General features: G+C 44.6%; 11 protein-coding genes and 4 non-coding genes across 47 annotated transcripts; 9 read left to right on the forward strand and 6 right to left on the reverse strand.

Annotated features, from left to right (window-relative positions):
- Nucleotides 1-1,615: 1,615 nt before the first annotated feature.
- On the forward strand, nucleotides 1,616-19,830 carry SMIM4 (small integral membrane protein 4). 2 transcript variants are annotated; one of them, XM_040247167.1, is made up of 3 exons: nucleotides 1,616-1,996; nucleotides 4,696-4,783; nucleotides 15,818-19,830. In XM_040247167.1, exons 1-3 carry the CDS (start codon nucleotides 1,837-1,839, stop codon nucleotides 15,828-15,830), a joined length of 261 nt encoding a protein of 86 aa, XP_040103101.1. In that variant the 5' UTR covers nucleotides 1,616-1,836; the 3' UTR covers nucleotides 15,831-19,830. The 2 variants fall into 2 exon arrangements, with proteins under 2 accessions (XP_040103101.1, XP_040103102.1); XM_040247168.1 differs by lacking the exon at nucleotides 15,818-19,830 and adding an exon at nucleotides 11,961-11,997.
- Nucleotides 8,313-110,209, reverse strand: PBRM1 (polybromo 1). Of its 19 annotated transcripts, none has more exons than XM_040247144.1 (33): nucleotides 110,048-110,165; nucleotides 106,703-106,840; nucleotides 104,595-104,747; nucleotides 103,570-103,667; nucleotides 95,946-96,093; nucleotides 90,018-90,161; nucleotides 89,043-89,159; nucleotides 86,468-86,536; nucleotides 85,339-85,437; nucleotides 82,737-82,819; nucleotides 78,449-78,544; nucleotides 77,768-77,859; nucleotides 71,867-72,080; nucleotides 69,250-69,391; nucleotides 68,016-68,113; nucleotides 65,907-65,951; nucleotides 60,848-61,124; nucleotides 56,451-56,556; nucleotides 52,494-53,136; nucleotides 48,740-48,951; nucleotides 41,688-41,873; nucleotides 40,631-40,788; nucleotides 39,645-39,908; nucleotides 34,191-34,336; nucleotides 31,508-31,665; nucleotides 25,281-25,464; nucleotides 24,256-24,466; nucleotides 23,432-23,633; nucleotides 19,883-20,047; nucleotides 16,363-16,518; nucleotides 13,309-13,379; nucleotides 12,984-13,200; nucleotides 8,313-11,173 (listed from the first exon to the last, which is right to left on the reverse strand). In XM_040247144.1, exons 3-33 carry the CDS (start codon nucleotides 104,730-104,732, stop codon nucleotides 11,001-11,003), a joined length of 5,112 nt encoding a protein of 1,703 aa, XP_040103078.1. In that variant the 5' UTR covers nucleotides 104,733-104,747; nucleotides 106,703-106,840; nucleotides 110,048-110,165; the 3' UTR covers nucleotides 8,313-11,000. The 19 variants fall into 19 exon arrangements, with proteins under 19 accessions (XP_040103078.1, XP_040103075.1, XP_040103077.1 ...); XM_040247141.1 differs by lacking the exon at nucleotides 106,703-106,840 and adding an exon at nucleotides 106,322-106,438 and having other exon boundaries at nucleotides 110,048-110,083; XM_040247143.1 differs by lacking the exon at nucleotides 106,703-106,840 and having other exon boundaries at nucleotides 110,048-110,209.
- Nucleotides 110,210-110,288: 79 nt separating this feature from the next.
- GNL3 (G protein nucleolar 3) lies at nucleotides 110,289-117,020 on the forward strand. 5 transcript variants are annotated; one of them, XM_040247163.1, is made up of 15 exons: nucleotides 110,289-110,428; nucleotides 111,049-111,107; nucleotides 111,813-111,950; nucleotides 112,052-112,156; nucleotides 112,253-112,333; nucleotides 113,232-113,364; nucleotides 114,070-114,182; nucleotides 114,428-114,545; nucleotides 114,841-114,928; nucleotides 115,429-115,603; nucleotides 115,722-115,864; nucleotides 115,948-116,084; nucleotides 116,177-116,358; nucleotides 116,617-116,683; nucleotides 116,769-117,017. In XM_040247163.1, exons 1-15 carry the CDS (start codon nucleotides 110,416-110,418, stop codon nucleotides 116,852-116,854), a joined length of 1,638 nt encoding a protein of 545 aa, XP_040103097.1. In that variant the 5' UTR covers nucleotides 110,289-110,415; the 3' UTR covers nucleotides 116,855-117,017. The 5 variants fall into 5 exon arrangements, 2 of the variants coding, with proteins under 2 accessions (XP_040103097.1, XP_040103096.1); XM_040247162.1 differs by having other exon boundaries at nucleotides 110,294-110,428; nucleotides 112,052-112,165; XR_005722201.1 differs by having other exon boundaries at nucleotides 110,304-110,428; nucleotides 112,253-112,347; nucleotides 115,722-116,084; nucleotides 116,769-117,020.
- On the forward strand, nucleotides 113,407-113,483 carry LOC120868519. Its single transcript, XR_005722259.1, has one exon. It is a non-coding gene; the product is annotated as a small nucleolar RNA SNORD19 (small nucleolar RNA).
- Nucleotides 114,220-114,301, forward strand: LOC120868522. The gene has a single exon (XR_005722262.1). It is a non-coding gene; the product is annotated as a small nucleolar RNA SNORD19B (small nucleolar RNA).
- On the forward strand, nucleotides 115,293-115,369 carry LOC120868520. The gene has a single exon (XR_005722260.1). It is a non-coding gene; the product is annotated as a small nucleolar RNA SNORD69 (small nucleolar RNA).
- A 75-nt stretch (nucleotides 117,021-117,095) lies between the features above and the next one.
- GLT8D1 (glycosyltransferase 8 domain containing 1) lies at nucleotides 117,096-126,939 on the reverse strand. Of its 3 annotated transcripts, XM_040247165.1 has the most exons (10): nucleotides 126,882-126,939; nucleotides 123,572-123,625; nucleotides 123,203-123,301; nucleotides 121,088-121,301; nucleotides 119,356-119,473; nucleotides 119,045-119,129; nucleotides 118,435-118,547; nucleotides 117,971-118,137; nucleotides 117,769-117,881; nucleotides 117,096-117,621 (listed from the first exon to the last, which is right to left on the reverse strand). In XM_040247165.1, the coding sequence occupies exons 2-10, from the start codon at nucleotides 123,585-123,587 to the stop codon at nucleotides 117,431-117,433; spliced, it is 1,116 nt and encodes a 371-aa protein (XP_040103099.1). In that variant the 5' UTR covers nucleotides 123,588-123,625; nucleotides 126,882-126,939; the 3' UTR covers nucleotides 117,096-117,430. The 3 variants fall into 3 exon arrangements, 2 of the variants coding, with proteins under 2 accessions (XP_040103099.1, XP_040103098.1); XR_005722204.1 differs by lacking the exon at nucleotides 126,882-126,939 and having other exon boundaries at nucleotides 119,438-119,473; nucleotides 123,572-124,265; XM_040247164.1 differs by lacking the exon at nucleotides 126,882-126,939 and having other exon boundaries at nucleotides 123,572-124,194.
- Nucleotides 126,940-126,969: 30 nt separating this feature from the next.
- On the forward strand, nucleotides 126,970-129,097 carry SPCS1 (signal peptidase complex subunit 1). The gene is made up of 4 exons (XM_040247166.1): nucleotides 126,970-127,591; nucleotides 127,941-128,000; nucleotides 128,079-128,165; nucleotides 128,606-129,097. Exons 1-4 carry the CDS (start codon nucleotides 127,556-127,558, stop codon nucleotides 128,729-128,731), a joined length of 309 nt encoding a protein of 102 aa, XP_040103100.1. The 5' UTR covers nucleotides 126,970-127,555; the 3' UTR covers nucleotides 128,732-129,097.
- Nucleotides 129,098-130,904: 1,807 nt separating this feature from the next.
- NEK4 (NIMA related kinase 4) lies at nucleotides 130,905-160,954 on the reverse strand. 5 transcript variants are annotated; one of them, XM_040247172.1, is made up of 15 exons: nucleotides 160,664-160,954; nucleotides 155,438-155,704; nucleotides 154,302-154,499; nucleotides 154,006-154,113; nucleotides 150,871-151,025; nucleotides 149,274-149,415; nucleotides 146,684-147,067; nucleotides 144,444-144,593; nucleotides 143,773-143,922; nucleotides 142,742-142,808; nucleotides 141,879-141,985; nucleotides 140,688-140,776; nucleotides 137,503-137,711; nucleotides 136,939-137,072; nucleotides 130,905-132,558 (listed from the first exon to the last, which is right to left on the reverse strand). In XM_040247172.1, the coding sequence occupies exons 1-15, from the start codon at nucleotides 160,754-160,756 to the stop codon at nucleotides 132,466-132,468; spliced, it is 2,346 nt and encodes a 781-aa protein (XP_040103106.1). In that variant the 5' UTR covers nucleotides 160,757-160,954; the 3' UTR covers nucleotides 130,905-132,465. The 5 variants fall into 5 exon arrangements, with proteins under 5 accessions (XP_040103106.1, XP_040103103.1, XP_040103105.1 ...); XM_040247169.1 differs by having other exon boundaries at nucleotides 146,684-147,091; nucleotides 160,664-160,922; XM_040247171.1 differs by having other exon boundaries at nucleotides 143,773-143,931; nucleotides 160,664-160,921.
- Nucleotides 151,824-151,949, forward strand: LOC120868521. Its single transcript, XR_005722261.1, has one exon. It is a non-coding gene; the product is annotated as a U6atac minor spliceosomal RNA (small nuclear RNA).
- Nucleotides 160,955-170,958: 10,004 nt separating the features above from the next.
- On the forward strand, nucleotides 170,959-185,247 carry ITIH1 (inter-alpha-trypsin inhibitor heavy chain 1). The gene is made up of 22 exons (XM_040247174.1): nucleotides 170,959-171,079; nucleotides 171,317-171,337; nucleotides 171,570-171,736; nucleotides 172,176-172,280; nucleotides 172,612-172,774; nucleotides 173,313-173,426; nucleotides 175,499-175,624; nucleotides 175,709-175,825; nucleotides 176,514-176,682; nucleotides 176,772-176,897; nucleotides 177,785-177,966; nucleotides 178,226-178,411; nucleotides 179,355-179,494; nucleotides 180,284-180,438; nucleotides 180,536-180,550; nucleotides 181,009-181,029; nucleotides 181,593-181,673; nucleotides 181,784-181,897; nucleotides 182,892-183,093; nucleotides 183,961-184,133; nucleotides 184,703-184,814; nucleotides 184,970-185,247. The coding sequence occupies exons 1-22, from the start codon at nucleotides 170,978-170,980 to the stop codon at nucleotides 185,097-185,099; spliced, it is 2,721 nt and encodes a 906-aa protein (XP_040103108.1). The 5' UTR covers nucleotides 170,959-170,977; the 3' UTR covers nucleotides 185,100-185,247.
- Nucleotides 185,248-191,499: 6,252 nt separating this feature from the next.
- Nucleotides 191,500-205,277, forward strand: ITIH3 (inter-alpha-trypsin inhibitor heavy chain 3). The gene is made up of 22 exons (XM_040247175.1): nucleotides 191,500-191,609; nucleotides 192,261-192,281; nucleotides 193,153-193,319; nucleotides 193,409-193,513; nucleotides 193,777-193,939; nucleotides 194,472-194,585; nucleotides 195,570-195,695; nucleotides 195,997-196,113; nucleotides 196,315-196,483; nucleotides 197,048-197,173; nucleotides 197,423-197,604; nucleotides 199,302-199,487; nucleotides 199,644-199,783; nucleotides 200,453-200,607; nucleotides 201,224-201,241; nucleotides 202,100-202,123; nucleotides 202,358-202,393; nucleotides 202,550-202,663; nucleotides 203,170-203,374; nucleotides 204,056-204,228; nucleotides 204,421-204,532; nucleotides 204,848-205,277. Exons 1-22 carry the CDS (start codon nucleotides 191,517-191,519, stop codon nucleotides 204,975-204,977), a joined length of 2,676 nt encoding a protein of 891 aa, XP_040103109.1. The 5' UTR covers nucleotides 191,500-191,516; the 3' UTR covers nucleotides 204,978-205,277.
- A 3,294-nt stretch (nucleotides 205,278-208,571) lies between these two features.
- On the reverse strand, nucleotides 208,572-223,612 carry ITIH4 (inter-alpha-trypsin inhibitor heavy chain 4). 4 transcript variants are annotated; one of them, XM_040247180.1, is made up of 23 exons: nucleotides 223,399-223,612; nucleotides 222,089-222,255; nucleotides 219,934-220,038; nucleotides 219,640-219,802; nucleotides 219,392-219,502; nucleotides 218,780-218,908; nucleotides 217,999-218,115; nucleotides 217,572-217,740; nucleotides 217,365-217,490; nucleotides 217,002-217,183; nucleotides 216,718-216,903; nucleotides 214,945-215,084; nucleotides 214,579-214,733; nucleotides 214,256-214,282; nucleotides 213,932-213,979; nucleotides 213,376-213,495; nucleotides 212,457-212,498; nucleotides 212,235-212,261; nucleotides 212,033-212,149; nucleotides 211,085-211,259; nucleotides 209,382-209,536; nucleotides 209,184-209,280; nucleotides 208,572-208,796 (listed from the first exon to the last, which is right to left on the reverse strand). In XM_040247180.1, the coding sequence occupies exons 1-23, from the start codon at nucleotides 223,483-223,485 to the stop codon at nucleotides 208,727-208,729; spliced, it is 2,715 nt and encodes a 904-aa protein (XP_040103114.1). In that variant the 5' UTR covers nucleotides 223,486-223,612; the 3' UTR covers nucleotides 208,572-208,726. The 4 variants fall into 4 exon arrangements, with proteins under 4 accessions (XP_040103114.1, XP_040103110.1, XP_040103111.1 ...); XM_040247176.1 differs by lacking the exon at nucleotides 223,399-223,612 and adding an exon at nucleotides 222,710-223,379; XM_040247177.1 differs by lacking the exons at nucleotides 214,256-214,282; nucleotides 223,399-223,612 and adding an exon at nucleotides 222,710-223,379.
- Nucleotides 223,613-225,853: 2,241 nt separating this feature from the next.
- Nucleotides 225,854-227,439, reverse strand: MUSTN1 (musculoskeletal, embryonic nuclear protein 1). Its single transcript, XM_040247182.1, has 3 exons — nucleotides 227,051-227,439; nucleotides 226,514-226,646; nucleotides 225,854-226,189 (listed from the first exon to the last, which is right to left on the reverse strand). The coding sequence occupies exons 1-3, from the start codon at nucleotides 227,057-227,059 to the stop codon at nucleotides 226,083-226,085; spliced, it is 249 nt and encodes an 82-aa protein (XP_040103116.1). The 5' UTR covers nucleotides 227,060-227,439; the 3' UTR covers nucleotides 225,854-226,082.
- A 1,362-nt stretch (nucleotides 227,440-228,801) lies between these two features.
- On the reverse strand, nucleotides 228,802-282,897 carry LOC120868379 (store-operated calcium entry regulator STIMATE). The gene is made up of 8 exons (XM_040247181.1): nucleotides 282,609-282,897; nucleotides 246,732-246,780; nucleotides 244,829-244,924; nucleotides 241,406-241,527; nucleotides 236,519-236,631; nucleotides 235,454-235,531; nucleotides 234,552-234,701; nucleotides 228,802-232,524 (listed from the first exon to the last, which is right to left on the reverse strand). Exons 1-8 carry the CDS (start codon nucleotides 282,766-282,768, stop codon nucleotides 232,408-232,410), a joined length of 885 nt encoding a protein of 294 aa, XP_040103115.1. The 5' UTR covers nucleotides 282,769-282,897; the 3' UTR covers nucleotides 228,802-232,407.
- Between the last annotated feature and the right edge of the window lie 1,010 nt (nucleotides 282,898-283,907).

A 283,907-nucleotide genomic window follows, 5' to 3' on the forward strand; every position in this document is an offset into this window, starting at 1 on the left:
CCCAGTCCTCCTTCTCCCTCTCTGCTCTTAGGTCCTCCCGCTCCTTCCTCCACCTCCTGTCTTCCGGACCTCAGATCCTCCGCCCCTTCCCCCAGTTCTGAAACCGGGGTCCTGTTCCCCGCCTCCCGCCCATGACTGGCTATGCCAGTCCGTTTCACTCACTTAACTTAGAGAATAAAGAGTTCTTCCCGCGCGCTCCCTGGCGCTTCCCGCCAGCCCCACGCTGGGTGAGACCTCGGGACCCGCAGTGCAGCCGATGCAGAAGCAGCCCCTTCGCTCTCCAGTCTCTGTGCTCACACAGGTGAACCCTGTTAACGTGGAGCGAGGCGGAGGGCCAGGGCTGACTGCGCCTGCCTGGTTCCTACCTCAGCAAATGGCCGCACCGACCCGCACCACTCCTCGCTTCCCCACTTGGACCCCTGATGCTTTTCTAGCACTATCAACAGGATTTTAAACGAAATTACTCTTTCCTGCTGAGAACCACTCTCCACCCGCGTTTATTTCACTCAGATTCTTTATCTGAGTCTGACTCCTCAAATATCCGTGTCCTGGACCTTGAGCAGGCCTACCCTGCACCTGGGGCCTTGTCGGTAGAGAGCTGGCTAGCTAGACACTGTTTCCTTGAGGCTCTCCGCGGTGGCCTCGCCGTCTTTAAGGGTGTGTGTACATTCTGCTATTCCCTGCCCCTTGACTGAGGACCTACAGTGCCAGTCATATGACGAGTGCTGGCACAGGATAATGGAGGCCATAGGTGGACCCGTGGGGGTGGGTGGGTGCGGCCCCCACCCCCAGGGCCCCAGTGAACTAGGTGTGTGCTGGGGCTTTGGCCACCTATAAGTCTCGTCTGGGTGAAAGATGGACGCTCTGTGGCCGCCCAGCCCGCAGAGCCACCAAGAGAAGCCAGAGTGGGCACCAAGCCGGTGTGTGCACATGGTTTGGTAGGGTTTGCCCCAGGAGAAGGCAGGTTATCTAGGCAGCAGCTTGGGCCTGGCAGCTCAGCAGCGGGCCCTGCTACCTTCCAGAGTTGCTGCTTGATCTCTCTTTTCCAGCCTGTTTTTATATATTGTGTCTACATTACTAAACTCTTATTAATTCTAAGTTTTCGTTTGATGTTCTTAGATTGTCTAATAGTCTGGAAATAACGGTAAGTGCCCCATACAGGATAGTTTTTATTAATGTTATAGTTGTTTGCCACAAGATGCTTACTTAGACTTTTGTCATGCTACAGTTCAGCTTTCAACAGTGCATCTCAAATCCTGTTATTTTTAGAAGTCTAGGCATCAGTCACGATAACGAAATAAATGCAAGGCGTTGTGTGACTGTATTTTAGAGCATGGTGCAGTACACGTTTAGTAGTACATCAGTCAGCGTCATCACTTCTCTCAGGACTTTAAGAGAAAAGATGGCGGTGGCAGAGTAGGGGGCGCGGCCGCCAACTCTGAGTACCAGCTTGCACAAGGGAGGGCAGGGGGCGGGGCCGGGCCGACGCCACGTGGGAGGTCCCGCCCCTTGGCCCGCCCTGCCTCCGAGAGCAGGAGTGTAGGCGCCTGCTGGGGTCGGCCTCAAGGAGCATGCGCACTCCGTCACATTCTGATTGGCGGACCCGCGCGTCCAGTCTCACGCTTATTGGTGGAGGCGCCCCAGGTTCTGGGTCGGAGCTCAGCGCCCAGCTCCTTAGCCGCTTCGGGCTCCACTGTTGACCTCGGTGGAGGCGGTGCAAGATCCGGATTGAAAGGCAACCTGGCCGTCGGACTCAGCAAGGACGGGCAGGGCGGCTTTGGTTTCATCCGGGCGCTCCAGCCTTCGTTCCGCCTTACCCTCCTCCAACGACCTCCTATGTCCGGCATGTTTTCCAGGACCCAGGTGAGGCGGGTTCTGCAGCGGGTGCCCGGGAAGCAGCGATTCGGCGTCTACAGGTTCCTGCCCTTCTTTTTTGTCCTCGGAGGAACGATGGAGTGGATCATGATTAAACTGCGCGTGGGCCAGGAGACCTTTTGTAAGTGGGGTGCAGCAGCCTCCGTTTCATTTCAAGCAAGCAGGAGACGGCAAAGGAACCATTTTGCTGGGAATATTGTTAGGTTGCAGACCTCTCATTCCGCTCAGCGCTGAGCTGCTTTAATCCTGCAGAAGGGCGAGTACTGTCTCCCTCAGTGGGGCGTGGAGATCCGCCTGGGCTCTCCTATAAGCGGGGCGACAAAGATACATTGGTGTTCAATCTTGAGACCTTCCCTGCACTTAGATGGGAGGGCACGTGACTGCACTTTGGACGCTGTCCTTTCAAGCTTGCCAGCGACACTGTTTGGGCCTAAGGAATAGACTTGCCCACAGCATCTAGAAGCGGGATAGGATATGTGTAATCTCCTAATTGGCACGTCCAAACCCTAGAGGGAGCAGCTGGTCTGTCCCGCTTAAATACCACTGTCTTTACAGGCCAGAGTCATGGGTACCAAGGGCAAGCACTGTAAACAAGTGCCTGGCATTGCTTTGCTGAGCACTAGCTCTGGATAGGCTAGTTCCTCTTCCAGAAAGACTTCTCTAACTCCTAGGCCCTTTCTGCTTTCTCCCTATCCAGAAACAGGATCACTTGTGAACTGCCAACTCTCATTAAAAAAATAAATTGGTGGTTTCTAAAGATAATTGTTCTGTTCATCCATTCATTAATATTTAATGACCACCGATTAGAAGATAGAATAAGGCAGAGGGCTCCCCACCCCAGAACACTACTAATGGAAGAGACAGATCATTCAGTTACTATTAAGTGTGATCAGTTCTGTGAGGGGAAAGTGGAGGGAACATGGGATTCCCCGGTGGGGCGCCTGAATTGTACTAGGTGGTGCAGGGAAGGCTGCCTGGAGGAGTGACCATGTCAGGGGGGCCCAAAGATTGTCAGCCAGATGAGGGAAACATTGGTGGTGTTGCAGGTGTCTTCTGCCAGTGGTAAGAGCAAACTTGGGGGCCTTGGTGTGTAACTATGCTGTGTTTGAGGGACTGAAGCAGGTAAGCAGCGTGAGGTTTAAAAGGTGCCTGGAGCAGCCACAAAGGGACCAGAGAACCAAGACTGTATCCCAAAGGACTGAAGAGTTTTAAGCAGCAGGAGGTGAACATATGTGGTGAATGACTTTTTGTGGAGAGCAAACTGGCAGGAAGACTTAAGCTGTATGGTTGTCCAGGTTTGGGATGGTGGTCTAGACTAGGATGAGATGCCAAGAAGTGGGTAGAGTTGACACTCCAGAGGCAGTACTGACAAGGCCGTGATGTTTGAGTAGACTCAGGAGATGACGAGTGGGAGCCTCTGGTGGGGCAGCTGGGGCAGGGGGGAACATAAGCAGAACAGTCCTGGGCTCCATTTTGCATGTGCTGAGGGGGAGATGGTTATATAGATAGAAGGCGGATCTAGGCCATAGATCTAGGTTAGTGGGTCACTCACATGCAGATTGTGATGAAAGTTAGAGTTTAAGCCCCAACATTTTAAGGGTGACTGAGAGTGGCCACAGAGGCAAGGAGGGAAACAAGAAGGGTCTTTTATCATGGAAGACAGGCGGTTTAGGAAATTCACCTAAGTGGGTGGGATGTAAGCTGTCTCTCCTCTACCAGGAGAGACTTGAAGATATGCAAATACTGATCAGGACAGAGCAGGTGGAGGGAGGCTGCATATACCCTGGCCCTTGAGAAGGTGGGAGAGGATGGGATCTGAGCAAGGCAGAGTAGCCCTTGGAAGTCAGTGGGAAGAGCTCTTTACTGACTTTCCCTCTGTGCAGAAAGAGTTCATGGCCATTTGGGGTGAGCAGAGTAGGGTCAGGGCCATGGGTGAAGCAACAGGATTGTCAGGCATCATAGTGGACCCAGTTAGGTACAACACCCACAGTGCATAGCAAGCAGAGTGAGGCGTGGAGAAGGAAGGAAGTTGCATCAATCTGTAGTTGGGGTTTTGAAGGTGTATCAAGAAGTTGGTACTAATAAGAGGGAATTTCAGCTGGTTTGGGCAGGAAGAGAGAACAAGGAGCTGAGAAAGTTCGTAAAGATCCAAGGACAGAAAGGCTGCTAGAAAGGGAGTAGAAGTTGCGGTCAGAACAGAAGGAATTAATTACTTCAGAGGAAACTTGCAAGAAGATGGCAGAAGTTGAGAAGTCAGGAAGATGAAGGGGACTGTTGCTTCCTATCTGTTGGGGATGGTATCACCTGGGAAGATGGCACAGGACAGGGTCAAGGAACCTGAGCTAAATGCCAGTGTTTTCAGAGACTGAAGGGTAGCGATGGACGGCAGATGCCAGGGAAGGCAGTGGTAAATGGCAAGGCCCCCGGAGGAAGAGGGTGGAGAAGCAGCAGCTGAGAACAAGGAGACTGCCCTCACCTCCCTGCCCTGAGTTCCTGGGTGTGACTGAGCAGCAGAGAGCTGTAGGATTGGCAGTGCCTAAGAGAGGACAGTTAAGACAGATGATTTCAGAGAGAAGTGAAATTGCTAAGAGCTGTGCTGTGACATGACCCTATCTTTGAGGACGTTGACTCTGACCCTGCTATTGAGAACTTTAACACAGTCCTCATTTAAATCAAGTCGTGTTTTAAATTGATTTTGGCATTAAACATTACTGTTGAGATTCAGGTGATAGATCTATACTACTGGTTAAATTACTCAGATATGTATTTTTAATTCCATAGTTTCTTAAAAAATCTAAATCGAATCTTTGTTTGATGCAGATGACGTCTACCGCAGAAAAGCCTCAGAAAGACAGTATCAGAGAAGGCTGCAAGATGCATCAGAGACTAAACTTCAGCAGTCAATAAAGTAAATATCAAACTTACTACTGCTTTCAACTCCTTTTAAAATGTATTTTTCAGGTCTCTTGTTCTTACACAGAACTGCCTTTATAAACAGTTTTTCCTGTCCCTGCTTGAATACTTCCCAAGTCACTGATGGACAGCACTTGTGGGAAAATTATTTCCTACTGAAACAACGGAATCTAGTCCGTGAAACATTTCTTAAACAATTCAAGGATGAATCGGGATGCTTTTCAGTGTACCCTAAATTGTGAAATCCTTTGTTTTAGGCAACCAGGGATAACCTAAGTTAATTTTTTGCTGAACTCAAATTTAATATGAATGAAAGTAAGGTCTCTACTGCAGGGTCATTTAAATGATGACTATGCAAACTGCATTTCTGCCAGCTACCAATTGGTGAACATTTTGCTACAATGCGAACACACCTTACTCACATTGTTGTGAACACCAACAACCCCTTCCCTTGTTTGACTCCACCAACATCAAGGGCTGGACCTCTGTGAGGACTGGGGACCAACAGTCTTCACTACCCTCTGTGAGGAAGATGCTGCTTTCATCCAGCTGCTGAAGACATTGCTCCTTCCCCAAAAAAGTGAATCTTCACAGCACTGAGCAACCACAGACTTGAGTTAAATCAGAGGCTGAGGCTATAGGGAGAGTTTGCAATATGACCCAGAAAAAGTTTGGATTAGGTGGTAGAATAGCAAAGGCATCTTTCCAGGCTTGGATAACCACATCCAACATCTTTTCAAACAAAAAAAAAATCTACATATTAAAGACGACTAAGTTGCAAAATCATTTCTACCTATTCACTCATGAATAAAGAAGCTGATGCTTAAGGCCACAGGTATGATCAAGTTAAAGATTTCTGCCACAAATACACTGAAAACTAAGATCATGGCATCCGGTCCCATCACTTCATGGCAAATAGATGGGGAAACAGTGGCTGACTTTATTTTTCTGGGCTCCAAGATCACTGAAGATGGTGACTGCAGCCATGAAATTAAAAGACACTTACTCCTTGGAAGGGAAGTTATGACCAACCTAGATAGCATACTGAAAAGCAGAGACATTACTTTGTCAACAAAGGTCCATCTAGTCAACGCTATGGTTTTTCCAGTGGTCATGTATGGATGTGAGAGTTGGACTATAAAGAAAGCTAAGCACTGAAGAATTGATGCTTTTGAACTGTGGTGTTGGAGAAGACTCTTAAGAGTCCCTTGGACAGCTGGGAGATCCAACCAGTCCATTGTAAAGGAAATCAGTCCTGAATATTCACTGGAAGGACTGATGCTGAAGCTAAAACTCCAATACTTTGGCCACCTGATGCGAAGAGCTGACTCATTTGAAAAGACCCCGATGCTGGGAAAGATTGAAGGCAGGAAGAGAAGGGGACAACAGAGGATGAGATGGTTGGATGGCATCACTGACTCAATGGACATGGGTTTGGGTGAACTCCAGGAGTTGGTGATGGACAGGGAGGCCTGGTGTGCTGTGGTTCATGGGGTCACAAAGAGTCGGACACAACTGAGCGACTGAACTGAAGGAATTTAAGTCAGTTCATTTATGTTAGAACCAATTTAGTATAAATAAAGAGCCACTCACCACTCACCTCATTAAAGCACTACTGAGACACTGCTCAGACATGGCTTGAGTATGAAGACCAGTGATGACCAATAGCACCTGGGGGAGGAAGGTAGTCTTCACTTGCACTTTTGTCACAAGAGTTCCTGGTGACCCTAAACCTCATGGTTATTTTAATGATTAGACTGTTGCACAATACATTTAAATTGTGGTCTAACTCCATTTTCCCCCCTGGCCCCAGTTTTAGAAGTCTGATACTTTGTACATACATACATAAATATGTAGCATATATGTGATATATAAAAATATACCTTTTACAAAGAGGAGTTGTAAATGCTAGTAAAACCATCAGCTACCTTCTGTGTCTGCTGTGGTTTCCTTCCCGCTTCCATCTCAGAAACAATCTCCAGTCTGAAATTCGTGCCTAACTTCCCTAGAGTTTTCCTCATCATCTTTTTAAAATACAAGTATTGAAGTGCTGATTTAAGACAACAAACCTTTGAGGATGATACAACAATGTCTGACTTCAAGGGAAGTAGATTAGCAAAGCAATTACGGTATTAAATTGAATATACTTTCAAAGCACATTAATTTGGATGGTACAGAACTAATTTTTGTTAAACCATTGTGGAGGCTTTTAACTTTGCCTCAATTTTTTTAAGCCTTCTACTAAAGAAATATGACTATGCACTTATCAGACACTAGGGTTATTTAAGGGAGCTGTAATAGTTTAAAGAGCAATGCTCTTATAAACAGCTTACAGAAGTGCAGTGCCCCCTACTGTGAACTACACTGACAAATAACTTACATTTAAAAACCAGGATACTTTAGGATGACAAAAATCTAATTAGCATTTACTGCTAGAAGTTGATGTCCACTGGGGTGCTGGGGGAACTACCTGGGCTTTGGAACTTCACTTTATCATCTGAATGGATAGGGAAAGGACCTAGGCACACAGTAAATACTCAATAAAGGAGGGCTATCTGTGTTCATCTAGCAGTCCTGTTTTGGAAATCTTGCTGCATCTCTGAAGTTATAGCAATTCAATTAATCTGTTTTTAGAAGTTCGGATTTTTCACACAGAGTTACTTTTCTTAAAAAAAAAAAAACACTTGGACCATGGTGTTTTCCAAAGAATCTCTCTCCTAATTAAGTATGCATGCTCTTTAGCCTTCACACATTTATACGCAATCCACAAGACATGCATTCTGCATGTTTTGTCTATCTGGGGGATAGAGTCTATTAATTTGCTCAGGTATGAACTTTCATTCAGCTGACCCAGCAGACTTCTGAATGAAGAGGGAATAGAGTAATACTCAGCAGTATTGCTCAGAGTATGCAGCTGGAATGTTAAACTATACATCAACCATCCTTCACAGAAAGTTCATGACCACAGATGGCAGTTCAGCCCTAAACTCTTAGGAGAAAAGAACCACAGGGATTTGCAAAGTGATATTTGAGGAAAACAGTTGGTTGATTTTACCAACACCTGTTAGAAGTGTGGCCATTTTTTAGGAGCTCATAAGCATGATAAAAGCATTTCTGGGCCATTTGTCTCCTCTGCTCACACATTTACTTGAAATGGGTTACAGTGATTTATGGTACAGGACGTGCTTCCTTACCTTCCACCGTCAGTAACAACTCGCTCTGCAACTTTAACTTCACCCTTTGCTGAGGACACGTTAGGGATCCCTGACTCAGTCTGAGAGCTGTGGCATGGGCACAGCAGGCTGCGGCGTGACTATACTTGGCTCCTGTGTTAATGCAGCCTGAGCCCTGGACAAGGGTCGGGACACTGACTTTTGCCTGTACCTGAGGAGTACTTTTCCTTTAAATTGGCAGCCATATCGCAATCAGCATAAAATCAAGGTTTGCAGGAATTAAACCTGCTTGAAACTAAACATCTGTCTGACACAAGCTTTAACAGAACAACCAAACCTGGTTAATCCCAATCACTTTGCAAACTCCATTTTTATTTGGATTAAAAAGCTTTAGATGAACAAACATATGATACATACATATTATAGGACTAGTTACCACTTGAACCCTTTTTGATACAGAAGTTAGAATAAACCAAGTTTTAATCAGGTCTGAAAATGTTCAAATTCAAAAGTCAACACCACCAATTTGGAGATTTTACACAAAGAAGAGTCCCCTCTTAATTCTTCCTCATAGGAAGAAAAGGAGGAAGGCGGTTCAAAAAACAAAGCAATTCAAGGCCTTTTAAATCAGTTAGCTGACATACTGTTTTAAACCTATAGGTCTTTCCCCCCACATAAACAAAATTCTTTTCCACATGAACTTACATTTTGAAAACATTTAGGCTATTATACGTTCTAAGCCATGTCACTATGGTTCCTAAAGCTCACGGAAAAAAAAAAAAATGTATAGTTCACGTGTACCTTTTAAAGTCCATACATTTTTTTTTTCTTTTCTTTTTGGAAGATGGCGGACCTCAAATCTTATATCCTAAAATATTAACTGATATTCTCCAAGTCAATATACAGAAAGACATGATTCTAAAATAAATACATAAGAGTTTAAACAACAACAACAACAACAACACTTACTTAGGGCCTGCCTCGTGGCCCTCCGGCCCAGCTCTGCACTGCCTTAGGGAAGCCCCTGGCTGGCTCTATGGTTCCTAAAGCACCTCTAGACACTGGGAAGGAGCCTGGAGGAGGAGTGCTCTGGCTTCTACTGCCCCACATAGCCCACAGTGAAGAGTTTTTAGAGGCTTCCCAAAAGAAGTCTCTTCCAGACCTTAAAAAGGGAAATAAGATGGGTGCATGAAATAAATAAATAACTTAACCAAAATTAAATTTCGGGTTCTTTGGTGTAATTCAAGGATGCCTAGAAATAAAATAATCTGATTGTATTATACAGTCCATGATGAAATGGCCCAAATAACCAGGAACTGAAGATTTCTTTATCTGATTCAGTTGAACAATAAGGTACTGACATACTACTGCAAAACATTTCTTAAAATTCAGAATTATTTAAAATACTTGATGCAAATTGAGATCCAGTGGTTGACTATAAGTAATTAAGATATAAGGACCTTCTGTATTTAAAGTATCTAGATAAAAAGAGACTTTTTTTCCATTCTGCACTCTTTTGTCCCCATGATTTAGTAAGAATAGTGATTAAATATCTAGGTATTGATTCATACCAGATTAAAAGAAAAAAGTATCCTCTGAGAATCACTCAATTTACAAATAGCAGTGGAAGCTTTGCTACAATGGCAACCACCTTGCTACAATAAAGCAGGTTTCAAAAATGCTGACTGAAATACCGTTCCACGTTTGATGCTTTCTACCTGTCTGAGCATTATATACTGCCTCCAATTGTTTTTTTCCAGGATCATATAAGAGAGACAGGGTCATCAAACCTAAGTGTTTGGGATCTATAATGTTCTTTTTAGTGAGCATTTTCTGAAATTATGAGTCCCTTCTGAAATTCAAAAGCACAAGCTACATTTCTAAATTATTTCAGAAAATCTTAAACTTCTGGTTGAGAATTACAACCTGAAACTTTGGAGGAAAAAAGAAAAAAAAGCCACATCTGACGAGGAAATAAAGCATACTAAAACATATTTGCATATGTAGGCAATTCAGCCTCTTACAATTATGCTTCTGAAACAGCCCATATCCAGTTAATGCACTCCCCTCCCTAAGTTAGGTTAGGTGCTATGTTTAATAAATCATCCTCCAGCACACCTCAATACCTTCTTCAAGATGAACTTCCATTGTTTCAGTGTAAGAGATTTGAAGTTTTAAATCATCTTAACATGTATAGGCATAAGTTGTGAATTCATTATAAAAAGATCAAGAGTACCCTTAAACTTACCTGCCAAGACTAAACATAATTCAGGGTTGTGCACATGTTCTGCAAAGATAACTGAAACTACAGATGTCTAACTCAGAGCAAGAAAAAGTGCATCTCCCTCCAGGTGTCTGGGAGATGCACTAGCTACAGAAGGCTGCACAGAGCGCACTTCAGGTTTCTGAGTCACTAGACCAAATGTGCCATGTCTGTCAAACATTTGTCAACTTACTAACAATCTTTTACTTTACCTGGAAGAAACAGTTTTTGCAAAAGTGGCTTAAGATATTTAGGCACATGAAACAAACACAAGTACACCTCCCTTCTCTAAGATGTAAACTAGGACCAACTTCACATTTCATTGTCAACTTAAACTAATCTGTAAACTCTTTTGTATGTGTTTTTTTTCCCCCATTTTGTTTGTTATTTAAAAAAACAAACAAAAATACCAACCAAAAAAATGAAAAACAAAAACCCCAAGCCAAGACAAAACCTCTGATGGTTTCAGCTCTATGGCAACAAGTAAAAAGGTAAAACTCCAAGTCTAAATATACAACCAATTATGAAACTGGTTTTAAACGAAGGAAACATATGCAAAAAAAAATCTTTGTGTATTTGATAAAGTCAACTTAATATAACAAAACAAATTGAAATAGCTTATTAAAAGTGTCCTTATATAAAAATGGCCTTGTGATGTACAGTAAAATGCAATAAAAATTGTCATCCTTTTTATCTCCCCCCACCCCCGGTAACTAAAATGGCTACTGTTCCACAAAACTCTTTATGCTTCTATAAAAGAAACGTAATTGACGTGATTAAAGGTTTTCTAGATTGTATGCTTGGCGAATGTTGAGAGTGTCTCGGAGCATCAGATCCCGAAGGCGCCATAGGGCATCTGCCATGGTGGTGTGGGCCCCTTTACTTTTTAGCCAGTGAGAGGGAAGGCGGCTCTCCTGTTCTTTTGACAGATGGACATCACGTCTTCGAGCTGAAAATGTAAGTGTGGACAGAGAAATGTAAACATCAGCCTAAGGTCTGATAGATTTATTGAAACGTGAAACATTTGCTATTTATTAAATATTATGAAATTAACTCTGCAGAATATTTCCCAGAAAATTTCATATATTGTTTTATAGGCATCTTGTTTTTTAATTTTTTTTTTTTTTACTTATTTGCCACACACACAAATGTGTGTGGCATGCATATTTGCATGGCACATGGGGTCTTAGTTTCCTGACCAGGGATCGAACCCATCCCCCTGTAGTGGAAGTTTGGATTCCTAACCACTGGACCACCAGGGAATTCTCTGACATCTTGGTTTTTAGAAAACTATTTTACTTAGGTATGAGACAACCTAGCCAAGGATGTCTCATTTCATGCTTTACAGTTTAGAAATTTTCTAATTTCTAACAGTTACTTCACAAGAGCTGCACAATGTAACGAAATTACTACAACTGGGAACATAAGAGCTGCACAAACAGCTAAAAGATCTCACCACTAGTATTTTCTTGTAAGCACTTGTGATATTTAATAACTTCAATACTAACAAAAATTCCTAAAAAGGTAAATGTGAGGAAAGGGAAAACTATCTATTACTCTTAAAAGAAATCAACTCATCAAGTCTGGCTTAGAAATGAAGGATGAATTGTTGATGCTTAGTCGTCAAGTCATGTCTGATTCTTTTGTGACCCCATGGACTACAGCCTGTCAGGCTTCTCTGTCCATGGGATTTCCCAGGCAAGAATCCTGGAGCAGGTTACCATTTCCTTTTTCAGGCGACCTTCCTGACCCTGAGATCAAACCTCCATCTCCTGCACTGGCAGGTGAATTCTTTACACTGAGCCACCTGGGAAGCCCCTGAAGAATGGATGGAAACTTCCCAATTTCTTTGGAAACTTGGCAAGTTATTTCAGTATGTACTGAAAATATGTTAAGCCTGCTGAACTAATTGAGTAACTTGATAGATTAGAAAAATGTCTTCCAATAATACTTTTATCTTTTTAAAAAATTGACAAGAAATAATTTTTAATTTGCCCAAATGCATCTATGCTATGCTCAAATGCCTGAAAAATAGTTGAAAAAATTCAGAATATACTTATTGAGATAGCATTGATGTTTATGATAAAATGAAGCTTTGAAACTCAGCAAAAGAAAAAAAATTTTCAGTACGTGATATCAATATACAAAACTGCAAATGCTTCAGCTAAATATACATTTTACTTAAAAATGCCTTCCTTAGGTTTGGTTCCAGATCACAATAAAGCAAATCGCATTAATTTTTTTGTTTCCCAAGTGCAAGTATAAGTTCCATTTATACTATACTGTAGCCTATTAAGTGTGTAATATAGCATCAGGTCTAAAAAAGCAACACAGGTACCTTAATTTTAAAAGACTATATTGCTAAAAACTATCAGCTATCATCTGAGCCCTCAGCAGGTTGTAATCATTTTATAATGGTAATGTCAAAGACTGTTGATCACAGATTCACCATAACAATTATAATAATAATGAAAAAGTTGGAAGTATTGTGGAAATTACCAAAATGTTAACACAGAAACATGAAGTGGCCACATGCTATTGTAAAAATGGTGCTGAAAGACTTGCTCATGGGGGTGCCACAAACTTTCAATTTGTAAAAAAAAAAACAGTATCTGAGAAGTGTAATAAGGCAAAGTGCAGTAAAACAAGGTATGCCTGTATAAGAACAATGGATACTTGTCCTATAACATGTCAACAGCAGCAAGAGGACTTTGATAAAGCACAGATTTTGAAAAAGCTTCAGAAAGACCTCTCCTTACCTGCCAGAGTCTGGTCCCACTTGCTAATGCTGCTGGACTCAGCACTGAGTCCTTCAATGTATTTTAGGTAGGCCTCTGAGTGGAGGAGCCGCTGGGTCTTCGGTGGGGGAGCCACAAACATGGGTGTTGTTGGCTGCTGTATGACAGGGGGGCCAGCAGGATGGGGGCCAGGGTACGGAGGTGGTGCCTGCTGCCCTGGAGGCCCCAGGACACCTACCTAAAAGAGCACAGATACAGGGTCAGGGGGAAATACTCAGCCCATGCTCTCAGAAAAAGGGCGACTTGAATTCTGTTGAGTCCTAGAAGATCCAGTTTGGAGGCTCACCTGCTGTCCATATGGACTTCCACCTGGCGCTGGAGTCCCTACCATAGGGGCCACTCCTTGGTTCATCACACCTATAATTCAGAATTACAGGCACAATTAGAGGTTCTGGGATGAGAAGACTGAAAAACTGTCTGATAAGAAATGTCATTAAAAATGCAAACCTATGAACACTGCCCTGAGTCTTTGTGGACAGGAACCCTAAGTGCCCGAAACAGGAGGTAGCATCATATAGGAAATCCGTGTCCTTTTGTTTTCTAGGTGCTCTAAACACAAAGCTAGGAGAGCTTGTCAGATGTGCATTAACTACTCATGGCTGAGAAATAATTTGAATTCTGCAGAGAATTCTAATATTTCCCTAGGTAAGCTATAGTCAGAATGCAACTCTATTTTCAAGGCCTTTATCTTTCAACAACAGTTTCCAGCACCTGAAGCCTGTGTTTAATTTCGGCAGTAAGAGCACTGCAACCAGGCTCAGCTGTATGCAGTGTGTTGGGACAGGGGCCTAAGGGAAGAGGCTGTGCAAGTACACTCTTCAGTGGCCTTTGTGGAGGCTAGAGACATACTCCTGCTGTCCCCTCACAGGCTATCAGCACTCTGGTTCTGACTGGAGTCACTGATGTTGGCAGAGAGGGGACACTGCCCTCTGAGAGAGTGGCACTTTGAAAAGGGATCATCTGGAAGCAGGGCAGCCCTTGGTGCTATCACCTCAAATGCAGAATGACAAAGGGAAAGAGAAAGATTCCATGGTCTCACTACATTTGGTCTTTGTATAAACTTCTCCTGGTGACTCCTCACAAGCAATTTCTGTCTCATATGTTCTGGTTGATAATAATGTGATATCCTAAATTTAGCATCTGGGGCTATTTTAATCTCAGGATCATCCATTTTCTAGTCTCATGAAAACAGAGAAACAGGCAAGGGACCCAGTTCGCTAAAAACTAACAAACTATTAATACAACCAAAACCCTGGTGAGATGTTGTTTAAACCTTAAACAAGTCCAGCTAGCTGCATAGAAGGATGAATAAGAGCTAGCTTTGTATTCTATAGTTTCTCTGGATTCAAAATGGTGTTATTTCGACCAGGCAGAACTGACTCACTATTCTAAGGTTCAGAATTGCTAAATATCAAGAAGTATTACACATCTGTTAAAGAGAAAACAATAAGTGAAAACAAACTTTCTGTTTACAAAGCAGGGATTTTGATATTCCAAGGGCCCAGAAGGGTACCTGGATCATGAGAGTAGGATCCTAGCGATTATTTGTGTGAGTGAAGAGGCTGCAGTGGGTAAGTTGCTAGTCCAGCAATATATTATTAACCCCTGCCTCCCAAGCCTGCCAGGACACTCATGCACTTTATATTTCACAACACTGGGGGATTCCCTGAGCTGTCTGTATCAATCTTTGCAGGGCAGCACAACCAAATCAACCCCCTTTGCTTCCTGGTTACAAATGCCATGCCGTGGGGCAGCTGGTGAGACTGTGGGCTGACTCACCAAAGGAGTTCATGAAGCTTCTCTCCTTGAAGCCGGGTGGGACATGTGTGGGTAGACACCAAGAGAGGTTCTTCCCTGTCTCCCTGCCATCTTCAAATGCATTTAGAATCTGGAGAAGGGGGACAGGGAAACATCTGTCCCCCAGTACCCACCAAAAAACCAGTTACCTAGAGGGTACTGGACTTAGGTGTGGTTCCTACCAAATAACATACACACCTGGGGGTCACCTCCAGCCTCGTCTGACTGCTCAGTCAGACACTCTATGCCGAGGGGACAGGACACAGAATGAAAGCCAACTCTACCTGCCTCAGGGGCACACCCATCTTATGACTGACACTTATAGTCCAACTCACTCACAGTCCACCACTTCCATAATGAAACACCCACTCCCACAAACGTTTCTTCCTTCGGTTAGGTCTGCATCAAACATTTCTGGGCGTTACGGCCATTTTCTAAGCAACACTCACATCACAGAGTGCCACTAGAGATGCTAGGCCAAGCCACCAGGTTGGCTCACCCTATGTACTGTGGGGCACACCCTGTGAAGCATTGTCTGGAACTCTTCATAGCTGCGAGATTGGTACAGCCAAGCCTGTTATAAGCAAATCTAATGTTTCTATATTCTGTCATCTGGGCCAGATCTTTAGCTAATATTTTGGATAATAGATCAAATGCTATTCCAAGTCATCCTAAGGCCACTTTCCCTCCAACTAGATTATGTCTAAGGGTTAGTTTTTTTTTTTTTTGCATATGATGGGAACTGGTGATTTTCCCTTTCATAATAATCTTTCAATTTGCTAATTAATTATAAAGTAAAACTGTACCTATTTCTGAACTCCATTTATATGTTTCTATATGACATAACTTCTGGGCTTCTGCTGACAGACGAACCAGTGTCTACAGTTACCAGGGTGGACGATGCTGTTCTTTAAATGCTATGTCATGCTTCTTCGAGGACTCAGACACAGAAAACTAGTTCAGTTCAAGTTCTTTCTCTCCCTCCTTTCTGTTCCTAGGAGGACTGACTGAAGAGTTTCTGAAGAGTCCTACATTAGCAACTCTGTAATCCCCTTAGAGGGGAGGTGTTTGAAAAGCAAAAGATGGAGCAAGGATTCTATACAAAAGACCCTCTGAGATAAGAACTGAACCAGAGGAAGAAATGGACTCAGGAGCAAAAACTGCTTTTCATATGTGACTCTGAACTAGCCATTTGGGAAACTTCATTCACTAGAGCAGACCATGACTGTCTAGGCTGTGTCTGCTTTCTGAGCATATGCCGAACTGTTTGAGGGGTTCCAGAGTGTGCCTCTTGCCCCCTATCTGCTGAGTCTAGTTTCTCGTCATGTGTCCTGTGCCGCTGCTAGGCAGCCAATGCTCAAGGGCACAGGTGCTGAGCCACCTGCTCAACACACAGGACAGGTCCTGCAGCTGACATCCCTGGGGTTCTCAGTGAGGGAAGGCCTGCCCACATGGGCAGCAGGTACCTCCTGGAACAAATGGCTGAGGGAGGAAAAAGAGTATGAAGATGAGATTGATGAGTGAATGAGGATGAAGTTCTTACCCGGTGGTGGGATGCCCGGGAGGCCGGGCACACCTGGCGGAAGATGGTGGGGTGGAGGGCCCCCAGGGTGAAGTGGCTGCATGCTGCCCATGCTAACAAGGCCATCAACTGGGCCCTGCAAAGGTGGAAGGCCTGGCGGATAGCCACCCATCATGCCTTGAAGGACACAACAAATTTCAGACATGCATCATTAACATGCAACATGAACTAAGTAATAACAACCCCCCCACATGCACTACTAATGAATAAAGCGCCCTTAGTACTGCATGATATAACAATTAGTGCAATTATTTTGTTGCAATAATGAACAAAATAAAACATTACAAATATGAAATACATTTCTGGATGAATTAGTACTTAGTATATTATTATTTGTAGTTATTCTCCCTGGGATAAATACACTGCATGTTCTCAGTTAAATAATAAAGAGAAGTAGTAACAGCCTTCCCAAGGTCATGATTACTGCAAGCTGTTCAAACAGAGTGACCAGTTCTGTCTATTGCGATTCTATTGAACAGTATAAACCCCATCATTCCACTATGCCCACACTCATATGCCTATCACGGGTACACATGAGGGGAAACTGAAATGGAGGAAATGAGGCGCACAGCCCTGATCACAAAGCATGGTTCTCCAGCACGGGGGGAGGTGGGCAAGAAGTTTTCAAGACTTCTGTGTCCATTCCTCCTCCCTTCTAGCCCCACCACTGCTGGTAAGAATGGAGCATGCTTGAGCTTGAGCTGGGGAAGAGCTAAGAGTCATCACAATGACTGATGCTTCATTTTTAGATTTCCAAACATGATAAAATAAAGATAAAACCTCCCCCTCTCCCCGGCCCCCCCAAGCCAACCTAAGCCCAGGTCACTCAGCAGCTTGTGCGCAGACCTTAGGAGGAACAGCTGGAGAATCAGGCTCTGCTGACATGAGAAAATGCCAATTGTCATCATTGTCTCCAAGCGCACAAATGTCCTCACAGTCCTTCAGTTAACAGGGAACATTTTAAAGGAGGTACAGAATTTTTCTGAACAGAGGTTTTCATTCCTTTATTTTCAAAGTGCATCGTCACAACACAAAATAGTTTCTGCTAGCTAGGGAAGAATTTCAAGAAACAAGTATTTTTGGCAAAAAGAGTGAAAAGAACAAAATTTCAAAATGTCAAAGACTCACCTATCAAAAGAACTTTAAAGCCACAGACATTTTTTTAATCGAGAAAAACAAATTGATTTTTTCTGGGATTTGAAATGATCACAATGAACAAAACACAAGGCTCCCCCCAAAATGCAATCATCTTTGGTCACAGCTTCTTGCACAAAGGGAGCATTGAGGAGTTGATGCCAAACCTCATTTTTATATAATTCTCTTTATATTATAGAGGGGGTTCTAGATAATAGTGGAAAACTGCAGATTCTAAGAATTTTACGTTTTGACTTTCTCTGAAGAATTGTTTGAGAGGTATTTATTTTTAGTCCTTTGATGCTATAAAATTACTGAAAACTCTTGAGATTGATTCAGCTTGCCTCATTGGTCATATCTAAGCTAAGAAACCTACAATTACACAAATAATTAAAATAAGTTTTAAATAACAATACCTCTGTACATAAACTAGGACTATGAATTTCCTTTTTCTTAAAGCAGAGTTCAGAGAGTGAAGAACAGACACCATAATCTTACTTATGAGGAGATGCAACGCTACCAAACTGTCTTTTAACCATTTCCACCAGATAGTTTTTAGGGATAAGTAGGTGGGAATGTAAGAATGTTAGGAGGCTTTGCTTTCAATTACAAAAGCCCATCTGAACGCAGCCTACATAGGCTGTGGTTGAAGAAATTATTAAGAACTGAAAGACATGACCCTTGTCTTCATTAAACTGTACTTTGGCATTTATTATCCCAGTCACATGTGTTCAAATGAGCTTCAATGCTTGTAAGCAAAGCTGGTCTCAGACAGCAACAAGGCTAAGAATCAGGCACTATGCAACCTGTAAACCCATGAAAAAAATCACCCTCTTAGCGGCAAAATTCCTGCTGTGGACCAAAGACTGGTTCCCGTAGAGAATGCTTGCCCTGCACTCCCATGGTCCAGAGGCCTGGGCACCATATGCTTAATAGTGGAGCAGGGGCTTTCTGGAAGGGGGGCCCGCCCTCCTCACCCATCAGAGTTCCGTGAAGTCATTCCCCAACAGGGAGCTAAAATGCTGCAGCTGCTGTTTTTTTTAATGTTTTTAGCTGTTTGAATTCATTTTGTTAATGTGTCCCTGGGCTTTTTAGTCAAGGGCACAGTGCTAGAATATCACACATCAAATAACAAAAGAGAATGTTAATGAGGGAATTCTAACTTTCAAAGTCCCCATGTTCAAGGTCTGATTTCTAAAAACCACTGGAACCCCATTAACCAAAATGGGCCATGGAATAGAGCAGGCGATTATGAGATTTGTTAGGTCAACATCAGTTAAACTGAGAGTACTGAAAGCCACGATTCAGATGTGCTTTGGCGAGTGCAACTGCTGAGGTCAGCGACAGTGCATCTGAGAACTTGCCATCACAAAAGGTAGGAGCAACAATGGAAAAGTTATCCTACGCTACTCTGCCTTGAAAAGCAAAAAAAAAAAAAAAGCGAAAACAAAAACAGCATCCCAATGAGCTTGTCTCGAACAACACTATCTTGGACTCCCTGCAAAGAGGTCAGACTGCTTGCTTAAGAAGAAACACAGCTTGGATGGACCTCACTAGGCTTAGAGAGATCACAAAAGAGGGACCTGAGAAGCGGTCTGCAGGCTTCTCATTGGAGACACGTCAGACAAGAATATTCAATTCAAGAATGGCCAATTTTGCCATGGCTACCAGAACCAGAGACAACACACACAAGCAAACCACATTCATCATTTTCTTTTCTTTTTGGAAAAATATGTGACTGGGATACTAACAGAAAATGCAGTTTAATGTAATTAAATAGAAAAGCATTACAGAGTGGGCACAATGAATTGAATAAGGACTTTGTATTCTACTTAGCAGTCATGCACATTGGTGACCAAGAAAGGATTTATAATTCATTGTCAAAAATCCTTTTAAATGGTCAGTCTTCTAAAGGATGGCTGCAGCAGAACAAGGCAAACTGAATACTGGGATGAGACGGGAAAATCATCATCTCCTAAAGACTAGTTTTGTGTTTCCTCTTGGGAGTCCCTCCAGAACAGAATCCAGGGTCTGTTTATATTTTCTGCTGTAGAACTCTATCCAGAGCAGTCTGGGGTGCGGAATATCGCCAGACCATGCCCACAGCCAGGGGAGAGCTGCTCTCTACCAATTCCCAGGGTTGGGCCCAGGGCCCATTTCTGGGGCAGAGGGGAGGCATTGCCCATAAGGGAAAGGCGATATAAGGACAACATGGATGATTCAAACTCTGAATCTGTCATGAGAAGAGCCTAGAGACTGTGGCCTACTCCTCGTTGGAGAAAAAAAAAAAAAAAATGAAGGAATTTCTTAAAGTGGAAAAAAAAATGGTCTTAGCTCCTGTTTTTACCTGCAACAGGTGTCAACTGCTGATTGAGCATCCCCATTGGTGTTGGTGGTGGCACCACCCCCATGAGAGCCCCCACAGGGGCGCCTGCTCGGGGAGAAGCACTCGGCTGCTGTTGCTGTGCTGCTCGCTCTCTCTCCTGCTGCTCAGCAACTTTAGCTGCCCGCTCTGTAAAGGCATTTCAGATTTTCAATTCTGTTTTTAACCCAGGAATTCAAAATACCATCCATTGCATTCAACAGGACTAGTTAAAAAAAAAAAAAAAAAAACACAGGCAACAGTTCTGTCTCAATGGAAGGAACAGTAGATGACTAGTCTCAACACAGGAGGAGTCGGGCCGATTTCACTTGGTAACCTAGAGTCCAGCTTTCCTATCCCATCTTGAGAACTGGTCTGCAAAGATTTCAAGAATGTTAAGACTGCAACACACATTCAGAAAGCACAGATTTTATTTAAAAACGTCACCAGCATAACCAACGTGGTTAATCTCACAAGGCACCCTGAAGATGAGAAGCGCTACCATTATTCTAGTATTAATAGCATTACAAATTTTTTAAAAATTTCAACATGAAGCAATTCCATGGCCCATTATAATTTTTGGCACAATTGTTACTTACTATATTTTCCTGATATGTTGCACCCAATTTTACTAAGATTTGAGGACTCTTGTCATTAGTGTCATGGGGTTTAGCAGCTGAAGAAAATTAACTCTGTAAGGGAAAAGTAGCTTACTGCCTCCTCCACAAGGTTTTAGGAAAATAAACGCTAATTTGTACATTCTAATGAAGAGGTCACGTTTAATAAACCCCAAGAGGAAAAAAATGCATGATACTCTAGGCTACAGTCATCAGAAGCAGGAAATAATATGTATACACATATGAAGCAATGGACAATGTACGGACAGAACCAGGTTTCCTGAAGCTGAGTTCAATACTGACCATAAGTCATCCTAAATCAGCAAAAGTTTCAGAATTCATACTTATTTCATCCAAAATGCAAGAGGAGCATTAGCTTGTGTGCCAGTTCTGGGCTGTGGAACATCCTTGCTACACCCCTCACTCCTCGGAGTTACTCTTTCTGCATCTCCATGGCCAGCAGCCCCAACAATCACAATTCCCAGTCTTTTCGGGAGCTGGCAAGGCTGGACACTGACTAGCGAACTCTAGAAATGTGCATTACCAAAGCTCTCACAAAAAAGGTTGACTTTGCTTCACCATTCATAAATAGGAAATCCTTTCCACTCCTCACATGGACAAATTGAGACTGGGAGACAGATAGTGACTTGTCCAAGAATACAGAGAGAACCAGCAGTAGCCCTGATTTCCTGGCATCAAACTCCAAATGCTACACGTTAACCCTCCAACATGGAATTCAAAAGGCTACCGCTGGCTGATATAAGGAGGGGGCAGACAGCTCACGGTCACATGGCTTTAAAGAGCATCGAGAAGCAACGGTTCCAGTCCTCCTTTGTGTAAGAATGTGAAAGTCAAGCAAGTCAAAGCTTCCTTGGCTGCAAGTTACCTGCAGAGACTTGTCATCACTCACTACACTGTCCCAGTGTACAGATCCTCTGTACAGTGAGCGTGAGGGACAAAGGCCATTTTAACAACCCATTTCCTTGAACTAGCATTTAAAAAACAAAACAAAACAAAAAAGGTGAGACACTGATGACCTAGACCCCCACATTAAGTTCTCATATTTTCATTACACAAATGAAACAGTAAAATGGGAGAGCAAAAAAATGAAGTTGAAAAAAGAAAAGTTCAAGCCTGGGGATGGAATATTGGACCTGCTGGTTCTTTCTGGGAGGAGCCCAGTTAGGCTGTCTTAGAAAAGAGATTTATTAAATGAAGTCAGCCAAACTCCAAACTTTGGGTTTTGAACTGAGTGGGTCAGAACACCACAAGCTCAGACTTGGTGTCTCAGGCAGACACTGGTGAGTCACATAACTCCTCTCGCTAAGTTCTCATTGAATTTCAGACTCCCCTTAGAATCTGGGAGAATTTCCCAGAAGTCGGCACTCTTCCTTCTCTTCAGTTTGGCTCCAGCATTTTTACTTTTACGTTATCTCCAGATACACTTCTCGCTCTTGTTCACACTCTAAGTAACCAGCCATGCAGTACTGGCTTCATTTTGTCCTGGACCAGGCTTTATAGCCATGTGAGCTTCATTTGAAACACTCCTCCAACTGAGTGATTTATCTGGGTCTTAACTTCCACTATGGTTAGAAATACCAATGCTCTCCAAGGTTGTAGGTTCTTATAGAACTGACTATGATTTCTCAAAGAATGTTCCATGAAATATTGGTTCCTCAGGAATATTAGCAGATATTACATGAATACCTGATCAAGTTTCAGAAAATGCCAGGTGGAAAAAAAACAGGTTCTTAACTGCAGGTTTAAAGACTTTAATATGGCAATATGCACTGTAAGTTTCCAAGAGAGAAAGTGTTTGGAGTGCTTCTCAAACTGCTTTTGCCACAAATTTTTTCTGGCTGAACATCTTGTAGGATTAGGGTTCTACAGAAGATCCTTGGGGAAGCATGTCAGATAATTTTAAAAATCAACTATATAAAAAATGAAAGGAGTAAACTTTTTTTTTTTTAAAAAGGAGTTTCTTTGGAAACTCCATAAAGTTTAATAAAGGAGGCAGTCTTGATAATTAATTTATTTATGCTCATTGGAAAATAATGGGTTTGGACCCTGTCAACAAAGGTAATGGTGATCACTGTGGTCATTTGAGAGAGGGCTTTAAATTGTCAACATGAAGCACTGTATACAATTCCAAATGAAAAAAATACAGCTCTGAGGGCAATCATCCTGCCTAACCTAATGTTTACTACTCATTTCCTTACTAAAGTCATGCCTAATATTAAAAAACAAAAAACCAAAAAATCTCTATCAAGTATCTGTCCCTAATGGCTATAAACCACCAAATCCTTGAGTGATAGCTCACAGCCCCAAATAATTTAACTGTAGAGTAAAAGGAAAATGAAGGCAGTTGAGCTTTACCAAAGAGAAGCCAAGTACCTTCAAAGTAGCTATGGATGCAGCACAGGCCAGAAAAGGTGCAGAAAGCCAGGTGCTTCAGCCAAGCCTCAGCCTGGAGTTTCTATGGCTTGTCAAGAGCCGTAACAGAAGATCACTGATTTTAAAAGCCCCGTTTCAGATGAGAAATTTTAACTAAAACTGTATCTGACATCCTTGTACAATCATTCCCCAGCTCAACACATGTGTGCTTACAGGACTTAATAAAAGAAAAAAAATCATGCAATTTTTGAAACAGCTAAATATTTGAGAAATTTTTTGGAAAAAAAAAAACAAACAAACACAACACACTAGGATCAGAGGCCAAATCAGAGGCAGCACTTGCTCAGCTGGGACAAGGCTGACACTTAAACTGCTGGATGGGAGCCATTTGAGACAGCCCCCAACACAAAGTTCATGTGCAAGTGGTAAGAACAAGAGATTCAACCTAAGCTCGTGCACTGCTGAAAACACCCCCTTGCTCTTGCTTACAAAGCTTAGACAGTTGTGCCTATGCTCTATTTACCTTCATATTCTGCTTTCTTGGCTGTCTCAAGGTTTCTCCACTCTGTCCCCACCAGTCGGCTGAGCTCCCCAAAAGAATAGTCTGGGTGCTGGGCCTTAATCACAGCTCTCATCTCACTGCTGAACAGGATGTAGCCACTCATGTTGATCTTCCGTTTGGAGCCTTCCTTCTTTGCACTGCCTTTGGCAGATTTGGGCGTAGACTGTAAGAGAGAAAGCTCTTATAATGCATCAGAACACTGCATCTCGTCAATTACTAAAGGTTTTTGTAAGCCAAAAATGTGCAATTCAATAGCTACTGTTCTACAGACATCTTCAGTTTATAGTTGATTTTCTTATTCAAAACACAGTTATTTCTGGCCTCTGATCATATAAGAAAAATGGAAGTTCCACTGAATTCCATGACTGCAATCTATAATGGTGACCTCACAATCAAGGCTTGAGAAAATTCTAAATGAGAAGAAAATACCTATAGGGATCACCTTAACCAAAAGATAGGGTCCTAAAGAGACTTAAAAAGGTACGAGCAATAAAAGCTAGAATAAGAGAATGATGCAATTCCTCATTGTTTTGTTTTTTTCAATGCAGGACAAGGAGAGCTTTCTAACTAAACCTGCCACTAAAGCCAGCTATCTATGAAACTTTTTTATAAAGATACATTTTAAATTATTAGTGGCATCAAGAAAGGAAAAAATAAAAAAATCTGTTCCCTTTTGAAGAATTCTAGGTTGAAGCTCCCATAACGGAGGGGCTGGATGTCTCCTTTCTTTTTACTGCAAACTAGAGCTAGGAATAAGACAAGTAACAGGAACCCGCCACCTTCACCTGTGGGGGTGTGTAGGGCATGAGATCCAGCTCACTGGCCAGGGGAGTCTGAAGTTGAGGTAGAGAAGGAGGCTCAATGACCTCACTATCCTCTTCTCCCATCTCTTCAATATCATCATCTCCACCTTCTAACTCAGCAAATTTAGCTTCTAGCAACTGGATCTTCTTTTCCAATAAAGGTGAGGGCTCCTTCTGAGGAACAATCGGTTTTCTAGAAGAAGGGACATAAAAATAACTAAATGAATGAATGAATGAATGAAATGAAATCACCTGACACTACTCCAGGATGGACTGGAGAGCAATGTTTTGCCTTAATACCTCGACCCAACTTTCTATAATGTGCAATGTCCACTCTTTAAGTCCACAAGGGAAATAATTAAAACATATATTTATAAAGTCACATCTACTTACAGATGCTTGCTTTTTTAAAAATATAATTATTTATTTATTTGGCTGCATCAGGTCTTCACTGAGGCATGCGGGAGCTTTAGTGTGGTGTGCAAGCTCAGTCACCCTGTGGCGTGTGGGATCTGAGTTTCCTGACCAGGAATTGAACCTGCATCCCTTGCATTGAAAGGTGGACTCTCAAGCACTGGACCACCAGGGAAGTTCTCAGATGTGTGTTGTTAAGGGATTCTGCTGAATACCCAACAAAAGCACTGGATCGAAAGCTGAGATCTAGTTGCCTATAAATACTGAGAAGAACTTTCGCAGTTTACAAAACTACACAGTATCCTAATAGACAGATTATGCATGCCAGAACCAAAGATTTCTGCCTCCATATTACAATTACTGAAGTCTACACAAAGAGGACTGTTTCGGCAGTCACCACATCTCAGCAGATTATGAGGATTTTCCTTAAATATTTAATTAAATTAATTAATATCTTCTGTTTGAAATGTCTATTGCTCTAGTTTAAGATCTAATAAAAAAAAATAAAAACCCACCATGGACTATGCAATTTTGATATGTTTTACTGATATCAAAGGAGCTGAAGTGCTCTTTCTTAGTTTTTTCAACTTTACCTGAAGTAATAAATTTCATCATCTACCACTTTAGCAGAGAGTGAAAACCTCTTCAGTCCCTTAAATTTCTTCATCTGCTTGTCACTCTCGTTGTAGCGGCTCTCACAAAGCAGAATGTCATTTTCTGGAATTTCAGTTGGCCTGCAGGAGAGGAAGTCCTTGAATGACAACACAGCACATTTTCCTGAAAGAGAAAAATTTTGGACAGAAATTAAAGGAGTTACTGTGGTCATCGATAACAATTATTTTAAACCTTTAAATTAATATATTCACATGATTAAAATCAGAAGATTTAAAGGGTATAAAGATGTAAGGATATGCAGATCAATAGACTAGAATTAAAAGTCTAGAAATAAATCCATGTAACAGTTTTTACAGGTAACTGATTTTTGACAAGGGTGTCAAGACAATTCAATTGGGGAAAGAATAGACTCTTTAACAGGCAGTGCTGGAACAACTGGATTACCACATGCAAATGAATGGAGCTAGAAGCCTACTATATGCCATATACACAAATTAATTCAAAATGGACCGGAGACCTTAATGTAAGAGACACAACTATAAAACTCTTACAGAAAAACATCGGTATAAACCTTTGTGACCCTCTATTAGGCAATGGTTTCATAAATGTGACATTAAAATCACAAGCAACTAAAGAAAATAAAGATAAATTAGACTTCATCAAAATGAAAAACTTCTGTGCTTCAAAGGATACAAAGTGAAAAGACAGCACATAGAACAGTGGGAAATATTTGCAAATTATATCTCTTGTGAGAGTCTAATATCCAGAATATATAAAGAACTCCGACAAATCAGCAATAACAAAATAAATAACTGAAAAAACAGGTAAATGATCTGAATAGACATTTCTCCAAAGAAGATATACAAATATCCAATAAGCTCATGAAAAGATGCTCACATCATTAATCACTTTGAAAATACAAATAAAGATTGAAATACCACTTCACATTCATTACAATGGCTATTATGAAGGGAAAAAAGCCAAATAAAACTTCAGGAAAATACCAAATGTTGGTAAGGATGTGGAGAAGCTGGAACCACTATATGTCACTGCTGCTAATGTGAAATGGTGCAGCTGGATGTGGGAGTTGGACTATAAAGAAAACTGAGTGCTGAAGAATTGATGCTTTTGAACTGTGGTGTTGGAGAAGATTCTTGAGAGAACCTTGGACTGCAAGGAGATCCAACCAGTCCATCCTAAAGGAGATCAGTCCTGAGTGTTCACTGGAAGGACTGATGTTGAAGCTGAAACTCCAATACTTTGGCCACCTGATACGAAGAGCTGACTCATTTGAAAAGACCCTGATGCTGGAAAAGATTGAAGGTGGGAGGAGAATGGGACGACAGAGGATGAGATGGTTGGATGGCATCACCAACTCAATGGACATGGGTTTGGGTGAACTCTGGGAGTTGGTGATGGACAGGGAGGCCTGGCATGCTGTGGTCCATGGGGGTCACAAAGAGTCAGATACGACTCAGCAACTGAACTGAACTGAAAGTTGATCCAGAAATTCTACCTCTAGGTAAATATACAAAAGAACTGAAAGCAGGGACTCAGATACACATATACCAATGTTCACAATAGCATTACTTACAACTGGCCAAAATATAGAAATTACCCAAATGTCCATCAACAGATGAATGAATAAACAAAATGTTACATATACCTACAATAAAAAACTATTCAGCCTCAAAAAGGAATAAAATTTGGATACATGCTATACTATGGATGAATTTTGAGAATTTTTTATTTATGCTAAGTAAAATAAGTCTGACTCAGAAAGGAAAAATTTTGCATGATTCCACTTACGTAAGGTACCTAGAATAGGCAAAATTCATAGAGACTGATAGTAAAATAGTGCTTATCAAGGGCTGGAAGAGATAGAAATGAGTAGTTATTGCTTAATGGGTACAGAGTTTCTATTTGGGATGATGAAAAGTTCTAGAAATGGATAGTACTGATGGTTGTACAACACTGTCAGTGGGTGTGCTGCAGCCCACGGGGTCACAAAGAGTTGGACACAAAGAGTTCAGTTAGCCAACACTGAACAACAACAATTTATTTGGCTGCACTGGGTCTTAGTTGTGGGACTTACAATGGTTAGCATATCACTCATATTGTTTTACACCTAAATTTTGGTGCAAAATAATATATTTTAAGGATGACTGCTGGTATTAATATATTTATTCAACTAGTTCCCTATTGGTGGATGTTTAGTTTCTTTTCCAAATTTTTGCTCTCCCACTGAAGCAAGACTAAGTTGACATACTTTAAGACATATATGAATTTGCACATGAATGAGTACATCTGAGGAATAAACATCTAGAAGTACAAAAGCTGGGTCAAAGGGTACATATACTTTAATTTTTATAGGTATTATCAAATTTACCTTTCACAGAGGTGATGGTAATTCATAAACCCACCACAAAATGGGCAAATGCCACTTCCCTATATTCTTGTCAACTAGTAAACATATGAATCTTTGATAATTTGATAATTTTTTTAAGAAAGTAGCATCTGGGTAATTTAACTTAACATTTCTCTACTGGCTTAGGTTGTGCATATTTTAAGAACCACTTGTCTCTGCTCTCTATTAATCTTTGCCTGTTTTCCTATTGGATGTTGATCTTTTTTTTCTAATTATTTAATAGTTCCTCATATATGAATGAAATTTGAACTTTTTCTATGATGTACACTGCAAGTATTTTCCCAAAGTTGTCACCTGTCTTTGCTTCTGCCAAACATTTTAAACTTTTATATAGTTGACTTTATCCATCTTTTTTACATGGTTTCTGGGTTTTATGTTAAGGATTGTAAAAATTTCTTCCCCATCACTTTCCTTTGGTATCTTTACTACTCCTATGTTCATTTAAGCCTATATTTAATCCAGGAATTTATTTTGAAGCTGACGTGAGAGATGGATACAATTTTACTTTTTCCAAACTGCTACCTAACTTCCAAATAGCAGGGAAGTAGCTATGGTACTTTTGTTGAAAACATAGTTGCCACCAGCTAGGGCTGGCAAAGGGTATCAGTTGGGGCAAACAGTAGACATGATGAAAAGCTTGGGAGAAAAAACTGGGAAGTGAGATGTTTTGAGGAATAAGAGTTTTGAGAAGCTTCCACACATTCCTGGAAATCTAGAAAGCCACGCACATGCTACAGGCAAGGTGCATGTTCAGCAAAGACCTGAGAAGGCCCCAGGCTCTCACCTTCGGCTGACTGTCAAGGCCTGCGCAAGCAGGCAGTACACACAGAGGCAGAGTTGTGGACTTTCCGGGCTGAGTGCTGAATGTGTGCTCCAGCAAAGATGCACTATGCGGGTGCAAAGGCTGGGAATCTGGGCTGGGTGTTTTCTTTGGATCCAAGCACTTAAGAAATTCTCTGTTAAATCACTAGCTGACCACTAAGCTAGTAGAACAGAGACTTCAGTGACAACACACAACAAAGAATACAGTCTTTAAAGTAGCTTAGAAAAGTCACTAAACAAGCAGTTAACAACTCACAATAAGCAGTGACAACAAAACTTAAGGAGGGGGGTAGAATCTGATTTCCAGAGTTATATTATATTGGTAATATTCAAAATATCCAGTTTTCAATAAAAAACTATGAGCCATGCATGAGACAAATAAGTAGGGACCATTCACAGGATAAAAAAATAAACAGAAACTGTCCCTGAGGAAGTTTAGACACTGAACTTACTACACAAAGAATTTAAATCAACTGTCCTAAATACACCAGAAGAGCTAAAGGAAATGATGGACAAGGAACTAAAAGAAAGCAGAATGATGTCTCACCAAATAGAGAATCAATAGGGACAGAAGTTGTAACCATGAAACAGAAAGTCTGAAGCTGAAAAGTACAATAACTAAAATGAAAAATTTATTAGAAGGATTCAACAAACACACAGAACAATCAATGACCTTGAAGACAGGAAAATTAAAATGAAAAGTCTGAGAAAGAAAGAAAAAAAGAATACAGAAACATGAAGAGCATCTCAGAGATCCAAGGCACACCGTTAAGCATGACCCACACAGGCATAATAGGAGTCCTGGATGGCGAAGAAAAAGAAAAGCACAGGAAGAAATATCTGAAGACACAGTGGCCCCAAATTCCCCAAATGTGATCAAAGACATGAAAGAAAAAACTGCCAATGGAGAGTTCTCTATACATCAAAAATATCCTTCAAAAATGGAAGACTTAAGACATTTCCAGATAAACAAAAGGTGAGAAGAGATTCTTGTGAGCAGACCTGTCCTACAAGAAATGCTAAAGGGAGTCCTGTAGGCTGAAATGAAAAGGCATTAGATAATAACTTGTAGCCATACAAAGAAATAAAAAACATTAGTAAAGGTAACTACATAGGTAAATATAAAAGGCAATATATTTTTGGTTTGCAAACTCTCGGTTTTTCAACCTATATGATTTTAAAGACATAAAGCAATAATTATCAATCTATGATAACGGGGCACACGAAGTATAAAGAGGTAATTTCTGACAATAACACAAAGGAGAGGGATGGAGCTATAGAGGAACAGAGTTTTTTGTATAGTGTATATGAAAATCAGATTTTCATAAATTTAAGATGCAATCCCCAGGGTCATCACTAGGAAAATAACCAAAAAACAATCAATGATATAGTTGTCCTAACCAAAGATGACCTCAGTCTCCCCTTTAGGCTCCCTCCGTCTCCTCACTGGAAGTAAAGCTCCAGAGCACAAGTTAAAAGGAAGACCTTCTCTGCTGCAGAAACTCAAGAAGGATTTAATAACTTCACCTGCCTTTGTTGTCTCTCCCTAGAGTGGAAGAGAAAATGTACTGACTTATTGGCCATTCAGACATGATTACCATATTCAATTCTGAAAAAAATTCAAAGCACCAAAGAACAATATAGATAAACATTAAAGCAACCAGACAAAGTCTAAGTGTAAAATACGGCTTTCCCTGGTGGGCCAGTGGTTAGGACTCTGTGCTTCCACTGCAGGGGACCCAGATTCAATCCTTGGTCAGTGAACACATGCTGCAACTAAACATCCTGTATGCCGCAACAAAGATAGCAGATCCTGCACACCAAAACTAAGACCCAGGGCAGCCAAATATATAAATAAAATATTTTGTAATTTGCAAATTTCCTTTTGATCATAAGCATGGTGGCTTCTTCAACTTTACAACCATAGGTAATCAATATAAAGTTGTAACTAGTAACCTTTTGGAAAACCACTCAAAAAGATGTAGGTAGCAGCTAGTGTAAAAAGTTATCGAGTTAATTTGGGGCCAAAAGAAACCCAAGAGCTGAAAATGGTGACAGTATATGAATCATGTAACTATATCTCAGAAGCAGAATGGCACTTTGCACACTCAGGATGACTCAACAGAAGCCAAAGCAAGAGACCTTCATGTTTCTGGAATTGGAACAGTAACACTACTAGGGTTAATCCAACAGGACAGTATGTCTTTTATGCTCTCCTTGCTTCCTACCTTATTCTTACAACAATTCCCCATACTGCAGCCACAGAGATTCCTCTAATATACATGTTGGCTCACATGCCTCTTTGTTCAGACTCCTCATAAGACCTCTTATCTGTTAAAGCTCAATCCCTGCACATGACCTACCATGACTGAGAGCTCAGTCACCTGAGAGGGCTCATTCCCTACTAGACCCCCTGCACAGCTGCAGTCACTCTAACCAAAGAAGACTTCAGTCTCCCCTTTAGGCTCCCTTTGTCTCCTTACCAGAAGTAAGGAGCTTTCTTACTGTGACTCAAACACACCCAGATACTCTACCTCAAGGTCTTTGCAGCTGATGTTTGCAGTGCCTAAAAGGATAGTAAAATCTCAGCAGCTATTTGAATGGTTTTCTTCCTCACTTCTTTCAGGGCTCTACTCTCATGTCACCTACCAGAGAGGCTTTTGCTGACAATATGACCTAAACCAAAACCTCCCTGCAACATTACTCTCTATCCTCGTACTCTGCTTTATTCTCATTCATTGCCCTAATTACTACCTGATGTTCTATATATTTAATTTTAATTTACTAACTGACTCCCCAGCCTCTGCTCCACACAGTCAGGTCTCTGAGAAGGCTGAGATTTTGATTTTTTTATTGCTATATACCTAGCACCTGGAACAGTGCCCAGGACAGAAAAAGTGTGGAATGACTCAACTGTGGAATGAGTGTGATTAAATGAAAAGTATGAATACATACCCAGAATACATGTCATGGGGCAGGTTTCTTCCAGATTACTCAAAAACACTTCTTTCTTGTAGAACATTTTTGTTGGCTCATGTTCCGTCTCTTCTGGGTGAATGAAGATGGGGCCGTAAAAATATGCAGCTCCATCTCGGACCCATACCTTTTCAATTCTTGGGAGAAAAAATGGAGAAATTGCATTAAATTAGAATTCTGATGGATTTCATTCCTGAAGGCTTAATCTAACAAACATTCTGCTAACCAAAAACTTAATGGTATGCTATATTTAGAGGAGTTTCACTGACTATTTTGATAGTAAGACAATTTTCTTTTTCTTCCCCCCCCCCCTTTAAACATATGAAAAATATTTGGGGAAAAAAAGTAGTGAACATTTTTTTAAACATAATACCAAGGAATACAACTTAATAGTTTAAGCTGACTCCCAAGTTTTCTTCCTGAGATACAAAGCATCTATCAATTGGACTTATGACCTGAACAAACACACAGATCATCAATATTTGGGATCAGATCACATCAGTGGCGGACATTCCTTTAAGGCCATGGTTCATGACCTTCTTGTAGGTCAAGATCTAATACCCCTTTACCTCATGAGAATCTAATGAAAGCCACTGACCATCTCCCTAGAAAAAAATAAAAACATCTGACTGCTCTGTGCAGGATACTGTACTATTTCTCAGAACCACACCATAAGGTTGATGTTATTACTGCTGCCAAAGTCTCAAGGTTCCAGACATGGAGCAGCATCCTCATCTCAGTTAATACACACTTTCAGTTCTTCGGATCAAAATGGAGGAGTTGCCTTGACTCCTCTCTCTCTCCTGGACACTTTGCTGCTACTGTTGCTGTTTAGGTGCTCAGTCGTGTCCAATTCTTTGCCACCTTATGGACTGTGGCCCACCAGGCTCCTCTGTCCATGGGATTTCCCAGGCAGGAATACTGGAGTGGGTTGCCATTTCCTTCTCCAGAGGATACCCCAACCCAGCAATCAAACCCACATCTCCTGCACTGGCATGCAGATTCTTCACCACTGAGCCACCAGGGACTACATTCTCTTAACTCAACCTTTCAGAACTGGATCTGACTTGTAGAACTGGATCTGACTACTGGCCTGAGACACCATCATTCTTGCCTGGATTACTGCAACACTCTCCCAGCAGATTTTGCCTTTCTACCTTTGACTCTTTACAGTCTATTCTTAATAATCAGTAGACAGAGCCTTTCTGCTAAGACCTAAGTCAGACGTCACTTGTGCGGACTTCACTCGCGGTTCAGTACTTAAAATGCTGCACTCCCACTGCAAGGGACACAGGTCTGACCTCGGCTCAAGGAACTAGTATCATGCATGCCATGGAGTGCGGAGGGGGAAAAAAACGCCATTTTTGCACTTAAAATAATCCATGGTATTTCATTCAATTCAGTAAAGGTCCAAGTCCCTGCAGTAGCTTCTGAGCCTCACGCAGTTTGCACTATACCCCCTGGCTCATGTGCTTCCTGCCCACCTCCAGTATTGCCCACTGCCTTTGTTACAGGCTCTGACCTGAACAGCCCAGGCATTCTTCTCTCTCCAGTCTTTGCACTGGGTGTTCTCTGTCACTGGAAAGCTTTCCCCCTAGATATTCACATTACTCATTTCCTTGGTTCCTTGTGTTGGCTCAACTGTGAACTCTTAGTGAGGCTTTACACATCAGCCTATGTAAAGTTTTGAACACCCTACTTTGACCACAGCACTCCTGATTTCCCATATCCAGCTCTATTTCTTTCCATAGCATACATCATAATTTAACGTACCATACACTTTACTTACTCACGTTAACAGTTTGTCTTCCTACTAGAAAAAAGATCCAGGAAACTAAGGATAGTTGTCTCTTTTATTCTCTAATGTATCTATAGAACCTAGCAAATAGTACATATATAATAAACAATTACTAACTGACGAATAAATACAATGAGGAAACTGAGGCCCAGAGAGGTAAATAATTTGCCTAAGAACATTAAACCGACAGGGCTGGGACTTACATCAAGATCTCTTGGAATCAATTACTTTCCTTAATTACTATCCTCTACTGCCCAGCCCTGTTCCCTAAAATCCTTTACTGCTATTCTATGCCATCCAATCATACTTTCACCCATTTACTTGTTTATCAAATATCTGAGCCTCATGCACTATGCTTGCAGCAGGGGATATAAAGGTATGTATCACTTTTTTGCTCAAAAAGAGAAGGCCTCTAACTCTCAGGGCATTTGTAGTCTCATATGGAAGCCTGATAATAAAACTGATATGTGTTCTGAGGAAGAGGAAATACACAGAGCTCTGAGAATGCATAATAGGGGGACCTAATCCAGTCTAGAGGAGATAGGAAAGGCTTCCTTAAGGAAGTGCCATTTCAAATTTAAGCTAAAAAGAGTTCACCATATGAAGTTGGCAGGGAGATTTCTGGGTTGAAGAATTCAGTAAATCGCAAGAGGAGAAAAAGAAAAAGAAAGAAAAACACACACACAACAGGATTCATGAGAGGAAGTGTGGCTAGAGGCATAAGATGGGAGAGTGTGGTGTGAAAGGAAGTAGGTAATGTTCCCACGGGAGGGACTTTGGTCTTCATCCTAAACAGTAATGAATTCCTACTGGCACCAAATCTCTCAAACCAAACCGTGTCCTCTCTGAACTCAAAATGCTCACCTGCCGACACGAGGACGCACTAGCCCATGGGACTTGATGAAGACACAGTCGCCAACCTTCAGCCACATGTCATTATACCGGAGCTGCTCAAAGTAGTGGCAACCTGGTTCACCATTCGACATTTCCACAGGGACATCTTCTTTCTCCTGTGATAAAGGAAACTGGTTAAAGACAGGGAGCTGACAATCAAGGAGTTGGAAAAGAAAGTATGAAGGCAAAGGAGACTTTCCTTCATTTTAACTTAACAAATAACCATAAGCAGAAACTAATAAACAGGAAACCAAAAGTTTAGGTTACTGAAATTAAACTAAATCTTATCAAATACTGTATCTATTTTAAATTTCTAGTTAATTTTCATAAAATGTTACTCAAAGATCCTTTTACTACTCTCTCCTTTTCCTCTTCTCGGAGACTTTTGCCAAAAAAAAATAGAAAAACAAAAAACAAACAAAAAAAAACCCAGAAACAGCCTCATTCAACTGTTATAAAGGAGCAAATACTATACAAACTTCCTCTTCACCATATTTACTAAGCTCTTAATTTCTGTATATTAACAACTGATTTAAAAATTTTACCATCTTCATTTAGTCTAACATGGAAAGAACAGTATAGCCTCTGTGACAGAAACACACATGCTCTGCTTTTTAATAATTTATAGGGTCTGTCACCTACTGACTGCTGTGACACTGGGTAAACTACTTGACCTCTTATGCCTTGGGTTCATCATCTGTAAAACGAAGACAGTATGCAAATCAGATGGGGTTGTTAGGAAGCTTATATGACACAATCCATGTTAAGTACACAGAATAACGCCTGGCTCATAAAACCACTTAATGTTCACTATTGTTCTTATAGTCTTAACAAAAAAAAAAAAGAGAAGGAAAAAAACTTCTGATTAATGAAACTAAGAAATATAATTTACTGAGAAACTAGCAGATAATGAGCATAGCACTAGGTGTTTTAAATACAAAAGCTCTAAAACATATAAAAACTGCGGAAACTGCAAAACCCACAAATTTTCTACTGCATTTTCCTGAGAATATCAAAAACTTAAAACTTAAGGAAAAAAAAACAAACTCTTCTGGAATGCCCAGATAATTTAATGCTTTGATCTTTATGATTTCAAATGTGACACTGAGATGGACTTCTTGGAAAATTCTTAAGAGCGAGAGAAGTCCCACACATACGCTAGGTGGAGCGGTGCCAGAAGGAGCGGAAGCTGTGGAAAAGCAAGCCTGAGGATAGGAATACAGACTCATTTCAGGAATGGGCTCTGTTCTAGTTATCCTTCTAAAAATTCTTGGTATAATATATTTTAGCCATGCAATATTAAAATGAAGATATGAGACTAAAAAAAGTGATTCATACACAGGACACGGGGTACTAATGAACTCCAACAACAAAAACAAATTTAATTCCCACACTGATTTCCACTGGTATTTCCTCTTTTAAAATTAGTATCTCTATGATTCCCAGACATACTGATAAAATGTACAAAATATCATGTTCTTTCCCAAGCTCCTTTTCTAACATTTTAATGACATTAAAATGGATATTTTTTCTAAGAAACTAAACAATTTTTTTCTTGTTTTTTACACTAAGAATTTAAAAATGCTGCTTTCCCCCTATATAAAAAGTGCATCTGTTGGAAATAATTCAAACATCAGAGTATGCAAAATTTAAAAATCAAGTTTTCTGTGATCCAACCCCAGAGATAACCACCCAGTTTAGTTTAACCAATTTATAGTTTTTCATGTTGTTTACACAGACATAAAACATAAAGCACACATTTTTGGTTTTTCTGAGTAATGATGGAACCATATTCCATTCTACAATTTGTTAATTCCTTCTGCTGACTACGTATTTGCATTATATGAATGGATGTGTGACAAATTCCTATTCACGGGCATTTGGGTGTGGCCTAGGGTTGAGTACCATGTTGGAATACATTCCCTGTTATCAAACAGCAGGGTCAGAGCCACTGATGGGATGTGTTGTCCCACACTCACACCAGGCTGTGTGTATTACTAGTCTTCAGAACTGTCAATTTGCTGGGCATTTTAAAAACTATTGGATTAAAACATTTATGTTTTTTTGATCTATAAATGATCTATTTGATCCTTTGCCCATTTTTCTAGTATAATTTTTTTCCTAGACTTCAAAGAGTTCTTGTACTTTAGCAACAGCAGTCCTAAGACGGTTTCATTAAACTAACTGATACTGTCAGTTGTAAATCTAGAAAATGATCTCTTTTTTCTCTTTTGTGGATACTGGGGTTTATATCATATATATAAAGGATCCATTCCAAGCTTATAAGTGAATAAAAGATTATATGTAAATAACATAAATGTACTTAGGCTAGCAACTTATGCTTCTTTTTTAATGTTTATACCTTACTTTTTTTGGAATATGAAATGAAAGGAGTTCAAGTAGTTTTTTTTTCTTCTTTTTTCAAATAGCTATCAGTTTTTCCAATATCATTTGATTCCATCCTCTCTTGCTGAGTTAAAATACTGTGTTTATACAAACCTTCAGTTATAAAATAAATGAGTCACAGGTATGAAATGTACAACACAGGGAATAATTATGTAATATCTTTAATGTTTTGACTATGTTCAAATGTTTTATCTTTAATGTTTTGAATATGTTTAAATGATGACTAGATTTATCATGGTGATCATTTTGAAATATATATAGAAATACTGAATCATTATGCTGTATACCAGGAACTAACATAGTATTGCAGGTTAATTATATTTCAAATCCACAAACTCACAAAAAGAGATCAGATTTGTGGTTACGAGGCAGGATATGAGGGGGAAGGAGGATTGGATTATGGCGCTCAAAAAGTTCAAACTTCTAGTTATAAATAAGTACCAGGGATGTAATGTACAACATGATGGATATAATTAATACTGCTGTACATTATATGAAAGATGTTAAGAGAGTAGATCCTAACAGTTCTTATCACAAGGGGAAAAAAACTTTTTTTCCTATTTCTTTAATGTTGTACCTATATGACTGATACCTATATGGACTTCCCTGGTGGCTCAGATGGTAAAGTGTCTGTCTACAGTGCGAGAGCCCCGGGTTCAATCCCTGGGTTGGGAAGATCCCCTGGAGAAGGAAATGGCAATCCACTCCAGTATATTGCCTGGAAAATCCCATGGACAGAGGAGCCTGGAAGGCTATAGTCCATGGGGTTGCAAAGAGTCGGACACAACTGAGCGACTTCACTATATGAGTTGACAGATGTTGATTACCACACTTACTGTGGTAATCATTATCATGATGTATTTAAGTCAAATCATTATGTGGTACAACTTAAAACTTATACAATGCTATATGTCAAGTATATCTCAATAAAATTAGAAGAAAAAAAGGTGACTGTGGGACAAAAGGGGAAAAATGAATAAGGTCTCTAGATTAGTAAACAGTATTAATGCTAACTTTCTGGTTTTGATCCTTGTACTATGCTTTACAAGGTGTTAACATTAGCAGAAGCTGAATGAAGAATATAAGGAATGTTTTTGTACTATCTTTGCTAAGCACTCTGCACATTTGTTAAGTCTAAAATAATTTCAAAATAAAAGTTAAAATATATAAAACTAAAATGAATGATTGAGTATCTTTATAGTCTGGATTTAATTGTGAAAAGCCTATTCCCTTCATTAATTCTGAACTAACTCAATATTTTTAAAATGTATTTTTGTAAAATGCAATATTATTTGACAGGGTAAACCACTCTCAACCACTCTTCCAGTTTTTCTTCTTTTTCTCGTGACCGTCATGCTTTTTTTCTTTAAGAATGATAGTACTGTCAAGTTTCAAAACAACTTACTCAAGTAAATTTTCAATACCTTTCAGTAGACTGTTTTTCTTCCTCCTACAGGTTCCATAGTACTCCTTTTAAGATAATTTCTTAGTGTTTTTTTTTTTTTTTTTTTTTTTGGTTCATGTGAATTGGATAGTTTATTTCAAGATTTTTTAAAACATTTGTTAAAATCTATTCAACAGTTTCATTTTACTTTCAAAATCTTATGAATCACTGTTGTGCTTATACAAGAAAGCTATTAACTTATATGTGGATTTTGAAATTTCTACTTGTTGCACCTCTCTGTATTCAAAAACTTTTCACAGTTAATTTCTCCCCCATTCTCGGCAAAAAAATAATTTTGCCTCTTCGTTGTCAATATTTCACTACCTTTGTTTGTCTAGTTATATTGGTTCTTTTCAGAAAAATATAGATAATGATAAAGCAAGCACCTATGTCGTGTATACAGCTTTCAAAGGAATTTCTTTCACTTTAGGCTTGATATACAATTTTTAAAAACCATTGTGAGGGACTATGTATTTATAGACGTCAATCCAGATGAATATTATACCTTATCAAATACTTTCTCTTTTGATCTACTAATCTAAAGAAGTGTATTACTAAATTTTCCTAATTTTGACTAATCCTTGCATTCCAAGAATGAACTTCCTTCTACTTGGTTATGCTGCTCTCAAAGAACTAATGTGATTTCATTTGTATTTGATTTCACTTTTTTCCTCAAGTATTTTTTGTATCAATATTTATAAACTGATACTCAACTGCAGTTTTCTGTTTTTATTTTGTCAGACTTTGGAATGAATCAAAGATTATTTTGTCCTGGTAAGACAAACTGGGAAGTTTTCTTTGATCTCCACACTCTGATAACTTTTTTTTGGCTTTACTGCACAGCATGTAGGATCTTAGTTCCCGGACCAGGGATCAAACTCATGCCACCCTGCAGTAGAAGCATGAAGTCTTAATCAGCCTAGGACTGCCTGGGAACTCCTGGAATAATTTAAAGGGTGAAAGAATTTACCTATGGAATTATCTGACCTAAGTACTTTTTGGAGTGAGCTCTCTGACATTAAAAAAAAAAATTCATGTTGTTATCTACTTAAGCATGTTATCTCTTCTTGACTTAACTAATTGGTATTATCTTGGAAAATTATTCATTTCATTCAAGTTTTACTATTATTATTTGTTTTTGTTTTAGTTGTTTTTTGATTGCACCAAGAGGCTTGTGAGATCTTAGTTCCACAACCAGGGACTGAACCCAGGCCATTGCCAATGAAAGTCCACAGTCCTAACCTCTGAACTGCCAGGGAATGCCCTCATTCAGGTTTTCAAATTTATTAACAGAAATGCACAAGTCTTTAAACTTCCTCGGTATTTTGTATGTTGAGCTTAATGCCTTTCTTTTTCCTTTATTAGGACAGTTGGTAGTTTATCTCATTGAACCCATCAAAGTCTCCTTTTCAGTCCTGCTATACGTTTTTCAAGTTTTACTTTCTCTTTCCTTTATAGTTCCCTTCTTTTTGTTAGGCTAAAGTTTTATATGATTACTCTTTTTCTAATTATGAAGTTGAATACTTCATTCATTCATTTTTGAGAAGAGGTCTTTGTAGCTATTATCTACATACCTTTTCCAAGTTACAACTGTCTTCAGTTCGACTGTCCTCTGAGTTGTCTGTATTCTTCTCATCATCCCCTTTATCTGCGTTTGCAAATACAGAGGCCACTCGGACCACAGGCAAGGGCACATCTCGAGGGACAAACCTAACCGAGCTGATGGGCATGGTCCACAGTTTAATTTTCTTAAAAGATTTGGTTTTGGCAGAATATCGTGATTCACAGACAAAAACATCCTCATCTCGAAAATTTTCTGGGCATAATTTAAAGTATTCCTGGTGGATATAAGAATAAAATCAAGTAGGTGAATTTTCTGAAAACCAATCAACCAAAAAACACAAAAACACCAACCAAGCAAAGAAATAAAAGCTAAATAAAGTGTTAAGACTTTTTGACAACAACAAATGGTAAATGGTTAGAGATCAGGAGTATTTCCTTATATAGAATGGCATTACTCAGTATATTCTATTTAGCTTATTTAGTTTACCTCCCTGATGAACAGGGAGGCCTGGCATGCTGCAGTCCACGGGGTTGCAAAGAGTCGGACATGACTGAGCGACTGAACTGACCTGAAGTTTTACCAACTGCCTCTATGACAGTACATTAGTATTTTAGACAGCTAGTTCTTTAAAGCTTTGAGCCTGTGCCTATAGTAGACAGATAAAACAAAAAGTACACCATATTACCTTGAACCACACTGAATGAAGATTTAATGATTCTTCAGAAAATATCATCTTTAAAAATTTGTCTGGCGATATAAAAAAATTTAAGCTAACTGCATATAGCTATATGGCACAGGCAGCAAAGGGTCTTACACTTTTATGCTCAGATTTATTTTTCCTCAAATCTTTACATAAAGCCAGAGACACAGCCTAAAAATATTCAAACAGTTTTAAACAGAGCTATTCATTTTGTAAATATCAATTTTCTGTGGTTGTGAAACTCCATGTGAACTCCATGAAATAATTTACTGTTTGGGGATTAATAAATTTCTTACCTTGACAAACATGACCACACATTTTCCTAGAATTTTACTAACAGGAACTTTATTGTAATAGTCACTCTTAAAAACTTCTTTTTCTAGAAATTTCCGTGTAGCCAAATGGAATGTTTCATTTGGCCGATAAAACCAACAGCCATATAACCATTTTTCACCTCAAAAACAAACAGGGAAAAAGAGAGAGAATTACCATTAATGGAAATAACATGTTCTTTGTAAAATGAGCAAAGACTCCATCCATTCTGCCATGGGTTGAACCGAGCAATGTGTTTTTAGGCCATGGTTCCTTAACAGAATTATCTTAGAAGAAATAATACTAAAAATACTAAAGTGCAATGACACCTAAAAATGCTACTTTCCCTCTTATAGTAAAAGATGTAAAATAAATAGAACAAGGAAGGGGATGGGACCTACTCTACTCTGCTGAGTCAGGACACAGCTAAAGCTGTGTGCTTTAATAAGGATATAAGATATACTAAAGGACATATGTAGCACTTGGGTTAAAGAATACAAAGGTATTTTATATGATGAACAGCTGAAATAACTGGATTGGATCACACTTCTTGGTTTTGGCTTCATTAACTCCTATTCATTCTCTGTTTCAAGTTAAAGCCAACTGTTCTAGGAAGCCTTTTTGAAATCAAATTCTAAGCCAAATTCTAAGCCACATCTCTCTCTATAACAATTTCTTCTTTATTTGTGACTTTTACCAGAGTGGTTTTGCCAGGGACAAAACATAGACCTTTTGTTCTTCTGATTCTCGGCCATCCTACAGGGTTTGGCTCTTGGATTTTTTTAATAAGTATCAGTTGAATGAATGAATCTCATCTAGACTTCAAGAAGTTGCGTTTCTTTTGACTCAGCTATGCCACTGCCCAACAGTGCTAGATCCTATGTTCCTCATATAGTGGGTACTGAATTGTACTTATTAAGAGTGTAAAACAACTACTGTGGAAAGGCATAAAATGTTTGAGTTACAATTTCCTTCCCTGAGAAACAAGGAGTAAAATAATCACATCTCACCAATTTGCTCCCCAATTTAAAATGAACTTACCAGCAGAATCTTCCCACAGTCTCTCAATACAGACGATATGAGGTTGTAGATTGACCTCTGAGGGCTCCACATAGACGTAATCTCCAACATGGTACATGCTGTTCTTAAAGCTGCAGTCCTGGCTATATGTGCGATGTAAGCCTGAGAGGCCTGCAGCTCCTGAGGAATCTTCACTCTTTTCAGCTTCTTAGGTAAAAAAGAGAAAAATGTTCTCATGAAAGGGATGTGACAATCAGATGCAGGATTAAAACTACACATACTAATACATTTAATTCTTTTCCAGATACTCCAAGGCTGGATTCAGGACAAACAGTATGATATCCACATTCCCAACAGTCTCTACTCAAAATTGTCTTTTTAAATTACAACCAACTGCCACTAATTTAAATACATACATAAAGTATCTACAGAATAAAAATAATCACCATAATAATATATGCTCATTGTAGTCATTTTGGCTGATACAGAAAGGTATAAAGAAGAAAACAGGCTACTCATAAGTCATGTGATCCTAGAGATAATCTTGTATGTACTTTCTTGCCATCTTAATACTGCTGAAATTTCTTTCTCTTGACTGTTATTACATGGTTATGTCACAAAGAATGGAATCTTAGAACTAACGAGACATGTATTTCATTCAACATACTGTAAGCTATATATGAAAAGTATTAGTCACTCAGTCATGACTGACTCTTTGTGACCCCATGGACTGGAGCCTGCCAGTCTCCTCTGTCCGTGGAATTGTCTAGGCAAGAATACTGGAGTGGGTTGCTATTTCCTTTTCCAGGGATCAAACCTGTGCCTCCTGCAATGCAGGCAGATTCTTTACTGTCTGAGCTATCAGAGAAGCCCAGATACTATATCTTTATACACTTAATATCATAAAAATTTCCTCTGAGATCAAATGCTTTTCAAGAAGACTTTTAGTTTTGCTAAAGAACATTTTTTAATGGCTTCTATATCACAAGCTGGAATCAAGATTGCCAGGAGAAATATCAACAACCTCAGATATGCAGATGATACCACTCTAATGGCAGTGAAGAGAAACTAAAGAGAATCTTGATGAGGATGAAAGACAAGAGTGAAACAGTGGGCTTATAAGTCACCATTCAAAAAACTAAGATTATGGCATCTGGTCCCATCACTCGTGGCAAATTGATGGGGAAAAAGTGGTAGCAGTGACAGATTTTATTTTCTTGGGCTCGAAAATCACCATGGATGACTGCAGCCATGAAATTAAAAGATGCTTAATCCTTGGAAGGAAAGCTAAAACAAACCTAAACAGTGTATTAAAAAGCAAAGATGTCACTTTGCCAACAAAGATCTATATAGTCGAAGCTATGGTTTATCCAGTAGTCATGTATGGATGTCCAAGTTGGACCATAAAGAAAGCTGAGCGCTGAAGAACTAATGTCTTCAAACTGTGATGCTGGAGAAGAGTCTTGAGAGTCCTTTGGACTGGAAGGAGATCAAACCAAACAATGCTAAAGGAAATCAACCCTAAATATTAATTGAAAGGACTGATGCTGAAGCTCCAATACTTTGGCCATCTCATGCGAAGAGCTAACAATGGAAAGGACTCTGATGCTGGGAAGGACTGAAGGCAAAAAAAGGAAGAGGGCGGCAGAGGATGAGATGGTTAGACAGTATCATCAACTCAATGGACATGAATCTGAGCAAACTCTGGGAGATAGTAAAGAACAGGGAAGCCTAGCATGCTATACAGTCCATGGGGTCACAAAGAGTCGGACATGACTTAGCAACTAAACAACATATAAGCCATCATTTACAAACACCATAGTTTTGTTTTTTTGTTTTTTTTTTTTTTTTAGTAAAAAGCTTTGCCATTTCTTTGATTACTTCCTTTGGATAATTTTTTATAAATAGAAGATCTGGAAATAAGCACATTAAATATTTTTAAATGCATGTTCCAAACTGACCTCCCAAAGTCTATACCAATTTAAACCCATCACTATTTGGCTACAAGGAGTGGGGGGTCTGTTTCTCCATTTACTCTCTAATACTGGTATTATAAATTTTTTAAAAAGTTTTGACAATTTTGGTGGAAAATGTTATCTAGTAGTTGATTAATCAAATGAATCCTTGTGACATATGCAGTAGATTCACAAGGTTCTTGAGGATTTTATACCAGCAGAAACACTGGCCTGAAAGGGACAGAAAGGGTACAAAATGAAAGGCTGGTAACCCCCCCCAAACTCTAGAGACAGGAAACAGGCTGATAAACCAACTCAGGTACAAAACGTGCTACCTTTCATGAGAAAAGATGATTCAGGGGGTAAAGTGTGGAGCCACAGAGAACTAACTCCAGGCCTTGAAGCCTAATATTTTCTCCTGCAGCCTTCACTGTTTCTGTTTCCGCTAAGGTTCTCTTTTGTTTTGTTCTTTATCTTAACATCTTAGAGAGATTTCACTTAAATATTTGGTCCATTTAAATAAATATCTGCTTCTATTTAAAATGTTAAAATACTTAAAAAGCTGACTGGAAGCTCTCCAGCATACCCAGAGCTGGGTGAATGATGGATTTCACTGAGGACCAGATGTTATCTTTAGTTTTCCCCCACTGCCTGCTGCATTTCTCAAGAGAAAAATTCTCCCTGTCTCATAATTAAAAGCTATTCTAGGAGATCAGAAGTTTAGAAGGTCAGGGGTCTCACTATTTGGTATAAATCCTTTCCTAACTCCCCTCTTCAGAACCATACCCCAACCCTTAGGTCAGCCTGGTATCCCTGAGTCTGGACACTTCAGGCATGAACAGTCAGAGGAAGGGTGGGGAGGTAATCTAGAGGTTCAGCCCCTTTAAATTCAGACTTTCAACTAAACTTTTTGCTTCCAGTCTTGCATGCACCTTCATTTGCCAGGTGTACATGGCATTCTAATGCTTGCGCCTTTCTTGACAGGAAATGGCCTGCTAAGGTCTTTATCTGATGCTAGCCTTGAAGCCAGCATTAGCTATCAATTTTTCTAGCTTCTAAATTTTAACTGCCATCATCTTCTCTTCCACTGTTTCCCCCACTTTTTTTGAGGGGAGTCAATGCTTTTGTGCTTGTTTCGTTTCAAAAGCCCCCTTTCATCATTTGAATCGTTTTGGAAGAAGGAGCAATGGTATCTGCATACCATCTGCCCACGTTTATGTAGTCTTATTTTGCTTACTGACCCAAGTAGGAATAGTTAGTTCTGGCATTTAATATAAAAACAGGGTATGTAACATTTTGTTTCCCTCAATTTCCACTGATTACTAAGAAACCTACTCTGTGACTTAAAGACAGAGAAGGCTGACTGACACACAACCACCATTCCTTCCAGCATTTTGCCACCTTTCAATACTCATAAATAACTAGTTACAACAACCTTCAGAGTACTCTGTTTCTAAGCTTTTCCTACTCCATCCTTCCAGGGCTGACCTCACATTCTACGGCAAAGCACCACTTCCTACCTACCTCCAGCCTCATGCTAGGGAAACAGTCTCTGCATTAGTGCAAAGGGTGAGTAATTACTGACAGGGATGCTCTGGCAGCCTCAGAAAGCAGTTCTTTGCAGCAGTCTTCCTTTTCTCTCGTCAGCAAAGGCTCCCAGGCTCAGAAGACAGGTACAACATTGAAAAAGGAAATGCAAGTCTCCTAGCTTTTTTCTTTATGTGGCTCTGCTTTTCTACCACAGGTCTTCATCATAGATTAAGTCATGGAAAATATTTCCTGGTATCTAAGGATCAATTAGCACAGTGACCAGCAGTCTTTAAAACATCAATACAGGGAATTCCCTGGCAGTCCAGTGGTTAGAACTTGATACTTTCACTAATAGAGGCCTGGATTCAATCCCTGGTCAGGGTAATATCCCATAAGTCATGTGGCATGGCCAAAAACCCCATAAAAATGTCAGTACTGCCTCTTCTCTAGAATGTGCCACCTTATATTGGGTTCACAAATCACTGCTAATCCAGCAAGAAGGAAGGCAGGTGCCATAAGTTTTTGCTCCTCCACTCATTAAATCCAAGGCCTTAGAGCAGTGACTCCCAGACTTAAGTGCACATCAGAACAACCTACAGGTCTTGCCAAAACAAAGACTGCTGCATCCCTCCCTCAGAGTTACAGAATTGGTAGGTCTGGCACGGGAATAGAGCACCGGCATTTCTAACAAGTTAACAGGTGATACTGATGCTGCTTGCGGAGGCCATACTGTGAAAGCTGGCTTTGAGTAATTCAGAGAGCAGCTGTCATTAATTTTGTGTTGCCAGGGAAAGTATCAACTAAATTTAAAAGGGAAAAATTCCAAGTATCCAAAATTTTGTCATGGGTGTCTCAAACATCACTCAGTACAGTACTGGCATTCTGTCTTTTTCACTCATTGAATTCTGTTTTGATCTTTATTATTTCTTCTATTTACTTCAGGCTTGATTTGCTCTTCAAGAAGTGGGAAAGTGGATTCATTTTTATGAATTTAAACATGTATATTTCTGCTACATGTTTAAAAATCTGTAAATTTCCTAATAACTACCTTATCTATATCCCATAAATTTTAATATGTTATTTTTGCTTTTATTTGGTACAAGATTTTTCTAATTGTCCTTCTGATGTCTTCTTTGATCCATGGGTTACTGAGAAATGTACTGCTTCATTTCCAAATATTTGGGGATTTTCTAGATTTCTTTCTGCTGATTTCTAATTTCTAATCTAATCTTATTGTATTCAAAGAACAAACTTGGTATGATTTCAATCCTTAAAAATTTTTGAAATTTGTTTTATGACCCAGCTCATGATCCCTTCTAGATAATGTTCAATGCAGGCTCTACAAGAATGTGTATTCTGCAGTCACTGGTTGGAGAAGCAATGGCACCCCACTCCAGTACTCTTGCCTGGAAAATCCCATGGATGGAGGAGCCTTGTAGGCTGCAGCCCATGGGGTCGCTAGGAGTTGGACATGACTGGGTGACTTCCCTTTCACTTTTCACTTTCATGCATTGGAGAAGGAAATGGCAACCCACTCCAGTGTTCTTGCCTGGAGAATCCCAGGGACAGGGGAGCCTGGTGGGCTGCCGTCTATGGGGTCGCACAGAGTCGGACATGACTGAAGCGACTTAGCAGCAGCAGCAGCAACAGTCACTGGTGTAGCATTTTACATGTCCATCAGGTCAAGCTCATTGACAGTACTGTGCAAGAGTTCAGGTTGCTGTAAGAAGACCCACCACAGATGACAGTGTGGGTTAAACAAGGAACATCCCTGTCTCGCAGTTCTGGAGGCAGATCTGGCGTGTGGCAAGGGCCCCACGTTCTGCTTCAGACCGCCGTCTTCCTGCCCTGTATCCCTTCACAATGGCATCACTTCCACTGTGCTGACTGCACTCTCAAGACTACATCCAAACTAGTTATCTCCGAAAGGCCCCCATCGCCAAATAACAACACACTGGAGGCTGCTGCTGCTGCTGCTGAGTCACTTCAGTCGTGTCCAACTCTGTGCGACCCCAGAGACAGCAGCCCACCAGGCTCCCCCATCCCTGGGGTTCTCCAGGCAAGAGTTCTGGAGTGGGGTGCCATTGCCTTCTCCACACTGGAGGCTACAACATATGAATTTTGGTGGGGGACATAATGTTCAGTCTACGACAGCCTAATCTTATTAAGTCATACTTTTGCCAATTTTTGGTTTAGCCTGTCGTTTGCTGAGAAAGGCGCATCAAGGCGCATCTAGTGATTGAACTATCTCCCTTTTCAGTTCTGTCAGTCTTGCTTCATGTACTCTGCAGCCCCACTGTTAGCTACATTTTACTTGCTGCTTAGTTTCTAAGTCGTGTCTGGCTCTTCTCCGACCGCGTGGACTGCAGCCTGCCAGGTTCCTCTGTCCATGGGATTTCCCAGGCAAGAATACTGGAGTGGGTTGCCATTTTCTCCTCCATAGGTACATATACACTTGTAAGTATTATAAGCCACTCCAACTCATTATGGTTAATATTTGCATGGTATATCTTTCCCCTTCACCTCAGCAGCTTCTCGCAACTCCTCTACACATGGGCAGCTTTCCAGTCAGCCAAGAATGTGTGGAGAGCTTATGTTAGTCCTTCTACAGTAATTTTCAGGATATTCCTCAACGTCAACTGTTACCTGGGGCAAGCAAAGCTGCACGTTTACTCGGTTCATTCCTGCATCAACTGCTTTTGTTGGCGGTCAAGACACAAAACCACCCCCTCTTCCAGTCGAACACACACCCCCACACACTCACGCACGCACTCTCTCTCTCTCATCATCATTAATGAGTACATTCCCTCTGGCAAAAAGCTGTTGGTTTCTACTGGCAGGTAGCCCTATGCTGGTAAAATCAGTCCTCACCAACCAGGTTCCTTTCTCTCTTTTTTTTGCATATGGCACTGCTTATGAGAATTTGTTTAAATCAACTTATTTTGCTCCCTTTCCTGAGGAAAAAAGTCTAAGGAGCAGACTTGATGCCAAAGATAAATATGACTCTTGGATAAGTTATACATTCCAGGTATTTTATGTGAACTCTTTTTTCAGGAATTTGATTAACTTTCTAATAAAAGTTCCTACTTTCAAATATTTCTAAGCTTTGGCAAGTGACTCAAGGTAACATTTTTAGGTTGACACAATTAAAATAAAAATTTCCTCCTCCTTAAGTGTTTCAACCAAAGTATCTACTTGTCTTCAGTCCATACAAGGACAGCCATGCTGTTGAACAACAGGGCAGAAACTTTATGCACTCACTGCTGAGAATGCTTTTGAGCCTCAGCTGGGCCCCTTAGGTTTTTATTTACTAGCAGTATTAAGAGGTATTAAGCTGCCACATTTGTGAATTAACTGACTCTGTTCTGGAAATACTAAGAATAACAGCTGTGTCACGGGCAACTTCCAATCTTTCCCAGTCTGACTAAGTTGATATTGACAAAAACATTTCCAGCTTACCATGTCCATTTGGTAAGAGCCAACGCCCTGAGTCTTCATTTACACAGAGAGGTCTACTCCACAGCAAGACCAGCTAGGATAGAGTATAATAATGTTCCTTCACATTTAACAAAATGAAAAGAAACTAACCTCTTTTTTCTTCTTCTCGTTTTAGTTTATCTTCCTCTATTTCTTTTGGCAGTTTTTCCTTCTTTTCTTTCTCCACATCATTATGCAAATGTTTTGTGGTATAGCTGAGTGCTGGTGAAAGAAGGATCTCTCCATTTTTGCAGAGTTCATCACGAATTTTAATAAAAAACTGCTGAAGTTCTACCGCATCCTCATATATTTCAGAATCTGTCCTATAACAGCATCAAGAACATTCATTGACACACAATATGCTTCTTTCAAACACCCTGATCATATGCTAAAGCATTCCATGAAATGCTTCTTTAATCTATTCATTGATATAGTGATAACTTCTGAGCAGTTCTAATATGGGTATCTCCTTAAAATTTGTTCAGTTTTACCTCAGTGAGCTCCTGCCCACCAGTTTCCATTTCCTTAAGGCTCACTCCCTGTATAGCTCATGTAAAAGGAAAAGCCTCACCCAGCTTCCTGGGGGAGAAACGTGGTACATTCATTACAGTTTGGCAACAGAAGAGGGCTGCCAGAACCAAAGACTATACTAAGGCTTCATACCATGTCTAACACTTACCTGAATCTAATCTTGGGATTCATTCTAACTTTCTTTTAGTTAAGAGATCAACACACTAGATGAAATATTAACAGAAAATTTAGCCCTTTCTTTTTGGCGGGGGGTGGGGGGGAATCTATATCATGGTTGTCTAGGCTGCTAGGACTCAGTAAATATTTGAACCTAAGTTGCAAAGTCCTGAGAGTATCATAAAATGGTTGCAGGCCTCAGAGTTAAGTGTTCATTTTAGTTCCCGAGAAATAACTACATAATTCTGGGGAACCAGCAGAGACAACACAATGAAAGATAGGGAAAAAAAATCATCTGTGTCATATTGAAAACTTTAAAGAGATTCTCCCCATTTATAAAATGAGACGATTGGGCAAAATGAACTTCATAATTTAGACTCAAAGAAATTTTGTTACTATCTGTCATCCACTGTTGGTCTGAGGAAGGCCTAAAGATAATTCTATTAACTACTAGGAATATCAGGGTTTGAAAAATTATTCACAAAGGTAACCAGAGACGAAGACTCAGCAGCAGTCGTGGAGGCATTCTGGTCAGGGCATGTGGGTGCTGCAGTCCAGCCCAGTCAGCTGCTTGCTGACACCGACCACTAGAGCACCAAGCTTGAGAAGACTCCAGAATGCTGACCACACGCACAGGTGACCTGGCAACCTAAAACAATGCCAATAACACCCCAGATGGGTGTTTCTAGTAAGATTCTAAAGCCTTTTAAGGTTACAGAAATGCTAACACTTGTAGGAAGGCAATAAAACTAAAACTGGCCAAGGGAAAACTCCAAAGACACTATTTTGATGCCTATTTTCTGAATAGAGACTTCTGAAGGCTGCTCACTTGAAATTAATTTTATAAGAGCTTATAGTTACAAGTATAAAATTAAAACTGAAAATGCACTTTTGATAATCCATGCTACTTTCAAAGGGCAGATTTATAATTCCATCTTGCACTCAGAACATCGTGTAATCTAAAAATTACAAACTGTGTAACTTAAAAATTACAAATTTTTTACTTCTGGGTTTTTCATTTAGTATTTTTGGATCTTGGCTGATCTTGGGTAACTGAAACTGCAGAAAGTGAAACCTCAGACAAAGAAGGGAATACTGTAAAATTACGCTGGACTCTACCTCCTAGGCCTCAACAGCAAAAGCTAATCAGGTCAACAATGGGAGAAAGAAAAGAGTTTATTTCTTACAGATACAAATCTGCTCAGTTCGTAAAATAATCATGTCATCTATTCAAGGACAAAGCTGCTAATAATCTAAGAAAGAAAGAAGTGAAGTCGCTCAGTCGTGTTTGACTCTCTGTGACTCCATGGAGTATAGCCTGCCAGGCTTCTCGTCCATGCAATTTTCCAGGCAAGGGATAATGGAGTGGGTTGCCATTTCCTTCTCCAGGGGATCTTTCCAACCCAGGGATCGAACCCGGGTCTCCCGCACTGCAGGCAGACGCTTTACCATATGAGCCACGAGGGAAGCCCAATAATAATCTAAGAGAAATGTACTGTGGAAGACTCACTCACAGAACTAAGCCCAAGAAGTAATGGGTATGGGTATGGGGTAAGGAGAAGAGGAGTGACTTTAGATTTAAGGACTGTTTAAGTAAACTGAGAACAAGAATAGAACTCTAAGCTCCTTGAGGGAAGGGTTTGTCTGTTTTGTCCACTGGTATATTCCATGTTATCCAGAACATGCTCATAACTGGTAGCCATTTAATAAATATTTTTAGGATAAATGAAAACAAATAAATGAATGCAGATTCTGACTGCAAGATGCACTCTCCCCTCCCCACTTTATTTCTTCACTGTTGAAGAATAAGGACCATATCTTAAACATGTCTCTGAGAGGCCTCTCCAACCTGACCCTAACTCTACCTATCCTGTGAACACACTCATTTCCTAACCTTATGCCTTTACTCACACCACTTACCTGATGTGAATCCCACCCATTTCCCCATTCTTCCCTGACATCTCATGCTCTTTAGAACCCTACAGAAGTTTATTACTCCACCATCTTACTAAATACCAAGTCCTTAAATGTTATCTCATGCTGGGAATGACTGCTCCCTAAGCACAGGTACTGTTCCAGCTGTCAGACTTTAAGCTCTTAGAGCACAGAGCTCAAGTCTTACCACCCCTGGCGGTACTGCTTGACTGGCCTCCTGGTGACTGGCTCAGCAGAAGCTCCCTGCAGTGAGGAACAAGATGAGTCGCCGCACTTACTAGCTGTGTGACTATGGCAAGTTACTTCTCTCTCATGCACGTCTTCACATACAAATTGGAAGATTATCGCTTACCTATGATGGCTATAGTAAGGGTTAGAGATCATCTACATAGTACTTTACAAAGGGCAAGCGCTCAACAGGAACAGTAAATATTACTTTTCACTTTTCTTTCAAGATCCAGAGCAAACCCAGGCTTCATAGAGTCCCTGGCTGGAATTACCCCATGCCCAATGACTAAAGGTCTAGCAATCAGCATAACAGATAATAAGCTCTAGGAAGGTAGGGTTTGTATTCTTAACTGTTTTATTCTCCCCAAGTGATCCCAAGAGCACAGAGAAGACACACCATGACTGCAGAACTGAAACTGTTTCCATAGCTGAGTATATGCTATTGTTGTGTGGCAAATATACAGCACAGATCAAAATTAGAAAGGGATTTAAGTTTGATGGAAATTTAAATTTGATTGCCTGTTCTTTTTATAACATTCAATGTCTGTAGAATGAACTTAAAAGTGACAAATCTGAAATTAAAAAGAAGCCCTTTGAGAAGTCTGAAATGGCAATCAAATTTAAATCAGTGTAAGCTTAGATCAATATTTTAGAGCTACTTTATTTAAAGCACACTTGCACTGAACTCAAACTTTAAAAGAAAATCCTATTATTATTTTTAATTAAAAGCATTCCATCCTTTTAAAATACATGTTCTATGAAAGGCTGTATTTTAAAAGTTTATCCTTTTCAACATACCCTCAATTTTGTCTCTCATTTCTTCCCCTCATTGGCTCAATTCAGTAGTGTGCCTTCTCTCCCCCAGAACATTCTTACTCTCTATACATTCTAATTAAAATTCAAAATAGCACCCCACCAACTGTATGCTGAAATAGCACATCAAAGCAAATTCTGTCTTCTATTTTACACCTTCTATGTCACACCTTCTCAAAAAGAAATGACTTTGAAAACATACCGATTCATCCTTCTTGCCCTCTCCAATACTTCAAACATATGCTCTTGAAATAAATCAAGCCGTCGGTAGCGGTTATTTTCAACATTCTTCCTAATTATGTCAAAAGTAAGAGGAGGTTTGTTTGGAAAGCTGGGATCCACAGCAGGAATTTCTGCTAAGGAATCACTGTAGCATCTTCCTTCATCATCCTGATGACTCATGACTGACACAAAAAGATTATGGATAAGCTCCTGAATCAGCAAGGTTACATTTGGGACATGCGAGTCCTCATCTCCTTCTAAGTCTCTCCGAGTTTCAAGCAGGACTTTGTGTAGGACAAGAGCATCTTTGTAGATCAAAGACTCGGGCTCATTGTATGTACAGGCATTGTTAAACATCATGACAAAGTCCTCAACCATAGAGTCTATATCTTGGTATTTGTTGGCCATCATGTGACTTCGAATTTTTTCCATGTCCATAGGCTTTTTAATGGTCAAATAGTAGTCAGGCAGCTCGGATCTGGAGGGAAGCCTCAGAAATATGGCACTGAGGCGGCGACCCCTCTTATCAGTGTAGTTCTTTACAGCTTCATAGACTTCATTTAGTTTCTGCTGCATTGGAGTCATGTATTTTGATTTTTTAGGAGAAATACCACTCTTCCTACCTAAAGAAAAAGACTTAATGTTAAATGAATAAAATAAAATAAATGAACCTAAATTTTTATAAAGTTGGTAGCATAACCACAAGGAAGGAATTATTTCAAGTGATGTATAAAACACAGTAATTAGCATTTTTCTAGTGAAATATATCCCATCAACAAAGAAACAACTAGAAAAACAAACTATTTTCAGTACTCATATTTTTGGTGGGAGAGTAAGTACTGTTATGTTGAGATAGTTGTGTATAAGGCAGAATAAAGGAAATGAGCAGTTATGTGACAGTCTAATTCCATCGCCTATGGTATCCTTGAGAACAGATTTTCATCAAGGCAGAAAAAGAGATAAAGACGTCAAAACAGAGGACACTGAATAAAAACCTTGTGGCTTGGAATCTCAATTGAGAGTATCAATATGAACTTATGGTGCATTTTCTCTTTAAATATAAAATACAAAATTTCTTAGCTCTGTCCACTGAAAATTCTAGAAAACAGTGACCAACCTAGTTGCAGTATACCCCTAAATAATTCTGACTATATTTTTAGAATACTGATTTCAAAAACTAATGTTATTAGCTCTTTTGCAAATGGTTGATTTCCAGGCTACACAAGATCAGTCTGCTGTATCTTGAGACGCTAGACAGTAAGAGTCTATCAACGACTTCTAAATATGGCCAGCTCAAAAAACCACAGCAGCCAACCTGGGACAACATTAAATATCAACAAGAACCATAATTGCAATGGGTTGAAACTCAGGAATATGTTTAAATCTAGTAGTCCATAATGATAAATAAAAACAAACAATGGGGTAGATATTGAAGGATTTTAGTAAACCAATGCATTATCTTGTATGTATTTCAATACTTTGAAAACTGGTAAATGAAAAGGGAAATCTAGCTTTTATCCTTTCAAAAACCAAAACAATACATACAAACAAAAAAAACATCCACTGGGTAACCAAACACGGATGAGGCAGTTTCTCTACATAGAAGTATTCCAGTCAGTAACTGAACAAGCAATGATAATATTAAACTAGTACTACCTTACATCTCTTCAATGAATTTATGTAGCAAGCATCAATAGCTATTAACATAATTTAAAGAAACAACCAGATATTACATGCCACCTGATGGAAGACTATATTACCTCCTACATCAGTTTCTGTGCCGAAGTGAGGGGAGAATCAAATTTAAAATCTAGATCTGATCAACTACCAATCTATAGGAAATACAAAGGAACATATGAATACTGCAGCAACGGGACACAATTACCAAAATCTAGACAGGGGGAAACTACAGGACAAACCCAATGTCTTCAGCAAACTGAAAAACAAAAAGGAAAAGATGGAGAACTTACAGACGAAAAGAACAATCAATCAAATGCAACGTGTGGGTGGACCTTACTTGACAAGTTGAAACTGCATCTAATCAAGCCACTGAAGTTAATGTCCATTTATAAGAGATAAGGAAAAAGTTAACTGACATCCTAAGGAAGTAAACTAAGTGACTAACAACTCTGGACTATACAAGGATGTGACCAGGTTTCTAGAGTCAACAGCAGGAGGATGAAAAAAAGGAGGACTGTTCTGAATTATGAGTTTAAGTAAAACAATCAAATGCAATACACAGAACTTAACTAGATCCTGATTGGAAGAAACCAACTGTAAAAATATATTTGTGAGACAATCAGTAAAATTTGAAAATTTATCAGGTATTAGAGGAAACCATGAAATTTCCAATTTTGTAATGTGACAATGATGTCATGATGATTTAAGAAACTATCTGCATATTTCAAAGATGCATGATGAACTATGTAGAAATAAAATGACGTGACTGGGTGTGTCTTATAATTCAGAACAAAGAAAAAAGAAGGGAAAAAGGGAATACAGGAAGTAAGTATGGCACAATCTTGATAAATGCTGAATAACAGGTATAGACAGGGATTCATTGTACTATTCTTTACATCTGTGTATGTTTTGAGTTTTTTATAACATTGAGAAATGAAAAGAAAATTAACACTGCATGGTAAAATCTCCTCTCCCTGAACTTTAAAAATATATATACATGCATTTATATATATTTAGTTCTATATTTACTATTAACTAAATAGTAACTAATACAGTTACTATTAGAGTATCTGTCATTAGTTTCTTAACTCAACTTATATAATTAATTTTAGTTTTAAAAGATATTATGTCCCTATAAATTAGGAGACTTTCATTCCTGCAAGTGAAAAATTAGAAGGTTTTCATTTCTGTATGCTTTTATAATTACATGAAAAAGTAAATAAGTAGCTTAACAAAAAGGAATGATCACTTAAGCAATAAATCATACCCAAAACTATTGCAAATTCAGTTTAGTCAATCCATATAAAGAAATTAAAGTTTGTTCTTTCCATTTTAGCAAATATGGCTCTAAAGAATATTTGACAACACCACTATCATTTGCTTGGTATTTATTTATATATTTTAAATAAGGCAGAAACCTCTTCTTTAGCCCAATGGTACTAATTATTTTTGCTTTCTTTCTTCTCTTTACAGTTTGCTTTTTTTTTTTGATTTGGGCCATTTTTAAAGTCTTTACAGAATTTGCTACAATACTACTTCTGTTTTATGTGGAGTTTTTTTTTGTTTGTTTATTTCGCTGCAAGGCTTGGGGGTCTCAGCTCCTCAACCAGGATCAAACCCTAACCCCTGCACTGGAAGGCAAAGGCCTAACCAATGGACTGCCAGTGAAGTCCCTCTCACAGTTTTTAACATAACAACCATTCACAGCCCACACTCAACAGATAGCTAACTTACAGTACAATAACTAGACATCTCTAACCTCTCAAATTCTGTCTAGGAGGGACTCACTTTTAATCCCAGTAACTTAGCAACAGACCGAAAAACAGGAGAAAATTAAAACCTACCCCTATACTTTTTCCAGGCATCACATGTAGAAAAAGTATCTATTCTCACTATTTAACATTTGTAAAATGTCCACCGCATTCACAAAAAGTAAACAAAACCTTTTGACATAATATTCTTCTATTCCTCACGTGCTTTTATGTTTACTTAAAATACAGAAGAGAGTGCTTGAGAGAAACCAAGAAACTCTGTGCTGGAGTTCAAGTTCAATTATATTCACCAATTAATTAAATATTTCAGTAAATCAGGAAATAGCAACCCACTCCAGTATTCTTGCATGGAGAATCCCATGGACAGAGGAGCCTGACAGGCTAGAGTCCATGGGGTCGCAAGAGTCAGACACGACTTAGCAACCAAACCAACCAACCCATACTTGACAGACCGAACTGAAGCACGAAGTGTGAGGCTGCCTTACTCAGCTTGAGTTTGGGAGATGCCATGTCGTCATCATCAGGCAGTGGGCCCAGTTCTTTCCTTTTATCCTTGAGTAACTTCTCCAGGATGTGTGCATCGTTGTACACCTACATTCAATTACAAATATAATTAAAATTATTTTCTAAGAAGCTTTCTATTGAACTATAATATGTATCCATAAAGAAATTTTAAAAACACAGGTTAGGACAGTTGAGAACTAAAGAAATAAAGCCTGAGATCACAACATAGCAACAAATCACATCTCTGTGGGGCGGGTCTTGGTTCATTGTTTAAAGCTTTCCAGGTATTTCTAATGTGCACCCATGCCAGCTGAAGTTTGAGAACTACTGTAGTAGAATCACTACAAGTTTCTGCAGAAGTTCTGAAACATATTTACATGTGCTGTTTCTTCATAAATCTCTCTTACACTGGACCCTCTAGGTAGGAGACTTAGCTCAAGGGAAATTAAAAATATATGATATTAAATATCATTAAATATTATTAAAAGAGATTTCATATCAGTGTGCATTCATAGCCTGGAATCTGATTCGTGAAAAGCAATAATCTCTGCTTAGTTTCTCTCTCTCTGAAGACTGAGCCAAGGGTGATAATATATAGCCATGGACAAAGTTACTCACCCAATGGCTTGGCCCCCACAGTTGCCTCCTCCCACACTCCCCGGCCCCCGACCCCAGTCCAAAGGCTCTCCACCCTGAATGCCACCAGAGCAGAGGGACTGACCTCTCTTCTTTGTCAACCTCTCCTAAGGGTGGCTTTTTTCTCTACCAGTGGCAGACAAGTGGCACATTACCCAATGACACTGAGGACAGTGTAAACCCCTATGACAGAAAAGAACCATTTCTCTGATTACAAGCACCCTCAGCACCTACCTTATTTTTATACTCAAATGCAATAATATAAGAATGGAAATATAAATGATTTGAAAATGTACTTTCATTTCTGGGAAACTTAAGAGTAGACAAAGAAAACTCAGAAAGGATCTATGGACCCCCAAGCCATGTTCACTGCAGCATATTTACAATGGCCAAGATATGGGATCAGCCTAAGTGTTCATGAAAGAGTGACTGGATAAAGAAAACATCACACCCAGACAGGAATATCATTCAGCCATAAAAACAATGAAATCCTGCCATTTGCGACAAGATGAAAGACAAATCCTGCCATTTGCGACAAGATGAAAGACAAATCCTGAGGGCATTATGCTAAATGAAATAAGGTAAGACAGAGAAATACAAATACTATATGATCTCACTTATAAGGAAATTAAAATACCATTCCTCGGCCCCCCAAAAATCTCAAGCTCATAGATACAGAGAATAGACTCGTGGCAACCAGAGGACAGGCAAGATGAGTAAAGAGGTCAAAAGGCACAAACTCCAGTTATAAAATAAGTAAGCCATGGGGATGTAATGTACAGCATGGCAACCATACTTAGGAACACTGTACTGTATATCTGCAAGATACTAAGAGTAGTAGATCTTGCAAGTACTCATCACAAGAAAAAAGTTGTTAACTGCATATGGTGATGGATGTTAACTAGACTTAATGTGATCATTTTCCAATATATACAAATATTCAATCACTATATTGTACCCTTGAAACGCATGTCACTTATACTTCAATTTATTAATAAAAAATAAAGTAGATAAAGGATACTGAGTAGAAAATATATGAAAGGAAGACTATATCATAGCTTTACTGATGAAGAACTGAAAATCAAGATGCTTCCTAACAAAATCAATTATTTAAAGGTCTATTATTGAAAATATCCTAAGTTTATATTGCTGTAGTTGTTTTTCAGGTGCTTATTTGTGTCCAACTCTTTAGTGACCCCATGGACTGCAGCACACCAGGTTTCCCTGTCCTTCACCATCTCCCAGAGTTTGCTCAAACTCATGTCCATTGAGTTGGTGATGCTATCCAACCATCTCATCCTCTGTCATCCCCTTTTCCTCCTGCCTTCAATCTTTACCATCACCAAGGTCTTTTCTAATGAGTCAGTTCTTCACATCAGGTGGCCAAAGTACTGGAGCTTCAGCTTCAGCATCAGTCCTTCCAATGAATGCTTAGGATTGATTTCCTTTAGGATTGACTGGTTTGATCTCTTCGTATCCAAGGGACTCTCAAGAGTCTTCTCCAAAAAAAAAAAAAAAAAAGTCTTCTCCAACACCACAGTTCAAAAGCATCAATTCTTTGGCACTAAGCTTTCTTTATGGTCCAATTCACACATTCTTACATGACTACTAGAAAAACCACAGCTTTGACTACACAGACCTTTGTCAGCAAAGTAATGTGTCTGCTTTTTAATATGCTGTATAGTTTCCCTGGTGGCTCAGAGGTTAAAGCATCTGCCTGGAATGCAGGAGACCCAGGTTAGATCCCTGGGTCGGGAAGATCCCTGGAGAAGGAAATGGCAACCCACTCCAGTACTCTTGCCTGGAGAATCCTATGGAGGGAGGAGCCTGGTAGGCTATAGTCCATGGGGTCACAAAGAGTTGGACACGACTGAGCGACTTCACACATAGGTTGGTTATAGCTCTTCTTCCAAGGAGCAAGCATCTGTCAATTTCATGGCTGCAGTCAACATCTGCAGTGATTTTGGAGCCCAAGAAAATAAAGTCTGCCTCTGTTTCCATTGTTTCCCCATCTATCTGCCATGAAGTGAGGGGACCAGATGCCAGGATCTTTGTTCTTTGAATGTTGAGTTTTAAGCCAGTTTTTTCACTCTCTTCTTTCACCTTTATCTAGAGGCTCTTCAGTTCCTCTTCACTTTCTGCCATAAGGGTGGTAATCATCTACATATCTGAGGTTACTGATATTTCTCCTGGCAATCTGGATTCTAGCTTCTGCTTCATCCAGCCCAACATTTCACATGATGTACTCTGAACATAAGTTATTATAAGCAGGTGACAATATACAGCCTTGATGTACTTCTTTCCCAATATGGAAGAAGTCTGTTGTTCCATGTTTGGTTCTAACTGTTGCTTTTGACCTGAATACAGGTTTCTTAGGAGGCAGCTAAGGAGGTCTGGTATTCCCATCTCTTTAAGAATTTTCCACAGTTTATTATGATCCACTCAGTCAAAGGCTTCAGTGTAGTCAATGTTTTTCTGGAATTCTCTTGCTTTTTCTATAATCCAATGGATGTTGGCAATTTGATCTCTGGTTCCTCTGCCTTTTCTAAATCCAGCTTGAGTATGTGGAAGTTCTTGGTTCATGTACTGCTGAAGCCTGGCTTGGAGAATTTTGAGCATTACTTTGCAAGCGTGTGAGATGAGTGCAACTATGTTGTAGTCTGAACATTCTTTGGCATTGCCTTTCTTTGGGACTGGAATGAAAACTGACCTTTTCCAGTCCTGTGGCCACTGCTGAGTTTTCCAAATTTGCTGGCATATGGAGTGTAGCACTTTAACAGCATCATCTTTCAGGATTTGGAACAGCTCAACTGGAATTCCATCACCTCCACTATCTTTGTAGTGATGCTTCCTAAGGCCCATTTGACTTCACACTCCAGGATGCCTGGCTCTAGGTGAGTGATCACACCATTGTGGTAATCTCGGTCATGAAGACCTCTTTTGTATAGTTCTTCTGTGTATTCTTCTGGGACCCCTCCTCATTGTAGTGCCTGGCGTTCCAGAACATCAGCTTCATGTCCTCTATCATTCCCTCCTCCCCCGCATATTTGTCATTGCGGATGTTATATCTGCTGCTTCTGTTATCCACATTGTCTTTTATTGTGCCCATCCTTGGATGAAATATTCCCTTGGTATCTCTAATTTTCTTGAAGAGATCTCTAGTCTTTCCCATTCTATTTATCTAATTATATCATTTTATGGACTATCCTTACAGCAGTATGGCAACTGAGGATAGTAGTAACAATAATGATGAAAGATTTTAATGTCCTTGGCTTTCATTTGAGTGTTTGAATACCAGGCACTATGTAACATATTCTGTCAACATGAGCTCATTCTAATCCCACAACAACCCTAATGCAAGTACTATTATTAACCCCATTTTACACATGAGGCTCAGAAAAGATAAGTTACTTACACAGGGATTAGCAAGATAGGACTCAAATCTAAGATGTCAGATTACAGCTGACAGTCCGAATCCATGGATTCAGACAGTCAACTGTAATGACACTTCAAACAAGAGACTTGAGACTCTATGGATTTCAGTGGTGCAGGGGTCTGGGAACCCCTGGAACCAATCCCCTCCCACAAGGCAATGAGGGGTAACTGTACAGGGTATAAAGTTTTAACCTTCACAATGTCCTGCCTCCAATTTTAAACAATGAAGGAAAGACAAAATATCAAGCTAGTCATTGAAAAGAATCATCGCAGCTGGGCACCTGTCAGGACCCCCACGCGCCCTTACCTGGGACCCCTCCTCATTGTAGTGCCTGGCGTTCCGGAACATCAGCTTCATGTCCTCTATCATTCCCTCCTCCCCCGCATATTTGTCATTGCGGATGTTATGCTCAATTATTTTCAAGTCCATTGGCTCCAAGATGATTTTATAATAATCAGGATAGTCCTTTTTGGATGGTTTAACCATAAATAGATCACAAAGTCTTCTGCCTGAGCCTGGCTCACGAGCTTCAAGAACAACATTGAATAAGATTTTCATTCGCTGCTTTCTTATGTTCTTTTTACTGTTGGAAGTAAGAAAGGGAAAAATGAGAACAGGTTTAGTTTTCTTGATAGAAGAATGAATATGAAATAAAACAAATTAATCTTGCAGACAGGTGCTTCATAATGATTACAATTTATTTATTATATATGGCACAAACACAGTAAACATGCTGGAAGCTATAAGCAAATATTAGGAAATTTTCCAAAATAGTTAAAACACAGTGACTCTGGCAGGAGTACCTAAGAACACCAGACAAACCTGTTTAGAATATTTATGAAATGCAATGCTTGAAAAAACTATTGTCTAACACCAAAGAAAATGAAGTTCTATTATCAATTTTTTGAAGAACAAAGAAAAAGTAGAATAAAACTGCTGATTCCCTACTAACAGTTTTCCCTTAAACAAGCAAACACAAACAAAGAGAAGTGTTCCATCTCCTAAGACAATCACTCCTGAAAACCTGCATTTCCTGGTTACCAGAACAAAAGGGATGCTGTCTGACAGACTAGTATCTCCATAGTGGGTACAAATGTCTCAGGCATTTATGCTATCATGGTCAATCCCTTCTCCCTCCCTCCATTATTCCACAATCCCAGCCTAGCTTAAAGAATAAATGGTCTGTGGTTCACCTAAGCTCCCGAGTAAATTTTCATCCTTGAGTATGAATCCCTATCTTGTCCAAATTCTCCCAATGAGATGTTATGCTAGGAAATAGATGTCCTAGTACTATAGGACAAAGTACAAGGGACTACAGATTAGAACCTGAGTTATAAAAAGGTGTAAGAGAACATATGGGCTAGCCTCCTAATTACTGAGGAAACTGGCTTAGAGAAGTTAAATGACTTGCCCAAGGTGAGATGGCCAATGAATTATTACAATTATTAGAATTAATGAATTATTAGAAGAGATGATCTTCCAATATGATTTCTGTTTATATGGCCCACTGTTTATATGACCTCAGGACACAGATATCTAAGACTAGCCAGACTTGAACCAGCAAACCATCAGTCTCTGAGGTAGGTAATAAAAATAAATAACCCATGACTTACTTTCTATTCAACACTTACTAAAAGGGCACAGTGTCGCATTTGAAGGTAAATATTTTCTATCCAGTCCCTATCTTACAAATGGAAGGGAGTTCATTACTGAAGCAAACTATGGCCAAATGGATCTCCTACTCCAGTCCTGTGGCCACTCAATCTACTCCTGGGTCATAAAGAAGACAAAGGCCAGATATTTTCTCTGTGAGGTTCAATATGCTTTTTTTTTTTTTTTAAAGAAAACTCAAATACAGGAAAACAGATGAGAAAATAAATACTCTATGTAAAGATTTTAAAAGTCTCAAAATCGCCTATCTTCCTAACATCACAGAGCACAAGGCAACCTGAAAGTGATCCAATTAGAAGACACAAAGGACTCCACTGCCTAGAGCTGAGATCATCCTTGTCACCTGTGTCTTCACTTGGGGCTGCTCATTTCCACTGGTGGCTCTGCAATCATTCCTGTCCTATCCCCACTCAGTATTTTGGTGTCTATGTCAAGTAAGTGATTGTTTGATGACAGCGATCTAGGCGAAGTTTCATCTGATGCTATTTCTCCAAAGAGGCATCCCCAGATGATGATGAGAAGGGAACAACTCTCTCAGTTCAGGACTTCAGCAAGTGAATAATGGAAGGGGAAGGCAGGACAAAGCTCCAGCATCGCAGAGCTCTGCACAACTGGGCAGAGACTGGACGTCTTTAGCCTTCAAGAAGCCTCTAAAGAAAAAACTTCAGAACCTGGATTTGATATCACAGAATTTGATAACTGTTCTAATAGTTGACATTTACTGTTTTAGGGCTTTTTACACTAATAGTATGCTTTACTAAGAAGCACACAACTCCAGTTGTATGATTCACTTTAAGAGAGTGATGTGTAACTGGTTTCCATCCTCAAAGGCAAGCAAAATTTTTGTTATTAGGGTCATACAATCTTCTCTGAACTAATCCAGCTTTGTTATTTTGTTTACATTTTTCCAGATCCTTATATTGCCTTTGAAACCAAGAACCACTGGCCCATTACTTTCAATCTAACTGCCAGAAAAAACGCAGAGCTAAACTTCATATTCTTCTATAACTGTATTCGCTTGAGTGGCTGGTATATTTGCTTTATCCTTTTCCAACATGATGCTGAATCTTATTATGTTCACACTTCTGAAAGTAACTTCAAACACTTCTGAAATGACATAAACTCTACATTACAAAAAGACAGCTACCGTATCACCCTATTTGATGTTTTCTGTTGACTGTTTTCAAAGGCCACGGCCACTTGATTTTTAATTTGTCTCAGAACCCCTCTATTCATCCTACCTCTTTCCTCCCTCAGACTATTAGCTGTAAACAGTTTGTTCACTCTTCCCTATTTTGGGAAAGGTGAATAATTAAATCCCAGCCTGGTAACTAGCACACATTCTTTTTTAATCAGGACCTGTGAACATACTTAGGTAAAAAAAACCTTAAGAGAGTTCCAAACCAGGGTTGTTCATCATTATGCACTTAAGGGGGTCATACTGAAGAGGATGTCAGTTCAGATCACAGATGCTGTTATAGTAAACATACAATTTTAGAAGTTTATGGTCTAGTTAGCACTATGGTCTTGTGCTAACAAAGTCATTATATTACAGCAATTTTCCAATAAATGAACATCAAGTCTCTTGAGAACTGGGTACTTTTTCTAACTTGCAAAAAGATCATGAGTTAGTGGAGGCTTCACGCTGAATCCCTGATTTTCCAAGACCACCACCTTAACACCCTTTTGACCTCCAAACTCAGCCTAAAACACTGGAATCAATGTCACTTTTTGCTTCTCTTAGTTTATCACCAAGTCCTAGAGGACCTTCACAGCCCTTCTAGATCTGATCTTCCCTTTTTTCATGCCATGGTGTTAGTCCTAACCTTCATAGTTTGTGGCTGACCACTATCTTAAATCTTATTATTTTTACTATGAAGCTATTACTTAGTACATATTTGTATTTGATATACATAAAAGATTCCTATTTACAGTTACAAATAACTCTTCTACCACATGCCAGGGACTGTGCTAAGCACTTATCATTTAATCCTCAAATTCTAAGAACCAAGTACAATTATTACCCCGATTTTGGAGATATAGACACAGAGGCTTGGAGACTTAAGTGAGTACCTAAGGCCATAATCAGAACTGAGATTTGAATCAGTGATAGTCACCAGGCTGCTTTTATCATACAAATAAATGACAAAAAGCCAGCTCTTACCAAGGGCCTCTAATCAAAGTCAACCCAGCTCCCAGGCTTCAAGGTCTCCCGACCTTTACCTCTCTGGCCCTAGATCTCTAGTGATGCCTGCTGTGAAGCTAGGTAAAGCCAAAGGTTCCTTCTTTTACAAGGCTTTGATATTTCATCTACAAGGAACAAAATCTTTTTATTCATCTTAGTGACTTTCCCAGTTTAATAACATCTGACTAAAAACAAAATGAAATCTACCATGTCTTGATGTCAACAGGAAATACCTCCAGATTCAGTGAGTATTCAGGCCCAGTTCTGTGAGTTTCAGGCATATTGAGCAATCACGTCCTCACAGCAATCCTATGTAAGTTTTTGTCATCAACTCTTTTTTCAGATGAGAAAATTGTGATGAGGTTCAAATCATAGAGCTAATAAGAACTGCGATTTGAACCTGGGCAGTCAGGGTCCAGAGTATGGGGTTATAACAGTACTCCACACTTCTGCTTCCTCTTCTGCTCAGAATCAAGTGCCACATACTATGAGTCATGTAAAAGAAATACCAGTCCATGGTCTTTTTCTTAAATTTAACAATTAAGAAAACTTTTCTTAAGGAAAACAGTAGGAAGAAGATACTAAAACAGTAACTGTATAGAGTGGACTATGTACGGTAGCAAATGTAGGTAACTTCAAACATCTAACTTTCAAAGAAAAGCATGATAGGGAAATCACATTTCTGAAAGCTATTTGGGCAATCACACAACACTTCCATACAACTATACAACTGTGTGCTTCACACAGTTTTGTTTACAACCTGCCTCATTTCCCGGTCAGTAAATTCCTGGAAGGTAGAGATGATGACTCAACTGTTCCTTTGTGACCTGTAAGAGCACAGTCTGGTGTTCTGCAAGCAACTGACACTCCATGAATGCCAGATGGCAGAGGCAAAAAATAAAAGCACCATAAGATGATTACTAGGACTACATATGGCAACTGAAGGGCTGTTTTTAAAATCATAAGTAACATGCAAAAGAATGGATGGCTTTAAAGAAATAAAACACAAACAAGACCAGAGACTAAGGAAATGTACTCATGCTCAAGAAGCACTAGCCCAATGCATAGGCACCAACAGACTGGTATCACTTGGATTATCAACACTGATTCTGATCCCTCCACCATCCCCAGTCTATAAGAGACGTTTCAGAAAAGAAATCTGCACCCGCCAGCTCCTGGACACAACCAATGCCACCACATTCTCAGCCTCTCTACCTCTGCTGCAGAAGCACAGCCACGATGACTGGTGCAGGGGCTTGCTGCCCTGGGCAAAGCTGGCAACAAATTAAGGGTCCTGACTATGTCTAGGCTAATTCTCAGTTAATTTTACTAACTATACTCCTAAACTATACTGTTTTCTTTATTCATAAGATAAACTGGCATCCAAATAAAAACCATTATTTCACATGCTTAAGACTGCACTTTTCGGCTAATCAGTGCTGACCATGCCATAGAAGTTACACTTAAAAAAAAAAAAAACATGTTTATGCATAAAAAAGGACTGCACACCTGGAGAGCCTCCTGAGACCCAACATCTCACTGTCAAGAGTGTTCCTGGGAAAGCAGAAACAAACATTACATGTGAAGAGAAACAAAACAAGCAACATTGGAGGTCATGTATAAACCAAATATGGTTGAGAAAAAAGAGGATCATTTAATCCAAAGGATAAAAGGTTTTAAGAATACTTGGAACATTTCAACATGGAAGACAGCAGGTGGATTTTAGGGTAGAGGGGTTGGAGAGAAGAATGTATTCCCAGAATGAAGAGAACATACCCGCAGTAATTTTTTTCACAATCATTGATATGAAACAAATAAGGCAAAGACAGAACCATATTCAATACTTCAGAGTCAAGTCAAGTAGTATTTGGAAAACTTGGCCCTGCCTTCTCTGGACATGCTTAACTTAACCTACCAGGCTGTCATGTTTACCTGAGTTCTGGAGGAGTCCATTTATTACCAAAACCTCTCAACATAACTACCTTCTAAAAGGCTTGCTACGTATTTCCTTTGTCCCAGTCCAAAGTACAGGACTTGCTTCTCTCAACCTCTTCATGTGTGCTCATGTCTGTATTTCAAACCCAGATATGTTCTTTTACTGCTTTAGCTATGGTTTATATTTGCTCTTCTGTTACTTGTATTTTTCACTTCATGAAACAAAACACTTCCTAGGAAACCTGTGCATGAAAAGACTTTTTCTCTAAAGTGGGATTTTATTATTTTGAGAACATAATGCTTAGCTTTCTTTTTATGGGAGGTTTTAATTACAGTAGTAACTTTCATTTCATCTACTTGGGTTGTCCCACAAAGTACAAGCCGTAGAGATTTTTTAAGGATCTGGCCTGGGCTAATGCCTCCTTGGAACTGTTTTCTTAACACTCAACTAGTTTAAGATCTCTCTTGTCATTCAGTGTTGGCACTAATTGTACCATCACTTTTGCCTCCATTACCTTCTTTTGCCTGAGAAGTTTTTATCTTTGATTGGTGACTGATCTGGAAAACACAGGTGATGCTGTAGTAGTTATATAATTACACTCAAAGATGTTCTTGATTTGATGTCTCTGATCTGGTCTCACATTTTTCCTCCGTTGTCCCTGGTATAACAAGGAATTAAGAACTTGGAAGGATGAAATTCATAGGCCAGTAATGGAGGAGACTCATACCTCAGGGCACACCAATCAATTTAGTTACCTTGGCATAGCATAGCGAAGTTATTTTCATTGCTAAAAAAAATTTCCCAAATGCTATTTACAGGGAAAGACAAGACAGCTTTCTCTTTTTTAAAAACCATTTTAAAAAAATTCTCTGGTGTCAGTGGATCTACAATACATGAACAGAACTGCATTAATAGTTACTACTGACTTCATTCAATTTTGAATCTGTCAGGCCCTGCTATTAGTGATGAACTTATTCTTTGTTTAAGGTTTCCTCCCTGTTATCCTAAAGATGGTGAGACAGTTAAGGCTCAGGAAGAATAAGGTGTTCCACAAAGATCAAGTCAGAGAAACTCCATGTGGGAGGCGCAGACAAAAGAGATGGTCTTGCATGATTCTTTACAGGAGTCCAGCTTCCGAATCTCATAGTAAGGTCCCCTTCCATAAAACCCATGAGAAAAAGGAAGGGTTAGGGAAGTTGAGAGAAAGATTAGAAAGAAAAGAAAAACAAATATCTAGCTTAACCCGTTATGAACTACAAGAAGTTGTAACTTGGTACTTTATATGACATCCTTAAAATAGCAAATAAAGATAAGATTAACAAGGGAAAACAAAGGGGTAAGAATAATGACTCACTTTTTTTTTTAAATCACCACATAGAAATTGCCTAAATTAGATTTAAAGGGCTTCTTACAAAGCCACATTAAAACAAAATAACCTGGATAGCAAAAAGAATAACAGATTTCACCAGGCTATATAAATAATTATTTTTAAATATGTTATCTAAAAACAACATGTTACCAAGAAAACACTAATCATACAATTAACAAATGAATTTTTAAATGTTATAAAGTATTTAAATTTTATAATTCATACTTGACAGCTTACAGAAAAAATTTTCTGCACTTAAATCTGAAAAAACAGAAACTGAGACGATGTCTCCAGTTATATGAAGAATATATACCTTTTTCTTTTGGCACTACCAGTATCAGAGGTGGCTGAAGAAATCATGCTGTCTCCATCCTCAATGTCGTCTCTCCTAGCAAGCTCTTTCTTCTTTGCCTAAAACAGAAGATATCCCAGGAGTCGAGCTCATTCTGCTGAGCACTTCTAGAATATATTAATATTAAAAAGCTAGACACATCAGATTTAAGCAGAAAGATACAACCACACGTAGAATACTCAAAATCAAAAAGAAGTCATTAAAATTTTCAATAACCCAATTTAACAAAAGTTTGCATAACAGAAAAATAGGTTAAAAAAAATGGATCCAGAGAGTTGAGGAATCAACTCTAGCTTAACTGAATTTAAGACTCTGAAGGACACCAACTCATTCAAAGCACTGAGACAAGTTGTCGGGGCATCCTGCTCTGGTGTCCGTATTTCAGTAAAGCCAAGTCAAAGCTAGCCTTTAGCACCCTTCACTTAAGCAACAGTGTGACTAAGAAGAAAGCTTAAAGTGAGAGGTGAAATAAGATCTACTTTTCAACACATGCATTTTTAAAGACCTTCTGCCAAAGAGAGCTAAAGTCCAATGATAGCAGACTTAGGGAACACACACAGAGTTCTGAAAACAAAATACTGACATCCTCAACATGGATCACAGAGCTGACCATATAAAATGGAGATTCTACAGGTGATATAAAATTGCTTTTGTTGTTCCTTGCTCTGAGATTCTCTTTCCAGGAAGATTCTACCAAAACTGACAGGTAGACACAATTTGTATTTCATATCTATGCCCTTTTTTCTCAAAATACTGAGATGACCCATGGCCTCAGATGCCCTCCAACGTGTGCTCTTAGAAATAGTTCAATCAACTCATGGACACTGTACAATGATGAATTAGCCTAAAGATGACCCTTCTCCTAGAACCAACACTACCTCAAGAGAGACAGTGTCTAGAACCAAATAAATAAAATCTGAATGCAGAATGTCATCTGTGATTGGAGGGAATCATCCTCATAACCCTAAAATTACTCCCCAGGGACAAATCCCTGCTTCTTCCACTCACAAAGCTAACCCAGTCTAAACTATTATTTCTACTCTGCATAGTCCTGAAAGCTCTTAAAAAAATATTCAAAAAAAAAAAATCAGTACTTGTGGCTAAAATGAATGACATGACATTGGTGGAGGAAAATCACATATCTTAACACACTCAATTATACATACAACAACTTAGCAAAACCAAGAAATTATACCTGCATGACTTGCTGCAGTTTTAGAACTCGCTTATAGATGGCCGAGTTGGGAACATTATAGCGTTTGGCATTTTCAAACATTAAATTCAGATCACACTCCAAATGATCTAAAGTTTCATATTCTTGGTTTTTTAGCTTTGTTCTGTGAAAGACAAACACAGGGCTAGAACCTTTCATTTTGAATATGCAGAAACACCCTTCCTGAAAGTTCAGTGCAAAAATCTTGACAAATATTACAAGGTAGTTTACCAGTGATACTGACTAGAGGCCTGGAAGTGACAATTTCCAAATATAAAGTGAAGGAGCAAAAGCACCACTATATTTAGACAACATGATAATTTAACTGAAAACCCAAAAGAATAAAACACTACAAGCAGCAATAAGAGAACCTAGTAAGGTGGTCAACTACAAAGCAAACATATCAGCAAAACTCCTAAGGTAAAATCCTGGTATTGGCTACATGAAAACCCTGTTGTTGTTCAGTCGCTAAGCTGTGTCTGACTCTGCAACCCCAGGCAAGAATACTACAGCTGATTGCCATATTCCCCTCCAGGGGATCTTGCTGATTCACGGACAGAACCTGCTGTCTGCTGCATTCATAGGTGGATTTTTTTTAGCACTGAGCCACCAGGGAAGCCCTTACATGCAAACCCTAGGAAGAGATAAAAATCAGGGAGGTTTCAAGCTACCGTAATGAAGAATCATGGTGATTTACACATTTCAGAAAATAAGAGGTCATTCCTCTTGATGAGAGTTAAAGAAAAGAGAAAGTACTGGCAACTATATGAAGGAATATATAGAATAATAAACATTAACCTCCAGGGGAGTTGCATAAGGGAAATGAAGCGCAGTCCATTTTTATTTGTTGGGGGGGTGGTTCTGTGCTGTGCTGCTTGAGAGATCTTAGTTCCCCGACCATGAATTGAACCTGGCCTCACAGTGAAAGTGCCGAGTCGTAACCACTGGACCACTAGGGAATTCCCTGAAGAGCAGTCTTAAGATGGTAAATGAGAGGCAGAGTAATGTTAACAGTCCTTCTGCTACTCTTCCTCCAACACAAACAATTGTAATTAATCACAATGGCTTAATACTGAGGTTTTTACTTACTCTAAGTCTTAAGAATTGTAATAGCTGTCTCAGACATTTAGGCTATTACTAACACTAAGGCTATCACAAGTCCCTGTACACTTGGTACAGTCTGCCTTAACGCTATATGGATTTAGACAGGACAGACTTTTAAAGCTTGACTGAAGCACTTGTCTGCTACCCATCAAAGTCACAAAAACATTATTAGGTAAAGAACCACATTATGTGTACAGCTTCACAGAATTAATGCAGAGATTCCACACTTTGCTCTTAGAATGACACATCATTCACTACACATGTAAAGTTTTACTTAAAATTTACTAAAATCATATATAGATTCCATGAAGTGCTTACAGAGATAAGAATGTTATAATAGAACATTCGATTCTCTGGGATGAAGCAAAAAAACCAACTAGGCACATACTCAGCTCTCATTACCTGTGGCTAGCAACAAGAGTTTAAATCACAGCCTTGGACTTACTCATGCTAACTTCAAGGATAACATGATGGATATTCTCAACACCCACAAAGAACAATAGAGAACCTAAACTAGTATTAACAGATGACAATCTATAACAAATCTGCAGATATTTATCAGTCAGATATTAATTAAGGATGGGAGTGGGAAGGAAAAGGTAGAACAGGAAATAAAGCATGGGTATGACAAGCCCCAGCACAACGAAGATGGTCTATGTAGCCATGCTGTCGAGCTCCTCCCTACCCTTCCTTTTTTTTTTTTGCTTTTGATGACACTCAACTATATTCCTTCTGCTAACATATCTTCCTAGGATTGTGCTGTGCAATACAGTGGTCACACATGTCTGTTTACAGCAAAATAAAATAAAACTTGAAATCTAGTTTCATTATGCCACATTTCAAGTTTTCGACAGTCACATGTCGAGTGGCTACCACAGACAGTACAGATAAAGTCACATTTCATCTTCACAGAAAGTGCTACTGGTCAGCACTGCTCAAGATTTCCCTGCTGCTCTGATGAAGAAAGAGCACAGTGGAAGGTGGTCCAGCTCCTATGGGGCACGACTGGCGCAGCATGCATCCTTGGAAAGGAAGTAGATTAGATGTCCTAAGAGTTGACCCTTCAAAAGGGAAACCAAGATACAAAATTTTAAATGCAGGTAAATTGTTGTGATTAAAATATCAATAAAAGGAATAGGAAGAGAAATTTTTGCACAGTTATAAGAAAATGAAGAGTTAAATTCTGAGCTGCATAATTTTTTTTTATAATCCATAATCTGATACACAAATGACTAGCTGGGATACCTTCTGTTTATCTGTCTCTTGACACTGCTGTAATACAAAGAATGTAATTTGTAGTTAATCAAATTTATTTCTCATATTTACATTGGTGTGATACTTAAGCATATCATATGCTTAAGTATATGCTTAAGTTCTTATCTAGACATATGAAAAACATTTTTATATCCTCATCCATTTTAGAAATGAAGGATATATGCACAGGCTCAATCACAAGAAAATAGATGTATACTGAGTAATGTAAATGATATATTACCTGATCTGTTGTAGTGATATGGGTGTTTTAATTTGCTGATAATAATCAGGATATTTTTTCTTTGAAGGCAAATGGAAAAAAGGTTCAGCTATTAGCTGGCCTTGGTTATTCCGACAGCTCCGAACTGTGTCATAAAGCTGATAAAAAGGATTTGAGACATCCATAAATGAAGTAATGCTCTCTGCTTCCGATTCTCCTTCTTCATATCGTGCAGCTACAAAGACATAAAAGATATTTACAAGGGGAATAAAAAAAAATTTTTTTAAAGCTTTTAACAACCTTCCAGATTATGCTATCCATGTTTGAGAATACTTATTTTAAAAGAATAGTCTCTAGCCTTCATTAAAGATGCTGTTAGTAATGCTTAGTAAAAGTGTATGCTTACTTAAGAGAAATGTTACATAGAAACAGAATGTTACATAGTAAAAGTTATACTGTCTTGGTTGTTGTAATTTAGTTGCTCAGTCCTGTAGGATTCTTGTGACTTGTGATCCCACAGACCACAGCCTGCCAGGCTCCTCTGTTCATGGGAATTTTCCAGGCAAGAATACTGAAGTGGGGTGCCATTTCCTTCTCTAGGGGATCTTCCTGGCCCAAGCATTGAACCCCTGTCTCCTCCAAGTCTCCTGTAAGTCTCCTCTATAGAAGGCAGATTTTTTACCCAAGGGAAGCCCTAACTGTCTTTAAAAGGTTACAAAACAGTTCTCTGCCATCTTTGGAGATCCTTGCTTACGTGTGCTTGGACAAGAAAAGGAGCAAACAGTTATTCTCAGATCTCCAGAACTAAAGTGACAGCATATAGCTTAGGATAAATGTAGCTGGGGGCTGGTATTGACAAATTTGACTTAAAGTGAGGCAAAGTCAAAGAGATTTACCTGTAGCGGACCTTAGGAAAGATGTTTTCCTTTATTGAGAAAACTTTTAGGTAGAAGCTAATCATAGAAACACCAAAACAAAATATGCAATCACTTTAACAGAAATGCAAAATATACTGTTCATTTCTCTGAACTCTTAAACAGTGTATAAGGACCTGATTTAAATTATTTCTTGATGGATCAGGATAACCAAAATCACTATGTCTCCCAGGCAAGTATGAGAATCACTTATTCAGTACTTAGTTACATATTAAGAGCTTGATAAGCACCATTCTGAGGTAATCCTAACATCACCATACAGAACAGGTACTGTCATTTCTTTTCCAAAGGAGAAAACTGGACATGAGAGGTTAATGACCTGCCCAAGGTCATCTAGCCTGTAAAGTAGTTGAGAAGGGTTTTGGATTTAAGAGTCAAGAAGCTGAAAGCAAAGACAGAAATTGGAAACTATGCAGTCTTTCCTGACTCCACTAACTCTAATCTTTTTATAAAGCTCTTCCACATGTTTTACTGAATTTAAATTTAGGAATATATTTTGCTGTTACTGTAAACTGTATCTTTTTTTTAAATTACATTTTCTTTTTATGGTTGATTCTGGAAATGAAGTCAATTTTTGTATAATAATTTACATTAGCATTTTATTATTCTTATTAATTCTAGTAATTTATCTGTAGTCTTTTAAATAGAAAACTCAAAAAGTACTCTTATTGATTGCAATCCTTATGAACCCTTCTCTTCTGATCCTTACAGGGTCACTATTATCACTGTCCGCTGGCTAGTACTTTGAACAAGAAGTAACGTTTTAAACTTTGTTTCTTATGGTAAGGAGAATACTACAAATGTGTCTCCACTGAAAGCGGAGACGCCATTTATCAGGTTAGGAAAGTCCCCCTCTACTCCTAGTATGCTTAGCTTTTATCATGGACGAGACTTGTACTTTAATCAAATGCATTTGCTGAGCCAACGTCATGGTTTTGCTCCTTTAATCTACTAATACAGTAAATAATACTTTTATCTTTTATGCTGAACTAACCTAGTATTCCTGAAATAAACCCACCTATGTTATTATGTATTACAGATACTGGCCACCTCATGTGAAGAGCTGACTCATTGGAAAAGACTCTGATGCTGGGAGGGATTGGGGGCAGGAGGAGAAGGGGCCGACAGAGGATGAGATGGCTGGATGGCATCACTGACTCAATGAACGTGAGTTTGAGTGAACTCCAGGAGTTGATGATGGACAGGGAGGCCTGGCGTGCTGCGATTCATGGGGTTGCAAAGAGGTGGACACGACTGAGCTACTGAACTGAACTGAACCTAGTATTCCTGAAATAAACCCAACTGTGTTATTGTGTATTACAGATACTGCTACATACAGTGTGCTTATGCGGATTGTAAACACTGCTAGATACAGTGTGGTTATATTTTGTATGGTTTTGGTTTTATATCAGATTCAAAGAATTAATTGCAGAGTTCTTTTTTTACTCACTGCAGGAGTTTATTATATAATTCTGTTCCTTGAATGTATGGCTTGGTGTTTTCAATGCAGGAGTATCTCTAATTAGCAATTTAATGTCTTTAATGATGTTATCAGTCTTTTTATTCCTGAATCAGTTTTCAGGCGTTTATCAGTTTCTAGGAATTTGTCAATTTTATCCAAACGTTCAAATTTATTTGCATTATGCTGTCTTTACATGCTCTATATGCTCTTTTTCCCCTAATATTTTATTTGTGCCTTCTGTTTCTTTACAATCTTGCTATAGATTTACATATTTTATTACGAGCTGTAATAGGAAAATTTTTGACTTCATTTATCTTTTCCATTAGAGATTTCCTTTCTAAAGAATTATCTCCTGTCCTTGGCTTTACCATCTTTTATCTAACACCTCTGTTTTTCTTATTATTTACTTATCTTGGATGCTTGTTAGTTCATTAACTTTCAGCTGCTTTTCTTTCTGAATAGAAGCAGTCAGAACTACTAGTGGAACCTCCACTGTTTTTGATATGTATTATTTTCATTATTGTTACTGTTCAAATTTAAGTAATTAAATTTCTATTACAATTACTCCTTTTAAAAATTTATTAAAAAAAAAAAAAACCACGTAAGCAAAAGATCATGAAGCCTGTGAGAGGTTTCTGCTCCCCAAGTTGGTGGAAAACACTAAGCTGGCAGATTGGATTTTTAAACAAAGATCTACTAAAAAAAACAAAAAACCTAAGTAAAAAATTTATTTTTCATTATTAGTTGCTATCACAGCTGTATTACAGTCAGAAATATGGTCTGTATAATACCTGATCTTTCAAATTTGTTGAAATTTGTTTTATGGCTAAGTACGTGACCAATTTTTGTAAATCTTCCATGTGAACCAGGGAAGAACATGTATTCTCTAACTGTAGAATACTTGCCTGTTAATAACCAACTTGTTGTGGTAGGCTGAATAATAAGCCCCCACACAAATCTATGCTCTAATCCACAGAACTTGTGAATATTATACTTAAATGGCAAGAGACTCTGCGGATATGACTGAAAGGAATCTTGAGTTTGGGAAAATTATCCTGGATTAATCTCTGGGCACTAAACAAAATCACAAGGATCCTTATGAAAGACAGGCAAGAAGGTCAAAGGAAGAAGGAGATGGGGTGACACGTAGAGACTGAAATGCTGTTTTCTCAATGCAGAGGAAGGGGCCATGAGCCAAGGAATACAGACAGCCTCTAGACACTGGAAAATGTAAGGAAGTCCATTATCCCCTACAGCCTCCAAAAGGACACCGGCCTGCCTGATATTAGATTTCTGACCTTGAGAGCTGAAGGGAATAAACTTGTGATGTTTTAAGCCACTAAGTTTGTGGCAATTTGTTTTAGCAGAAATAGAAAACAAATAAACTTTCGAGGAATTATATTCAAATCTTCTCTGTCTTCACTGGTTTTTTTGGCTGTGTATCTAGCAATTGATAGAAGCAGGCCCCCACTCTAACAGCAATGTTGTCACTTTCTCCAAGTTCTATCTGCTTGTTTTATATATTCTGAGCCCTTTTAGGATTTATCTGCCTGATGCAATAAACTTTTTATCAGTATAAGGTAAATCCATTTTATCTTTGGAAATGCACTGTTTGAAAGTCCAGTTTAGCAAAAGTCAACGTAACTACCATCTGGTTATTATTTGCCAGGGTTATCTTTTTTCTGTTCCATCCTTTTACATTCACTTTTCCTGTATATTTAAGATGTGTCTCTTGTAAGCAGTATATAATTTGATTTTTAAAATACCCAATCTGGAACTGTCTTAATTGGCAAATTCAGGCCACTAACATGTATTTCAGATATAATTTTAGGAATTGTTTCTCTGTTTCCATTTATCACATTTTTTCTATGTTTCTTTTTGCCTTCTTGCCTTATTTTGGTGAGAGAAGACTGGAAGTTTTATCTGTTTTTCGTATCCTATTGTCCACCTCATTGCTCTTCTTAAAGTAACTGCAAGTAGGTGCTTTTCTCCACCTCCTTCACTGCCCTTCAGGGAGACACAATGTGGTTTGCCTCAAAAATGAATCACCTCAAGATGCCAAGCCATACTTTTAATTCTTATGTCTTCTTTCCATCAGCTTTCTTGTTGCTCCAAGATCATGAGTTATCCTTTCTTTGCTATTTTCACTGTACCTACCCCTAAAGCTTTTTCCAGGAACAGGAAGCAGAAAATCAAGTATATTAAACTTTGATTAAATTAAGGATAAACAGGTTCTGAATAACAGCCTGAAGGATCTACAACACACAAATTTGGTTGGCATCTACTTTGTTTTACTACCTGAGGTTACTAAATAAGAATCCTCTTGTGACAAAAGTACTATTTATTGGGGGGGGGGAAGCCAATAAACGCTTTGTAAGAATCTTATAAGTGCTATGATTTTCCTTCAATTTGTTATACTACTATAAGGTTAATGAAGTAACCAAATGCTAGAAGGAAACCTAAAAATAATGTGTGTGTCACTTCTATAGTTGGCAAAAAAGAAAGCTAATGAAAAGAGAAAAGTTTCTTTCAATTTTTGATAAGGACTGACTTAAGTTTAAAAAAATATAATCTGTAGATGACAATCAAAAAATTAAATTTATACTTTAGTAGTCTACAGTGATTATGAATTTCTATAGATTTAGTAGAAAATAAAGATATAGCTAGAAAAATCTTTTGTGTCACACTTGATTATAAAATCAAGAGTAATTCCATAAAACAAATTTTATCTCTACATATAAAAAATACCATCAAATTTAAAAATATCACACTTAGGAGGAAGACAGAAAATATACCTCTATAGCTGCATTATTACTCCTTTATGAAGTGTGTGCTTTTACTCGAATTTCTAGTGCCCAATTATTTAAATGAAAGTTTGCCATAATTTACAGCTATCTTTAAATCATAAGCTCTAGGTGAGAAGACATTATAGTCTACTGAAAATATAAGCCAGTGACCTAGAAATCTAAAGTGATGTGAATATCCTCCTGGGATTTCCTGATGGGGTCACTAGTACTTTGGGCTTTCCCGACGACTCGGTGGTAAAGAATCTGCCTGTAATGCAGGATTTGCTGGAGACACAGATTCGATGCCTGGGTTGGGAAGATCCCTTGGAGGAGGAAATGGCAATCCACTCCAGTATTCTTGCCTGGAAAATCCCATGGACAGAGGAGCCTGATGGGTTACGGTCCATGGGGTCACAAAGAGTTGGACATGGCTGAGCACACACACATGCATGCCTGACTAGCACTATTTACCATCATAGGTTTGAAACCAGGATCTGCCAAGGCTATCAAAACAATGTTTTCACACATATTTATTTACTTAGATTCATGCTTTAACACAAAATAAAGCAGTAGTAAGTTCTTGATAAGTTTGACAACCAAGAGTGCAATCAAAATGTAACAAAACAAGTGTGTCCTCCAAAAACAGACAAACTCCCAGCCAGACCAAAATAACTGCAGTTTTCCTTAAGAAGAAGGATTCACTGAGATGGCACATAACTAATCACAACTTAATGCCTACCAGCTAAAGCAGCATCCTCTTCACTTTCGGAGCCATACTGAAGTGCCATGGTAATTGCAGATAAACGACCCCCTTGGACTGCTCTTTTATTACTACAAGGAAAAAACAAGCAATTAGAAGGCAGGGAAAGATGTTATAAAAATCTGGTTACTTTACAGGAAACAGGAACTGTTAATAAGGCATTCACATCAAAGAAAGAGTTTCTATTCAGCTGCCTCCTCTATTTACTTTGTATTTTTTATATCCCCCACAATCAATCTTAACCAAGAAGACTAAATTTTTTCTCTCAGAAAAGAGGGAGTAGAGATAGAAAGCCCTTAAAGCAGGCTACTTGCAGCACTACTCCTTTTTTAGAAAAAAGATTCATTCATAATTGCTGGTTAATTCTAAAGATGCTCATATTTTAACAATGAAAATAAAATCTATTATGAACACAAACTCTTTCAGTATTTCACAACACATTTTACTGGTAATTTTAAACACTACCTGACAATTTCTGCTTAAGCATTTCTCAGACATGAAGTCAGGCCTACTATACTTTTTAAATAAGATATCTGACAACGAAGTTTCATAAAATAAGCCAACTACACTCAAAGATATTACTTCAAGATAGTCATCAAGAAAATGCTAGCATGCTTATCCTCATAAACATGGGTCAGCTCTCAAGACACTCTCTCTCACCGGTAATACTTGCTAGTGGGATTTCTCTCTTCACCAAGGCTGCCTTTACTGTGCGAAGGACCTGTCAGCCTGGTTGCAGCCAAATTTGATGAAGTCCTATCCAGAGACAAGGTTAAAAAAAAACTCAGAAAACTAACAGCTGAAATCATAATGCTGGATAAACAAAAAGAAAACAACCATTTTCTTTTTCTTTTCTTAAAAAAAGATACACTCTGGGACTACTCTGGCGGTCCAGTGGTTAAGACTCAGCGTTTCCACTGCAGGGGGCAAAGGTTCCATCCCTGGTTGGGGGAACTAAGATTCCACATGCCACAAGGCATGGTGGGGAATGGGGGAGGGAAGACTCAAATATTGCCGAGCCTCTACTATACAGGAGTCTTTGCTCCAAAATCTGGGACTCTGCCACAAACAATAAAAGATGGAGAGGGTGCGAAGAAAAGGGAACCCTCTTACACTGTCGGTGGGAATGCAAACTAGCACGGGCACTATGGAGAACAGTGTGGAGATTCCTTAAAAAACTGGAAAGAGAACTGCCATACGACCCAGCAATCCCACTGCTGGGCAAACACACCAAGGAAACCAGAATTGAAAGAGACACATGTGCCCCAATGTTCACTGCATCAATGTTTACAACAGCCAGCACATGGAAGCAACCTAAATGTGCATCAGCAGATGAACACAAAAGGAAGTTGTGGTACGTACACAATGGAATATTACTCAGCCATTAAAAAGAACACATTTGAGTCAGTTCTAATGAGATGCATTAAACTAGAGCCTATTATACAGAGTGAAGTAAGCCAGAAAGGAAATACCAATACAGTATATTAACACATATATATGGAATTTAGAAAGACAGTAATGACGACCCTATATGCAAGACAGCAAAAGAGACACAGATGTAAAGAACAGACTTTTAGACTCTGTGGGAGAAGGCGAGGGTGGGACAATACGAGAGAAAAGCACTGAAGCATGTACATTACCATATGCAAAATGGATGCCCAGTGCAAGCTCAATGCATGAAGCAGGGCACCCAAAGTGGGTACTCCGGGACAACCCAGAGGGAGGGGTTGGGCAGAGAGCAGGGAGGGGGGCTCAGGATGGTGGGACCCATGTACGCCCATGGCTGACTCATGTCAATGTGCAGCAAAAACCACTACATACCATAAAGTAATTAGCCTCCAATTAAAATAAATTAATTAAAAAAATTATGCTTATAGAAGTTGCCAATGATCAGATGTTAAGTTAGAATATGTTGGCATAAGGGCATTTTTCAACTATTGATATGAAAGAACTTGTTTCTGTTGAAATAAAAAAACTGAAGAGCAAAATCTGAGACTCTGAGCAAAAAAAAAAATAAACCAGGGTTGATCCCAGACAGTTTATGGTTACTGCAGTGACCAGAGGATCCAGAAACATAGCAAATGTCAAAGTCAGAAAAAAGCTACAAAAGCAGCCACGCAATCTTTCCATTTCAGGTAGAAGCAAATGGAATCCCAGAAGACGTGTTCAAAGTCACAGTCCCAGCAGAAGATAAGCTAAAATCTCCTGACATCTGGCTAAATACTCTTACAGTGAAAATATATACATCCTATGACATAGATCCAAATATCACAATATTATAAGCATACCTTGTTTTATCACGCTTTATTAAACGTCACATATACTGCATTTTTTCTTTTTCTTTTTACAAACTAAAGGTTTGTGGCAACCCTAAATAAAGCAAGTCTGAGCACCATTTTTCCAACAGCATTTGCTCACTTTGCGTCTCTGTGCCACATTTTGGTAATTCTTGCAATTATTTCAAACCCTTCCATTATTATTATACTTGTTGTGGTGATCTCTGATGCTATCATTGTAAATACATGGGGAACCATGATCCATGCCCATGTGACAGTGAACTTAATAAATGTTGTGTGTGTTCTGACTGCTCCACCAACCAGCTATTCCCCCATCTTTTTCCTTTCTCCTCACTCTCCCTATTTTCTCGTACACAAGAATACTGAAAGTAGGTCAACTAATAATCCACACTGGCCTCTAAGCATTCAAGGGAAAGGAAGAGTTGCACTTTTTTTCCAGTTTCAAGCAAAAGTTACAAATGGTTAAGCTCAGTGAGGAAGACATGTTGAAAGCTGAGATCAGCCAGAAACTAGGCCTCTTGCACCAGTTAGCCAAGTCACAAAAGCAAAGGAAAAGTTTTTGAAGGAAATTAAAAGTACTACTCCAGTGAACACAGAAATGACAACACAGTAAGATAGCCTTAATGCTGATAAGAAGAAAGTGTTAGTGGTCTGGATAGGAGGTCAAACCAACCACAACAATTCCATAAGCGAATGCGTAATCCAGAGCAAGGGCCTACTCTCTTCAATTTGATGAAGGCTGAGAGAGTTAAGGTGTGGAATAAAAGTCTGAAGCTAGCAGAGACTGGTTCATGAGGTTTAAGGAAAGAAGTCATCTCTATAAAATAAAAGTGCAAGGTGAAACAGCCAGTGCTGATAAAAAACAGCAGCAAGTTATCCAGAAGATCTAGCTGAAATTATTAATAAATGTAGCTATACTAAATAACAGATTTTCAATGCAGATAAAATATACTTATCATGGAAGAAAAATCCAAGGCTTTCACAACTAGAGAGGAGAAGTCAGTGCCCAGCTTCAAAGTTTCAAAACACAGGCTGACTCTCTTGATAGGGCTAATGTAGCTGGTGACTTAACAGTTGAAACCAGTGCTCATTTTACTATTCTGAAAAATCCTAGGGCCCTTAAGAATTATGACAAATATACTCTGCTTGTGCTCAATAAATGGAACAACAAAGCCTCGATGACAGCACATCTGTCTACAACATGTTACTGAATATTTTAAGCCTGCTGTTGAGACCTACTGCTCAAAAATATTTTCAAAACAGTATTGCTCATTGAAAATGCACATGGTCACCCAAGAGCTCTGATGGAGATGTACAACATTAACATGCCTACAGACACAATATCCATTCTGCAGCCCATGGACCAAAGAGAAATTTCGACTTTTAAGTCTTATTATTGAAGAAATACATTTCGTAAGGCTACAGCTGCTGTGGATAGTGATTCCTTTGATGGATTGGGGAAAATTCAACTGAAAACTTTCTGGAAATGATTTGTTATTCTAGATGTCGTTAAGAACATTTGTGATTCATGGAAAGAACATGAACATCAACAGGAACTTAGAAGAAGTGGATTCCAACCCTCATGGGTTACTTTGAGGGGTTTAAGACTTCAGTGGAGGAAATAACAGGAGATGGGACAGAAACAGGGGGAGAACTAGAATTAAAAATACAGCCTGAAGATATGACTGATCTGCTACAATCTCATGATAAAACTTTAACATTGAGGAGTTACTTTGTATGGATGAGCAAAGAAAGTAGTTTCCTGAGATGGAATCTACTTCTGTGAAAATGCTGTGAAGACTATTGAAACAGCAACAAAAGATTGAGAATATAACATAAACTTAGTTGATAAAGCAGCATTAGGATTTCAGAGGACTGACTCCAATTTTGAAAGAAGTTCTCCTGTGGGTAAAACATTATCCAACAGCATCTCATGCTATAGACAGATCATTCATGAAAAGAAGACTGAACTGACGTGGGGAACATCATTGCTGTCTTATTTTAAGGAGCTGGCACAGCCACCTCAACTTTCAGCAACCACCACCCTGATCAGCCAGCAGCCATCAACAGAAGCAAGACCATTCACCAGCAAAAATATTACAACTTGCTGAAGGCTCAGATTATGGTCAGCTTTTTTAAGTAATACAGTCTTTTTAAACTAGGGTATATGCACAGCTTTTTTAGACCTAATGCTACTGCACACTTAACTACAGTACAGTGTGAACATACAGCTTTCAAATGCACGGGGAAACCAAAACACTTGTGTGACTCCCTTTAGTGTGATATTCGCTTTACTGCAGTAGTCTAGAAATGAACCCACAGTTATCTCCAAGTTTTGCCTATATATACACTATTATATGTAATATGCATTATACAAATATGATATACAAATATTTATATACATATTTATACAAAGCAATAAAAGTACATAGTGGTGTTAAATCTTAAAATTTGTTTCTTTTTAAATAAAGCCCTTCAGCTACAATGAAGGGACTGATTAAGAGTTATTTAACCCTATTCTCTTCAGAATCATATTAGCAACTGTGAATATAACCTCGAAATGCAACATCTTGTTTTTCACTATATTGATTTCACTAGCTATTTTGACAAATAATAAAGGCAAAAGAACTTTAAACATTTTTTTAACCTACCTCATTCGAAGGCTTGACTTCGTCATTTCATGTTCAATTTCTGCCTTTTTCATATAAAATATTTTTTTAATAGAATTTGCATCCTGTTAACATAAAATTACTTGGCTTAGAAAAAGTATAGAAAAAAATGGGCAGTTTAAAATGCCCTCCATCATGTACTGGACACTTTCTACGGCACTCCTTGCATGTGGAGTAGCCTTCCATCCAGTATGCAGACAGCTGCATCCTTGAACCTTTCTACAAGCTTTCAAAACATCTCTGTAATTAACAGGTTGAGAAGCCTCTCAGCTCTTCCACAATTAGTCAGCTAAAAGACAAAGATCTAATGTTGAACAGGGAAAAAACAGGGGTGAGAATACAATGGACTCTACCTGTGTACACTAACCTAAAAACTGAAACAAAAGTACACTTCTAAGATTAAAGACTAGGCACATAAATTATGGATGAACATACTTGCTTAAATTAATAGCATATATCAAATTCAGTTTCCCCTTCACTCCAAAATTTAGTTTAGGACCATTAATCAGACCAAAAACCAAAATTCTTAACTGCATCAACAATTGGTACTACACTATTCAAATGTCTTATCAAGGATTAACAATACAAGGACTTCATTCTTGATTTTCACTCAAAGTTCCTTAATAGATGCAAGATAAATGTTAAAATTAACTACCAAAAGCAACTAAGTGAGTCAGCATTCCGTAAATCTAAATGACTTTATTCCCAAAAGATTTTCTGAGCACCCTTTGCTAAGTTCCCAGTGATAAATTATTAATTTGAGAAATTTCTACAAGCAACAGTTCATTATAGTTCATTTTGTAGAAGGACTACAAAACTTCTAGGAGAGAACTGCAAAGCAATGAAAGTCATTTTACATTGTATATGATACTATACAGAGTGACTTTTATATCAATGACGTTTAAATGAAGGGACTATATCAATATTTAACTACAACGTGGACCAAAAATGAACCTTGTGTGGAACAAAAAGAAACATAGGTGAATGGATTAGAACCAAGGATCTATAGTCAACTGATTTTCAACAGGGTTGCCGGGACAATTCAACAGGGGAAGAACAGTCTTTTTAACATAAGGCACTGGATGAATGTGGACTCCAACCTCACACCTACCTCACGTATACAAAAATTAACTCAAAATGGCTCAAAACTCTAAATGTAAATGCTAGAACAGTAACATTCTTAGAAAAAAACAGGCATAAATCTTTGCAGCCTTAGATTAGGTAATGGTTTCTTCAGTAAGACATTAAAAGCACAAGAAATCTAAGAAAAAGCAGACAAATTGGACTTATCAAAATTAAAAACAATTAAAATTGAGACTTTTTTCCTTGGGTGTGGGGGGATGGGGTGGGGAGTGGGGTGAGGTGGCGTAGGGGGTCCTGCAGCATACAACATGTGGGATCTCAGTTTCCCAACCAGGGACTGAAAGCCCTGCACTGGACTGCCAAGGAATTCCCCAAATTAAAATCTTTTGTGCATCAAAGGATATTATCACGAAAATGAAAAGACAGTCTATAGAATGGGAGAAAATATTTGTAAATCATATGTCAAATCTATTGTCTAGATGATAAAAAGAACTGTAACAATTCAACAATAAAAAGACAGTTAACCTAAGTTAAAAGGGGGGCTAAAAATCTGAAAAAATTTTTTCAAAGAGTAAGAAAGGCCACTATGCATGTGAAAAGATGTTCAACATCACTAATCATTAGAAAATGCTAATCAAAGGATTCCCTGGTGGCTGAGTGGTTAGGATTCCAGGTTTTCACTGTTCACTGAACTTGTTGGCCCCAAGTTCAATTCCCACTGGGGGAACTACAATCATGGGGCACTGGCCAGGAAAAAAAAAGGCTAATCAAAACCATAATGAGATACTACTTCATACCTACTAGAAATAAAACAAAACCAAAAATAGAAACAAGTATTGGTGAGGATGTGGAGAAATTATACTTGGACATTGCTAGTGGGAATGTAGGTGCAGGGGCTTTCAGAATAATTTAAAAACAATTTTAACCTCAAAAAAGTTAAAAATATAGTTTACCATCTGGCCCAGCGATTTCATTCCAAGGTAAATATTCAATAAAAAAGAAAATATATGTGCATATAAAAACTTATACATGAATGTTCACAGCAGCATTATGTATAATAGCCCAAAAGTGGAAGCAACTTAAATGCCTAGCAATTGATGAATGAGTGACTAAAACATGATATATAGATTTAATTGAATACTATTTGGGAATAAAAAGAAATACATGATACAAAAGGAACACCTTGAAAACATGATGCTAAGTGAAAGAAGCCAGTCACAAAGGACTATAAATTGTAAGGTTCCATTTATATGAAATGTTGAAAACAGGTAAATTCACAGAGATAAAAAGTAGACTGGTGGCAGCTGCCCAGGGTTAGGGAGACTGGGAGGAAATGGAGAGTGACTGCTAATTCATTGTGGTGAACAACTCGGTGAATATACTAGAAGTCATTAAATTATACACTTTGGGTACCCAAAGTGTATATGTTCTTATACAAAAATACTGGCTCTAAATTAAAATCTGTATTCTTATCAATGAAAGCAACAACAACAAAACTAACCTTGAATACTTGAGAACCAGGCTCATTGTAAGTTTTGGCATTTTTTGCTAGGAGATCTATATCTTTGGCCATTGCGTGAATACTCTTGTAGCTTCCATTCTATAGTAAACAATAAAATATAGCAGTTACTCTTAAAGACAGTTAAGCAACATGACCTTAAAAAAAACTCCCTATATTTTTAAACTCTCACCATACTCTAAGACTTTATTGGAAAGTACATATGTGAACAATACATAAAGTCATCTTCTCTTTTATAGATTATTACTACTGTCCATTTACAAAGAAGTTTTTGAGAAAGGTAACTAAACCAGAGCTACGTTATTCTCATAAAAACAACTTATACTTTAAAAAAAAATCAGATAAAGTAAAAGTTGTTTTATTTAGCAAATATACAGTGTTTACTCTGTGCCAACCACTGTTCTAAATGTTTCATGAAAACTAATTTATTAAAGAGTACAGACTTTGGAGCCAGACTATCTGGATTCAAATCCTAAAGCCTTAAAAAAAAATCCTACCTCTTCTCATTAGTTGATGACTCAGGCAAGTGACTTACCATCTCTGTGTTTTAGTTTTCTTATCTGTAAATAACAGTATCTTCCTCACAGAGGTGTTGTTAAGAATTAACTAGCTAACACACAGCAATCCTATAGCAATTCCATGTATACTGCTGAAGACACAGGGAGGGGGACACACAAAGAGAACAAAGCACCTTCACTAGCCTTACACTCTTTATGTTGGCTGCAGGTAACTTTTACTCTGAAATATCCTACAACTATTTGTAAGTCACAAATAAATAAACAAACCTTTCATTGAAAATATACCTTTCACAATCAAAAATGTCCATGACCAATGTGCTTTACTTTTTGTCCTGAGAGCAAAACTTACTAAAACTATAAAACACTTAAGTCAATGAAAATTTTGCTTTCCTTCCTACAGAAAAAATGCAAAAGGGATGCTATGCTGATTCCTCCAAAGCTATACTCAGTAACACCTCTAATTTGTTTACATTATATTGCTAATAATAACTCCTTACAGAAATATCCGCTTCTGTTCTGTAAAAGGCCTAAAAAATGACCATAGGCTAATCTGTCCTAAACCACATATTTCTACATATGGTACACCTTCATACCTGTATCCTCTGGGCAATGGTCTTCAGATCTATAGGCTCCTTAATAATTGCATAATAGTCTGGATATTGCTGAAAAACAAAACGCAAGCATGCTTAATAAGTGAAAGTATCCAGCTAATGAGATAACAAGAAAGTACACTGATCATCTGTTAATCAATTGAGCAGCTTTTGAGATAAAGGCTAAAAACACAGTTGTACAGCATATTTTTTATTGTACTTGAACCAGAAATCATTTGATTTTTACAAGTTTCATGAGATACTCAAGAGCATGCTGTAGGACTTTACAGTTAGTATTTGGTTATATAGCTAATATATCACAATTTAATGTTTTTAAATTTCCTAAATCCACAGATCACACAATTTTATATTTAAGATCCCAAGATATCTATGTGGGGAAATGAAGCAGGTTTTCGAACAGTTTCTTATAAGCTCTTTTAATTCAGCAATCTATAACACAATTATATCCTATTTCATGTGAAATACTAAGGACCTATAAGAAATCAGGGTGCAAAATTGTTTAGTTGCTAAGTCGTGTCTGACTCTTGTGACCCCATGTACTGTAGCCTGCCAGGCTGCTCTATTCATGGGATTTCCCAGGCCACAATACTGGAGTGGGTTGCCATTTCCTTCTCCAGGGGATCTTCCCAACCCAATCTCTATTCCTGACTGACCAGCTTCACTTTTCAGAGACTATACTCTTAATTTCCTTTCTGTGGTAAAAAAAAAAATACATAAAATTTATTGTTTAACCTTTTTAACTGTACAGTTTAGCAGCTTTAAATACATTCACATTATTGTGCAACCATCACCATCATCCATCTCCAGAACTTTTCATCTTCCCAAGCTGAAATTTCATACCCATTCAACAATAATTCTCCACCTTCCCCTCCTTCAGCCCCTGGAAATCACAATTTTACTTTTTCTTTCTATGAATTTGGCTGTTAAGTACTTCTTAAAAGAAGTATCATACAATATTTAGAAAGTACATACTTCCTACAAGAAAGATCATACAATATTTGTTCTTTATGATTGGCTTATATCACTTACCATGATGTGTTCAGGGTTTATTCTTATTGTAGCATGGGTCAAGAATTTCATTCTTTTTAAAGGCTGAATAATACTCCATGGTGTTTATATACTACACTTTATTTATCTATTCACATATCGAGGAACACCGGAGCTTTTTCCATGTTTCAGCTATTGTGAATTATACTGCTAGGAACATGGTTGTACAAATATCTCATTAAGACCCTGATTTCACTCTTCTAGGTATATATCTAAAGCTGAATTGCTGGATCATATGATAATTCCATATGTAATTTTTAATGAACTGTCATACTGTTTTTCTTAACATTTTAAACATATGACCAACATAAACCAGTATATTTTTTCTAATCAGATTCACACTTCAGACAGCAGTGTTCAGATACACTATTTCTAATGTTATAACTGTCCTACAACTAGTGTTGTTGATGACTGATGGGTAAAGCTGCACGCCACCTGTCAGTCAACAAACACTTTTTGTAAGCCTCTGACATGCTGGGTTCCAACTACATGACAGGGACACAAAAGAAAATATGTCAGAGTCTTCATCCTTAAGAAATTCAGTCCTTGTTCTTAAAGAGAAAATGCTCACAATGAGTTTATAATGGAGTACTTCTAAAAGTATGCGAATAGTGGAATACTTCTGAAACTACGTCCTTATCCAGAAATACAAGAATGTGAAGGTCATAGAAGTTTTTGCAGTTCCAAAAGCTAAAGTGGAACATCAACTATGTTAATTGTTCTTTGGGTGTGAAGATACATGGGGCTCTAACACTTTTAAATGGTTCCACTGGTCTAGAAAACCTCTTCCACGTTGGGATAGAAGAGTACTTATCGGGAAAAAGTTAATTATCTTCCTCTCATTCTGATTCTTGAGCAGAGAATGTTTCTTTTCTTTTATAAATAAAAGGTTTAATTTATGTGCTTATTTTATCACTTAAGAATCACAAATCTTAGAAACAACCTACAACGTGGATAAATCATGAAGATACTAGGCTAAGTGAAATAAGCCAGACACAGACACACACTGTATGATTTCTCTTAAATGAGGTACTTAGTGTAGTCAAATTCAGAGGAGCAGAACTGTGGTTTCCAGGAGCCGGCAGGAGAGAAAAGTGGGGAGTTCCTGTTTAGTAGGTAGGAAGATGAAGTAGTTTTGGAAAGAAATGGTTGTGACAGCTGCACAATAATATGAATGCACTTAACGCCACTGAACTTATACTTAAATTGGTTAAAAGGTAAATCTTAGATTATTGCATATTTTACGGCCACAAAAACGGAAAACAAACAAAAAGAATTTTAATCATAAAACCAAACACACACACAAAAAATCCATAATCTTTTGCTGAAGTAAAATGACAGAACATATCCTATGTGCTTACTGCTGAGGCCATGAGAAGGATCTCTTGGCTACCTCCAACGCCTTCCATTACCCTTACTCTATTTACTAAGAAGTAGGAGAATTTATGAAGTACTTAAAAAAAAACAAAATCAACACTTTAATCCACTTGTCTTTAACGGCATCACATACCACTTTAGAAGGCAGCTTCTGAAAAAGTTCGCTAATGAGATGTCCTGATGGATTTGTGGCTACAACTATGGCTTCAAGAAGCTGCTCCAGGATCTCCTTCAAGTAACCTGGAGAAGACTGAGAGTACAGAGGTATGAGGAATGAGAGAAGAAAGGAATAAGAAAAATCCAAAAGTAAATGCCGATATTAAACAGCTTAAAAAATTTTTAAAGCCAATTCAAAAAAGTAACTTCTAAACAATACTTACATTAAGTACAATTTTCATGAATACCACACTTTAGACTCACAATAAATATTCAACATATAAGACAAGTGATTAGCTGAGACTCTCCGACCACATAGCTTAGAGAAGAATCAGTGTAACACTGATGAAGGCAGACTAGAATACTCGTATTTAAGTCATTTACTTACTAGTTAAAACGTAACACCACAGTTAGCTTCAAAGAGGAAAATTATGCCTACAAGCAAGATTCCTCTCCTCCCAGCCCAACCAGTTACTCTGGAAATGTGTTGCAGATGACAAAGGCAGCAGGGTGTATGAATGCATTCATAAAACTTATTCTCTGGATGTCTATTTAAAGTTGCAAAAGAGACAGTCACAGGCAGAGCCAAAGGAAGCAGAGGTGCAAGCAACTGCAAAATTCCAGAGGCAGGAAGACACTTGACATGTTCTAGGAACAGAAACCAATCTACCCCACAAAAATATTCCTAACTAACGTTGATTCCAACGACTTTGCAACTTTCAGTCACAACACAGCCTGCCTTTACATGATACCTCAATCTAACAACACTGGTTGTCCTAGGATCCCTTGTCAATGGAGTGGGGCTCTCTGGCTGTGTGTCTGTTTACCCTTCCAGTTACCAACACGACTGCACAGAAAGCCTAGCTGCCACAGCGGCCACGAGAAATCACAAGCAGCGGCCTTGTCACCCTCCCAGCAGCCGATCCATCACCCATTCCGGTGGCACACGTACTCCTTCCGTCACTGCGCCCTGACTGTCTTGCCCGTCTTCATCATCGTCTTCGTCATCTGCTTCTCCTTTCTGAACAAACTCATTTCTTGTTCGAAGGTACAAATCCCAGAGTTTGCAAGCAGCTTTATATTCAGGAGAATCTGGCTGTACATTAGCAAAGAGAAGAGAAAAAGATATCACTTAGCATTTTATTAGAAATCAACGACTATTTCTAAAGCATCCTGTTCCAACAGATTGGTATGCTAAGGTATAACTTTGGAAACTATCACAAATTTTAAAATTCTTATAAGTGAATGACACACGGGCTTCAATTCTCCTCTGAAGAACTAAGTGTATGTTTTAAAGGCATTCTGAAATCAAGTAATTGTATTAATTCTATTTATGTCCTACCTCAGAGACTTGAAGAATATAAATAATTTGCTGAATTAAGGGTAATTATTACTAATACACTTTGCATGAATATTCATGCAAAGATGGGCTCAATAAAGAACAGAAATGGTATGGACCTAACAGAAGCAGAAGATATTAAGAAGAGGTAGCAAGAATACACAGAAGAGCTATACAAAAAAGATCTTCACGACCCAGATAATCATGATGGTGTGATCACTCACCTACAGCCAGACATCCTGGAATGTGAAGTCAATCAGGCCTTAGGAAGTATCACTACAAACAAAGTTAGCGGAGGTGATGGAATTCCAGTGGAGCTATTTCAAATCCTAAAAGATGATGCTGTGAAAGTGCTGCACTCAATATGCCAGCAAATTGGGAAAACTCACCAGCAGCCACAGGACTAAAAAAAGATCAGTTTTCATTCCAATCCCAAAGAAAGGCAATGCCAAAGAATGTTAAAACTACTGCACAACTGCACTCATCTCACATGCTAGTAAAGAAATGCTCAAAATTCTCCAAGCCAGACTTTAGCAATACGTGAACCGTGAACTTCCAGATGTTCAAGCTGGTTTTAGAAAAGGCAGAGGAATCAGAGATTAAATTGCCACCATCTGCTGGATAATTGAAAAAGCAAGAGAGTTCCAGAAAAACATCTATTTCTGCTTTATTGACCATGCCAAAGCCTTTGACTGTGTGGATCACAATAAACTGTGGAAAATTCTGAAAGAGATGGGAATACCAGACCACCTGACGTGCCTCCTGAGAAACCTATATGCAGGTCAGGAAGCAACAGTTAGAACTGCACATGGAACAGACTGGTTCCAAATCGGAAAAGGAGTACGTCAAGGCTGTATATTGTCACCCTGCTTGTTTAACTTACATGCAGAGTACATCATGAGAAACACTGGGCTGGATGAAGCACAAGCTGGAATCAAGATTGCCGGGAGAAATATCAATAACCTCAGATATGCAGATGACACCACCTTTACGGCAGAAAGTGAAGAAGAACTAAAGAGCCTCTTGATGAAAGTGAAAGAAGAGAGTGAAAAAGTTGCCTTAAGTTCAACATTCAGAAAACTAAGATCATGGCATCTGGTCCCATCACTTCATGGGAAATAGATGGGGAAACAGTGGCTGACTTTATTTTTGGGGACTCCAAAATCACTGGAGATGGTGATTGCAGCCATGAAATTAAAAGACGCTTACTCCTTGGAAGGAAAGTTATGACCAACTTCAACAGCATATTAAAAAGCAGAGACATTACTTTGCCAACAAAGGTCCGTCTAGTCAAGGCTATGGTTTTTCCAATAGTCATGTATGGATGTGAGAGTTGGACTATAAAGAAAGCTGAGCACCGAAGAATTGATGCTTTTGAACGTGGTGTTGGATAAGACTCTTGGGAGTCCCTTGGACTGCAAGGAGATCCAACCAGTCCATTCTAAAGGAAATCAGTCCTGGGTGTTCATTGGAAGGACTGATGCTGAAGCTGAAACTCCAATATTTTGGCCACCTGATGCAAAGAGCTGACTCATTTGAAAAGACCCTGATGTTTGGAAAGATTGAAGGTTGGAGGAGAAGGGGACGACAGAGGATGAGATGGTTGGATGGCATCACCGAGTCAATGGACATGAGTTTGGGTGAACTCCGGGAGTTGGCGATGGACAGGGAGGCCTGGCGTGCTGCGGTTCATGGGGTCGCAAAGAGTCGGACACGACTGAGCGACTGAACTGAACTGAACAGATTACTAATACACTAAGAAAGACAATTTAAAGGATAAGACCCAATTTAAGGGATACAAGTCTAAATGAGAGAAGTTAATGACTGCCTTGATTTTCATTTCTAGTCTTCAACTATTTAAAACCTTATTTGAATATTTTCTTTTCTTGAAGGGTAGTGGGGATACACTAAAACTTTTCAGTAACAACAATGCTGGATGTAATGTAAAATGAACAGTAAACCTTTAAAAATGCATCCATGTGCTGCCAATAAGGAATAAGCAATGTTCACAAAAGCAAGAACAGAGTAAAAGTAGGAACCTGGATAAGCAAGCAAAACACTGAAGCCAATGTTCACCTTGAGGCTACCTATGAGACAAGATGCTTATAGTTTTCAAGAGCTTTAGCTTTCAAATGTCTTTGAGCTTGCAAGGACCAGGTTCCACCATAAGCTGGGACTTCAAAGGCTATGGTTGCAGTGTAACTGGGAATTAAAAACAAATCAGTTTTTGTGCTGCCAGGGAACAAGGAAGACCACCCACCTCAACCCATGGCACTGTGGGGAGAGGAGAGGCATGAGATAAATCTCCCCTGAGAACTCTTCATCATAAGCTAGTCCTAACAAAGAGAGGCCAGATAAGCAACCTGAGATAAGCAACAAATCTTCTCCAGAAGAACTTCAACCTCAGCCTAAGAATCTCCACAGTCTCCAAGAAATATAAGCTCATAGTCAAAATTGATGAAACACGTACGACTAAGAGTCACAAGAGAAAGCAAGCAGAAGTGACAGCAAAAACACACATATAAGTAATTCAGATATTAAATTATCTGCTGTAGAATAAAAAATAAGTATGCTGAATATGTTTAAAGAAATAATAGGACTGAAGATACAAGTAATTTCCTCAAAAGAAACTACTTCCAAAATAAGGAAAATATAAACATTAAAATGTAAAAACTCAGTAGATTAAGAGCAGATTTCAAAGAAAAAAGTAAGAACTAAAGATATTACCTAAAAAGCAACACTGACAAAATAAAACGGATCTACATAAAGATAAGAGAAATAGAAACCTAAGAAAATTCTAATATAACATCCAATCAAGAGTCCTACAAGGAGAACAGAGAATGGGGCAAGAGCAATATACAAAGACATACAACTCTTCAGAATTGATGAAAAACACCAACCCAAAGATTTAGACAGATCTACAACTCCCAAATTCTATAAATAAGAAGATAATCATATCTACACATATCACAGTGAAACTGTGGAGTATAAAGACAAAAAGAAGATACTTAAGATAGTCAGAAAGAAAAGACAGATAACCTAAAAGGGAACTACAGTTATACTGACAGATGTCTTCTCAATAGCAATATAAGAATGAGGAATAAAGAGAGTAACATGTTAGTGAGTAAAAATACTGACCATATAAAAATAACATTATTTTATGGGATTAAAAATTTGTCACAATACAACTAAAATACAAAACATCAGAAGCATAAATAAAAAGATCAGTTACATTATTTTAAGGTTTTACACTGTTTAGAAGGATGTTTAAAATACTGATTAATATTTGACTTTGAAAAATTAATTATGCATATTAGAACTTCTTGGGTAAGAACATATTATTAATGGATCTGACAACTTTCAAATTACTGAAGAAATTTAAAGCAAAATAAAACCAAGAAAAAAATGAAAGAATAAAAACCACCCAAAACAAGGCAGGGAGAGAAACAAAAAAAGAAAAAAATTACAAAATGAGATAAATAGAAAGTAGAAATTTAAATGACAGGGATACAGCCAAATGTAATAATTACTAAAACTGTAAAGAGATGAAATACCTCAGCTAAAAGGTGAAGATCATCAACTAGATTAACAGAAATTCAATTATATGGGGCTTACAAGAGATACACTAGCATTAAAAAGATATGAAGAGACTGGAAGAGACTGCAACAAATAAACAAGGTGAACACAAAAATAAAGCTGCTATTACTTTACATGTAATAATATCAGATAAAATTCAAAAAAGACAATACTAACAATAAAGAAAGTTAGTACATAATGCAAAAACAATGTACTAGGACAATATAACAACTTTCAACCTGTATGTTATTTGCAAACTTTCAAAATATATAAACAAAAAATCAGTATGGCTAATAAGGAGAAATAGACAAATCTGTGGTCAGTTGGATTTTAAAGCACATCATTTGGAAAGTAGATAGTTCATGCAGATAAATCAGGATATAAATGATATCAGCAACATAATTAAAAAGCTAGATCCAATGGACACATGCAGTGTACTGTACCCAATGAACAGCACTCTTGCTATATATTCACAAAATTTACAGCAACTTCACTCACTACTGTTAAAGCAGAAACAACTCAAATGTACATCAACTAAGACACAAACAAAATGAATCATATTCATATAATGGAATATTATTCAGCTATAAAAAAGGAACTAAGTACTAATAAATGTTACGACAAAAATGTACTTTGAAGAAATTGTGCAGAGTGAAAAAAGCTAGTCATCACAGGCTATACAGTTCAGGATTCCATTTATATGCAAAGCCCTGAAAAGGGAAGTCCATACAAAAGGAAAGTAGATTGCAGTAGCTAGAAGCTAGGAGGGGGGAAATGAAGTTATGCTTGTTGATGGGCATGGTTTTCTTTTTGAGGTAATGAAAAAATTTTGGAGTTTGACAGTGGTGATGGTTGCACAACTTTCAAATATCCCTCTCACCAAATTCTACACTTTACAAGAGTGTATGAATTATATCTCAAAGAAAAAATACATACAAACAGCATTAAGAATTAATTTAACAGTATTTTTACAGAATCTAAACAAAAAAAAATTTAAAGCTTTGCTAAAAAGACAAATAAATGAAGATGTACCAAATTTACAGACTGGAATAATAAACATCACAATTACGTCAATTCTCCAAAACACAATCTATAGAGTCAATGCAATTCCAATACAAATTCAAACAATTTTTTTGGTGCTTGTTGACTTAACACACTAATATTAAAAAGTATAAGGAAAGGGCCAAGAATAATCAAAACAGTTTCTCTGCCAGACAAGAAAACTATAAAATCAAAGAAATTAAGGTAGATATAGAATGACCTAGTTTTAGATAAACTGGCCAGAACAAGAGGAACAGAATAAAGACCAGAAAGAGACCCATAGCACCTGGAAGCAATGCCAGCAGTAACAGCACAGACAAATGTGAAGCGAATGGCCATTTCAAGGTGCAGCTTATACCTGTGGGAAAAACAAGTCCCTACCTCACAGGAGACACACTCAATCCCGGGTACACTAAAGGCATATATACGAAAGACAAAACTATTAAACTCTAAGGAGAAAAGAATAGCTTTATAATCTTTGTGGAGGAGAGATTTCTGAAATAAGACACAAAGAAGGATAAAACACAAAGTTAAAGACTAAGAAATCTGACTATATTAAAATAAAATTTTTAAAAACTTCTGTTCATCACAAGACACCACAAAGAGTGAAAAAACAGCCACACTGTGGGAGAGGATATTTGCAACACATATAACCAAAAAAGGATTAGCACCTAGAACAAAAAAATTTCTAAAAATAAACATGAAAATAACAAACAACCCAAGAGACAAACGGGTAAAAGATTTGAGCAGACACAGAAGAAACAACAATGGTTCATAATCATATTAATCTTCAGTTTCTTTACTAAGAGAAATACAAATTCAAACTATCAAACGAAAAATCACTACTTACCTATGAGACTGATAAATATTAAAAAGCCACACAATTATCAAATTGGGTATCTTCCAAATTTGACACTTTCTTACCTTATAATAGGCCTTTGCATTGTTAAAAAGCAGCTGGAAGTCAGCAGTAAGCAGATTAACATCATCATACTCTTCCATTTTTAGTTTCTGTTGGATCTTCATCAAGTCAATGGGCTGAGAAACCACTTCATAATAGTCTGGTTGATTTCTGTCAATAATTTAATGATTTTCAAAAAGTAATAATCAAAAGCCTATAAAATGTTATGTCTCAAAACTATCTGTGGTAATGCCCAACACTCCCAAGTGACAGAGCATACTAGACTTACTCCCATGATCAGAACTAAGAGGGATTAACAAAAATAAGATGAATACCCAGGCCCTTTTCAAAATACATATTAGTGATTAAAAAAAAAAACCCTAAATTTATTATCTGTAATGGTCTTTTATAGGCTAAATATTTAAGATTTAGGGAACCAATACTAAAACCATGTCAATGGTATCTTCTGCAAATGAAAATGACTTACCTTTCGTGGGGTTCAAAAAAACAGGTATGCTTCAAAGCGTTTTATAAACTTACAAAATGGACTGTCCTTCTTCAGGTAGTGACCACAGAACTTTCTCTGCCAAGTGCTATCAAGTGCCTAGTATATATGGTGCTCTAACATCAAGTACTCAAGTTACAAAAGAAAAAGACAAGGCCCTTGGCACAAGGAGCTTACCAAAGATAAAAGAGCATAATACACAAACAAACATGACAAAACTATTTTTTAAAAAGGCATGGGAATGACAAACACAAAATTCAGGATAATGGCTATCTCTTGGAAGGAAGAGGACACTTTAAAGGTACTTGTAATAACATCTTAAGTTGGGTTTTGGTTCATGGACGTTTATTATTATTTCTTCTGGCTCTTTTCAAAAGTTCCACAAGACATGGAAACCTTCTGAAAAATTATCTAAGCAACTATTTTTTTCAATTTTCCCTCAAGGGTAAATAAAACTCATCCTAGATGTGTAAGAGGCTAAGTTACAACTATGAAGAACACCATGGTTGCTAAGACGCATGTTTCAGTTGTGTGCATTTAATTTTTAAAAGCTTTTCATACTAACATAAAAATTTCAAGCATAGTACAAAAAGTGTTTTTTCTGAACCATTTGAGAGTAAGCTGATGAAGGATTTAGTGTGTTTCTCCTACAAAAAGGGACTGCAGGACTTTCCTTGTGGCATAGTGGATAGGAATTCGCCTGCCCATATAGGGGACACAGGTTTGATCCCTGGTCTGGGAAGACTGCACGTGCCACAACCACTGAGCCTGTGCTCTAGAGCCCACGAGCCACAACTACCGATGCTGGCATCCTACAACCAACAACGCCCTCACACCCAGAGCCTGTGCTCCACAAAAGAGCCTGCGACACAGATACTGTTCCCAAGCCCTTTCCCATGTGCCCATCGCGTGTCTCCCTTGCAGATTCCTACCCTTGCCCAGCCTTAACTCATGACTCTAGATTGAACTCTACAGAAAGGAAAAGATTTAAAAACCCTTATCAAGTGTTTACAATTTTACTGATTTATAAAATTAAGTCTGAGGGGATACAAGGAGCATTCAATCTGCTCTTCAAAGAGTGTAAGAATATAAAAGTCTCAGTGAGTGATAACAAAGACCTAATACCAACGCTGCCAGTGGTACCAAGGGACCTTCTCAGAGCAAGCTCTAGGGCTGTGCTCACTTGATACCCAAAGATGGCTCTCCCCACCTGCCCTCAGGGGCCACGGCGTACTGTTTGCTGGGGCTGGGCCTCAACAGACCCTCAGGTTGTAGACAACTGGGAATCCCGTAAGTGCACATAATCCAGAAAGGACACTGTATCCTGGAAGCTCTGCTAGGGGGCGCCTCACAAACATTTTCAGAATTACCATACGGAGAAAGAAGACCAGGATCCAAACATTCCATGCTACATAATTTGGTCAAAACAAGGTCTCCCCACTTTGAAAATGAAACAGCCCTGATTTTCTCCACTTAAATCAACATACAGAAAAGCAAAGTAAAACCTCAGACTTCTCTGGTGGTCCAGTGGTTAAAGAATTCACTTTGCAATGCAGAGGGCATGGTTTCCATCCCTGGTTGGGGAACTAAGATCCCACGTGCCACAGAGGAACTAAGCTCACAAGCCACAACTGCTGAGCCAGAGCACTCTGGAGCCTGTGCGCCTCAATGAGATCCCACATGACGCAGCCAAGACCCGACTCGGCCGAATAATACTAAAAAAAAGTAAAAAGAAAGAAAAGTAAAATCTGTTCTTATTCATCCCGAGTTTAAAAGCTGTAAGTATTCTCCCAGACTTTTGTGTACACATACATACGTACACACAGGACTGTGAAATACATGTCTTAACAGCTTTTCTCTTTCAACAATAGGTGAGGGCACCCTGCTGTAATATGGTCACAGAATAGCCAAAGCATTAACTAAGAATTTAACCAGAAAAGTGAGAACTAATCTGCCTGATGTGCAGAGACTGCTGGCTACACCTAAATCTATTTTCCCTCCTTCCCAAGATGACAGCATTCTAAGCTGCTGCCTGGGCACTAAGGCCAAATTCTTAAGTCTCGTTGCAGCTAAGTTCTGGCCAATGCAAGAGCTGAAGTATACCACGTCCAGGTCACTTAACATGCCTTCTTCCTACGGGCTGGAAGGTCGTTTCGGTGGTGCACCACCTTAGACCACGCAGCCAAGGGCGATACCCCAGGCACAGGAGAATAAAGAGACAGAGAGTACCTTGGCCCTGAAGACCTCACAGAACAGGACATGTATGAGAGAGAAAGCAATTGTTCTTGTCTCAGCCTTTGTTCATTTAGATGCCCGAGTACCAGCAGCCTAATATACTAATCAAAACAAAGTCTCAAAGAGATTCACAATTGTGTGCCTCTGAGTAATACTACAATACTACTTATGAGAAGTAATACTACCTCCCACAAGCTCTTGAGAAAGCACACATTCCACAACAGAGGAGGGGCAGAGATGCAGGCAGGCACAGCCCTGGGGGAAGGCAGTGGTGTTCTAAGGTACCACATCACCAAGGCCTATGTCCTCGGCCCCTCAGCTGGCAGCAGAGAAGAGGGTGGTCCTGTTCTATGAGGTACATGGGCACTACACTCTGATGCTGCTTCTCTATATAACATACTGGGTAAGAGAACAGGTTTTCGAAACAGAAAGACTTGAGTCTGAATTCTGGTTATACTTAGTAGTCTGAGAACTTGTACAAGTTATCACTTCTGAATTGTGATAGCAATACTGCACAGGTTTAAACAAGCAATAAATACAGGCTTTTACTATGATAGGCTAATTAAATAACAACTTTTAAAAGACTGTTACTGGTGAACCAACTGAAATCTGGAGATCGTTACCTCATTAGATTAAAAAAACCTTTTCTGGCATGACTGATTTACAGAGCTCTCCTCACGCAGGATGACGACACTCCATCCTTGGTGGCTCTTAGAAGTAAGAGGCTGCCTTCAGCTCAACCTAGAGCTTGTTGGCTACGCACCATATCAACATTCATGAACGGATCTAAATCTTTAATTAACTCATTGTATTCCTTTCCTTTTGTTGCTACAGCAAATTAACCACAAAACTAATGCCTTAAAGCAACACAAATATCTCATCTTATAGAAATCCACAAATGGGTCTCACTGAGTTAAAAGGCAAGGTGTTCCCGTTCCCTTCAGAGGTTCTTGAGAATTCCTTCCCTCGCCTTTGCCAGCTTCTGGAGGCCATGTGCATTCTTTGGCTTGTAGACTCGTTCCTTCAAGTACAAAGCCATGAGCACAGCATCTTCACACCTCTCTGTGACTGACTCCTCTGCTTCCCTCTTTCCTGTTTAAAGATCCCTGTGACTACACTGGGACCATCTGGATAATTCAGGATAACTTCTCCAACTCAAAGTGAGTTGACTAACAAACTTAATTTCTCTTTGCCATGTAATCCTACATATTCATGGAGTCCAGGGACTAGAAGATGGACACTCTGGGGGGTCATTATTCTATCTATCACAGTCATTTACGTTTTCAGAACAAATAACTTCAAATGTCAGAGTCTGAGAAGAAGAGTGACATTGTTTTGACAGCAAGAGAGGAAGGATGCTCTAGTTGGGGAGAATAACAGCTCCACAGGGAGGTGTGTGCCAGGTGCATACTGCGACCAGCAACTTGTTTCTCCTCCCCTAGACGACCAAAGTCAAGCCCAAAAGTTAGGGAGAAAAGAGAGAAAGCGAGGTGAAAATAATCACTGTGGCCTCTGCATACTGTGAAAAACGGATCCCTTTTAACTACGATAAATACAACTTTGCTGCTATTCTAAAGGCTATTAAATAATTTTTTAAAATGTGCTCCACTCTCAAGGAACTAGATAAAGAACAAACTAAACCCAAAGCTAGAAGGAAGGAAATAATATATAGAGATAACCATCAAGAATAGGAAAAAAAAAAACCAACAAAGTTGAGTTGGTTTCTAAAAAAGATCAATAGAATTTACAAACCCTTAGCTAATTAAGAGAAAAAGATTAAAATAAAATCAGAACTGAAAGAGGGAACAATACAACCAATGCCACAAAAATAGAAAGAATTATAAGAGATTAGTATGACCAACTGTACACCAATAAACTGGATATCCTAAAAGTAAGGGATAAATTCCTAGAAACATACAACCAACCAAAACAATATGAAGAAACAGAAAACCTGAACAGACATATAACCATCATAGAGATTGAATCAGTTATCAAAAACCTCTTGGCCTAGGAGAAAAGATTTAGAAAAGCCCTACACCTAAGGGTTTCACTGCTGAATCTCACCAAACATTTTTCTTGAAAACAATTCTTCTCAAACTTTTCCAAAGGGGAGGGAAAATTTATTTATTCTGTGAAGCTAGTAATGCTCTGGTATCAAAGCCGGACAAAGTCAATACAAGAAAATTACAGACCAACATCCTTTATGAACGTGGTGTTGATGCAAAAATTTTCAGCAAAATACTAGTGAAATGAATTCAGCAGCATGTTGAAAGGATTGTACACCATGACCAAGGTGCATTGCAAGGATGATTCAACTTATGAAAACTAATAAAAGTAATGAATCATAGTAACAGAATGAAGGAAAATAACCACATGATTGTCTCAACTAATGCCTAAAAAGCATTTGATAAATGCTTTCATGATAAAAACTCTCAAAAAAAGTAGGTATAGATGGAGACTATACTACTTCAACAAAATAAAAGCCATATATAAACAGCCTATAGCTAATAGGATACTTAAAAGTAAGGACAAAGATGCTTGCTCTCACCACTTCTTTTCAATATAGTATGGGAAGACCTAGCCAGAGCAATTAGGCAATGAAAAGAAATAAAAGGCATCCAAATTAGGAAGAAGTAAACCATCTTTGTTTACAGATGATCTCATATGCAGAATACTCGAAAGATCCCACACAAAAAAACTTAGAATAAACAAATTCATCAAAGTTTTAAGATGCAAAATCAACACACACACAAATCAGTTGCATTTCTATACAGCAACAGTGAACAATCCAAAATGCAGACTAAAGAATAAACCTGACCGACAAGATAACAGACTTAAACGCTAAAAACTGCACATTTCTCTAAGAAATTAAATAATACACAAATAAATGGAAAGATGGGCTCCCCTGGTGGCTCAGGGGTAAAGAATCCGCCTGCCAGTGCAGGAGATGTGGGTTCAATCCCTGAGCAGCAAAGATCCCCTGGAGAAGGAAATGGCAACTCACTCCAGGATTCTTGCCTGGAAAATCCCATGGACAGAGGAGGCTGGCAGGCTACAGAGTCCATAAGGCTGCAAGAGTATGTCACAACCTAGCAACTAAACAACAAAATGGAAAGACAGCCCATGTTCATGTCCTGGAAAACTTAATATTGTATACCAATACTATGCATAGAACCAATGTAAAACCTAACAAAATTCCAACAGCATTTTTTGCAGAAACAAAAAAACCCATTCCGAGAAAGAAGAAAAAAGCTAAAAGACCATACTAATCAGGGTTCTCTAGAGAATGAGAACCACTAGGACTTATACACACACATACACACACAGAGAAAGAGAGAGAAAAAAGAGGAAAAGTATAAGAACTGGCAATTACAGAGGCCAAGAAGTCCCAGGATCCGCCAGCTGGAGACCAGGAAAGCCAGTGGTACAATTTAGTTTGAAAGCCCAAGAACAATTTAGTTTGAAAGCCCAAGAACCACGCACTCTGATGTCCAAGGACAGATCAAAGTCTCAGCTCAGAGAATGTATATTCACCCCTTCTCTACCCTTTTGTTCCATCCGAACCCTCAGGGGACTGAAAGATATCCAGCTCCCAACGGTGAAGGCCTTTTTTTACTCAGTCTAACTATTCAGATGCTAATCTCTTCAAGAGACATCCTCACAGACACATCAAAAAGTAATATTTTACCACCTATCTGGGCATTCCTTCGGAGAAGGCAATGGCACCCCACTCCAGTACTCCTGCCTGGAAAATCCCATGGACGGAGGAGCCTGGAAGGCTGCAGTCCATGGGGTCGCTGAGGGTTGGACACAACTGAGTGACTTCACTTTCACTTTTCACTTTCATGCACTGGAGAAGGAAATGGCAACCCACTCCAGTGTTCTTGCCTGGAGAATCCCAGGGATGGGGGAGCCTGGTGGGCTGCCGTCTATGGGGTCGCACAGAGTCGGACACGACTGAAGTGACTTAGCAGTAGCAGGGCATTCCTTAACCCAGTCAAGTTGACACAAAAAATTAAGAATCACAGAGGACTCATACCTTCTGATTTAAACTTACTACAATACTACAAGTGTCAGTGAGAATGTGGAGAAATTGTAACTCTTATACATGGTTGGTGGGAATATAAAATGGTGCTATAATTATGGAAAACAATATGATGATTCCTAAAAAAAGGAAACACGGAATTACTATGAGATCCTATATCTCACTCCTGGGTTTACACCTAAAAGAACTGAAAGCAGGGTCTCCAAGAGGTATTTATATTTGCAGTCACCTTCACTGCAGCTTAATTTACAACAGCCAAGAAGAGGAAGCAACCCAAGTATTTAACCAATGAATGGATTTTTAAAATGTGGTGTTATGTATACAATGGAATATTATTCAGTCTTGAAAAGGAAGGAAATCCTGTCACGTAGTCCAACATGGATAAATCTTGAGGACATTATACTAGATGAAACAAGCCAATTACAGAAGACAGATACTGTATGATCCCACTTACATGAGATACCTAAAGCAGTCAAATTCACAGAAGTAGAAAGTGCAATGGTGACTGCTATGGGCTGGAGATGGGGGAGGGGGAAATGGGGAGTTATTTAATGGGCATAGAGTTTCAATTCTGCAACATGAAAAAGCTATGGAGATCTGCTATGTAACAATATAAATATGCTTAACACTGTGGAACTGTACATTTAAAAATGATTAAGACTGCAAATTTCATATTGTATTTTTTTTTACAATTAAAAACTTTTTCTTTAATTAAAAAAAATTTTTTTAATATGCTTCACTATATCTTGACAGCTGAAACTAAAATCTGGACCCCAGTATCACTTAAGCAAATCCTTCCAAAAGAAAACTCAATTACTAAACACTTTCAACACGGACCGAGGACCAAACTCCTCCCACTCACCTTCGTTTTGGTGCCCTAATGAAGAGCTCACAGAGGAGCCTGCCCTGCTCATCCTTATAGTCTCGGATGGTGTTGTAGAGTTCATGGCACACAGCAATCTACACATAGGAAAAGGAGAAAAATCACCAGAAAATTGATCAGAAAGTTATGGTAGGCATTAGGATTATAAAAAACAAAAAAGCCAGGAGAAAGGATGAATCCCCAAATTCCCACATGGGAACCCAAATCTGAAATATGCTGACATTCTCTCTCCTTATTTAAGATCATTTAAATGATTAAATCTTTCATCAGAATATGGTACTAGTGATTTTTCTTTTCTTTGAAACCAAATCAGTTCATATCACCCTTGCTTAAAAAGCATCCAACAGAGGGGCTTCTTAGCAGCCAGAGAATAAAATCTAAATTCCTAACACTGCCCACAGAGTATGCAGGGTAAACTCCGGCTGGGCAGACTCTGCCAGTTTCCTCCTCCCTCTTGACCCTCTCTGTAATCACAACACATCAAACCCATTCCTGAGCCAGCTCCTGGATCTGGAACATTCTTCTCCAGCGCTCTGCAGGGCTGGTGCCTTCTGATCACAAAGAAACCTTTCGTGAAGACAGGGCCAAAACAGCCTGGATCATCCAAACTTTTCTTCTTAGCGTTCATCACTAACGGAGGCTACTTTTTTATCTATGTGCTCATCTGTCTACATTCTGCTTCCCCAACACTAGCCTCTAAGTTTCATGTGAAAAACTAGCTCACCTTACACATGGTTATATTCCAACCATCACAAGAGAGCTTGGCACAGGACAAGCACAGTTACTCGAGTGACTATATGACAAAATAATATTCTTTATTATTTCATAATATTAAATTATACTATTACTGTAAGGCTTCTGGCTAAATATTTTCATGAAAGAAAGATTAAGAAGATCAAGCCAGAGGAAAAAGCAGCTGAAAGGCCTTGCATCTTAACAGCTCATCATTCCAGGGAGGGTAGGGAATCGTGCGGAAGGCAGAAACTGTGACTCAAGTTACTTACAGGGTCTACAGTTGGGAGACTGGAAAGCCTCCTCCTTTTCCTGCTTGGGCCTGGTGTAGACACAGAATGGTGCCCATCATCAAAGTCCCCACTGACACTACTGGAAGGGGAGGTAGCTCTTCTTCTCTTGGAACCCATGGAATCCAACTTCTTCTATAAGAAAGAATTAGCCATGTTCTTAAATTGAAATTTATGCTCTGCCACCAAGCCCTCAGCTGGCCACCTGCTACCAAGCTTCAGATATGTTCACTGTTGCAAAGAAGCTTAACTATGCTTTTTCAATTCAAGTCCTAGACCCTGCTTTAGCTCCTTCACTTATCAGAATGCTACACTTTCCACTGGATGGGACAAATTCAGCAAAAGTATACTCATCTGTATTTACCAATTTTGAATGACAACCACTTCTGGCCCCCAATTTACCCTGGAATGGAGTTTGAAAATCCACATAAAACAGTACACCCACATATAATGGCGTGCTGGCGTACTGCCTCAGGGTCAGAGACCCTAAGGAGGTCAGCTCTGGAGTGAGCAGCCTCATCTGTTTTCCCGAGTTCCTTATGATTATGACCACTTTCTAGGAAGGCCAGGATGTGTGTGTCGGGGGGAGACCTGCAGAAGCAGACCCTGTGGCAAAAGAGTAGGGGATAGAGGATTAACCTTCTAGCATTTCAGATGTACCCTAAAATTAACACACTGAAAATGAATTTTCTCCATTAAGTAAAGAAAGCTTCACAAGACATAACCCAGGAAACACTCAACTTGCCATACCTATGCTAACTAAAGTGGCAAAACTCCATTTGGAAATTTTTCTGTCAATTCAGACTAACCTTTTCAGTTCTATGAGGTATTCCCCATGAGCTCACAACTTTACATTTCAGTAGAAGATCTAAAAGAATACCTCAAAAATGAGATTTTAGGTCCTCCTTGGCTTCCCAGAAACATGTAAATATTGCTCTAGTTTTAGGCAGGCTGCTAAGTAATCTTTACACAACTTTATATATATTTGACTATAACATAAAAAATGCAACCACTGAAATGACCTACTACATCGAGAGGGGACGGATATATACTCAAGAAGGTCCTACAATGCTTATACAATTTAACAACAGTATCAAATAGGATACTGTGATTTCAAAGGTAAGAAAAAACTGATCCTAGGGTCTCTTATCAACATCCAATTTCAGGAAACAGACACCAGCAGCTGAAAGAATGGGTTGCCAGTAATATGGAGAGAAAAACTGGGGATTTGCAGGGAATAGAAAACAGGAACAAAACAAACCAACAAAATAATAATTCTGGTAGCCAACTAACAAACGAAAGAAGTCTCTAACCTCTTCCCCTGAACTACAGCCCACATGGTGTTTAAAAACTGAGCCTAATATCACGAGGTTCCTTCCTCTAGGACTTGGTTTGTTATACAGTCTATCAGTTTGCAATTGGCTGCAACTGGCTAAGGCTTCAAAGGACTTAGGCCAAGGCCAGCCAAGTTTTGTTGATTTTTATTTGTTTTATAAAAGGCTGATAAACTGGCCTCAGCTGAGTAAGACGCAGAAACTAAGGACCAAGCTTTTATAAACAATCTATGACAAGGACTCAAGTGAATCTGATGAACGTAAGGCGGGACTCTATGAAAAGGATAACAAAATTTAAGAACAGTAGAAGGGAAAAGCCAAAGAAGGACAGAAAAGGGAAAAGGATGTAGATGATCAGTAATTTACCAGCTTTACCAGAGCACAACCAGCTCCTCGAAAAGCCAGTCTCCTCATTATGTCTGAAGGCCAAGTGAAGCCACTGGGAGAAAGCAGGGCTTTAGAAGTGCTGATTCAATGTTAATGTATTCAAAACTGAAAGAGAAGAACAAGGCAGAGAAGGGGGAAATAAAAAGAAGGGTCAAAAGGAGTAAAAATGATTACGAATAGACAGAAAACATTCAAGCAGAACTGTGAAAGAAAGAAGAGAACTGGAGAAAATAAGTGTATCAGTTCTCCTGCACCAACCAAACTACTGCAAAGGCTCAAGGACCAACAGTATCTGATATTCCTTCCATTGTAACACCAAATGCTTTTCACATGCTTAAAGAGGTCTCACTGAGGTTCCCCTTTACTCACATGGAATGACTGTCAATTCCAGGAACGAAGCATGCCTGCCCAACTGCCCCCTAGTCAATAAGAGCAGAGTTCAATCACAGCTGGAATGGAGCATGAACACATGTGAAAGGCTCACATACGACACCAACTGTTAGCAAGCTGGAACAAACCAAGAATGGCTTATGGTGAGCAGTCTGGTAAACTCCTCCCCACCAAAAAATCCAGAGAGAGACATTTCTTTCCAAAAGTCCTATCAGCATTGAAAGATACTACACACAACTTTAGAAAGGTTGTTTTTTTTGTTTTGTTTTGTTTTTAAAGCCTTTCAACCAATTGGCAGAACGTCAAAATTACTTTTATAAATAACTCACTGAAAATCAAATAACAAAAAATGTACATCATTGGGGGGGAGAGGGCGGGGCGTATGCTGTGTGTCTGTTAGTCACTCAGTCGTGTCCAACTCTCTGGGACCCCATGGACCACAGCCCGCCAGGCTCCTCTGTCCACGGGATTTATCAGGCAAGAATACTGGAGTGGGTTGCCATTTCCTTCTGTGTGTGTGTATCAGTTCAGTTTAGTCGCTCAGTCATGTTCAACTCTTTGCGGCCCCATGGACTGCAGCACCCCAGGCTTCCCTGTCCATCACCAACTCCCAGAGCTTATTCAAACTCATGTCCATCGAATTGGTGATGCCATCCAACCATCTCATCCTCTGTCGTCCCCTTCTCCTCCCACCGTCAATCTTTCCCAGCCTAAGAGTCCTTTCTAGTGACACAGGTCTTCGCATTAGGTGGCCAAAGTATTGGAGTTTCAGCTTCAGCCTCAGTTCTTCCAATGAATATTTAGGACTGATTATAGTCTAGACCATATATTGTCCAAAATTACTCCAATCATTAATTTACTTTGATAACAACAAAAAGATTCAACTTAAGTATAATTTTCAAATATTTTGTCATTCAAAGAACACATTTTAACATGTACTTTGAAAGTCTGGCAAGAAAAGCAATGTGGCTAGGTGGGTGGGAGGAGCAACAAGACCTGAGCTCAGAAATGAAGACTAATACGAGACACGGGTCTTCCTTCTTTAATGATCTGTTTGATGCTGGGTCACAACCCGTCAGATCTGTTTCTTCATTTCTAAAATGAAAACAGTAGTGTATATATCAGGGCTCAGTGATAAAGAATTCACCTGCCGATGCAGGAGCTGCAGGTTCGATTCCTGGGTCAGAATCCCCTACAGAAGGAAATGGCAACCCACTCCAGTATTCTTGCCAGGAGAATCCCACGGACAGGAGAACCTGGCAGGCTACAGTTCATGGGGTCGAAAAGAGACACGACTGAATGAGCACACATGCAAAGTGTACATATCTCCCTTGGACTGTTTTGACAATGAATGTACATGAAATCACTTTGAAATGTCACAAGGGAAGCCCCTGAAATATCAAAGTGCAATAAAAATGTTAAGTTAAAACTTAACTCTAGGATTTCATTCTCCCTTGTGCACAAGAAAAGCAATTTACCCATTTTTGTCACCTGACTTATAGCACAGTTTCAGTGATCAACTAATCTATTTAACAAACATAGTAAAAGTGCACTTAAGTAAAATATTAAAAAGTTCGTGTAGCTTAAAAGGCCTGTGAGCATCCATTCAGCAATTATTTTTCTATAAAGAGAAAAGGAATAGATTTTGAAGCTTAGTTACAAGTTTTTAAATGGCATTGATTACAGTCACATGTCCAAAATCTAACAACCAATGATAAATTACAGTGGACAGTAAAGAATAACTTTACAATGTGCAACTGGGAAAAAATTACTCAGTATAGCCAAATGGTGTATTCTGACAGTTTATAGACTTTTACTACTCTCCTGTATTTCCAGTGATTCTTAGTGCCGTAATTTAACACAATAATCTTGGGGAAAAAAATCACTTATAATGCTGTGTGTTAGTCATTCAGTCATGTGTGACTCTTTGCGACCCCATGGGCTGTAGCCCGCCAGGCTCCTCTGTGCAGTATTTCTCCAGGCAAGACTACTGGAGGAGGTTGCCATTCCCTTTTCCAGGAGATCTTCCCAACCCAGGGATCCAGATAGCGTTCTCAGCTTTCAGTATTTGTTCTATGCCTGGCTGCTTTTTTTAAAAACTGAAGTGTGAACAAACTATATGTATTATGTTGCAGCCTGTGTTTGCCTTAGAGAATATTCCTCAGTCAACATTCTCACACATGATGTTGGAAGCCTTGAAACTACCCTATCACACAGATACAGCAATGTACTAATCTTAGGGGTTTGGGTAGAACGTTAATACTTCAGGTATTTCGGACACTCCCAAAGCTCAAGAGGTCAAAACCCTTCTATTTATCCACACATGTCTGTTACTGATTTGACTTACTTTTTCAAAAAATAACTTCCAATTTTTAGACATAAAATATGGGAAACCTGTTAACGTGATAAAGCAGAAATTATACTGCTCTTTTGTATTGAATCCACCTTGCTTCTGAATTGTACTTAGGAAAAGAGCTCACTACTAAATGGAAAAAAAAAACCTAGAAATCACTGAGGAGGGACAATTTGCTGGAAAACAAGTTAACAGTAATGCTTTATACTCCAACATATGTTCCTGTAATCGTAGTAATAATTTCTATATCCATATACCGTGTATTTGCATTTGTTTTTCAGGATTCCTCCTTAATTTCTGCCTATCTTTCTTCACCTTTAAGTCATCAACATCTACCCTATAACAACGAAACTATGCTTCTTTTTCAATAAAAAAATTTTGTTGAGATGGAAAATATTAAAAACCAGAAATGTACACAATTTTAAAACCTCGATTCTTTGTGGTGTTGCACGGAAAAAATTATATCTGCCCTCCATGACAAATACAACTCCCACTGATTTAAAAAAACACTCAGTCCGAACAGTCATCCGGAAAGTATTTAAAAAAAAAAATTTACTAGGAGAGTTTGTGTCTGAACCGTCAAGAAACGACAACAAAAAAAAGAAGCCCTTAACTGCTAAGGAAATGTAAGACTTTCCCAACCTGTCACCGGCACGGGGAACTAAGGGAAACGTTGACAGCTTTGAAGCTGCCCGCGACGGGAGCTCGGCCAGCCGCGGGGGGCGGGAAAGCGGGGCGCGGGGAGTTTTCGGGCCGCGGCGCGCTTTTGTCCCTAGCGGCAGGTGCGGCGAGGCTGCCGGGCCTGTTCCGAAGCCCCACCGCCGGGCCCCGCCCCGCACTCCCGGCCCGACCGGCGCGTCCCCACCATCGGGGCGGGGCCTCCGCCGCTGCTCCCGCCCGCCCGGGCCCACACAAAGGCCCGGCAGTCGGCCGAGAGGAAGCGGCCCCGCCCGCCCCGGGCCCGGCCTTACCCAGCCGCTCCGCCGCCTGCAGCCCCGGCCGCCGACCGCCGCGCCCCGCCCCGTGGAAGCCACGGCTGCTGCTATTGCTCCTCTGGCCGCGGCCGCTGCCGTCGCTCCAGCACCCGCCGCCCTCACCGCCCTCACCGCCCTCACCCCTCCCGGTACCGCCGCAAAACCAGTTCCGCGGCCGTCGAGCGAACCCGGCTCCGCACGACACTGCGTGCACGCGCACACGGGCCAGCGGCGGCGCGCTTTACGGCAGCAGCGTGAGTGCGTGACGCTCGGCGGAGGCCTCAGTTCGCACGTGGCGCCTGCAGAGGCACGTTGTACCTGGGAGTGCTGGTGTAAATTCGGGCGCAGGCCTTTCGGCTTCCACTATGAAGCGGCCGAGTGAGTGTGGTCAGGGGGCGGGCGTGGAGGGGGCGTTTGTGTCTGATAGTCGACGAACCCATCAGGGTGCTCCGTGTCCCTGATCCCGCCTAGAACCGAGGGTTGGAAGGCCCCACGTGAGCCGCGCGGTCTTGTGTGCAGAAAGAAAGTCTGGGCCCCAAGGATGGAGATCAGGCCAGAGAGTCATGAGGACCCAGTGTCTGAGCCAGGTTTCGGGCCTGGCGTTTTCCCTTGTGCGGCCTCGTTCGGTCTGGCTCTGGTGAGGTCTGAAAACACGCACTGTTAGATTTTCTTCTGTGATTCGTGCTGTTTGACAGGAAGTGGCAGTTTTGGGGTTACACGCTCCTGTGTACGATCCCAGTCTAATCTAGGAAGGTGGAAGTAGGGAAGCTGGATCTACAACGAATCTGTTGAGTTAGACTCTCTGGGACTTGGCTGGTCCGTGATTATTTTTACCACGCGCCCCACAATATTATTAAATTATGTTTCAGAGCCAGTTAATGCAAAAATGGATGTAACCTAAAGCGCAGTCATCAAAAGCTAAACAAACTGATCATTTGTGGATAAAATCGATTTTGAAAAACAATAAATTAATCCTTTTGTGATGTGTTGCTTTGTAGAATTAAAGAAAGCAAGTAAACGCATGACCTGCCACAAGCGGTATAAAATCCAAAAAAAGGTAAGTCTTGGAAGAGTTATGAAACTTAAAAGTTGCTCAGTCGTGCCCGACTCTTAAAGAGGTCAGGGACTATATAGTCTGTGGAATTATCCTGGCCAGAATACTGGAGTGGGTAGCCTTTCCCTTCTCCAGGGGATCTTCCCAACCCAGGGATCCAACCCAGGTCTTCCGCATTACAGGCAGATTCTTTACCAGCTGAGCCACAAGGGAAGCCCAAGAATGCTGGAGTGGGTAGCCTAGCCCTTCTCCAGCGGATCTTCCCGATCCAGGAATCAAACCCGGGTCTCCTGCTTCGCAAGTGGATTCTTTACCAACTGAGTTACCAGGGAAGCCTGGAAGAGGCTAAATTGATTTCCTGCCCCAGAGATGTGGGTTAACATCAATATGATTTCACTGATGGAGGTTTAACTAGAACAGAGGTCAGATATACCTGGTCAGGAGGTCGGATATGGTGCAAGCTCTTAGGGAGCAGAAGTAATTCAGTGACATGTCTGTAAATTTTGATCACCATAGTAGCAATTGCTGCAAAAAGTCCTGGTGACATTTTCTTGCTGTTTTATACATAAACATGCATGTTCTATTTTATGGTTAAAGTTCTATGTTTCTAGGTTATTTTACAGATATAACTTAAACTGCAGCCACATTGGCTACTCACTGGAATTCTCTTTATTATTTCTGTAAACTGATGAAATACCATTATGGTAGGTTCGAGAGCACCATCGAAAGTTGAGGAAAGAGGCTAAAAAACGGGGTCGAAAGAAGCCTAGGAAAGACCCAGGAGTTCCAAACAGTGCTCCTTTTAAGGAGGCTCTTCTTCGGGAAGCTGAGCTAAGGAAACAGCAGGTAAGATGTATTAGCTCACACTTTCAACAAGTGTGTGGGTGTGTGTAAAGTTACAACAGCAAGTCACTGGCTCATGCATTTCTCTTGTGGCTTGAACACAGCTTGAAGAGCTGAAACAGCAGCAGAAACTTGACAGGCAAAAGGAACAGAACAAGAAAAGAAAACTTGAAACTGACCCTGATGTTGAGCTGTCTAACACAGAACCTGTAAAAGAGGTAGGGGTTACAGTCATGAAAAGTGGAAATGAGTTACATCTACTGGCCTTCTAATTTTGTATCCTTTCCCTTGTCTTTATCCCCCAGGAATTAGGGCAACGCAAAGCTAAGAAAGCCAAGGGAAGCAAACAGAATCCAAAGATGCTGTACTGTCAGGAACTTAAAAAGGTATCATAGTCTAGGTTAGTGTCTAAAAGTGGTTGTGAAGTTTAAAAGACTTAAGAATCATCTTTTTCTTCTCCTGACACCAACTTTATAGAAGTGGAAGTAGCGTTCTCTTGAGCTGGAAGAATTCTCCAGCAAGTTGGCTTGGTCTGTTACATTTAGCTGAAGGAAACATTTAAAAAAAAGGGGCGGGGGGAGGCCATAGTCCCTGTGACCATTATATGGTCACACCAGGTCTTAGTTGCAACACACAGAATCCTTAGATGTAGCACATGCGATCTAGTTCCCTGACCAGGGATTGAATCTGAGCCCCCTGCATTGGGAGTGGAAGTCCAAGCCACTGGACCCCCAGGGAAGTCCCCAGAAATATTCTTGTGGTTTTAAATTTTTTGCATGGGAACAGATCCCCATAAGCATGATTTACAGAAGTGGCATTTGGTGTTAAAATAACATGTTGATACAGTGGCTTTTAACGTAGTAGTAGTACTACTCTAGTAGTACAAAAGATTCTAAAATACTCTGCCAAAACCTACATGAGCAGGGTCAAGGGTGTCTTGGGGTAGCACCCCCATCCCCAAGACCTTATTCTCCTGAGCTCACTCCCTCCCGTGAAGAGACCCTGGCTGTGTTTCTCAGCAGCTCCTGGCAGGGCCATAAGGATCTTTCAGACTACATGATTCAGAATGGGGAGGTTGCATAAATAGTGGGAGTGTTTCCACTCTTGAGATCCACTTTGATCGAAAGCCACTGAACAAACCTGTGTCTGTCATGTAAGGAATGGTGAACACAGACATGAGATTCACCTCTGAGCTCACTCTGTTGAAAAGACAGAGCCAGTGTACTTACATGGAGGGTGGTGCCAGACTGAGTGATGCTGTTCTGACAGCTTCTGCTTTGACAGGTGATTGAAGCCTCAGATGTTGTGCTAGAGGTGTTGGATGCCAGAGATCCTCTTGGTTGCAGGTGTCCTCAGGTAGAAGAAGCCATCATCAGGGGTGGACAGAAAAAGCTGGTACTTGTATTAAATAAATCAGGTAGGTGAAAAGGGTAGGCTCGTTATGTTCCGTATGCACTAAGAGGTATGAGGAAAACACCTGAACAGTCTTACTGTCTGTGAAGACCCGTAAGATCCAACTCTGACCTCAGTGAAACCAGTGCATATGCATGAGCTCTTGTTGCCAGAGACAGTGCTAGGCTAATAATAAGAGTGTAAGCTTTCTATACTCAGCTTACTGTGCAGTATATTTCACATAGGAAATGATACCAGAGTGCCATATCCCCCACACCTGCACAATGTCCGTATGTGGCAAAATTTAAGTGAAATACATGGTTGTGTATCTGGGTTTAAGCAGCAAGGACAGGAACACCCAGAAACAGAAACCTGTGAAACAGTAAGGATAGAATCTAAAATTACTCCTGGGGGGAGGGGTCAATAAACTTGGTTGCTCCCTGATAGTATAATTCTGGAAGCATGGCCCTAAAGTTAGTACAGTAATAATCCAGAAGTTGACTTAATCTTGAAAAGGTGAGCAATGCAGAGAACTGAAGAAATACAGAGGTGTATGTACTGAATTGTGTTAAACAGAAGCATGTTGGGGTGCAGACTTTCTCCCAGTCTTACAGTTCAGATACTTTTTAAAACCTGGGGAAAGGCAAACCTGAATGATAGCCATAGCTTGCTAGACTTTGCAAATTCATCTCAACAAAATGAGCAGGATTTTATTCCTAATCCCTATCAGATTTGGTACCAAAGGAGAATTTGGAGAACTGGCTAAGTTATTTGAAGAAGGAATTGCCAACAGTGGTGTTCAAAGCCTCAACACAACAGAAGGACAAAAGGAAGCGTATCAAGGTACCCTTAATTTAGTGGTGGGAAGTGTGGTTCTTTCAGATGGGTGAAACATGATGAGTGTACAAAATCTTGATTAAAAAATGAAAACTTATAAGATCCAACTCTGATTTCATCCAGAAATAATCTGAAAGGCAATGGAATGTGGCAATTTTAATAGATGGGCTTTGGAGCCAGAGTGGTTGGGTTTTATCTGGTGGGTTGTCCGAAGTAGTTAAAGTAATCATTTTGGATTTTAACTTGTGAAGGTAAAGAAGAAAGCTGCTCTGTCCAAAAGTGAAGCCTGTGTTGGAAAAGAAGGCCTTTGGAAGCTTCTTGAAGGTTTTCAGAAAACTTCTGGCAAAGCCATTCACGTTGGGGTAATTGGTGAGTTTCAGTTCACCATATTTTTTATCTTTGCTCAGTAAGTGCAACTCAGCACTACAGGTAATGTTAGCTTCTAAGAGCTCTGATTGCTTGAATTAATAATCTTTTCCTGCCCTTTCATTACTTGTGCAAGAAATGATGATACCAAGAGCGGTCTTAGTGTTGAAGTGAGGACGCTCAGATCCAACTCTGATCTTGCTATAAAAATCAGGCAGGCATAAAAAAAGAGTGGAAATTTGATAATTACTAGCAAGCATATAATGCCTTTTGTAATCTGTGGATTTCCCATTTGTAGGTTTCCCAAATGTGGGGAAAAGCAGTGTCATCAATAGCTTAAAGCAAGAACAGATATGCAGTGTTGGTGTATCCATGGGGCTCACGAGGTAAACTGAGTTTCATTGTTGTAACATTGCATTATAGATGAGTAAATATGATTTCGGTTATTTTAAGGGAGACAATATTGTATTTCTATTTACTCAATTTTTCTACTCAGTGAAAGGTGGGGAATCAGCCACCGTTAGGCTTGGGGAAGAATGGATCTAGTAGGATAGCTGCCCACAATCTAGTTTGAAAGATGAGCAGATAGGTTCAGAGAGGAGAAAGCTGCTTTAGAAGAAGTGATGTTCAAACCTGAACTTGAACTAAGTAGAAGTCTGCCAGGTAGAAGGGAAACACTTATGAAGCAGCGTGTGTTTAGGTCATGGTGTTTCACTTTAGAAGGGGAGTGTGTTTTAATGGTTTTAGATAAACATGAAGCAAATGACGATAAACTGGACCTGACAGACTGTGCTGAGTTTGTTCAATCCAACCCTGAGCTTCATGTTCTCTCCCTTGTCCTTCAGGAAAACTAGTGCCCCGTCAGTTACCATCTTTCTTGTTCCAGGTGCATGCAGCTTGTCCCCTTGGACAAACAAATCACAATCATAGACAGTCCGTGTTTCATTGTGTCTCCACATAACTCTGCTCCTGCACTTGCTCTGAGAAGTCCAGCAAGTATTGAGGTAGTAAAACCACTGGAGGCTGCCAGCGCCATCCTGTCCCAGGCTGATGCCCAGCAGGTAAAAGAATCCCCTTTCCCTTGAGTTCCATCTGTCTTTCATTGTAAGCTTTTTAAAAAAAAAAAAAAAAAACATTCATCTATATCAGATAAATGAGCTTTGTTTCTCCTTTTTTAAGGTAGTACTGAAATTTACTGTCCCAGTCTTTACAAATTCTCTGGAATTTTTTACTTCATTTGCTCAGAGAAGAGGACTGCACCAAAAAGGTGGAAGCCCAAATGTAGAAAGTGCTGCCAAAGTGCTGTGGTCTGAGTGGACAGGGTAAGGCTTCTTTCTATTGGCTTTTGGATGATCACGTAGAAGAAAGGAACTGATTTTTGACCATACTTTGTTTTTAATATCAGAGCTTTCTTAGGTTACTATTGCCATCCCCCTGCATCTTGGACTCCTCCTCCACATTTTAATGAGAGCATTGTGACAGACATGAAATGGGGCTTTGATCTGGAGGAACTGGAGAAGGACAATGCACACAGCATACAGGGTAAGCATGGCCTGTGTTAAATTGCTGTCGTCATCAGCTGCCAGGCCAGTGAAGTCTTGTCTGTTTATGTGGGCTATGTCTACTTTTCCTAGCCATCAAGAGCCCTCATTTAGCCAGTAGCATCCTCTTCCAGTCATCAGGCCTGACAAATGGAGTGATAGATGAGAAGGACATGCCTGAAGAACTGCCCAAACAGAAAGCACAGAAGCAGGGACGGGAGGAGAGCTGTGGAGACGCCAAGACAGATCAGGGAACGGCTGACAAAGAGGGTGACGTAAGTATGTCAGGCGTGAGGTTTTTAAGCTAAAGTAAGTTCTCTAGGGTTATAATGCAGAACAAATGCAAAGGGGCTAAAGGCAGAAATAGAAATTAAAGTGTATCTATTTCATGACTTAAGTTTAAGGCTTGCAATCATTACTCTTGATTTTGTACATCCTTTACTGTGTACTTCCAGGCACTTTTTTCTGGGTACGTAATTAACTTGGATTAGTGAGCAGGCAAGAGCTACCAATACCATCTCTCTCTCCCACAGGATGAGAACTTAGACATGTCCCCTGCAGAAGAGGCCTGTGAGGCACTGCCTGAGAAGTCTCAAGCAGGTGAGTGGGTGGAAAGGTCTTCCAACAAAGTAGCGTGATACAGAATTACTTTTTTTTTTTAACCTCACTTTTCTTTCCAATATAGATAAGCAGTCTGCACCATCTTTTGTCTTGGATAAAATGACTGAAGAGGAAGATGATGCTTATGACTTCAGTACAGATTATGTATAATAAAGCCTTGTCCTGTAGTTTTTTGTTGCTGGTGGATTTTAACATTGTGAGCAGACTGCTGCTGTTCTGCATGTGATGTACCAGTTTGTTAGTGGTTATGACATAAGCTATGTAAATTTTGTAGGTATGTATATAACAATATATTCATTTAAAAAAAATCAGGCAACTTAGTGCCTAAATTCTATAAAAATACATCTCTTAAATAGTGAGCAGGTAGACGTAAAGTTAAAGCAGATACCTATTGAAAAATGTAGTTTTCACTTTATTTACACAGGTCACAAAATTAAAACCAAGTAGCAGTGATGAACTGGCTGTAGCAACCGTATCTTAAGTCCATTCACCTCTGGTCAGTCAGCACCATCAGTAAGCGAACGCTTGGTAAGGCAGATGGAGGCATATTTATAGTCTGTCTGGGAAGCTGGCTGCCAAATGGGACAGTCTATCCTCTTTACCCACCTGAAATGTCCCTTTTTCCATGGGTTGCTGAAGACAGGCACTGAAGCCTAGCTAGTGTTACTTCCCACACACACTGTCTTCCAGCATTTCCTGAGAAATACTTATAGCACAATTTGTATTTTACTTTGTATTTGAGATCTCCACATGTCTTCGGATTAGGCTGAATTTGCCTGTTGGGTCCGGAATATACCATTTTTCCCAGACATCAGTATATGAAGCAGTTCTTCCCCATGGCTTAAAGTGCCCATTCCAGTGGAGTAACTTGGCAGCCTTTACAAATTGGGGTGAATATCGTTTTCCAGCACTGGAACCTTTCATTTAGAGAAAAAAGAGCCAAATCAGTGTACTAATCAGACACAAGACTGCAGGTAACTTAAGGGAAACAATACAGTCCATTCCTGAGGGTGGTCCTTAGTAGACACTTCACTGCGTAGGCTCCTGGTTAATTGCCTACTTACCGAGGTGGCGAACGTTCCACATAGGGTCGATGGTGGAATGCTGCTGATAGAACACGATCAGCAGGGGTGGCGTTGTGATGCTGCCAGCCAGTGTTCTGCTATACAGTCCCTCTCTGGGTGGAGAGAGAACAGTTCCTCTTAGTCAAGACTGCCAGGGTTGAGCTACAGGAGTTTTCAGAGCTAGGCCAGTTACATAACTTACTCTACATTGAGTTTCATCCATTTTTCCAGCTGGCTAGTTATATTCTGTCTTCTCCATTCTGTCAAGTTTGCAACAAAAACTCCAGGATTAAATGAGCAGGTGCTGGCTTTCATGGAAAGTTTACGAATTCTTTCTTTCTTATAGTCAAGATATCCAATGTAATTGTACTAAAAACACAATTGGGATATAAGTTTGTTTACTGCTTCAAACTAATTTGATAATCATTCTACTTAGAATTTCTCAGATAATTAGCAAAGGGCTCTACATAAAGCAATTAGAAGTGACAGTTGGGATCACAAGTCAGACAATAGGAACCTAATCATAAAGCCAGATCAAGGAGAATTAGGTTTTCAAATCCATAAACCAATCTAGGAAAGTAGCCTTGAGTTTTAGGATGAAATAACCAGTGAATAAAATGTAGCTAAAAGGGGAGTACAGTAAATTCATGAGGTCTAATAATTTACCTGGTTCCCTGCTCCACGGATGACAACTTTAGCAGAGGTTGAATCACAATCTTCTGAAAATGCAGCTGCATGTCCTGGCTTCAGTGGTGTATTGTACAGGGCAAGAATGTCACCTGAAAGAAAGTTAGGATTCAGGCTGGAAGTTGTCCCAAGATTCTCATTCCTCCTACCTGAAGTAGGGAAATTAAGGTTTTTAGTTGGAGTTTCAATATCAAACTTTTAGAAATTATAGAATAAATACACAGAGAAGCAGAAGGATAGAGTAGACCTGAGAAATACTGTGAACCAATTCAATGTAATTAAGATTTATATATAATTTTCACACAACAGTAGGATACAAATTCCATTCAAGTTCTCATAGACTGTAAACTAGGAGACACTGGAACATATCCAGGGATATAAAACAAGGTGCAAAAATTCCATGGTCTAAAGCTATTAAACAGTCTGTTATCACTGTGGAATTATGTTAGAAATCAGTATCAGAAGATATTTGAAAATAATCCATGTATTTTCAAGTGAAAGATGACCTTTTATAGGATAACCATAAATAAGACAAACACTACAGCCCACAATGGACAGAAAGCAGCAATGATGTGACATTCTTCAGTACCTTGCACGATTACATCATCATCCATGTATATGGCCTTCTTTGCTCTGGGAACCAGAATTGGCAAGTAGAACCTTGCAAAGGTTAGCTGGAAAAGGAAAGCATTGAAACAGCATTTGTAAGTGGCTGTGCTTTTGTTTACTAGAAATTCCCAGGATGCTCTCAGCATCCATGCAAGAGAAGAAAGCCAAAGGTCTCAGAACTTCCAGACTTGGTCCCCAGGGAAGTATAATCTTTGCACTGTACCCAGTTATGCAGGTATTCCAGCCATTTCCTAGTACTACCAAGTACAAACAAGGATGCATGGAACTCACTGGTTTTATGGATTCCCCCTGGTCAGGATCCTCCTTTACTTTCCCTTCCAAAAGTTTAGTGTCAAAATTCACAATTTTGTACCTGATACTTTTCAGGTTACCACTGCTGAGCCAGGACCTGATGAAAAGAAACCACCAAATACCAGTTTTAAGTAATAATGTCCTAAATCATAGCCATGTCTCTGCTTTCCAAGACCCTAATGCAAGAGAAATCCCGAGGACCAAATAGATGTCTTCAATTCCCTTCACCTATTGAGTTCCCATCTGGTACCCTCATGTGCTGTGAGTTCTCCCACTGAAGTCCCTTCCTGAACCAAGATCTATGGCAACAGAGCTCCCAAGGGCTCATACTTTGATCACTCTTCTGACACTAAAACTGCTGTGCAAAATTCACTATGGAATTGAGATGATCCCGCCACCACATGGATCATTCAACTTCTGTCCCTCCAAATACATGAGTGAAGAAAATGAGTCAAGGTATGACAGTAGTGAAAGCTAGTTATCAACATAGGGGGTAAACCAGTCTGTTAGCCTATACACTCACTGAGTGTGATGACAGTAATTCTACCTGAGTCTAAGGTACTGCCTGTGAGAAAAGTCAGGGTTCCCTAAAGATGTCCAGCACATTTTCCCTAGGGCCATTTCAGATCAGCATTTTGTGGAAATGTTATTTCTATTTTAATGCAATATTTGTTTCTATTTTAGATGGTTTAAGTTTTTAAAAATGGAAAAATTATTATTAACAACTTTCACAAAAAACATGAACCATGAAGAAAGGCACAGAACTCTGACCGCTATTAACCTATTAGACAAAACTTTTTTGGGATAAACTTTGTAAATCTTAAAGCATCTTCAAAACACATTTAAGACTGTCCATCAGACTGGGTTTCTATAAATCATAATACGAAGGACCATTTACTGAGTGATTCTTGTGTGGTAGGTAGTTTCCATATTTTTCATTTACTTGATAGAACAATCCTCTGCTACTGCTACGTCACTTCAGTTGTGTCCGACTCTGTGTGACCCCACAGATGGCAGCCCACCAGGCGCCCCGGTTCCTGGGATTCTCCAGGCAAGAACACTGGAGTGGGCTGCCATTTCCTTCTCCAATGCATGAAAGTGAAGTCGCTCAGTCGTGGCCGACTCTTCGCGACCCCATGGACTGCAGCATACCAGGCTCCTCCGTCCATGGGATTTTCCAGGCAAGAGTACTGGAGTGGGGTGCCATTGCCTTCTCCACAACAATCCTCTAGGTTGGATATTTACACCCCAAACTTACAGATGAGGAAATAGGTTCCCAGGGGTTAGGTCTATACTCACTTCACCATTCTACCTTGCTGTTGCTCTCCCATCCCTTCCAACTCTAGACCAGAATTACTCAAGAGCATGTTCCAGAAAATAAGGAACTTGTAAGAGAATGTAAGTTAACACACTGCTTCCTTCACTGGGGAAGTTCTTATTACCAAAAAGTATATATATATATATCTGCTTGAGTTTGACAACGTGCATAGTAAACACAGTTGATTCACATCTTGGCACAAGTTGCTTACATGTTTCTGCTATCATGGAGACATATGGTACAATCATATGGAAAAAATGTGCGTTTATATGTGGTATAATAATTATACAAGAAAAATGATTGTAAACACTGAAAAAAAAATTACTCGATTGGCAGCTGGCCTGCTCTTAGAGTATCCCCTAGAAGCAGAGCCATCAGGCAAGCAGAGCTCACCGGAGATGGTCTGCTGTGCCATTGAGTGTAACAATGTAGAAAATCACGTTGGAGCGAGTATTGTGCTGAATGCTGTTTATGGCTGCAATGGCCCCTCCGAGCCTGTCTTCAGATGCAGCAATGACCACAGGAATCTCTTCTTCTCTCCCATCTACCACACGTTGGGGAGCATTTGGGATAAAGTCCACTGGCTGAGGCCCCACAATTCCTGAATCTGCAAAGAATGCACACAAGGAAGGTACTATGATACAATCTCAAGAGCTTTTCATACAGATCTCAACACATGAAAAGAGGTTAGCTGAGGGTTATGATACTTAGACCTCAATCTGTCTCATTACAATGTGAACCACACAGGCCAGAAATTGTGTGTTTTCCTGTATGTAACAAGGCCTTGGAAAAGCATTTAAAACAAAAAACAGGCAGCAGATGGAATTATGATACACTCCTGGTAGGAATATAACAGGATCTGTATTTTGGCAATTTGTATCAAGAGCCTTGAACAGGTACATGGCCTCTGACCCAGTAATTCCCTTGCATCTCTTAAGAACAAAACCTGAGAGTGAACCAAAAGTCATAATTTTATTTGTAACTATGAAAACCTAGAAACAGACTAAAAAACAGTTGTTTTTCAAACCATGAATCATGTCCCAGAAGTATGCATGAAAATAATTTAATGGGTCACAATTAGAATGTGAGCAGGAAAACAAGTTTCTGAATTGGAACAGAACAGTGACTTAGAGAATATCAGAATGCTTCACACACAGCAACTCCAAGGATTGTTTTGTAAACCTTCCTTCTTGCCTTTCATAGTATGTCCATTCATTTACTCATTCATCATGCACTGAACACTGAGCACTTACTATTTGCCAGGCAATATCTAGGCACTGGGGTTACAGCCATGAATAAAACAGTTCAATCTTTACCACTGTGAAGGGCAGATAGACAATACATACATGCATGTGTGTGCTGTATGTAACAAATTCATATTGTGGGGTTGACATCAAAAAAATCCCAAAGTCATTGTACCAAATGACTTTTTCCTATAGCAAAAAGTAAACTATGTAGCATTAAATTTACATTTGAAAAAAAAAAAAAATAAAATAAATTTACATTTGAAGAGTTTTGTCTTGGTGACTTACTTAGGATATAATTAGGTGAAAAATCATGTCATGTGTAATTTATATTAATATATAGTATAATCTCAACTATATGGAAAAAATACACAGGAAAAAAATGGACGGTACAAAGGGAAAATTTTAATATTCATAGTTATCTCTAGGCAGTGAAATAATTTATTCAATGAATATTTATTAAGCACCTCCTATGTACCAGCCACAACTGCCCTCATGGAGCTTGAATGCAGTTTATAAATGCTCCTACTATCAGGAGCATGCATTACTTTCTGTAAATACATACACACACACATACATATATATACACTATTATAAAACATGCTATCAGAGCATTTAGTGAAAATTAAGGGAAAGCTATTGGTCATTTCATGCTCTGGTCAAGGATGGTGGGTAACAATTCAAAAATTATTTTTGGCAAACCCTGTGAAGCCTCAAACATTTCTCAATACCAAGGCAGGGCAATATGAACAACTAATCTAAAATAACTGGCAGCAGAGTTATACAACAATGATATTTTAAATCAGCTGAAGAGGTTTTATGGTTTTGTTTTACTACTAGAGTCCTGCTGATATGGTTCCACATGTTAAAGGAAAGTAACAGGTGACCAGACTGACAATCTAATTGTGAACAAAGTAGGCATCAAACACCAGCAACATTTCCCTGTCACCTTCTGAAGCCCTGCCCGACTGAAATGTCTGCAGATAACAGCCTATAGTGGCTCCTTTCTCTAAGGATTCTAATTTGGTAAAAAGGAATCTTTGGTGAGATCAAATGCTTAGCAAACAACTGCCCAGCAGGGAGAAGGGGAAGGCTGCTAGAGCACAATGAGTGCCGCCTGCCTTTCTCAGAGTTATTAGTAGCTTCTGTAGGGCCAAGCAGAAAGCCTTCTTTTCTTTAAATCTAGTGATGTAACTTAGAATGTGGGACACAGGGAATTCCGGGCCCTTAACAGACAGCAAGGCTTGAGTCAGGGTTCCCGTACCTGAAACCTCATTCCTCAGCAAACTGCTCAGACCAAGGAAGTTATGATGCAAAACCAGTAAGAAGAGAGCAACAGCCAGGACCAGGATGACGATGTTCACTGAAACACAGAGGAGAAAGCCCACATTACGTCTCTTCACCTTTGACCAAGTAAAAGATAAGACACGGCTTCCTCAGTGGCTTAGCAGAAAAGAATCTGCCTGCCAATGCCACACACCCAAGTTTGACCCCTGGGTCAGGAAGATCCCCTGGAGAAGGAAATGGCAACCCAGTCCAACATTCCTGCCTGGAAAATCCCATGGACAGAGGAGCCTGGTGGGACGTGACTCAGCAACTAAACAACAAAATAACAACTGTAGAAAGAACGTACCTTTACGAAATGACATCTTTCTCTTCTGTCTTATATAAATATTAGTTATTAACCCTACAAAACAAAAACAAGCCCCCAAAGTCAGTAGGTACATTACAGTGGCCATCAAAATGCCTACGCTTTTATTCAGACAGAAACAAGAAGTGAATATATGGTATATTCTGCCAGAAACTTGTTTTGAATTAACAGTTTCCAAGAACCCAACTTGAGATCTGAATTTTTTATGGCAGTCATAATAATAAAATATTTCCAATAACTTACAGCCTTGTATACCATGTGCCACTAGATGAAAAGCAATTCTACCAGGAGGAATACCTGGTAGAATTTAGGGGTCTAGGGGTCTAACCACTATGGAAACGTTTTCTGAATGAATTTCTACTTAGAATTCCTAATTAGACAGGGACTTAGTTGTCTATGATCAAGTAAACTGAGGTCAACGTCATTGGTACAAAATATCACCTGTTTCAAATTGTATTCTATTAACTCATTTCTAAAGGCCTTTGAAAAGAAGAAAAATATATTGAAGGGCTATTTAAAAAATTGGGACTCACAGGCCAGATTACAAATTTGGAGAAAAAAATTCAGACTCCCAAAGTACACACAAGGCGAGGGTGGGATGATTTGAGAGAATAGTACTGAAACATGTACATTACCATATGTAAAAGAGATGACCAGTACAAGTTCAATGCATGAAGCAGGGCACCAAAGCCAGTGCTCTGGGACAACCCAGAGGGATAGGATAGGGAAGGAGGTGGGAGGGGGGTTCAGGATCCGAGGGGACATGTACCTGTGGCCGATTCATGTTGATGTATGGCAAAAACCATCACAATATTGTAATTATCCTCCAGTTAAAATTTTAAAAATACACATCCCTTCTCTCTCACTCTTCTTTCTAAAGCAGTACATGTAAAGTATACTATATCAACAGCTTTCCTCTCTAAAGAATATATATCATTATATACCCTGAGCTATGTGTCTCTATCTCCTCTTGAGGACTGAGACTGACCTATAGGAGGTGGCAGACTGGGGGCTCCTCAGACAGTTCTATTGTCTGCCTGCTTGGAGCCAGTTTCCATCAAGACTGAAGAAAACGATCTCACTTTAATGAATCTCATTTAATGAACAGTATAAAGGACAATGGTTTAGCTCAACAATGTCCAGCAACAATTACTTACAGGTAGTATCCTGATCAAGAGGCACAAGCATTTGTGCTATTGCAACTGGCCAGACAGAAGAAAACACAATCCTAGCAGGTATTTGATGTACTTAAGTAGATTTGCATGGCAGAAACCATTTGCTCCAAAAACTCTTCCATGGTTATCTACATGCAAAATGCCAGTTATTATGGAGTGTGTCTGATCCATAATTCCTTTCCTGGTGCAATTCCTGGTAATAGAATTCACTGATCTGGGTAGAAAGAATTCTCAAAGCCACACTGCAGGTACATGCAGGGTGTGCAAAAATACTGACTATATTTCTGCTAGAGTACACACCTGTGTCAAACTTGATAAGTGAGATTCACTTGTCCACTATGAAAAATTAATATTTTGTTTAGAAATGATAAGACCTTCACATTCGGTCTCTTCTGCTTTCCCTCCTATTGCTATATACTCTCATGGAAGGCCATTCGACTCACATTCTGCAACCTATCCTGCAATTGATTATTTGGTGCAGCAACAGCAAACTCTTTCCCTCTCTGCTGGAACACACTCTCAGCAGCATATTATCATGCTCTGGTATCTTTCAGTTAATTAAAAAATAAAAAAGACATCACTTCTGAAATCCCAGTAGACCTGCAGACCCATTTCTCTGCTCCGTCTCACATAAGAAGCTTGAAAGGATTGAAAGTCTCCAGCTCCAGTATCTTTCCTCCTGTCCTCTCTTTAGCCTCCTCCAACCAGACTTCTAGCCCTATTTTTTCCATTCAAACTGGCTTTGTTGAGACTATAGAAGACCAAGGTCACCTTTTGGTCCTCTTACCCATCCCCTCAGAGACCATCAATAAAGCTTACCACCCTCCTCTTCAATTATGACATTATCTCATGTATTTGATTTGTTTCTTCATTCTGTCTTCCCTGCTCTTTGAGAACAGTGTACTCCAGGGAAAAGTGTATACTGGTGTATCCTTGCCATCTAAAACCATGTCTGGCAAACGATAGTAGATATGTGATACTTGTTGAATAATCTTGTTAATCTAGGAGCAAGGCTGGTTCTCAGCCCTGAAAGGGAACATCATCTTTAAAAATAATCATGGAAACAAATTCCAATGGAGATCTCTCTGAAATCAAATCTGACAAAAGCAGTCTCCTTTTCCCGTAATTATCTTTATAAATCAAATACCATAAAGTATCTACAGCAACTGCTACCCTGTAAAGCGCGTTTAAAGAAGGATAAACAGAGTGATATGTCTGTGGCTACATACAAGGGAAAGGGCTTAGTCTCCACCAGATTGAAAGGTGGAAAAGGTACTAAGGGTGTATATCCACTTTCCCTACCTCTTCATCTGGCTAGCTACCACTTGGCTTTCAGCAGTTAAAGGAGCCTCCCTCAAATTCCGCATTCAGTTGCATCTCCCCTGAGCTCTCACATATTCAGGGCTTCGCTACCCCAGAGTAATCCGGTTTATTCTTCTGGGGTTACGTGGCTGTCGCCCTTGACACATTGTGGGCTCCAGGAAGGCAAGGGCCTGTTGGTCAGGGCCGTATCTTGCGCGCGCGCACACACACACACACACAAGCTGCGGGGTGTATTTGCGGATTAATGAATGAGGGCGGCAACCACACACATCAACCTGCCCCTGGAGTGCCCAGAATCCCAGCGTCTGTGAGTGACTGGCGCGCAACACAGCACAGAGGCCAGCGAACCAGTAGGGACCCCCCCCCGGCCCAGGTTTCCCACAACAGTTTCTCTCTGGAACGTGGGTCTTCCACCTTCCTCAGAGTAAAGGAGGAGAGCCTCAGCTTTTGAGAGAGACACCGGCAGAGAGAGAGAGAGGGAGAGGGAGAGAGAGAGAGAGAGAGAGAGAGTGCGAATCCTCGGCGGTCTGAGTCTGTGAAGGGGCTAGAGCAGCCGCCGAGCAGCCTGGAGGCTCCCCGGGCGGGAGCTGCCCACACTGGTGCGAAGGGGCCGGCGGGAACCCCTCCCCGAAAGGATACCCTTTCTCTGGACGAAGGGTTCTGGGGTAGTGCCCCTCTAAATTCTGGTGTTCCGCAGAGCACACGCCCAGCGGGCTCCCCGACCAGGCTCCGAGACCCCGGGCTGGGGTTCCGGCCAGCCGTTCCCCTCGGACGCTGCCCGCGGCAGCCCTTACCTGCAGTCCAAGGAGGAGGAGCCGCTGCCCGCACCCCGGCCCGCCCCGCCAGCTCAGCGCCCCTGCCGCAGGCCCCGGGGCCCAGCCAGCCGCCGGACGGCCCGCGTCGCCTGCACTGCGGACCAAGCCCGCCCGCCCGCTAGCTTCGCGGCCGCCGCGCAGCCCCACAGACCCCCGCCCGTCTGCCGCTCGGACCCCGAGGGCGTTGCACGGAGCAGGCGCCGCCGGGCAGCCCCACCGCTGGGGTCCTCGCCGGGAGAAGTCCGTCGCCATGGAGACGGGGCGCGCGCAGACCGCAGTTCAGCAGCGCCCGCCCAGCCGAGGACAGTTTGGGGGACCGGGACCGCGGCTCCCAGCACCCAAGAGCGCTGACGGCGAGCCCTTCACGGGCGCGTGATGCCTCGACTCGGCTGCCACCGTCAGCATCTCAGCCCCGGCGGAGAGGGCGCCAGCCGACGGCCAGCTGCGAAAGTACAAGTCGCCTAGCAGGGGCACGGGGAGGGGCCTCGGGCCGACCGGGTCCGTGGGAGACATCCGCTTCCGGGGCCGCGGCCATCGCAACCCTCGACTCTGCAGGCCCGCGGAACTGGACTCGTCAGCAGAAGCTGACCCCGGGCCCTAGAGTCCCTAAGTCCCGGCTGCCCTCGCTCTGCCGCCCGCCTTCAGAACCAGACATGTTGGAGCATCTGAGCTCACTGCCCACGCAAATGGTGAGGCCGCTGCCCGCCTGGGCCCTGTGATCCCTGCATGCCGCTCGCGAGCCTGGCAGCTCCGCAACCCTTGTCCGAGACCTACCCCGTGCGGCGCGGGTACCGAGTTGTACCTACCTGGTGCCCTTCTCTCTTCCCCCCAAGGGTGCCCCTCCCTGGGCTCCGTGAGGATGCTTCGGTTCCCCCGAGAAACCCAGAATGGCATTCCTTGCTTAGGTTCTTGGAGCCCCATATGTTGGGGGAGCCCCATATGTTGGGAATGCCCTGGTGCCAAAGCTGTGAGGCCCTTGCAGTAATGTATCTCTTCGGTGGTGGAACCAACTCCTGCTTTGCTCTTCTTCACCTCTAGGATTACAAGGGCCAGAAGCTAGCTGAACAGATGTTTCAGGGAATTATTCTTTTTTCTGCAGTAAGTATTGGTTTTACATCATCTTTTCCACCCTCACCCCCAGCTTGACTGTGTTTAATATACTTTCTTTGTCTTTAGATAGTTGGATTTATCTACGGGTACCTGGCTGAACAGTTCGGGTGGACTGTCTATATAGTTATGGCTGGATTTGCTTTTTCGTGTTTGGTAAGATATTTATGGCTTGGATGTTAGTGGCAAGTTAGGTTTTCTGAATTGGGTTATTTTGTTTGGATGTAGTACTGAGAATCAGTGCACAACGTTTAAATGCCAGATAGCATCAGATGAGGTTAAGTTGCATAAAGCTTATTTCTTTTGGCAGTTGCTCCAAGCAGTAATCTTAAAAGTCAAAGCTAGAACTTAAGACCTTATGGTCTTCACATTGCTCCCTCCTCACCTTTCTTTTAGCTCTTAAAGCCATGTGTAAACAATGAGGCTTGTTCCTACTTCAAGTATCTTGTCTGGGTGATGGCACAGAGTTTTCATAGGAATGTCGGTTTCCTTGTTTTTACCTGTAACAAAGGAGTCATTTGGGAACCAGGCATAATACATAATATTCTTTCAAGCTTCTAATGGCCATAATTGATTGATTTTCTGTTCTGACCCAGCTCACACTTCCTCCATGGCCCATTTATCGCCGGCACCCCCTCAAGTGGTTACCTGTTCAAGACTCAAGCACAGAAGACAAGAAACCAGGGGAACGAAAAGTTAAGAGACATGCTAAAAATAATTGATTGGGGTTTTCATGATTCAGCTTTACTGTTGTACCTGCTTTTGTTTTGTGTGACATGAGCTAAACTGTTTTCATACATAAAACATAAGCTAAAAACCACCTATGCTCAGCTGTGTATAGATTTTGTTTTCTCCATATTTCATTTCTCTTTTGGGTTTTGACTTATAAATATTTTAGACCTTCTCACAATCTTCCTCTGAAATGGAGAACAGAAAACAGAAGTATGCAAAGTTTCTTTCAGGTCTACAAAATAATGAGTAAAAGCTTCATAAATGACAGTACAATTTAACTATCAAGTTTTATAATTCATTATGGGTAGTCAGGCTGTTTGAATGTTTTCAATTAAAACTCAGTGCAAATCAATGTCTATAGAGTCTTTTGTTCATTGTTCTGCAAACATGACTACAAGTAAAAGCCAAAGTTGGAAGTTCATGGTTCTGAAAGTGTCAGCAAGAACCATTTCTATCTTCTGAAGCTACAAGGTCCTAATGTATGATTTCTTCTTTTTTTTTTTAAACAACAGCAAGCACCTGTGAAAAAACTTACTGATGTAAATTTTGTGGTAAAGTAATAGTTTGGTACCAGTAAAATAAGGCTGTTGCCAAGCAGAAAACATTTAATCCATGCTTTACCTAAGGTAGTTCAAAATGAAAACCCAAGAAGCTATAAATTACTTTTAAATTTTCCAGAGGGCTGAAGAGAAAAATGTTCTAACAGTCTTGTGTGAGGAATGGAAGCACAAGGGTTATTACAAGTCATATTCTACTTCTTGATACCAGGATATAGGACTTCCAAACTGAGTTTTTTTAAAAGGGAGTGAAGATCTTAATACACCAGAAGTCAGGAAAGGGTTTTTAAAAAGGGAAAGAAAAGTAAAAGACAGCAGAAATAAGACCAAGCATATCTATAAAAAATGTGATTACAAAGTTAAGAGCTCCCAATAGGGTTGAAAATCAAGTTACCTCATGTTCTCAAAATGACACCCAAAGGTTGAAAACAGGAGCAAGGATGTATTAGGCAAATGCAAGCAGAAAGGAGTGGTAATAGTGAAAAATTTAGAAATTTAATATCAGAAAGCATTAAATGGGGCAAAGAGGGACATTTCATAGCTGCAAGATGTCAATGAATGAATCATGCATTGAGTAAGATGTGAAATACATAAAGCAAAGACTGTTACATATACAGGAATTTGGCAAAGCTGCACTCTTGGTAGGAGACCAACACTCTGCCTTTCAGATTTTGATAGATCAAGGCAATATAAAGACTTTTGCACTTGATCCACATGCCTGGAACACCGTCCCTTGGGTATACATGACTTGTTCTCTCATTCGGGTCCCTACCCAGTGCGTGCATGCTAAGTCACTTCAGTCGTGTCTTGATTCTGTGACCCTATGGACTGTAGGCTGCCAGGCTCCTCTCTCCATGGGATTCTCCAGGCAAGAATACTGGAGTTGGTTGCTATGCCCTCCTTGAGGGGATCTTCCTGACCTAGGGATCGAACCCACATCTCCTACATTGTCAGATGGTGCCACCTGGGAAGCCCTACACAGATGTCACTATAAAGAAGCATTTCCTACTATCCTATCAAAATAAAAGTTTGGGTATCATTCTGTATTTATTTTCATGGTATTTAATATATCTCAGTACATATTTGTTAATCATCCATCCCAGAACATAAGCTCCACGGGAACAGGAACCTTTTTGTTTAGTACAAGAGTACATGACACATAGGCCCTCCATCATATTTACTAAATGAATACAGAGCTGTGCTGTCCAATATCGTGCTACTAGTCATGTGTGTCTTAAGTTTAATTAAAAATTGGGTTCCTCAGGACTTTCCTGGCCATCTAGTGCTTAAGACTCTTTGTTTCCAATGCAGGGGGCGTGGGTTTGATCCCTAGTTGGGGAATTAAGATCCCATATGCAGCATGGCACATCCAAAAAAAATTTTTTTTTCTTTAAATTGAGTTTCTCAACCAGTCACATGGCAAAGACTCAACAGGTTTTATGTGACTAGGGGCTACCATGTTAGTGCAGATGTAGAACATTTCCACTATTTAGTGGAGAAGTCATTCCGCCTATGCGTAAGAGAATCCATCTTTACTGAATGCACATAGGGCCATTCCAATAACAGATCATGTACTGAGCTACAGGAAAAAACGATTCCAAGAAACAGGTTGTGCAGGTCATATTGACTAACACTGCAATGTAGCTGGAGCAAGGAGGAAATTTCTTGGCTTTGGAAATACATGGAAATTAAAAAAATACTTTTAAAAGAGAAAGTCAAAACATGAATTCTTTACTATTTACAAACTAATATCAAATGAAACATCAAAAGTCTCTCAAATGTGGCCAAAGACATGCTGAAAGGAAAATTTAGTCTTAAAACTGTGTTTTAAAATTAAAGCTGAAAAATGATTAGGCACTCAAGGAAAAAAAAACACAAAACAACAGAAGCATAAAAACTGACTTAAAAATATATAGAATGGGACTAAAAATGTATGAGGGAATATATATAACTTTACACAAGTAATTTAGAAAACTTCAGTAAAACTAAAGTTGACTTCCCAAGAAAGATTACGGATCTCTAAAACGTGCAAGAAATGGTAAATAGCTCAGAGAGACCAACAGTTTGCCAAAAATTTGTCCCCAGCTGGGCACTGGGATCAGATGGTTTTAGAGTTGTGTTATAACAAACCCTTCACAATAAAATTAAGAAGCTTCAGAAATTAGGCCATGAACACTGGCCTAGTACCTGGCACATAATAAAAACTAAATAAAAGTCTTTTAGGGGACTAGAAAGGGAACATTTTATTATTTTATGTATGTGTGTAATTTTCAAAAAAGGTATAGAGTCCTGCATATACTAATCAAAATTTTATTTTATAAAAGCTACTTGCTAGATGGGTATTATACCTTATTAAACAACAAATAAATATGTGATATGCAATTATACATTTAAAATAAGGGAAGACAATCGATACCTTGATGTATAAGAAGACAAATTTCAGGAGACAAATCTGTCCAACATAACTAAAAGGATCTGGACGTTACTACTTAAAAATCGCTGAATTAGAAAAGGTATAAAGTGTTTAACAGATGTTTCCGCTGATGGAAAAATAAATCTTAAAAAAACCCAGTCTGCAAAAGCATTGATTTACAAGGCCAAAATACCTCCTACTTTCAATTCTTATATACCTTGAATGAGGTCCATATTAAATGGAAATATAATGTTAAATTATATTAATATGCTAAAAAAGAAATTCAATTGCTCAGGTACTATATATAACTTCATATCTTTAAATGTACTCCCAGAATTATATAAAAATAATTTATCAACTGCTACTTACAGTTATTAATAGTAAAAAGTAATATCACTGAATAATGTAGAACTTCCAATCCACAATGTTTTGTCTCAGTATTCAAGCTCATAAGTACCTTAAAAAAATAGTTCTAGGTATCATGTTGGTTTAAGGCTCAGTAAACAGTAATCACACAAATGTCTTAAAGTAGATTTTTTTTCTTCATAAAGAGAATAAGATACTCAAGGGTTTTTTTTTTCTTTTGTAAGCTTACTTCAATATTACTGTTTTGTCCAATTTTTTTCTAGTTAAAAAGCCAACAAGATAAAAGGATGGTGAATGGCCTCCAATCATTGTTATAGGTTTGTTTGTATTTGTTTAAGCCAAAAACCTTTGAAAATAGTTTTATTCTGGCAGCATATTAGATAAATTCTCAAAAATTCACATTTTCTTCAAAAAATTTTAACTGGCGAGCCTTCACACTGTAAGTCACATACTTTTCACCCATGTGCTCCTGCAAATGTACCTATTTGGGAAACATAAAAAAAAAAAAAATCGGTATATAGTAGAAAAAATATTTCTATAGTCTTAAAAGGGGTATTCTAAGCCACAGTACCAAGGGTAGAAACCTTATGGGAGAATACATAGCTATAGTTATGTTTACATAAAAATGTAAAACGTCAAGATATCAAAAAGTCATAAGAAATACAAAATACAAGGACATTATACATTAACAAAAGGATCAATACAGCAGGAAGATATAATAATTATAAGCAATTATGTACCTAATAACAGATGATTGAAATATATGGTGCCAAACTTCACAGAATTAAAGGAAAAAGTAGTTCTACAGATAATAGTTGGAAACTTCAATACACACTCAGTAATGGACAGCACAACCAGACAGAAAATAAGAAAACAGACGACTTGAAAAATGAAAAAACTAACTAGATCTAACATATATAAGAAACATTCTACCCAAGAATAATAGGATACACATTCTTCTCAAGTGCACAAGAAACATTTCCAGGTAGAGACATATATAGTAGGCCACAAATTACGTCTCAATGGATTAAAAAGACAGATACACATACAAAGTATCTTCTCTGACCAAAACAGGGTGAAGTTAGAAACCCATAACAGAAGGAAACTAGAAAACTTACTCATTTATGGAAATTAAACAACACACTCCAGTGCACCAAAGGAAAAAAAAAATCACAAAGGAAACTTAAGATACTTAGAGACGAATGAAAATGAGAAGATACCAAAACTTACGTGATGCACCAAAAGCAACGCTAAGGAGACAATTCATAGCTATAAATGCTTATGTTAAAAAAGAAAAAGATTTCAAGTCAACAACCTAACTTAATAACCTAAAGTAGTAGAAACAGAACAAATTAAAAGTAGCCAAAGGAAGGAAATAACAAAGATTAGAGCTGAGAAGAATATAACAGAGATCAGAAAATTAGAGAAAAATCAATAAAATGAAAAGTTGGTTCTCAGAAGATGAACAAAATTGACAAACCTTTAGCTATACTCAGGAAAAAAAAAGACTCAAATTCCTAAAATCTGAAATGGATTTGGGACATTACCACCACTCTAATGAAAAGAAATGAAAAGGATTCTAAGGGAATACTATGAACAATTGTACGCCAACAAGTTGCATAATCTAGACAAAATGGATAAATTCCAAGAAACATAAAACCTATCAAAACTGAATCATGAAGAAATAGAAAATCTGAGTATACCATAACTAGCAAGGAAACTGAATCAGTAATCTAAACCTGCTAACAAGGAAAGGTGCTGGAACTTTGCTGCTGAATTCTGCCAAACATGTGGACAGGAACTGTTTTCAGCCCTTTTCAAATTCTTCCGAGAGTTAAGGAAGAGGGAGCACTTCCTGGCTCATTCATGAGGCCAGCATTGCCCTGGTGCTAGGGCCAGACAGGGAGACTATAGGAAAAGAAAAATATAAACATATATCCCTATGACCATTGATGCAAAAAACTTCAACAAAATACTAGATGATTAAGATGTTCATGAGAGATACTGGTTTTATGTTTCTTTCATGTTAGTGTCCTTGTTGGGTTCTGACCTCACAGTTCTGGTTTTCTGGAGAAATGGAAAATGTCCCTTCTTTTTCTGTTTTCTAAGGAATTTGTGTATGATTTGTGTTATTTCTTCCTTAGATGATTAAGAGAATTCACCAGCAAAGCCATCTGGGCCTGAAGTTTTCTTTACAGGAGAGTTTTACTTTTTCTAGATGCTACGTTTAGGCTTTGTATCAAGGCTTAGTTAAATTCATAGACACAGATGTTAGAATGGTGGCTCCCAGGAGCTGGTAGGGAAAATGGGGAGGGGAGTTTTTGCTTAACTGGTACAGAGTTTCAATTTTGCGAAATGAAAGTACTTCTAGAAATGGATGGGTAATGTTTGCACAATTATGTAAAACATACTTAAGGCCACTGAGTTCAGTTCAGTCGCTCAGTCGTGTCTGACTCTTTGTGACCCCATGGACTGCAGCACTGAACCAAATACTTAAAAAATAGTTAAAATGATAAATTTGAAGTTACGTGTATTTTACTATGATTAAAAAACCAGCATGTGTATAATGCACTGTTGAACCTATAGAGAAATGTAACATATTTACGGAATTAAACAACAGACTCCTAAACAACCATCCTTATAGAAATAAAAATGATTAAAAAGGATTTCTATTAATAATTGCCAATTATGATAACTTTGCTTTTGAACTGTGGTGTTGGAGAAGACTCTTGAGAGTCCCTGGGACTGCAAGGAGATCTAACCAGTCCATTCTAAAGGAGATCAGTCCTGGGTGTTCTTTGGAAGGAATGATGCTGAAGCTGAAACTCCAGTACTTTGGCCACCTCATGAGAAGAGTTGACTCATTGGAAAAGACTCTGATGCTGGGAGGGATTGGGGACAGGAGGAGAAGGGGACGACTGAGGATGAGATGGCTAGATGGCATCACTGACTCGATGGATGTGAGTTTGAGTGAACTCTGGGAGTTGGTGAGGCCTGGCGTGCTGCGATTCATGGGGTCGCAAAGAGTCGGACATGACTGAGTGACTGAACTGATGGATAACTTAGTTGAAATGGACAAATTCCAAGAAAGACACAGATTTCAGAAACAGAAGAACAATCTGAATATAGCAAGGCACTGAATTCACTAACAAAAAACTACTCACAAAGAAAAGCCCAAGGACTTCCCTGGTGGTCCAGTAGTTAAGACTCCATCCACAATGCCAATGCAGGGTGTGAGGGTTCAGTCCCTGGTTGGGGAACTAAGATCCCACATGCCGTGCAAGATGGCCAAAAGATATATATATATATATATATATAAACACACACACACGTTATATATACATATATATACACACACATATGTGACTAAACACTAAACACGTATGTGTTTAGTCACTCAGTCGTGTCAGACTCTTTGCGACCCCATAGACTGTAGCCCACCAGGCTCCTCTTGGAATTCTCCTCCATGGGAATTCTCCAGGCAAGAATACTGGAGTGGGTTGCCATTTCCTTCTCCAGGGGATCTTCCCAACCCAGGGATCAAACCCAGGTTTCCCGCATTGCAGGCAGATTCTTTACCAGCTGAGCCACCAGGGAAGCCCATACATATATTCATATATATAAGAAAAGCCCAGGCCCAGATCCCAGATAGTCTCATTGGTGAATTCTATCGCAAACATTTCAAAAAGAATTAACACCAGTTCTTCACTAATTCTTCCCCCAAAAGATGAGGGAACACACCTCAACTCATTCTGAGGTGAGTATTGCCCTGATAACAAAACCAATAAAAAATATCACGAGGAAAGAAAACTGAAGACCAATATCATGTGAACACCAACACAAAAACTTTCAATAAAATACTGGAAACATGACTCTAGCAACATCTAAGAAGCAGTACACACCATGACCAAGTGGGATTTATCTCAGGAATATAAGGATGGTTTAACATCCAAAAACAAATTAATGTAACACACCACATAAAAAAAAACCCAAAAGCCACAAACATGATCACCTAAATAGAAAGCATCTGACAAACCTAACACCTTTTCATGATAAAAACACTCAGCAAACCAGAAATAGATGGGACCTTCACCCCCAAAATATAAAATAAATGAAATACCATAGTGAATAAAACAAAATAAAATTAAAATCCTTAAAAAAAGGGGGGGACCTTGTTCAACCTGAAAAAGAATATCTAAAAACTGATAGTTAACATCATAATTAATAAAGACTGCTGCATCTAATATCAGAAGCAAGATAAGGATGTTTACTCTCACCACTTCTATTCAACATTGTACTGGAGGTTCTAGCCAGGGCAATATGATTCAGCAATTTCCACCCCTAGGAAGATACCCAAGAAAAATGAAAACATATCTCCACACAAAAACTTGTACACAAATGTTCATAACATTATTCACAATAGGCAATAAGTAGCAACAATCTAACTGTCCATCACCTGGTGAACAGAAAAACACACGTGCCACAGCCACGATCAGCCATATGAAAGAATGAGTTTCCCATGTGCTACAAATAGGTCAATCTTGAAAACATATGCTAAATGAAGGAAATCAATCACAAAAGACCACATAGCTTTTTACAATTCTACTTCAATGAAATGTCCAGAATAGGCAAATCTACAGAGAGAGAAATATTAGTGGTTGTTTAGAGGTGAAGGGCCTAGAGGACAATGGGGAACGACTACCAGTGGGTACAGGGGTTCTTCCGGGAGTAATTAAATGTTCTAACATTGACTGCAGTGGCAAATGGGTAAAAGGTATGGTTTTGTTAATTATAATCCAAAAGGCCAGTACAAAAATTCCATAGCATAAGCAGCTGACACAGCTAAAGTTTGGATACTCACCTCTCTTTCCAATTCATCCTCCTCTTCCAAAATATCATACACCTGCTCTAAAAGCTGAATCCCCAGGCCCCGAATTACATCAGCTCTTAAGACTTCAACTATTCTTCTGATTTTTTCAGAACCTGGCATGATAGCTAAAAAGCAACCACAGGGGAAAATGAACTTTCACCACTTCAGCAAGAACACAATGATTTTTTAAAAAAATCTTGTCATGTTAAGATTCTTTTCACTTTGACAAGAGTTTGGTTTAATGACGTCATGTATTTTTAATGACTGAACTTATGCTTCATATCTCATTACCATCTCATAAAACTAAAAACTGCAATTGTCTAATTTGAAGAAAATGAAAAATTCCAAACATGTACTTATTTACATTTATCGTTAAAAATAAAATTTCATGCAACTTTTCAGGAACACAACTATTACATAAAATAAGATATATTTTTACAGAAATATCCAAAGGAAATAATTTGAAAAAAAAATCTGCAAACATTAGACCCTTAGTTTGATACATTTCTCCAGTGAACATGTGCTCTCCAGTTTGGTGTAAAACAATAAACTGACCACCTGAAGGTAGCTGTTTAAAATGGAGTTCCTCTGCCTCTTCCGCAACTTTCCCATGAAGTATTAGAGTGTCCCGATACTTCCGATGAAGTTTAAATTCTGACCCTGGATCTGGTACTGGGAGGTCTTCATAGCTCTCTTTAGAGTCCAACTTCAGAGTCTGAGTCATCAATTGTACCAAGTCAGTCATTTCATTTGTATGACCTTTACTGAGAAGAAAAGAAACAAAAAAATGCTTCAGGATAATTTTTCACTGGAAATTAAGAAGTTTAGCTTCCCAATGAACAAGTAAATTCTTACAGACAGACCCTTCCACTAATAAGTATAAACTCTGGACAAAATACAAAAGTTAACTATGAGGGCAATGGAGAAAGTATAAAATTTACAAACAGATTCTGGAGGGGAGTTAATACTTTTAGCCTAAGGACAGGCCATAGGGAGCTAAAGTACAAAAAAAAACCCCACAGTCTCTCTTACCTGCAGAACCACGTACCAGAGTTCAAGACCACCACTGCCAATAGAAAGTAAGTAAAGAGTCTTGGAAAGGAGAGAGCCAGAAAGAGAAGGCCCCTGTTTCTGTGTATAAATTCTGCCCAACTATTTCTAAGTAATTTAACTATATACAAGCACAAAGTTCAAGAATATTTAAAGAAAGATAAAAATATCAGCACCTAATGGGATAAAATTAACAATGTCTGGAATTGAGTCAAAAATACTAGATATCCAAAGCAGGAAAACAGCACACAATTGTGAAGAAAAAAAAATCAATTAATAGCTGCTAAGCTGCTAAGTCACTTCAGTCATGTCCGACTCTATGCGACCCCATAGACAGCAGCCCACCAGGCTCCCCCGTCCTTGGGATTCTCCAGGCAAGAACAATGGAGTGGGTTGCCATTTCCTTCCCCAATGCATGAAAGTGAAAAGTGAAAGTGAAGTTGCTCAGTTGTATCCGACTCTTAGTGACCCCATGGAGCCTTCCAGGCTCCTCCATCCATGGGATTTTCCAGGCAAGAGTACTGGAGTGGGGAGCCACTGCCTTCTCCTCAATTAATAGAAACAGATCCAAAAGTGACACAAGTGACACTTGGTAAACAAAGGACATTAAAGAGGTTATTAAAAATTTATTCCATATGACCAACATAGACGGAGCATTAGCATGTTAAGGAAAGGCAGTGAAGATATAAATAAAACCCAAACTGAGCTACAAATGATAAGTAGAATGTGTTCAATACATCAGATGGGATTAACAAATTAGATACCACAGAAGAAAAGCTTAGTAAACTTAAAGAGAGAGCAATAGAATCTATAAAAAATGGAACAGATGGGAATTCCTGGCAGTCCAGTGGTTAGGACACTGTGCTTTCACTGCCAAGGGTGCAGGTTCAATCCCTGGTCAGGGAACTTAGATCCCACAAGTTAAGCGGCATGACCAAAAAAAAAAAGGGGGGGTGGTACGGGGGATAGAGAAAAAAAAGTCAAAAAAAAAAATGAAAATCACGAGTGAGCTGTGGGATAACTTTCAGTTCAGTTCAGTTCAGTTCAGTCGCTCAGTAGTGTCTGCCTGTTTGCAACCCCATGGACTGCAGCACGTCAGGCCTCCCTGTCCATCGCCAACTCTAATATACATGTAGGATCCTCAGGAGGGCAGGAAGGGGTCCAAAAAATATTTGAAGAAATAATGGCCAAACTTATGAAAATAATGGTCAAATTGATAAAAACTAAACCCACAGATCTAAAAAGACATTTAAGAATTCTGAATGAAAATCAGATGTGTGCACTGAAAGAGAACTTTGGTCCCAGCACATACCAAAACCATTTACAACATTATTAACAGTACTATAGGTCTGAATGCTGTTATAAATGTACATTTAAAATGAATTCACAAACAAATGGGACTTGAGCAAACATAAGCTTTTGCACAGCAAAGGAAACCATAAAAAAAGAACAGAAAACCTACAGATTAGGGGAAAATATTTGCAAACAATGTGACCAACAAGGGATTAATTTCCAAAATACATAAACAGCTCATACAATTCAATAATAACAACAACAAAACCCAATAGAAAAATGGGTAGAAGACCAAAATAGACATTTCTTTAAGGAAGGGATACAGATGGTCAACAGGCATATGAAAAGATGTTCATCATTGCTAATTATTACAGAAATGAAAACAAACTATGATACCACCTAATACCAGTCAGAATGGCCATCATTAAAAAGTATGAGTGAGTGAGTGAAGTTGCTCAGTTGTGTCCGACTCTTTGCGACCCCACGGACTGTAGCCCACCAGGTTCCTACACCCATGGGATTCTCCAGGCAAGAATACTGGAGTGGGTTGCCATTTCCTTCTGCATTAAAAAGTATACATATAATAAATGTTGGAGAGGGTGTAGATAAAAGGGACCTCTCTTACACTGTTGGTAGGAATGTAAAATGGTGCAGCCACTGTGGAAAACAGTATGGAGGTTCCTCAAAAAACTAAAAATAGAGTTGCCATATGATCCAACAACCCCACTCCTAGGCATATACCTAGACAAAACTATAATTCAAAAAGATACATGTACCCTTATGTTCAAAGCAGCACTGTTTACAATAGCCATGGCATGGAGGCAATCTAGATGTCCACTGAGAGATGAACAGACAAAGAAGATGCGAGATAGTTACTGAGCCATTAAAAAGAATGAAATAATGCCACTTGAAGCAATATAAATGGCTTATCATACTAAGTGAAGTAAGTCAAAAGCGAAAGACAAATACTATATGACATCACTGACTTGTGAAACCTAAAATATGACACAAATGAACATACCTGTGAAACAGAAACAGACTCCAAGACAGAGAACAGACGTGTGGCTGCCACAGGGGCAGGGCGTGTGGGAGGGAAGGACTAGGAGTTTGAGCTTAGCAGATGTAAACTATCACACACAGGGTGAATAAACAAGCATGGACATACAGGATGGATTACTACTGTCTAGCTCAGGGAACTATAGTCTATTCCTGTGGTAAACCATAGTGGAAAAGAATGTGAGAAAGAATATACATACGTATCACTGAGTGACTTTGCTGTACATCAGAAATTAACACAATATTGTAAATTAACTATACATCAATAATTTTTAAGTTAAAGATAAAATGAATTCAAATGGAACCAATTTATGAAGGGAGATCAAAAGATAAGAACTTACCCTTCCCTGGAATCCCCATCTGATTTATCAGTTGAACTTGTAGAAGAACTTAACTCATCCTCTGAGAGACAATGGGTGAGTTTCCTTTCCTATTAATTTTGTGTGGAAAAACAAAATTTCACATGGCAACACAACCAGAATGTAACACATGGAACAGTCTTAGACGCAACGTCTAGACACACGGTGCACCTAGGTTCAGTAACAGCAGAACTACTGGACAGAAAAATCGAAGTTACTTCACCAAGGCGTGTCGTACGTCACCCACAACGTTCAGAAGCGAGCCCTAAAGAGCACCAAGGTGAAGTGTTATAAGGTCTGGGAAAGCTTCAGCTATGAGCACGAGAGGGGACAAACAATTCTGGTGTTTCAACTTCTAAGCAGAGGGCTGGTACCATAAGGAATGTTAGTAATTTACACAAGACAGAATGCCACTTAAATTAAAAGTAACCTCAGTTTGCTCACACATGAGACTCTTTGTTAAATGTTTAAAAGGATAACCAGATATAATTATACACAAATGTTACAACTTTGGAAAACAGAGGACTATCTTAATTAATGAAACAACTAAATCATAGACTATTGTTAAAGGAAAAAAAATCATTAAAGGACAGGAAGTTTCCTTTTTAAAAAAAAAAATTATATGCTCCTAGAAATAATGTCAAAAACTGGAATACAGAAAATTGAATAATTATTCTCAGGGTATGAATTATCACACAGAAAAGTGAATGTGGGTTGAACACCTTGCAATTACACATTCTGCCACCAGATGGTGCTCCTATATCATCCCTCAGCCAAAAACTAAGGTACTTCAACACAAAAGGGAAACAAAGGAAGAATCAGCTAGTGAGACTAAAATCTGGCCAGGTCATTTGGTATATTAACAGAGCAGTATAAGTAAAGTGTTGCTGGGTGGAAGCCATTTGGAAGTTTTATTTAAAAGACTACCTATGAAAGATATTAACTAGGCTGCCAGGTGTTTACAAGAGTGCCTGAAAAATTCAAACCCTTAATGAAGCAAAATAAATTATTTTAATTATTATTGATCGGTTCTTTTCCCTATTGGAGGAAGTGTGAAAGATGTAACTTAAGTAGCACTGTTCCAGAAATAGAGCTGGCACATATGAGGATTACCACAGTAGGCTTGCCTGATGTAGACACATCCACCTTTTCCCTCGGGACTATGTAATGTACCTGAGCAACACTGCAGTCGGAAGATGTCCTTCGAGCAGGGCTGAGGTGGTCTTCCTGTGGTTTCACTGGTCCCGCTGGACCCAGAGAAGCTCTCCTCACTGTAGGGCCTGAAAAAAGTGACCACCCCCAGCAGTTCGTTGTGGTGGACTGGCCTCAACAAAAGAGTGCTTTGTACTGGGGTATGGAAGATACCCCAGCAAGGGCCAGCCTAAAGGAACTCAGACAGCATAGTCATCATCATTCTGGTGCTGGGGACACCTCAGCTCAAATCTCAGCTCCAGGTCTGTAAGTGCTATGACTTTGGACAAGTTACTTAACCCCTCTGACCCTCAGTCTCCTCAGCTGAAAAATATGAAATGAGATAATGCCCTCAAAATGCTTACCATAATGTTTGAGACACTGTCAGCATTCAATAAATGGAAACTGCTAGAATATGTTGTCTTTAGATAACAGCAATAAGAATAATCGCAGCCCTCAGCACAGGGCAGCACCATTCTCCTGGCTTCCTCTCTCTGTTCCTGAGAAGAGAGCACTTCCTTGACCAACAGACTCTAAACATGGAAACAAATTAAACTCTTGCTTGATTGCTTTCCTGTCTGAAATTTCCCAGGCGGTACTGCCATTCAAAGCCCTCTTGCTCTCTTTTTTAGTATCCTTCTTCCTTTTAATAACACAAGTTCCAGATCCAATACTATGCTCATTTTTAAAAGGCTTGACTAGGAAATTTCAAAAATTCTTCTGAATTGGTTTCCCAAATGGATTACTGATACTAGAAATTCCTAACGCCTCACAATCAGTCCAGTGCTGTGTCTGTGACCCACACCAATAGCCTCCATTAGATGAAGGAAACAGAATAACTTTACCTGAGGGGAAGATCTCTTCCTGTGACTGCTTCAGTCGCCTCCTCTCTCTTGCTGATAATGGTCGGTCCTTTTAAATAAAGTTAGAGTTACTTCCATTCCTACTCACTATTCTTTTTGGTTTTGGGGGACCACACCACACAGCATGCAGGATCTAAGTTCCCTGAACAGGAATCAAAGCTGCACGCCCTGCATTGGATGTGTGGAGTCTTAACCGCTGGACCACCAGGGAAGTTTTCTCTATTCACTCTTCTTATAACACCTGCAATATAGGACATATCGTCCGGCAGTACAGGAGAGAGCACAGCACAAACCCTTAAGGAGTGTCCCTTGTTTTCATTTTTAAAAATTGGCTCATATATGGATGCATCTTTGGCTGTGATGGGTCTCCCTGCTGTGCGGGCTCCCCTCCAGCTGCAGTGAGCGGGAGCCGCTCTCCGGCTGTGTTGCATGGGCCTCTCACTGCGGTGGCTTCTCCTGTTGCAGAGCGCAGGCTCCAGGGCCCACAGGCCTCAGCTGTTGTGACACAGGGGCCCACAGGCTGCAGTAGTTGCGGCACACAGGCTTAGCTGCCCTGTGGCATGTGGAATCTTCCTGGACCAGGGATCGAACCCACGTCCCCCACAGTGGCAGGCTAATTCTGAACCACTGGACTACTTCCATAAAGGGAAGTCTGCAGTGTCCACTTGAAACTAGTTCACATCAGGGTTACAACTACTTGCTAGGATGATCAGAGCCCTCGTTTCTAGGAAGAACTCATCTGTCTAAGGGGAAATGGGAATTCTGCTTTCCTACACTCAGAATCTACTTGGTCTCCTTAATTAACTAGATGTGACCAGCTCTGGAATGATAGAATCTGTCCAGTTCAGTAAAAGCTTCTGTTGAGAATCACAAATTTGCACTTTCCAGTGTTTGGCAAAAAGCAGACCTAAGATATTTTCATATAAAGCCTCACAATATAAGCAGGGTTTATTTTACCAAAAAGCTTTATAATAAGGTGTTTTTAAAAAAATCCAACATATACTCTCACAAACCTTTGATGATGCTATCTCACTGCCCCTCGAACTGTCCACAGATCCAGTGACCACTCTACTTTGGTTTTCAGCATCTTTTTGTGTTGATGTGCATTCCATCTTTCCAACAGTGGGAAGAGAAGGCAAAAGGCAAGGCGGACTCTCTTGGAACTTAAATAATTAACAAAGGGGGGGGAGATTATAAATTTCATATACTATCCACCTGCAAAGGTCACCTATGGGTACATTTATGTATTTGTCAGTGACCCTCTCAGAACTTTAAAACATTGAATTTTGGCGGGAAAGAAACTCAGCCAAAAGTGAATGACCACTTAAGAAACCATACAGAGAGGGTGCCTGTGAAAGTTATTTCCAGAAATGAGAGGGTGACACGATCTCCTGCAGAAGTTGAGGGAGAAACTATTCATTAACATGACATAGGAGGAATCAGAGATTTACCTTTGTCGGCCTGTTCCTTTAACTCTCAAATGAACTGTCCACCCTTGCTGGAGAAGGTAAAATTCTTACTTTGCTTCCAACTCACTGACATTTAATAATTAATACTTAGCATTTCTACCTTTCTCTGTATGTTCCTCAGATTTTGTATGTATCTTTTGGGCATATCATTCTAAATAGAAATGTGTTTCACAAGCAGCAGCACAGTGACTTATTCCAAAGAGATCTCTGCTGACCTGTCTCTTTTCCCCACTGTGCTCAGCGTGTTCTCTTTTCTTCTGCCGCCGCTGTCGAGACTGGGAAGGTTCAGACCCAGAGCTGTGTGCCTGTAAAGCTCGGGGGATTCTGTCCTGTTTTCCTGTAACACATTCACCAGCAACTTGATCCTTAAAAATAGAAAAATGAAATAAACAAACAAACAAAAACCCAAAGTAGAATAGTAGAAAAGTAGAAACAGTCTTTTGAACTCCTAAATGGCCAAACCCTCCATATCTATTTTTAAAATTAAAAATGAAAGCAGGAACTGTCTTTCTCAAAATGAATGCTTATTTTCAGTGTTGATAGGCAAAGACAAAATGTTGGCATCAGTTATCTATGTATTCTGGGTTTTCTTCTCTTTTCCCAACTAAAAATAATTTTTTCAGTTACTCAGATTGTTATAACCTGAAACTTCTGATCTTCAATAAAAAATCTTTTTTATAAATTTTAATAGGTTTTCTATTCAGAAAACTAACAAATATTTTTAATATACACATACTTCCCAAGTAAACATTAGTTATGTGGATGTCCTCTGTAAACACCATGAAAACACCATGAGTCTGGATTTAGATGGAGTCACATCTCCCTGAACCTTTGTTTCCTCATCTACAAATGGGTACAATGCTTCACACTGATCACATGAATACTGGAGGATTAGAGGAGACTAGGCACTATAATACTTAAGACCATATCTAGCACATATTAGATGCTCAGAAATCAGGAGCAATTTCTAACAGTAGTAAAGATAAAATAAATTAACTTTTAAATTATAAAGATCACCAAGGACTTGATATTTTATTTGGATAGCTGGTTTGAGAAACCAAACATTAAAATAAAATAGCTTCTTACATTAATTTTTAATTTTTAACTATCAGAATATCTAAGTTTTCAAGAAGATGGACACTGGTAATCAAATGTCATTTAATCAACACATTTTTATCAAAAACCCCACTATGTGGTACATTTTAGAAAGAAAAAGGAACAATGTGATATGCTAGCTAAACAAGGATGTTACATGTTCGTCGCTCAGTTGGGTCTGACTCTTAGTGACCCCATGGACTATGGACCACCAGGCTCCTCTGTCCATGGAATTCTCTAGGCAAGAATACTAGAGTGGGTAGTCATTCACTTCTCCAGGTGACCTTCCCAACCTAGAGATCGAATCACGGTCTCCTGCATTGCAGGCAGATTCTTTACCATCTGAGCCAACAGGGCCCAGATAATTAAAAATGAGTGATTTAATTCTTAAAAGTGAAATAAATATTTCTCTGCTGGTATTAAATGTAGAATATTTAAAGCTTACACATATAAGAGTAACTGTTCAAATGAATTAAGGAGTTTTTCCATGAAATCCAACTGGTCTTAAAAAAAAGTCTTCCACTGTTATCAACAACAATACAATAATAACAACAACAAAAAAGAAATGCCAGACATGAAATTCTATCAAGCAAAACAAAAAACCCTGCCCTCTAAAGCCTGATGTAAGAAACACATTTATCAGGAACAAAATAAGAGTATCAATTCTTATCACTTTTATTCAACAATGTACTAGAGGTTCTAGCCAGGGCAATTAGACAAGAAAAAAAAAAGTAAGAAATACAGATTAAAAAGAAAAAAGGATCTCAATTTGTAGATGATGTGATATTGTGTTCAGAAAATTCTGAGAACTACATTATTAAAAGGTTATTAAACCAATAAATGAGTTAAGCAAGGCTGTAGGATAAAAATTTTATAAAAATTAATACTATTTCTATACCAAGCAATATACACTATGAAAATGAAATTATGAAAACAATTCCATTTACAATAGAATCAGAATTTAACAAAAAAAGTACAAGACTGGGACTTTCCTGGTGGCCCAATGGTTGAGAGCCTGCCTTCCCGTTCAGGGGACACGGGTTCAATCACTAATCATGGAACTAAGACCCCACATCCTGGCATTCTTTCTACCCACAGTCACCCATTCACTTGGAAGACTAAAGACGAATGATGCAGAAATGGAACAAAGCACAGAACTGCAAGAGAATTGCAAGTGCCCTATAACAGGGCAAAGAAGGGATCTAAGAATTCCTCAGGTCCTATCCTTTGGTTCTGTTACATTTAAACTCTTACATGGAAAGAACAGATTTTCCTAAAAGCACAAGAACACAACCCACATCTTTGTAACTGCACTGCTCAATCCTCTCTCTGAAACCAACACCTTGTGCATGTCACTCACCTGGTCTTTTGGTAAATTTTGGTCTTTGTTTAGGGGCTGCAGAGGCTTCACTGGGTCTTTCCTTTCTCCAGTGACACAGTGAGAGGACGATGTGGGAATTCGGTTTCCAGGTAGAGCACTGGATTTACTGTTCTCCTGCAACATCTCCTTCACTTGAGAAATATTACATTTACCTTCCAGTTCATTAGAGGCATCTAGGGGTCGTGGTAGATTCTCTTGAACTAAGCCATCATTCACTGAGTTCCTCCTCTCTGTAGGTAAGATGTCAATATGCACCTTACTGATTGTGGCTGGTGAGTCTGCAGTATTGCTTATGTCTGGTTTGTAGGTGCAGTCTTTCAGACTTGTGGGTATCTTCAAGGATCCAATGACTACAGGTTTCTCCTGGAACAAACATTTGTCTTCACCCTGAGTGAAAACATGCTTCCAAGTTATTATATACACCATATAAAAAATTTAACTCAAAATGGTGCTTCAAGTTCCTCAGGAAGTTAAACATGGAATAATCATAAGGCCCAACAATCCCACTCCAAGGTATATGACCCCAAAACTAAAAGTACAGACTCAAACAGGTATTTCTACACCAATGTTTATAGCAGCAGTATTCACAATGGCAAAAAGATGAAACAATCCAAATGGCCATTAGCAGGTGAATGATTAAATAATTATGGTATATACATATAATGGAATATCATAAAGCCATAGAAAGGAATGAAGTTCTGATAACATGCTACAATATGAATAATCTTTGAAAACTTGCTAAGTGGAATAAACTAGGAGCTAGATATAGAGGAAAAAGTGTGTATGATTCCATTTATATGAGGCACCTAAAATAGGCAAATTCAGAGACAGAAAGTAGGTTTCTGTCTGCCAGGGTTACCGGAGTTTGGGAGTAGGAGCATCAGGGAACAGCATTTCTGTTTGGAATGATGAAAGGTTTTGGAAGATATGGTGAATGGCAGCACAACATTGTGAATGTAATTAAGACTACTGAACTGTATGCTTTAACATGGTACAAAATGAAATTAATTGGTTAAAAATGGTATAAATGGCAAATTTTACATTACATATGTAGGAGATGCAGGTTCGATCCCCGGGTTGGGAAAATCCCCTGGAGAAGGAAATAGCAACCCACTTGAGCATTCTTGCTTGGGAAATCCCATGGACAGAGGAGCCTGATGGGCTACAGTCCATGGGGCCACAAAGAGTTGGACACAACTTAGCAATTAAACAACAAATATTTTATGATAATACAAAATTGTGAATGGATCAATATGTAAATATATGAGCTAAAACTATAAAAATCCTATAAGCAAACACAGGCATATATCTTCATGACCTTGGATTTGGCAAGGGATTCTTAGATATGAGTATGGGCAACAAAAGAAAAAATATATATCAGACTTCATCAAAATTGAAAATTGTGCATAAGAGGATATTATCTATCAAGATATTGAAAGGACAACCTACAGAACAGAAGGAGATATTTCTAAATCATATATCTAGTGAGGATCTAGTATTCATACTATAGAAAGAACTCTTAGGACTCAACCATAAAAAAAAATCCAATTAAAAAATGGGCAAAGGACTTAATAGATATTTCTCCAAAGAAGGCTTTCAAATGGCCAAAAAGTTCTATATCATTAGTCAAGGGCAAATCAAAATTACAATAACATACCACTTCACATCCACTAGGATGGCTAGAATTGGAAAAATAGAAAATAACAAGAGTTGGTGAAGTTGAAGAGAAATTGGATTTCTCAGGAATTGCTGGTAAAAATGTAAAATGAAACACTAAGGAAAAACAGTATGGTCATTCCTCAAGAAGTTAAACATCGGATTGCCATTTGATCCAGCAATTCCTTTCCTAGATATTATACCCCAAAGAATTAAAAACAGATACTCAAACAAATATTGTACACAAGTATTCACAGCAATAGCCAAAAGATGAAAACAACCCAATACCTACCAGTGAATGAATGGATAAACAAATTGTGGTATACAAATACAATGGAGTACTACTCAGACACAAAAATAAATGAAGTATTGATACATGCTACCTGGATGAACCTCAAAAACATGTTAAGCGAAAGAGGCCAGATACAAAAGTTTACATATTGTATGATTCCATTTATATCAAATATTCAGAACAGGCAAACCTGTACAAACAGAAGACACACTGGTGTTTTATAGGGACTGGACAGAGGAGGGAACGAGCAGTGACAACTTAATGAGTGCGGGGTTTCCTCCTGGGGTGGAGGAACTGCTGTGGAATGATGTGACAGAGGTGACGGCTACACAGTGCTGTGAATACAATAAATGCGATTAACTGTTCACGGTGAAATGGTCAATTTTATTTTCTATAAATTTCACCTCAATTAAAAAAAACCTTTTTGAAGTTATTACAGCACTGACTTCACAAACATTTTATTAATAATAGGCATTTGATTACTTCCCCAGTATTCCTTCTTTATACTATAAAAGTAACAGAAATCTAATGAAACTTAATCATTTCACATAGAATAACTAGCTTAGGTAACCTATCATTTTAATAATTTCTAGAACTCATATCCTTTAAAAAGATACATACCACTACATATGTCTTGGAGCTCTCAGAAGAGCGTAGTTGAGGGGGAGCTACTTCATGACTTAATTCAGGCTTTCCAGGAACCACTGCATCCACAGGCTTGGATTTAGAATCACCATTTTTAACATTATTTTTGGAGGTTTTTCTTTATGAGGAAGAAAGAAGAAAAAGTTATTATTAATACAACAAAGTTTAAAAGTTTCTATATACGTGAGGAAATGTGCATACATGTTACAACTCCTTTATAGAACTTCTCTTTTTTTTTTTTCTTCTTTTCTTTTTTGGCCACACCACATAGCTTGCAAGATCTTAGTTCCCTGACAAGAGACAGAACCTGGGCCTCCTGCAGTGGACGTCTGGAATCCTAACCACTGGACTGCCAGGGAATTCCCATATAACTGCTCCTTTTATGGAGAAGAGTCTTCTAAAAACCAGGGAGCATTCAACAAAACACTTGACCAGTAACCTCCAAAAACAATGACGGTCATGAAAAACAAAGAAACAAGAAACTGTCAGAGACCCAAGGTGACTGAAGAGAAATGAGGAGTAATATGGTATGCTGGACTGGATCCTGAAGCAAAAAGAAGGACATTAGTAGAAAAACTGGTGAAAGCCAAATAAAGTCTGTAGTTTAGTCAACATCAGATACTGATGCTTTCTTGGTTCTGACAAATGTACCATGGTAATATAGATGTTGATAGGGGAACTGAGTGAGGGTTATATAAAAGCTCTCTGCTTTATCTCTGCAACTTTTCTGTAAATATAACGCTGTTCTAAAATTTTACACCTATGAAAAACTGCCTCACAGTTAGAAATACCAGGATTATTTTCATCTTCAATTTTCATGTTTGTAATAACACACAACTGCTTTGCTAAGTTTAAAAGTAAAAATGATTAGTATACTCAGCCTTCACTTGCAGAATATATGTTTACAGGAATAATATCCCCAACTGTTTTACAATGGAGCTAAACCTTTGGAGAATTCAAGGAGAACCTGAAGACCAAAGGTACAGAAGGCCAAAGGTCTGCTGGTGGTAAATTATAGGCAATGTAAACAAAAATATGGTCCTCCTTTATTCCCTGGGGCCTCTCTAACATTGCCTCCAAATTAACAAGTCAAAAGGCAGAGACTGTGAAGGTCTTGTCCAGCTCTAAGTCTTAGATCCTGGAACAGCTATTTAGCGAAGGTAGGACCTGCAAGTCAAAGAATTCTATATGAGTGAAGAAGGAACCTTATAAAAGCCCTATGAAATTTGAGTACTATTTTTTAAATGCGAATATTATCTTACACAGCACATAATGTAATAGGCTTCTTAGACGGTCTGTCATTTTAATATGATTTGTAAAACATACATCCTTTTAAAGGACTCATACTCAATATGCTTTGGAACTCTCAGAGGAATGTGAAAGTGATTCCTCCAATGGTTTTCCAGATTTCTGAGTTTACCAATTAAGCAAATCTCAACACTTGTTCTAATCATGTAATTCTACTTAAAGTTTTTTAAAAAGTCATCATAAATTCTCACAAATGAAAATTATAAAAACCACCCTCTTTTATTCCATCTATTTAGCCCAGCTATCTGCAAGGGAAATATCTTACGCCTTCGTGGCCTCCAGAAACAAGGATATTTGGTGCTTTATGTAAGGCTGCCTCAAGATGCTCCTCACAGAAGGTCTTTCTTCGGGTCTCTTGCTCAGCATAGTTCTTATCAGTTCTGCCAGCTCTGGGCTGTAATCTTTTGGCATCGGTGGCAGCTACAAAGAGAAATCAAACCACAGGGATGACTAACAGTCTTAAGAAAAGTAAAAGACAGTAGAGATTTCCCAATGTACATTTTTAAAAATCATTAATAACCAGCATATTACTTTACAGGAAGCTGACCTGGCACCTTGGTTATAACAGCAAGTTGTACGATTATAAAATTTATCTTTCAAACCAGCAATTCCATTTGAGGACTGTCTCCTTTATAAACAAGAGCATGAGTTCCTAAAGATTTAGATGCCAGGATATCCACTTCAGTGTTGTTCTTGAAGTAGTGAATGACTGGAAACAACGTAAATGGCCATCCATAGAGTACTTGAGGAACAGAGTATGGTGTGTGTGTGTGTGTGTGTATGTGATGTAAATGGCCATCCATAGGGTACTTGAGGAACAGAGTATGGTGTGGGTGTGTGTGTGTGTGTGTGTATGTGACGTAAATGGCCATCCACAGAGTACTTGAGGAAGAGTATGGTGTGTGTGTGTGTGTGTGTATGTGTGTGTGTATGTGACGTAAATGGCCATCCATAGGGTATTTGAGGAATAGAGTATGGGCGGGGGTGTGTGTGTATGTGTGACATAAATGGCCATCCACAGGGTACTTGGGGAATAGAGTATGGTGTGTGTCTGTGTGCATGCCTGGGCACTCAGCCATGTCCAACTCTTTGCGACCCCACAGACTGTAGCCCACCAGGCTCTTCTATCTGTGGGACTTCCCAGGCAAGAATACTGCAGTGAGTTGCCATTTCCTACTCCAGAGAATCTTCTGGATCCAGAGATTAAACCTATGTCTCGTGTTGTATGAAAGGAGAAAGGGTTAGCACTCCCCTTGACAAGGATGGAAGAAGCTCTTGGGCCTGACAACACGCATACAGTTAAGGCATTGCCACTTGTTTCGTGGCATCTAACCACTGTTTTTCCATTTCACACCAGTCAGAATGGCTGCTATCCAAAAGTCTACAAGCAATCAATGCTGGAGAGGGTGTGGAGAAAAGGGAATCTTCTTACACTGTTGGTGGGAATGCAAACTAGTACAGCCACTATGGAGAACAATGTGGAGATTCCTTAAAAAACTGGAAATAGAACTGCCATATGACCCAGCAATCCCACTGCTGGGCATATACACCAAGGAAACCAGAATTGAAAAAGACACGTGTACCCCAATGTTCATCACAGCACTGTTTATAATAGCCAGGACATGGAAGCAACCTAGATGTCCATCAGCAGATGAATGGATAAGAAAGCTGTGGTACATATACACAATGGAGTATTACTCAGCCATTAAAAAGAATACATTTGAATCAGTTCTAATGAGGTGGATGAAACTGGAGCCTATTATACAGAGTGAAGTAAGCCATAAAGAAAAACACCAAAACAGTATGCCGCTGCTGCTGCTAAGTCGCTTCAGTCATGTCCGACTCTGTGTGACCCCATAGACAGCAGCCCACCAGGCTCCCCCATCCCTGGGATTCTCAAGGCAAGAACACTAGAGTGGGTTGCCATTTCCTTCTCCAATGCATGAGAGTGAAAAGTGAAAGTGAAGTTGCTCAGTCGTGTCTGACTCTTAGTGACCCCATGGACTGTAGCCCACCAGGCTCCTCCATCCATGGGATTTTCCAGGCAAGAACACTGGAGTGGGGTGCCATTGCCTTTTCCGCCAATACAGTATACTAATGCATATATATGGAATTTAGAAAGATGGTAACGATAATCCTGTATGCGAGACAGCAAAAGAGACACAGGCGAGGGTGGGGATGATTTGGGAGAATGGAATTGAAACATGTATAATACCATATGTGAAACGACTCGCCAGTCCAGGTTTGGTGCATGATACAGGATGCTTGGGGCTAGTGCACTGGGATGACCCAGAGGGATGGTACGGGGAGGGAGGAGGGAGGGGGGTTCAGGATGGGGAACACGTGTACACCCATGGCAGATTCATGTTGATGTATGGCAAAACCAATATAATATTGTAAAGTAATTAGCATCCAATTAAAATAAATAAATTTAAAAAATAAAATAAAATAAACCTGCGCCTCTTGCATCTCCTGCGTTGGAAGGTGGATTCTTTACCACTAGTGCCATCTGGGAAGTCCCATACCCTCCTAATAAAATACCAGGTAGCCTTTAAAAAAATGAAAGACTTACAGATACCAACCTGGAAAGATGTCCCTCATATGTTAAGTCAGAAAAGCAGGTTGTATACAACAGTATGTGTAGCCTGATTTCACTTCAGTTACTTTTTTAAACATACACACCCAGAGCAAAGTCTGAATAACGACAGGGGAAGCCAGGAAGGCTATGCAACAAATGGTCACCAATGGTTATATGCAAGGAATGGAAATGGATGATAACAGAGAGAAATTTCACCCCTTTCCTTATTGGTTCTTTAGTGGAATTATTAAGTAGTGGATGTAAAAAGCAAATTTTACTTTTTATGTGTTTTTTAATTTTTTTTTTTTCAAATTGAAACATTAAATGTGTCTTGGTGTAATGTTAAAATCAGTAAGTGATTCATAACCTCAAAACTTAAAGGTGTGTGGATGCCTGACACTGCAGACAGCCAACAAGTCTCATGAAATTCATATATAAAATTTGTCACTCTAGCATCTATCTAGTGATTATAATGATTATCAAAGGAACAAGTTCAGCCAGAGTAGACTCATTGTAAATGGGGTTCATTTAACCATAAGGTGCTTAGGAGACACTACCAATAGCCTCAGGGCATCTGCACATCCTAAGGCTATAAGGCTGCGGTTTTCAAGAAGCCAATTATTCAGACCCACTCAGCCACCTTAAATTAATATCAAGGAAAGATCAGTTCCTTCTCCTATAGTTCAACCTTCCCCACACATGGGACCCACCATTCTTAACTATCTGCCCAATTATCCCTTTTACCAGTAGCTTCTCTCAAAGTTAGATTAAATTAACCTTGCTCCATATATTAAAAACAATTAGTTCCAAAATATTCTTTACCTTTCCTTCAATAATCCGATAAACTAAAGAATTCATGTCTTTTGCATTGAAAGCATGCTTCAGGGTGGCCATTTCATAAACACAGCATCCCAGAGCCCAAACATCAGACTAGAAAAAAAAAATTAGTAAATGGTGAAATATCAGAATGCCTTATTTACATTTTCCTCTTTAAAAAAAATTTTTTTTCCTTAAATTAATTCACAGAGAATTCTTCTGACTTAATATTCTGATGGATTCTAAAATTATGAATACTGCCCTAGAGACATGGTGAGCTGGCAGAAACAGCCCAATCCTACCTTGTAGTTGTAGGGTTTGTTTGAAAACAGTTCAGGGCTCATATAGTACGGTGTGCCAATGAGGGTGCTAGCCATGTCACAGTGGTTCTCAAGCACTCGGGCAATTCCAAGGTCACCCACTTTGATGATATTTGTTCTTGTCAGGAAGACATTTTGGGTTTTTAGATCTCGGTGGAGGATGTGTTTTTCATGTAAATACTGAAGAAAAAGAACATTGTATTCAATATAAATACACTTGTCAACTTACTTTTTACTTCTTATATACCATCAACAATTGTGTAAGTTAAAGAGCCTTAGTTACCTACACATCAAAACATTATTGCTTTATAGTCTGTAAACAAAAGGTCTAATTTACAGCTTTCCAAAGTAAGAAATTAAGTCCTGTGCATTAATTTGCCCAACTTCCTTCACAATTGTTCCCTGGCACCTTGACAGTCATACCACCTAGCATTATATGGACCCAGTTAAAAAGCATGCTTTCAAACTGCCATTGAAGGTAGACAACTTAGACAAAGTTAGATGAACATTCCTCTTAGGCTCATGAAATCTTCAGGTTAATAATGTTTTCAACTATAACAACATCACTTTTATTTTAGAGTGAAAAAACTTATATTTAAACACAGTAAATTCTGGACAAGTCAGACTAGTCCCAGAGTGACATTTCATGAACAGTCTCACTTTTGAAAATACATATATTAAAACACAAACATATTTCACATTTCTACTAATTCTGCCACAGCAGAGTTAAAGCCCAAAGCCCCAGAGTTTAGGCACATTAATTAGCTCAGCCACCATTCAGTATGACGCAGCTGACCAACAGATAACAAACAACAAGGTCATTCTTTGGTTTTTCTCAATTAAGGGCCCTTAAAATGGATTTTGCTATAATATTTAAATGAAAAGAAAACTATCTTCCCCAGCCATCAGATAAAATCCATGTCTACTTCAATATAGTATTTACTTATTCAGAAATATTCCAATGCTAAATCAAGAGGGACTAGGTCATCATAAATGGAGTTTTTAAATGTTTTTTCTTTTTTTTCATGAATAAATCTGGGGAATCATTTCCCTAAAATCCCCCCAGCCATCCTTCTGTCACCTTGGAGCAAGTGAAATGCTCTGAATCCCGACAGTACCTGCAGAGCCATGGCGATCTGAACAAACCACTCCACCACCTGACTCTCAGGCAGAAGCCTCCCTTTCTGCTCTTTGAGCTTTCGGTACAGATCACCTCCTTCACAGAAGCCCATGACGATGTACAGCAAACCATCCCCACCCTCCCACGACTCCTTGTAGGTGACAATGTTGGGATGCTTCAGCTGAGACAGGAGCTGAGCTTCCTGTTCAGCAGCTCCCCGCTCTCGGCTGGAGGCATTTCGGAGGTTCAGCTTTTTGATGACATACTGTAAAGAAAACACATGTTTTTACAATATGGAAACAAACATACAGTATTATAGATTCAAACATATTTAAGGTGTCTCCTAAGTGTCCTCAAAAACAACCTTGTGGAGACTTCTACAGAACCTATTTATTATTCACAAAGCACTATATTGGGGAAAACATTTGTTATCATTAATGATACTTTTTACAGGTTAGACTTAGAGCAGGGTACGGGGTCACAAAAAAATTTACACTTTCCATCTGCATTTTACAATTTCATTAGTGGCTAAAAATGAGTCCACATTAATATACCACTGAATCAATCATAAAATCTGTAGAAAAGATTCTTTAACCTCTTAGTTCCTCCTACAAAGGTGCATAGAATATGACTTGAATATACATCTGCAGACAGAATGGGTCCATGGATTGCACTAGATTCTCAAAGGGATCCATGGTCCAATAAGGTTAAAAATCACTTATCCTCAATGTCCAAAACCATTCTTACTTAAAAATAAAAAGTCAATGTCCTTCAGCACCTAATACATCGCCCTCGATCAACTGATATACCAAACAATTCATTATTCAACAAACACCATAAATGTGTTTTGCAAAATGTAAACTACTGCTCAAATGTGACGTGCTATTATTACTGCCAATATTGCATCCTCAGCTCAAAAAATCCCCATTCCTCACTGCCCAATGAATAAATCTCTTCTGCCTGTACTGGTGTTCCAGGCAGAGTGACCAGCACCTGAAACAAGGCAAAACAGGCAAGAGGACCTTATACTTATGGGGACATCTCCTGCCAGTTTGTCTAGGGCAGTCACATTGTCCTGGTGTAATTATTAATAATGCCTCCTTTCAGTTTTCAAATTGTCCCAGTTTGTCCCAACACATTACATGCTCATCTTTTTTATAAACCACATTAAAGAACTGGTTCATTATCCTGAGGGTATTGGGATAAAGTGTAACATTAGAGGCACGTTTTAGAATGCTCATTGAGACTGTAATGAAAGTGATGAACTGGAGAAGGGCAAGTATAATGGCAGGGAGGACAAGCCAGAAGCTACGGCCACCGCTTAACTAGAAATGATGATGTCCTGGATGGGAAAGGTACCCGTGGATATGAAAAGAGGCCAGCTGGTTTAGTGGACAGACAAATAAGGTGGTGGGAATGAGGGAAGGGAAAAGGGGATCCCAGAATGTCTCCCAGGTGTCCAGCTTGGGCAACGGGATGGTTGGTGGTGCTACTCCCTGAAATGGGGACCGGAAGAGCAGGTTTGGAGGAAAGGTAATAAGCTGAGTTTTAAGAGTTCAGTGGTCTCCAGGTCAGATGGAGTATGGGACCCTTCACTGAAAGAGAAATCATTTCAGTTCAGTTACTCAGTCGTGTCCAACTCTTTGCGACCCCATGGACTGTAGCATGACAGGCTTCCCTGTCCATCACCAACTCCCAGAGCTTACTCAAACTCATGTCCATCAAGTTGATGATGCGATCCAACCACCGAATCCTCTGTCATCCCCTCCTCCTGCCTTCAATCTTTCCCAGCATCAGGGTCTTTTCAAATGAGTCAGTTCTTCCCATCAGGTGGCCAAAGTATTGGAGTTTCAGCTTTAGCATCAGTATTTCCAATGAATATTCAGGATTTCCTTTAGGATGGACTGGTTGGATCTCTGAGGAGTCTAAGGGACTCTCAAGAGTCTTCTCCAATACCACAGTTCAAAAACATCAATTATTCAGCGCTTAGCTTTCTTTATAGTCCAACTCTCACGTCCATACCTGAGAAGGCAATGGCATCCCACTCCAGTGTTCTTGCCTGGAAAATCCCATGGACGGAGGAGCCTAGTAGGCTGCAGTCCATGGGGTCGCTAAGAGTCAGACACAACTGAGCGACTTCACTTTCACTTTTCACTTTCATGCACTGGAGAAGGAAATCGCAACCCACTCCAGTGTTCTTGCCTGGAGAATCCCAGGGATGGGGGAGCCTGGTGGGCTGCCATCTATGGGGTCACACAGAGTCAAACACGGCTGACGTGACTTAGCAGCAGCAGCAGCACATCCATACATGACTACTGAATAAACCATAGCCTTGACTAGACTGACTTTCGTTGGCAAAGTAATGTCTCTGCTTTTAAACATGCTGTCTAGGTTGGTCATAACTGTTCTTCCAAGGAGTAAACATCTTTTAATTTCATGGCTGAAATCACCATCTGCAGTGATTTGGGGCCCCCCAAAATAAAGTCTGTCACTGTTTCCACTGTTTCCCCATCTATTTGCCATGAAGTGAGGGGACTAGATGCCATGATCTTAGTTTTCTGAATGTTGAGTTTTGAGCCAACTTTTTCACTCTCCTCTTTCACTTGCAGCAAGAGGCTTTTTAGTTCTTTGCTTTCTGCCATAAGGGTAGTGTCATTTGCATATCTGAGGTTATTGATATTTCTCTCGGCAATCTTGATTCCAGCCTGTGCTTCATCCAGCCTGGCATTCTTCATGATGTACTCTGCATGTAAGTTAAACAAGCAGAGTGACAATATACAGCCTTGATGTACTCCTTTCCCAATTTGGAACCAGTCTGTGGTTCCACGTCCAGTTCTAACTGTTGCTTCTTGACCTGCATACAGATTACTCAGGAGGCAGGTAAGGTGGTCTGGCAGTCCCATCTCTTTCAGAATTTTCCACAGTTTGTTGTGATCCACAAGTCAAAGGCTTTGGCATAGTCAATAAAGCAGAAATAGATGTTTTTGTGGAACTCTCTTGCTTTTTCGATGATCCAACACATTGGCAATTTGATCTCTGGTTCCTCTGCCTTCTCTAAATCCAGCTTGAACATCTGGAAGCTCACAGTTCACATACTGTTGAAGTCTGGCTTGGAGAATTTTGAGCATTACTCTGCTAGCATGTGTTTAGTTAAGTTGCTTGGTCAGTCGTGTCCGACTCTTTGCAACCCCATAGACTGTAGCCCACCAGGCTCCTCCATCCATGGGATTCTCCAGGCAAGAATACTGGAGTGGGTTGCCATTTCCTTCTCCAGGGGATCTTCCCAACTCAGGGATCAAACCCAGGTCTCTCGCATTGCAGGCAGACGCTTTAACCTCTGAGCCACCACTAGCATGTGAGATGAGTGCAATTGTGCAGCAGTTTGAGCATTGTCATTGCCTTTCTTTGGGACTGGAATGAAAACTGAACTTTTCCAGTCCTGTGGCCATTGCTGAGTTATCCCAATTTGCCAGCATATTGAGTGCTGGACTTTCACAGCATCATCTTTTAGGATTTGGAAGAGCTCAACTGGAATTCCATCACCTCCACTAGCTTTGCTCAAAGTGATGCTTCCTAAGGCCTATTTGACTTCACATTCCAGGATGTCTGGCTCTAGGTGAGTGATCACACCATCTTGGTTATCTGAGTCATGAAGATCTTTTTGTATCGTTCTGTGTATTCTTGCCACCTCTCCTTAATATCTGCTGTTTCTGTTAGGTCCATACCATTTCTGTCCTTTATTGTGCCCATCTTTGTATGAAATATTCCCTTGGTATCTCTAATTTTCTTGAAGAAATCTCTAGTCTTTCCCATTCTATTGTTTTCCTCTGTTTCTTTGCACTGATCACTGAGGAAGGCTTTATCTCTCCTTGATATTCTTTGGAACTCTTTGTTCAAATGAGTATAGCTTTCCTTTTCTCCTTTGCCTTTCACTTCTCTTCTTTTCACAGCTATTTGTAAGGGCTCCTCAGACAACCATTTTGACTTTTTGCATCAGGAGATGGCAAGAGTGAACATCAACATTTTAGGAGTCAGTGAACTAAAATGGACTGGAATGGGTGAATTTAATTCAGATGACCATTATACCTACTACTGTGGGCAAGAATCCCTTAGAAGAAATGGAGTAGCCCTCACAGTCAACAAGAATCTGAAATGCAGTACTTGGGTGCAGTCTCAAAAATGACAGAATAATCTCTGTTCGTTTCCAAGGCAAATCATTCAATATCAGGGTAATCCAAGTCTATGCCCTGACCAATAATGCTGAAGAAGCTGAAGCTGACCAGATCTATGAAGACCTACAAGATCTTCTAGAACTAACACCCAAAAAAGATGTCCTTTTCATTATAGGGGACTGGAATGCAAAAGTAGGAAGTCAAGAAATATCTGGAGTAACAGGCAAATTTGGCCTTGGAGTACAAAACAAAGCTGATCAAAGGGCTAACATAGTTTAGCCAAGAGAAAGCAGTGGTCACAGCAAACACCCTCTTTCAACAACACAAGAGAAGATGCTACAAATGGACATCACCAGATGGTCAACACAGAAATCAAATTGATTATATTCTTTGCAACCAAAGATGGAGAAGCTCTATACAGTCAGCAAAAACAAGACTGGGAGCTGATTGTGGTTCAGATCATGAACTCCTTATTGCCAAATTCAGATTTAAATTGAAGAAATAGGGAAAACCACTAGACCATTCAGGTATGACCTAAATCAAATCCCTTACAATTATACAGTGGAAGTCACAAATAGATTCAAGATATAAGATCTGATAGACAAGAGTGCCTGAAGAACTATGGATAGAGGTTTGTGACATTGTACAGGAGGCAGGGATCAAGACCATCCCCAAGAAACAGAAATGCAAAAAGGCAAAATGGCTGTCTGAAGAGGCCTTACAAATAGCTGAGAAAAGAAGAGGAATACTTGCCAGGAATACTTGCCTTTAGGTCCTGGGAATGGATGCTCTCACGGAACTAAGGAGAGTTGGGGGAAAGTGTGCAGATTAAGAAAGCCAACTACGACTACAAAGAGAATGCCAGGGAGTTCGGGGCGCATATGACAGGAAGGGCTGTCCTAGTCTTGATGGTCTGGGACGATTTTCCTGAGGAAGTACCATCCGAGGTGCGAGGTGCGTCCCCTTCACACAAGCGGGGCTCAGCCCTTGGACGGCGCCTTCGGCGAATCCCTGCCTGCCCCCTTCCCTTGCCGGGCCCCAACTCCGCCGACCTGCCTGCCGTCCCGCCGGTGCCTCACAAGCGTCACCTCCCCGTAGCTGCCTTTGCCCACGACACGCAGGTAGCAGTAGGCGGTCAGGGGCATGATCCTGGCGCGGACCCACAGTCGGGATGCGGCGGCAGAGGCGGGCGGGGCGGCGAGCGGCGGCGAGAGACTCCGCTCATACCCGAGAAGATGTGGTACCCGCGGCCGCTGAGGCGCCCTTGCCTGGGCGCCAGAGCGGAGGCCCGACCCACCGCGACGCCGCTGCCATAGCGATCCCAGAGGGCGCAGCCCTGCGCATGCTCTGCGGCCTGGAGGACCTACCACTGAACTGAGGCGTCTAGCGGCCAGAGCGACCGCGCCAGATATGCGCGCGCACCCTCGGCCTCAGTTCTACTTAGGAACTTCCGGGTCGCCTGCAACAATAGAACACAAACGCTTCCTGTTAGTGAGCGTTTATTTGCTTTAAAAGCCTTGCAGGTATTCCCTCCACAAATACATATTTACTGAATGCTTGCCCTGTGCCATGCCGAAGAAGTCCCTGCCTTCCAGGAACTCACATTTCTGTTAGGGGACTGAGGACAGACTAGATTATACAAGTAACATTTGTTATGTTTACTTTATCACAAGATAGTTAATGTAGACATACAGCAGTCTGTCTTAATTTTTTGTGCATTGCAAAATTGGAGATATCAGTACACTTCGCTCCTAATAATTCAGCTTGCATATTGAGAACTGCAAAAGATATTCAGAAGGACTCCATTCAAACCCCTGCACTAAGTGACTTAACCAAATTTTGATATGGTTTCTAACAACTTAAGGACTGGCCCACCTTAAATGGCCTGCTTGTGAAAGCTCAAAGCTGCCAAAAGAATTTATCATTTGTTCCAACCAGTATCTCCTTTTCCCAAGACATTTACCTAACAAAAGTTAAAATTGTAAATCCTCTGTGTGTGTGTGTGTGTGTGTGTGTGTGTGTGTGTGTCTGCTTACAACCCCAGTGTCTTTCTTAAGGTCCTAAAATCCAATTGAAGTGTAAATTTTGGCGGGGGAGGGGCGTATTTTTCCCAGTTTGGGGGGATGGGGTTGATACTGCCCCTGTTGAGAATGCATAATATAACGCATTCATGCTAAGTTGCGTCAGTTGTGACTGACTCTGTGCAACTGTATGGACTGCAGCCCACCAGGCTCCTCTGTCCATGGGATTATCCAGGCAAGAATACTGGAGTGGGTCCTCCATGGGGTCTTCCCAACCCAGTGATCAAACACATGTCTCTTAACATCTAACCTGCATTGGCAGGCAGGTTCTTTACCACTAGCAGCCACCTGAGAAGCCATTTTTGTTTTTGTTAAAAAAGCAAAATCCAAGGACTTCCGTGGTGGTCCAGTGGCTAAGACTGTTACAGAGTCCGAGCTCCATGTGCTCACTGCACTGACGGGCCAATTAACTCAGAGATGAGGTGTGAAGGCAAGGAATACAACTTTATTCCAAAAGGCAGCTGACAGAGAAGATGGCAGACTTGTCCAGGTCTGGATGCCAGGTTCTTTTATAGAACAAAGAAGGGGAGGAGTTGAAGAAGTAAAAACCATTATCTTGCAGACATCTCCTGGAATGGCCAGCAACTTGGTTGTTCAGTTGCTCGGTCGTGTCTGACTCTTTGTGACCCCATAGATTGAAACACACCAGGCTTCCCTGTCCTTCGCCATCTCCTGGAGCTTGCTCAAAATCATGTCCATTGAATTGGTAATGCCATCCGACCATTTCATCCTCTGTTGTCCCCTTCTCCTCCTGCCTTCAATCATTCCCAGTATCAGGGTCTTTTCTAATGAGTTTGCTCTTCACACCAGGTGGCCAAAGTACTGGAGCTTCAGCTTCAGCATCATAAAGCTGAAGATAAAGAACCTGATTGCCAATGCAGGAGACGTAAGAGATGTGGGATTGATCCCTAGAGAAGGAAGATCCCCTGGAACAGGGCATGGCAACGCACTCCAGTATTCTTGCTTGGAGAATTCCCATGGACAGAAAAGCCCAGTGGGCTACAGTCCATAGGATCACTAAGAGTCAGACACAACTGAAGTGACATGGCACACAGTAACAAAAGTGATGAAAAACAAAAGTTAAAGTCAAAGAAACAGATCCACCTTGGAGTCAGAATTGGCTCTTGCCTACAACAAGACTCTATGCTTCCAGTGCAGAAGGGCACACATTTGATCCCTGGTCAGGGCACTAGATCCTGCATGGTGCAACTAAGAGTTTGTGTGCCACAACTAAAAATCCGGTTTGATTGAAACTGCCCACCCTGGCCAGGCACCACAGTAACCACTTGCATGAGTTGTTTTACGACAGGTGGTCCTGGTAAGGAACAGGGAACTAATAAGCCTCCACCAACCAGAAGAGTTCGGGAAAGGTCAAAAGGAGACACCACCTGTCTGACCACCTCCCAGAATCCTTCTCTCTGTCATCCATCTTGGCTGAACAAGGTGTGCACCACCAGGAAGGACTCTGAGTCAGAATGATTGGCTAAGGACAAAGTGGAAACTAATCCCATCATCATAAAACCCGAGACTGCAAGCCATGTGACACAGCAGTTCTCCTGGGTTCCCTTACCCTACTGCTCTCCACCCAGGTGCCCTTTCCCAATAAAATCTCTTGCTTTGTCAGCACATGTGTCTCCTCGGACAGTTAATTTCTGAGTGTTAGACAAGAGGCCAGTTTCAGGCCCTGGAAGGGGTCCCCCCTTCCTGCAACAGAACTAAGACCTGGCAGAGCCAAATAAATAAATAATAATAATTAATAAATACTAAAAAATTTCAAGTTAGTAAAATAAAAGAATCTTATAGTCTTTTTTTTTTTTTTTTTTTTTTTTTTTTGGCCTCACTGTGCAGCATTTGGGATCTTAGTTCCCCAAACTGGGATGGAACCCATGCCCCCAACTTGGAGTCTTAACCATTGGACTGCCAGGGAAGGCCCAATTATCCATAATCTTTTGTCTTAGACTACATATCTTTTTGTCCAGCAGAAAACTGTGTATCCTGGCTCCTCCCTTACCTCATGAGGGCAGTTCCTCAGAGCTGAGAGGATGTCTTCCAGGCTATGGTCCACAGAAAGATTCCCTGAATAAATCTCAATTCAAAGGGGCTTCCCTGGTGGCTAAGTGGTAAAGAATCCACCTGCCAGTGCAGGAGAAATGGGTTAGATTCCTGATCCGGGAAGATCCCACATGCTTCAGAGAAACTGGGCTTGTGCTTCACAACTCCTGAGGCCACAAGCCACAGCCACTGAAGCCCACGTGCCTAGAGCCCGTGCTCAGCAACAGGAGAAGCCAGTGGAGTGAGGAGCACGTGCACCACATAGAGTGGCCCCTGCTCTCTGCAACCAGAGAAAATCCCCACATGGCAACAGTGACCCAGCACAGCGAAAAATAAATATCTTTTTTTTATCTTAAAAACTTTTAGGTTTCTGTGCATTTTTCTTCAGTCAATGTCCTTAATTTTTCTTTAAGCCAATTAAATAGAATTTTTAAACAAATTATTTTGGCAATACTTTCTTAAAGTAGGAAAAAAACACACATCTACAACATACATATGGAAACACATGTCAACATACAGACTGATGCGAACAGAGAGCTTATAGCTTTTGTTGTAAAATTTTAGCCATGAATCAGGTGCAAAATTACAAAATTCACTAGTTATAGAAGAAAGTGGATCCAAATTGTGTCCTTGGCAGACAGAATAAGTTAAGGTTAACTGTTCAAATGGTTAAAGCTTTTTACTAATTTGTAGAGAAGACACTTAATATTTTTCATTTGCCTAAATTCCAAATAAACGGTTCCCCTTTTGTTTCCTTCTGATAAGAATTATCTCTTTGAAGTTACCATTTCAAAGAGATAACCTCAATAAGACTTCTGGAGAAGACCAGATAAGAACAGTACATCTCAGAGGCACAAGGGAAATGCAAATTCCTCCAAAGACTTTTGTTTGTTAGGTGCAGAATTTTTAGCTTTTTGAGATAAAATAGGGCAGGTTTGTGACACTGTACTGGAGACAGGGATCAAGACCGTCCCCAAGAAAAAGAAATGCAGAAAAGCAAAATGGCTGTGTGAGGAGGCCTTACAAATAGCTGTGAAAAGAAGGGAAGCAAAAGGCAAAGGAGAAAAGGAAAGATATACTCATTTGAATGCAGAGTTCCAAAGAATAGCAAGCAGAGATAAGAAAGCCTTCCTCAATGATCAGTGCAAAGAAACAGGAAAACAATAGAATGGGAAAGACTAGAGATCTCTTCAAGAAAATTAGAGATACCAGGGGAACATTTCATGCAAAGATGGGCACAATAAAGGACAGAAATGGTATGGGCCTAACAGAAGCAGAAGATATTAAGAAGAGGTGGCAAGAATACACAGAAAAACTATACAAAAAAGATCTTCATGACCCAGATAATGACAATGGTATGGTCACTCACCTAGAGCCAGACATCCTGGAATGAGAAGTCAAGTGGGCCTTAGGAAACACCACTACGAACAAAGCTAGTGGAGGTGATGGAATTCCAGTTGAACTATTTCAAATTCTGAAAGATGATGCTGTGAAAGTCCTGCACTCAATATGCCAGCAAATTTGGAAAACTCAGCAGTGGCCACAGGACTGGAAAAGGTCAGTTTTCATTCCAATCCCAAATAAAACAATGCCAAAGAATGCTCAAACTACTGCACAATTGCCCTCATCTCACACGCTAGCAAAGTAATGCTCAAAATTCTCCAAGCCAGACTTCAACAGTACGTGAACTGTGAACTTCCAGATGTTCAAGCTGGATTTAGAAAAGGCAGAGGAACCAGAAATCAAATTGCCAATATCTGTTGGATCATCGAAAAAGCAAGAGAGTTCCACAAAAACATCTATTTCTGCTTTATTGACTATGCCAAAGCCTTTGACTGTGTGGATCACAACAAACTGTTGGAAATTCTTAAAGAGATGGGAATACCAGACCGCCTGACCTGCCTCTTGAGAAATCTGTATGCAGGTCAGGAAGCAACAGTTAGAACTGGACATGGAACAGCAGACTGATTCCAAATAGGGGAAGGAGTACATCAAGGCTGTATACTGTCACCCTGCTTGTTTAACTTACATACAGAGTACATCACGAGAAATGCTGGGCTGGATGAAGCACAGGCTGGAATCAAGATTGCAGAGAGAAATATCAATAACCTCAGATATGTAGATGACACTACCCTTATGGCAGAAAGTGAAAAGGAACTAAGGAGCCTCTTGCTGCAAGTGAAAGAGGAGAGTGAAAAAGTTGGCTTAAAGCTCAACTTTCAGAAAACTAAGATCACGGCATCTGGTCCCATCACTTCATGGCAAATAGATGGGGAAACAGTGGAAACAGTGACAGACTTTATTTGGGGGGCTCCAAAATCACTGCAGATGGTGATTGCACCAATTTAAAGATGCTTGCTCTTTGAAAGAAAAGTTATGACCAAACTAGACAGCATATTAAAAAGCACAGACATTACTTTGCCTACAGAGGTCTGTCTAGTCAAGGTTATGGTTTTTCGAGTAATCATGTATGGATGTTAGAGTTGGACTATAAAGAAAGCTGAACACAGAAGAATTGATGCTTTTGAACTGTGGTGTTGGAGAAGACTCTTGAGAGTCCCTTGGACTGCAAGGAGATCCAACCAGTCCATCCTAAAGGAGATCAGTCCTGAATACACATTGGAAGGACTGATGCTGAAGCTGAAACTCCAATACTTTGTCCACCTGATGGAAGAACTGACTTATTTGAAAAGACCCTGATGCTGGGAAAGATTGAAGGCAGGAGGAGAAGGGGACGACAGAGGATGAGATGCTTGGATGGCATCACCGACTCAATGGACATGAGTTTGAGTAAACTCCGGGAGTTGGTGATGGACAGGGAGGCCTGGCGTGCTGCAGTCCATGGGGTCACAAAGAGTCAGACACAACAGAGGGACTGAACTGAACTGAGGGCAGGTTTGAGGACTGGTTAAAAAAGACAGGTGGATTTTAATTGTTTCTGAAGCTGCATTTCTGGCTTTGCAAAAATTTGTAAGGTAAGGACAGTTGTTTTTAATTCCTCAGGGGATTGGGATGTAACTTAAATGACATTATTGACTGTCACCCCACCACCACACCCCCTCACCATACAACTACATTTTTCTCAATTTACTTCTTTGTATCAGGGAGAAAATCTTCAACTAAGAAAGCAATCAATAAGATCCCTATTTCTAGACTTACAGCTATCTATCTTTGAAATGTTTCAGTAAATCCTTCCACAAAGGCTTCAGAAGATTTCTTTGCTTGCTCAGTTTTTTCTTTCCCTTTGTGTACATTTAACTTAGAGAAGCCCCCCCACCCCCCCAAAAAAAATTCTTATCAGGCTCTGAATATTAACTTCCAATTTGGCCACTTTCTGGTCAAAGAGCTAACTTGGGGCAGAGGGTGGGGGAAAGTCCTTTCAAATAAATCTTGTTAATTTTCAGCCAGGACAAACAGTAAAGGCAAATACAACATCAAGTGTCTCCTTCCCCGCTCCCCTGCCTGGCTTGTCTGGACACTACAGAGAGAGATTCAGGAGAGCTGAATCTGGTTAGTATTCTCACTGTTCACTGAGTTTACCAGTTCTCCCAGGATCCTACCTTCAGTCTCCAGTATCTACCAGAATTTCTTAAGGTTATCTACTAATTTTAATTTTCCCTAGGCTATTTAAGAAAATAAAATAGCTTTACCAGAAAATCTCTCAGGAGTCCCACCAACACTGGGAGGGGCTCACACGGGAGCCCTCCTTTGAGGGTAGATATTAGGACATCTGTAAGGCCACTAACTTGGTGGACTTCTGTTTATGGACTTGTAGTCTCTTCAGCGTAAAAAGACAAACGAGACAGAGAATTAATAGAATGAATACCCAAGTGAAGGAAGACAGAGGGGAGCAGTCAAAGTTGCATCAATCCTATATAGCCTTTTCTTTTAGGTGCCTCTGTGTCTTTAATTTTTCATTAGCCATGAGTCTCTCAGTGAAGGTATTATGAAATCTTGAAGGCTTCTGGAGGTTTCTGCATACCAATTAAAATAGGTATCCCATTCTGTTTGTTTGATTTGGGAACCCTTGCTTTCAAATGCACTTCTTAAATGTCTAACTGGAACGTTTCTCATATCAGCCACTGTAAGTCCAGATTGTCTTTGTGAGATTTTACCATTTTTGTAGATAATTACAACTGCCAGATCCAGAGTTCTTGGATATAAAATATGCAGTTGTGCCAGAAGGTGGCACATTCAATTATTTGAAACTTGATCCCATTGCTTTAGCTGTTTTGGGTCTCTAAGGACTGGACTGGATGAAGCACAAGCTGGAATCAACATTGCTGGGAGAAATATCAATACACAGATGACACCACCCTTATGGCAGAAAGTGAAGAAGAACTAAAGAGCCTCTTGATGAAAGTGAAAGAGAGAGTGAAAAAGTTGGCTTAAAGCTCAACATTCAGAAAACGAAGATCATGGCATCTGGTCCCATCACTTCATGGCAAATAGATGGGGAAACAGTGGAAACAGTGAGAGACTTTATTTTGGGGGGCTCCAAAGTCACTGCAGATGGTGACTGCAGCCATGAAATTAAAAGATATTTGCTCCTTGGAGGAAAAGTTATGACCAACTTAGACAGCATATTAAAAAGCACAGACATTACTTTGCCAACAAAGGACTGTCTAGTCAAAGTTATGTTTTTTTCAGTAGTCATGTGTGGATGTGAGAGTTGGACTATAAAGAAAGCTGAACACCAAAGAATTGATGCTTTTGTACTGTGGTGATGGAGAAGATTCTTGAGAGTCCCTTGGACTGCAAGGAGATCCAACTAGTCCATCCTAAAGGAGATCAATCCTGAATATTCATTGGAAGGACTGATGCTGAAGCTGAACCTCCAATACTTTGGCCACCTGATGGGAAGAACTGACTCATATGAAAAGATCCTGATGCTGGAAAAGATTGAAAGGAGGAAAAGAAGGGGACAACAGAGGATGAGATGGTTGAATGGTGTCACTGACTCAATGGACATGAGTTTGAGTAAACTCCGGGAATTGGTGATGGACAGGGAAGCCTGGCATGCTGCAGTCCATGGGGTCACAAAGAGTTAGATATGACTGAGCGACTGAACTGACTGACTGAGAGCCAAATTAATACCTTAGAGGGCTGTCCTGGGGCTTCCCTGGGGCTTCTCAGTGGTAAAGAATTTGCTTGCCAATGCAGGAGACCCAGTAGACAGAGGTTTGATCCCTGGGTCAGAAAGATCCCCTGGGGAAATTGCACCCGCTCCAGTATTCTTGCCTGGATGATCCCATGGACAGAAGAGGCTGACAGGCTACAGTCCATGGAGTTGCAGAGTTGGACACAACTGAAGTGATTAAGCACTAGAGTTAGGTGGGTGTTCTCTAACAGGTTTTAAGTGCTCCACCAGTTTTGTGGCTTTGGCTACCAAGATTCCTAGTGGCTACAGTCTAGACCTCATGTGCACACTAATGGAAACTAACAGTAACTAGCCAAGTGAAGGCCTTGTATGAAGTGCCAGCAATTCCCCGTGTAGAACTGGGGAGTAGGGAAAGGACTGAACCTGAACCAGCTGACCCCAAGAAATGTGGACTGGGATTGCAATCAAATGAAGAACAGTGGATAAAACCGATAGCTAGAGGCTTGGGTTCTGGGTGGAACCATCTGCTAGTTCAAGTTGACCTGCCCCGGACTGGAAAGCCAATTCAATTAGGAGCTTGACACAGAGAGTGGAGCTCAGAACCAAGAGGAACTTACCCACAGCCCGTGGAAGTGGCAAGAAAGAGAACTCAGAGGATTTGTGGGTATCAATCTGCCTGTAATGCAGGAGACCCGGGTTCAGTCCCTGGGTTGGGAAGATATCCTGGAGAAGGGAATGGATACCTACTCCAGTATTCTTGCCTAGAGAATCCCATGGACAGAGAAGCCTGGTGGGCTACAGTCCATGGGGCCACCAAGAGATGGACAGGCTGAGCGACTAACACTTTCCACTTCACCTTACTGAACACGGTGAGGCACTTGAGTCTCATCGTTCTAGTGCCCTGGTGCTGACGCTGTACCCAACCCAACACAGGGCATGGCTGATATTCGTGCAGGAAATCAACACAACCCCCAGTGTGCAGTTTCATGTCCATCCATCTCACCTCCCACAAAGGCCGGAAAACAGGCGAGAAGGGCATTCTGGCCTAGGGACAATAAACCCTTTCCCAGAAGCTGATCTATAAGACAAAGTCCAGGACAAGTAAATAGAGATCAAAGAAGCTTCTGGGCCCCCTCACCACATCAGGGTCACGGCAGCCAGCACATCCCAACCAGGGCCATGGAGGGGGTTGACCAGAGTCGTGTCTGCCCAGTCTGCTCGGGCTTGTCGGGGACAGGGAGGATTTGTGCATAAAATTCAACAGACTGCAGGGACAAGGTGGCTCTCTGGGGTCTTTGACTGCTTCTTCTTGCTTCCTAATAACACAGAGGGCATTTCTGTCATTGCACGATAGACTTCGGCTTTGGCATCTGACAGATGTGGGTTTGAATACCTCCTCTTTCATTTGCTGTGGGGCCAACATCCCAGGGACACATTGAGGATAAAATTAGATCATAAAGGGCTGAGAGCAAAGGGTGGCTCGTAGTCCACCCTTCATCATGAAAGCATGGCATTCGTCTTTGTCTCCGCTGTTCCCTGTTCCTCTGCATCCCTGCCCAGGAGAAACGATGAGGTTTGCTTCTGCTCTTCTTTCCAAAGCTGACCGTCCTAGAAGGTGTGTCACCCATTACGTATCCTCAGAACTGTCCAGACGGCCCCTGGCAGAATGGCTAGAGTTGGTGCCATCAGAAACAAGGATGTGGGCAGACACTTTCTAAGTCATCATATCTGCCTCCCAGGTGAATATATGACTGTCTGAAAAGTTTGTTGATGATTAAAGAATTTTGACAAGAACATCTAAAGAAGAGAAATTCATTTTTAATTGTGGCTTCTTGACGCCTGCCACCGTATCACTGGCATTGCCCCTGTGCTGCAGATCCAGGATTAAAATTCACAATTCATGCTGGCCGAGTGTGGTTCTAACCGAGGGGCACAGTCTGAGTCTGGTCGGGAGTTTACACAGCTGGGAATCCCTTTAGAGAAAGCTTTCACTGTCAATTTTTGATCCCTCAAATTGTAATACTTGCCTTGACCTTGTCTAATGTTTAATCCGTGTTTATCCAGCATTGTATTGATTCATGGTCTGAGTGAGGTGACAAGGCAGCAGGAGCCTTGAGATCACGCGCGGCACGATGGGGCTGCGGGGGCTCCTCTGTGTGTGCCTGGTGTCCCTGCTCGCCCTGCAGGCTGTGGCCGCTCAGGGCTCACCCACACGCAGTCCCAAAGGTGGCAAGGTATGTGGGTATACCCCTGGGCCAGAACCAGGCAGCTGAGCCTGGAAGGGATCCCAGGGATGAGGGCTCTCCCTACTCACCTCGACTTCCTCTGAAGGGAGAGGACCCCCTAGCAGCACTGGGGAGACGAAGCTGGGGTGTTGAGGACACAGGCTACGTCCCACTCTCATCCCTTAATAGATAGGCCCTGGTCCCCTGAGCGCTTGCATTCACACTTGCCCTGGTTTTGTTTTACAGAAGCGAATGGCTGTGGACGCAGTGAGTGTGGGTCTCAGCAAAGGGGTCTGTGGTGGGGCCATTATTACAGCCAGTTTCCCCCAGGCTTCGGGGCATGGCCCTGGGCAGGGGGACTCCCGACTCCCACAGCCAGGGGCTCTCCAGCCACCTCAGTTCCCATGGCACCGTCTCAGGCATGCAGAATAGCACCCATGTCAGAGCTGGGTGCTGGGGGGCCCCCATCCTAGGCCACCTCCTGCACATCCCACTGTAGGCTGTCGATGGTGTGGTCATCCGCAGTTTGAAAGTCAACTGCAAAGTCACCTCTCGCTTCGCCCACTACGTCATCACCAGCCAAGTGATCAACAGTGCTGACACAGCCAAGGAAGCGTCCTTCACCGTAGAAATACCCAAGACGGCCTTCATCAGCGACTTTACCATGTGCGTGCCTTGCCTGGTTCACCAGGCCCAGCCCACAGCCAGGGCTTCCCCTCATCCCCAAGGGCCACAGGCCAGGCCCAGCTCTGAGGGACTGAAAAGCCCTTCAGGGCCTGCTCTGGGCTGCCATCTTGGAGAGCAAACCAAAGCCTCTGACAGTATGTTTTCAGCCTAGGGCCCAGGAGCACAGGCCAGCACCCAAGGCTTACTGCTAGACCCTGTGGCCGGGGCTGCCCACCTCCGTGCCAGGGTCCCTGAGCAACTCTGGGGTCAGTGGGAGACCGGCAGGGGAAGCCCTCCCCCACGTGCTCACCTGGACAGGGCCTCCTCAGGGCTGCCCCCTGCCTCCATTCTCCCCCACCCCCCGAGCTGGGAGTGCCCCCCACTCAAGACCCTATGTGGTGAGGAGGGGACTGCCCTGAGGGCTTCTTCCTCCCAGCAGCACAGCAGATGAAAATGCCTTCACCGGAGACATAAAGGACAAAGTGACCGCATGGAAGCAATACCGGAAAGCAGCCATCTCGGGGGAGAACGCAGGACTTGTCAGGTGAGCTCTGGGCCCTGCCGGCCCAACCTCTGGTGCCACCCACCCCTCGCCAGCACGGATCGGAAGGCTGCAAGGTGCCTTGGGTGGAGGGCAGCCCCAGATGAGGGGATGGGAGTAAACCCACTGCTGGCACAGGTGTGCCGGACAAGACCTCTGGAGAAGGGGGGCCCTGACTCTGGCCAGTCAGCTAAGGCAGGGTGAGGGGCAAAGAAAGCTGGGAGAAGCACTAAAAATAAGAGAAATTGATTCTGAGGAGTATGTTTTAAGTGACAAGGACCCACATGTCACTTACCATGTGTCTGTCTGGTTTTGGCCCTGGTGGCACATCCAGGGCCTCAGGGAGAACTATGGAGCAGTTCTCCATCCACATCATGGTCGGTCCACGGAGCAAGGCCACATTCCGGCTGACCTACGAGGAGGTGCTGAGGCGGAAGCTCATGCAGTACGACGTTGTCATCAAAGTCAAGCCCAAGCAGCTGGTGCAGCATTTTGAGGTAGCTCGCGGGTGACCACAGGCAGACGCGGGTCTCGGGAGCCAGGCTCTTGCCTTTCCCTCACTGTGGCTGCACATGTAAGCTTGGCACCCTCCGTGTGCAGTCCTGGGCACACAGGGAGGGTACTGACTCTTCCGGGTGGGCTCCAGTGGCTCTCTGTGGCTCCCTGAACCCTCCAGCCTTCTCCTTCTGAACCTCACCTTGCTCATCTGTTAAATGGGGGTTCTGTGTGTCCCAGAAGTGCCGCAAAGATCATGAGAGATAGTGAATGTTCAGGGATTTTATAGGAAAGTCCCAGGCAGCCTGAGGGGCTGTCACTGTGGCTGGCACGTTAGTGGTGGCTGAGTTGAGGGGCACAGGCATGCACACCTTCATTTGGCCAATATTTTTGGAGTGCCTGTGACATGCCAGGCCCTGCGCTGAGAGCTGGGTGGGCGCTGCGTACAGTGGGAGGCCAGGATACACGCTGGCCCTTGGCTGAGACTTGATGATGGTTCCCAATGCGAGCCTTGGTGCAGGAATTGTTTCAATGCCACAGATCGACGTGGACATCTTTGAGCCCCAGGGGATCAGGAAGCTGGATGTCGAGGCCTCCTTCCTTCCCAAGAAACTGGCTGCCCAACTTATCAAGAAGTCCTTCTCAGGGAAAAAGGTGCGTCAGATGGCAGAGATTTCTCAGTCTAGCTCAACCAGGCAGGGGCTGCAGGCTGCCCTAAGGGAGAGAGAGAGGAGAACTCAGCACTTCTGATTCTCAAAAGCCTGAGGCTGGGGAGGGTCTGTCTGCCTGGTCTGTGGTGAGTTGTTGGCTTGCTTAAGCCTCAGTTTCCTCTTTGCTTACCTCATACTCCTGGGAAAGCATTCATGGTATATAGGGCACACAAGTAAACCTCAGCATTCCAAGCCCCAGTGTTCTTGGAAACATGAGTAAGTTTGCCAAGGATGTTGGCCTACCCAGTCACTTACCACTTGTCACTTCCCACCCATCTACAGGAATTCCAGGAGCACCCTGCTTGCTCCTACCCCGGTTCCTGAGGAGTGTGGCATATGAGTGGGTGATACCCAGCTAGTGCCCCGCTTCCTAACTTGCCCTCAACTAGAGCCAGGAGCAAACCATTTATTCCCTACCCACCTTTGGTAGTGACTGTAACAGTTCACTTAGAAGAAATGTCTCCTACAGTTTTGGAGGGGTTCCTTAGAAACAAAATGCGACACAGTGGAGCGCTAGTAAACATGCTTGCTTTCAGTAGGGGACCAAGGGAATGGTCTTTATCTTCCTAATAATTCTTTTCAAATATCTTTAATGAACATATTTTACTTTTATAACCAACAAACAAAACATGAAAAGAAAAGGGTCCTTAAAGAAAATGTGGAAAGTACGGAAGTATAGAAATGTATTGAGGACAGTTCAGTTCAGTTCAGTCGCTCAGTCGTGTCCATCTCTTTTAGACCTCATGAACCACAGAACGCCAGGCCTCCCTGTCCATCACCAACTCCTGGAGCTTAGTCAACATTTTCACTCTTCTCTTTCACTTTCATCAAGAGGCTCTTTAGCTCTTCTTCACTTTCTGCCATAAGGGTGGTGTCATCTGCATATCTGAGGTTATTTCTCCTGGCAATTTGATTCCAGCTTGTGCTTCCTGCAGCCCAGTGTTTCTCATGATGTACTCTGCATATAAGTCAAATAAGCAGGATGACAATATACAGCCTTGACGTACTCCTTTTGCTATTTGGAACCAGCCTTTTGTTCCATGTCCAGTTCTAACTGTTGCTTCCTGACCTGCATATAGGTTTCTCAAGAGGCAGGTCAGATGGTCTGGTATTCCAATCTCCTTCAGAATTTTCCACAGTTTATTGTGATCCACACAGTCAAAGGCTTTGGCACAGTCAATAAAGCAGAAATAGATGTTTTTTTCTGGAACTTTCTTGCTTTTTTGATGATCCAGCAGATGTTGGCAATTTGATCTCTGGTTCCTTTGCCTTTTCTAAATTTAGCTTGAATATCTGGAGGTTCATGGTTCACGTATTGCTGAAGCCTGGCTTGGAGAATTTTGAGCATTACTTTACTAGCATGTGAGATGAGTGCAATTGTGTGGTAGTTTGAGCATTTTTTAGCATTGCCTTTCTTCAGGATTGGAATGAGAACTGACCTTTTCCAGTCCTGTGGCCACTGCTGAGTTTTCCAGCAAACCACCCCCAATTTCCCTGAGCACCAGCACCAAGTTCAACCAGGCTGCAGCTCCCACTCTGGGCCCTTCCTTCTCCTTGTCTTATCCAGGCAGGTTCCAGTTTCCAGCACAGTGTTGTTTTTTCACTGAACATTATGAGATGCCCAGTGTCTCTCATCTTGGTATTATTTAAATTTTTGGCCACACCCTGTGGCTTGCGGGATCTTAGTTCCCCAACCAGGGATTGAACCTGGGCCCCCAGCATTGAAAGCTGAGTCCTGACCACTGGATTGCCAGGGAATTTCCAACATGCTGCTGTTATTATGTTTTTCATTGTGTACCTGAAGTGGTGATACTTATTGTGGAAAATTCCAATGATTCAGAAGCATATGAGCAAAGAAACAGGTCTTCTCTCCTACCCCGCACAGGCGTGCACTCTCAGCAGCAGGGTGAGAGTCGCATGAGACTCATTCCTATGGCTATACACGACACACACACATGCACACATCTTACGTTGTCATTGCAAACCAGTAATGCCTCACACTCTCGCTTGTTCCAGGGTCACGTGCTTTTCCGCCCCACAGTGAGCCAGCAGCAAACCTGCCCCACGTGCTCTACAACCTTGCTAAACGGGGACTTCAAGGTGACTTACGATGTCAATCGGGACAATGCCTGCGACCTCCTGGTGAGTCTGAACTTCTAGCCTGAGACTTACAGGGCAGACAGGGGTCCTTGTGAGAGTGGCCTCACTCACCCGTTTGTGTTTCAGGTTGCCAGTAACTACTTTGCCCACTTCTTTGCTCCCCAAAACCTAACAAAACTGAACAAGAATGTGGTTTTTGTGATTGACATCAGCAGCTCCATGGAAGGCCAGAAAGTGAAGCAGGTAAACGCTGGCTCTAAACAGCCCAGCAGGAGCTTCTTCAACCCCATCGCCCACCCCGAACTGGTTTTGCCCCCAGAGACTGGGTTTGGGACTTCTGTCCCTCGTCAGAGGCAGGGTAATCTAACAGGAAATCCCAGTGGTCAGGGGCTCTGGAATCAGCCACTTCTCACTGTGCAACCGTGAGCAAGTACACTCATTTCTTCTCGATGGCAAAAATAGGAGCAAAGTGACAGGGCCCACAGGGTCATGAGGTTTATCGGTGGGGGAGGGCTTGGAAGATGAGACCTATGTTCTAGGCATGTGGGGACGATTACAGGGGTCCCAGAGATGGCTTGCAGCTGGCAGCAGCCTCCTCCCGACATGCATGCTCTGTACCTGTCTGTGGCACAGTGAAACCATTGGTGCACAAGCAGGGTTTTAGAAGCTCAGCCCCCTGAGGTCCTCTGTCTTAACCCTGGCCCCTGAAATCCTGGTCATTTCCCCTTCCCACTGGGTCCCTTTGCCTTCTCCATGCCCTCAGCCACCCCAGGGCTCACTCAGCAGGAGGCTCCTCTCCCGTCACCACTGGCTTTCTTGCCCCTCCCGCTTGTCTGCCACTTGCCTCTAACCCTGTGGGTCTTTTAATTGGAGATTACAAAAGGCACCATCCTGGGGCCCTGTCCCTCCACTGACTGTCCTATCCTTACAGACCAAGGAGGCGCTCCGTAAAATCCTGGGGGACATGCGGCCGGGGGACTACTTCGACCTGGTCCTCTTTGGGTCTGCAGTGCAGTCATGGAAGGGTTCGCTGGTGCAGGCATCTCCTGCCAACCTGGAGGCAGCTCGGAATTTTGTGCAGCAATTCTCCCTGGCCGGAGGTAGGGGCAGGGGTCTGGGGCCAGCTTGATGCCACCTCTGTCCCTCAGACTGAAGGCACACACTGATCTGCTTTCTCTTTTTTTTGCAGCTACAAACCTGAATGGAGGTCTGCTTAGAGGAATTGAGATCTTGAACAAAGCTCAGCAAAGCCTCCCAGAACTCAGCAACCACGCCTCAATTCTCATCATGTTGACAGATGGCGAGCCCACAGAGGGTAAGTGCCATCAGGGATACCCTGGGAGGTGTTGGGTCTGCTCATTATGGAAGGCACTGGGGATGCCGTCTGGGGGCAGAGAGGCTAAGGGAAAAGCTGAGCACTTGTCTAAGAGCAGAGTTCAGACCATAAAGTCCAAGGTGCTCCTCTGTCCTGAGGTGGGAAACTGGGAGAATTTCTGCATGACACGGGGCTGCACAGGGCCCAGAAGGAGGGACAGGACTCCTAGGCTGAATTTAATGAACTGTGTTTTCAGCACCTCGCCAAGCACAGGAGTAGGGACCAAGGAGAGACACTAAGAGAACAAGAGACATCTTTGCCCTTAAGGAGTCCAGGGTCCACTGGGGGAGGCAGACCCAGGAATAGATGCTCTGTCAAGGGCTCTGAAAGAACAGGGTGCCAGGAGGCCAAAGGACAACAGACAAGGGGCACCTGACCCAGGCAGAGTCTCAGAAGGCCTCCTGGAGGAAGTGAGCCCTGAGCTCCATCTGGAAGGAGGAGAGGAGAAGCAGGAAGGCATCCCTGGCGGAAGGGGCAGCTTGAACAAAACAAGGTTTATGCACCGGCAAGGCCTGTGCGGGAAGTGCAGGCGTGTGTAAAGGAGGTAAAACAGAGTGGAAAGGTCAGCAGGCCCTCACAGGCCATGGGAGGAGCCGTGGAGGATTTAAATCAGATTTGCTCACGATGGATCCATGGAAATGGGCAGTCTTCTAGGAGCTCTGTTAGCAGCTGTTGCATCATCCAGGGGAGACAGCAAGAGGCGTGGCCTCAAGAGGCTAGTGGAGACTGGAGATGGCCTGAGATGGGAGGCTTGGCCCCCCGAGGGTGCCCCAAGGCGCCCTCATGTCCCACACGCGTCCCATCCCTACCTGACTGTGTGGCTGTAGGGGTGACGGATCGTACCCAAATCCTCAAGAATGTCCGAGATGCCATCAAGGGCAGGTTCCCACTCTACAACTTGGGCTTCGGCCGTGATGTGGACTTGAACTTCCTGGAGGTCATGTCCCTGGAGAACAACGGACGTGTCCAGAGAATCTACGAGGACCATGACGCCACCCAGCAGCTGCAGGTCTCCTCCCCCACAGCCCCTCAAAATCACGCCATGGGGATCAGAGCCTTGGCAGCCATGTACCCATCAGCCCAGAGCAGATAAAGCTCTGGTATAGAGTTCAACTTAGCTGCGGGACCTTGAGCCAGTTCCTTAACCCCTGAGCCTGCAATTCCTCCTATAAGGCAGGGATCCTGACACACCACTTTGTGAGGGGGTTTCCTGTTGGATGCCTATGGTGACCCACCAGCTCTGAGGCTGCACCCCCCCGTTCCTGCAGGGTTTCTATGAGCAGGTAGCCAACCCCCTCCTGAGGGATGTGGAGTTGCTGTACCCCCGGGAAGCCGTCTCAGACCTGACCCAGCACCGCCATAAACAGTACTATGAAGGCTCGGAAATCATGGTGGCGGGGCGCATTGCTGACCACAAACTGAGCAGCTTCAAGGCGGACGTGCGAGCTAATGCGGTAAACAGACGGCTGCAAAGGGTGGAGAGGCACTCAGAAGCTCCCCACCCCTGTGCCCCTGGCAGCCTCTCTTTCCCCAGAGGAGTGCCCTCACCCCACCAGGCCACACACACCCCAGGGCTGAACATTCTCCCAGTGCAGTCATCCTGAGGGCAGGCTCAAGTGGCCTTGATAAGTGGTCATCCCTTGCAGCCAACTGGACCACCTGTTATTCCCCATGTCATTCCTCCCAAAGCATGAGGCAGTAAGAGGCTAGCGTCTTCCTTCTCAAGTGACACTATTTCCTGAGCACCTACTATGCACTCAGCTTTGTACAACAGTGCAGTGGACGTGTGCACATGTACGCTAGGGGGTCCTGGAGACCTGGAGTCTAGCCGTGTGGTGTAGCTGAGGGTTCAGGACTCCGGCTTTCAGTGAGGAAAGCTGAGCTAGACCTTGGCTCCAGGTGGGTGACGTTGATCAAATGGGTCCAGGTCTCTAGGCCTTTCTGTACTATGAGGGTAAAACTGCACTGGAGAGTCATGTGGAGTAAATGAAATAATCCCTGTAGTAGGCTTATGCAGTGCCTGGTGCATGGCAAACCCCTGGGAAGAGGTGCCCGCATATGGTAGCTGGGGAGAAAAGGCACACTTGTGTGCTGTGGCAAGTTGAACGGGCATCTGGAGGAGCGGGGCGGGGTGGACACAGTTGCATGGTGGACAGGCCGGCTGTTTGCTGGCATCCCCCAGAGAGACTAACTCCATGAGAGCAGAGCCTGATACGCCTCCCCTGGGATCCCCAAGGCCTGGGTCAACTTGGCTCATAGAGGGAGCTTGGCAACTTTTATGGAAGGAACGGATGGGTAAGGACGAGAAGTGCAGGCTTAGGAAAGACGGGGGATGGAATGCTGAGAAAGGCTCACAGCCTCTCTCCCCCTCGCCTCTCTCCCCCTCACCTCTCTCAGGAAGGGCAAGAATTCATGACAACCTGCCTGGTGGACGAGGAAGAGATGAAGAAACTGCTCCGAGAACGGGGCCACATGCTGGAGAACCACGTTGAACGCCTGTGGGCCTACCTGACCATCCAGGAGCTGCTGGCCAAGCGGTACCAGCCCATTGGCTGCCTAGGGGAATGGGGGCACAACCACCCAAAAGCACCCCCTCAACCCCTGGGTCTTTGAACTAAGAAGGGGGTGGTTCTGAGTCTTGAAGCGTGTGAGCAGGTCAGATTTACTGTTCTCTGAATTTACTCCCTGAGTTAATATCAACCAGGCAGTCAATGTGTGGGCGGGGCCTGCTGGGGGGCCACAGGGCGGCCTGCAGTTTGCTCCTACTTAGCTCTGTGGGCGATGCTGACCTTGCCCGTGGGGCTGCTGTGTCCAGACACACTCAGTTCATCCTCACAACATGCCGAGCACACCAGGGTTCAGAGAGGTCAGACCATCTGCCAGAATGTCACAGCTATTGGATTCTGGGGCACACCCCCCAGCTCTACCAAACCTCCAGGTTTTCTCTATGAAAGTGTGAGTCACTCAGTCATGTCCGACTCTGCAAACGCATGAACTACAGCCCACCAGGCTCCTCTGTCCATGGAATTCTCCAGGCAAGAACACGGGATCTTCCCAATCCAGGGATCGAACCCGGGTCTCCCGTATTGCAGGCAGGTCTCCCGTATTGCAGGCAGGTCTCCCGTATTCCCTGAGTCACCAGGGAAACCTATTTCTCTATGAGAGGCATTTAAATCATGAGGTCCTTGAAGACAGCCCCTGAGTGGGGCCACTGCAGGGGCTTATTACATGCCTGCTGAACAAGTGAACAATGGCAGGAAAGGACAAGGGAATGCAAGTTTACTGTCGTCCAAGCTGCGGGCCTGGAGCCGGTGTCTGTCTCGCAGGATGAAGTTGGAGGGCAAGGAGAAGGCCAACGTGTCAGCCAAGGCCCTGCAGATGTCACTGGCCTATCAGTTCGTGACCCCACTGACCTCCATGACCGTCAGGGGCATGGCAGACGAGGACGGCCTGGAGCCCATCATTGATAAGCCCCTGGATGGTATGGGCTGGCTGAGGGGAGGCTGTGGGCATGGGGAGGCTTCTGAGAACCAAAAGCCTCCAGGGCGTTAATTTTCTTTCCTTTCTCTCCTTTCTAGATTCTCTGCCCTTGGGTGAGTTTTTAAATCATGTTGACTTTTGCAAGGGGCTCTGGGTGGCTGGGCAAGTGGCGCAGTTCTGGCCACCAGACACACAGTTCCCCACCCCACACCTGCCCGGCTCCAGCCTTTCTTGGTCTCTTCCTTCCCTGAGATGCCCTTCCCCACTTTGTTGCAACCAAACTGTTGCCACCTAAGTGTTTGGGGGGCCCTCACACAGCCTGAACCCCTCCACTCCCGGGCCTACTTTGGGGCCCTTAGTGTGAGCATCCATCTGCAAGGAGGGCTGGGACCCCCAGGAGGAGAGCTGGGACCCCCAGGAGGAGGACTGGGACCCCTAGGAGGGGGCTGAGTCCCACAGGAGGAGGGCTGGGACCCCCAGGAGGAGGGCTGCCCAGGCCTGACTGACCTCTGGGCCCAGTTGCCCTTGGAGTGGGGAGGGTGACACTGTCCTCTGTCCTTGTCCTCTACAGAGATGGTGGGACCCAGAAAGAGTAAGTGGCCATCACCCTGACAACGCACATCTTACCTCTGCTCCACGGTACCGCCCTCAGTCCTGAGCAAAGCCCAGGGCGTCGCCCATCTAACGCTGTCTTTCTCTGCTCCAATGCTCCTCGCTCCCTCTCACTGGGAGCCCTCAGAACTTCCCCCCTGACCCGGGCCTGGCCTCCCCACCCTGGAGCCACCAGCCCACCAGGTCCTCTTGAAGGAGACCAAGCCAGGGCCAGGCCACTGGTGGTGGTGGTGATTTAGTTGCTCGGTCATGTCTGACTCTTGCAACCCTATGGACTATAGCCCACTGGGCTCCTCTGTCAATGGGATTTCCCATACAAGAATACTGGAGTGGGTTGCCATTTTCTTCTCCAGGCCAGGCCACTGCTCTGGGCCAAACTTCCAATCCCACATCCCGAGAGGTGTCAAAGTCTCCATGTCCACTCGCACACCCACGGCCTCGGGCTAGCCTGCCTGGGTGGGAGGGGCCCCGGAAAAGGAGCCACCTGCTCCAAGGAAGGCCTGGCCGCCTCCCTTCTAAAGGCCGTTCACTCTTGCTGCTCAGCCTTCATGCTAGCGGCCTCTCAGCCTGCTCCAACACACTCCAGCCTCAACATCGAGAAGGTGCCAGACCAAGTGACTGGCGGTGAGTCCTCGGGAGGGTCTGAGGGACACTCCTGCCTGGCTGAACCCTTGTCCCCAGCTGGCCCCATCTACCTAAGGCTCAGTCTAACGGACTCCGTGCTGTGCCCTCAGTGGATACTGACCCACACTTCCTCATCCACGTGCCCCAGAAGGAGGACATGCTGTGCTTCAACATCAACGAGGAGCCTGGGGTGGTCCTGAGCCTGGTGCAGGATCCTGACACAGGTACGGGTGACATCACACCCTTTGCCAGAGAAGGTGGGGCCTGGGCTCCTCTGCCCTCAGCGTTCAGCCACAACCAGGAAGGACAGTGGTTGTGGCCTCCACTCCCCACATCCAGTGTACCCGCCACCTGGCTGGGCTCAGCCATCACACCCCATCCACCTGCCTGGGTGCTACACAAGGCCAGCTTCGTGGGCGTGTGACTCGTGCAGGTGCACGGAACCATGCACTGGGAGGGGCTCCGTGCTTGATGTAATGCTCAGCTGCTGCATCCTGCAATTCTTAATTTTTGAAGGAGGGGCCCCTCGTTTTCATTTTGTACCAAGTCCTGTGAATTATCCTGTGACCCTGCTGCATACCGCTCCCTTGGCCCTGCATGGCTGCCCGGGTCTTGGAGTCAACCTACCCTCCCCAGGCTCCGGTGACGGGAACAATGCCCTCTCCATATCTTGGATGCTTCTCCCACCCTCCCAGTCCATTCAGGTCATCTGCACACGTTTGTTGAGCACATCCACAGGGCTGGGGACACAGTGGAAACCCAGACAGAGTCCTTGCTCTCATGGAGTTTAGGGAAGGGAGATAAATAGGTGAACAGATTCTTAGCTGACCATTTCAGAGCATGAGCCAAGGATAGTTTTGGGATGGTGACAATGGGGAGGGGGCTGCTGGCTGCCCAGTTCAGAAGAGGCCTCTGTGGAGAGGCCCCAAAACTCACCCACAGCACCTGCCCTGTATCATGGAGAAGGAGCAGCCCCAAGGCCTGTCCTGGGGAGGCGAGACCTCCTTCAGAGCCCAGAACTGAGCATTCTAAGTCTCAGAGAGGGTGGTGGGAAGGGAGGCAGGCGGTGCTGTGTGTGGCCTGCACCTGTCCTGAAGGCCTACCTCCTTGGGTGCTGAGGCTCTCAGTGACCAAAGAGGGAGGGAAGGAGCAAAGACTGGCTGGCAGGGTTTTGGTGAGAGCTGGCCCCCGACCTGATGACCCTTCACCCTACTGCAGGCTTCTCAGTGAACGGGCAGCTCATCGGCAACGAGGCCGGGAGCCCTGGGAAGCACGAGGGCACATACTTCGGGCGGCTGGGGATCGCAAACCCCGCAACTGACTTCCAGCTGGAAGTGACTCCTCAGAACATTACGCTGAACCCTGGGTCTGGCGGGCCCGTGTTCTCCTGGAGGGACCAGGCCTTCCTGCGGCAAAATGAGTAACCAGCTTGGGCAGGGGCCTGGGAAGGGAGGCAAGGGTGAGTGTGGTGAGGACCAAGGCGTGTAGCCCCAGGGCCAGCCCCGCCACCCGAGCCTGTGGGCCCTCATTCCCTGAGCTGTCAGTGAGTGAGGTCATAAGGCCTCCGTGCACACATGTTGGGCCCTGTGAACCATTCCCGACCCCTCACTCCCAAATTCCTTTGGTTCCGGGATGCGTGTCTCCGGGCCTGGCTGCCTGAGCTCCTGTGGCACCCTTGTCCCACAGTCCTGTCTCCACCACACCAAGCAACTCATCCTCCCAGGCCCAGCGCAAGGGCCACCTCTTCCCTGAACCCATCCTGGTCTCTTCCTCTGCTGAACTTGTGTTCTCTGGGCTTGTCTTTCAGCATCTGTCTTAGTCTGACTTGTTTAGTGTGTTCTTTCCTTCACTCATTTATTCTGTAAACACTGCCGAGCATCAGAGCCCAGTGCTGGGCAGTGGAGCTATAGGGAGAGGTGGGCAGGGTCCAGTATATTGGATCATATGATAAGTCAAAGAACACAGACTCATACTGGACAGGCTGGAGAGGAAGTCCTGGCTCTGTCACTCACTAGCTATGTGAACTCGAGCAACCTCTTAACCTCTTTGAGCTGTGGTCCTCACAGGATCAAAGGGGGAACTGAATGATATAGTTTCAATGGAGCGCTTAGCACAGGGCCTGTACACAATACACCCAGCAGCAACATGTGGGAAGGAGTGTGGAGCAAGAAATACTCAACCATCTCAGAGGAGAGGGGGTCATAAGAGCTGGGTCCCAAGGACAAGAGCAGCTGAATGGAGGGGTGCAGTGAAGCCACATCCACCCTCATGGCACCCGGCCTCACAGGGTGCTGGTGACCGTCAACAGAAAGAGGAACCTGGTGGTGTCTGTGGAGGACGGGGGCACCTTCGAGGTCGTCCTCCACCGGGTGTGGAGGGGGAGTGCCGTCCACCAGGACTTCCTGGGCTTCTATGTGCTGGATAGTCACCGGATGTCAGCACGGACACACGGGCTGCTGGGTATGTACGGCTGGCCGGGCTGGCAGAGCTGTGGGGGGTGGGGTGTTAGAACTCACCGTGGGTCAGCTTTGCGAGGCACCAGGACAGATGCACCTCCAACGTGGCCTCCAAGGCTCAGAGCTCCAAAGAGGGTCCTGGTGACGGCTTGTCCCTCAAAGAGGCTGTAATCAAACACAGTGAAACTAAAGCTGAAGTGAGCCTGAGAGCGAGTAAGGAGAGGTCCGATTAGAAAATAGAAAGGCCCAGTGGACCCCCAGACACCTCCTGGGTGGCATGGCTCATGGCCACACTGCTACTGCTTCTCTTTGTGGTCTTCCTGCAGACCCTGCTCTCTTACCCCCTCACTCCCCTCTCCCCAGCCATATTCCTTTGGAATTCCTATAGAAGCAACATATCTGCTTCTTTATAGTAAGTGAACTAGAGGTGGCTTTGGAGTTAAAATTTATCAGAAACAGTCAAGCCCTTGGGAAAAAATTGTGCCAATAACTGTAAACCTCCAGCGAGCACCTAGTGAGTACAAGGCAGCAAGGACCCTGCTGGTAACCACGGTCTCCTGTATGCCTTTCCAGGACAATTCTTCCACCCCTTTGATTATAAAGTGTCCGACCTCCACCCAGGCTCTGACCCCACAAAGACAGACGCCACAATGGTGGTGAAGAACCGCCGCCTGACGGTCACCAGGTGGGTGGGCTTTTCCCCCAGCATCTCTGCCCTTGGCCTTCTCCTCCATTGGCCCAGGTCTTCTTCCAGGTGTCACATGGGTTGGGTGGGCTTCCTGGGGAGGCACAGCCCTGCTGGATCCAAAAGGTGACCCCAGCTGGCATGTTTCTCCTCAGGGGCTTGCAAAAAGACTACAGGAAGGACCCCCGCCATGGGGCTGAGGTGACCTGCTGGTTCATCCACAACAATGGGGATGGGCTGATTGACGGCGTCCACACCGACTATATCGTCCCTGACATCTTCTGAGCCCCAGCCGGCACACCCATCCTCCCTTAGGACCACGGCAGAGGGGCAGGGTAGCATCCTGACCTGCTGCACTGGCCACATCTTCCTGTCCAAGCCGGTCTCCTATGTCAAAGCACTCATGACTTCCATTAAAAAGAGGCTATGTCTAGCTCAGCCTGGCTGCTTTTGGGGAACGGGGGGGCAAGGAGGCAACCCAAGATGTTGTTCCTCAGAAGGGCTCAGGGGTCACAGCAGACCTGGAGGCCAGGAGGGAGCCTGCACCAACTCTGCCTCCACCCCACCCCCATTCTCTGTAGCCGTCTGGCCCTGTGCCCTCTGAATGCCCGAGTGTCCCATGCACATGGCTTCCCCTATTGGTCCAGAGACCAAAGGACACGCTGGCAGATTGTATAGAAATGGCCCACAATGGCTGAAGCTGCCCCAGTGCTTCCTGCAGTCAGGTACTGTTTTCAGTGCCTTTGTTGAATCAACTGAATATACACTCCCAACAGCGCTAGGGCTTCCCTGGTGCCTGAGACGGTAAAGAATCTCCCTGCAAAGCGGGAGACCTTGGGTTCAATCCTTGGGTTGAGATGATCCCCCGGAGAAGGGAAGGGCAACTCACTCCAGTATTCTTGCCTGGAGAATCTCATGGACAGAGGAGCCTGGGGGGCTGCAGTCCAAGGGGTCGCTAAGAGTTGGACATGACAGACTGACATACTTTCACTTCCATGCTCCCAACAGCCCTAAGGGACACTTTTGTCAGGATCGTTTATAGACGAGGTTAAGTAACTTGCCCCAAGCCCCTCATGGTTTAAGTGGTGGAGCTGGGATTTGAATCCATGCTATCTGGCATCAGCATCTATGTGCTTAACCACTCCATGTAAATTCTCTGGCGGCTAATGGCCAAAGCTTGTTCTAGATCTTTCTCAGTTCAGTTCACTTCAGTCGCTCAGCTGTGTCTGACTCTGCAACCCTATGGAAGGTAGCATGCCAGGCCTTCCTGTCCATTACCAACTCCTGGAGTTTACTCAAACTCATGTCCATGGAGTCGGTGATGCCATCCAGCCATCTTATCCTCTGTTGTCCCCTTCTCCTCCCACTTTCAATCTTTCCCAGCATCAAGGTCTTTTCAAATGAGTCAGTTCTTTGCATCAGGTGGCTGAAGTATAGGAGTTTCAGCATCAGTCCTTCCAATGAACATTCAGGACTGATCTCCTTTAGGATGGACTGGTTGGATCTCCTTGCTGTCCAAGGGACTCTCAAGAGTCTTCTCCAACACCACAGTTCAAAAGCATCAATTCTTCGGCGCTCAGCTTTATATTCCAATTCTCACATCCATACATGACTACTGGAAAATACAGCTTTGACTAGACAGACCTTTGTTGGCAAAGTAATGTCTCTGCTTTTGAATATGCTGTCTAGGTTGGTCTTGATTTTTCTTCCAAAGAGCAAGTGTCTTTTAATTTCATGGCTGCAGTCACCATCTGCAGTGATTTTGGAGCCCAAAAAAGTAAAGTCTGTCATTGTTCCCATTGTTCCCCCATCTATTTGCCATGAAGTGATGGAACCAGATGCCATGATCTTAGTTTTCTGAATGTTGAGTTTTGAGTCAACTTTTTCACTCTCTTCTTTCACTTTCATCTTTTCACTTTCATCACTAAAGAGGCTCTTTAGTTCTTCTTTGCTTTCTGCCATAAGGGTGGTGTTATCTGCATATCTGAGGTTATTGATATTTCTCCCAGCAATTTTGATTCCAGCTTGTGTTTCATGCTGGACTGAAGGAAGCGTGATATACTCTTATGATGTACTCTGCATATAAGTTAAATAAGCAGGGTGACAATATACAGACTTGACATACTCCTTTCTAATTTGGAACCAGTCTGTTGTTCCATGTCCAGTTCTAATTATTGCTTCCTGACCTGCATACAGATTTCTCAGGAGGCAGGTCAGGTGGTCTGCTATTTCCATCTCTTAAAGAATTTTCCACAGTTTGTTGTGATCCACACAGTCAAAGACTTTGGCATAGTCAATAAAGCAGAAGGAAATGTCACTTCCACTGTATAATCATAAGGGATTTGATTTAGGTCATACCTGAATGGTCTAGTGGTTTTCCCTATTTGTTCAATTTAAGTCTGAATTTGGCAATAAGGAGTTCATCATCTGAGCCACTGTCAGCTCCTGGTCTTGTTTTTGCTGACTGTATAGAGCTTCTCCATCTTTGGCTGCAAAGAATATAATCAATCTGATTTCGGTATTGACCATCTGGTGATGTCCATGTGTAGAGTCTTCTCTTGTGTTGTTGGAAGAGGGTGTTTGTGATGACCAGTGTGTTCTCTTGGCAAAACTCTATTAGCCTTTGCCCTGCTTCATTCTGTACTACAAGGCCAAATTTGCCTGTTACTCCACATATTTCTTGACTTCCTACTTTAGCATTACAGTCTCCTATAATGAAAAGGATATCTTTTTTGGGTGTCAGTTCTACAAGGTCTTGTAGGTCTTCGTAGAACCATTCAAGTTCAGCTTCTTCAGCATTATTGGTTGGGGCATAGGCTTGGATTACTGTGATATTGAGTGGTTTGCCTTGGAAACGAACAGAGATCATTTTGTCATTTTTGAGATTGCATCCAACTACTGCATTTCAGACTCTTTTGTTGACTGTGAGGGCTACTCCATTTCTTCTAAGGGATTCTTGCCCACAGTAGTAGGTATAATGGTCATCTGAGTTTAATTCACCCATTCCAGTCCATTTTAGTTTGTTGATTCCTAAAATGTTTATGTTCACTCTTGCCATCTCCTGTTTGACCACTTCCAATTTGCCTTGATTCGTGGACCTAACATTCCAGGTTCCTATGCAATATTGCTCTTTACAGCATCGGAATTTACTTCCATCACCAGTCACATCCACATCTAGGTGGTGTTTTTGCTTTGGCTCCGTCTCTTCATTCTTTCTGGAGCTATTTCTCCACTGATTTCCAATAGCATATTGGACACCTACCAACCTGGGGAGTTCATCTTCCAGTGTCCTATCTTTTTGCCATTTTAATACTGTTCATGGGGTTCTCAAGACAAGAATACTGAGTGGTTTGCCATTCCCTTCTCCAGTGGACCACATTTTGTCAGAGCTTTCCACCATGACCCGTCTATCTTGGGTGGCCCCACAGGGCATGGCTCATAGTTTCATTGAGTTAGACAAGGCTGTGGTCCATGTGATCAGATTGGTTAGTCTTCTGGGATTGTGGTTTTCATTCAGTCTGTCTTCTGATGGAGAAGGATAAGAGGCTTAGGAAAGCTTCCTGATGGGAGAGACTGACTGAGGGGGAAACTAGGTCTTGTTCTGATGGGCAGGGGCATACTTAGTAAATCTTTAACCCAATTTTCTGTTTATGGGCAGGGCTGTTTCCTCCCTGTTATTTGACCTGGGACCAAACTATGGTGGAGGTAATGAAGATGACGGCGACCTCCTTCAAAAGGTCCCATGCATGCACTGCTGCACTCAGGGTCCCCAGCCCCGCAGCAGGCCACCCCTGACCCACGCCTCCGCCGGAGGCTCCTGGACACTCACGGGCGAGTCTGGGTCAGTCTCTTGTGGGGTCGCTGCTCCTTTCTCCTGGGTCCTGGTGTGCACAAGGTTCTGTTTGTGCCCTCCATGACTCTGTTTCCCAGCTCTATGGCGGGGTTGATGGCGACCTTCTCCAAGAGGGCTTATGCTAGACCCAGGTCTGCTGCACCCAGCGCCCCTGCCCCTGCAGCAGGCCACTGCTGACTTGTACCCCACAGGAGACACTCAAACACAGTTCTGTCTTAGTCTCTGTCGGGTCTCTGGGTCCTGGTTCGCCCAAGGTTTGTTTGAGCCCTCTGAGGGTCTCTGGTGGGTATGGGGTTTGATTCTAAATGCGATTTCATGATTTCACCCCTCCTACCATCTTGCTGAGACTTCTCCTTTGCCATTGGAAGTAGGGTATCTCCTCAAAGTCGCTCCAGCACCATGCGGCTGCCACTCCAGATCTAGATCTTTCTAAGTATTACTTAATATGAGCATGTGAAAAAAAAATGAAATATAATATATGGACTTGGAGTCCTGAAGAAATCCTGCCAGGAACTAGAGGCTCACTCACTGCAGTCAGGGCCTCAGGAACCAGTTCCCAGGCTTCCACCCTCCATTGGATTTCCCAGCTGGGGGTTGGCACTTCTGGGAGCAGGCAAATCTCCCCAAAGCAGAGACAGCCATTGCCCAGAAGCTCTGACTTCATGAATAGCAGCCCACTGACTCCTCACAATGGGGCCTGGAATGACCCCTTCAGAATTTCTTCCCTGGCTTTGTCTGGGGTCCCAGTTGAAATGTGACATTACAGGGTGCGGGGAGATGATCTTGGAGCCACTGGCCCTTCTGGCGAAGTGTGATGGGCCTCTACTTCCTTCCTTTGCAGAGCATTTCTGCTTTTCCGGCTTCTGTCTGGTTCCTGCCCCAAATGAGGACTCAGACTGACAGCGCAGAGGCTGAGGCCCAAGGCTGCCCCAGGCCCAGGGACACAGAGCCCTGAGGGACAGCCTGTGAAGGTTCAGAGCCTAGCCCACTGTCTGGAGTATTCTGGGCTTCTTAAGGGAGGGCCATGGCCTGCCAGCTGGCTGGTCACCCTGAGCAAAGCCCTGCCTGACTAGGGCCTCTTTTTCCCATCCTATAGAGTAGAAATAGGGTGAACCTGAAGATGTCTTAGATTCCATTTAATTCCAAATTCTGTCTGATGACTCTGGCTCTCTCAAGTCCCCAGATATCCCTTGGGGCCTCCTAAGCAACCTCAGAATTTCCTGAGTTGTTCTTCCCACAAAGCTCTAAGTATTGGGTGATGAGGTGGTAGCCTGGAGGAAAGGGGCTGGGGGCGGGCATGAGGAGGGGCTGCTGGGCAATGCTGGCAGGACAACAGTTCTGCCACAGCCCCAGGGCCTAGCTGTCAGTGACTGCAGACACTGAAGGTGATCCCATGAACCCTTCTTCTCTCTGCTCCCAGGTGTCAGCCCAGAGCTGGGTGCCTGCTGGTAGTAGGGGTCACTATAAGAATTCAAGAGGCCGGAGGAGAGCAGGGACCCAGCCAGGCATCAGCAGTTCCTTTGTTGATCTACCATCATTTTGCTAAGTTGGCAACTCTCTGTCTCTGCCTCTATCGCTGCTGCCACATCCAGTCACTGGTCCCCTCTTTCCTTGTGGCTTCTGCTGCCTCCTAGCTTCTGTTTCCTCACTCTGTTTCTCTGCCCACAGGAGTCAACTCTCTCTGTACATATCACAGACAAATGAAGTCTTGGCTTTCAGTCAAGACCATAGTCTGATCCATACATGAGCTATCCTAGGCATTCTCATTACCTCTGCTCAGTAGTGGCCAAGTGGGAGGGTCACTGGGTCATTTTGTTCATAAAAGTATGGCCGGCACATGATGGCCACTCTGGAAGTTCTAGGGGCTGGCAGGGCTCTGGGATGGCCCAGAAGGACCCAGCTCCCACTGAGAGGCGCCAAGACCCTGCCTCTGAGGCTGCCATGGTCCTGGAGACCACAACTCCAGCCTCCCTCGGGACTTCTGGGAGAATGATCCTTGAATGCGCCGAGGGCAGCTGAGTTCCTGGCCAGACTGAGAACACAGAGAGGACGACAACACATGGCCTGGTCCTCCAGGTGCTCAGAGTCTAGAGACAGTGATCAGATCCAAACATGCGAACCTCAGCCAAATGTTAACAGTAGAACGTAGGCCCTTTGGGAGCTTGGAGCCTGGAGCAGGGCTGTCTGTGCTCGGCTAGGGGACAAAAGAGGCAGGAGACATTTGGAGGGACATGGGCTGGCAGAGAGAAGAGATGTGAGGTACAGAGAAGTGGAAGGTGGGAAAAGTTACTTTCAGAAAGCAACCTGGAGCTGGATCACAGGACTCAGGGATTGTCTTTCCCAAGGGGCACAGGAATCATAGAGGGTAATGAGGAAGGAGTCAGCCATGGAGATCCGAGTCTCAGGGTGGTAAGTCTGGTTTTGGGCCCTGGCTGCCTGGAGAAGGGAGGGGAGATAACTGTGATCCAGGAGGCCAGACCAGAGGCTGTGCTCATGATGTGGCGACAATGCTGAGATGCCTTTTGCTTTAAATGTGAGTCCATATTCCATCATCATCGCCCCCTCCCAGAGGGTCTCTGGGCCCGTTTGTTAACACAATGCTTCTGGCTTCCCCAGGGGGCTCCATGTCCCACGGCCGCTGGGTGTGAAGCCCGAACACTGTGGATGATACCCACTGGGTTACCTTCGTACAGGTAGATCCAGGCCCATCACTCCACCCATGCCCAGCTTCCCGGGGGAACCTCCTGCCTCCTGCTCCTCCCGCCCCCTATGCAGGTCGATGACCCCACTTGGGAAAACATCAGGCTTGCTCATATAAGGAGCCCGGGGCCAGGCCAGCATGCTCAGCAATGGCGTTGGCTCGGTGGCTCTGCCTCATCTTGGCCCTGCTCTCCGGCTTGGCAGTCTCTGGCTTCCCTAGAAACCCATCCCGGCTGCTCGGGGTAAGTCTGCCCCTTCTTCACCAATAGGCAGGCAGGGAGGCCACACTGGGCAGTCCTCTGTAGAATGAGGAGGAGGCAGAGGCTGGGCAGTGAGCTGCAAGGAACAGGGCAGGGTGTGGGGAGACCTGGGCTCCAGACCTGCTGTCAAATCTGATCAGACAGCTTCCTTGGGGGAGCTTAAATCTCTAGGGCCTCTGTTTGCTAACCTGTCAGGTGGGTGATGCACCACAATCAGCTCACCTCACTGAGAGGCTCTGAGGTTCATATATAGACAAGGGGAGAGGCCTCTAGGAATGGCCAGGCTGAGCTGCATGGGGTACAGTGGTGGTGGGGTCTGGAGGAGGCCTGGGGCCTAGGGAGGGGCAGAATGAGTCGAGGTATACGGTGCAGGGGGATAGCACTGACTTTGGTCCTCCCTGACATGTTCCCCTAGACCTCCCCACTGGACCTCAATTTCCCCATCTACTCAGATCTCTTTCTACTCTGACATGTGGCTCTGGGTGGGTCCTCCGTCCGGAGGCCCCTCAAGGTGTGTGTGTGTGTTGGGGGAGGTGGTCATTGCTGAACACTGGCCTCAGCCCAGAGCCTCTACCCAGGCCACAGTAGCCTTGGCCTTGGCCTGACCCCTGTGTTTGTCTTTGTTTTTTCCAGAAACGGAGCCTCCCGGAAGGGGTGAGAACTTTCACAAGAGATGGGGCAGGGCAGAGCTGGTTGCCCAACAGCGGAAGAAGTGGGCTACAGGGGAAGGTTCCTCCAGCTGGCAAATCCCCTCATGGCCCCCTGCCCTGGCAGACCCCCGCTGCCTCCTGAGCCCTGGGAGAGAGCTCCAGGAACCATACCCCTCAGACTCGCTGATGCAACGGAGGACCACCCGTCCACGGGTCCTTCTTCCCACAAACACTTACCGAGCATTTGTCAGACCCCATGCATGGGGCAAGAGACACACAGTGAATGGCCCTTTGATGCCTTCACGAAGCATCTTTATATCCATGTTCAGTCCAGATGTCTCCCTAGAACATCCCTTGGCCCATCGTCCCAAGAGGGTGTTGGGGGGCATGAAGGCCCTTCCCATGCATCGCCCTTGGTGCAGAAAATAAGGGCCTGTTTGGTAGACAGAACCGGGCAGCTACCAAAGGACACAGGAAGCAGACTGGAGTGTGTGTGGACATGCTCTTTCTAAGCTGAGCTCTGGAAGATGAGTGGGAAGAGCTAGGAGCCAGCATGGTAGGGACATGGACAGAGCAGAGAGGGCAGGACCTGCCCGGCGGCCCCCAGAGCCATGGGGAAGGCTGTCCTGGAGGTGGTAGGGAGAATAGAAGGACTTTAAATAGGAGAAGGACAGGTCAAATTTGAATTTTTACACAAGATACTGCCCAGGCTTCTGACATGTATGACTGGGAGACTGGAGGGGCCGCTTACCAGGCAGGAGCTTTGGAGCCCACAAAGGGGAGCTTGAAGGGGAGCAGCCAGGAGGAGGTCCTGGTTTCCAGGGGCCTCAGGCTGGCTGGTCACCATCCGCTGATACACTGTCCCTCTCCTGCAGGCGGTCGACGGCATCAAGGTCTACAGCACCAAGATCAACTGCAAGGTGACCTCCCGCTTTGCTCACAATGTCGTCACCACCAGGGCCGTCAACCATGCAAACACAGCCAAGGAGGTGTCCTTCGATGTGGAGCTGCCCAAGACAGCCTTCATCACCAATTTCACCTTGTGGGTGTCACCACAGCTTCTGGCTCTGGGTGGGGAGGGGAATCTGGCTCAGCCTGAGCCCCTCCTTCTCCAACTCTCTATCTCTGCAGGACCATCGATGGTGTTACCTACCCTGGGAACGTCAAGGAGAAGGAAGTTGCCAAGAAGCAATATGAGAAGGCCATGTCCCAGGGCAAGACAGCCGGCCTGGTCAAGTAAGTGTGGACCCCCAGGCCTTGCGGAGAATGTCAGGGCTGTGAGGGCCCTCAGAGACACTAACAAGAGAACAGCAGCTATTATTATTACATGGCAAAATGTGCTGTAACTCTTACAATGTTATCTTACTTTGAAGTTGAAGCAACCGAGGCTCAGTCTGGGTAGGGGGCTCCCCCAAGGGGAAGGGACTGGAAACCAAAGGCCCAGGAAGCAGGGGGCTGTGCTCTTTCTGGGGCAGTCATTGTTTCTCATCCCCACTCAGGGCCTCTGGGAGGAAGCTGGAGAAATTCACCGTCTCAGTCAATGTGGCTGCAGGCAGCAAGGTCACTTTTGAGCTAACCTACGAGGAGCTGCTCAAGAGGCATAAGGGCAAGTACGAGATGTACCTCAAGGTCCAGCCCAAGCAACTGGTCAAGCACTTTGAGGTAATTGGCCACTCGCTTGCAGCCCCTGAGGGGATGGGGTGCCAGAAAGAGCCCTGGGCAGAGCCCACAGGAGGAGTATAGGAACCCAGGCCCCAGCACCTGGCCAAGGAGGCATGGGGGAATTACAGTGGTGCTGCCCACCACACTTGGGCCAAAGGGAGGAGGCCAGACTGCACCTGGACTATCCAGGTTGGGTGCTGGGCCCTTGAGGGCAACATCACTAAGTGTTTCTGTAATGCTGGTAACTGGTTACTTGGGCATTTTTACCTACATCAGAGTGCAAAGCCAAAGGAAATGCTTTTAGATTCTGGGGCACCATATGGCAGGGAATAGAAGAGCTTTGGGGTCAGAGTACCCAGCTTCAAACCCATGTGGTCACCTTCTTGCTGGGAGGCAGCAGGCTTGGGCATCACAGAATTGTCCTAGTGGCTGGTCCCTGCACCACACTGACTCATCTCCTCACCCTTGTTGTCCTGGAGGCTGGGCTTGGCACTGTCACTAAGTGACATCTCCTGACACTTGGCCGTTTCAGATCACGGTAGACATCTTCGAGCCTCAGGGCATCAGCACCCTGGATGCTGAAGCCTCGTTCATCACCAATGACCTCTTGGGCAGCGCCCTCACCAAGTTCTTCTCAGGGAAAAAGGTGGTATAGATGCTTCTGGGGCCTGGGGGGAGGGAGCAGGGGCCAGAACACTGAGTCTAGTTTGAACCTGGGGGTTTGACTGATGCAAGGGAGAGACAGAGAGAGAGAGAGTGTGTGTGTGTGTGTAGGTATGAGGCGGGGGTCAGGGAGGGAGAGAAGTCTGTAACATCCCCTTTCTCCTAGGCCACCTGGGTCAGGAGTGAGGATGCTAGAGGCAGGGGGCTTCTTGCTGGTGATGACCTGCCAGAGGAACTGGCATCTCAACTGCACTGGGGAGGGGACAGGCAAACCATTTATGAAGCCTGAGCCCATTTCACTTCGGGAAAGTGGTAGGGCAGGCTGCTGGTCCCTGTTTTACAGAGAAGGAGACAGAGACCTGAGGGAGTTTTCCAGATTTGACTCCATACGAGTGGTGAAAGAAGAAAGGGAAATTCATTCTTGGTGCTCGTGGTTGGCTCTGGGCCCCAAGGTCCCCAGCAATTCCAGGGGTCTTGCTGATCGTGGGTAGTGGATGAATACATGTTTACACGGACAGCAAACCTCAGTCAGGACTCCCAGGGCGAGGCTCGAGGCGCACACACTCAGAGGGCTGATGACCTCTGCAGACGGTGTCCCCTCCCAGGGCCCCCTCCTCACTCTCTACTCTGCTCCTTCCTTGCACCTCTTGACAAAAAGCACACAGTGTCACCCAATGTGAAGTTCATTTTCATAGTGCAGAATTCTCCTCCCTAAGTGGCTTCTAGGTGCAGGCAGAGCTAAGGGACTTGTGAACCAGGAGAGTGAAAGCCTGGCTCAGATAAGGCCTCTAGCCTCCAAGGGGCTCCTGATCTCCAAGGGGGAGAGAGGTGCTTAGGAAGGCCAGAGCACCCCAGAGGGCAGCAGGACTCAGGCACTTTGCTGAGTGCCCAAGGCAGCCCCAGACTGAGGTCTGCAGAGGGCAGGCCCTGCCCAAGCTGAGAGAGGCCCTCCATCACCCTCCCTCAGGGCCACGTGTCCTTCAAACCCAGCTTGGACCAACAGCGTTCCTGCCCAACCTGCACAGACTCCCTCCTCAAAGGAGATTTCATCATCACCTATGATGTGAACAGAGAATCTCCCGCCAATGTGCAAGTAGGTACCTGCCAACTGGCTCTGCCAGGCTGATCCATCCCCTCCTTTGGTTGGTGAGGGCTGATGTGTGGAGGGACTGCAGCTTCATCTAGTAAAAACAACCTTGATCTTCAGCCCAAGAATGAAGTTCCTGCAAGGCATGAAGACCACAGGCAGACCAGAGCATTTGTGTGGTGCCCCCTGGAGGCGGAGAAAGGACATCTTTATTTTGGGCTGCTAAAAGTCTGGGTTCTATTTGCAAGGGTAGCCAATGTGAGGTTGCTGAAGGGCCACTGGTCTCGTCTCTCTCTCCCCTTTCCAGATCGTCAATGGCTACTTCGTGCACTTCTTTGCACCTCAAGGCCTTCCGGTGGTGCCCAAGAGCGTGGTCTTTGTGATTGACGTCAGTGGCTCCATGCACGGTCGGAAAATGGAGCAGGTACTCTCCTTGGTGCAAGAGTGGGTGACGGATGGGAGACACGGAGATATTTCTAAAGTGGATGAAGCTAATATTCCAGTGAAAGAGAAGGAAGGGGGGCGGGATTTTTAAAAGGCACAAAGCATCTGCCTTTTTTCCTGCAGACGGCAGGCGCCCGGGCCGGGACACATCTTCTTGTCTGCTTGCCTTTCTCCTTCCCAGACAAAGGATGCCCTCCTCAAAATTCTGGAGGATGTCAAACCGGATGACTACTTGAATTTCATCCTGTTCAGTGGAGACGTGACCACTTGGAAAGACAGTTTAGTTCCAGCCACTCCTGAGAACATCCAGGAAGCCAGGAAATTTGTGATGGATATTCATGATCGAGGAAGTAAGAACAGAGGGGAGGGAGCTGCATCCTGCCATTGCTCTCTGCCTGAGCAGCCTGTTTCCCTTCTGCCGTGCGGGGCCCTGCAGATCCAAGCTGAGGGTAGAGGTGGGATGGAGAGTCCTCAGGCTTGACATTGCGGTGTCTTCTCTGTGCTCTAGGGAAACCCATTTCTTTGTAACCTGTGATCCCCACAAGGTAATGCCACAGAGAACTCTTATCCATGGCAGTTTCATATAAAAGGTGACAAGTGACATCTATACTGCTCCCCACTTCTCCCTGTGAGAGGGGCTGGCAGTCCATTTGACTGTTCTCCAATCACAATGTGTTCTTACAGTCACCATGTGCATCTCTCCTTGCAACAGCCCTGAGAGGCTGGTCCTCTTACTCATTTGAAAGACTAAGTCATCCATTCATCACTCACTGAGTCATCCAGTCAATATTTACTCAGTACCACCGCGCACAGACAGGCAGGGTCTTTGGGCACGTGAGCAGGGACTGTTGTCTCGAATGCCTCCCCCGGCACCCTGAGGATACCCTCTCATGGTGCCTCTGTCTGTGTGCCAGTGACCAACATCAACGACGCACTGCTGAGGGGCATCAGTATGCTGAACAAGGCCCGGGAGGAGCATACAGTCCCAGAGAGGAGCACCTCCATTATCATCATGTTGACCGACGGGGACGCCAATGTGGGTGAGGCGGCGTGTGTGGCTCCTGGCTCTATAGCCAGCATGCTGCACGACCTTGGGCAGCTCTCCCCAGGGTCCCCTGTGATCTGTGAGCCCCTGAAGGGCTCTGTTCACCCCAATGTCTGCTCACTGAGGGCTTGTAGCCATGACTCTGCTAGCTCTGCAGAGGCAGGGGTCAGATCTCTGCAGACAGAGCTGGTCCAGACAGTCACTGGGGCTCTGGCTGCAGCGTAAATACCTCCTTCTCCCGCAGGAGAAAGCAGGCCTGAAAAAATCCAAGAGAATGTGCGGAATGCCATTGGCGGCAAGTTCCCCTTGTATAACCTGGGCTTTGGCAACAATCTGAATTATAACTTCCTGGAAAATATGGCCTTGGAGAACCATGGGCTTGCCCGGCGCATTTATGAGGATTCCGATGCCAGCTTGCAACTGCAGGTGTGCCTTGCCTCACATACCTCTGGGAATGGGAAGCTCACTACTTCCTCAAGAAGCTGTTCCACTGTGTGACAATTTAAGTTATTAGAAAGAACTTCCTCTCAGGTTGAAATCTATCTCTGGTCACCTCTTACCCATCAGTACAGGTTTTGATTTTGTCCACAGGCTGCACAGAACAGACCTGCTTCCTCCATAGGACTGCCATATCAGATACAAGACCTCCAGTTAAATAGGAACTTCTCATAAACAACGAATAATTTTTTAGCAAGCATGCTCCAAACACTGAACAGGACACTGTACTTAGTTTACTTGCTGTGTTAAGTTGCTTCAGTCATGTCTGACTCTGTGACGGTAGCCCACAAGGCTCCTCTGTCCATGGGATTCTCCAGGAAGGAATACTGGAGGGGGTTGCCACACCCTACTCCAGGGGATCCTCTGACCCAGGAATCGAACCCCTGTCTCTTATGTCCCCTGCGTTGGCAGGAGGGCTCTTTACCACTAGTGGCACCTAAGAAGCCCCACATCTAGTTTGCTAGTGCTGCCTTAACAAATTACCATACCTGGGGGGCTTCCACAGGCCATTGTTAGTGTCAGTTGCTCTGTTGTGTCTGACTGTTTGTGACCCCATGGGCTAGAGCCTGTCAGGCTTCTCTGTCCGTGGAATTCTCCAGGCAAGAATACTGGAGTGGGCTGCCATCCCTTCTCCAGGGGATCTTCCCGACCCAGGGATTGAACTTGGATCTCCCGCATTTCAGGTGGATTCTTTACCCTCTGAGCTATCAGGGAAGCCCTACCTGGGCGGCTTCCACAGCAGACATTTATTGTCTCACATGTCTAGAGGCTGGACGTCCAAGATCAAGATGCTGGCAGGGCTGGTTCCTTTTGAGAGCCGGGAGGGAAGGCTCTACTCTAGGCCTCTCTCCTTGGCCTGTCGATGGCCATTTTCTCCCTGTATATCTTCATATCATTTTCTCTGTGGGTATGTCTGTCTCTGGGTCCAAATTTCCCTCTTTCAAGGACACCAGTCATATTGGATTAGAGTCCATCCTAAACAACTCATTTTAACTTGATCTCTGTAAAGAGCTTTTCTCCAAATTTAAGGTCATGTCCTAAAGTACGGGAGTAAGGATTCTCACCTGTGTATTTTGGGGTTACAAAATGTGTCCCTATGACAGCTGTACTTATACTAAAGAGTAACCTGTCATTTACCTGTTATTCAAATGTAACTCATGACCCGCATTTTCATTTGCTAAATCTGGTAGCCTCTCTCCTCCCCAGCACAGGCAGGTGCCTCTCCACCTCTGCAGTGGAACCCCCGGCCTTCCTCCTGTTAGTCTCCTGGTCTCCGTGCTCTCACTCCACGTCAACTTCTCTAGTCAGCCTCCACCCTTTCTCTTCTCCTTTTTACTTTCATTCCAACAAACAAACATTTCTTGAATCCTATGTGTCAAGAACTCTGTCCTTTCCTTTTCTATTCTTCCCATTGTCTAATTGGGATGGGGGGGGACATTGAGGAGGAGGTCCCCCAAACTGAAGGACACAGTCAGAGCCAGGTGGAAGTGGAGATCAGGAGCTGGACTGCCCCAGCTTGAGAGATCCAACCACTTGCAGAGGCACCAGTGGGAACCTGCCCACTTTGTCCTCTCCCTGCCTGCGCTAGTGGCCTGAGATGATTAGGGCCCCTATCTGAACTCTAGGGCTTCTATGAGGAGGTGGCCAACCCACTGCTGACAGGCGTGGAGGTAGAGTACCCTCAGAATGCCATCCTGGACCTCACCCAGAACAGTTACCAGCACTTCTATGATGGCTCTGAGATTGTGGTAGCCGGGCGCCTGGCAGACGAGGACATGAACAGCTTTAAGGCAGCTGTGAAAGGCCACGGGGTAAGCTGAGCCGAGGGCCTTCTTGTGCGCTGGGGGTGGGGGACCTACCGATGGGGCTCCAGCCTCCGGCATGATGGCCCAGCAGAAGCAGCCTCTGAACCAGGCCCACCTGGCTCCAGGCCACTAGCCTCTCGCCTCCTTCCACCCCCATCCCAGGCCATCAACGACCTGACCTTCACCGAGGAGGTGGACATGAAGGAGATGGAAAAAGCCCTGCAGGAGCGGGACTACATTTTTGGGGACTACATTGAGCGGCTCTGGGCCTACCTCACCATCGAGCAGCTGCTGGAGAAACGGTGACCCTGGCCCACCCCTCACACAGCGAGGGCCTGCCCTGACCCCCAGCCTTGCCCCAGCACCTACCTGTGCACCACCCCCTGTGCTGGCTATGCTCCAGGAGAGCCCAAGAGGAGGAAACTTTCACCTTGGGACGTGCACCTCCATGCCCACTGCAGCTGCCCAATCCTCCTCTTGGCCAGGCCCCCATAGCCTGTTTTTCCTGGAGCAGAGAGGGTCTGTGATGTGGGGCTCAGGCAGGAGCCTGGGAGCATCTTGAGGGCAGGGATGAGCCTTGGCATCCTGTCCTCCACATCCAGCACGGGTCTGCAGAGATGCTGAGGAGGAACATAACCGAAGGCTGAGACCTCAGCCCTCAGCCCCAGGGGGCAGAGCTTGGCCATGCGAGGGGGCCGTGTCAGCCTTCTGTTGGGCAGGATTGGCTGGGAAAGATGCTGGCACTCAGCATGTGAACACCATGATGACCGACTGGTTGTGGCCATGTTGAGCCCCTTGTGGCTTTCACCTGGAGAAACAGGCCCAGAGGGGAATCAGGGCAGGTCCATCTATCCCAGGGAGCTGATGAAACCATTTTCTCTGACTGCTAGTGGGCTCCATCCTAGGGGACACCCACTGGGAGAGATGGAGGGGGTCTTGGGCTGACCCTCCCACCCTGCCCGTGCCCACAGCAAGAATGCCCGGGGTGAGGAGAAGGAGAATCTCACGGCCCAGGCCTTGGAGCTGTCCCTCAAGTACCACTTCGTGACTCCACTGACCTCCATGGTGGTGACCAAGCCTGAGGACAACGAGAACCAGATGGCCATTGCCAACAAGCCCGGGGAAGGTAGGCACAGACAGTGGGGGCCACAACTTGGATGCCTCCTTCCAGGCCCCTGACCCTGGCTGCCCTGAAAAGAATTGGGCCTGCTGAGAAAGGCAGGTCTAGGAGGCATCAGAGGAAAACTGGCCAAGGACCGGGGAGGGTGTTATAGAGGGAGCGAAGCCATTAGTGTGAACAGTGGAATGCAGGCATGAATAGGAAGAGTCTTGAAGTCTCTAAAGGGGGCAGGGTGTCCAGGGTCATTTCTAGGAAAAGGACTGAGGCTGCAGCATGGAAGGGTTCAGCTAGATAAGACGAAGCACTTCTGACCTAAAAGTTCGGCCTGGAGCCAGCACCTGGGGATTGTGAGAGTAGAGGCCATGAGAGCTGGAGGCTGGGACCAGGCCTGGTCAACCAGACGCCGTGAGTGCAGTGTCCTGAGGACCCCTGCAATTGGCATTGGGAGATATGGGAAGTAAAGAGCCAGTCTGGGCCAGGCCTCTGCCTCCAGGAGCTCCTGGTTCCTGTGGGGGCACACATGGCCCACAGCTGGCTGGCCAGGCGGTGAGTCAGTCACAAGGGCCCTGACCCTGGGGTTCTGTGGCCTCCAACTCCATGGTCTCCTCTTCCTCCCTTGCAGGGCCTCTGGATGCAGAAGGTGAGCTTTAGCCAGCGGCTGGTGAGCTTCCCAGGAGGAGGTCAAGAGAGGACCAAGAAGGCCTTTCCAATCACCCTGGGGACCCACCACCCAGGAAGGGGCCGCCAGGACACCTGAGCTCAGCTCCCAGCTCTACTGCCAACTCACCAGGGGCCAGGGCAGGGCTCTGTTCACTCTGAGCCTCAGGGTTCTCATCAGCTGACGTAGGGGGCTTCCCTGCCCAAGGAGGGACAGTTGGGATGAAAGTATTCTGTGACCTGCAAAAATGAGTAACTCAGTTAGTTACTCAGTAACGCCACAGCAAAGCTTTGAGGGAGGCTTCTTACAGTTCCCATTTTACAGAGAGGAAACTGAGGCACGGGGGAGTTAAGTTCCTTTGCTCAAGGACTCATTCAGCAGGGGACCCAGCCAGCACTTTGGCCCAGGCAGCCTAGTTCTGGCACCGGCTCTGGAGTTCACAGCACTCTGCGCTTGTCTCATTATGGAACTGGAACCTCGTCCCCACATCATCAGGCAGGACGTCCCCAACCTCTACCGGCCTGCCTTGTCTTGTCTCTATCCACACCGGCTGTTCTAACCAAGCAGCATAATTCAACTGGGTCATGGCTCTGCCCTCTGAACAGCCCTGTGAGATGTAGTCACTGGTGCACGTGTGTGTGAGTGTGTGTGTAGGTGCGTGTCAGTGAGTGTGTTGCTACTGAGGACAACAGTCACCTGTGAGCCTCATTCTACTCCAGCCTCGGGACTGTAGTTCAGGGGTGGCAGACAGCATTGCTCATGATAGAGAGCCTGAGGTTCGGGGGAGGGAACCCCCTAAAGGGAACCCCCTCACACCTGCCCTTTGGCTTCTTTTTTCAGTGATCCCCTCCATGGCTTACCTGAGTGAGTATGTGCCAGCTGCCACAGAGCACAACCCTGCGTTGTTCCCCTCAGGAGTCCTTCCTGAATCAGCTCCCTGGAACAGGCAGATGGATGGGGGTTCCTGAGGAGATGGGGGGAGGTTAAGAGCATTAGGGAGCCTGAAGGTGAGGGGCGTGAACCAAACTCTGGGTGGGGGTCTTGGTGCCTCCCCTGGCCGGTTTGTTTCGCTCAGCCCTCTCTTTCTTTCGTCCACAGCCAGCTACCAGGTTCCCAAGACACCCTACTACTATGGTGAGTTTCCCAGCTCCCCCAGGTCAAGGCTCTGGGCCTAGGGCGGAGCACCTCCTGCCTGTCTAGGAGTCCATCCCACAGGGACTAGGAGGCAAGGGGAGGTCCCTGGAACAGGAGAGATCCTGAGAGCCAGCCCTCTTCTCTGTGTATTCTCAGTGGATGGGGACCCCCATTTCATCATCCAAATTCCAGAGAAGGACGATGCCATCTGCTTTAATATTGATGAAGACCCAGGCACAGTGCTGCGTCTCATTCAGGACCCTGTCACAGGTGGGGGCCATGGACCGGGGCCAGGGGCTCTTCCTGAGACGGCCTGGAGCCCCCAGGGTGGACACATGGGCCAGGCTCACTCTGCCCCAAATGCACCCATCTTTAAAGGTAGATTCCATCCTGTAGGGATTTCATATTCCATCCACAGCCACAGGCTCACCTCATCTCCCCAGGGCAGGGGTAATGGGGAGATGGTTAGCGTTAAGGGCTGCCTGGGCCTATGGGTAGGACTCACCCTGGGCGTGAGGAATAGTGGTTCTCTGGACAACACTCCCTGGCCCAGACAAGGGGCAGTTCCACAATGTGGGCCTTCAGCCACCAGTGTGATCCCAATATTTCTAGGAACAGATAGGACTGGCTCTCAGATCCTGGTCTCTCAATTGAGAGACCTGGGTCCCCTACTGTGTTATCCCTCAGGAGGTCTGGCTGAAGGGGAAGCTGTGAGCCTAAAAGAACAGTCTGGACTTAGGTCTTGCTGGTCTCTCGTTGCCCCGCCCATCTGGCAGGCCTCACAGTTAACGGGCAGATCATTGGTGAGAAGAGAGGCAGCTCAGACTCCCAGAACAGGAGGACTTACTTTGGCAAACTGGGCATTGCCAATGCTCAGATGGACTTCCGGATTGAGGTGACACCAGAGAATATCACCCTGTGGAATGGGGACTCACTGAGCACGTTCAGCTGGCTGGACACGGCCATGGTCACACAGGACGGGTAAAGCCCTGCTGCTAGGTCTCTGGGGGTGAGGGAGTGCAAGGGAATTAGGGGGAATTTGAACAAATCCCAGAAGATCCACGGGGTTAACAGGAGAGACCAGTGGCCTCAGCCCCTGCTCTGGGAAAGGTGAACATGGTGGCCCCCAGCCCACCCCCTGGGCTCCCCACCACAGGCAGATAGGTGCTGGGCAGTTCATAGGACAACTTGAGGGAAGGGCTGTGTGGACGGAAGCATTAGGTGGATCTGGCAGGCTGATGATGACAAAGATCCCTGTGTGCATCAGCTCTGGCTGAGCTCACTTGTTCTCAAACTCCTCTGCCTCTCTTGCACCTTCAGGTCACCCCCAAGCTAGGTGGGCAGGGCCACAGTGTTAGTCCCATGGAGGTTCAGATAGGGGCAGAACCTACCCAACGTCACACAGGTAGCCCAGTGGCCTAGCTGGGGCTTGATCCCAGGTCTCCAGACCGCCAGGACAGCCCCTCGTCTGCTTATGGAGTAGCAGGGACCCACTCAGCGCAGGGCGTAGTCATTGTGCGTAAGCATCTTCTCTCCAACACCCCTGACAGAGTTTCTGGAGTCTGTGTGCTCTTAGAGGTCATGTTTCCTGCTCTGCCCTTGATTCAGATGCCTGGTATCATGGCCACTGGGCTCCAGTGCTGACCTTTTCTTCTCTTTTAGGCTATCTGTGATGATCAACAGGAAGAAGAACATGGTGGTCTCCTTTGGAGATGGGGTTACTTTTGTAGTTGTCCTGCATCAGGTGTGGAAGAAAGAGCCTGCCCACCATGACTTCCTTGGCTTCTATGTGGTGGACAGTCATGGGATGTCAGCACAGACACATGGGCTGCTGGGTATGAAATCTTCAAGTTTCAGGTTGTTCAGGTCACATGGTGGAGGGAAAAAGCCATGTGAAAGGGCCATCTTAGTCACCCCGGACCCAGCACTCAACACCCCACCCAGCCTTTGCATCCATCCTGGAAGGCCAGTGGCCTTGTCACGTATGGCAGAGGTAGGGTTGACAGTGTGAATGTTTTTATTCCTAGGACAATTCTTCCACCCCTTTGACTTTCAAGTGTCTGATGTCCACTCAGGCTCTGACCCCACAAAGCCAGATGCCACAATGGTGGTGAAGAACCATCAGCTGACAGTCACCAGGTGAGGGGACCCTGCTGATGTCCTCAGACTGCTGGGTACGAGATAGGAGGGAAGAGCTCTCTCCACCTATGCACATCAGCCTGGCTGGCTCTTGTCTTCCATGGGATACCCTTGTTTCCCTCTGGGCTTTTGGCTTCCTCTAATCAGGAAAAAGCCAAATCTGGCCCCCTAGAAGGAGTAACCACATGACCTCATTCTTGACCAGAGTCTGAACTCCTAGAATTGGCAAATTCACACCCCCTTTCAACTTTAGGTCCATGAACGTGGCCGTCTTGCCTACCCCGCACATCACAGCTTTTCTCTCCTTTCTTTCAGGGGCTCCCAGAAGGACTACAGGAAGGACATCAGCGTCGGCAGGAATGTTGCCTGCTGGTTCGTCCACAACAATGGACAAGGGCTGATCGACGGCATCCACAGAGACTACATTGTCCCCAACCTGTTCTGAGTTGACACGCCAACTCCTGCTGAGATGGCCGGCCCAGCCTGCCTGGCATCTGGAACAGAGGCACAGAGTGGGGCGTGATGAAAGGCTGTGACAATAAAAGCCAAGGAGGAACTGGACTGCCCCCAGCCTCTGCCTGCTTCCATCAGCCCCTTCTCCAGGGGACAGGCAGCTCAAAGGAAGGCTGCTAGGAAGGCAACTTCCGGGGCCTCTCCATCAATGTGGCTGGTTGGGGGGTTACTATAGGAGTCAAACACAGGACAGTGGGGGAAGGAAAAAATAAAGAATCGATTCCGGAACAAAGGGCCTCTGAGAAGTCAGGAAGGACTGACTGCCTTTCAGAGTTTAGGAAGGATGGAGGAAAAGTCAAGGGTCCCTGGCTCAGGAGCTCTTATCAGGGCTGAAGCTTGTTCTATGATACAGGAGCAGAGATGCTCCAAGGCGGATTCAGCCTGCCATTAACTGCGCCATCCATCTCTCCGCTCTGATCATCTCACCCTCCATCCACTGGCTCATCCACCTGCCCACCCCTTCACAACCCATCCATTCAGCAGCTAAACCCAACATTTCAGGCTAGGATCTGGGGGCACACAGCTTAGTAACTCAGTTCCTGTTTGCATGGGTGCTCCAGTTTGTCTTCAGCTTCACTGGGGATTCCTGGGATTCTCCAATCACTCCTTATGGTGACCACCTACTGCTGCACCCTGTAAGTCCTGGCGGGGGGTGGTGGTGGGGGTCAGACAGAGGTTCCTAGAGAAGCGGCTCTGCGGGCTGTCAGCCTGGACAAGCCTCTCCCACCTGAGCAACAGCATCCTTCCCTGCCTGGCCTTCCTGCTCCCAGAGAAAGCTCTTTTACAGAGCAGGACTGGTCATCAATTGCTACCTGAAACCCTCTAAATGATATCTCCCACCTAGGATTCTTGGGACAAAGACAAAAGTTCTCCCTCCAGTTTCATCAGCCCTGCACACCAGGGGTTTCCTCTCAATCTGGATTCCAGACACACAGACTGCTTTCAGTTCTGCAAACATAATCCCTCCTTCCCCAGACCCTCAGCTCCTGCTGTTCTCGCTGCCTGAGGGGTGGAGGGCGTGCAGGATGGAGGGTGCCCCGCCAAAGGAAGTGGTGCAGGGGACACAATAAGACTGGAGGAGGTTGCAGTCGGGTTGGGAAGGGTCTCTAATGCAGTGGGGCTGGCTGGGGTGGGGTCTGGCTGTGGGTGACCAGGAAGTTCGGCTGCCTCCCACTCCAGGGACCTTTCTGTCTGAGCTGGAACACGGCTGGGCCCAGGGCCCACCCGGGCCTGGGGGCTTGGAGTGGGCATTGGGAAGGGCAACCCAGGGTGAAACATCCATCCCCAGAAGAGCTCCCCAGGCACTGTCACTGCTCTGGTGAGAGGGTGACATGAGACACAGCTCCAGACTGAATGTAGCAGAGGCCTGGGCTGGCTTGGCAGAAAGGGCCTGGCCTGGGATGGGACACCCTGAGGTGGGCAGACCCTACCACTCATTCAGTCCCCAATTGGCTGAGAAGCCATGCAGTTTTAAACCAGTTATCTTGAGGTCAGTATTCACATCTGTGGAATGGGAAGCAGGGTCCAGCCAGATGGAGCATGTAAAGAGGCATCAGCATGGTGGTTTCTGGTCCTCCTGAGACACCTATCTTTGTCCTGCTGCTCCCACTGATGACCAAGTCCAGGGGGTTGGAAGAAAGGCAGGAAGACCTCCCCAGCCAGAATTCTGCCCCCTCTTCCAACACATAGTCAGGGGGTCTCTCGAAAGAGGCCAAGACTAGGCAGACTGTTGTCTCCCCAGTCCCACGTCATCCTGGCTGGGTCTGTCCCTGCCTACGGCCTTTGATAGCTCTCTGAGCTTTCAAGGATAGCAGCAGAGCTCCATGGCGAGGTGTGTGCAGCCGGCACTGGCCTGGGGCTGTTCCCCATCTTGCCAGCATCCCCTTCCACCTCACCCCACAGCACGGCTTCCCTTCACCCTGCTGAACTCAGTGCAGTGTCCTGGCTCTAGGCCTAGCATCCTTACCCTCCTTTTCCACTGGGCGAACTTCTTTTAGTTCTTCAAAACTCAATCCCAACCCAGCCCCCCCCACGCCACTCCCAGGAAGCCTCCCCCGCTGCTCCTCAGGCTGGGCAAGTTGTCTACCTCTGGGCTTCTTGTGGCACCCACTTGTTCTCTGGGTGGCAGCTCTGTCAGGTGCCCAAGGAACCTGCAGCACTCTGCTGGGGCTTGGCCCAAGTAGGTGCTGGAAAGCACGCGGTGAACAAAACAAAGATGGGCGTGGACCTCCTTCCAGTGGTTCACAGCGCATGGCTGTCAGGTGCTGGCTGGGCCAGAAAGCCACCCAGGAGCCCCCTGCAGGGGCACCAGTTCACAGCCCAGCCCAGGGGCCAGTGTTTTGTCCCAGTACGTCTGAGCAAGCCCACAGCGAGTCCGATGGAGCCCCTGATGCTACTCCCTGATCTCGCTGAGCTCATCTCTGAGCCTCTGAGAGTGATCCTCACAAAGTGACTCAGTCCAGGGCCCCTGCCGGCCACCAGGCTTGATGGGGAGGCAGCAACGCAGGAAAGTGTCCCTGAGTGTCGGAGAACCTGCTGCTGGAAACCCCTTCCTCCCACCAGCTTCTCCTCTACCCTCCTATAAAGACTCACTCAGAAAACACCCTGTATAACTCAAGAGCTGGGAAAAGAATGTTTTCCATGCCTGGTTTGCGCCCTCTTAGCAAGTTAAAATGAACTCATTCTCTGCTTTGCCCTGGCGGCCAGAAAGCTCGAAGCAAAGCTTCCCGCTGCTGCAGCTTCCTACTGCTGCAGCTTCCCCTACTGAATCAGGGTCTCTGATTCAACTCTCCTCCTCTTGCCTCTTCTCTCCTTTTCATTCTCATATATATATATATTTTCTGTTTTATTCTCTTTATATACCTTTTATTTGTAAGCCAAATACTCGTGTCATTTTTGAAGAAGTAGGTGAAATAATTATAAATATTTTGAAAGTATGCTTTGCCTGTGCAGGAATTGGGTGGGATGTTTGGGGTGTCTAACCCTAGGCCTGGACAGAAGCCCCTCAATGACCCAGGCTCCTGGGAACAGACCTTGCTTCCCTCCTGGGACTCTGTCTCTCTGGTCTTCTACTGCCAGCTTCTCTGCCAAGGCAGTGAGAAGACAGGCCTGTTTCTGAGCACAGATGTGAACACCAAACTGTATCCTGCAAATCCTACTGCAAAAGGGCCCCACAGGTGGCTGAGAATGTTGGGAGTTGGCCTGTAACGAACTTCTACCCAGGTCACCCTTTTATTCTTTGCATGGACCCTGTGTCACCATAAAGCAGAATGAACCCTGTTCCCCAGAGTGTTCTCTGGCTCCATGGCCCCAGCAAAAGCAATATTTTAACAGTTCCAATCACTCTAAATCATAGTTTCCCTGCCTGTAAAGTGAAGGGATAGGACTGAACGCTCTCTGTGGGCCTTACTGGCCATAGGCCTTTGAGTGGCTGATGGTGGATGATTCTAATGGTACACGACGCTACATGTCCAGGACATAACCTTGATGCTTGGGGATTTGGCCAGATGAAACCAGAGATGCCCACTCCCTGGGCTCACACCATCTCTCTTTACTTTATTGAGTGCAAACACCTCTCCCTACGATGTTCCAGGACCCAGAGTGGCCCTGTGGTCACTGGGCGGCAACCATCTGCACACACAGGGCAGCGGAAGGGGGTGGTGGGTGTAGCTCCTTCCAGAACTACAGCTCCACAGACCAGCAGGAAATCTCTTTGCCTGGGGGACTCTCTTGATAATCCAGCTTGAGCTCTCTGGGATGGACAGACAGACAGATGGCCAGCATGTGTCAGGTGTGGTAGGAAGAGAGGGAGACAGCTGGGGATAGGGATGTGAAAGGTGGAGGGTCTCAGGGCCTCTGAGACTTCCTTCCAGCGCAGGTCACCCAAGGGGACCCAGTGATATGTGGTCCCTAGGGTCCAGGAATTCAGGGAGAGTTTCCCAGTGGTCTCTGGGCTAATGTGTTTCCTGTGGGTCTGAGTTGACCATCCTTTGTGGGGTGACTGAAAGCTGGGTCAGACTTGTCTGACCTGACACCTGACTGACTGGTTCCCGGCGAGGGACAGAGGAGCGGGGGTCCCAGAGCCTAGCTCCCAGCCCCAACCCGTGGCTGGGCTCAGTGGAGAGTTGTACTGAGTCACCTGGTGGCAGAGTAGTCACGCCCCTGGACCTTCAGTGTTCGCTTGCGGTCATCTGCTGTGTCCAGGGGCCCCCAGAGCACGTCCTGGTAAAACTGGCCTGAGATACAAAGGGTGGGTCAGAGAAGAAAAAAGACAGAGGGAGGCTGGGTTCACAGGAAGAGGCGACTTCTGAGGGTTTCCCAAGCCTGGGCCACGTACCAAGGGTCCCGCTGACGTGGCTGGAGAAGCGGTCAGTGTCCTGCAGGAGGAGCCGGAGCCCCTTTCCGGGGCCGTCCCAGAACAGCAGGCCGATGGTCACCCTGTCTGGTCTGCTGAGCAGCAGGAGCCCCGCCTTGTCCATGGTCACCTTGAGGCTGTGGGCAAAGCCGTGTCCTGAGCAGGAAGGGAGGCCTGGAGATGCCCACCGGGGACCTGGGGTGGCCATGGGTGGGGGCTGCCCTTCTGTCCTCAGGATCTCCTAGCGTGGCCTTCCAGGCGAGGGCCCTCAGTCTTGTGGGCTCCAGTTTCCTCAGTCATCTGGGAACCTGGGACCAATGCTAACTCACTGACACCTGGTTATCCTGGCATTGTGTATAAACTAAAATGGTTCCCCTCCCTCTGGCTTTCTTAGATTTGATTTCTCACAAATTAGTTTTATATGACTTAGGGGTTCATGGACACATTTCCTCTGTCCCTTTTGTTCTTTTGGCCAGTGCCACTTTCTTCTGATGATTAGTGTTTAATTGTGTGTTTTAAGATCTAGAAGGGCAAGTCCCTCCGGAATGACTTCCTTTTTTACTTAGAATAATCTCTGGAGTTATTACTGTTTTCATTTTCTCAGGAACGTTGCATGTTGAATAAACCCCTGCTGTGACTCTGAGGTTATTTTCAATGGAATCGCCCTAAACTTACACTGTCTTCTTAACACAGTTCAATGTAAAAGGTATGGTCTATTTTTCTTTACGTGGATCTTCTGAGCTCATGAAAGTATGTGAATGTTCAAGCACCACGACTGATAGGAATCCTTTATTTCATCTTCTAGTGTGTTTGTCCAAAGCACAGAAATGCTATTGATCTTTCTGCATCTACCAGATAACAGGAGACTTTAAGATCTTTTATAAAACTGGGAGCTTTTAAAGGGGAGCCCCTCAGATTCCCGAGGTCTGTACTCACTTACCAAGTGGGAACCAGTTTCTCTGGAGGGGCTGACAGAGGAAGTGGACAAGGCTCTCTGTACTCAGCATGGGCGGAAAGTCCAGAGGACACTGCTCGAAGAGGGCCTGGGTCCTTGGACTCTTTCCCCCCAGCTCATGACTCCCAGAGCTGGACACAGCTCTTCCAGGCTCCACAGAGAGGCAGCCCCACAAGGAGAAGTTGCAATCCACCTCTGCTACCCTCTAGCTGCCTGGTATTGATGTCAGTGGGACTTGTCTCTCGTCAGAGCTTCAACGCTAAGAATGATATTCCTAACCTCCCCTGGTGGACAGTGCCCTTCAGTCTCTCATCATCATGGTTACCTTATCATGTAGAGGGCACACCTTCCTGTGTGCCCAGTGGGCACTGCACTGTCTATGGGCAAAGTGCTCCCTGACCACATGCTCTCATGAGACCGGCGTCTCAGCCCTCCGGCTGAGGGCTCAGATGATTAGCCCTAGTTAGGGATGAGGGGGTAGAACACCCTGCCTATGGTCACTCAGGGTCAGCAGCAGAGCAGCTCCAGACCACGCTGTCCCCTGCACCAGACAGTGACCTGGGTTAGGTGTGAGCACAGCCGGGTCCCCAGGTCAAACCCTGGCACCCTCTAAAGCTGGAGGGGGACGTGAAGGACTCTCACATCGCTGCCCCTCCTGTGGGTGTGGCTCACTGCAGAAAACTCATGCCCAGCCCAAAAAAGGGGAAAGTGGCCACCGCCTAATGCTCACCCGGGCATCACTGAGTACAGTGTTTCCTTCCACTTGTATGCAGAATTTCTTTGGTTTCGAGTAATAACCACATGCTCAGGGGACGCATGGACCTGCAGCTGGGGGTTCTTGAAGGTCACCTCAATCCACGAGAAGCAGGCCTTCGCTGTCTCATAGTGGCCAGTCACCTCAACCCCTGAGAGGGCCAGGAGCAGAGAGGTCAAAGCTGTGGCTCCAGCTGGGCACTGGCCTGAACAGGAGGTTCCCCCCCGCTCCTCCTCCTCTTCACCCACTCACCTGCTGGTCCCCTTCCTTGCCTCCCCTCACGCTGTCGGCCTGCTTCCCACCATCTTTCCACTCAGCCCTTGGGTACCCTTGGCTTTGGAGGGGCCCCCGGTCTTCAGTGATGGCCACCTTCAGATGGCCAGATCAGCTCCACCTTCCGGGGGCTGGAGGGCAGGTCTGGCCAGTGCACCTCCCTCCTCCACACCTTTTCCAGCTCCACCAGTCTCCCTCAGGGCTCTGTGCTTCTGCTTCCCCCTTTCTCGGCCTCACAGACCCCCACTTCTCCACCAAGGCCCCGTCACCCCCATATAACCCCAAGCAGCCCTACGTCTTGGCCGTCGGACAGCTCTTGTCTCCTCTCCTGGGCTTATCTCCACTACATTTTGGGCGCTGACTACAGGCTGTGCCCAGGTGTCTCCTCACCCTGAAGTATGGCAGTACCTAGGGGCAAGCCCACCTCTGGTCACCTTGGGGTGTAGGTCATTCAGGCCCACATAAGTGGTGCCCAGTGAGAGGTCATGGGGCAGACGTATGAGTACAAGTGTCAGAGCTCGGGCGGCGCCTGCCTGGGACGCCGGCTGCCTGGGAGTCTGTGGGTAGGTGTCCCAGTTTCTGAGGTAGGAAGCTGAGCAGTGCTCTGTGACTAGATTTCTTTGGGTGGATAACTGGTAATGCACCTCTCACCTTGGTCAGGGTCCGACAGCAGGTTCACTAGCTCCTGAGGGCGCCGGAAGTCCACACAGAGCTGGTCCACGCTCTGCCCAGGCAGTGGCAGGATGACAGAAGGAGCCTGGACGGGAGCTGGGACAGCAGGTGTGTTCTGGGGGCAGGTAAAAATGGGTAGGGGCGAGGATGGGGAGGGAGGCTAAGATGGGGTGGCACTTACCGAAGGGTAGGGCTGTCAGGGTTGTTCCTGAAATAAGAAAAAGTCTTGGTTTAGGCAGCCTTTTCCTGGGGAGGGGCAGGGTTGAGGAATGGAAAAGCCAACGGGTGTTCAGGGTTCCCTCTCCATCAGGAAACCTATGTGACGGGTTCAGAGAGCTCCCCGGGCCCTCCCCTTCCAGGTCTCTCTGCCATAGGGCCAGAATCTACTGCAGCTTGGGAGCACCTCTGATTCTGGAATCCGTGTCGTAAGATGCTCCACCAGGACCTGAGGTAGGTGACGGTGCAGAAGCAGGCGTGAGTGCAGGAACAGAAAGGGAGAAGGCAGTCAGGATTCGAAGCAAATGGCAAGCCCTCCAGCCATCACTGCTACCTGCCACCCACCAAGCTCCAACTCCACGAACCCTGCCACAAACACACACCCAGTCTAGAACTACTTTTGCAAAGAGATTTTTCCAACCAGAAGAGCATGCTGTCAGGGAAAAAACTAAGGAGATGGGGTCCAGCCTGGCCCTGCAGCTGTGTCTGAGTCTAGGTTTGGAGATCAGAAAACAGCTCAAAGGACTACTCTTGGCTTTGGGAATGGAGGAAACCTTCCTTTTCTAGAATGTTCCATCCCTAGTGAGCCAGCCTCCAGAGTGTAACGAATTCAATTCAGTAAAAATAAAGGACGTGCTATTTAACGTCATGTGCTGTGCTGTGCTTAGTCGCTTAGCGGCATCCGACTCTGCGACCCTCTGGACTGTAGCCCGCCAGGCTCCTCTGTCTATGGGGATTATCCAGGCAAGAATACTGGAGTGGGTTGCCATGCCCTCCTCAAGGGGATCTTCCCAACTCAGGGATTATACCCAGGTCTCCCACATTGCAGGTGGATTCTTTGCCATCTGGGCCACTAGGGAAACCCAAGAATACTGGAGTGAGTAGTCTATCCCTTCTCCAGGGGATCTTCCCAACCCAGGAATCAAACTGGGGTCTCCTGCACTGCAGGCAGCTGAGCTACCTGGGAAGCCCGATTAATGTCATATCTTTCAGCAAACCTCCCTGGTCTCTGCTTAGCCCTGGGCTTGGTGATTTATCTCATCTAACACTATGGGCAGGTTAATCTTGAGGAAACTTGGCCCTCAGAGGGTCAGAAAGTGGCTTACGTAATGTCAGCTCTGGTAGCACCAATCTCGAGGTTGTGCGGTAGAATGGAGGAGGAGGAGCAAAAAAACGTCCAGGTACTCCTAATCTTGGAGGGCTGTTTATCACTTTCAAACCTCCGCCTTTGGCAAAGTTCATACAAACAGTGTTTTCTCAAGCAGAGTCACGGGTCCCCACAGCCTGGGCGCCGGGACTCACCCCAGAAGAGGGACATGGAGGGGGCAGGTGGGTCCCCTCCCCTCCCCTATCACTCAGGGTTGGAATGAAGGGCCCTTCTCGAACTCCTCCCTGCTAGAATATTGGCCCTCCTTCCCCGCTCTGGTAGTGCCCCTCAAACTATCTTTTCCTCTCCAGCCTCTTCTTTTAGAAAAGACAAAGACGGGGTCTGCACTGCTGCCTCCTAATCAAAAACAACTGGATTTGAGTCCCAGCCCTGCTACCAGGTGGGCGAGTCCAGTAAGTCACTCCCTCTGTCCACAGCCAGAGCAGAGCCCAGTCTGGAGCCGGGATCAACGTTCTGTCAGTATCCCCTTCCTCTACCCTCTCCTCTTTTGCTACCTGTTTTCCTGGATGCTCTGTCCATGGACTGACCAAACCCCATGGGCCTTGGAAATCAGAGAAACTTGAGTTTGCTTCTTGAATGCATGTTTCTGGGACCCCCAGTGTCTCTGTGTCTCTAATGCCCAGGACAGGGCCTGAGTGACAGCCAGTATCTGAATGAACAGGTAACTAAGCGCACCAGCATGCTTGGGCAGACAACACCCCTCCTGAGCAGGGCTGGGTAGGAGAGGCGCTGGCTAGTCGCCATATGGTTGCTGAACCATAGGCCCTGTGTCAACCAAGAGTCACCAAGGCCAGCCTTAGAGGGCATTAGGCTCTTACCTAGGTGGACTCTCTTGTCTCTGCTTTCTGAATAAGACAAAAACAGGGAGAAAGAGAGACCCACTGTCAGGGTGGTTTGGATACATCTGAAGTATTTCTATTTAACCTTGTTTCCCAACCCCAGCACTACACAGGGTACAGTGAACATGCAGCGGCGGGGGGTGGGGTGTGGGAGGGGGTCAGGAGGCCTAGCCTCAGTTTCCTGATCAATGAAACAGGGATGAGTTTTCTGGGAGTCTGCGGGTGGCAGGGGTGGAGTCTTGGTTGGGATGTTGGGGAGGGGCTGGGAGAATGCTGGGTCAGAACTCTGCTGCCACACCCACCATCCTCCACAGGCTTCTCAGCAACCTGAGACTGTTCTTGACCTTCAGGTTTGGTGATCACCATGGACGTGAGGGGGGTGACAAAGCTGTAGCTGAGTGACAAGCTCAGTGCGCGGGCCTCAAGAGCCTGCTTCTCAGCATCTAATGCAGAGACCCTGCAGGTAGAGAAGGCCAGTGGCTCGGCAAGCCCCCAGGTGCTCAGAGTCTCCCTCCCTCCCAGACCCTTCCGGGGTTACCACCACCTCAAGTCTTCCTGCCCAGGCGATGCCTGTGCCAGCTGTGCCAGCCCTGCCAGTGAAGAGCCTGGGGAGGTGCTGAGGCCGTGGGTAGCCACCCTGGGGGCCCCTGGAGGATGCATTCACCCACATTTGCTCAAGCAGTTGCTGGATGGTCAGGTATGCCCAGAGTCTCTCCATGAAGCTGTGGAAGATGTACTTGGGGCCCCGGAACATCTCCTCCTGCTCGGCCACATGGGACTCCATCACAAAGGTGATGTTCTCCCTGTGCTGGAAAGAGGGGCCCAGTGAGGGCAGGAGCAGTCAGGGCGTGATGCCAGCACCTGGCCTGGTGCTACCCAGCCCGCCACGAGAAACCTGGTTGGGGCGGCGTTGGCTGCAAGTAGAGCAAAGGGTACGGAGGATGCTTAGGGGTGTGAGAGGCTCAGTCATAGAGCCTCCAAGGATGATAAGGAGGTGGAGAAAGCATGGAGAAGACTATCCCAGGTGCAAAATAATGGGCGCAGAACCAGGAGCTACCTGAATTTTTTTGCCCTCTCCACACATACAGCTATTTTTTTCTGTTTTTGGCTGTGCCATATGGCACGTGAGATCTTAGTTCCTCAACCAGGGATTGAATCCAGGCCCTTGGCAGTGACAGCATGGAGTCTTAACCACTAGACTGCCAGGGAAGTCCCTCGGATGAATTTTAAATAGACTAATACTCTTGCCCCAAGCAACAAGACCTGTGAAACCTTAGGTCTGGTGTTCGAGCTATTTTTCACAACACATTAACTACATAACTACTAAAAGAAAGACATGTTTGTTTGTGAACTACACTAAGTCACCTTGGTTTCTGCACTTTAAGAACTCCTAGACTCCAGGACAGTATGAGCAGCTGACACACAGAGAGTGTTCACACAGGGCAAAACCTTAATCCCCAATGCAGCCTTATGAGGTGGGTGAGGTTGACTTATTTTCATAGGTACAAAGCAGGAAACTGAGGCACAGGAAGGTTTAGTGCCATGCTCCAGGTCTCACCTCTGGGAGGTGCCAGAGCTGGGTGTGAAGCTGGGCAGGCTCAACATAGGATGTGCTCTGCCTATCCTGACACTTGGCTACTTCTGAGACGAGTCCCTGGGCACCCCCATGCCCACTTGCCTTGCCCACCTGCTCTTCTCCCCACACATGCTGCCTACCTGCCACAAAATCATGAAATATTCCTCTGTCCTTCCACCATCTGACCTCTACCACCTCCCACTTACCCCTCAGTCTCAGCTGAGCCTCCCTCAGAAGCCCTTCCTGAACCCCAGGCCAAGCTGGGGCTTCCAGCTCTGCTTCCCTGACTTCCCGAGTTTATCCAGCCCGCAGCTCCTTGCTTGTTCGACGATTTACCCAGGCTATCTCTCTCATGAGGGCAGTACCCCCAACGCCTGGAGAGGGGCTGTGATTCTCTTTGTGGAATGAGAGGCAGGGAAGGCTCTGCAGGGACAGGATACCACCTGCTGAGCTGGGCTCTTGACGTGGCAGTAGCGGGACCCGCGGCAAACTGGCTGCTCTGCCTGGAGGTCAGACTGCTAATCTGTGAAATGGGAGCAGCCCTCCCTGCCTGACTGCTTGGGTGAGGTCAGGAGGGGATGCCAAGCAGCTGGTGCCCTTGGGAACAGCAGCAGCTGTACTGGTTGACCGTTATGTGCCTACCACGTGCCAGTGCTACGCAGGCGCCCTCAGAAAATTACATCATCTCATTAATCTCCACCGGGAGCCAACACAGTGGGGCTGTGTCACCCACAGGTGGCAGAGGGCACACTGTAACTTGCTCAAGGTCAAAGGGCTGGAGCCGGCAGGGCTGGGGTTTGAGGCCAGCCCCTCTGACTGCCTGCCCCAGCTGCCCTTCCCCTCCAGAATGGCCAGCCACACTTACCAGCTGCCCCCGGACTTGGGCTGAGAGCATGTCAGGGCTGTGGTCCTGGAGCTTCCCAGCCACTACCAACTCGGAGCCCTTGAAGAACACCCGGAAGGTGTCCTGCGTGACTGACTCCACAGCATTGCTCGGGTACTCAAAGGCCACTGACATCATCAGTGGGTTGGCCACCTCCTGGTAAAAGTCCTGCAGGGCAGGGAGGGTTTCATGAGGGCCGGGCTAGGGTCTGCCCACCTGGCTATGCCATCCCTTGCTCACACAGCCCAGTCAGGGTGTGTGGGCACCTGCAGCTGCAGGGCGGAGTCTGAGTCCTCATAGATGCGCCGGGCCAGGCCGCCGTTTTCTAGTGCCATCTTCTCCAGGAAGGTGTAGCTGACATCAAAGCCGAAGCCCAGGCAGAAGAGACTATGCTGGCCATTTACAGCTTTTCGCACGTTCTCCTGGATTTTCGAAGGGTCGGTCTCCCCTGGACCCAGTGGTTTTGGAAAGGGGTGAGAAAACGGTGATTGGCTCAATGGATATTTCTGGAATCTCAGAGCCAAAGAGGCCTGAAAGACCCTTCTCCCTGCCCCAGGTTCCACAGCACGCCAGGCTGAAACCCAGCTTCTCCTGGGCAGTGCGCCAGGGGGGCGCTGGCAGTGCCTCACCTGCAGTGGGGTCGCCATCAGTGAGGAGGATGATGAGGGTGATGCTCCCTGCAGGCAACAGCTCCTCCCGGTTGGCTTTCTCCAGCAGCTGCACGGCCATCAGCATCACATCATTTATATTGGTCCCTGTGGGGCACACACCCTCAGGGGGGCTCCCAGCAGGGTGCCCCAGAAGTGTCTACCATGCAGGGCTGCACAAGCACTCACCTCCCTGGGCCCGGATGCCAGTGGCGTAGCTCTTGGCCTCATTCACGTTCTCAGTCGAGGCTGGCACTAGCAAAGGTTTCCACTTGGTTGCTTCCGCATTGAAGCTGATGAGGTTGAACTGGTCATGGGGACTGAGGTCATCCAGGATCTTGATGAGGGCTTCCCGGGTCTGGGTCAGGGCAAGGGGACACAAGGTGGGTGTCTCAGTGGGGCCTCCCTGGTGGCTCCTATGCCCTTAGACTGCACCTTAAGGCTCACAGCTGGAGTGATGACGTGGGGAATGTTCTAGCAGCAAGACCAACCTCAATCCACGGGAGCCTCTTACCTAGGAAGACGGAGGGCAGGTCTGGTTTGCCTGCTGGACCAGAGCTGATGGTGTTAGACGTCTGCGAGCCTTCAGAACCCCTACCTGGCCCATGGGACCTACCTGCTTTATTTTCCTGCCCATCATGGAGCCGCTCTTGTCGATGACAAAGATCACATTCTTGGGTATTGTGGACAGGCTATCAGGGGCAAAGTAGTGCACAAAGTAGCCATTCTCAATCTGTGACCAGAGTGAGACACACCCAGGTGTAAGAGCTGCAGCTCTGCCCCCAACCAGCCTCCTCACCCCCAAGCCTGGGGTTCTGCTGCACTCTTTATCCCAGCTCCTTCCAGCCCTATTCCACCATGAACCTCCTCAGATTCTTGCCATACTGCTTGGCTTGATCCAGCGCCTCCCTTACAAAGGCTTCCCTGCTTAGACCTGGCCCACCAGAACTCTACCCTTACTTTACCTATTTAATTATTTGAGGTAGCTTATACTAAAAGGCTCAGACATAGTATACCTGAGATCCATCAAAGAAGTGAAGACTCCAAAAACAAGGCCCATCAAAAAGGTAAAAGGGAAGCACAATGTGGCCAGAAAATTATGTGAGAGAAGCTACTGCGATTGAGCATAAAAGTGAACTGTGAACCTCTTGGCAGCCAGGGCAACAAGGGAAACCCCACCCAATATCTCTTCAGCACAGATGAACTTTTCTTCCCCTCTGGAAGGGAACAGTTTCAGCAACAACATAACTAAACTGCCTGTGTTCTATCTATGCAATACCTGGTGCACTGATAACCAGGGGTGGTTATTCTGTCTTTTTTGCAAGAACACCCAGGCTCAGGTCCTTGAGGGTGAATGGACTTTTTGGTGGCTCAGCTCTTGCCTGGAGCCCACATACCTGAATGGAACCCCCAGAGACAGGCCGGTCCACATCATAGCGGACAATGAAGTTGCCGTCTAGGACCGTGTCCTGCTTCTCCGGAGACTTTTGTTGCTGTGACAGTGTTGGCTTGAATCGGACGTGAGCCTGGAAAAATGACCTGGCTGAAGTTGGAAGGAGCAGCAAGGTGGTATTAATAACACCCCTCATTCCTATGTGAAGAGAGAATTCCAGGAGGCAGTCTTGGGTCAAGTTCCAGGAGACTTTCTCTCAGGCTGAGCTGTCGGCCAGATGACCTCCATATAGGGGAGGGGGTGTGAGTGAATCTCCTGTTCATACTTTTGTACAAGCAGAGGCTGGGCCCAGGATGTGTGTGGTCCAGCCAGCCCCTCCTCCCTACCTGGTCTGGGGACCCTTACATCAGTCTTCTCTCCTGAGCTCAGGGTTCAAACCAGCACCCACCATCCGTCCCTGGGCCTTGCCCTCCCTGTCTGCCAAATGACAGCATGGACATAGGAACCTCACAAGTCCCTCCAGCTCAGAGATTCTGATCAGCAGTTCCGCTCTCTGGAAGTCCAGCCTCAAGATAGGCCCCTGGGAACCCTCACCCGCAGACCCTAGCAGGCCCACCTTGGTCTTGTTCTGTGAGGTGGTGAGGGCCTCTGCCAGTTCATTGGTCATGAAGGTGCTCTCTGTCTCCAGAAAGCTGATGCCCTGAGGCTCGAACATGTGAATGTCCATCTAGAAGCAAGAAGCGGGTTACTGGGTCTGCTGGGAGCCAGGGCTGGCCCTCACAGGAGGCAGAGGGGGAAGCTGGGTCCGCCCTCGGCAGAGTGAGGTCATCAAGGAGGCCTCTAGAAGAAAGTGGTGCCATGTACCTGCAGGTGTTTGACCAGCTGCTGGGGCCGGACTTTCAGCAGCAGCTCATACACTCCCAGATGACGGGCCAGCAGCTCCTCATACACCAGCTCGAAGGTGACCTTGGCAGCGGGAGCCACACTGACGGACACCTGGAACCGCTCTGTCTTTCTCCCGGTGGCCCTGGGGAAGAGGGCGTCAGATGTGCCCCTCAGACTTGGGGTGGGGGTGGGTATGGCCCCTGCTCAACAGCTGAAGTTGGGGGTAGCCTTGACTCCACCCCCAGAGGGATCCTCCCACCCCCTTGGACTCACGTGACAAGGCCGGCACTCTCGCCCCTGGCCATGGCCGCGCTGTACTGCTCCTGTGCTGCAGCCTTCTCCTTGATGTTACCTGGGTAGGTCACACCATCGATGACCCTGGGGCAGGAAGGAGTGAATTGTGAGAGCCTGGCGGGTGAGGCCCACTGCAATCCCACCTTCTCTGGGACTTACCGTGCCTTCCGACAGAGTGACTCCTATCTTTACCCGAGACCACGCGTCTCTTACACACCTACTGCGGACACAGCTTTGTGTGGGGCCCCGGGGTGGTCAGGGGCTCTGCAGACCTCCATCTACCCTGAGATACGCACTGTGTTGGCTGACATGCCTTTTCCTGAACAATTGGGATGAAGGAGGAGGCAGGGCTGAGCAAGAACCTGGCCTCTCTCCTCCCTTCCTGTCTGGCTCCACATTCCAGTTGCCCCTTCCACCCTACAGACTGTCACCAGAGGAACCAGTCAGCCACCAGCGAGAGCTCTGAGCCTCATTTCACTCAGCCTTGTGTCCAGCTGGGTGGGGCAGGCTGAGGAGGGAGATGCTGGCTCCCAGGCCAGTGGAGACACAGGGCTGAAGGCTCTGACCCCTCTCTCCACGGCTGCCCCTCTTTTTGCCAACAAAGGGCAGGCCACACTGCAGAGAGGCTGGCTCCTGGGGAAGGAGGTTTTGGATGACTGGGAGACGGGGCTCCTTGGCAGGTAGAAACAATCCTAGTGGCCATTTGAGGGACTGAGAGAGAAACGGCAGGCAAACGTAAGTCTGCTCCATCCGGGGGTGGTGTGAAAGTGTAAGAGTCTCCAGGCGGGAGGGGACAGCCAGGATATTGGGACCAGTGTCCCTCCTCCCCACCTTCCTGGTCACAATTTAACCCTGGGCTACAGTGGGGCTGGTGCTGGGCTGCAGGGCTCCTCCTTCCAGATGCCCAACTGGGGCTCCTAGCCAGGTTGGGGAGCAAGGCACACTGCCCTGCCCCCTGCTTCCCTATCTCATGCAGCCGCAGGAGCTGGGCCCAGAGAGGGGTGCATGTTCTGGGCCTTCAGAAGATGAAATGGGCCTGGAACCTTGCAGCTTGCCAGCCACAGCACCCACATGGGAAGTGGGGTGCAGCCTGTGAAGCTTACACTGCAGGTTGGGCCGCACAGGCCTGGCTCCTGGTTAGGAAAAGAAGGGCTGACGGAGTGGGGTGGGCAGAGAGCTAAGGAAGCAACCAGAAGGATCCTGCCCCCATCGCAGGTGTTCAGAGGTCCCAGGGTACATTGGGGACTCTGCCTGAGATGCTAGGCCTCTGCCCCGCCCATCACCCTCCCTGAGTATCTAGGATCAGCCCCTCTCTGGCCTGTTCTCAATCACTGCCTCTCCTGCAGGGCCAGAGACAGAGAGTTCTCTGGCATTCAGCAAACATTGCAAAACTCAATTGGGAAGGGTGGGGGAGGGAAGCAGAGGACAAAGTGACGATCATCACCAGCTAACAGAGTCACCAGCTTACGGAAACCCCAGCAGCCTCCCAACACAGCTTCTGGCTTAGAGAAGAACCATCCTTTGCAGTATCCCACTATGGGGCAGGTAGACCAGCCTGGGTCAGAACTTCTGTGACAAGGAGGTGATCGCCCTCCCTGAGGCATTGCTTCATTGTAGAGGCTTAAGAAGTTAAGAAGTTTTCTGTGTTCTGGGTTTGAATCTGCCTTTTGGTGATTCCCTTCTGCCTGGGCTTGGCCTCAGGATGCCCCAGGTCTGTACTTCTCAAAGGCAAAGACATAAAGAGGCTGTGGTTCTCCATCTGGCACCTGGGCAGAACTCAGGGAAAACAGATGGATGAATAGATGGAGAGACAGAAAGTGGGAGGGACCAACGGAGGGAGGGAGGAAGGGAGAGAGGGATAGATGGACGGAAAGAGGTAGGAATGGGTAGAGGGGTGGAATGAGGGAGGCAGAATGGGAAGCAGGAAGGGATGAAAGGATGGAGGCAGGGAAGGGTCTCTGAGAATGCGTGAAGTTCCTAGAAGCCTCTGGCCTCTGTATTGCCTACAGGTGAAGTGCACACACCTCAAGCTTATATCCTGGCACATCTCACATTAGGAAGAGAACACAGGGGCCATGGTGTCAGACTGCGGGTTGGGGAGGGGAGACCAGGAAGAGTGGAGGAGGGCACCTACATGGAGAAGTTGGTGATGAAGGCTTTCTTGGGCAGCTCCATCTGGAAGGTGGCCTCCCGCACGGCATCAGCCTTGTTGACCACCCGGCTGGTGATGACTGTGTGGGCGAATCGGGAGGAGACCTTAGAGTCCACAGTGAGGCTGTAGATGTCAATGTCATTCTGGACCTGTGAAGGAGGAAAGGGTGGAACTGTTTAATGCTCTTCAAGAGTGAGTCTTGACCTTGGTCCCACACCAAGCCCTGGCCCCCAACCCCAACCGAGCCACAGACCAAGAAGAATCGCATGAAGCATTGTGAACTTTGATCTCAAATCAGAGGCTACTGTGTGTTTCATTCCCCACCCAATAGTGCAGAGACCCTACTGGGCAGGGACCGTCCTGTCAAGTTGGGGCCACAGTGCTCCTTGGAGAAAAAGCAGGCAAGGGGTGGAGCCTGAGCCCCACTGTGTCTGGGAGGGACTTATCCTTGAGGCAGAGATGAGTGGCAACAGCTTCCATGCCATCTTAGTCCTGCCCAGTGAAAGGGCAGTGCACAAGTCCAGTGACTGGGAAAACGGTGCCCACCAGCCTTCTCCCAGGGGCCTGCGGGAGCTGGGAGACTTGGAGGTAGGAAAGGTCCACCTCTAAGCCTGAGCATCTTCTGCTTTGTCCTTTTCTCCACAGCTGTGGGGCTTCCCTTGTTGCTCCATCCATCCCAAGGGGCACTCCCCCAAGCATGTGTATTTTGCCCCAGGTATGCAGTCTCCAAGGAAGGGTATGTGTACATAGGCAGAGCCTACCCGGCTCTTGCCTGCTTGCACGTGGCATACTTGTGTTCAGCACAGAGGTGCACGGCAGGCTGAGTGCCTCGTTTACATGTGAGTGTCTGCCTGGTGCCAGACACTATACTCAGCACTTCATAATATTAAAGGTTTCCTCTTCACCACAAACCTCTGAATAGTCCTATTACTGTAACCTTGTTCTGCTACTGTTCTACAGAGGAGGAACAGACACAGAAAGCATCAATAACTTCTGCGAGGTCAGGCTGACAGGAGGGAGGGGTAAGCTGGGCTCCTGAGGTGCATTCTTACCCACCCTACCTACTGCCGCCCTCCAGGGCAACTTGCTAGGCTGTAGTTCCTCCCTGGGAACTGGGAAATAACAGGATCACCCCTCCCAGTAAATGGGGGATTCTCCAAAGACCCCTTAGGACAGCACCCCTTCTCTGCACACACACTGACCCACGCTCACACAGACCAAGGCTCTCCTTGCCTTCAGTCACTTGCCCCATTCACTCTAGGGTGCACACACACAGGCCCCACAGATGTTACCTTTTGGGCCTTGCTGGTGTGGAGGATGGCCAGCGAGAGCAGGACCAGCACGACGTTGTGGGTGAGGCCAGGGGCTGGGGTCTCCATTCTGGCTGTGGCCGGTCGCTTCTGAACTGTGAGACGAAGTGCGGAATTAGTAACTTGCTTGCTGCCCCGCCCCCGCGGGGGCAGGTTCTGGGAAACTGGGATCTGCAAAGCCAAATACCACAGGGGCCTCAAGATAAGCAGGCAAGCTACAAATGTCCTGTGGACTTTGGCTGGGGATGGGAATCCAGGAGCAGGCTTGGGTGGGAGTTGTGTATGGGCGCCCCTTCTGAAAGGTCCAGAATCTAAGCAAGCCACCGCCACCTCTCACACCAGTTATCCCGCCAAAAAGCTCCCCAGGGCTGGGGGGCACAGCAGTGAACTGGCTGGCTCTCCGTAAGCCCAGCCTTAGAGGAGAGGCATGGCTGGGAAGAGGAGGACCAAAGTATGGTTTCTGGGAAGCAGGGGGCCTGGAAAAAAGGTCAGTGTGACGGGTCAGTGGGACCCAAGGGCACTAAGCAGCCCTCGGGGCACCTGATTGGAGCAAGATCTTCTGGGGCTAAGGCAGGGTGGATATACCTTACTTATGGGAGGAGAGGGGCTAGGCCAAGGGGCCCCCCTTCTCTCTGCTGGAGGGGCACCCAGGATGCTGTTCAGGCCCCATTATTCTAGCCAGGAATCTTGGTGCAGTTCCAGCAAGGCCTCCAAAACACGATCTCCATTTGGCAATACAAACCGAGTCATAAAGATGCCCCATGTTGTGGCCCAGAGATCAGGCTGTGGGGAGTTTCCTGAGAGGGAAGCACAGAGTTCCTGAAGGGGGCGATTCAGGGTGGTGGCGTGTGCACTCAAGTGGCCTATGTGGAGGTCAGTCGTGCCAAGGGAGCCCGTGAATCACTCCTGGAGTGAGGAAGGGCAGAACGCCGATCTGTCAGCAAGTCACCGCCAGGGCAGTGCTGTTGTCATGGGCCCAGGCCACAGGAGGATGGCTGGAGGGCCTGTGGTAGGATTAAGGATGGCTTTTTTCAATTTTTCTGTAATAAAGTTGAAAGACTGTTTTCGTGACAGCAATAAAGCAAATATTAGGGGATGGGGACACAGCTGATGCTTGTCTCCCTGTGGATCTGGGAGAGCTCAGTTCCTGAGTCTTGGGCCACATAAGCGCTAAAGATGGTTCAGAAAAGTGGCCAGGTGCCAAACCCTGGGTCGGAGAAGGAGGACTCAGTGACATTCTTCTGGGGATAGGGGATGAGGGAGGGTGCCATCTTCAGGTCCCACTTGGGACAGTCACAGGGCAGGAAGGGGGCTCCTCCATTAGCCCTGCCTCTGTCAACACCAGTAGCACCTGCCCCAAGGGAAGGGAGCTGGGTCTGTGGCTACAAGTAAACACTCCCTTTCTTTACATGACTTCAGCTGAACCTCTCGGCACATCTGCACCGCCCGCCCCTTGGCTCTGGAAGTGATCGGAATGACATGGGAGAACACAGCCCTTCAGCAATTTGCGGGAAGGGCCTCCCCAAAGGGCCCAGTGGGCAGGCCCAGGCCTGGCCCCACAGAAGGTCTGCTCCCTCGGGCCCAGCCTGAAAAAGCTATATAAGGAGGCAGGGCTGGCTGGGAACATGCGAAAGGCTTTGTGCAGCCCACTCCATCTGCTTAGGGGACGGGTGAGACTTCCTTGCAGACATCGGCCCCAAGCCAGGCACTGTAAGCCCAGGCCCTGCTGGTCTAGCCTGGACTGTCTGGGGTCTTGCTGTCACAGCTGGACAGGCCTCTCTAGTGCCCTGAATCCGACAGCTCCAGGTGCTGAGGGACATTTGAGGCCTGAAGCGGGAAGAATCACACAAAACCTGAGACCCTGGTGTTCTGTGACTCAGGCAGAGCCGTGGGAGTGGCAAGGGGGAGGCTCACTCGGGGTGAGGGGACAGTGGCTCAGGGAGTCGATGGCCACTGGCCGGCGAGGAGCCTCCACCTGGCTGTGTCTTTGAGGGGATGCGAGATGGCAGTGGGCAATGTGAACAAGGGGGAGGGAGATTCGAGGACCCTGAGTTCCATCGAACCTTGGGGTCCCTGGAGGCATCGTGATGGCTTCTGTGAAGGGTGGGGAGAGGGTGAGCCCCAGGCCCCCACCTGCTTCACTCTGAGCACTGTGACCGTGGCCTGCTCTACACAGTAGGGCCCCTTGTCACATACAAGGGGAAATGCGACTCAGAAGAGGAGGGGAGATGGTTTGAAGTCACACAGGTCAGCACCAGGTCTCCACACCTGAGGCTCTCTGTGGCATGTGGCAATGGGCATAACAGCACCTGCATTATCCTCTGGGACTTGCCCAGAGCCAAGACGGGTGGAAAATGTGCCCCACACCCACCCTACCCTCCCTTCCCCTCCCTGGCATTTAGTGGCCATAGCCAGTGACCAACCAACACCTTTCAAATGCTGGGGCCACTTGGGCATTCTCTTTATTGGTGTTTCTCAGGTGTGAGTGCAGAGTCCCTGGGCTGAGGGGCCAGGGCTGTGGGGCAGGGGTGGCATTCCCCAAGGCGGCAGGTGAGAAGGTGTGTTCTGGCATAAAAAAAGAGTTCTTGGAAAAAAAAAACAGTTCTTGGGAAAAGTTCCTGTGTCGCAGTGGTGCCTGTGGTAAGGGGTGGGGTGGCACGCACTTCTCAGCCAAAGACACTCTTGGCGGGTCCAGCTTTGGGCTTTTCAAACACCGTCTCAGCGCCAGTCCGGGCGCGGCTGAACACCGACGGGGCTGTAGAACCAGCTTGCTCTGCGGAAAGGATGGGGAGGAGGTGGGTCAGAGGCAGGCAGTCCTGGAGACAGTAGACAGCTGGGGAGACCCCGTACCCTTGGGGACAGCTGCTCTCTTGTGGGAGGGAGGCGCTGGGCCTGGCAGCAACTTGTGTTTACGAATGCAGGTCCTGTAACATGCATGTGGCTGTCCAAGCTGTCTATCTGTGGTAAGCACCACCCCAAGCCCACAAGCTCTGAACTCTTAGAACAAAGACCCGTGGGACCCTCCTGCCCCCAACCCATCCTCCTTCCCACAGACACACATCTGCGCCCAGGCCCCCATCGTCCTGAGAACACTCACCACATTCCCGCATGACCTGGTAGGTCTTGGACTTGATTTCCTGGTTCTTGGTCAGGTTCCCTCGGGCCCCCTTCAGGTCCTCCTCCTTCACAGGGGGCCGCTTCTTCTTGATGGGGGCTTCCTGAGCGCCAGCCTTGGGGAGCCCAAGCCTCATCTTACAACCTGAGGCCTTGAGGCTGAGGGCCTTTTCCCACCACCATGCCTTGGCCCAGACCCCTCTTCCCTGCTCACTTAACTTCAGCCAGTGCAAGGCATCACTTCTCTTCCAGGAAGCTTTCCTGACTACATGTCATACCCTCTACCCCAGGTCTCCATCCTTTCCCCACAGACCAGGAGCTCCGGGGCCACGGCTGTCATAGCCTCATATCATCTGTCTGCCTGACCTCTCTGAGCCCTGGCCTTCCAGGGGAGGCAGAGCCTTCTGTGTTTATTCCCTGAGCTCAGCTCAAGACGCAGCTGCCAGAGTTGACAGTGTCCACTTCCCCCACCCCAACCCTGCCCCTTGGCACCAGCAGGCCTTGAGCTGGGCCCTCCTACCTGGGACATGGTGGGTGCTGTGGGGAGCTGCTCCCTGGCAGGCAGAGGCTGTGGAAGAGATTTAAGCAGCGCCCAGCCCTCTGGGGCTTATATAGTCCGCTTGCCTGTCCCAGGAAGTCACTCCCCCTCCTCTGACAGCTCCCTGATGATTCAGATCCACGCAGCCGCTGGCTTCAGAGTTTATTCTTGGAGATGATAGGGGCTTCTGAGCACTTCTGCCTGGGGGGCTGCAGTCCTGGAGACAGTAGACAGCTGGGGAGACCCCGTACCCTTGGGGACAGCTGCTCTCTTGTGGGAGGGAGGCGCTGGGCCTGGCAGCAACTTGTGTTTACGAATGCAGGTCCTGTAACATGCATGTGGCTGTCCAAGCTGTCTATCTACGATAGTCCATCCCAGCATGGGGGTGTCCCCGAGGAAAGGGAGGGCCATGGGCCAGGGTGGACAACTCTGAGCTTGTTTTTCTCTCTCTTCTACCCTCTCCCTGGATTCCACAGGAAAGAGACTTTCCAGCTCCACATGGCAGCAGGGAGGAGGCTTCCTGTGTCTGCCGCTGGGGAGCGTGTGCTCACGGCCAGTTTGCTGAGCCATCATAGTGCACTCAGAGCATGGGGCCTGCACCTGGCTCCCAGGTGGAGAAATTGCGGCCAAGGGAAGCCTGGGAGCTGCCCTGTCAACAGTTTTACTGATGCTCCCATTCTCTGTCCAGCTCCCAGTGCGAGTTTATTAGCAGAGGGATAAAGGAAGGGGCAAAGTGCCCAGGAAGGGCTGGGAGGAAACCATGAGGCGAGCTGAAGGAAACAGCACAGAGCCTCTGACTGAGATGAGGTCACTGAAGGGCAACTGGCCCAAGGACATTTAGGTTATGAGAGGGTGGGCAACAGTGAAGCTCACTCCAGTCATAGACAGATGGACAGGGACCCTGAAGGTCACTTAACTCTCCTCTGCTAGTTTCAAACACCCTGTCCTTGAAGGGGAGACCCCCAGGGCACATGGCAGGGCTCTGGGCCTGGGGTGAGGGTAGGAGTGGATGTAGATGTGGACGGGTACTCAGAGTCTGTCCTGTTGGGTCGAACATACCCAGGCTCCTTGTCAGTTTGTGATAGAGCACATTTTTATCCTTGAAGGCTCCAAGCAGACAGAACCAACCAGGCACTGACGTGTGGCTACCTGGAACGCCACTCCATTGCTGTCAGATCTCATCCCACCCTAATTCCCCCTGCCTGGTCTTGGCTCTGGGAGGCCAACGCGAGCCCTGCCAGGTTCCATCTGAGACGAGTGCTGACATGAGGAATGCCTTCAGACAGCCGCCAGCACGAATCCAGGACTCCAAACAGGGGCCAAGAGGCAATGAGGACAGGCCTGGCCTGTGCTGCCGGCTCCCGGTGCTTCAGCTCTGCCTCCACAGCCTGCGTTGCCCAGGGAGGCACCTGCCTTCCAGCCCTGCAGCCTCAGGAACAAGGATGTGGGATGTTCACGCCTTACACCCCATCTCTAAGGCACCACACACTCCTGGGGGTGAGGGAGGCAGAGGAGCTTTCACTCGCATTACCAGGAAAGAAGAAACGGCGTGAGCGTGTTTGTTTTTTTCCCCTCGGCAGGTTTTGGCTCCCACATCCGCCATAAGGAGAGGTCAGATTCATTCTCACTCTGTTTTCTGGGAAGAACTTTCTAACTCACTGGGGACATTTTCTTGACCCCACCAAGCTGTTTCAGCTCCACAGAACACACAACCAACAACCACAAGAGTGATTGTTTCTTTTTTTAGAAACTGTAATAATATGTCAAACTTTATTGTAAACCATTTTACAGTGTAAGTACATCATCTTCCCTTTCACTTCAAAAATGTGTTTCTGTGACTCATAACACCACAAATTGAACCACCTCCACTGGGAGGCCATGGTTTGCTCACATAGATCTGACTCCTAACAAACATCATGAAAAGAGAAACCAAATTAAAACAACCCACCCACCCACTCAGGAGCTCAAAGGCCCTCCCCCAAAGCAAAGCCCCTTGGAGCTACCAATGTTTTGCAGGGTAAAACAGACAGCTTTCTGCTCCTCGCTGGAAGTGTGTGAAACTTCTAAAGGCCAGCCCTGCACCAGGGTGGCTGCTTTGGCTGATGGCAAGTTCCCAGAGTCATCGATGTTCACCTGGCAGCAAAACGGCCAGTGGATTGCCGTCTGGAGGGCAGAGTGCGATGCTGACACCTGCGTCTCCCTCCAGGCTCCTGGGGCAGCCTTCAGTCGGGGACTCTGGGCTGCAGCCTCCAGGCCCACACTGCCGAGGGGAAGAAAGAACTTGAATTTGAACCTTTACATATATTCCCTTTACAGGCATGGTCAACATTAACCTATGACTCCTTGTTGTCAGGAAGAGGCACAAGTTAAAGCTTGAGGCTGGAGGCCACCAGCGTGCCTGAAGGCTAATTAGTGGGACTTCACATGGTAGGCTTTTGGACTGAGCAGACCAAAAAGCCACTGTCGCCGGGGATCTCATCAACATTCCTCCTTGCCACTGACAACATCCACTGGCAGCCAAAGGGAAAACGGGCAATGGTGGTCTCTTTCATTCAGACGGTAGACGTGACAATTCTACTTCATCAAGTTACTTCCATCAGTGACAAGAAACTTGTTCCTGGCCTTGACTTACAAGTTTCCATGAAAGGTGGCATGGCTGAGGTCCAAATTCAGACAAACCAGATGGACAGTGCACAACATCCAGCTGGTGTTCCGTGGCTTCTCAAACATGACGACGCTTGCCCTGGGGCAGGTGAAGGGCTGCACCTCATAAGGCACCTCGGAGCAGCTGGAGAGAAAGCTTACCCCAGGCAGGGAGGCCAGCTGGGAATTAAGTCCTGGCCACGGCCCTCCGTTCCCACTATCTCGGGACAGTATGCCACAGAAAAGCCCTCAGTTACTGCAGGAGGCACCCCTGGGGGATACAAACTGTGTGCGTGTGAGTGTGCACAGAGGGTAAGGCCAAGCATGCCAACGATGCCCTGTATAACTAGACTCTGGTAAATGTCCATGCCCTAGGTAGTCAGCTACCACACAACTGCCGCTCAGAGACTAAACTCATTTGAAAATCAGGATACAGGGAGAAACCACCACTTGTTCACTACCTCTTGGTCCCCAAAACCTACTGCCCAGCAGGCACTGGGACGAGCAGATCATCTGGTATCTGTATAACCCAGTCTCTATCCTTCATAGCCTGTGTGTCTCCTGCCCACTGTTGCTATTTTGGAAACATCAGGATCTGAAGACTGAAAGAAAAGCTCAGATTCTGGGCTCAGTGAGGTGCAGGAAACAGCTGTGACCACAGGTTATTCAAAACGAAAGGCAACCGGAGGACAAAGTAAGGTGAGTCAGCGATGCCTACCACCTACCAGGACCAGAGTCAGGCCTGGTCTTCCCAGTGCAGAGCTGCCCACTAACACAGATGAAGGTTGGAGGGGGAAGAGCATGGGATGAGAACAGGGTGAAGGGAGAGTAGAGATGGGCTGCAATCTCACCTTCCTCTCCTGTGGCCACTGGCACCCACCCAAGCAGAGTCGCCGCCCATGGCAGTTCAGGTCCAGGTTCCTCTGGCCCTCCTGCTTCTGGACTCTTAGAGAATGACAGGCTGAGAAGTCCTCTCCAAAGTTTGTGCCCTTACAACCCACATAGGTGGGACTGCAGGAGGCAGAGGATAGACCCAGGATGCCTGGTTTAAGACTGTGGCTCACATGGTACAATTCAGACCCAACCTGCTTGAGTGAAACACATTGTTATGTAGGTCTAAAAGAAGGTTCTGGGTGGTGCGGGCTCCCTGCACTAGTCTCACTTCTAACTCGTACCTTCACCATGGAGTTCTCTATTCCTAAACTTTCAGGCCAACCTTGGGCTGGAACAAAACACCGGGCTGCTTTGCCTTGCTGCTCCCACAGCAGGCAAGTACCTGGGTCAGCCCATTCCACTGCCGGGCAGCAGACTCCCAAAGCCATGGGGCCTAGGCTCATTCTGAGGAGTGGGGGCCACAAGTTTAGAAAGAAGCACTTCATCCTGCCTGTGGATGAAGACAGCGAGCTCACTCACCTCCACCTGCCCTGCCCTGTGCCCAGCCACCTCGCTGCTCTGGAGGATGTAAACAACAGGATCTCATGGTCAGACAGGCATTCTCAAGACTGCTGCACAAGACAAGTAGACAACACTAAGCTGACAGGCAAAGGGTAGCCTGAGAGGACGCTCCCAGAGGTGGGTCCAGACTCTGGCTCTGAAGCTTGCACCATGGGAGGCGGGGAGGCCAAGACTGCACTTTAAACTTCAGATCTGGAGGTTCTGAAGAGATGCAGGGGACAAACAGGAGTGGCCTTGGAGTCTCAATTTCTCTGGACACAATATCCTCTTATGCTCCCTTTTCAGTCACATTTCACCAAGACTCTAACTTGCCAGCTGAAGTGCCAAGTGCTGCTGGGCCCTGGGCAGAGCCCTTCCTGTTCCACCCTCACAGGCCCTGGATCCACATTCGGACCAGCTGCCTCCTGCTCAGGCCTGACCTCTGCAGAACCACTGGGTTTGCTGATTTCAGATAAAGCCCCACCTCCCTTCCTACTGGAATTATTTACCACATCGGATAGCAGATTACCTAACGATATTCCAAATAAAAAAACTCCCAACTATTTCTTCCCACCAGTTCATGTCCCACGAAAGGCAAACAAACCCATTTCTTTGGGGGTAAAAAAGAGCTTTTAAATACAATAGTATGAAAATATAACTTAAACATATAAAAGTCAACAGCATACGGAAGACTTAAAAATCTATGTTTTGCCCATTAGTCCCATAGGAAATAAACACATACTCAAAAAACATTAACACTGTGACAGCTCATAAAACCAGCCATAGAAATCAATAGTTACAAAAGCCATTTCGAGTAAGAAAGCGTCACGGCTCCAACTTGGTCAATGAGTAACTCAGCCCCCAAACATGTTCCGTCTTCACGCTCCCCTCTGAAGCCCTGGCGAGAGGCTCCACCCACGGTCCACACGCAGGTAAGTCCTCAGCCTCAAGGCCGCATGGCCAGATGCGGGACAGGGCCTCCGGGTCCCTCACACCACCACTTGGGACAACAACACACACACAACGCCTCGCTTGCATATTTGGTCAGTGTTTGTAGTGCAACTGGGTGGGGACCTCCAGCTGCCGCGTGGAGCCAGCAGCCCCCCTCCCCGGGTCACAGTATCTGGGAGCGGCTGAGGCCGCGGGAGGAGCGGAGGTAGAAGACGGGCAGAGAGAGGAGGGGAGGAAAGACGCGGCTGAGTGACCCTCGGCCGACAGGCGGCCGGCCGCGGGCCCCCACCCGACCCTGGCTTGGGAATGCATCATACAGGCAGCCCGAAGCGGTGCTTCTTTTTCTTCGCGGGCTTCAGGGGCGTCAGTCTCCGGAGGTCCTCTTCCACGTCCGACTCCTCCATCTCGTCATCAGCTGAGATCAGGATCTGAGTGGTGGAGAGGCATGGCCCTGAGTCACCGCCAGCGATGCACTCTTCACCTGGCCACCCTGGACCCCCGTCTAGAACACCAACCTGGGCAGGAGGCCTCAAGTGTCAGGTTTATTAGCAGAGGGAGATGGGGAGGTCCCCCTTTACAGAGTGAGACGAGCTGCCCCTCGCCTGACCTTATTCACGCCATGTGCCCCCACAGGTGCTGACACCAGTGCTGAGTGGACGCGCCTCCCTCTGCTCTTGCTTCTCCATCCAACCTCCGGCTGGGACCCAACCACCATCAGAGCAAACTCAGCACTAGGTCACACTGGCCGAAAAGCCCAGTGTTGGCATATGGGGTCCCAGGTCCTTGAAATTGGTTCAAATATAGCATAAGCGTACTAAAAAGTCCCTTTGTGAAAGGAAAACACCTGTGGGGCACACACAAAGCAGGGCCATTTCAGAGTGGCTGCTATGAGCCAACCTCACAAACTTCTGAAGACAAACAGGAGCCCTCTGCTCTTCTGAGCCCCTAGAACAACACGGCCACACAGCTAGGGCACCTAGAGCAGACAGCATTCCCGGCCCACCTGCCTGGCTGCTCAGGCCTCGGAGCATCGGGAAAAGACGGGGACAGCCCAGGCCAAGACGGAGAGGCCCAGAGCACAGCTGCACAGGGGCAGCTTATCCTCCTCCAGGGCAGGGTGCTCTCACTACCCTCCCTGCAGGGCTTCCTGCCCCCAGTCCTGGTCCCGATAGAACACTCTCTCCGGCTCCCTAGTACCTGTACAAACGCGTGCCCATTCCTTGCTCTGGATCACAAACCACCTTGCCCAGTTAGCGCAGATCTCAGCCTGTAACTCACTTCCTGTCATGCTATCCTACCCTCTGGAATACATGCTACTCTGGCCACAGTGAATTTCACATTATTACCCAAACACCAAACCACAGGACCATGATGCCTCAGGAGCAGCTGCTTCTGCCTAAAACGTTGTTTGTCCTTCATAATGTTCACCATGTTCTTACAACCCGACAGGCCTCATGCAAGATTTGAGGGGGCGCCTAGAGAAGAGGCAGGCTTCCCCTCTGTCCTCCACCTAGGTGGTTTTCAAATCACTCTCCAGGATGCCCCAAGGGGCTAAACCAACTGTTCCAAGTTCTCGCAGGGTTTTGTCAATGCCTCAGTCTCAAAACGGGCTTCATTTGTGGCTCAGCTGGTAAAGAATCCGCCTGCAATGCGGGAAACCTGGGTTTGATCCCTGGGTTGGGAAGATCACCTGGAGAAGGGAAAGGCTACCAACTCCATTATTCTGGCCCGGAGAATCCCATGGACTATGCAGTCCATGGGGTCACAAAGAGTTGGACACGACTGAGTGACTTTCACTTCACTTCACTTCAATCTCAAATATATCACTGCCTGCTAAGATGGGCTGTGCAGGCTGGCTGTCACCTCATCCCCAAGCGTGAAGGCCTCTCCGAGAAGACCTCCTCAGCCATTTCTGTCACCCACACCCATGGTGCCATGCACCTACAGGCCTGCCTTGGACGTACAACCTTGCCTCCTGGCTCCTATTTATGGCCACCCATCTCCCTGAGGTCCAAATGTTTCAACTTAGGAAACTTGAAAATAAGGGGAGATGAGGTTCTCCCTGGGAGGCCTGGCTACCCCCACAGAAGTTTCCAGTTGGTTTAGCCAACACTTCCCTTGCTCTGGAGAGATGGGCAGGGATTCAAACGCCTTGATGCTTGAAGGACAACCACACCCACTAGTCCGTGCCAGCTTCCCTGGAACAATGCCGCTCCTCCCTTTCCTGTCTTGCTCCACTGATGGAGGGGCTGCTGGAAAAGGGCCACCCCTCACCAGACGCTTCAGGTCCCAAGGAAGGACCAGGGGACAGCAGGAATGGGTCCCAGCTGGACGAGAGCTGTCAGCTTCCTCTCCCTGCCCCTGGTGGGGCTGTGACTCAGCATTCAAGAGACGGCCACATTCGAACACAAGACCAGACCCTTCCTGGGTCAGTGGCACCAGGGCTCAGCCCTACCTCAGACTCTGACTCCTCATGGGATGCGGCCCTTCGGTAGCGGACCTTGCTCCCGTTCCTCGAGTCCTGGTTGGCTCCTCTTTCTTCTAGCTTAGCTTTCGTCCTTCCCTTTCTCATGAGGAAATTGTCCACTACCCAAAACATCAGAGCCTATCGGAAGAAAAATGCAGGTCACTCTGGGATAAGACACTTATGAAAGCAAAGGCAAGCAGCTCCCATACCCATTCTCCTCAGCCCCGTTCCAGATTACAGCGTTAACAACTAGGGAGAGGAAGACAGCATCCAGGCCCTTGCTCTCTCTCAGAAGTCAAGGAAGAGACTTCCAATCCCTGCGCCCTTTAAGAGTTTTGCTCCAAGGGGCTGTCTGCTGGTGACTGATGGGGACAGCCTTCTCCGGGTGTCCGAGCACTTAGCAGAGCAGGGCCTGAACCAAGGTCTTTGGACTCCTGGTAGGGGGCTCCTCCCCTGGGCTTAGTTGCTGGCCGGCACACCTGCCACATCGATCACCCCCAGGTTCCTTTGCCATTTCTTTCCTTATTTCCTAATTTCTAGCCAGTGTGCTTATGAGTTTCTCTAGGAGCCCTGCGGTCAGGAAAATTCCTGACAGTCTTCATTCCTAACGGTCTTAATCTAGAAGTCACTGTTACATATGTGGCAGTTCCCTGGTAGGGAGGGCAGGACAAAGATCCCAGGACCCTCCACTTTGTACAGAGGCCCCAGAGCAGGATCTGCATGTTGAAGAAGTAATCCGATGTTTCTAGGTCTCGGGTGGGGATGAGAGCTGGCAAATACTTGCATGCAGGCACCCAAGTGCTAGAAGGTGTTTTCTCTGTCAGAATTTTGAAAGGAACACGGGAAGGCATGGAGCAAACAGAGGTTAAGGAATGCAATAAGGCACTGACATTGACAAAGAAGGGGACGATCAGCATGACGATGGCCAGCTTCAAGTCTGGGTTTTCAATGGGATTCAACAGGGCCACCTGTAAAGAGAAGCAGACTTAGTGAGGTGGGGGGAAGCCACAAAGACAGTTTCCAGGCGGGTGGGGAGAGGCAGGGAATGGCCCATGAGGCCCTGAGAGGAGGCTCTGCTAAGACACTCCCCTCAGAGACCTGATGAGAACCGCACCTCACACCCAGGGCCACAGTCCCCAGACTTGACTGCCAACGAGGGACCCCTTAGGAGCCCACTAGGAGCAGGTAATCCTTGGGTAGCTTTCCCCTGCTATGAAGTGGGAAGTGAAGGGGAACTGGAGGCTGAAGTGCTTTACAAAGCTGGCACAGGGTGGAGTGTGGGCTTCAGCAAGTTGGAAAGAGTGAGGTTGGTGGACAGTCATCACAGATACTAGCAATGAGGTGCCGACCACTTTCTAATGGAAATCCTGCACCCCAACCACCTCAACAACAACAGCTCCCAAAAGCCTTAATTTTTTTTTTTTTTTAAATAAAACCGGCCACAAATAAAACCAAAGATCTGAGCTACTTTGGCTGGTTTCCTGTGGGCAGTGGAGTCTTATCTGCACGGCCCTGGGGCCAGAGGGCAGTGTTAGGAACCACAGGAACATGTGACCAACCACTGCCTGTGGCACCAAAAGGCCTCATTAAACCACTGGCCAAGAGAGGTGAATGAGAGAGAACATCTGCTGACAGCACTTAACAGTTACGCGATGGCACAGGTAACAGCAGGGCAGGGACTGTATCTTCATGGGGCTTTACATATTTCCAAGGCCTAGTCCAAAGCAGATGTGTATAAGGGAGGTAGAAAGATGCTATATGAAAAGATGACAAGTTACTGCCCTTGATTCGTGGCCAGGAGCTGCCCCATCAGACCAAATCCAGGTACCTTCATGGAGTTAAAAAGAAAACCAATTTGGTTTCCCAACAGGGCTGGGGTGGGGATTGGGGAAGAGGGGAATACTGTCTTCCTTGACATCTCAAGGAGTTTGTAAAGAAGGGAACAAGAGGCAAACCTTCTTCCACTGAAGTATTAGGAGGACGATGAAAACGACAGATTTTTCAAAAATCATGATCACGATGTAAAGGGCACATTGTCCAACCCAGGCTCCACACTGCAGAGGGTCTCCTGCAGGGAGAGAGGGCTTGGTCACTCACTCGGGTAGTCACTCGGTCACCCCTCCCCCATCACCCACAGCTCCCATGAGCCCTGATCCCCCACCCCATCCAAGAGCTCCTAAATGAGCCCTCCAGAGCAACAAGAATCAGCTTGTCTTGAACAAACAAAAATCAGAGAATTCCTAATTTGGAGATACCAAAGTGGCCTTTCTTTTAAGAGACTCTAAGATATAATTACAAAGGCACTAAAGTTAGTAAGTGCCCATTGCTTGAGAAAAGCTGGCTCTTTTTGTCCACTGGCAGCAGAAGCTGTGTTAAGCAAGACTGCTATTATTATCCATTGTTGATGTTTCCAGCGGCTGTGGTGCTATCCATCCTCTCCCCATCCACGAACGGGCTAGGGTTTCTGAATCAGGAAGGCAGTAAACAACCTCTTTGTTTGCCTCTCACCCCTATCCCACTTCTGCCGCCATTCCCCACTCCCCCTCACTTTCCTGCTGCCCTTAGCCCTGAAAGTAAGAAACCTGACTTGGGGGGGTATTCAGATTCTGTCTAGGGGCACCCCAAAACACCTTGGACTGGAGACAAGGAAACAAAAAGAGAAGCCCCCCAGGTAAGGAGGCTGTGACTAATGTCTGTGATTCCCGCCAGTCACTGTGCTTGAGAAACAGAAGAGGCCAGCAGTCCATACTGGGAGACACTTGGCCCCTCAAGCGCCTCCAGAATGATTCAAAAGGGACTTGATGAAGGGTGGAGGACCCCTCCAGTGAACACCCTCCATCTTCAGTGACAGGGAGAACCCATGAGATGGGTCCCTGGGGAGCCACACACCTTCAGCGCAGGAGACCCGAGGCGGGGGTCGGGGGCGGGGTGCCCCAGCCACTCTGGAAGCCCCGCTGGAGCTGCTTGATCAGGTGGCCAGGAGGGGGGCTAGAGAGTAACTGCAGGGGAGACAAAGGCCCTGATCCAGGCCCCGAGAGGGATCTCTGGCTTCTGTTTCCACAGTGTCCGCAGCAATCCCTGTCTGGGGGTGGGTGCCGGCAGTCCCCAGGCCAACCCGCTGTGCATGGTGGAGCCCCAGGGGAAGCCTTCCATAGCCGGTAATGGACACAACCCCAGGCCATTCCCTTTTCTGGAAATTCTCGGGAGAAGTGCACAGAAAACAGGCAGAAAGACCTCAGTGCGTCTCCTGCGGTGTCCTATTTACTTTCACTTCTGGGTAAGACACATCTGAGCCAAAAAGCCATTTCAGAAGCGCAATTTCTCCTAACTAGATTTTTACTGGAGTTTTGTAATCCTTTCAGTAAACTATCTGACGTTATTGAGGAAAGTTCTCAAAAACAGCAGCTCAAAATACTTGCTAAAAACTGTTCAGTGAAATGGGGGATGGTCAGACAGAAGCACTGGTAGGACAGATGAATGAACTGAGACTAATGTGTTTAAAAGTCAACAAGACAAGTGGCAACACATTTACTATCAAACGAAAATCTGCTTGCATCATGCTAACCCCATTTGCTCTAAGTCTTAAGTGGCAACAGAAGAAGAAAATGCTTTTCCTCCTGCTGTTCTCACACTGCCCCCTGAATTTCACTGCTTTGAGTTTCAGAGTCATCCCCCTTAGCTGCAGCTGCCTTTTTTTTTTCAATGTGGATGCTTGAATAAGAAAGTTTTAAAGCAAAAAAAGAAAAGTCACATGTGACCCCTCTGTCACAGACCATGTCCCCTGAGCATCTAGCACATAGCTACATAACCACCGGCACACGCGCTGGTTTTTCTGATTTGTTTCATTTGAGAGTCTTTCTGGCATTCCCCACAGCCTCATCTTTCAAGGAGAGACAAACCAGGCATTCTCGTGTGCCCTGCTTTTTATTATCACACTGGACACCCTCAGGTACTTCGGTGTTTTTGCTGGATTATTTCCTCAGGATAAATCATGGGAATGGGACCAAAAGAACGGAACTCATCTGTACGTAGAGAGGCTTCCAGAGGGAGCACTGGGACAGAGGCTGGTAGCAAAGCCCAAGCAACAGGTACCTGAGGGACACAGACCGTTTCCAGGAATTTTGTCTGGGGAAGAGCAGCCTAGTCTTCAGACTGCAGACACCACCTCTCCCTGAACCTTGCCTTATCCCTCAGGGCTGCGTGGTCTATTCCCCACATCCCATGTTTTTCTTAGTAAGTTCACCTTCTTTCCTAGGGACCACAGGAATACCCAGAAAACAAGCCCCTCTCCTTCACTAGCTTAAGAGAGCTCTGGGCCCTACTTGGAACTACTGCCCCAAGTGGATGGGCCAGGTAACAGGTACAGCAGAGAGAATAGTGTCCACACCCTAATCCCCAAAACCTGAGACCATGCAACTACTGTGCAGAGGGGAATTGAGGCTGCAAACGCAATAACGGGGGCTAAGCTGACGAAGACGGGGAGAGTGTCCTGGCCTATCCCGGTGGCCCAGTAATCCCAAGGGACACCGCAGAGCAGAGGAGGCGTGAAAGGCCCGAGACATGAGAAGAGCGCAACCTGCGGTTGTGTGTATGTATGATCAGTTGCTCAGTCATGTCCAGCTCTTTGTGACCCCATGGACTCTAGAAAGCCAGTGTCCTCTGTCCATGGGATTTTCCAGGCAAGAATACTGGAGTGGGTTACCATTTCCTACTCCAGGGGATCTTCCTGACCCAGGTATCAAACTCGGGTCTCCCGCATTGCAGGAGGATTCTTTACCACTGTGCCACTTGGAAGCACTCAACCTGTGGTTACTGGCCCTGAAAATGAATGAAGGGGCTACAAGCTAAGAAATACAGTCACTGTCCAGAATCTGGACAAGGCCAGGAAACAGGTTCTCCTTGTAGAGACTCCAGAAGGAACCAGTCCTGCTGACAATCTGGCTTTAGTCCGTGAGACGCTTTGTCAGACTTCTCAGACTAGGATAATACAGACTAAGATAATACATTTGTGCTGTTTTAAGCCAATAATTTTGCAGTAATTTGTTATAGCAGCGAAAGAAAACAATAAAAACAGGAACCAGGTAACTGAGAATAGCCACTATCCTTCCTCAGCCTGGGCAGGGAGGAACCAGATGCTCCTCGATAAAGGGCAGCTTCACCTGGAAACACCCTGGCTTGAGGACTCTGGTTCCCAAAGTCAGGGGGTGGGATGACCCAAGGGCAGGGGTTGAGGCACGTGGGTAGAGGAAGGTGGCACAGAAACAAGAGGCTCAAACAACCACTTCTTTCCATCTCTCTTAGGGATGCAAACAGGACACACTGAGAACAGGTACGACCATAACGGCCAGCGTATCGGGACCTGGCCTGGTCTCCACTCCCAGGCCACTGAGCAGCACGACTGGGTATGAGCAGCTCTCCCTAGCGCCGCTCAGCTACAGCTGACTTGAGAGTCCTGCCTTCCAGGAGGGATCTTAACAGCAGAGACGATCTGACCACTGTTCCTGGAGCTGGTGGGAGGATCGGGTATCCCGGTGTTGCAGCCAAGAGGCCCTCCAAGTTGTGCACTGCCTGGGTGAGCATCATTCAACCCCTGTGGGTGCCCATCCTATAAATGAGGATGATGCCGCTTTGGTCCACGTGGTCCATTTCTGTCCTCCATTCGAAGGAATCAATGACTTGGAGCTTCTCCGCAGGGAAGACCCCGAGCCACAGGGGCACACGCTGTGAGTTGGACACTATCTTGAGTCAGTGACTCATCAGGCATCAAGTAACGAGGCTAAGAAAAGCCCTCCCCTGAGCTCACCTCCCATCAATGGAGACAAACAATTACTTAAGACTTCTAGAAATACCCCAGGCACTCACAGCCAGCTCCACGAACTGGCTCTCCCTTTAAATTCCAGTCTCTTGTGGGTCTTCCCCATCTTGGCCCGTGTGCCCCTCATGACAAAGGCTCCACTGATGCTGTGCCCATGAATAGGAGCTCCTGGCCACAGACAGCAAGGGCCCACTGTGAAGGTGGGAGAGAGGTGGATGCCCAGAGCGGGGCAAGGATCAAAGAAGCCCCTCTCACCAGCAGCCCCTGAGGCCACATTCAGCTCTTTCTCTGGGGCTAGTAAGTAAAAGGCACCCCATGTGCACTTGGAGCCAGCATGAGGGCAGCTTCCTACCAACACTGTATCCCCACAGTCTGACAAGATGGAGTGGGTCAACACTGTGCCAGTATCCACAGGCCACGTGTTCTAGGCTCTGTCTCTGTGAGTGAGGATGCCCCTGCTGTCCCTGGTGACTGTACATGCAGGATGCCAGGTGGGGGGCCAGCCCACAGTCAGGCGATGGCAAGGTGACTTGGCCCTGGGGTGGGGGATGGACACTCCAGTCCTGACCTTGTGAGCTCCGGTAGTGGAAAGGCCCAGTGACAGGACAAGTACGGACATGCAGCAGAAAGAAGAGCAGCTCCCAAACTGAGAGCCACCCCTGTCTCTCCAGCAAGGCAGGCTGGTGGGAAGCATGACGGAGGAAGGTGGCCTTACTGCCCCGCAGGTAGGGCTGCTGGTGCCCTCTGCTGGAGGAGGGCCCCGTCCCCTCCCTGTCTTGAGGGTGAACCCTATGGCCCCTGCCAGCAAGGCTGGGGACTTGGCAGTGAAGCAGGCACCCACCCACCTGCCTCACATAAGAGGATGGAGCTCAGGCTCCAGAACCAGCCTCTCCACCACACAGAGGAAACAGCCACCCGCTCCTGAACCTCCTCCAACCCAGCGGCCTAGAGGGCTGTACAGGGCAAGGAGCAGAGCCCCTCCAGGACGGCCCCTCTGCGCCCCCGCCCAGTGCCCACACTGCATTACCATACTCGCCAAAACGCAGGGACTCCCACTGCTGCCACTCCACCAGGACGCTGACGGCGCGCACGCCCACGTAGATGAGCAGCATGCCCACGGTGGCGTCCAGGAGGAAGTTGATGAGGTACCTGTGAGGAGAGGGCACCGCGGCACCGTCAGGAAGCACCACCTGGGGAGCAGCCACCAGGTAGCCAGGCCCCATGTGCTTCCTGGGTCAAGGTCAAGGCTGGGGACCTGGGCCTGTTTGGCCCTGCTCTTCTGGGAGGGAGAGCCTCCAGTGAGCCCGTGTGGGGGAGGCTGTAGGGGTCACTTCCAGGAGCCCAGGAAGGCCTCCCACCCTAGGACAGTGCCCTGCTCAAGGAAAGTGGGAGAGTGACAAGAGACTCAAAAGGCCTCAAGTATTCCTGCCAAACAGACTGGGAGAGAGTGACTGGGAGCAGCCAAGGAGGCTGGTAGGAAAACAGAACTTAATTGATAGAAATTGTTCCACGACTGCTCACTCCCTGAAGGCCCAGCCCTCCCAAGGCCCCGAGACAGGGCTGCTGCACAGATCAGGGTAGGAAATGGCCTCTGGGGTTTCTCAGACCAGAAAGGGCAAGGCCATGTGCCCTCGCTCATCCCTATGCTTCAGCGCCTGCCACGGAGGCAAGCCCCAGCAAACACCTACAGAAAGGGCAAGATGATGCAGGAAGGAGAGGAGGGTCAGAAGACCACGCCCACCCTGACCTCTTGTTCTTGCGGGCTCTGTTTCTATCTGTCCGACACACACCTCTTCCCTCACTTGGCCCCTTGCCCACTAGCCCTACCCTGAGGGCCCAGAACATAGGCCCCCCCAGCTCTCTAGACAAAGCAGGAGATAAGCAGTCATGGGGTCAGGTGCCCTCCTGGATGCCACATAGCTTGGAAACTCCCCAGAGAAGCTGCAGATACTACAAACTAACTGCAGCACTTCCAAGTTGAGAGGCTTGAGATACTCAGGCAGCCCCACGCCCCTGCCCCAAGGCCTGGCCTCAATAATGTGCACAGTACTCTGAAACCCAAGGGAGCACATTGGAACCAGCGCCCTGGGGTGGCGGGAAAACCAGAGGGAGGGGACAACGGCCTTTTCCTCCTGCCTTTCCTCTTTAAAATCACAAGGGGTCACTCTCGGACCAGAGACGGCATATTGACTGCTTCCCAAGCAGTTTGTCCAAGGTCACACTGAGCTCTGGCCCTAGGCTAACGCTGCCCTCATGCTTAGACCACACTGGTTTCAAGCGGTTCTGACATCTGGGACCCATCCTGAAAATATCAAGAGTACCTGACACAGATGTATGTATTCTTTCATTCATTCCCTCATCAAACACTGATTCCAGCCTACTGTGTACCAGACCTTGGGAACACAGACAGGAAGCCCTAGACCCTCCCCTCAACACAGGTGAGACTGGCAGCCAACAGGGTATCCTGTGGGCCTCAGACCACACTGGCTGGGTTCAAATTCCCACTCCATCACTCTTGAGCTGTGTGAACTCAAATAAGTTATAAAAATCTCTCTGCTTCAATTTTCTAACTGTAAACTGAGGATAATCAAAGTATCCATACTGCAGCGCTGTTATGAGGATCCAATGAGTCAATATAGGTGAACAGAGTCTGCCACGTAGTAGGTGTTATACAGATGTGCTGTTAGAATCCTAGCCCCTGAGACATCACAAGGACCAAACTCCCACCCAGAACAGTACCCCCAGCACAGGGAACCCCTGTCACCATTGGGAGCAGCTCGGGCTCCTTTGTTTTTAATTTCTCTTCTCCCTGAACTGACTGGTTTCCCTTGTAGATATGCAAAAACCCAAGATGGCCCAGGTCCAGCCCAACCCTTCCCCGATCTGGGAAGAGTCACATGGCAAAGCGAGGACGATGGGGCTGGAACAGATCCCACTCCAGCACTCACTCTTCCACAGGCCAGGCACTCTCTCTCCTACTCTGCTCTCCCCAGCAGCTCTTTGAGCAACTGCTGGAGCCCCACATCTTTCCTAAGCTCTAACGACAATATCCTCTGATTGATAAGTGCCCCAGTGGCTTCCAATGGTGCCTGTACCCATCACCTCACGAAACCTTCACACTGATCCTGGGGATATGGATGAAGAAACAGAGGCTCAGAGAAGTTGAGCCACCTTTCGACAGTGTGGCTTCCCAGCCAAGGGCTCTTTCCACAACACCCATCTCCATTTTGGGCCTCTTCTCCTCTGGCTGAGCACCTGAGATCTGTCAGCAGCTAACATCCCCTTCTCCACCCTGGCTGTGATTCAGTTTGTCAACGACCCACAATGACCACAGTGGGACCAGGAGATAGGGTTCCTCACCCCAGGGCCTCTAGGGTGAGCAGCTGGCTCTCAGTGTATCTCAGCCAACCGAGATGGTTTACCAGAGGATGACACAAGCTTGCTGCTGGGCTCAAGGACCGGAAGGACCAGGCCCTTTCCTAACCAGCTCCCCTACAGACTATCCCCCTTCCAGTCCCCTGCTTTGGGACTACACCCAAACAGATGAGAACCTATCCAGGTCTTCAGGAAAAACCCTGGGGAGGGAAGACTTTACAACTTTCTTCTGAGTCTGAACTTGGACTGAATCTCAGAACTGCACACTCTCACCAAACAAGAGAAGCTTAAAGGAATCTTCTAGTCAAGATGATCTTAAATATACGCTAAATCTTTTGGCAAGGGACTCACCAGCCCTCCAGCCTGCTCTCCCTCAGAGGCACAGCAGGGCAGGGCCAGGGGGTATTCCAGGCAGAGGGCAGTGCAAGCAAAGGCACAGAGGAAGGAGGCAGCTGGTGGGCTTGAGGACCACCAGGAGCAGGCCAGCATGGTTGGAGCGCCAAGTCTGAGCAAGGAAGGCAGCAGATGGAGCCAGGAGAAGGCAGGAGAGCGACCTTTTCCATTCCATGGCACTGTTTGAGTATTGTTAGCAAAGAGGTCAGGTGACGTGGCCCAACTGGGCTTTCCGGCAGACGATTCTGGGGGTTGTGTGGAAGGCACATTGACTGCACTGATGAGGCGGAACCACTCATGGTCTTCAGGTCAACAAGGTCAATGGTGGTCAACAATGGCTCTGACCTCGAGTGGCTGACATGACAGAGAAGCCCCTGTGTGTCTTGTTTCAGCACACTCACTCCTTCCAAGCTGCTGTGCAAGGGCTGCTTGGAAACTGGGAGACATAAGGGCACTAGAAGGCCAAGGGACAGAACTTAGGTTGATAAGCAGAAAGCCAGCGCACAAGGCCACCATCACTGGGCAAAACCCTAACATCCAGCATGCATACGACGATCTCTCAGAGGGAAACAGTGGATGAAGGAGAGTTGCCCCCTCCCCAAGCCAGAGGGAACGTGACCGGCAACAGAAGGAAAGGCGTGGAGGGCCAGACGATGTTCATACTCAAATACGGTCCACTTACAGTGAACAAGGGTCCTCTTCGTTGAGATCTGCTAGGTATACATTTGCAAAATGGATGAACAGCATTCCTATGGCTTGTTTGGAAGTGTCTAAAAACCTGTACAAAACAGAATCGGCACTTGTTATCACTCTGACAGGAGGGTAATATCCAATTTGGGGGAAATGTTAAGTCTGAAATAAGACAAAAAATGCTGCTGGGGAGACCCCAACCTTCCAATGACTAGTCCCCTCCTCTGGGGGCGCTAGCACTAACTAGGGGTTGGCCTTTCCGCTACCTTTCAAAAGCACCAGTATCAGTGCATCCCTGAGAGGCCGCTGACTTATAACAGATATAAACACACAAAACACATTTAAAATATGTCTCTACCTTTTCATTTTTGTTACTTCAAAACAAAATGCTCGATCACAGCTTTGGATGAGGTCCAAGGTGCTTCTCCTTTAAAGAGCCCCCAACTGACTTCATGCACAAACTCAATGACATGTGAGCTTAACAAGACTTGCATGAATCCAGCACTGCTGCCAGAACCCTGAGCAACCTTCAGATGCTGCAGCTTAAACAATGGGTGGGACCCAGGTGGACATGTGTTCCTGTGAAGGGTCTGAGGAAAGAGATTTTAGGCTGTGAGAGTCATCGTACTCTGCGTGACTACGCACTCTGCTACTGCAGTGCCAGGGCAGCCAGGGTCACTAGCCCCCTGCTGACATTTCACTTGTGGAGACGGACAGTGGCCAGGTTGAGGCTGTGGGCTATAACCTGCCAATCCTGGGCTAGAGGAGAGGAGTTTTAGAAAAGAGAAAACAAGTTCTGTAGTCTCTGGGACACATGGCAGGAGCATGGTGGAGACAACATGGGCCCTCAGTCTCTCTTCAACCATGAGCACTTGGAGACCACTTGCAGTCCATGGCTGAGGGACCTCTGGATTGCGGCCGCTTCTCTCAGCCTCCCAGGCTGGGCCTTCAGAACTGGGCAGGCCACTGATGGGATGATGGGCATGGGACTCAGGGCTGGAATGGACCTTAGAGATTATCCAGACCAACCCTGCAGCTGAGGCTTGAAAATCATTTCCTAAAATCATGGTAAAGTAGAAGCTGCCAAAGGGGACCATGTGGAAAACTCAACTCCACATTCCCCCAGACCCCCTGCCCAAGCTAAATACTCAAGACTTGAGAGAAGATTATCAACATTCAGAAACAATGTATTGAAGATCAATCAAGAGTATGGCTAAAATGTTATTAAAAGGCCTTCACCACAGAGATTTCTCACAAGTTTCCTTTGGAGGGAAAGTTGCTATGGTTATGATAGGTGCAAGAACGACAGCTTCTTGAGGGCATCATGTTGTCCTGAGGAGCTGCCTGTTGCCTTGTGAGGAATTTAGTGTTTTTGGAGTTTTGTCTTTGGAGGCTATGTCTGAGTATCTCACCAGCATATCTGGAAGGAAAAATTGCTGCCACAAGGTCATCCTAGGAGTAAGAAAGACTAGTTTTGATGCAAGGAGCATGTACACGGTACATTTGACTCATCTCCACATTTAGATTACTTTTTTGCTTACACATAGAGAATTCAAGGATTTAACATAGTCTGTCAACAGGGAGAAGTAACTAACAAAGCCTTCAGTGTGGACGGACACATCTGTGTCATCTTCCATTTCCTAAAACTGGACAGCAGAGTGATGACAGAAGCACCACCATCTGGCTGTCACTAACCCTATCGTGGGCTCAACATTTACCTGGAGAAACAAAAGTACTTTCATATTATACACAGCTCATGACGATAAACTGGACTAATGGATTTCAACACTTTATGCCATGTATAACTGCTCACGTTCCATGCCCCCGCCACCCCCTCAAAAACACTCAAAATAGTCAAAAGTACTCTAGGAATGAGTTAATATTTAAATACCCACCATATCCTCCATGGTCGTCTTTCATGCTTTGGTTCTCTGAAGCGTTTGACTAAAGGAAAAAAAAAAAGAGCAGATATTCAGTAGCTTGCCACAGTGATAAGGAAGCAAAGTGCATTTAATAAGCTGGGGATCCTCAGCACACTCAGTGTTCACACCACTGAGTCACAGTACTTGCTCAGGCTTCCCTGGTGGTTCAGATGGTAAAGATTCTGCTTTCAATGCAGCAGACATGGGTTCGAACCCTGGGTCAGGAAAATCCAGTGGAGAAGGGAATGGTAACCTACTCCAGTATTCTTGCCTGGAGAATTCCATGGACAGAGAAGCCTGACAGACTATAGTCCATGGTGTCACAAGGAGTCAGACACGACTGAGTGACTAACACTTTAATATATCAGGTAACCAGGAAGACAAGCTGAGAAGGAACTAGAGGAGGGAGGGTCCTCAGTGCCAGGCCATGGAGCTTGGAATGAGTTCTGAGGAAAGGAAAACCCAAGGGAGAGAGCTAAACAGAGACAAAGACACAGAAAAACACAGAGGTGGAAAACCACCTCTGAATGGTGTAGATGGTGGGTTTCCGAGGGCAGGATGGACTAATCAAAGCCCCAGGCAATAGGCAGGGGCCCTCCCAGCCCAGGACAGTGGGGGTGGTGTGCTTATTCAGCAACAGCCTTACCACGATGGATGACAAAGGGCTCCCCAGACTGACATCTTGACCTCAGGCAGGTCTGCAGACACAACAGCTTATATGGATGGAAGCAAAAATGTTCTAAGTGTCCTGCCCTCCGTTAAAGCCCCAGGCAGACTATTTCCACACTGACTCTACCAAAACCAACAATGCAAGTGCCCTGTATGTGGGGTTTTCCTACACAAAGTACTGAAGAAGAAATAGACACGATGGTAGCAGGCAAGAATCGACTTCTGGTAGAGTCCCAAGCTGCAGTGAGGATGCACGAAGAGGAAGGCGGCAGCGAGGGAGAAACCGGTGCCGAATCAATAAGCCCTACTTCTCTAAATAAATACAGGCAGCCCTTAGACTGCAAAGCAAGGATTACCTATCCACATAAAAGAAACTTCTGGTGTTTTTCGAGACATTTTGATAGACCAAAAAGCAAGTGAAATTGTGAGAAGCTCTGTTACCCCACTGACAAATCTCAGATCTAAAACATCAAGGCCACAAAATCTGGAGTTTGAGGGAGGCCCAGAGGTTCAGTGAGCAACCTCCTGGCTCACTGAAGGGCTGGGGGCTCAGGAAAGAGAGGTGGAGGGAACTGGGCCAGGACAAGCCGTCTGGAGGGAAGGCTGACAGGCAGGGCTGGGGTATCTCCTGCTCATTTGCTCGTCTCCTCAGAGGAATCGGTCCCTAATAGCATAAAATAAGGGATGTTAAAACAACCAAAGAGAACACCCTCATTCTTGGGAGACATGCTGAAGTACCAGAATGGGTGCAATTTACCTTCAAGTGGTTTAGGGGGAAATTATGTTATATATACTAATTATATATAATAGATATAAATGGCATAATTTATAATGTGGAAGCCCTACATTATAATTATACAGGATAAATAAAACAAATGTAAGTGATGATTCTATAGTAAGTATTTGTAATTCTATTAATATGATATATAAAAAAATTAAGAGAAGCAAATACCATGTTATGGGCCAAACTGTTTTCCTCCTCTCACATGCCCAATTCATGTGAAGAAGTCCTAACCTCCAGAACCCCAGAATGTGACTATTTGTAGACGGGACCTTAAAAGAGATAATAAAGGTAAGACAAGGTCACACGGGTGGGCCCTAATCCACCATGCCTGGTGTCCTTAGAAGGAAAGGAGACTAGGACACACGCAGACAGAGGGGTGGCCGTGAGAGGACACGCTGAGAAGACGGCCACCTTCAAGCCAAGCAGAGAGGCCTCGGGAGAAATGACGCTGGCCAACACCTTGGCCTGAACTTTCACCCTCTAGAATTGTGAAGAAAAAAATTTGTGTTGCTTAATCCACCCATTCTGTGGTAGTTTGTTCTGGCAGTCTTAGCACACCAATACATAGGGCAACACAGTAATTGGTAAACCTAGAGGAAGGACACTTCGGTATTCCTAAAATCGTTATTTAGACGTTTTCCATGGGTCTAACTTTCTCTGAAATAAAAAGTTGGGAGGAAAACACACTCTGGAAGAATGAACCAGTGCCTGCGTTCAGAGGGCAATCTGGCATTAACTATCAAAACTGTTGATGCCCACAATCCCTTAACCTGCGGTGCATGGCCAGGTACATGCTGTACAAGTCTTACTGCAGCATGTGCCGAGATGCACAGGTCTTCACTGTAATACTGCCATAACAAAAACCCAGGAAGAAGCCAACACCATCAATAAGGGGTCAAGTATATACATCACAGTACGACACAACACCAGGCAGTTGCTAGAAACAAGGTATGTCTGCATGGATTAATATGGAAAGATTAACAAATTATATTAACAAATAACAGAAGAGTATGTCTACCATGATTCTGTTCAGATCCATGTTTTAAAAATATACATTTATGCTGATATTACACATGGGTTGTTTTTTCCCCTAGGGTTAATGTTAAGTGACTGTTAACAAGGGCTCCCTTTGATGAAAGGAATTGTGGATCAGGGAGTAGACTTTTTATATCATTCTGAATGGCTTAACACTCTTCCATGTTCATACTGCTTTTATAAAAAAAAAAAAGACAACCCTATCACGGACTTGTACTAATGCAGCAAAATGGGGAAAAGTGATGTGACTCATAGCCGGGTTCTGCGACAAGAAAGGGAGAGGAAGAGTGTGTGCAGGCCACCCATGCCTAGGAACAGTCTCACCCAGGAGCGCCCTCAGCGGGATGCAGAGCACATTCAGATTCTCCTGCTTTCTCCCTCTCCCTCTCCCTCTCCACCCCATTTCCCTAGAATATATGTATAAAACACATGTATACAATACATGAATACAATATAAAATACATGTATTTTAGACTCTGATATATTTAAGTAAATGAAGAAACATTAAGAAAGCTACTCCAGATCTAATTTGGACAAGAACAGAAGAACCCGTTCACCCATCCCTGTTTTATTGTGGGGCCTGCAGTGTGAGAGGGTCCGTTTGGCAGGAGATGAAATAAATAAAAATTTCCATCTTCCTTACACTCTAGTGGGGAGAGAGGAGTAAACACACAGCATGTCGGATAGCAACAGTAGAGGAGAGCAGGAAAGAAGCAAAGGGGCCTCGGAAGTGGGTGTGCAGGGGCAGCTGAGGAGGCCTGGCAGGTGAGCATCGCTCTCTGAGAATCACCCATGTCTGTGAAAGAGCCATCAGACAGAGGGCTGAGGCCAGGGACTGTGGGAAGTACGGGACACGAGGTCAGGTCTCCCAGGGTGAAGGCTCCCCTCTGCCCACAGTGACCAGGGGGCAGGAGCAGGGCAGCAAGGCTGTGGCCCACAGTCCAACAGACTCAGCCCCTGCTGTGCTGTGCTGAGCAGGCAAAGACCATTATGAGAACCCAGGATGAGGCAGTGGTGGCGTGGCCTGCTGGTAGCAGGAGAGGACGAGAGGAGGTGGGCTCCCGGCTGTTTATCCTCAACACTGAGCCAACAGGGTGGGGGGTGGGGGTGGTATGAGAGGAAGAAAACAGTCCAGGATGACTCCAGAGCTGGGAACTTACATGGTTCCACTGCACTTCTGGTTTCGGTGTGGGGGTGGTGAGAAACCGAAAACTGGGGAGACACACTTCTCTACAGGGAAGAGACAAAGAACTGCCCCCGAGTCCCTGATGGACGGTGAGAAAGGTAACCAGTCTCATGGACACAGACCTGCTTCCCACAGAGGTCTGGCAGCTGCCTCCTCAGAAGCTCCACAGAGTTTCTCAGGCACAGCCCTGGGACAATCCATCTTTTCTCAATTCCTAGTGCTCCTGCAGGATGGAGAGAACTCAGAGGGAGCAAGAGGCCAAAGCAGCATGCAATCCATCCTTTCCAGCATATCCACCAATATCCCCTGAGGCTGGAGGGCTAGTGGAGGGGAAGCAGGCAAACATTAAGGGAAGGTCAAGCGCCTGATAAGAAGTGACACTGGAGTTGGAACCCAAGGTTGACAGAGCAGCACCTAACAGAGAGCTTCGTGCGACAAAGAAGAGGTGAGTGAGGATGTGGAGAGTGGTGACAGACGAGGGGGCCATCAGGACATGGAGCCCTCACGGGCTCCCAAGCAGGCTCTCTTGCCTTCAAGCACACATATCCTGAAGACAGGCATGGGGCCCCATCTCCAGAGAAGCAGTAGGGGCCAAGAGCCAGAGAGATGGGTTGTGAGTCCTGTCTCTGCTACCAGTCATGTGACTTTATGTAAAAGGAAAAAGTAGAAGGGGTGCTGCTATGATCCAGGTTGACCCTCAGTATCTGTGAATGTGACCTTACTTGGAAAAAGGGTCTTTTCAACCGTAATTAACTTAAAGATCTTGAGAAGAGATAATCCTGGATTATGCAAGGGGCCCTAAATCTGATTATAAGTACTCTTATGACAGAGGAGAAGATGGTCTTGTGAAGACAGGAGCCTGGAAACTTCAGAAGCCACCAGAAGAGGAAGAGGCAAGGATTCTCCCCTAGAGGGGGTTGTGGTCCTGCCAACACATTGATTCTGGACTTTGGGCTTCTAGGACTGTGAGAGAATAAGTTTCTGTTATGTTAAGCCAAGAAGTTTGTGATTATTTGTTATGGCATTCATAGAAAAGTAATAAAGCAATTTTTAAACTTTTTCTCTTTTTTTGGCCATGCTGCATGGCTTGTCAGATCTTAGTTCCCCAATCAGGGATTGAACCTGGGCCTTGGCAGTGAAAGAGGGGAATTCCCTTTACTTCTTAAAAAAAAAATTCAGATTTCAAAACACTCCCTTCCAACTGAAATCCCACTCCGTTTCTCTTCTCAGGGCCAATCCCTGTCACCTGGGCGCTAGGTGAGTAGAAGATGGACAAGTGTCTCTGTAAAGAGACAGACAGATGGTCTTAGACTTTGTAGAGTCAGGCCCTCGTTGCGCTCATTGACAGCGCCCTGGAGCTTCAGCTACTGTGCACGTGGCCCCATCTCTTAGACGGGAAGTGACGTGGTGCCCCTGGCGTGGCTGTGTCATCTCTGAGTCATTCTACAAGCACACTGCAGCCATTGTCCAAGCCATGCTGTCTCTGCCTGTGTGGGTTCACTCCTAGGGGTGGACTTGTTGTGTCAAAGCTTATGTACAACTGACTCTGTCATACTGCCCTCCAGAGAGGCTACAGCAACTCATACAAGTGTCCATTTTCCCAGAGCCCTGCCTGCACTGTGTATTATGAAACTTTTTGCTTTGACAGTGTGGTCACTGGAAGGCAGCCCCAGCATGGCTGTAGAGGGCACTCATCAGGGCACATGGGCTCCCAGGCATGCTCAAGTGGGGCTGGCAAGACTCCCACCTGCCCTCTCTGCCCACCTGCTCTGCACTTCAGCTCACACCCTCCCCTGAGAGGATCAGGGCACAGTGGTCACGCTTTAGAAATCTCGTGCTTTTGCTGCCACACAACTGGACGGCAGCAGGGGTGAGTGGATGCTGCGTTTCACACAGGCAGCCTCGCCACTGTTCATGTAATGCTGCCACGTGGTTTTGCACACAGCTTTGAGTCAGCACCTAGAGGACAGGGTCTAGGCACCCCCTTTCCCCACCCTCCTTGGAGCCTTGCCCAGCTGATGTGCCAAGGACTCACTGAGCGGAGGAAGAGAGCTAGGATTCTATACAGGGTGTTTCAGGTCACAAGAAGACATACGAGGTGGCACTGGAACCACAAGAACTGGAAAGGAGATAATTTCCACAGAGCAGCTGCAGTTCTACTTAGAAACCAAGTAGTAAAAAGTGGAACCGTTTTGAAATTAAACCACACAATTTAAGAGAGATGTGTGGTCCAAGCCGGCGCAGCCTGAGTGAAGGAGAGAGGTGTGTAAGGGGCAGTAAGAGGCTCCTGACTGCCAGGGGAAGAGAAAGCAGGGTTCGAGGCTGAACGACGATGGGGCAACCTGGGCTTCTGCAGACATGGTTCCCAGGAGGTGGCATTTCCCTGTGCCCCTCTTTATCTCATGGTATTTCCCAAACCAGCACAATGAGGGTATAAAATCACCCCTTGCTATGAACACAGTACAGAAAGAGGCTCATGAACGGGGCAGCCTTCTTGGCAGAGAGCTTCTCTTGGCCAGGAAAATCCACCGAGGCAATTCAATTACAAAATAAAACGTGTGGAATGTGTGTATTTTTATGACTGAAGTCATACGCTTAAAGCTGGAAGGTGATCGCACACCACACAGTGACCACTTGAGGGTCTGGCATTTCACAAAGTGATACAACAGAAGACATCCTGGGCAGTGCCGTGTCACAGAAATCAGAGTTACAGGCTCTTCACTGGGACCACAAAATCACTGGTCCCTATGTGAGACCCTGGGTCTCTGTGAGCAGGCTTCTACCCTCTTGGGTAGGGGAGCTCCAGAGACTGTGAGCTCATGCTTTCTTGTTCTTTCCTGGGGGCAAACACTCTCCTTCCAGTGACCTGAAGCCATGAAAAATAATCCATAATTTTGGAGCCTTCTACCCAGTGACAGGCTGCTGACCAGGATGACACCTCTGATGGCCTAGGGCCTCATGCGACACAGGCTTCCTGTCAAAGGTAACTGACTGTTTACTGGGACAAACAGCAAGTAGCCCCATTCCCAACTCCACAGCAAGCCCAGCAGCCCCACCAGTGCCAGCTGGGGATTGCTGAATAAACTAGGCAGTTTGAACTCTGAGTCACAGCCAGAAGGGTCCTGGTGGGGCCAACACCCTCAGCATAAAGGGTGAGGAAAATGGTGGGGGGAAGAGGTGATGTGTCCCAGATCACCAGGTCCTTAGCAGTGGAGCCGGGGTGAAACAAGCCACCTGAGACAGGTGGCTTTTTCAGTAACCTCAAACCACACTGCTGGTTCTAAGTGCCCAGGACCCCAATCCCAAAGGACAGAAACTCCTGGGGGTGGGGGTGAGTAAATCCACCCTCACCAGCAGTCAAGGAAGAGCCCAGAAGTGTGTCTGCACTTTCTCTAAATTATAAATGATCACCCCAACAGCTGAGTCTCTTTAACACCCCTTAGTGGTGTGAAAACCCCAAATGTACTCAGTGTCTTCTGGGCAGGGAGAAAATTCCAGGAAGACTCTGAGGAAGTCTGCTGTTTACCAACCCCCCGTTCCAACCCCCCTGGACCCTCTCTTTCTAAGGAAATCCCTTTGCTAGCATGTAGACTGCATTATCAGCCTCCCCTGCAGCTGGATGTGGCTGAGTGACCGACCAAGTGCTAGCCTAGGACAGTTTAGTGGAGGTGATGGAACTCCAGCTGAGCTATTTCAAATCCTAGAAGATGATGCTGTGAAAGTGCTACACTTAATATGCCAGCAAATTTGGAAAACTCAGCAGTGGCCACAGGCCTGGAAAAGGTCAGTTTTCATTCCAATCCCAAATACTGCTACTGCTAAGTCACTTCAGTCGTGTCCGACTGTGTGCAACCCCATAAATGGCAGCCCACCAGGCTCCCCCGTCCCTGGGATTCTCCAGGCAAGAACACTTGAGTGGGTTGCCATTTCCTTCTCCAATGCATGAAAGTGAAAAGTGAGAGGAAAGTCGCTCAGTCCTATCCGACTCTTAGCGACCCCATGGACTGTAGCCTACCAGGCTCCTTCGTTCATAGGATTTTCCAGGCAAGAGTACTGGAGTGGGGTGCCATTGCCTTCTCCAATCCCAAATAAAACAATGCCAAAGAATGCTCAAACTACTGCACAATTGCACATGCTAGCAAAGTAATGCTCAAAATTTTCCAAGCCAGGCTTCAACAGTATGTGAACTTCCAGATGTTTAAGCTGGTTTTAGAAAAGGCAGAGGAACCAGAGATCAAATTGCCAACATCCGCTGAATCATCAAAAAAGCAAGAGAGTTCCAGAAAAACATCTATTTCTGCTTTATTGACTATGCCAAAGCCTTTTACTGTGTGGATCACAACAAACTGTGGAAAATTCTGAAAGAGACGGGAATACCAGACCACTTGACCTGCCTCTTGAGAAATCTGTATGCAGGTCAGGAAGCCACAGTTAGAACTGGACATGGAACAACAGACTGGTTCCAGATGGGGAAAGGAGTATGTTCAGGCCGTATATTGTCACCCTGCTTATTTAACTTATATGCAGAGTACATCATGAGAAACGCTGGGCTGGAAGAAGTACAAGCTGGAATCAAGATTGCCGGGAGAAACATCAATAACCTCAGATATGCAGATGACACCACCCTTATGGCAGAAAGTGAAGAACTAAAGAGCCTCTTGATGAAAGTGAAAGAGGAGAGTGAAAAAGTTGGCTTAAAGCTCAACATTCAGAAAATGAAGATCATGGCATCTGGTCCCATCACTTCATGGCAAATAGATGGGGAGACAGTGGAAACAGTGACTATTTTGGGGGGCTCCAAAATCACTGCAGATGGTGACTGCAGCCATGAAATTAAAAGATGCTTACTCCTTGGAAGAAAAACTATGACAAACCTAGAGAGCATATTAAAAAACGGAGATACTACTTTGCCAACAAAGGTCTGTCTAGTCAAGGCTACGGTTTTTTTTAAAAAAAAAAAAAAAAAAAAAAGCTATGGTTTTTCCAGTGGTCATGTATGGATGTGAGAGTTGGACTATAAAGAAAGTTGAGCACTGCAGAATTGATGCTTTTGAACTGTGGTGTTGGAGGAGACTCTTGAGAGTCCCTTGGACTACAAGGAGGTCCATCCAGTCCATCCGAAAGGAAATCAGTCCTGAATATTCATTGGAAGGACTAATACTGAAGCTAAAACTCCAATACTTTGGCCACCTGATGTGAAGAATTGACTCATTTGAAAAGACCCTGATGCTGGGAAAGATTAAAGGTAGGAGAAGAAGGGGATGACAGAGGATGAGATGGTTGGACAGCATCATTGACCCAATGCACATGAGTTTGGGTAAACTTCAGGAGTTGGTGATGGACAGGGAGGCCTGGTGTGCTGCAGTTCACGGAGTCGCAGACTCAGACATGACTGAGGGACTGAACTGAACTGAACTGTGCCACCTTTCAAGGAGAAATGAAGAGGCAGGTGATTCTTACAGCAAGAAACTAAAGGCAGTCCATTCGGGGGTAAGTAACCTGAAATCTAGTCTCTGCTTTATCAAAAGTTTTGTTATTTGAAGCAAGTCACTTAACTCCTCTGGGTCTAAGCATCCTCCATTGTTGACTTCATAGGATCAACGTGAAAACAAAACAGCTGCAGTGGATGAGTGGTGTGACTGCCTCACCACTACCCTGCATCAGGCATTCAGTCCAGCATTTCACATCATTACTTCTTATCTTCACAACAACGGTGAAATGTATTATTCACATTTTACAGGTAAATGTATTATTCACATTTGGACCACAAAGGCAGAGAGGGGCCTGGAGGCTCCCTGAGGCCAAGGACCATCTCCTGCCATCAATGTGTCCTCCTGACTCTGGTCCTCTTCCCATAAACACCCCCACACTGTGGCTGGAGTGAGCTGAGATGCCACGCCTTGCTTAAAACTTTCCAGAGTCCACCCTATCTCCCTCCCCTCAGGGAACACAACTGTGACTTTTCAAGCTGGTAACACAAGGTCCCCACGGTCTAGCATCTCCCGATCTAGCTATTGCTCACATAGTCCCTTCGGTGTGGCAGGGCCCCCATATTTCTTCTCCTGCGTAACTCTTAAGATTTAGTTCAGACCATTCTAAGACATGCCTCCTTTGTAACTGAACTAAGCCTCCTTCCTCCCTCTGGCTCCCCAAAGTCTCCTATGAACACCCTCAGATTAACACTTCACATGCAATGGTAAGGATCTGTTTCTCTCTCTCACTAGACAATTAGTTAAGGAGGCACACACTTCCTTAATTTATTCATGTTTACACCCTCACACCCAGCCCAGCACCTAGAAGAAAGCAGGCACTGACCTGAACAGATGGGAGTGGAGCACAGCAGGCTCTGTCATGGGCCAGAGGAAGTGACGGCTTAGCACTCAGCATCCAAGCTCTGGGCTCAAAACCTCAGGCTGGCAACTTAGGTGGGGCCAGAGAAAGCAATTAACCTTCCTAGCCCTCAATCTGCCCCTCTATAAAATGGAAGAAATTGCAGCGTTCACTTCACTAGAGCATTAGCAAGAGAGTATTTAAAACTGCTCTGTGCTTAGCAGGTAGTGAGCACGTCGCAGCAAGAAGGAGCAGAGGCAGGCCCACCCTTCAGGTGCAGGCCCACCTGCGCACAGCAAGAAAGCGCTCCTCTGCCTGCAAGCTGTGAATGCAGGGCCTCCCGGAAGTCCTTCTTTTCTCTTTTAGATAATAAATCATTGTGATAAGTTTGGAAACTAGAGAAAGTGAAATTACCTAAAATGCCATCATCTAAATACAACCAAGATCATTAGCCATTGCATCACTGTACTTCTGGTTTCAAAGCTTCTGGCCTGCACTTCCCATGTGGAACCAGAACAAAGCTACAGCAGGCTGTGGTTCCCTGGTCCGCCAGCCTCCATCAGCCCCACAGGATGGCCACTGGAAGAACTCTCCAGATTGTGGTGCTCTGAAAGGTGAGCACCAAACGGTGGTGACAGGGACACCCTGCACAGAGCGTCAGGGCACAGCTCAGGATGGAGCAGCCCACAGACAGGCAGGGTTGGGCCTCCCACCTCACCACAGATAGGCAGGGAACACAGGACATGCTCAGGAAACACTGAAGGACTGTCAGGAAAGAGGACTCCAGACCAACTCGAAAGGCTTTGAAGGTCACCAAGGAAAAGTCAAATCTGGTTCTTGTCAAGACATCTCATGCTGCTCTTGGCTAAGGATGGGAAATGCACCGTGAAGTCAACTAGGGGCTGCTGCAGAATTTCTTCTAGAGTCAGAGTGAGGAAAAAATTTGAACTGACACATCGCTGACTGACTCAAGAAACACCATGGAATGAGACCCCCGTTATCACGCTGTGATTCAGAAGGAAGAGCAGGTCAGTGCTTCTGTCCCAAGGGGTGGCTGAGCAGGCGGCTGCAGTGAGGAGTGCCGTGGTCAGAGTTCAGCTGGGGGTGCTCACCCCACAAAGTGAGAGGCCCCTGATGAACTTGCCTCCTCTCACCCAGAGCCACTGCCAGGAGATGGGAGGGCAAGGGGACTGAGTGTCTCTTCAGTGATCCCCAGGGCCGCTGCCCTCTTCCCATAGCAGGCTCACTGGGCCTCTGTGCAGCCCCTCCCCGACCTGCCTACTCGGAACACAGGGCCTCAGGTCCTGGGTCTCTCTCGGTCCCCACGCAACCTTCCAGACTTACCTGCTTTACACCCCTACTCCTTCCACTGTCACTTGGGGAAGCAAGACAGTTAACTTCTGCTGCCTCCCATCATATAGGGAGTGACTTGTAGGTGCCCTCATATACTCAAATCCAGGTATTTTAGGGGTGGAATTTCAGGTTGATGGAAGAGATATCTTTGAAGAGAGACCTTTTTAACAGCCCTCAGAAATCACACCCCAGGGGTGAACCCCAGCACCCCTTCAACCACATGATTCACAGAGAGGAGGCTGAGTCAGCTGGGCCCAGTCAGGAGAACCCAGACTGAATCTGATCACTAAGACCAGTGAGCACCTTGTCAGAGCAGAAACCAGTGCAAATGCTGCTGGGGGCCTCCAGAGCCTGCAGGGTTGAGCCAAAGTTAACCTGCCCACGGCTGTGGGTTTCACACCCATCACTCCTGCCCCACCTCCTAGCCTTTACCTGGGACAGAGGTGGCAGAGCAGCAGCTCCAAAGGCCACCGGCAATGGCTCTTTCTACATGTCCAACTCGAGAGTCACACTATTTTCCATAATAAGACTATTGCAGGGACTTCCCTGGTGGTCCAGTGGCTGGGACTCTGCACTTGAGCAAAAGGGGGCCCCAGTTCAATTCCTGGTGGGGGAACTAGATCCTGCATGCTGCAGCTAAAGATCCCACATGCTGCAACAAAGACTGAAGATCACGCGTGGTGAAACAAGATTCTGCGCAATGAATTAATTTTTTTTAAAAAGTCTATTTTTTGCTGGTCGGTCTGTCCATCCATCCATCCATCCTCCACAGAACTCTGTGTGGAAGTCTCAAAAATATATATAGTTAAACATAAACATAAAATTATGCCATTCTTCACCTAAAACTCCCATGGCAAACAAATCTGCCCAAAGTCAAACTTTATACCTGAGAGCTGTGTACTTTAAAAGAATTTTAAAAACAACAAAACAAACACAAAGCCTTCCCACAGCAGAAGAATAAAACACAGGCTCCTTCTCAAGGCCCAGGGAATATATGACTCAGGCTCCACCTGCTTCCCTGACCTCCTGCCCTGATCCCCTCTGGCCATTCTGGCCTTCTCGCTACATACCACACTCACCATGCTCCATCTTGCCACAGCTGTATTTTCAAAATGTCTGGAACTCTCTTTTCCCAGTTTGCTCCCAGTTAGCCAAGTGTCAGGCCCCTCTTTTCCCAGTTTCCAGGTCACCTCCTTGGAAGCCCCTGTTGACCATCTCACCTGAGATGTGCACATCCTGTATTGCTCCCATCCTTCAATCTCATTTTCCTGTTCCATTCTCTTCACAGCACTAATAGCTCTCATCTCAAATTCTTAGGGGTTCTCCTGACTTTTGTTGTTATTTCTCCCAACTAGAAAGTAAGCTCTGTAAGACCAGGACCTTCTGCTCTATTTATCCTCACATTTTTAGCACCCAAGAGGGTGCCTGGCTCCTAACAGGTTGCTACACAATATTTGTTGAACAAAGGAGTTCATTCAGTCTGTTATTTAAGACATAGTTATGGAGGACTGTCCAAGTATCTATTTTTAATTCAGGAAGTTCCAAGAATTTGCACAATGAGTTCTTCCAGAGGACTAGTTTATAAACCATTAGTCCTGAAATAGGACCAAAATTGTTAAGCTTTTTCTTTGGCTTTGGACAAAGTAATCTGCCGCAAGACTGCCAGAGGACACTACCCCTAAGCTTTCTTCCTTCTAACTAACCACAAGGCAGGATGAACCCGCCCGTCAAGGCCTCATATTTGGTCTTAGACGCAAGAACCAGACACTCTGGGTTTGAAATCAGTTTAAGTGTTCATGAACACTTTTTGTAAGGACTCTTACTGGATAGACAAAGCCTAGGTTCTAAGCTATCTACCTTTAATCCTCCCAAGCAGTGGTTCTGCCAAAGGTTGAAAGAAAAGCGAGAGAATAAACTGTCTAGCAAATAAAAAGGCTTAACCTTCTAAACATGGGGCCTCATTAGAAGCACAGCTTCCCTGGGATCAGGGTGGCTGTGCCATCTGCTAATGCTGATGATCTCGGCAGGGGTGGGAGAGTTCCGTGGGGGAACCACTGGATGGAAAGAAATGCCAACGGCTGATAAGCCCACAAAAAGATATGCAACCCAATAAGGCCGATTTTTAAAATGCAAATTAATTATTCTTGCTCCAATTAGCAAAGATTAAAACATTTAGTGAGGATATTAGGACATAGGCACTCAGTTAAAGACCAGAAAAAGTAAAGTAAATGGTACAGCCACTAGGGAAATGTGGGGAAGTGGAACTCTACTCTGTGAGCCAGCGTCCCTGGGAAGGTCTAGTGAAATCAGAGATTTGCTGTGACTGCACTGCTAACCAGATTTCTTGGCCAAGTACATTTATGAACTTCATTTAATCTCCTGGTGGACAAAGATGTGTGTTGTTTTCTTCCTATCAATTCACAGATCACTTATAAAGTTACAGCAGATGTTTTGGTAATTTCTGCTTTGATTTTAAATATTTATACACTGCGGCCCAGAAAATACACTTCTAGGATTTTCTTTTATAGCTACACTCACACAAATATCCAAAACTCTGTGCAAGAATGTATTGCCGTTTTGTCTGCAAGAGTGTAAGACTTAAGTGGTAAACGTCTATCAATAGGGGAGGGGTTACATGTAAGTTATCATACAATGGAATACAAGTGTTAAAAAGGGAGGCAGAGATGGTACACTTGCAATGGATGAATTTTATGCTATGTAAATCACACCACAATACTAGTGGAGGTGATGGAATTCCAGCGGAGCTATTTCTAATTCTAAAAGATGATGCTGTGAAAGTGCTTCACTCAATATGCCGGCAAATTTGGAAAACTCAGCAGTGACCACAGGGCTGGAAAAGGTCAGTCTTCATTCCAATCCCAAAGAAGGGCAACACCAAAAAACGTTCAAGCTATTGCATAATTGCGCTCATTTCACATGCAAGCAAGGTAATGCTCAAAATCCTTCAAGCTAGGCTTCAACAACTGGGCCTCCATTTTTCCTGAGATCTCATAAACTGTGCCTGGCCTTTCTGATCAGGAGCTGGTGTTGGCAAGCCTATTTCAAGTTAGAAATTGCATGATCAAGGCATGTTGATTCTCTGGGGTTGATTTATATTCATTCTAGACCTCTAGAGATGCCAAAGAATGTACAAACTACCATACATCTGTGCTCATTTTGCAAGCTAGTAAGGCTGTGCTCAAAATCCTTCAAGTTAGGCTTCTGTAGTACATGAACTGAGAACTTCTAGCTGTACAAGCTGGGTTTAGAAAAGGTAGAGGAACCAGAGATCAAATTGCCAACATTTGGTGGATCATAGAGAAAGAAAGCAAGGAAAATACAGAAAAACATCTACTTCTGCTTCATTGACTACACTAAAACCTTTGACTGTATGGATCAAAACAAAATGTGGAAAATTCTGAAAGAGATGGGAATGCCAGACCACTTTACCTGTCTCCTAAGAAACTTGTATGCAGGTCAAGCAACAGAACTGGACATAGAATAATGGATGGGTTGCAAATCGGGAAAAGAGTATGTCAAGGCTGTATATTGTCACCCTGTTTATTTAACTTATATGCAGAGCACATCATGCGAAATGCTGGGCTGGATGATGCAGAAGCTGGAATCAAGATTGCCAGGAGAAATATCAACAACCTCAGATATGCAGATGATACCACTCTAATGGCAGAAAGCAAAGAGGAACTGCAGAGCCTCCTGATGAGGATGAAAGAGAAGAGTGAAAAAGCTGGCTTAAAACTCAGCATTCAAAAAACTAAGATCATGGCATCCAGACCCATCACTTCATGGCAAATACATGGGGAAAAAGTGGAAGCAGTGACAGATTTCATTTTCTTGGGTTCCAAAATCACTGCAGACCATGACTGCAGCCTTGAAATTAAAAGATGCTTGCTTCTTGGAAGGAAAGCTATGACAAACCTAGACAGCATATTAAGCAGAGGCAGCATAAAAAGCAGAGACATTACTTTGCCAACAAAGGTCTGTGTAGTCAAAGCTATGGTTTTTCCAGCAGTCATGTATGGATGCGAGAGCTGGATCATAAAGAAGACTGAATGCTGAAGAACTGATGCCTTTGAACTGTGGTGCTGCAGAAGACTCGTGAGAGTCCCTTGGACAGCAAGGAGATCCAACCAATCCATCCTAAAGGAAATCAGTCCTAAATATTCACGGGAAGGACTGATGCTGAAGCTGAAACTCCAATAGTTTGGCCATCTGATGGGAAGAGCTGACTCATTGGAAAAGACCCTGATGCTGGGAAAGATTGAAGGCAGGAGGAGAACAGGGAAACAGAGAATGAGGTGGGTGGATGTCGTCACCAACTCAATGGACACAAGTTTGAGCACACTCCAGGAGCGGGTGAGAGAGGAGCCTGGTGCACCGCAGCCCACGGGCACTGAGTCAGGTACGGTTGAATGACTGAACAACTTTGACCCACCCCTGCCCCTCCTAGGGTGGCCTGGCGCTCCCTGTCCTGAGGGGTTGGATATTGATGCTGTCTCTCCCCCTTCACTAGCATACACACTTCTCATTTATCATGCCATCCTTTTACCCAGGCCACCTGTTGTTCCGAAGTGGGGAAGAGGTGAAGATAGCTGTGAGAGAAACCCAAGGTGCCTGAAGCATCTGGCAGACTACTCTAGATGGGATTCGTGCTGCCAGCCATGGAGGACTTATAGATATGTTAGTTCATAGGAGACGGATGAATTCTCTATTTATGGTCCCAAGGCTCCTTGGATTCAGGTTATTATTGTAAAGTTAAGGCTTCCTCAGCTGCTCTCTGCTGCTCTGACACCTTATTCCCAGACTTTGGGACTAAGAAAATGAACTCTGTTGCTTCTGTTCTGCTCAGACTCTTGTTGGTTACACAACATATGTTGTTGAAAAAGAGAAGATTCTGTGCCAGCTGCCCTGAGTTGAGAAGCTAGGGAAAAGGTCTTCGGCGTTGGTTTATAACTATGGTATCAAGAGAAGAGCTGACCTTCTATTTATCAGTTCACGTCCATCAGTAAAGTTAGAAGGTCAGCCCCAGTTCATTCCCAGAGGAGAGTCCTCTGCTGGGTATGTGTGGTGCTGTCACAAAGCAGTGCTGCCTCTCACTTGCCTGGGCATTGGGGGCCTCTCTGGTCTGTGAACATAGCTTCCTAACTGTGCCACTTGGTGCTGGCAGCCAGGGAGCACAGAGCCTAGAGTAGCGGCCTGGGGGAGGGGTGCAGGGCCGTGGGGATAGTGGAGGGATGTTGCGCACCCTGGGGGACCTGGGGCTTTCCCGCTCCCGGCTCTAGCTGCTGGGGCTGTGCTGTGGGAGGCCGAGCAGTGGCAGGAGCAGCCAACCTCGGACAGTGCTTGTCAGAGGAAGCCTGTTGTGGCCTCTCTACACCAACGAACTTTGTCAGCCAGTCTCAGTTTCCACCTGCATTAAGACTTGAGTTGACTTCTTAACGGTAAGCCTTGAAATTTTAGATAATGCTGGTATTATAAATATATGCACTATTAGCTACCGTCAGTATAAAACAAAGTTCTTGAATGATTTTTCTACCTATACTTAAATTTTCTGAGCAAACTCTTTTGGAGGCTGTTCTTGACTTGTTAATGCTGTCTGGATTACACACAGAGGTTTGCGTTTCACAAGCTTTGCATTTAATACCAAGGGGCCAAGCCCAGTCAGTCCTGATGCTGGAGCTTGTTTTGTGGGGGTACAGGTCAGCAGTGGCCTGGATTCTGGACCTGAATCCAGGTGACCATTGACCCATCATTGTTGGCATGGAAAGTTGTCTCACCACTGCCTCTGACAGTTGGGAGGAGACACCCACTTGCCCAACTGCTCAGTGATGAGCTGCAGACTATAGAGTGAGTTTTCATCCTTGTAATCCAAGGCTCCAAAACGATTTCAGCTGCTTGGGGTGGTCCAAACGTGGCAATCCAAGGCTCCAAAACGATTCCAGCTGCTTAGGGTGGTCCAAACGTGGCAGAGAACAGAGCATATAATGGGTATATAGGGATGCTGTGTTCACAGTTTGGGCCTGGAAGGAGAGGTTACAGGTACAGCTACACATCCTGTGTAGTTTGTCACCTGTGAGACTTCAGCAAGTTCCTTAACTGCACTGAGATTCAGTTTCTTTATCTAAAACATAGGATAATACTGTCCTTCCAGGGTAGATGTGAGAAGTGGTTCAGTTGGCATAGCCCATGCCTTCAGTCCATGGTGGCTCAGATGGTAAAGCATCTGTCTGCAATGTGGGAGACCCAGATTCGATCCCTGGGTTGGAAAGATCCCCTGGAGAATGAAATGGCAACCCACTCCAATATTCTTGCCTGGAAAATTCCACAGATGGAGGAGCCTGGTAGGCTACAGTCCATGGGGTGGCAAAGAGTCGGACACGACTGAGGGACTTCACTTTCTTTTTAGTATTCTGACGATGACCGTGATAACGCCATTTCTGATGAGGCTTTCCCAGAAACACTTGTAGGAACTCATGTGAATAAGCCTCGCATGTTGGGTTTAGGAGACGAGGCTGTTTTTCTTCAAAGATGAGATGGGGTTTGGATGGAGACCCTTTTGGGTGTAAACCTGTCCTGGGCCAGTCGCCCTTAGATAGCTTCCAATCTGTTCACAGGGGCTGCTGGATGAGGGAGGTGGGGGCCAGGTGGCCCCTTCGCCACTGCTAGGGAATGGCCTGAGTGTGTATGACCTGCAGAAGGCCAGAGGGCGAGTGGAGTCATCTTTATGAGTGAAACAGTACACTGGGGTTTTCCTCCTAGTGAGATTCTTGAAGTTGAATGAGCCATGTCCTCAGCTTCTGTGTTTAACTCACCATGAGTGGACGTGTAGCTATACCTGTAACCTCTCCTTCCAGGCCCAAAATGTGAACACAGCATCCCTATATACCCATTATATGCTCTGTTCTCTGCCACGTTTGGACCACCCTAAGCAGCTGGAATCATTTTGGAGCCTTGGATTACAAGGATGAAAACCCACTCTGTAGTCTGCAGCTCATCACTGAGCAGTTGGGCAAGTGGGTGTCTCCTCCAACTGTCAGAGGCAGTGGTGAGACAGCTTTCCATGCCAACAATGATGGGCCAATGGTCATCTTCCCTGGTGGGACTGGACCCAGGCTGCAGATGTTCCCTCTGAGAAACCTGGACTCTGGGGCCATACCTTTTCCTGTTTGATTAACCATGAGGTGCAGACCTTTTAATGCAGTTAAAAGCCTCTTCTCCAGCACAATCAGGATTGCTAGTCGTTGGTTAATTTTTAAAAGGCAGAGAATCTGGGAAATCCTATAAAATGTAAATGTATACAACAAACATTTTATTTTAACTTATGCATGTAAGCATCAGATGTGAGGGGAGCCCTGGCCTGGAGCACAGTGACACATATCATCCACCAGGGATGATAAATAGTGCAGTAGTGATCTTGCCCCTGGCTGAAGTGGACTAAATGGACTGAAGTGACATATTTCCCATCTCTAGTGAGTCCTGCCAGCTGGAAGCTTTTCTGTCAGAAGGAAATTTTCTGAACGAGTTGGGTTTTTGGAAGGCTATAAATTACCTAAAATGCAAAAGTGTATTATTATTGTTTTTAAATTATTGGTAACACAAGCTTTTTTCTCAGTTAATTGTTTTTAGACCTTTTTTTAATTTTCTTAGCACAAAGTAATACATGTTCTTTGTAAACAACTAAAGAAAACAGTATGGAAATTTGTAGCATAAAAAACAGAAGTTCCCTATAATTCCATCCTCTAGAAAGCTACCCATGGTAACAGTTTATTGTGTGCCTTCAAATTTCTATATGTATATATAATTTTAAAATAAAAATAGGCTCACATGACACATTGCTATTATGGTCACTGCTTTTTTCCCCCAAGCTTCTCTGTCCTTCACCATCTTCTGGGGTTTGTTCAAACTCATGTCCATTGAGTCAGTGACGCCGTCCAACCATCTTTATCCTCTGTCGCCCCCTTCTCCTTCTGCCCTCAGTCTTTCCCAGTGTCAGAGTCTTTTCCATTGAGTCCGCTTTTCGCATTCAGATGGCCAAAAGTATTGGAGCTTCAGCTTCAGCATCAATCCTTCCAATGAGTATGCAGGGTTAATTTCCTTTAGGATTGACTGGTTGGATCTCCTTGCTGGTTAAGGGACTCTCAAGGGTCTTCTCCAACGCCACAGTTCAAAAGCATCAATTCTTTGGCACTCAGCTGTCTTTATGGTCCAGTTCTCACATTCATACATGACTGCTGGAAAAACAACAGCTTTGACTATAGAGACCTTTGTCAGCAAAGTGATGCCTCTGCTTATTAATACACTGTCTAGGTTTGTCATAGCTTTTCTTCCAAGAAGCAAGCATCTTTTAATTTCAAGGCTGCAGTCATGGTCTGCAGTGATTTTGGAACCCAAGAAAATGAAATCTGTCACTGCTTCCACTTTTTCCCCATGTATTTGCCATGAAGTGATGGGTCTGGATGCCATGATCTTAGTTTTTTGAATGCTGAGTTTTAAGCCAGCTTTTTCACTCTTCTCTTTCATCCTCATCAGGAGGCTCTGCAGTTCCTCTTTGCTTTCTGCCATTAGAGTGGTATCATCTGCATATCTGAGGTTGTTGATATTTCTCCTGGCAATCTTGATTCCAGCTTCTGCATCATCCAGCCCAGCATTTCGCATGATGTGCTCTGCATATAAGTTAAATAAACAGGGTGACAATATACAGCCTTGACATACTCCTTTCCCAATTTGCAACCCATCCATTGTTCGACGTCTGGTTCTAACTGTTGCTTCTTGACCTGCATACAAGTTTCTTAGGAGACAGGTAAAGTGGTCTGGCATTCCCATCTCTTTCAGAATTTTCCACATTTTGTTTTGATCCATACAGTCAAAGGTTTTAGTGTAGTCAATGAAGCAGGTGTTTTTCTGTATTTCCCTTGCTTTCTCTATGATCCACAGAATTTTGGCAATTTGATCTCTGGTTCCTCTGCCTTTTCTAAAGCCCATCTGGAAGTTCTTGGTTTGTGTACTACTGAAGCCTAACTTGACGGATTTTGAGCACAGCCTATGAGCACAAATGTATGGTAGTCTGTACATTCTCTGGCATCTCTAGAGGTCTAAAATGAACATAAACCAATCCCAGAGAATCAACATGCCTTGATCATATGATTTCTAACTTGAAATAGGCTTGCCAACGCCAGCTCCTGATCAGAAAGGCCAGGCACAATTTATGAGACCTCGGGAAAAATGGAAGCACAGTACAGGGCCCAGTTTGGGCCTGACTACCTGTCCTCAGACTCAGCCCAACATTAGTGCTGGGAACACGGCTCCTCTGGGCTTGCTCCTCAAGCAAGCTACCGGCAGAAGACTGAGCTAGGTGTCTCACCACACCTAACCCTGTGCAAGAAGAGCTAGAGGCTGACCTCTGTTGTGGGTATGTAAGCACAGAACCCACTCACTTGGCTGAGGAATGACCAAACAATGTGACCCAAGAATCAGGAAACTGCCAACTGTGCCCAAGTACCTTCTAGGGGCAAGAGAAGAGCAGGTGGCTTGGGAGAGACTGAGAGCTCAGGGCAGCGAGCAAAAATTCTATACAAAGACTCTATGGAACAAAGCTCTGTACTATATACAAGCTAGAACTTGAGCACTTCCTTTCACTTAGCATTGAGATAACAGCCCCTTTTTAAAAGAGGGAGAAAAAGAAAGATCCGTCAACTGCCTCCTTACAAAAAAGGAGCTGAGAAGTCTGAAAACATGTAGCAAGTCACCTGCACGGGATGAGCAGGCTCCATTTAAAAGATTAGCCCCTATTTGACTCCCACACATAACTCAAAGGCTCATTATATAGCAAATTAGTCTGAAATTCATCCTGTATCAACAATCTGTATGGAACGCAGAAGTTCCAATTTCCTACCAGTTAAATACAAGCAACAAGCAAACAGGCTGGCTTGCTAAAGGTGAAGCAAACATAAGAATGTGAGCAGATCTCGTTGTACAGATACTATGTTCTTTACAAACTGAAGGTATGTGGCAACCCTGTGTCGAACAAGTCTATCGGTGCCATTTTTTCCAAGATTTGCTCCACTTCATGTTTCTGCATCACATTTTGGTAATTCTCTTGATATTTCATATTTTAAAATTATTATTATATTTATTACGGTGACTTGTGATCAGTGACCTTTGATTTCACTGTTGCACCTGTTCTGTGGCACTACAAGCAGCACCCATATAAGATGGCAAACTAAACCCATAAATGCAGTAGGTTCTGACAACTCCACCAACCAGCCACTCTCCTCCCTCTCTCCCTATCCCAAAGTCACAAAGACTTTCTCTTATGTTTTTTTCTAGAAGTGCTATAGTTTTCACTTTTACAACCCATCTAGATCTGTGATGCATTTCTACTCAATTTTTGTATATGGTATCCAGGCTTGTTTTTAAGCCATATACCCTTTCTCTAGGGCTAGATAGGGCATGATTTTTTTGAGGTCTCTACTGAATGCCCCCAGTGTTCCACAACGTCTCTCACTCTAACTGGAAAGAAAAACCTCCTGTCTTAAATAGTCCGGCTCATAGTTTCCCAGCAGTTCCTTGCTCTGCCTTTGAATTTTCACTTGCACACACACAGATTAACATCTATCAATAGAAAAGGACTTATGGAGACCTCTGAACAAATGTCTTGAGCTTTTCCTCTATGTAGCTCTTTTTTCTCCATATTGTCCCTGAAAATTCCAACTGCTCTGGCTTCCTCAACTTTGTCTTCTCAATTCAGCAAGGCTGCTGGGCTCAATTTGGGTTGTTCCTCACTACTTTGAGACCTGGAAACTGCCTCCAGGAGAAAGCTGAGGGGGAGAACCAGAAGGCTCACTTCATTATTTTCTTTCCCTCATGGTTCCTGAGCTACCTGATGTCCAATTTCTGCAAAAAGTTGTTTCATATAGTATTTTGGTCTGTTTTCTGATTGCTTACCAAAATATAGGACGAGTTCTATACTGGTGGTCCCCTCACTGGCAAAAGCCTCTTCATCCACTTTTGCACAGCTCAAGTGTTAAATTTATCCACATAAGATTCCTCTGGCTTCAATAATATGCCCTCCTGGATTCCAATCTCAAGATGAAAAGCCTTTGGATTTTTCCTAGTCCATCTATCATGTCTAGGAAAAATAACTGCAATGATGCTCTCAGGGAAAAACCAAGCCAATGAGGGACAATGAGAACCAAATGGTGTTGAAGAACTCCACACACAGAAGACATGCAAAGCCCAGAGGCTGGAGGAGCAGTGTCCCTGTGCCACGAACTGCATATGAACACTGCACACTCACAGTGGGAAGCCCCACTGCTGGAGTAAGACCCACCAGGTCTGAATTCCAGTACCCCACCTAGTGATTGCCTTATCGTTAGACAATTCACTAGTTTCTCCAGGTATAAAATAGGGTATACATGAGAACCCACCTCATGTGGTTCATGTGAGAAGAAAATGAGTAAGGCATGTACTAGGACTTGGCACATAATGAACAACCTATAAAAGTGACCTCTAACTGGCCAAAGCACCTTCAGAGCCTGTGGCTCTTACCTCCCACCTAGGGAAGGCTTTACAACAAAGACTGAAAACAGACCCTATATTTACATGGTCTCAAAGTATCTCGCCACAATTTACTTAATTTACAAGGGGAAAATGTTACCTTCACAGTGGAGACATCTGGAGGAACCACTTCACCCAAGGTGTCAGGTGTTGGCTTATTCCAATGCTGGGATAAACCAGCATCAGGTGCCAGAGGGTTTGATACACTGAGGAAGTCACTGCAATCCTTGGGGAATATTCCCTCCAAAAAACACATAACCTGGATGTAATCATGAGAAAACATCAGACAAACCTAATCTAGGCCATTCTATAAAGTCACTGGCCTATACTCCTCAAAAGTACCAAGGCTAAGAAGATAAAAGAAAGGCTAAGGAACGATTCCAGACTAAAGAGATGTGACAACTGAATCCAAAGTATGACTCTGGACCAGGGAAAAATAGCTATAAAGACAATTTATAAAATCTGAATATGGACTGTGAATTGGTAATAACATACTAATATTACATTTCTCCAGCACTGACAAATTGTACCACAATTCTAAAAGAGAACATCTGTGTTTTTCTTAGAAAATGCATTCTGAACCATACGGTGATTAGAGAAGAAAAAAATCTCAGTCTCCCCACCTCCTAGCTCTCTCTCTGACCAGATTCCCAGTAGGGGACAAGTTTCCGCCTTGGCCTTGAGCACCTGGCCAGGGCACCAGCACCTGCCTGGCAGCCAAGTCAGTCCAGCTCAGCTAGGGCCACGCAGAGACCTAACATGTACAGTACAGACTTATGTCCTGCAACTTCAAAGGAGAGCAGTATGGGCTAAGGTCAGGGAGCACCTATTAGAAGATGCAGAGAATGTGGCAAGGTGGGAGGAAGGAGAAAAGCATTTAGGGGAAAGAGGACTGTGAGTAAGGGGAGGAGGCAGGAACGGGTCTGGCAGGTGTGGCGGCTGAGAGAAGAGCAGCAGGTAGCATCTTGCTGCAGCCCAGTGTTTGGTATCACGGCTGTGCTCCTTGGCCTGGACTACAGCGCAGACAGTGGTGTCTGGAATGTCTGCAGCACAGAAAGAGCTCCCAGGCAAAGGAGGACCCATAGTATAACACCACTGGCAGCCATGGCCAGTGGGAGCAAGAATCCAGGAGTTCCTGGTATGGTTCAACGGTTACCTGCTTTGAACAGGGTCAGACAGTGGTCCCTGGACCCAGCTCTCCTCACCCTCACACCTCACATCACCACAGACCAACATTAAGCCTGAGCCATGTTCATGCCGGGCCTGAGAAGCTCCATTGCTGGGAGAACAAGAGCACTATAAAACAGCTGCACGCAGGACACTGTTCCATCAGCAGCAGTGGCCCTTGAACTCAGGCAGGTCCTTAGCAAGACTACAGTGCTTGTTGGACATTTCCTTGGAGAGTCTGACCTATTTGGCGTATTAGCAAATTATATACCTAAACACACAATGAGAAAAACAAATCAGTATGTAATCTGCTAAGCCAACTGAGGGGCAACTGAACATTCCTGTTTACTCTAATTTCAGGTAACAGTATTGGAATTTTTTTTTTTTGCTAGTAACTGATGAGATGTCTTACAGAGAATTTGGGGACAAAATTATAAAAGCAGGCCTCTTGCCAGGAAAAAATACACGCATTTACGTCTCCCTACACTATGTCTTCAGGACTCCAATTATCCCCCTCATCACCAGCCAGAGGTGCAGCAGAGCTGGAAATAGCAGATCTGCGGTCCTCAAGCTTGCTACCTGAAACCACAGAAGCAAAGGCACAGCAGGCAGAAGCAGCACATTTGTGCTGCAAGGCATAGAAGGGAGCAATGAGTGAGTCTCCACTCCATGCATGACCTCGATGGAATCACTTACAGATACTTTAGACCCAAACTTGCTGCCCAGATAGAAAACCTGTGCTCATGCTCTGAGCCCACCTGGGCCAAGACGCTCCCAGTGCGTGTGGGGTTGGCAAGAGGTGCGTGTACGCTGCCAAGGTTCATTTCATCCTGCAGGACTGCAGCCTGGCTTGTGTCATTTAATCCAGGTGTTGTGACCACCTCACCTCTCTGTCATTTTCATGTTATTAAGCGAAAAAGTCTTCTAAGAAAACAGAAGAGCCTGTGAAGAACACTGATGAGCTAAGAGGTTGGATAAGTCCATGGACTAGAATATAAGCTGGGACTGGGAGGTGGGGGGTAAAGCATTTTGAGAAAGGTGAACATGTAAAAAACGTATGTGTCTCAAATAGAGAAAAGGCATTAGAGTTCTTGACACCTATCACTTGTTAATAGCAAAGGCCACAAACGCTCAACATCAAGTCTTTAAAAGCAATTTTAGAGCCAAGAAAACGCTAGTTGAGCAACCCAGACAGCTGAGCGACCCTTCCTCCGCCGAGGCCCTAAGTGACACCACACCCTGGGGCAGGCTGCGCCTTGCCAGCTCCTGCCTCCTCCACCAGAAAAGCAGCTTGAGTGGAACCCGACTACGGCACAAGACACCCTTTAGAATGAAGAGGATGCTATAAATCAAAGGAAACACAGGGGAGGCCATGTTGCATCGACGGGGCTACAGTAACTCTGGTGAGAAGCCTTTTCCTAATAGGCAAGTGGGTGATTTCAGGGGCTGGCAATCCCACTGCACTAGCCCAGGAGTTCCAATACGTACTGAGGACTGGAATTCTCATAGGAGAGGTTCATTAGCAAAGCCTAATGTCACCACAGCCTGGGGCCCCACTCAGAGGGGCTAGAATTCCCAGGATTGGCCTACTCTCTGGATCTCTGAGACCACCCCTCACAGCTGTCCACAACTGAGCCTGAACCAAAAATCCAGGGGTGAAGTGTTTCCACTATGTCTATCTGTGTGGAGTGCAGCGGACAGTCTACAGAAGCCAGTTACCAATAAGGAACCGTTTCCCTTATTAGGTAAAAGCAGTGTCTCCAGAGCCACACGGCCTGCCTCTACCACTCACAGGCTATGTGACCTTGGGCAGGTTACTTAACCTCCTGGTGACTCAGTTTCCTTACCTATGAAATGGAGACAATATCAGCACCCACCTCTCAAGATGACTGTGAGGACTCATTGGGTTAGTTCACAATGCCTGGCACCGAGCAGGCCCAGCAGGTCTGCCCACATCATCATAACACCTATCTCAGGGGGCACTGCCAATAGAACAGGGGGTTGGGAGAAGGTCACTAGGTCCTGTTTCTTCTCCTACAGCCCCAAAGACACAAACAGCAGATCTTCCCTGGGGGGACTCCATGAGATCTAAAAGGAATGTGATGAAACTGCTTTAAAGGTTCTTAAAGAAACAATCCAAAAGGAGCCTGAGGTGAATGCAGAACCTGACTTGCCACCCAATGATTTAATTCACCACCCTTTTTAAGTGTAAGCTGTAGAAAACAGGCCTGAAAATGAAAAAAAAAAAGCAGCTCTCTGGAACCCCTCCAAACACACTGCCTCATTTTCTGGGAGCCTCTGCCCCCACTATCTCCAGCCCCCAGAACTTATGGCCACGCCTGTGATCTCCTATCTGGACCTTGTTCTCACCATTCCCTGTGTATTCAGAGCCCCTCACATCTCCTTCACCTCCAGTGTTGGGACCAAGCAGGTCTTCCTCAGGGACACTTCCCAAGGTCTCCTGGCAGAAGCTCTCATCCCTCCTCTCAAGTCTGTTCAAACGTCAACAACCCTCTTCACGCTGCACTGGGATGACCTACCAGGGCTCCCGCAGCCCACTCCAGCTGTGAGCACCTCAGGGACAGGCACTAGGTCTCAGCTCTTCTTTGTCAAGGCAGCACCCAACACCACGCCTGGCACCCAGGTCTTTATTTAACAGATCCATTCTACTACGGCCCACAGAGAGTCTGCTGAGTAATCCACAAACTGAACAAATGTAGTTCTTAACAGGGGCAATTTTGCCCCCCACGGGTCAATGGCAATATCTGGAGATATTTTGGGGCTGTCACAATGGCATCCACTGGCATCCAGTGGATTGAGGCTGGAGATGCTGTTAAACATCCTACAATGCAGAGAACAGCCCCCCAAATCAAGAATTACCTGGCACAAGATATCAATGGTGTCAAGCTGAAAAACTGGGTTAGATGGATAACTTCTGAGCAGTGGCATGAACTAAAATAGGTGTACAGACCACTTCTATATACACACAAAGAAAAGGATAACTCTTAAGGGTCATCCCCAACTCTTATGATTATTAACTATTCTCCTTATAGTCATACAGCACCAGGAAAACAAATTCTGTGAAAACTTGAGGTTACCTGAAATCACCAACGGCCCTGGAAGTCCCTCCTCACCAGTCACAGAATGGACTCATGTATGCCTCCCTTGGGGCCCCGGGAGGCTGTGCCTCAGACGTTAGACCCTGGTCCCAGGGTGGGCTCGCCATCCCAGCACAGCCAGGGAAACCCTTCACAAAGGCCCCGGCCAGAAAAGCAAACCTAAGATGTAACTCAAACATACATGAAAGGACTGGTAGGTCATTTCAAATTTACCTGCTTAATGTTATCAATAGCCACAAAACAGTCTGAAGTTCCATATAATACTCTGGGCATTAAAAAGAATTATTAAGAAAGAAACTCGGAATTATCCCAACAGGAAAAAAGAATGAGGTGAAGTAGACAGGAAAAGAGAGTAATCAGAAGTGTGCCTGTGGAAAAAGGGCAGGGGAAGTGCCTGAGAACTACTGGGGCCTGAGGGACCTGGCTCACATCTCAGCTCTGCACCTATGGACAGGGGCCCAGTGCTACACACTTCACCTGCTCACTGTCCTTGGTTGTGAAGGGAAAACAACCAAGGTTCCTGTGCAGCACGTTAAAGAGCTGAGCACAAACCCCAGCACACTAGGGACTCAGCAAAGAGCCAGCTGCAGGAATGCAGGCTCCAGCGGCCAGTGCCACCACCGGCTACCACAAGACCTGGCGTGATGAAGTCAGGGACTCTGACCTTGTCACCTGTAAATGGGCTGCCCCAGTCCACCCACCGCCCACTCACAGCCCATGTGAGACTCTGCAGGCAGAAACTCAAGAAAAGAAGGAAGGAGATTATTACTTATAACAAAGTGACCCAGTCTGGATGCATGCTAACTTGGAATGAGCAATCACTGTGCTGGTTGGGTTACAATTTTTTACTACTGGTTCATTCAGGTTTTACTACTAAAAGTTTGTTCAGGTTTTTCTGTATGCTCTTATAGGAAAATGTGAATGAACTTTTTGGCTAACCTGACTTCACACCATTTAAAAGAGGGCTAAAGGTAAAGATGTTGAGTAAACAAGACAGAAAGGAAAATGTTTAACCTGATTCAGAAAACAAGTTATTTCAGCACTTGTGAGATGTTCTTAACTGAACTCTGAATGAGAACACTGTAATAACAATGAGGATTATGACACTCCCTCCCACTATGAAGGGCCCAACTTGTGCACTGATCCAGCTTCCTTACACACTCTTTCTAATCCCCACAGTCCCAGAAAAATCATCCATCCCATCTTGCTGGGGAAGAAACCAAAGCTTCCAGATATATGTGGGCTGCTCAAGGGCAGTGAAAGTAGTCACTCAGTCATGTCCAACTCTTTGCGACCCGGGCCAGAATACTGGAGTGGGTAGCCTTTCCCTTCTCTGGGGATCTTCCCAACCCAGGTCTCCTGCATTGCAAGCAGATTCTTTACCAACTGAGCTATCAGGGAAGCCCATAAAGACAGACTAAAAGAGGAGAATCATGCAGAGAGGAGAATCCAGGGATCAAACCCAGGTCTCCTGCATGGCAGGCGGATTCTTTACCAGCTGACCCCCAAGGTTCCCTGATAGCTCCATTGGTAAAGAATCCACCTGCAATGCAGGAGACCCCAGTTTGATTCCTGGGTTGGGAAAATCAACTGGAGAAGAGATAGGCTACCCACTCCAGTATTCTTAGGCTTCCCCTGTGGCTAGCTGGTAAAGAATCCACCCACAATGTGGGAGATCTGGGTTCGATCCATGGGTTGGGAAGATCCCCTGGAGAAGGGAAAAGCTACCCACTCCAGTATTCTGGCCCGGGTCTCAAAGAGTTGGACATGACTGAGCCACTTTCACTTTTTCACTTCAAGGGCAGTATGTAGAAGAGGCAGGCATGAAAGCCAGGTCGATGGATTCCAGAGCCAGGGATCCAGGATACTTCATGGAAGTACTAAACTAACTGCAAAGGATTTTAAACAGCTCATTAAAGCAGCAGAGGCTTGACAGGCCCCTATAGGGCAACACAAAAAACAGAGGTATTTATAGGCTAAAAAGATGCATTTCATTACAACTCAGATTATCCCCTAATTCAGACAACTCCCTTTTGCCCCAATTTTACTCCAAATTGGTGAAGTTTCATTATAAATAAAGGAGTAGGGCTTCCCTGGTGGCTCAATGGTAAAGAATCTGCCTGTGAAGGCAGGGGACACGGGCTGGATCCCAGGTTTGGGAAGATCATACATACCTCAGAGCAACTAAGCTGGTGTGCCACAACTACTGAACCTGTGCTCTAGAGTCCGGGAGCCGAAACTATTGAGCCCATGTGTCACAACTGCTGAAGCCCATGCTCCCTAGAGGCCAGGCTCTGCAACAAGAGAAGCCACGGCAATGAGAAGCCTAAGCACCACAACTAGAGAGTAAACCCTGCTTCCAGCAACTAGAGAAAAGCCCACACAGCAATGCAGACCAGCACGGCCGAAAATAAATAAATACTTTTTTAAAAGGAGTAGATCACCATTACTGATAAATGCTACCAGATGAATCAGCATTTAGAAAACCAAAAGCTTTCTAAAAATAATGACCCCCCCAAAAGAACCCCTCATCTTCCTCCATGCTACTGTTGGCCACACTTCTTTCCCCCTTGGATACAATACTAGCCTGTGACAGAATGCTCTTCCTGTGCCTTGGCTGGCACTCCAGGTGTGGGGGAGGAGGGAACAGAGAGCGACATTATTGAGAGCATGTTGGGTGACAGGCCCAGAGATGGCACCTTCACACATGAGCTTCAGCTCCATTCTAGCCATCACTAGATTTCATTATTTTACCAGAAGTGAAGTGACCAGGGAACAAGATATCCACAAGATCTCTAAGCATTACCGCCACAGAGATAATATACTAACTGCAAAGAGGACAATGTACCCTACAAGGGAGAGAGCTAGAAACGCGCCCTCTTTGCCCAGTAACTGACCTTACCACTAACCATGGGACTGCCCGATGTCATGTGTTGCCTGGTACCATGTAACATGAAGCATACAGCACTGCTCATGCAGTGTTCTTACTGCAAAGAAAAGTCATCACAAGCTAATGGTCCCACCACACCAAACTCAGGAAACATAGGGGTCCAGGAAACCGCCCAAACACCTCAATGAAGTAATACCCAGACAACTCCAGAAGATGGGGCGCCATACACAACTGGCCAGGACTCTTTCAAAGGCAATGTCAGTTAACAACAACGGAAAACTATGTGTGTGTGTGTTTGTGTGTGCGCACGCGTGCATGTAGAGGAGATTCTTACAGCCTAAAAGTGACTTAAAATCATAACCAGGGACTTCACTGGTGGTCAAGTGGTTAAGAATCCACCTTGACATGGGTTCAATCCCTGGTAAGGGAACTAAGATTCTACATGCCTTGGAGCAACTAAGCCGGCAGCCAAATAAATGAATACTAAAGAAACCCCGAAAACATAACCAGATGCAATGTGTGGACCTTGATCAGATAAGTTTTTGCAAAATCCCAGCTATAAGAAACCTGTGACAACGGAGGAATTTTTGTGTGTTTGTATGAATACAGACTGGCTATTAGATGATCTTGCAGGGTTATAAATTTTCATAGGTGTGATCATGAAACTGGTTATGAAGGCAACTGTCCTTATTTTTAGGAGACTCAACTGAAGTTTTTAGGGATAAAGTGTGATGCTGGCTTCAGTTCAGTTCAGTCACTCAGTCGTGTCCGACTCTTTGTGACCCCATGAATCACAGCATGCCAGGCCTCCCTGTCCATCACCAACTCCAGGAGTTCACTCAAACTCACGTCCATCGAGTCGGTGATGCCATCCAGCCATCTCATCCTCTGTCGTCCCCTTCTCTGCCTGCCCCCAATCCCTCCCAACATCAGTCTTTTCCAATGAGTCAACTCTTCTCATGAGGTGGCCAAAGTACTGGAGTTTCAGCTTTAGCATCATTCCTTCCAAAGAACACCCAGGACTGATCTCCTTTAGAATGGACGGGCTGGATCTCCTTGCAGTCCAAGGGACTCTCAAGAGTCTTCTCCAACACCACAGTTCAAAAGCATCAATTCTTCAGCGCTCAGCTTTCTTCACAGTCCAACTCTCACATCCATACATGACCACAGGGAAAACCATAGCCTTGACTAGACGGACCTTTGTTGGCAAAGTAATGTCTCTGCTTTTGAATATGCTGTCTAGGTTGGTCATAAGTTTCCTTTCAAGGAGTAAGCGTCTTTTAATTTCATGGCTGCAGTCACCATCTGCAGTGATTTTGGAGCCCAAAAAATAAAGTCTGACACTGTTTCCACTGTTTCCCCATCTATTTCCCATGAAGTGATGGGACCAGATGCCATGATCTTTGTTTTCTGAATGTTGAGTTTTAAGCCAGCTTTTTCACTCTCCTCTTTCACTTTCATCAAGAGGCTTCAAGTTATCTTTAAATGTATCACCCCCTTCTCCCCAAAAACGTATAAAGAGATAAAGTAAATGTGGCAAAAGGTAAACAATTTCTGAATCTAGGTGGAGGGCAGATATGCATTCATTGTATTATTGTCTTTTCTGTATATCTGACATTTTTTAAGATAAATATTGGAAAGCAGTGGGGAGGGGTGATCCCAGGAAAGGTTGTCCCAACATGCATATATCTGTACAGAACACACAGCGGGGCCAGCTCACTGCTTGACAAAATGGCAGGGACTCTTATGTGAGATCAAGATCTCAAAGCTGGGTAGAGTAGTCTGTAATGTTACTTTGGACCTCAGGAAAAAAGCTATCATTTCTCAACACCAGCAGTGTCCTTATAAAACACTGACACTTTCTCCTAACTGGCTAGTGCCCAAATCTGTCACATGAAAATAGGCAGGTAGGTTTATCCAAACTCTATAAATGCTTTTGTTAAAAGGGCAATCCTGTCTATACTTCAGCCAGGATTCTGACGGTGCACGGTGAAGGAGGCTTGAGTAGGCTTTGCATTTACAGGTCCTGAGAGTAAATAACCCTAGTGCCAACATACACATTGGTCAATAATGACCTTCAGCTGATGGCTGGGCCACTCACTTGTGCTGGAACACACAAGGCTGCCCCAGAACTGCTCAGCTCTGCTGTGACTCAGTTAAATCACAGACCATAGATAAAGTCACCAAAACAAGAGGAACTACTTGGCAGGTAGAGCACGGCAAAGGTCCCTCGTTTAAAGCAACTCCTTCTACTTCTACACCCAATGCTTTTCAGAAACACTTCAGAAAACCCAGAAGGGGAAGGCCCTTTAAAAGCTTGTCTCTGAGTTTGTTGGGCTTTCCTTGCACACAGAAGGCACCTCAGCTGAAGCCTCTGGAAAGCTCACCACCTGAACAAGGGGATGCTGACAGTGGCACACGCCTGTGCATGGTGGCTTGTATGTTTGTGTAGCTTAAAGAATCAGCTATACATATCAACTATCACATCAACTCCCAACTGCCTGGCCTGAGACACCTGAAAAGCCCTACACAGTGAGGCACGCATCAGCATGAGAAATCCCCATGAGAATCTAAATCCTCTCCTGAGATATAAGAGGGTGTTCCTTCAGGTGAAAAACACAGCAAGTTGTAAATGGAGAAAAAAAGTGATTTGGGGGATAGAAAAAGAAACATAGAAACAGTGGTCTGAGGGTTCACCAAAATCAGGATGTGAAGGGATTGAAAACGTTACAGCAAGACAACTAGAGACTGAAAAGGAGAGAAAAAGTACCAAACATATACAGTCCAAGATTTGCTGCAAGACTTATGAAGGCCAGGCAACCATACTGTATATGGCCTGTCTAGCAGAGAAATAGATCCATCCTATAGAACAAAGCTGGTCCAACAGGAAAACAGAATAGCACCAGCCCTCAAAACTGGGAAGTTGCCAGAAGTGTCTTGAGTTCACCACACAGGAGGAAAGCACCAGAAGGAAAACGACTGGAACTCCACAGAGGACAGGGGCTGTTAGTTTGACTGCTGAGGAGAGATGACTGGTATTAAAAATATACTTGGGGACTTCCTCGGTGGTCCAGTGGTTGGAACTCCGCCCTTCCACTGCAGAGGGAACAGGTTTCATCCCTGTTCAGATAACTAAGATCTCCATGTTGAATGGCGACCCCCCCCTAAAAAAAGACAGATGAACTATGCTTGAAAAAAGCAATTCCTTCCACTTCTACATCCAATGCATTTCTGAAACACTTCAGAAAACCCAGAGGGGGAAGGCCCTCTAATAATGAAATTGATAAAGAATGAAGTGGCCTCATCTCAACAAACCCAGACCTCCCTCAAAGGGTTACAAGATGAGCAGTCTTGTGGGAGCCTGGCACTCCTGACAGCAGCTGTGCCAGATTGAGGAACAGGTCCTGTGACCAGGAAGATAGCCAAACCCAAGCAGGAGAACCTCCTTGAGACCATCTCTTTCCCCTTCCTTTTCCCCAGCAAAGTTCATTTCAAAATGTAAAGCAGCTTCTAAATGACTTCTCCTCTTCCCAGCTCTGCAAAATGGAAAAGCCCTACAGTTTTATTTCAATAGAACTAACAAGTTTAAGAGAGAAGAAAAGTACTTCCCGGGACTGGTCCTGGCCAGTGGGACTCTCCTTGGCCTGCTGTCTGATTCTAGGTGGGGGGAAAAAGGCTCTCAATTCAAGTCCATGCCTGTGTCCAGGTTAGTCACAGCTCGAGCCTTTCCAACTCTTCTCCCCATCACCCCTACTTATCATTGTCCCAAGACCTACTACCCATTGCCACAAAGTTCCTCCATGTCTAGCTTACACTGAGCAAAAAAAACCCTACTTCTAGTCCTGCCTTTGCATTCAGAATATACCAGCCACAGTGAGATTTGCACTTGTGCTCACACTGAAGATTAAGTACAGAAGTGTTTGTGTCCCTGAAGACTCACAGGGCCAGCACTGTCACTCTGAACTTTCAACCTGGCACACTTCTCAGCTGTGAGCAACTGTGCCCTGTCATAATCACATTTCCCTCTCGGAATCACAAGTATCAAACCCCAGGGAATAAGCGGGGCCATCAGTATCAATCAAACTCATGAAAACAGCCAAAGCTATGCTAATAAATCTTAAGTTAGGGAACAAACCTAACGTGGAGTTCCTTTAGATAGAAAAGAAGTCCAGCTGGAGGAGAGAGACGTGGGGAGAGGAGCGCAGACCCACACAAAGTCTCGAACACATACACATACAGTTCATGCACTCAAGTCAGCAGCTGATTTTGGCTAAGTCGTCACATATTATTACTGTGGGAACAAGTGGGTATTTGTTCAGCAGGGAAAATATAGCAAGGCAACTAGAGATTGAAAAGGAGAGAAAATGTAGCAAATATATATAGTCCAGGACTTGCTGCTAGACTTATGAAGGTCAGGCAACCAGAAAAAAAGTAGTGTCCAAGAACAGCCTCTTCAGGGTTACTTAAAGCCTGGAAGAATTCACCCAAATAAGGAAGGCCTGCATCATAAACAAGCAAAGCTGCAACTCTAGCAACTGGACTCTACGAGACACACGTGGCTGCAGGCTCCTTCCCAGATGCCAAGGAGCATAGTTTTTGCAGGAACTTTCCACTCTGCCCACGTGAGAACAGTAGGGAAGTTTTGAGAAGTCATTTTGGAATGAATACCTCTGTAAAAACTAGCTATAACCCTTCCCTTCCCTGAAATGCAATCACAGGGGAACCAGGCCTCCTATCACTTTAATAAAAGGAAGGATTGTGCACTAAGGAGATATAACCCGTCACCAGTGGTACACATGACAACAAGCTGGAACTTACGGTTTTCCAGAGGGCCTATCGGGACTTTCTTCCTCATCATGAAACTCTCCAGGAAGGGCACCTGATGATTTAGCGCAGAAATTCTAAGACCTCCTCAGACCCTCTGAGTCTGCTTCTCTGTTAAGTTTCTAAAGTTGCCCAAGTCTCACAGAAAGGAAGAATACTTGAAACATAAACAAAAGTGGGCTGGGAAAGGGAACAGCCAGGGGAGACTTGAGATGCAACTTGATTAGGAAAGCTTGGGACAGAGATGGAAGAGGTGAGCCCGTTCAGGCAAAGGAGAAAAAAAAGGAGATGCGGGGAAGAAGGCAGTCTGGGTGGGTCCTGCTCCAACCAAAACAGAAAATTAGGCTGAGGGAGAAGGGGAGATGGGGTAGGCAGTACTGGGAACGGAACGCACGACCTAACAAGTCCGGTATTGCAAGGTGACAGGACAGGATTTACATGCAAACGGGAGACAATAAATTCTGACGTAAAGGTGAAGAAAAAAAACAAAACACTCAGTAGCAGACTGGGGAATGGGGATTCAAAGTGTGAAGAGGAGGCTAAGAAGAGACTTTAAGAGGAGGCTGAAAGGAATATGCCACCTGCGGGTCACGGCCGTAGGCTGTCAAGTGAGGTAGCTTTAATTCGCGATGATACGGTTGCAGGGGGACATCTCAGAAGAGAGGCGTGCGTGGTGTGAAAAGAGGAGCAGGAGTGACCCCTGACTAGAGGCTGACGCGGTAAGATGAGGAACTCAGGACCCTGGGTCTGGGGCCAGAGCTCCCCGTTGTCTGGGAATGCCCAGCCTGGGCTCGCGCGAATAAGGAACCTTCGTCAAGGGGCCCAAGGCCTGAACCCCTCAGACAGGAGGGTCCCTGAGGCCGGTGGGCCAGAAGCTTGAGGCGCAAGGCCTCAGGAGGGGCGGGGGTCCCGGACTCACGCATCAACGTGCTGAAGGCCACGACGCCGAGCAGCCCCTGCAGGAAGATGCCGAAACTGTGCATGAGCGCGCCGCTCTCGCAGCGGCCCGCTCCGGACGCGACTGTGGAGGGCGGCCCTCCCGGCAGTGAGTGGCTCGAGTTCCCGGCAGGGCCCTGCATAGCGGGCCTGGCGAGGGGCGCTGGGCGCCGCCGCCCGCCCGCCCGCCGGGCCTCCCAATCTGCTGGGGCCGCGCCACCGAGCCCAGAGCCCCAAGTCCGAGCCGGGAGCCGGTACCTCAGCCCCGCGGCCGACTCAGCGCCGCGCGTAACGCGACGTCTGAGACCGCAGCTCCTGATTGGCCAGACCGGGCGTGGAGGCGGGCCTTGGCCGCTCCTGCTCTCGCTCTCGAAGGGCGGGGCTCCGATCGGCGAGGGGGCGGTGTCTCGGGTCCCCACCACAGGTAGGACGGACCAGGTGAGGCGGGCTACTCAAACCGGATTGAGAGTCCCGCCCTGGACCCTGAGCTCCTGGTCCTGAGGGCAGAAGCAGGGAAGATCTGTCTAAAATCCTTTTCCCTCCAAGATAAACCCCTCACCCCTGAAGAATTTGTGAAAAAATAGTTAACTCCTCCCTCAGATTCCGATTCAGTTGTTCTGAGAGGTAGCCAATAACTTGCATTTCGGCAAGCAGCTTGGATTATTCTGAGGCAGGTCGTTGAGGAAAACTGATATTCCTTTCAACCCAGACGTTCGGCGTCCTGCCTTTCTTGTTAGTACCAATATACTGGCCAAAGGTTAATCTTTTAAGATTTGTGTGTGTGTGTGGGGGGGGGGGGGATGTGGACTGTTTTTAAAGTCTTTATTTAACGTTTTACAATATTGCTTTTATGTTTTGGGTTTTTGGCCAGGAGGCATGTGATATCTTAGCTCCCCGACCAAGGATGGAACCTGCACCCTCCTACATTGGAAGGTGAAATGCTAACCACTGGAGAGCCAGGGAAGTCCCCAAGAGGCATAGCTTAAATTCATCAGGCCCCAATCCACTTTTTCCCCCATAAACGTAATTTACATTGTCATTTTCAATCTAACTGCCTTCATTTAGAAATATATGGGGTATATACTGTAAACATGTGAATATATCCCCACCTTGTTAATTTTGAACGTGATTCATAAAAAACCAGGTTGCTGGTATTTTCAGTCTCCAGAGCCTTCCTCCATATAAACACATTTATTCTCATTCAACTCTGATTGCTTGGAACTTGCTCTCTTCCTCAACTAGGACCTCTAGTCCCCATTCTGTCATCTACTCTCTGTCACCT

Source organism: Oryx dammah, unplaced genomic scaffold (assembly GCF_014754425.2).
Source record: "Oryx dammah isolate SB20612 unplaced genomic scaffold, SCBI_Odam_1.1 HiC_scaffold_9, whole genome shotgun sequence".
Taxonomy (NCBI): domain Eukaryota; kingdom Metazoa; phylum Chordata; class Mammalia; order Artiodactyla; family Bovidae; genus Oryx; species Oryx dammah.

What these genes read in the sequence shown, in the direction of transcription:
- SPCS1 (XM_040247166.1), top strand. Translation starts at nt 127,556, where the DNA reads ATGTTGGAGCATCTGAGCTCACTGCCCACGCAAATG. An exon ending in GCTCACTGCCCACGCAAATG is followed by an intron (nt 127,592 to 127,940) that starts GTGAGGCCGCTG and finishes CTTCACCTCTAG; the next exon opens with GATTACAAGGGCCAGAAGCT. An exon ending in GATTTGCTTTTTCGTGTTTG is followed by an intron (nt 128,166 to 128,605) that starts GTAAGATATTTA and finishes GTTCTGACCCAG; the next exon opens with CTCACACTTCCTCCATGGCC.
- ITIH1 (XM_040247174.1), top strand. Translation starts at nt 170,978, where the DNA reads ATGGGGCTGCGGGGGCTCCTCTGTGTGTGCCTGGTGTCCCTGCTCGCC. An exon ending in TTCATCAGCGACTTTACCAT is followed by an intron (nt 171,737 to 172,175) that starts GTGCGTGCCTTG and finishes TCCTCCCAGCAG; the next exon opens with CACAGCAGATGAAAATGCCT. An exon ending in AGCTGGTGCAGCATTTTGAG is followed by an intron (nt 172,775 to 173,312) that starts GTAGCTCGCGGG and finishes TCAATGCCACAG; the next exon opens with ATCGACGTGGACATCTTTGA.
- NEK4 (XM_040247169.1), bottom strand. Translation starts at nt 160,756, where the DNA reads ATGCCCCTGACCGCCTACTGCTACCTGCGTGTCGTGGGCAAAGGCAGC. An exon ending in AAAATTTACCAAAAGACCAG is followed by an intron (nt 144,594 to 146,683) that starts GTGAGTGACATG and finishes TCTATTTTTAAG; the next exon opens with GATCAAGTTGCTGGTGAATG. An exon ending in TAAACAGCTACCTTCAGGTG is followed by an intron (nt 137,073 to 137,502) that starts GTCAGTTTATTG and finishes GTTGCTTTTTAG; the next exon opens with CTATCATGCCAGGTTCTGAA.
- PBRM1 (XM_040247141.1), bottom strand. Translation starts at nt 106,360, where the DNA reads ATGAGGAGACTGGCTTTTCGAGGAGCTGGTTGTGCTCTG. An exon ending in ATATCACTACAACAGATCAG is followed by an intron (nt 69,392 to 71,866) that starts GTAATATATCAT and finishes TGTCTTTCACAG; the next exon opens with AACAAAGCTAAAAAACCAAG. An exon ending in ACAATGAGGAGGGGTCCCAG is followed by an intron (nt 56,557 to 60,847) that starts GTAAGGGCGCGT and finishes AATTGAATGTAG; the next exon opens with GTGTACAACGATGCACACAT.
- MUSTN1 (XM_040247182.1), bottom strand. An exon ending in CCAGGTCATGCGGGAATGTG is followed by an intron (nt 226,190 to 226,513) that starts GTGAGTGTTCTC and finishes TCCTTTCCGCAG; the next exon opens with AGCAAGCTGGTTCTACAGCC.
- ITIH3 (XM_040247175.1), top strand. Translation starts at nt 191,517, where the DNA reads ATGGCGTTGGCTCGGTGGCTCTGCCTCATCTTGGCCCTGCTCTCCGGC. An exon ending in AATCTCCCGCCAATGTGCAA is followed by an intron (nt 195,696 to 195,996) that starts GTAGGTACCTGC and finishes TCCCCTTTCCAG; the next exon opens with ATCGTCAATGGCTACTTCGT. An exon ending in CATTCAGGACCCTGTCACAG is followed by an intron (nt 202,664 to 203,169) that starts GTGGGGGCCATG and finishes CCCATCTGGCAG; the next exon opens with GCCTCACAGTTAACGGGCAG.
- GNL3 (XM_040247162.1), top strand. An exon ending in CAATGCACACAGCATACAGG is followed by an intron (nt 116,085 to 116,176) that starts GTAAGCATGGCC and finishes TACTTTTCCTAG; the next exon opens with CCATCAAGAGCCCTCATTTA. An exon ending in GCCTGAGAAGTCTCAAGCAG is followed by an intron (nt 116,684 to 116,768) that starts GTGAGTGGGTGG and finishes TTTCCAATATAG; the next exon opens with ATAAGCAGTCTGCACCATCT.
- LOC120868379 (XM_040247181.1), bottom strand. Translation starts at nt 282,768, where the DNA reads ATGCAGGGCCCTGCCGGGAACTCGAGCCACTCACTGCCGGGAGGGCCG. An exon ending in GGCCTTCAGCACGTTGATGC is followed by an intron (nt 246,781 to 282,608) that starts GTGAGTCCGGGA and finishes TTTTTCCTTTAG; the next exon opens with TCAAACGCTTCAGAGAACCA. An exon ending in GAAGAGGACCCTTGTTCACT is followed by an intron (nt 241,528 to 244,828) that starts GTAAGTGGACCG and finishes CTCTCCTCACAG; the next exon opens with GTACCTCATCAACTTCCTCC.
- GLT8D1 (XM_040247164.1), bottom strand. Translation starts at nt 123,677, where the DNA reads ATGGCCACTGTAATGTACCTACTGACTTTGGGGGCTTGTTTTTGTTTT. An exon ending in AAAGATGTCATTTCGTAAAG is followed by an intron (nt 123,302 to 123,571) that starts GTACGTTCTTTC and finishes TCTGTGTTTCAG; the next exon opens with TGAACATCGTCATCCTGGTC. An exon ending in GGCACAGCAGACCATCTCCG is followed by an intron (nt 119,474 to 121,087) that starts GTGAGCTCTGCT and finishes TCTTTTCATCAG; the next exon opens with GTCCTGGCTCAGCAGTGGTA.
- SMIM4 (XM_040247167.1), top strand. Translation starts at nt 1,837, where the DNA reads ATGTCCGGCATGTTTTCCAGGACCCAGGTGAGGCGGGTTCTGCAGCGG. An exon ending in CGTGGGCCAGGAGACCTTTT is followed by an intron (nt 1,997 to 4,695) that starts GTAAGTGGGGTG and finishes TGTTTGATGCAG; the next exon opens with ATGACGTCTACCGCAGAAAA.
- ITIH4 (XM_040247176.1), bottom strand. Translation starts at nt 222,895, where the DNA reads ATGCCACGTGCAAGCAGGCAAGAGCCGGGTAGGCTCTGCCTATGTACA. An exon ending in GAGAGTGCCGGCCTTGTCAC is followed by an intron (nt 219,803 to 219,933) that starts GTGAGTCCAAGG and finishes CCTCTTCCCCAG; the next exon opens with GGCCACCGGGAGAAAGACAG. An exon ending in CCTGACAGCCCTACCCTTCG is followed by an intron (nt 212,150 to 212,234) that starts GTAAGTGCCACC and finishes CTGCTGTCCCAG; the next exon opens with CTCCCGTCCAGGCTCCTTCT.